This window comes from Acartia tonsa, chromosome 13 (genome assembly GCF_053477335.1).
Source record: "Acartia tonsa isolate MP-2025a chromosome 13, ASM5347733v1, whole genome shotgun sequence".
NCBI classification, from domain to species: domain Eukaryota; kingdom Metazoa; phylum Arthropoda; class Copepoda; order Calanoida; family Acartiidae; genus Acartia; species Acartia tonsa.
Window position 1 is genome coordinate 34,668,762 of NC_137272.1, and position 288,358 is coordinate 34,957,119.

Sequence of the window (288,358 nt, forward strand, 5' to 3'; positions counted from 1 at the left end):
TACACCGTAGCATATTGTGTTATTTTTCCGTCAGAAAATCTCTCACCGCGCTATAGAAACTTTACCCAGAGCATTTCATTTCTCCGTTCCCACATTTTATACTCTGAATTTGCGTAAACATTTTTTTATTAATTTTTTTCTTTCAATTAAAGAAATGTATGATATTTTTCTTTAATTTTTGAAGATGATTGTTAGGTCTTTTTCTACATTTCTTACACATCATTAAGATAGCTTAAGAATAGCTTAAATTTTGACGGATAATCATGTTTTAAACCCAGGTTTTATCCCTACGCAAATTTTGCCTTCTCTCTCTCTCTCTCTCTCTCTCTCTCTCTCTCTCTCTCTCTCTCTCTCTCTCTCTCTCTCTCTCTCTCTCTCTCTCTCTCTCTCTCTCTCCACACTCTCTTTTCAAATTTTTCTCTTCGTTACCATATTTCTTCCCATCATTAAAAGCAATTTTATGTTTACACGTAAGAAAGTGATTAACCATTAGTATGTAAATATTAAATGCTTTATTACTACAGGAAAATTATGAAAACCATGGGTTAGGTTAAAGAATTATGTTAAATGCAAGAAAAAATACTAGTTTTTATTAAAACTTAAACCATATGAAGAAGAATTATTTTTATAATCGTATTACAGACAGCTTTCCGTGGATAGTAAAACAAATAGTTTTAATTTTTATTAGCCCTGATAGGTGAGGGTGGCTGTCGACCAACCTGTCATTTTCAATTTTAGTTTTAATTTTTTCTGGGTGCATTTTTTCTTAGGAGGATGTTGGTACGCTCCCCAAAAATAGCTATAAACCTTCCCAAGACCTTTGAGAATCTACATTAGAAAGCCATATAGGTCCAGCGAGAAGCGATAACCTTCGGTACAGACAGACACACACAAACACACATCCTATTACTTTTATATAAGAATGTATATGGATACCTACCTTCCGTAGCCAATATCGGCAGGTTCTATTTGACATTTCTTCAGATTCATCTTGCGATTTTATTTCTTCTGCCTAAATATTTATAATAATTGAAAAATATTTCAAAGTAGCAAAAATATAATTTATAGCGTAGCAACTCTATAATGAGGGTCTGCATGGTAAAGCAAAATAATTACATTATTAGGACACCTAGGGGGGTGTATCCACCCCCCGTAACACTAAAAATACACACTCCTAAATCTCACAACTCCCTAGATGTAATTATAGTAAGGTGTTTGACTGTCTAAAGTTTTATGGGGTTTGAGTCGGAAAGTGTTGCATTAAGCTACTTATTTATATGAGGGTGGTGTCAACGCCCCCTTACAGTCTTCTCCTAAACGCTATTTATAAAGTATACTTTATCCATTGCAAAAAAAAATCATTAATTGCTCGTTATAATGAATTGAAGAAAAAGCAATGACATGCAATAGAACTTTAAAAAAACAATACTTTCAGTTCACTGCAGTTTTACCAACAAGGGAGTGGATAATGGCAGATAATTATAACCAACCTGGGACGTACAAGCTTTTGATTTTTAGGGGGGTAAAATGAGAGGTTTTAAAGGTTTGAGGGGGGGGGGGGGGGTAATCTAATGTTGTTTTTTTTAATTTTGAGGCATTAAACAACTCTTTACCCCGACCCATGGACACCTATGTCACCTAACCCTGTTTATTACACAATTCAATTTTACAGCAAATGATCTCACACAAAATATAAAAAAATACTCAAATTACATTATCCCTCTCGTCCCTGCCTCCCAATGTTATAGAATAACAAAAAGAGTACATCCAAAATACGATTGCATATTAGGGTTGTTTCTAGGGTTGGGCCGGATACTTTTTTGGCCTGATACCGGATATCCGGCTGATTTCAAATGCCGGATATCCGGTAACCGGCCGGATATCCGGCCAACTCCGGATATCCGGTTATCCGGCCAAATAACCGGATATCCGGCCGGATAACCGGCCAAATTACCAGATATTAAAATAGTAAAAAAAAATTTCTTCAGAAATCTTATATAAATTTACATAAAGTTAAACTTATTCAGAAAAAGTGTTCTTCTAGCTTCAATAATAAGAAAATTAGAGCCATTTAAGATTTTAAAAAGCAGAGATTTTTGGTGTAAAGTATAAAAAATTATAGAGCCGGATATCCGGCCGGATAGTTTCAATATCCGGTAACCGGCCGGATATCCGGCCACACCGGTTATCCGACCCAACCCTAGTTGTTTCAAAATATAAAAAATGTATTTTGATGAAACCATATTAAGGAAAAATATTTTTTTCTATAAGACCAACAAATATGCTTTTTATAAATATGGTCTGTCCATCTTGTTGTCTGTACGTCCGTTATGGTTATCTCTTTTTGTTAATTTATGCATGTTAGAATTGTAGAATTATAAAAATGTATTTTGATGAAACCATATTGAGTAAAAATATTTTTTCTATAAGACCAACAAATATGCTTTTTATAAATATGGTCTGTCCATCTTGTTTTCTGTACGTCCATTAGGGTTATCTCTTTTTGTTAATTTAAGCATGTTAGAATTGTTCTATCAATTTTAAACTTTGGGTGATGATTACTGTAATTGGTAAGTATGTACTGAAAAACAAAGAATTTCTTTAATAGTTACCAGGCAGTCCAAACATCCATAAATAACATCCAAATTTGTAAGTATTTGGACAATATTTTTTAAATGATAGAATTATCATATTCATCTGATTTTGTAACAATAATGACTACAACAACCAGGTACAATAGTTAATCAATATTTATCAAAAATTAGAAATATTACATGAGGATCAAAAAATCCATAATGTTTTAATATATTCGTAATTTCTTGTATTTCTTTAAAGAAATATAAAATTATACAATTTATTTCAATAACCTAAGCAGTTAACCAATACTAATATACAAATAGAAATTAATTGCAATATGAAGAATTAATTTAAAAATTAAAATGATAATATAGTGTGAAGAGTCTTGTACATATTTAATTGCATTGTCTAAAATACACCTCAAAATTTAAACTTTTAGGCATTGAAAGATACATGATACATTTTGTATAATCAAAAGATCAAACTAGTATAAAAACTATTAATAGATATCTTTAAAAGAAAGTTTTATTGTTTATTGTATAATGTTTGTCTTAAAATTGTAATAACACATGATAATTAGATAACATTTCTTGCTCTTGCTATGAACAAAACATACAAAGTATAACAAATTCTTCTTCAATTTTAACACAATAATAGTTTCTTTATTTTTTTAATTTGTAGAGTAACCTTTTAAACACCTTCAACACCTCAAACAATTGAGTCCAAATTAATTGTGTATTTGCTTGCTCTGTGTTCTCACAATTGTGTTGACAGATATGTGTGCAAAGTGCATCTAATTTCAAAACTTGGTTGCCATATTTTAAATCTGATTATTGGCAAATTTAAACACAGGTCAGTGAGTAGAATTATGTAACCTAATAGGTATGAGAAAAACATTTATTATTTAATACCTGTAATATCATTATATAGGCTTATTTTTACATTAAATGATTAAATTTTGTGGATGTAATAAAAACAATGAAATGGCATATAAATTACCTTTTAGTGCTAAAGATCAATAAACATGGAATTTAAACTTTTCTCAAGAAACAAATATTACATTAAATACCAGTGAAGCCATTCTAAAACTTTCTTTGTCCTTCTATTTTGTTTTCAGCACAACAAAAGAGTGTGTTAGTACAACAATATTTTCCTTTTTTTCTTGGTAATCTTAAAATTAAAAAATTTGTTAAACTTTAAATTTTAAAAGATTGATAATATGAAGATAAATAAGACCATCAGAAATGAAATATTTATTGATTTATTCATAATGTCTGTCAAAATCAAAATTATTCAATATCTTCAAAATTAAATGGCTAAATGACAAACTAAATTACTAATCTAACCTGTGACCTTGGCTTAATACATAGCAGTCGACTTCAGGTGGTGATATGTTTAAATATCAAAAGTGTTATTTTTTTATTATCAAAATTAAAAAGTTTTTAGCCCAGTATTGTATAAAGCATATTGCTTGAAGTTGAAAATCTGATTTACTCCTGTGTAATGATAATATTATTTTCCAAAGTTTTAATCTTTTATAAAGTTTTTCAAAGTTTTTCTACCATAGGGAACATCATCAAGTTTTTGCACTGATAACAGAAATCAGTGGGAAAATGTATGTTTATATATGTTGTATATATTTATACCTTTGATTTGATTTTTGCATGGAATTATTGATGCCTTTAGGGAGGTTTAGCACAGCTGATTATTGCACCAGTGGGCAATACTTCAAGTGTATGTTTTGTTAAATTTTCTTTGAGAAGAATTGTAAAATGAACTAACCGTATAATAAAAAAATTATTCTGATTTTAAGTTTTATAAAGTTAAAAGTTGTAAAACTATCCTCTACTTAAAAAAATACTTAAAGAAAGCTGCAATTTAATAGCAGGGGAATGCATAGGTACCTAACAATATTTTAAGTTCATAAAATTCTATTATGAAATATGTTATAGGTATTTGTTTAGCAATAATCCATACCTTTTCTCAATTGTGATCTTTAGATTATTAAGGATATGTATCATGCTTCATAGTTGAAGAATGCAGGTTGTGTTCTAATGGTTGCAAGTTGTTCTGCCAAAAAGTTTTGGTTTAGGCAAAGGAGGATAAACATAAGAACAATTTCCTTACAGGCATAACATCTTTAATCAAGATATTTTTTGTAAACCAAAAAAAATGTTAAGGTCTATCAATTTATACATTGTTTATAAAATGGGAAAAAAATTAAATTTGTAAAAAATAATATTATATTTTGGATCTCTAAATGCAATAAAGAGAAAGGCTGTTCTTTTAGCATATTTATTTCATCATAAAAAGAATGAAAACATAATATTAAATAATATGCTGCATTGACCTTTCAAGGATAGAAAGTAATATTCTTGACAAAAACTAAATTCATCTGTAGCTTCTAGTCAGCCATTGGCTGAGAGATAACTAATTCCTTTTTAAAATTTGATAAGCTGTGACCTTTCAAATACTTTAAATTTCAATCGCAAAGCCAATTTAATTAACAAACTACTGAGATATTTGGTTTTAACACTTTTTCATGAATTTCTATATTTCTATCTATAATTCTTGTCATATCTTCTTTCATCTTGGAAAATTATTCTTTTATTAAATACCCATCTCTATTGTATCCAATATATTGTAATATAATACCCTTAAATATTCATTACATGTATGTATAGAGAACATAATACCTTCACCTCTCACTTCCTCCTTCTCTGGGAATGCATTAGATAGATCAAATTCCAAGTAATTGCACAGGAATAGGATTACTCTATGGTTAGTATGGTTACAATAAACTAAGATTGTAAGGGATATTTGTTTGTTTCAACAAAATTAATACTAAGAGTAGTATATACATACTTATTGTCAAATGTGCCAGAAATCTATTGAAGGCAAAACCTACTTTATTATTATAGAAACGTAATCAAATATTACTTTTTTTACCTCTTAACTTTGTAAAAAATCTCTAAAGTGTTCATATTTTCTCCCTTATATGGTTTTAGTCTGGCTGGTAGGAGTAACAAAATATCACATCTAAAATCGGGATTTAACTAAGTTCTTTACATAGCGTGCTACTTTTTTATCTCTCCCCATAAAAAATAGAATAAGTTTAATAAGTTTAATATACTAGCATGTAGTTTATTTAGCCTTAAAAGGCAACCTTGATCCTGTAACAAGTATTTTGAATTCTCTAATTAGAGTTATTTTAATGCAACTTGATGCCTCTAATGTTTATTTAAAATGTTTCATCATTGTAGAACATTACAACAATTCTTTTAAAAAGAAAATAAATCAAGTGTACATTATGTTTGGAAATGGGAGAAAATTGGTTGACATACTTTAAATAATTTATATTTATATTTTTTCTCAATATCTTAGGCATAGACCATAGACGTCCAAGGGGGGGGGGGTAATGGGGCAATTACCCCCCCCCCCCATTTAAAATTTACCCCTACCCTGGGGGTGCTGTAGGCACCCCTAACCATTTAGGAGGGGGGTATTTACCCCCCCCAAACAATTTTGGGGGGTAAATACCCCCCAAAAATAAAAAATCTCAATTAAAATAAATTTATGCGCACTTTGCGCGCATTTTTGATACTAAATATTTAATAAAATTTAAATTACCCCCCCCCCAAATATTTTACCCCGGGGGTAAATTTTGGGGGGGGTAAACTAAATTTACCCCTGCCAACAGATTTCAGGGGGGGTAATTACCTCCCCCCCCCTCCAAGCAAATTTTACCCCCGGGGTCAAAATTTTGGGGGGGGGTAAAAAATATTTGCGGCACACTTCGCGAGCCATTATACCCCCTGTAAAAAAATTTTAGCTCCCCCTCCAAAAAAAGCTTGGACGTATAGACCCTAGAGATAACTGATAAAAAAAAAATATCCAATAGTGGCACAACTTTCAAGAACCTTCAAGAAAACTAATCATTGTTTATATAATTAAACAATTTTCAATTTCTTTAAATAACTTCTTTGGATAAAAAAATTGGGGAGTTTTTGTATTTATCATAACTTCTATTTTTGTGGATACTTAAATATGGTATAATTATTGGCACAACCCTAGTTTGTGCTTGGTTAATCCTATTACATGTGGCGAATTTGCCAATTCCTGGGGGTTATTAGTTTGTATTATAATTAACCCTCACTTTGTCATATGTGTATTTCATTATATGCTATTTACTTTATATTAATCAGTAATTTTAATTCTTGATAAAGCATTTATTATTATTCTCTCTAATTTTGAATTAAACTGTTTTTACTTTGTCAATTTATATGAATTTCTTTCTCAGGAATCTCTAAAAAAAAATTATTTTAAAATTGAAATTGACTTTTTTTCTATCTTGGATATGCTCAATATTTGTGTTGAGGGGGGGGGGGGGGTATGTTTGTTGTTGATCTTATGTTTGTTGTTGATCTTATTAGCAAAAATTCCTATGCATCTTGAAATACAGTAGCTTTCTATACAATTAACATGGTTTCTTATGAGTGTTTCTTATATTTGTGGGAAAGTGTGAAGCAAAATATTTTTTCTCTAGTGCCATATCTCTGTCCCTCGTGTTATGTATGTATGTGATAAATAAATTACCTTTATCCTTTAACTTTATTCATTTTCTAGAATATTTTCTAAACAGTGTTTCTCCCATGTTTCAAAATAGTATCAAAGTAATAATAATTCTAGTGAATTATAGGTGTTATAGATAAAAAACAAAATGTCAAAAACAGTAAGTAAGTATAAAATGTTGAACATCTTGGGACTTTGAGTTAGAATATGGGAGTAATGTCAGAGATTAAGCTTAAAACTATCCTTAGGCTTTAACTTAAAAATTGAATAGCCTAAACTAACATATTTAAACCTAACTTTAAATGAATCAATCTGTTCAGTGTCTAGCGACATCTTTATAAAACACATAACACAAGGATAAAAACAAGGATGACAACGACCATAAAAGTGAAGCTCTGAAACGGTAGGACAAACAGACAATATCACTTGTATAGTGTCAAAACTGAATATAAATGTATTAGAGTCAAAGCAAAATTGAAAGTAAATTTGTTGAAAAACAGCTTGATACAGGAAAATGTTTATGGACTTGGACAATGGACATACTTACATTTTTAGGACTTGATTATAGAGTTGCTTCGCTTTTAATATTCCAGTTGTTGTCCCAGGAATCAGTATACAAAAAATAAGATAAATCGGATAATTAGATCACATAAAAATTTGTTGAAAAAAATTCAAAATGTGTAAATTGGACGTACGGACATTCTGGTAATGATTATAGAGTTGCTACGCTTTCTAAATTGTACCTAACTACTACAGGAATCACCATACAAAGTTTGAAATCAATTAGACAATTCTAACATGCCTAAATTAACGAAAAAAGCTATCCGTTACGGACGTACGGGCGGACCTACCCTAAATATAGAAAAGCTTCGACTACTATATATAATTGGATATATCATGGACGGAGTAAACACGACGCATAAGGGTTACATTTAAGAGGCAAAAAGCTTTAAAATCCTCTGTATGTGCATAATCTAACTTTATTTTTTGTTATTGGCTTTGTGAAAACGTTTTTCTGTGCTACATTGTAATCTAATTTTGTGACTAATGGTAGGGAAAATAGCTACATGTGATAAACACAATATTTATGGATAAAGCCTTTTATAGAAAACGTATGTGGCCCCTAATAAAAAAAAGGATGACAACATCCATAAAAGCGAAGCTCTGAAACGATATGACAGACGAACATTAACTTTTGTTGAGTGTCAGAACTGAATATACAAAACTTCTTAAATACAGAATTCTATTTAAGGACATACTGACATTTTTAATACTTGATTATAGAGATGCTTCGCTCATAATATTGTACCTAATTGTAATAGGAATCAGTAATAAAAAAATCAGATCAAACGGATGATTTTATCACATAAAAAATTGTTATTAAAAAAGTAAAAAAAATCAACATGTTTAAAATGGACGTACGGACATTCTGGTAACGATTATAGAGTTGCTACGCTTTCTAAACCGTACCTAACTACTACAAGAATCACCATGCTAAGTTTGAAATCGATAGGACAATTCTAACATGCCTAAATTAACGAATAAAAGCTAACTCTCTTGGACGGACGTACGGACGGACGGACCGACCCTAATTATAGAAAAGCTTCGCTTAAAAAAAAATATTTTATTTACAAATTATTACTTAAATTCAAATAATTTATGTTTTAAGATTTCTTAATCCAGGAAAGTTAAAGTCGTTGAACAGACATTTCCTATCTATAGAATAGAAAAACTACATAATTTCTGATTTTTTTTATTGTCCATTTTAAAATAATCCATTGCCTTAGTTACATGGCACTGCATGATAGACTCGAAATAAAGTATTACCAAACTTTACCAATAAACTGTAAAGAGATATGATAAATATACAACCAAAATAACAAGTTAATGTTGAAATTCAAATCCTTCTCGTTCCTTCTTGAATATAAAATGAATTTGAAAATTTTGAAGATATATTTTAATTTCCTTATCAGGATGATGTTTTTATATGTCGTCTTTATGACAGGTTATTATATTATGAATATATTTCTTAAATTATGTATATAAAAAAATATTGTACGATAATATCAAATTAAATTAAAAATAATTTATTTTTTATGTTTTTTTTTGTTCCAAAATCATCCCTGCATTAAAGAAAGAAAAATTTGTGTTTTGTTTTACAAAGCAGACTAAAAATATTATGATAATATACAACGTCTCTTTGTGAGTTCATATTTATAATATTGATTTTTATAAATGAATTAATGAAAAAATATTTGTTTGAAATTTGACTAAATATCATATCGTATAATTTACTTAACCCTTTTATTTAACAACCTTTGTTTTTAGGTCCTTTTTATTTAAATATTTCAAACAGCTGCCTTTTTTTTATCTTTAAAGTTAGAAAAACATTTTTTTCAGAAGATGTTTATCTTTATTATTATTTTATATTAGAAATCTCCAAATTTATTAGCGGAACCAAAGTATTTTGAATTTGGGCTGTGGTAAAAAATCTTGATAGTGGACATAAAAATGCACATTAAGCTCTCTAAATTTTTTTTAGGATTATTTTTTTGATGGGGATATTCACCCCCCAATTAAAAAAACTGTTTGGGGGGGTAAATTTTATATGGGGGGGGGGGAATAATCACCCCTTTACCCCCTCCCCTTGGACGTCCTTGTAGTTGTTACAAAATGGGTGAAATTGCACTACAGTTCTGATCCCACAATGTAAAAATTTCAAGTTAGTTTGAAACAGCATTTTGACACTCCGAGTATCATTTTACCCACAAACCTGTCGCATAACTCTTTTTTTTTAATTTGAATCCCGAAATAAAGCTTGAACGTCTTTGATTTTTTTATCCTTATATAAAAGTATCATGATAACTATTTATCTATTTGTCTCAAAGAATCTTGCTAACTGCTAGACAGATATGGTTTTTCTTAACATTAAAGCTTTTTATATGTCCTGGCAATGTTTATAACTATTTTGGGAAGGTTGCCTCCACCATATAAAAATTGCTCCTGAACAAAAAATAACCCTCTAAAAATTTTGAAAAACAATCATCTTAAGTATAGTTAGGACTCTCCACCCCCCCCCCCTCCCCTCCTTATCCCCAAGTGCCCCTAGAGACTTTAAGGGTACGTAGCCGATAGTCCTTATATGGAAATAATGAGATGTATGTATATCTGTCTGTAACAAAGGAACTCGCTATCCACTGAACAGATATAGTCCTTGGGTTTTTTTTTGTAAAACTTAAATTTAAAAATGGAGGGGATCAAATTCTAGTGCCCCTAATGAGCGCTGGGGGCGTAGCTGCTTGTTTTAAGTATGTCAAGCATCATTTTAAAATTAAAAAGAAAATAAATGTTTCAGATAATAACAACCCAACAAATTATGTCTATAGCAATTTGATCAGCTGATTGGTTTGAATACTAGATGTTTTTTTAAGTAGCGCAGCTACTCTAAATCTAGGGGATAAATCTAATTTTGCTTAGAATTTACTTTCAGGTGTTTTAAACGTTGTAAATTGAAGATTTTATTTTGATAATTAATATTTTACAACAATATCTGCTATAAACTGTGAGTAAGTTTGATAAAATTACGTTTTTTTTGCAAGCTTTTTGGAAAATACTTCATTATTTTTATAATTCTGACAAAATAGAATTTCTGTTTAAGAAAATAACATAGCCACAAAAAGGTTTAAGTGGTTATTGAAATATTTTATTACCATTCTTGATAATTAAATAGTCGTTAACTATGTTTAATTTGCATTTTTTAAAAAGACAAGTAAAATAACCTACTTTAATGCTACTTTTATGAAGTTATCTTAAACCTTTTCCAAAAGTTTATTTTATAAAACTATTTTATTTTTAATTGATTTTATTGATTATATAGGTTCAAAATATTAAAAGTATTTTTTAAAGGCTATAGATTGATTTTGATTAATTCCGATTTTTAATTTTTTTAATTTTTTTCAAATCTGAAAGAATATGCATGTCTTTTCAAAGAATAGATTAAATAAAAAACGAAATTAAACATATTCAGGCTATCAAAAAGCAAAAAATATTCTTTTTTACCATTAAATCGCAAATATTTAAAATCATTAGATTTTAAGCTTATTTTGCATGGAAACACATTTTTTCAGTTATTTCTTCTCAACAATGGATCTTAAATGATTATTACTGAAAACTTTTATGAAAATGTTATTAACAAAAACTTCAAATAAAGGAAATAATTGCCGTTTGCGAAAATGTGTGCAAAAAGTTGCCAATATCTCGTTAGAAGGGACTTAATAGATTTTAATTCTTACTGCTTACGACTCAGTGGACTATAAACTATTAGAAAAGTATCACTTTAAGGTGAAATTTTGAGGGTCAACTTTTTTTCTTTTAAAATTCGCAGTGATGGTATGTATGTATGTATATGTTATGCACTGACAAATTAAATTTTTTTTACATACTTTAGATAAATTCCTAGTATAAAAAATTCTTAAAGATGGTTTAGGTTTTAAAAAGAAAATTTTTAGTGCATTTACTTTTTTAAATATATTTCAATCTAAAAGATATTGTATGCGATATTTCCTTGCCTTCTCCTGCGAGTAATAAATCATCAATGTTTGGTCATGATAAGTAACAACATATGTATATTATGATTATTTTATGAATAACGCAATAATGATAACATTCTTGACTTCTTAAATTAAAAATTCTACCAAAAAAAATATAACAAAAGTTATCCAGCAAGACAATCAAAAACGCAGGAAAAACTAGAACAAAGTTATGCAAAACTTCTTGTCTGTCATAATATTTAATAAAATCAAATCTTATTTAATATTACATAATATATAAGGAAAAGGGAGGGGACAATATGACACTTTGTACTTGGAGGATTTATACAAATTAACTAAATTTAATATCTTTAATGCGAAATCTATAGTAGCTGATATATTTTGGAAGGGTTTAAAGTTGAATCCAGCTTAAACAACGCCATAAGGTAAATCTTAAACAACGTATCTATAAGTCATGTTCAAACGTTATATTTAGCGTTACAGATTTCAATCTACAATTGACATTTTTGTGTTAGTTTTTACTGTTTATATATTGTCCATTATTTAGCAGTTTTATGAGAACACATAAACAAAATCGGTATATAAGGATAGGTTAATTTGCTTTAAAAGTCAGAATTTTTAAAAATTTATTTGTAAACCATTCAAAAATACAAAAGGAATCGTTTCTTGAAAGACAGCTTACAGCCAAATAATGAAAGTACTCACATCCTTAATCTGAACAAATCTAAGATTCAATAGCTAACCATAAATTTCTTGAGAGTCCTTAAATGTTTTCTAAAATGATGTTTTTTCAAAAGCAGCCAAAAAATACCTTCCTCAGTTTTCATATATTACATATACCTTTTTCTCTGAGTAATATGTAGCACCTGCAAATATTAGCTTGCAACTAAATCTAACACTGCAGCAATGCTGAATAAAGAGAACAATAATATATAAGTCAAATAATCTGAAAATAATTGAGAATAATCTGAAATGAATATTCTCATCTTGATCTTTCACCTATTGTTACAAAGATCTCTCCGAATTCCTGTAAATTCAATTGTGATACTATTAACATAAGAGCAAAACACTAAAGGGAGATTAAGGGTTAAGATTGTATTTCCCTGTCCCAATGACCTTGTGCCGACTCTCAATTTTGTCTTTGATAATCAAACAATTTTGTCGAGAATATCAACACAGCCATGTAGATGAAAACAATTTGCTAGCAGGTGAAAGAGGCCATTAGAGGTAGTTATCTGTATATGATTATACATCTATCTATACTATAGATCTGTTTTATTAATTAAGTTGCCCTTCTATTTCTATGTCTTCTAATTATAATACTTTTTCTCGTATTCATTCGAATCCGGTGGATAGGAACCGGTTCTCATCCATACGAAAAAACTATGTCTAGCATCGTATTTTATCCAGCTTTCTACGAATATAGAAATGTACAATCATAAGATTAAAACCAGTTTTTTTAGCCGGCGCCTTCGGCACCTCGGGGCTAAAAAAACTAGTTTTAATCTCATAATTGTACTTTCTATATCCGCGGAAAGCCGTTTATAATACGATGCGAGAAATAACTATTATTCCCTTGACACAACTCTCAACATGGAAGATCAAATAGCCCATCGTGCGGCCCCCCCACAACGAAATTAATTCGGGGGAAAATCACGAAACCTATACGTGATTTTCAGCCTTCGTTGGGGGGCAACTTATCAAACGACCTTTTTATCAGCCCCTCAAATATTATTTTAGATTTATTTTGCTTGTTGGCTATACCTTATTCCTGAGGTTCACCATTCAAAATTTTTAAGTTTTAAACTGATCACAAAAAGTTTAATTTCAATTTCCTCTTGGAAAATTAGTTTCAAATGATTTAAGTCTACATCTTACAGTGAAAGGATATGGCAATCAAAGAAAACTTACTTTGACAAATATTTTTCGTGTATTTTTAAAATCAAAAATCATATTGCATTAATAGTACAACTAGCGGCTAAACAAACTAATTTTTCGTGTTTTAGATTTTAAAGAAAATTATATTTTTTTAGGGGGGGGTATTTTTCATTTTTTGGGTGGGTTAGGGGTGTCCCACACCCCCCAAAAAAATAGTTATAAACCTTTCCGGGACCTATGAGAAGCTACTCTGTAAAGGAGAACCCGATCATTTCAGCGGTTAGCGAGATCCTTCGCTACAAACAAACAGACAGACAAACAAACATCGTTCTACTTTGTATTATAGATAATTATGGATGAAATAGGCTTTACCAGATTTCCGTCTTTGGTAGCTGGTAAATACAGCAGGGTGGAAGGGGACCAAATTTTATGAAAACGTTCTCATTCGTTAGCTGAGATCCATTAAATATTGGGGGAAAGGTTTTAGATTAGAGAAAGAACTCAAATATTAATTCTATGTCTAACCAATTTATATATTTATGCTTTTTTGTGAAATATTTAGTTAATAGGAGGTTTGGTGATTTTATTAAGAGAAAGAACAATCGACGATAAGTTTATGTAATTTATAATTACCAAAAGCAAAATTACACTTTACCCTTTCTGTATATCCTATTATATAAAGTAGCATGGTTTTTTTGTTTGTTTATAGCTTAAGACCTCGCTAAACACTGAAGCGATTGAGTTCTCCACTTTATGCAAGCTTCAAATAGGTTCTAAAAAAGTTTTAAGCTATTTCATTTTTAGATTCAAGTCTTAGTAGGGTTTTAGGCTATTTTTCTGCCAATCCATTCCCTTTCAAATACAGAGCCCTAATATGCTAGGGCCGCAACCAATAGTTGAAATTAAAGTGTTTAGGAAACTGAATATTAAATAAAGGTTCACAAAGTTTTCAAACCTACCATATGATAAATCGTGCTCGTAAAACTTATTAAAAGGTTTGTTTTACAGTCATTTGTTCTTTCCCTCCCAATGTTTTAAAATATTATATCAGAGCAAAAGCTTAACAAGGATGACAACATCCATAAAAGCGAAACACTGAAACGGTAGGACAAACGGACATTAACACTTGTAAAGTGTCAGAAATGGACATACTTACATTTTTAGGTCTTGATTATAGAGTTGCTTCGCTTATTACATTATACTTTGTTGTTCCATGAATCAATATACCAAAAATCAGATCAATCAGATGATTAGTTCACATAAAAATTTGTTGCTAGAAAAAGAAAAAAAACAACATGTTTAAAATGGACGTATCACCATGCAAAATTTGAAATCGATAGGACAATTCTAACATGCCTAGTTTAATTTTAAAAAAGCTATCCGTTACGAACGGACGTACCTACCCTAATTATAGAAAAGCTTCGCTCAGAGGCGTCCAAGCTTTTTATTTTGGGGGGGGTAAAATTTTTTTAAGGGGGGGGTAATTTGGTTTTGGGGGGGGTAAAATGGCGCGCGAAGCGCGCCGCAAATTTTTTTTCCCCCCCCAAAATTTTTACCCCGGGGGTAAAATTTACTTGGGGGGGGTAATTACCCCCCCTGAAATCTGTTGGCAGGGGTAAAATTTGTTTACCCCCCCCAAAATTTTTTTTGTTAGAGATTTTCTATTTTTAGGGGGGGTATTTACCCCCCAAAAATTGTTTGGGGGGGGTAAATACCCCCTCCTAAAGGGTAGGGGTAATTTTTAAATGGGGGGGGTAAAATGAAAAAATTTTTGGGGGTGCCTACGGCACCCCCAAATTCGTTTGGGGGGGGTAATCGCCCCATTACCCCCCCCCCCTTGGACGCCTATGGCTTCGCTTTTAATAACAAATAATACATATAATAATTTGTATTGTTTATACATAATACAGCGTTTTTAAACCATAGCAAAGTTACATTTCGGTTATAAAACTGTTTTTTTACATAAAGAATATTTTTGGCGCTAGATTTATTAGTAGACAGTTTCGACCCCTTAATTTAGCTGAAAATTTCCCTGTCAACATAATATACTAAAGTAACAGAATGGTTGTCTGTGTATTCATGTCTCTTAAGATCAAGTAAACGGCCGGCCTGATAGTTTCACAATTTTCAGGGAAGTTTTATATTGGTACAGGCAAGATTTTAATCCTTTGGGAGAGAATGTTACATACACCTTAACGAGTCAAAACAAAAATAAATATTACTGGGGGGGGGGGGGGGGGGGTAAACACCTTAGATTATCTTTGGGATTCGCCCCTACAGTAAGGCGAAGTCTTGCCTCAAAATGTAGACGGGGGGGGGGGGGGGGGCGGGGGAGGGTTTACAAACACACATTAAAATTTTTCAATAAGGAACAAATAATCTTTTTTTATGCTTTTAAAGGTTAGGTTAAGTAAAGAAAGAGAGGGTATATGACCCTCCGCAGGGTTTAGAATTGATTTGTTTTATGTAATTTAGATTTAGGAAAGGTACTCAAGAAATACGTTTGAATGAAAGCACCAAAAATAAGTCAAATCTGAAATTGCTTTCATGGTTACATAGACAAATGAACACAAGTTGTTGATCATTCTATTCAAAAATAGAAATTATTCATGAGTTACTTCATTTGCGTCAAAAATGTAATTTTCTAATGGAACATCTTTTGTTCTGGTTTTGAAATATGTGCACATTGCCTGCTAAAAAATACAATGCTTGTGTACTATCACCTCCACACAAATTGGATTTAAAATTTAGAATAGCATTATGTTAATATGTCAAAACCATTCAGTTAGAAATCCTTTTCGCCATAATTTAACGAGAAAAAGTCTACTTTATCATTGTGAACTATATTTCAAGTAAAACAAACTCATTCTCAATCACATCTGAAAAAAAAATGTCAAAAATAAGGGCTTCCCTCAAATAGGTTATATTGGACACTAGTTAGTCCCGCAGGGTTAGGACACTGGAGATTAAGGCGCCGAACGGGTAAAAAAAAACTACCTCCACTCCCTTATTTAAATTTATTTTAAAATTAAGGGAGGAGGTTTTTTGTGCTTATCAGTCACTTAATTCGAAAGCCCAAGACAAGTAAGAAGCACCTATATGGGATCTCGTATATTTTGAAATTAATTTGCAATGGTAATACGTTTGTTCAAGCGATGTCACACCAAAATATAAAATGCCCATGTCAAGATTGCAAGAAGGGTTGATACTGCACATTTCAAAGTCGGGTGGCACAATCTCTGATACAAAGTAGAAAAAAATAAATCATGGAAAGAAAACGAAATCGTGGGTTTCGTCGTATTTTCACAATAGCTCTAAATTGGTTATTTTAGGTTAGGTAAATGCTAATGATTGCCTTGCATTATTGGGAAATTGTCCCCACAGGGTTAAAGCCCCCCGCAGGAGCTAGAAATGGGAGAAAAACTACTGTGAAAATACGACGAAACCCATTACTTCGTTTTTTTTCCATGATCCTAAGATATTTGTGTTTAGCTAAACTTGTGATTATACCAATCCGTCCGACGCAGGGGCGTCCAAGCTTTTTCATTGGGGGGGGGGGGGGTAATCACCCCATTACCCCCCCCCCCCCCCGCGCCCCTTGGACGTCTATGGTCTGACGGTAGCGTTTTGGTTACAATTTCCTTTACCAATGAAAGTTAAACTCCAGAATGCAGCTCATTTGATCGGTCAGTCGGAGGGTAATGCTAATGACGGAAACTTGATTTCCTCGGCTATGTTTCAGTTATCTTAGTTGTTTTTTGGGTGAATTGCACAATTTTTTTCACGGGTTTTCATATAACAATAAATGAGTGAATAGCTTACTTTTGTCTACATCTTAGAGCCATATAAATAAAGAAAATTCTAATATACTTTTATTTTATATAAATAACAAAATGCAAAAAACTATATTCCTTTTTTTGTTTTTAATTATCCCTACTACTGTTTTCAATTCTATAACTCTGTAGGATTACATAATATAACAAGGATGACAACATCCATAAGTAGCGAAGCACAAAAATTATAGATGGATATCCGGCGAAAATAAAATATGTTGCAGTTTCATAAAAAACATTAAACTAAAAAATCACAAAACCTAGTATTTACATCTTGAAAATCATAGGAGTTGAGAAAATCATGAAAACTTAAAAATGTAGGATTCGATCTAGCACCTCAACCAATTGAGGAATCTTAATGAAACTTGGTGAAAATATGAAGAATAGTAACAAATTTAATCCCTGAAAATTCCAGCTCTCTATCTTTTATAGTAGCCGAGAAAATCACGTTTCCCCCTTTCTGTCTCAGACGGACGGACAGACGGACGGACGGACGGACGGACATTCGAACTATAGAGTAGCTTCGCTACTAATAATACAAAATTATAATAGAATAGCTACTATACAAATTTAAATGTTGGTCTATCTGGTTGTATTGCTACTTTCATATAAAACAAATTTTGCTTTGGCAAATTGGTATTAGCCTTACATAAAAGTAAAAGGATGTCTTTGACTCTGTCTGTCTGTGTGTACAAAAAGATCTTGCCTGACCGATACGGTTAGAATTTTAAGATTTTTGATTTTTGAATAAGCTTTACAGCAGGGGCGTGGACAGGGTTTAGATATGGGGGTGTAAGAATTTGAAATTCATTGTACGGTTTTGAGAGGATTATGTGAGGCAAATAAACGGTAGCTAAAACTTAACAAGGAGCCTTTAATAATTAAAACAAGGACAATGATTTCCAGCAGTAACTAAACTATTTGAAATAACTAAACATTGAGGGAAAGTTACTAACTAGCGTTTGTCACATTATATTATCTTAGGCAGAGTGCAGGTTTTTTATTATCTTTGTGTGTGTGTGTTGGTGTGGGTGTGAGTGTGTGTGTGTGTGTGAGTGTTTGTGTATGTATAAAAATGCATAAAGTAAGTTTGACTTATGTGTACAACAGTACAAATGTAAAACTTTTATAAAATTGAGCATTTGATGTTTTGACAAAAAAGTAAATGAAAAATTGTTCCTAATAGGTAGCAAGCTTGCCTAAATACCAGAGGCTTTGCCCCTAGTATTTAGGGGCTCTCTAATCAAAGAGGCTGAGTGGGGATGGAAAAATAGCATAAAACTTTCCCAGAACTTTATACTGATATAAAAATAGTCTAAAACCATCACAGGACTTATCGAGCTTACCTTAAACAGAGAACCCAATCGATTTAGTAGTTATTGAGATCTTGAGCTTCAGACAAACAACTCTTACTTCTTTATATATTAGGATTAACTTTCTAAGTTGAATCTTTTTTATTTGATGTCATATACAAATTCTTAAACAACCATCTTTAATGGTTCTCAGATTTGAAATATTGTCAAAATTTGACTCGTGTCTCAAATATTCAACTTTTTTTTAATATCCGTAAAATAAAATTTCGGTACTACGTCAAACACTAGATACGTCAAACAGTAGATGCCACAAACGCTAGACAGACAAACAGTAGATGCGTCAAACGCTAGACAGACAAACAATAGATGCGTCAAACACTAGACTACGACAAACAGTAGAATTTTCCATTTCGCGACAAACAGTAGAATTTTTAAAGTGCGACAAACACTAGAAGCGACATACGCTAGAATTTAAAGTTAAAAAAATATTCAAAGAATTTTTCGTTCATAAATACTAAATTTATATTACTATCAATGCAGGGATCTAAAGGAATAAGATAATGACCGAAAAATCTATGTACATACCCTATAGTGTAAAATTAGTGGTTGAAACGTTTAAACACTCAACTTATTAAACCAACCAATCAAAATTCATTAAAGTACCAAAAGTTGCTTATCCAGCGAATAAGAAAACTTTCTTATAAAACTTTTGACCCATTTCCCTTCCCCTCCCCACCCAATTTTTTAATTTAATAGGTATTTTATAAAATTTTATTTTTTTTGGGGGGGGTGGGGATTTTTTTCTAGCGACGAAATATCTTGGGAGGGCGGTGGTACCCTCCCCAAAACTAGTTATAGACCTTCCCGGGACCTATGAGAAGCTACCTTGTTAAGGAGAACCCGATCGGTTCAGCGGTTAGAAAGATCCTTCGGTACAGACAAACAAACATCCTTTTACTCTATTATAAGGATTTTTTCTAGCGTTTGTCGTATCTATTGTTTGTCGCCTTTAGAAAAAAACTAGCGTTTGTCATATTCTAGTGTTTGTCGTATTCTAGCGTTTGTCGTATCTAGCGTATATCGTGTCTAGGGTTTGTATGTCTACTGTTTGTCTGTCTAGCGTTTGTCGCATCTACTGTTTGAGGTATCTAGGGTTTGACGTGGTACCAAAATTTCAGGATGTTTATTGTTTATCTGTCTGTATGTAAGTCTTCTTGTTTGCTTGTAACAACGGATATCACTAATCGCTGAACCTTTATAGATCTCCTTTACAGGGTAACTTCTCATAGGTTCTGTGAAGGTTTATAACTATTTTGGGTGAGGGTACACAATCCTCCCAAGAGAAATCGCCCCTAGAAAAAGTTCCCCCCCCCCACCAAAAAAAAAATATTTCTATTTTTAAAAAACTAATATTAAAAATGAGGGGGGATATACAATAACATACTCGATTTTCAACAGTTTTGACACAATACCTTAAAATGTTAGCTTTAAGCTTAGTTAAGCCCAAGTTTTCTCCATATGTGAATAGAAAACTTTACACTTTGCATATAATCATTGCAATATACCTACAGGGTTTTTCATTTAGCATATTATTGAAAATATTATAGAATTATAAGTTTCTTTGGATCTAGTGCAGTTCATGGTAAATTGTTCCTGGTAACGATTATGACAAAGCCTAAATTGTGTCAAAAATCATCTATGTGACGTCATAAAAATGAGGGATTATCCATCTCTTTTTTAGGGGTTTTCTTTACCACTTCTCCTCTCATCTCCCTCATTTTTACGACGTCACATGGATAATTTTTGAGATAATTTTGACACAATTTCGGCTTTGTCAACGATTTTCTCAAAAATCTATGAATTTTAAAGGCTGCTTGCTGCCAATCATCTGAATGTACATAGCATGCCTGTACACCATTTTAAGCGATATAAGAAGGCCTACAAATAATCTGGAATTACCAAGATCCAATGATGCGCAGGGAATGCTTAAATGAAGATGTGATTTTGCGCATTATTGATTAATGACTATTCCATATTATTGAAACTCTTCTTTCAGTTTCTTATAAATTTAGAGGAAAAAATTAAACTTACATACATAAACATGTTTATGAAATTTATTTAAACATCTAGAATATTGTAAATGAATTAGCTAATGCTTACCTCAGACATTTTCAAAGGATGAGTTCTAAACAATTGTTTACATTTTATTTATCTGATTTCCAAAGTTTGTGTAAATCTATTAAAGGTAAAAGATAAACTAAACCAAACAATTTTTTTTTCATTGTTCCGTCAAGTGTTGTTTTAAACTAAAAGAAATTTAGAATATTCAAAAGTTGAAGAAAAAATAATGAGGAGAATATACAACAAAACTAAGTATCGTATTTTATTAATATTGCTTATACAAGGAAAGTTTATTTAAAATTATCTTAATTATTTAGAATATCCTTTACAGCATTCATCAATATTACGAAAATACAATAAATAACTATCAACAATCTATTAAAACTTACCTCAGACATTTTAAAAGGTTTAAAAGGTAGTTGGGTTCTAAACAATTGTTTATATTTTATTTATCTGATTTTGTGTAAATCTATAGCAGGTGAAAGATAAACTAAACCAAACTATTTTTTTTTTTTCATTGTTCTTTCAAGTGTTATTGCAACCATGTAAAATATATAACCTACTGATTTAAGTAAATTTTTTTTTGGGGGGGGGTTATAATTTTACACCCTCATCCCCCCCCCCCCATTCCGAAAATGAAAAGAACAATTTCTTTTGGGAATTACCTTGCCCCCTGGAATCAGCGTATATTGTCCCATAAAGAATGATGTCATACAATACAAATGACCAATGATAGGCCAGTATACATTGTAATTGACCAATGGTAAATTGTATACTGGCCTATCATTGGTCCGTTATTGTATGACGTAATTTCTTATTGGACACTTTGCGCTGTTTTTACCCCTGTCCTAAAAAACTATATGGTGAGATGAAAGGGAGGTAACATATAATAACACATTTTTTAGGCCACCCTTCATCTCTTTCTTTTCAAAATCGTTGTAAATTATGTACAAACGCCTGTTCTAGAAATTGTAGACCAGACAGACAAACATCCAAATACTTTTATTATCGTAATATTTGTTGTTTTGTGGAAGCACCTTGATGTTACTGCATGGTGTAAAGGTGCCACATATTAAATATTTAGATAACAAGGATCAACAAAAACTTCCAAAAAATAACTATTATATGTGTGGTATTCGGCAACCGCGAGCCATGTTCTATGGCAACCCTGACCTTGGTTCGGAGAAGGGCAAAGGGCCCTCCCCCGAGTACTGGGGAAGGGGTCAGCCTGACCCCTCCCTATGCTTTAAAATTAATGATAGATTTTGACAGCCTTATTATGGTTAAGCTGTATTGTTTGGTTCCCCCACCCTTTCCAGGGATGGGGGATCATTATTGCCCAATCTGATTATTGTATATGTATTTTATATTGATTCTGCTTTAGGATTATTTATCCCAATCTGTGTATTTATTATTTGTTGTATATAACTTTAGTAAAACCTTAGACCCTGAATAAAGTAACATCTGAATAGACTCTGTTTATTATTTAGTGATTGCTAGAGAAGCGTAGCTTCTCTATAATATATGTGTCCACGTCTGTTCGCACTGCCGTAATCATTTGAACTCGGGTGTCTGCCATTTAACCGAGGCGGATACCACAAATTGGTGACAGCTGTGTGAGATTACGGCAAACCACAAGTGTAGAGCAGACGCGCAGCTGAGGCTAAGGTACTCCCAGCAGTGAAACTGGCAAAACTGACACAAGCAACCTGAATTACCCACCCTGGATAGCAAGGTCTAACTCTGTATCCGGCAGTTGTGGAAGCGAAACCTAGCAAAAGACCACGGAGAGTGGTGGAACCAGAGCTGCGGAGAGCAGCGAAATCGGACGAGAGACTGCGGAGAGCGGCGAAACTTGACGGAGAACCGCGAAGAGCGCCGAAATCTAACGGAGGATTGAGCGCTCAAAGGCTGAAACAGGCCTGCGGACGGGCTGAAACAGGCCAAATAATTGCAAACGGCTGAAAACAGGCCACCATTTACTGCAAAAGATAGCAGGATTCGGACCCACGGCGTTGCAGGACGGGACATTCCCTTTTGTTCGACGGACAAAGGAGATAAAGCAGACCAATGAGAGAGCAGATTGAGGGATAGATGCGCGTTTTACCTGTGTGCGCACTCTGACGGCGCGTAGGCGCGTTGCAAGAAAAGGGGATTTCACGCACACACACACACACAGGAGAGGAGCTACTCTATAGCATACAACAGAGATATTTTTAGAAAAAAAGACTTGCAAGCTCCTCCCTCCTATCTACAGTGTGATAAGGAAAACCAAATCAGTTCCTGACAGCAGTTCAGACCCTCAACAACTCTCTACACCTACCAGCCTACCTTAAAGCTTAGAAGCTAGTGACAAGTACCCTAGTGTACACCTATTTTAGATCTTTGTAGTTTAAACTATAAACGGTATTGGCTGCTAGGATAGTAACCATAAGTGTAAACCGCCTATAGTATTGACTTAAGACTTAGTGTCCTGTCGCTGAACCTTTGACCCGATGGAGCAGCAACAAGCGCAAGGAGGCGACCAGCTCCAAGGATGGCTCCAGGACGATCCCCAGCCGGCTCCAGCCGAGTACCGCAAGCTGATGTTGAGTAACCTGCCGGAGTACCAAGGACCGCCCAAGCAGTCCTGGAACTCCCACATCCGGAGGCTGGAAATGTCATGGGCGGCTTACCGCGTACCCCCCCATGACACACTGAACCGCCGCAATGCCCTTTTACTATCCCTGGCGGGGCAAGCGGCGGAGATGGCCTCTCACCTGTTTGGAGAGGCAGGCCAAGCCTTGACCTACGAACAAGTCAAGGCCGAGTGTGAAATGTTATTTCGTCCAGCCTATGAGTCCCAGACCCTGAAGCAAGCCTTCAGGGACTACAGGCAACACTCGACGGAGCCCATACAAGCCTACATATCCACCAAGTGTGCGCTGTACCGGGAGGCCTACAGCCACGAAGACCTGGAGTTAACCGCGGCATCCGCAATGCCAATGTGAAACGCGAGATGATGGGACATGAGATCGCCTCGGTACCTGAGTACACGAGGCGAGCCATGTTCACCGTGACCATGATCACCAAGCAGCTGAAGGAGGGTGTGTGCCTAGTGGACGCCACCGACGGGCTCACGGGATCGGCCAGCGTCCAGTTTCCCCAGTACGATGATTCGGAGCCAATGGAGATTGGCGCCTTGGCTCCGGGTCTCCACCAGATGGGGAAGGTTGCACCAGACGACGCCTCCAAGATTCCAGGCCGCTGCTACCGCTGCCATGGGAAGGGCCACTGAGTCAGAGATTGTCCTACGCCTATGGAGGTCAGCCTAGAAGAGCGACGCACCCAGCCACGCCGTGACCGTTCTGCCAGATGTGAATGTTGCCATTACTCAGGCCATACGGCAGCCGAGTGCAAGGCTGACTGGGACCAGGTAGCCGGCAGGAGACGTGTAGCCGGCAAGGGCGCTCACTCAGGGAAGCCCAGCCAGGTAGCCAACATGGAAGGGAGCGCGCCCCCAGCAACACTCCAGCAAGCAGCCGCCCCCAGCGCTCTGGGCCACTCAGAAGGAATGCCGCAGTTTGGGACTATCCCAGCCAGGATCAATGTGCTGGGAGGAGCGGCTGAACCCAACCAGGTTGGCCTGGGCTTCAGCCTCAACCACATGGGACCGGAGTTCATGCAGCCAACCAACATTGCGGAGCCAGAAGTCCTGCTGCCTCTACCATTCAGCCTCAACATGATGGTGCCTGCCAGACCGAGTCCCCCGAAGGAGGAGGTAACCTCTGTCACCCCCAGCAAGAGCAGAGGGGCGCTACCCAGCGCCACCGAGACGGTGTACGGGGAGGCCCTGGCGGCCGCCGAGCGGGAGAGGCAAGAGGCGCTAGCCAGCGAGTCTGAGTCGATGTATGGGGCGCCATCCGGCGTCGCCACCTGGGAAGGGCGAGAGGTGCGATCCCGCACCCCCAAGCTGATGTCTGGGGCGGCAACCGCCGCCGCCACCTGTGAAGACTGGGGGGTGCTATCCAGCGCCCCCACACTGGTGCCTAGCGACAACCGTCGCCGCCACCGAGAGACCTGGACCCCGGAACGAGCCTGCAGCCCCAGAGGGAGGGGTGACATCAGTCACCCCCAGTCAGCCAGCGCCCCCAGCCAGCAGGGAGAGTCCAGCTATCCATCATCCAGAGCCCCCAGCCAGCAGGGAGAGTCCAGCTGTCCCTCATCTAGAGCCCCCAGCCAGCAGAGAGAGTCCAGCTGTCTACCACCCTCAACTGAGCCAGGATAAGTTAAAATTGACAAATGCATTGTACCCAAAATATTGTAACCCTCCAGCCTTGCCTGTGCCTCCCACACCAGAGGCTTGGGAGATTGAGATTTGGGGTTATCAGGACTTGCCTGTGCCACAGGGCAGGGGAGGGGAGGGATGTAATACAGGGCGAGCCTGTGCCACACGCACTACAGCCCCATGCCACTGGGCATGCCATGGACAAGGGAAGGGCCACCTTGAGGCTAGGGGAGCCAACGCCCAGACAGGCGCCAGTCGCCTGTCAGTCCGTCATTGGGGAGGGTATCGGGACGCCCCGGGCGTCTAAAGATAACACTCAATGGAAATTTATATCTAGCCAGGAGCAGTCCAGCAGTATCCAGCCCCAGGAAGCAGTTGTGGCCAGAGCCGAGAATCCCCAGATGCGCGCGCGAGGACGGTGGCTGTCTGGCAGATTCTCCCATTGGTGGATGGTTCTGTGGGGCCTATTGCTAGCAGCTGTGTGGCCTACAACTAGCTATGTCTTAGTAGGGTGGGACTGTGCCAACCCCACCCATGTCACCGCCTTCAACAAAGAGCAGATGTGTAGCAAGGAGCCGCTACACCAGGAGGTGCCTTTGGGCCATGAGGTACATATCCTGCAGCAAGTTAAGGTTCGGGAGACCACGGGATATAGCTGTCAACTCTCAGTGTCCCAGTGGACATTTAGGTGTGGAGTCTGGGGCCACCTGAAGGTGACCTCGGTCCCCACCCTCATGCGGCCAACCAAGATTGACCCAGAAACGTGCCGGGACCTGGCCCGGAGCCGAGTCTACACCCTGCCAGGCAAGACCAAGCCATTGACGTTCCAGCTGAACCACCCCCTGTTCTTTACCCTTGATATGGTAGGCGCACTGGGTGTGGGTTGTGAAGGGGAGGACGTCCATTTTGAAGGCCAGCTGTACCGAAATGAGTTAGTGCTCCAGGAGCGATGGCTGCTGGTCAAGGAAGAGACCTACGTAGTTGAGAACGGACGGGTGGAGTCCCAGTCCGACCACCTGACCCTAGAGTGTCCCCAGTCCGAGCTGTCCTGTGACACTGGAGAGGCCACATATGTGTGGGACCACCTGAAGAGATATTGCCCCTTGAGGCTGATCCGCAGCCTCCAGCCCAGCCTGGTGATGGATGCGTTCCTGGTTGACCATCAGGCACAATTCTTTATCAACATGACTAACCCCACCTCGATAGTGAACTGCGACTTTGAGGCCCATGCCACCAACCACCCAGCATTGTTCGTGGCAGCCGACCCGGCCGCGGCAGCGTTGCCCAGAGTATCCCCCTCCAGGCCCAGATACACGCGGGTTACATCGGATTTACCCTGGAAACTCGAATGAGAAGGGCAGCAGCAGAAGAAGTAGCGGCCAATTGCTGGAAGCTCCAGCAGCTAGACCCGGCCCATCCGGTGCGTGTCCAGGGGAGCACGTTCTCTATTTTGAGGGGAGATGTATTGCTCCAGCTTACCTGCCAACGTAATAAGTACGTGGTAAGGGAGAGCAATGAAGGTTGGGACAAGGTGCCGGTGGAGCCCACAGGATTTGTAGATGCCGTGACAAAGGTGTATAGCGGCCACGCCACCAAGATTCCCTGCTCCTCCACCTACCCTCTAACTGTACACGCCGAGGAAGGGTGGATAGAGCTAACTCCCGCACCTAAGAAGAGGCCGCCCCCGCTGGATACACCCAAGCAGCTGCTGACCGAGCCCTTGGATGACTTTAGCTCGGGAGGATTGTATTCCCAGGCCGAGCTGAATGACTGGCAGCAGCTACTAGCGTTCCCAGCGTATAAGGCCGCCATGCTGACCGGCCTGTCGTATGGCTCATGTGTCCAGCAAGGCAGCTGTTCAGCCACTGGAGACCATGGGATCGTGTCCTACAACATTGACCGACTGGCGGAGGAAGGGGAGGAAACCCTGGATGTCTGGGCTGGGTTCAGACAGGCTATTCACGAGTGGGGAGATGGCGCAGCCATACTGTGTCTGTTGCTGTTGATCCTCAAGCTGCTGGGAGACTTAACCATCATCTCCCTGGCAGCTGCACAAGGAGGTGTACGGGCCGCCCTGAACGCGATGTCACAAGTATTTCTGTATCACCCAACCTTGTATCGTAAGGCCTTGGCCAGGGCCAGGATCACCCATGCCAAGTCCCGGGATTTTTCAATGGACTGGGATGCCATTCCTATTGGCCGGGAAGCAGCCGAGGAAATGGTGTCCATGAAATCATCCGATAGTGGGAATGACCGCTTAGGCAAGCCTGGGCCGCACTCTGGAAAGCCCCGCGGCCCCTCGGGAGGCCAGGCTGTCGCCCAGACAGTCAACCTGGTAGCCAGTGCTCCAGCCGCTGCCAACGCCAACCAGAATGCCCCGTTGCTGACCGGTCCAGCAGCGGCTGCGCCCCATGCCAACCTGACACCCGCTGGCGCCGAGCTACGTGCTCAACAAAAGCCAGCCTCTACCTTCTACCCCACGTTGGGGGCCCATCAGCTCTGAAAATCACCACTAGGATTCCATTGAATCGTTACCTCTTGTACATAATGGCCCCTAATGAGCGGGCCGAAGGCCTCAACCACTGTCGGAAGTCTGGCAGGGAAACCCCCTCCCAGCCTTCCGAGGGGAGAGTTGTGGTATTCGGCAACCGCGAGCCATGTTCTATGGCAACCCTGACCTTGGTTCGGAGAAGGGCCGAGGGCCCTCCCCCGAGTACTGGGGAAGGGGTCAGCCTGACCCCTCCCTATGCATTAAAATTAATGATAGATTTTGACAGCCTTATTATGGTTAAGCTGTATTGTTTGGTTCCCCCACCCTTTCCAGGGATGGGGGATCATTATTGCCCAATCTGATTATTGTATATGTATTTTATATTGATTCTGCTTTAGGATTATTTATCCCAATCTGTGTATTTATTATTTGTTGTATATAACTTTAGTAAAACCTTAGACCCTGAATAAAGTAACATCTGAATAGACTCTGTTTATTATTTAGTGATTGCTAGAGAAGCGTAGCTTCTCTATAATATATGTGTCCACGTCTGTTCGCACTGCCGTAATCATTTGAACTCGGGTGTCTGCCATTTAACCGAGGCGGATACCACATATGCACTATTCTCTATTTGCCCCCCCCCCCCCCTCCCATTTGCAATTTTAGATTTAAAGAGAATAGATAAAAATGGAGTGGAGAAATTGCTTTTCTGTTGGCAGTTTCTCTTGGGAGGGTGGCGGTAACCTCCTCCAAAATAAAACCTATAAGAGGCTACATTGTAAAGGAGAACGATATCGGTTCAGTGACTAGCGAGGACCATCAGTACAGACAGACAAACATACAGAAACACTGTCACCTGTTACTTTTATGTAAGGATAGTAACAAAATGTCTGTCTGTCTGTCTTTATATTTGTAACTCTGCTAAATATTTGCTTTTAAACCAACATTGTGGGTAATCGTCTGATATTCTAAAAACCAAGTGAATTGGATAATTATATCCAACAAATTATTTTACAAATAAGCAAATGAACCATCCTTTTAAAAGTCACATGAACTTTCTGGTAAAGATTTAACATAGAGTTCCCACTCTTTTTAGATTGAATTTAATGTTACAGAAAGTTTTGAATCGTTAGTTCAGTTCTAACATGCCTAAATTAACGATTGTCAATCCGTTAATGCCGAACGTATTGACTGACATACCTAAATGTAAAAAAGCTTCACATTTAAAAAATACTATAATACTATACTTATGAAGACAGAAGGGTTAGCTCTCAAGAGACTTGGATGTAATACTACACAAGTAGACCATTGTCTGGAAAACTAATTGCTTCGCCCCTAAACTACACATGGGGTTTGAAAAAAATATCCTCCACTATCCCTATTTTAAAGGGAGGAAATTCATTGCTCGATGGGCACTTTACGGGAAAACACCAGCGAGCATTACTTGGTTAGGCTCACTTCACTTCCTCATAGGAAGTGAGCCTTGGCGGGTAAGGCTCACTGTCTTTTTTTTTGTGTGTCAGTGAGCTTTACCTGGTTTGGCTCACTGCATTTTTCCTAGAAAATGAAAAATCTTTCCACTAACATTCTGTTTATCTGTTGAAAATAATAAACAAAAACAAAAATTTGATAGAGGCGTTATAGCTCGAAGTGTGTAGAGAACAAATAATAACCCCATCATTATTTTTAAAAATAAAATTTCAAATAATTCGGGGTAGGGTAGTTTTTCGTTTGCTAGTTTCTAAATTTATGTCAGGTTATATTAGGTACTTGGTAGTCCCGTAGGGTTAGGCATAAAAAAGAAGTATATCACCAATTTTTTAAAGGTAAGCTTTTCTTTAATTATGGTAGGTCCGTCCGTCCGTAACAGTTTTTCAACAAAAGTTTGTTTCGACTTCCATACATTTAAATTCTGATTATTCAGTTCTGACACTCTACAAGTGTTAATGTCTGTTTGTCCTTCGCTTTATGGATGTAGTCATCCTTGTTTCATATATATATATATATTCATACCACGACTAAATATATTGCGGTAGAAGAATGTAAAGTATTCAGACTTTTTATCTGAAAGCAATTTTAATATATTCACAAAACTTTGAAATATGCTTCTTTACCAATATTTCTTATATAATACAAGGATGACAACATACATAAAAGCGAAGTACTGAAACGGTAGGACAAACGGACACTAACATTTGTATAGTGTCAGAACTGAAAAATCAGAATATAATGTATAAATGTCGAAGCAAAATTGTAAGTAAAATTTTTGAAAAACTGCTTGATACAGAATAATGTTTATGGACATACTTACATTTTTAAGACTTGATTATAGAGTTGCTTCGCTTATAATATTGACTTTGTTGTCCCAGGAATCAGTATACCAAAAATCAGATCAATCGGATTATTAGATCACATAAAATTTGTTGTTAAAAAAGTAAAAAAATCAACATGTTTAAAATGAACGTACGGACATTTTGGTAATGATTATAGAGTTGCTACGCTATCTAAACCGTACCTAACTACTACAGGAATCACCATGCAAAGTTTGAAATCAATAGGACAATTCTAACATGCCTAAATTAGCGAAAAAGCTATCCGTTACGGACGGACGGACGGACGGACGGACGGACGGACGGACCGACCCTAATTATAGAAAAGCTTCGCTTTTAAAAAACAGGGATAATTGTGCAGCTTTAAAGTTTTTGATACAACAACTTTATTTAAATAAGGCATTTTTAAAACTGAATTATGATAACTATATGAAATAGTAAGGTTTTTTTTGCCTGAAGATTGATATCTTAACAACTAATGACCCGATTTAGATCTCTATTTTAGGTAAGCTTCACATGGGTCCTGTGATGATTTTAGGTTATTCTAAAGATTTTAGAATTAGGTCTTAGATTTTTATAGCCGAAAGATGAAAGGGGCGCAGCAGCTAGTGACAACTATATAAAGAAAGGTCCTTGTTTAATTTTTGATATTATCATTTTATAACATGAAGTATGTAGTTATTTAGGTTTTGTTAGCTATATTCGACTTATAGTTAAATAAGGCGACTATAAATCAAGTTACAGTTAGCAAACCTTTGATTGTTCCACTTTTGTCTAATATCTTAAAATAACAAGGACGACAACATCCACTAAACAAAGCTGAACAAATCAGATGTAAAAACATTGCGTGACTGCAATTATTCTAGTTTTGTTTTTCATAATTTCATTTCTTCAAATATGCAATGTTCTATCAAAGGCTTGTTTTAAGTCAAAGTACATAAAAACAATATATTTAATGAGATGCAAGTAAAAAAATTGCCTACAGTTGTGTTCTAATAGTATAAATTATATAATGCAAAACCAAAGGCGAACAAATTTACAGCTTCATTCGGAAGATTTTTGAAAAAATTGACAATGTTTTTCAACATTTTAATTTCTCATAAGAATGATTTTTCCAGTATCGATTCGAAAAAATTATTATCCGGTTGATTAGAACCGGGTTTCAGCCATACTGAAAAATAATGTAGAGTATCGTATTGTATTCAGTTTTCTATGAATATAAAAATGTACCATCAGTAGATTAAAAGTATTATTTGGGATAAAAAAAATTACCTATAAATGACGACATTAAAACTCTTAGCCTTGCTTATTTAAGTGATTTTTTCAAGGAAGAAGTAATGTAATTTAATAAGAATTGAAGCCATAAGGGATTGCTCCCATTTACTCAAATGTACCTAAGCAGGTAGTCCCTGTAGAATGACTATATCTTGTTTGGTTGCCGTACTATTGCGTCGAGCTATCTAATTATATAAATTATTTTGAACCTTATTACACAACTTTACCCCCAACTGAAATTAGTTAATTGTCTTAAGAAAGAAAGGTTTCTACTTTGAATGATGATTCTTGTAAAGTTAAGGTACAATTTAGAAAGCGTAGCAAGTTTTTATTCATAACCAGAAAGTTAAAACATGTTGATATTTTTACTGTTTGTCAATTTTAGATTAAATTTTCTTAATCATCTGATTTTTAAAATAATTACTCTTTAGGACGATTTGGCGTGCTTTGTTATTGACATCTTTAAGTTCAAATTTTAAAGTATGTCTGTATTGGGCATTCAGTATTAATTTGGGATAGATTTACACAGATTTTCCTTTAGACTTCTGAATATTTTGAAATTGATTATGTTTGTCAATGTTCGATTGTCTGCTTTATTTGATGAGCTTCGCTTTTATAGATCTGATCATCCTTGTTTTTGTAATGTCACAAATATTATTGCTGGTATACTTATCAACATAATTATCTTTGTCTTTTAACACCAGTAATCCTTATACTAAAGTAACAGGATATCTGTCTGTTTGTTTGTACCGAAGAATCTCGCTAACCGCTGAACCGATCGGGTTCTCCTTAACAGGGTAGCTTTTCATAGGTCCCGGGAAGGTTTATAACTATTTTGGGGAGAGTACCACCACCTTCTTAAGAAAAATCGCCCCTAGAAAAAAAATCTCCCCCATTTTTTTTATTTTCTTAACTAAAATTAAAAATGGGGGGGCAATCCCCCCACAAAAAAAAATTCCCTAGAGGCCTCTAGGGGCGTAGTCGCTAGTCACAAGTATAGAAATTCGTATTTTGGATTATGTTATCCTTGCTAAAAATTGAAAAACAACAGTATTTTTAAAACTTTTATTACAAAACAAAAGGTTTTTATTTTGAAGGTACAATGAGGTTTATTTTTTTAGATTTTTCAATTTTATTAACAAAATCCAAAGTTTTATTTTTTCCATGATTTTATAATTAAATGCTTTTTACATAATCTAACATTTAATTAAAATGAAATTTGATTTTTAGCCAATTATGAAAGTTGGAAAATTTTATTTATTTTTAAGGATAAGAGAAACGAATATGTCATTACATAATAAACCATTTATAACATAGCGTATAGAGTCCATAGGTAGCGCAACAATAACAGTTCTTTGGAAAAAAAAGAACAATAAATTGATATTCAAGTTTGGAGTAATTTTAACATAGGGTATATTTTCGTTAAATAGCTTGTTAGATTTAGGTTACCAAAGAAATTAAAATCCCAGTAGGACTAACAAACTTTACAAAAATAGAGTAGCTGTACTTTTAAAATATCTATATGTAGGTGCTAATTTAAAATGTGATAAAATACAATTTCTAAAATTAACAAATTTAAGAAATCTTTATACATTTTAGAGAAAAATTTGAAGTCTAATTTTTAAATTTTTTTTCAATCCAATGCCAAAACTTACTTTTTGGAATGCCAAGAGTAATTTTTGTGTTAAATAAAAAGATAAAACGTCCATTTGTCCAACCATTCTCTCAATTGAGTTTAAGCAGCCGGGTGTTTAAACAGATTTACAGGAGTAGAATTTAAAACAGCGAATGTCCTTAAAATTTATGTTGCCAAAAAACCTTAAGCTTTTTAAAAATTACAAAAACTTGATATTACTGTTTTCCGATTTTTAAACACCCAAAAATATTTTAAATAACAAAAAGACATACATTCCATATATCATATATGACAAATAAATTTATTTGTGTGGTTACAATATAATATACAATACATTTATTTTTATAAGGTTGTTTTTACATTTCATATTTAATTTTATAGTTTGAAGTGTGCCAATTTGAGAAAAGTTAATGCACGTTACTGGCTTTGGACAACAATAGAAAAATTTTGAAGATTTTTTTCCTTTTTAGTCATGATTTATCAAAAATAAAAAATAACACCGGTATCAAGAATTGACAAAAATAAAAATTATTTTTCTGTGAATATATATACATCTAAATAAAATAAATAATAGTTTAAAAGCTGAAGATAAAATGTCAGTTTTTTTTATGTCTCTTCAGTCGACAAAAAAATAAAGATATTAGTCAACATAATTCTTCCAATTTAACAGGGTTTACTAAAATCTACATTGCTTTAAAAAATAATTTTTTATTTAGATGTATAATACTTTAGTTATAACCCCTATTAATTTTAACAAGAAACATGCATCTGTGTTTTAGCAAGGACGTCAAATTTGGAGTGGGGGGGGGGGTTAAAGTGGTGTTTCCCCGCCCAAAAATAAGTCTTGGAAATGTGAGTGGGGAAGGGTCTTGAATCCGTGATGGTTCATTTTAATTCATTTACATCATCTGTTCAAACTTGGCAAGTTTCATCTTTAGTATATCCCTCTCCGTGGCAAGCTTAGTGTTCTCAAATTTTACATCATCCAGTTCCTAAACAAATATAAAGTTACTTGGATTTTTTTATAATTATTTATGGCATCGTATTATAGATATATAAAAATATATATTAAAATTAAACATTAACACCAAGTTTGTTAGACCCGAAGAGCTTAAACCCCGAACTAGCAAAACTGGTATTTACTTTAAGATCTTTATTTCAATGTTTGTGGAAAATTGTCTGTAATACGATGCTACACATGTTATATTAGTAAGGCTTGGAAACATTTCTAATTCAGCGGATATTAATCGGTTCGAAGCCATACTGGAAATAGACGTTAAAAAAATAAGATACAATCACACTATATTATAAATCAGTGCATTTTTTTCTTCATTTAATCTATCTAATCTAAGTAAACAATAAGTATTTCATTTCTTAGGATAAAGCTTTGCTTTGGGAAATTTCAATGTCTTAAAATTTCTTCGCTCGTATTATGGGGTTTGCTAAAAACAACCTCTTAATTTAATTTTCCTCTAATAGGCCAAATTACATCTAAATGAAGGTCACTTAATATTACCTAACCCTAATAGTAAGTATTGCAGGCTTCTAACCTTCATAATAAATTGAATCTTACAGTAGTAACTATAATAAAGGGTATGCTCAGGGATCTTAAGGGATAAGACAATGGATGATAAATTGTCGTACTCCCTAAGTTCTGATAAACAAAATTAAGCCAAGTAAGTTTTTAAGCCAATGAATGAAAGAAAGTGTTTTAAGACCCTTGAAAGTTGAATGATTTACAGTCCACTGACCTCACCCTCCCTTAGGTGAACCTTAATTGCATAGTCATACCTGCTTAAGTACTCTGTTTTCCTTCTCGAGGTAAGCTGCTCGCAATGCGATTTGATTCTCCTTCAGTCTTCTTGCTTCGCGTGATCTAAATGTATCCATTTATTTATATATGGTTATTTAAGATTAGTTTATGGCTTTTGGATTTATTAAGATTTATATTAACTTGATGGTTTGAAGAAACTACCTAATTATCTCGCAATAGTTGAACAGATAAGGTTCTGCTTTTCAGGAAATGTACAGCATTGGGGCTAAATTCTATTATCTCAGACTGGCCTAGAAGACACTGTTTCCCAAGTCTAATTTATTCCTCTATTCAGGTAAGGCTAGAAAATCCTAACTCCAAGGTTAACCTAGGAAATTTTATAGAATTTCACGTATAGTCCTAAGCACTTTAATAATGTTTTAAAGTTGCTGAGACAAAAAATATAATATTTGTATTACCTTCTAGCAGCAACATTGTTCTTTATCCTGCTGTTCCAATACTTTTCATCCTATAATGTAATAATTATCAGGTAATATGTATTTATTTTCATATTTTGAATGAGCTTTCAGGATGAGGGATTAGACGCCTTCATGTTACCAACTCTTAAAAAGGATTACACCTTGCCCCTTCACCCCAAAGATCAATCACTAAGTTGATCAATCGTTTTCTTATTTTTAATCCTAAGTATAAGGCAAATAAACTTATTTCAATCTTAATTCTAGAATCTTTCTACTTTTCTATCGAACTTTATATCCATTCACCCTGGCTTTGGGCTGGCTAAGCATTTATCTATCTATCTAGCCACTAATAGAATGGATGATACTCTACCTAACTATAAATGTCCATCCTAATATCTATCTAACCATCTATCTATCTATCTATAGTTACCTTAGCGTCATCAGGAACATAGATCCTCTTTCTCTTCCTAATGATAGGCTGGGGGCGAAGCTCCTCCACGTCAAATGTTCTCGTCTGAAAAGAAATATTCATTTAAAAATCTTTATGTCTGTCTGTCTGTCTGAGTGTGAATGTGAATGTCTGTGTGTGTGTGTGTGTGTGCGTGTGCGTGTGTCAGTCTGTCTATGAAAAATATACTTACACTAGGATCAAACTGAGCTCCAGGAACAGTGGCCAGGGCCAGATCTTCAGGTGCGAACTCTAGCTCCAGCTCAAACTTACGCTTCTTTTCAGCCTGAAATATATTATTTCAAATTATTTTCTTATAATTTTTAAATTAATACTTCTATAATACATTCATTCTATCACGTTAGACTTTGACATGAATATGAGAAATTTAATGGCGGTTTCCCTCTTAGTATCAAGTCGAGCACAGATGCCCCCACCCCCCCCCCTTATAATTTTAGTTTAAAATTAATTGAAAAAAGGGGGGAGTGCAAAATTTCGTGTGTTTGTGTTTTTTTATGGGTCAAGTTAAATTAGGTTATATTGGGTTCATGTTTTACTTTTAGTGACATTCAATTGCTTTTATCTACATTTTCAGACTAGATTTTTCTAAAAATTCCTACCTTTTCTCTTTCAAGCCTGGCCCGCTTGGACTCGGCGTAGAGGAATTCATTGCTTGGCTTCTTGTTGGGGACAGGATCATCAATTTCCCCGTCACAATCATCCTCAGTGTCATCAAGAACAGCTGAGATTGGACGCTTAGGAGCAGCTGCCACTTGTCTTTCAACTAGATAAATTGATAAATAAAATGTATATAGTTATATATCAAGATAGATACCTAGTTAGTTAAAACATAGCTAGATGGCTAAAACAAAAATAGAAATTATTGTATAATGTAGCGCCAGAAAATGGGATAGGACACCTTAAGAAAATTATTTTACTTTAACTTTTATACCTATTGATGTGAAATTATGTGATTGCAGTTTAAAATAATAAATATTTACCTTTTGGAACGTTCATAATAACATTGGGCCTGGTAATAGCTGGCTTTACATCCCTAAATTATTAAATTCATTATTAGATTTTCATTTAACATATCATGTTAAAACTTGGATAGAACCATAGATACAGATGGCCTAGACAACATTCATAAGATTTTAAAATTGGTATAATTTACCATGTAGAGGGCCTGAAATATCTTCTAAAACTATGAGGGAGGATTAGATGCCCATAATAATACCAAAGGCACTTGGCACAAATATTTTTACTTTAATATTTCAACAACAAAACAACTCTATAACTATCTCTGTGCGCCATTGCGACAATCCGTCATGTACCTGTTTTCAAGGGTCTTGTTGATATTGGTATGTCCCTGGGGAGATGTTTCATAATCAAGCACGCTGGGACCAGAACAAACCTTAACATAAATTTATATGATTATTAAATCGTTTCATAGTGGTTTGGCTACAGCAAGGCTATTCAAATGTAAATAAAATTAGCTTAGAAAAAGAAGATTTAAGTGTGTGGTCTTAATTTTCTACGCAATTCGAATAATATAGAAATAGTAATCTAGAAGATTACCTCTTATAGGCATGTGGAGTATATCAATGGCCCATTTCTCATAAACTATTGTAAGCGGATTATATCTTATATTGAAAATAGTTTTTTTGTCCCTAGCCTCAGGGAAAGGGTGGTAATAATCATACTTATTTCATGTTTTGTATCACTGAGAAGAAAAACATAGGTTAAGAGGTGGAGGTTCTTGAAATCATTTTTCTTAATCTCCCTGTAAATAGCCGTAAACCGTAGACCAATAGTTTACAGTCATTTACGAAATCTTACTGGATACACATACAAATATTGTTATAAAGAAATGCCATGATTTTACCTCATTAATAGGTAGAGAGTCTCCAATGTCCAAGCTAAGTCCATTTTCAGCCAAAAATTCCTAAAAACAAAGTAATTTTGTTAAAATTAATCTTTTACAAGCCAAGCTACTTGATAATTCTTAATGGGCCAATTATACTATACGTATGTATGATTAGTCTTTGGTGACATGTTATTTGTGAGCTGGCTATTTAAAAAAAAAGATTTTCTGTATAAATGAGAACTAGTCTAAAGGAAGACTTTGATTTATAGAAGAAATATTATTTACTTTGTTGTTTTTTTCTCTGATCGATGGGTATCTGCTTTTTAATTCACTTTGACCGTTTGTCTGTCTGTCCATAACATAAATCTTACCTCCATATTCATAACCTGCAGATCGGAGCTGGTTGATCTTGCTCTTTCTTTTGGAGATCCCTAAAAAATAAATAGTTACATACTCGTTTTATAGTAATTAAAAAAATCCGTGATCATTATATAAAGCCTTTTAGGCTAGTGAATAAAAAAAAATCAATTTTAACAGGGATCTGAAGGTATAAGAAATGTACGATAAATTAATGTTTCACCCAATTATTATCAACAAAATTATCTTTTCTGTGTATAATGTACAACATTAAAATTATTGGTGGAAAATATTGGACACTGTTGGTTTGTACTATCTAGAATTGGTACAAATCACAGGTAGGGGGGGGGGGCATTTATTTGACTGTAAATTATACAGGTACACAAACTTTTCAACCAATAATTTTTAAAAATATACAAATATATTATTAAAGTATGTACCTGGATGTTGATGCCTGCAAAGCCAGGACTCATTCCCGACGACACTCCATATCCAGACGCGTCGCCGCTGTTTCTTTCGCCACTGCCGCTCGGACCCGCCGCTCCCTCGTCCGCGCTGCTGTCGAGATCGAGCCCCAGATCGAGGGAGATTTGTTTGTCCCATAGCTTGGGGCCCAGGTAGGCAGAGCTGGGGTCGTTCACTTTGATGATGGTCTTGCCATCTGTATCCTTGGACAGGTGCTGCTTCTCTGTACCCTAAATATATAAAAACTGTTTAAAGAGGATTCTTGTTACAATAAGGAATGATCTTCAAAGCGTAAAAACTCTATTATCAATATCAGAAAGTTCATACATACGTCCATCCTATTAAATAAATGAACATTACCAATGATAGGCAATATACATTTAAATTGACCAATTTTTAAGACCGTATGACGTCATTTTTTGGGCACGATCATGAAATTCCATGAAGGGCATCCGTTATTTTTAAATAAGTTGTTTGATTTGCTTTTTTAAATGATAAAACTCTCCAATAAATTTTATCGTTTGCTTTATCATTCAGCTTTGCTTTTATAGATGATGTCATCCTTGTTTTCCATGATTTAGTTTACCTTTTGGTTGGAGTTAAGAACGCTGACATTGAAGAGGTCAACCTTCTCCAAGATATCTCTGTACACATTAAAGTTATCATCTTTTGTATCACGAAGTTTTACTAAGAACGCCCATCACCGAGTCAGGAAAAAAAATCAATATCGCGACTATTTTACTATTTTATACTTATTAGATTTATATTATGAAAATTAATCTAATACATCCTATTATATAAGGTAGTAAGCTTTTTTGCCTGTAGCGAAGGATCTCGCTGAACGCTGAACCGATATATTTAGGTCCAGGAAAGGCATATAACTATTTTGGGTAATGGTAATTCCACTACCTGTTTTTCTTCTTCTTAAAACTAAAATTGAAAATGAAGGCTCGACTTCCTAAAATGTCCCCAGGTGCCTCTAGGAGCACAGCACTAAGTATATTATGTAATAAAGAATATTAGTAAAATCATTAGGTAGTATGAAATGAAATTAATTTAAAACAGATAATCAGATTTTGTTTATTTAGGTAATTATTGGCAAAAAAATTTTCTTTAGAACAAAAATATTATGTTTTACGTAATTAATATAACAATAACAATTGTTCAAAATCCAATTTTAAAATTTTCCAGTAAAAAATAATCAATTTGATAATATAGAACAAAAATAAGAAGTTTTATAATATTTCTCTTTCTTTGTAAATAATACAAAGTTGATTATGATATAAAGAAGAATAAGAAATATATAATTTTAAAAGCTTTCATATAAAAATTCTATTTTAGACTTTTTTTGTGTTACATTTTACAATACAGTATCTTGAAAGCCAGGGATCTAAAGGGATAAGACAATAGCCGATAATTTTATGTGTATCTCCAAAGCACAAAATTACCCCTTCTGTAGATTACAATAGGTAGTTGAAATGTTTCGACACTTAACTAAATGAACCAACCAATCAAATTTCTATATAAGCCCCCAAAGTTGTTAAGCCAACGAAAAGGAAAAAATATTTGCTTTCAAACCCTTTGAATTCACGACCTTTTGTTTGGAAGTCCTATCTGTAAATGACAATGGGTTTAGCCTTATAACGGGCCAAGGCATTATGTCACGTGTTAGATATAGCACGAACCCTACCGTCGTTGGTATGGCGCGATGAGGTCCAGACTCGAACCCGAAACCTCCCAGACAGTAATTACGCTATTGTCACGAGTGGTCGATGAAATTTTTTTTTAATTGAATATGTCATATAAAAGTTAAAAATAGAGTAGCTGCAATTAAATACAGAAATTTCCAACTTTTTTTATTAATAAATGATGTAAGGTTTAATTCGAAATAAAGATGAAAAAATGTGTCTCATTAAAAAGGAGGCCCACATAAGGGACAACAAAATAACACTAGAATGTCAAACTAGAAAAAAAAATGTTTAAAATGTCAAAGTCAAAGACATAAGGATAACCTTTCCCGAAAAGTTACATCAATAACCATTTTAAAAACTTTACTGTACATAATACTGTAAACTCCAAAGGACTATTTTAGGTTCCAGGACAAACGCAGGAGTCCCAAACGTTGGAGTGGACAAACGCAGGAGTGTTGAAATATTAATTTTATTAAGTATTTCTATACAGATTAGGTTAGGTTAAGATATGAATGAACAAAAAAGCTCCCCGCAGGGGTTAGGCATTTAAAAAACCTACAAGATGGTCTAAAAATGGTTAGGTTAGGTTAAGTGTCCACTCCGACGTTTGGGACTTCTGTGTTTGTCGTAGGACAATATTTTATTTTTAAAGTCCTTAAATTAACTATTATAAAGACTGGCCCAAAATAAAGGATAGGTTTTGCTTAATATACATCAGTAAAATATAGAGGTTTTTATTCCGTCTAATTATCTCTACTTTTTTCTACCATAATCTGAGATAATTGAATATTATAAAACCATCGTTTTTACAAAACAATTTCTGTAAGAGTTATCTTTTAATTCAAATTTTCAAATATCGCAGCGTAATTGGAAGCTAGAGGTAGATGGTTCGAATCTTAGCATAAATTAGCTACGTCAGATTCGAGATAGTAATGGGGAAATCCTTATCCTATGATAAGGTCAAAATTGTTTTCAAATTAAGATGTTAGAGTCATGTACAGCTAGCCTATCATAGGTTTATATAAAAATTACATTTTTAGTTATTTATTTTTTTGTAGTAATATTGTCGCACTTAGCCTCTCTTTAGTACAAATATATCCGCATTTCTTAACAGCAAATACACCACTATTTGCTCTGAGCATATATTTTTTTAAATAGTGGCGCTTTGTTGCATCCCATCTAAAAATATTATTTTGTAAAATTGGTTTAGGTTAGGTTAGTTTAAGTAAGACTTAAAAATAGCATACTTTGGCTATTACTTAAAGCATAGGTATATTATTTTGTTTTGTTTAAAAGATAAAAGCTAAGTGTTTTGTTGTTTTTATGTAAGAAAAACGTTTGTATTTCTAAGTATTAAATACTGTACATAATTCTACAATCCTAACAGAGAAATAGTATTAGGTAAAATGCTTCAAGAGTTTTATTTGTATCGTATTATAGACAGCTTTCCAGGGCCCTTCAGAGCAAAAATTATAGGCTTGATTTTTGCTATATATGATTTTTCAGTATGGCTCACGACCGATTATAATCAAGCGGATATTTATCAAAGCTTTACTGAAAATCTATTATGTTTTTTTTTTTAACTTTATAAATCTTTATATAAAAGGTCAGATAGATATTATTTAAACACTAGATATTTCTCCACTAAGAAAATACCTCCTTTATCCCTGAAAAGTTTAGCTTAAAGGCATGTTTCAGGGTTAAATGGATAATATAAGTTTTTAATAATTTACAACTCCCCCCCCCCCAAAAAAAAATATCTTTCACCAAAATATTCATGCATAGACATTGTATGTGTGGGAATTAATTTTCCATTCAATGGCCCTTCCCTTAATCCCTGACAGAGAATATATGTATAATAGTGTAGACTGTAGTAGATAAAGTCTCCGCCTCACGTTTCCAAATGGCACGTGAATCTCTAGGCATGTTACGTCAATGTACAGTATTAAATAAATTGTACAAGAAACAAGGATGATAACATCTATAAAAGCGAAGCACGGAAACAAAGGAAACTTGTATAGTATCAGAATTTTAAAAAATCAGAATATAAAAGTAAAAGAGTAGAAGAAAATTTGTAATTAAATTTGTTGAAAATCTGCTTGATACAGGATAATGTTTATGGACATACTTACATTTTTAGTACTTGATTATAGAGTTGCTTCGCTTATCATATTTTACTTTGTTTTCCCAGGAATCTATATACCAAAAATCAGATCAAACGGATAATTAGATCACATAAAATTTTTTTGTTGAAAAAGTAGAAAAATCAACATGTTTAAAATGGACGTACGGACATTCTGGTAATGATTATAGAGTTGATACGCTTTCTAAATCGTACCAAACTACTACAGGAATGACCATGCAAAGTTTGGAATCGATAGGACAATTCTAACATGCCTAAATTAACGAAAAAAAGCTATCTATCTCGGACGGACGGACGGACGTACGGACCGACCCTAATTATAGAAAAGCTTCGCTTTTAAAAAGCAAATTCACTATTGTTTTATATTTGTAACAGCGCTACTCTATAGCGCTTGGGTATGGCCGTACGTACGCCTGTCTCATCCTAAGGGATAAGAAGTTTGACGATGAATTGATATACATTATACTTCCCGATGATCATAAACAAAATTACTCTTAGGTATATTATCAATTAATTGGTTGAAAAGTTTGAACATAAATGGTTTAGAACCAACCAACGAATACTTAATAAAAAAAACACCCAAAATTCGAGGCAACGAATAGGAAAAAGTCGTTATAAAACTTTGGGTACCAGTGTAATTTACAGTCCAATGTCCCCTCAATCCCTATTTTTATTCTACTACAAGTAATTTTGACCTTGGCCTCTAGAGGCTACTCCCCTAGAGGTGAGGAGGGGATTCCCAATTGTCTTATATTTTGTTTGATAAAGTGAAGATAATTTTACCCATTACTACCTACATTTTAAATGTGAAGCTACTTTAAAATCTTTTGGTATATCTTTGACTTATTTAGTCTGTAATTTACACAATACCATTTTTCTAGACATCTAGTAATACTTTCATTAGGTTTTAATTTCTATCATTGTTACTAGCAGCTACGCCCCTAGAGGTCTCTAAGGACACTGGGAAAAGAAGGGGAAAATCGACCCTCCACATGATTTTTTTATATATGGGGGAGGGTGGGGATGTACTTTGGGGCGATTGATCTTAGAAGGGTGGTGGAAACCAGGGGTTAGCGATATCCTTCACTAAATACACACAGGCAGAATTAGTACTTTCTGTACTTAAAAACGTACATGAAAATCATATCAAATACAATATTCCACTCAGGTTAGTGAAGGACATAAAAGTGGCGTCCACAGGATTTTATCAACGGGTAGGTACACGAAGCACACCCGTAAATTTTTACACCCTCCTTCCATCCAAATCAAGTGGGGTGTAAGGAAGTGTGTACGAACCTAGTAATAGTGTCTAACTTTTTATCTTTGTGACGTAACAAAAATCAAAGGATGAGAGGGGAGGTGGGAAAGGAAACCCCTAAAAAAGATATGGATTTTTGTTACGTCACAAAGATAAAAAGTTAGACACTATAACTAGGTTCGTCAAAAGTAATAAAAAGCATAATTTCATTGGTAAATAAACGCGCAAATTTACATTACGCTAATTAAAATTTCACATAACAACCCCCCAAGAAAAGAACTGAACCCTCATCAAGCATTTAATTACTATTACTTTATTCACAAGTTTTTTAGTGGTAGTAGTAAAATCCTTTGCACGCACCTACCTACTGTAGTAGCTATATAATTTTATTTATTTCAAATTTATCTTTCTAACAAATATATTTCTATCTTTAATTTTATGGGTCATTGATTTATATTAAGTGAGGTTAGATTTAGCACTTGATTAGCGTATTGGGCTAATAATTTTAAGGATAATCATAATATATAAAATAAACAATAACTAATCCGGTTAATAAATAGATGATAACTTTCCTAATAGTCATGCCTTGGGTATGGCCGTTCCAAACCGCCTCTGCCATTCTACCTTTATGATTTGTTAAACCTTTGTCTTTATGTAACTTGTGAAAAATTCACAATTTTTTTGTATTGATAACTTATTTATTTATAAATGTAATATAACTGTTTATAAATATCTAACAGAGACAAATTCTCTAGATTTTTCTCTTTCTCTCTCTTTCACGAACCTGAATAAACTAAGCGCTTAAATAACACACAACATGGGGGTGTCAAAATTCCTAGTACTAATCCGTAAATAAGTTTACCAGTTACGGATTAAAAATATGTTTAAACACTTCAAGAAGTTGATATATTTGGATTTTTGGATGCTGTTAACACCGTCTACATTAAAAAAGGTAGTAATTATATCCTTGCAAGGACTGAATACCAGGGACGAACAAGCTTTTTATTTTGAATTAGGTAAAATGTGGGGTTTCAAAGATTTGAGAGGGGTAATGTTATGTATTGTTAAAAAATGTGGGGGGGTATATGATGGTTTTTAAAGTTTGAGGGGGATAAACACATCTTTATTCTCACCCTTGGATGTCTATGATCAATACCCCTCCCCCTTTTAATATTCTCTGGGTATTATGCATTTTTACCTACACCATTTTAGTTTGTTTTACTTTTACCTCCCTTTAAATATTTGTTTTATATGAATTTGAATATTACTCAAACCTTTTACCATAGACGTCCAAGGGGGGGGGGGGGTAATGGGCACCCCCAAACATTTAGGAGGGGGTTTTTACCCCTCCAAACAATTTTGGGGGGGTAAAATTTAAATTACCCCCCCCAAAAAAAATTTTACCCGGGGGTAAATTTTGGGGGGGGTAAACAAAATTTACCCCTGCCAACAGATTACCCCCCCCCCCAAGCAAATTTTATCCCCAGGGTAAAAATTTTGAGGGGGGTAAAAAAAATTTGCTGCGCGCTTCGCATGCCATTTTATCCCCCCAAAACCAAATTACCCCCCCCTAAAAAAATGTTTACCCCCCCAAAATAAAAAGCTTGGACGTCTATGCCTTTTACAGCTTAAATTTTTAATGTATTTTACATTTTTGCATTTTCATGAAGTGTACCTGTACACTAAATCTTCGTTTTTCAAAAGACTTAGATTTTTTTATTTTGGATGCAATTTTTAAATTTTTTAATGACTAAGCTGTTTTAAAATGCAATTATTTTTCTTCTCTTTAGTATTATATAAATGAAATTATTTTTTAAATTTTTTAAATATATTAAAATCACATTTTTTGATAAAATAAAGCATATGTCTAAAAAATATCTTTTTTTTTAAATTTGTTCTGTAATCAAAATATAATTATTCATTTTTAAAATATGATTAACTAAAAAAGATTTGTGAGTGTTCGAGTGATTTTCTTTCTTCTGTAAAACCACAATATAAGTAAAATATTAGTAGCTCTGACACCCGTATTGACATAACACACACACATAGAACGCACTTTCCGTCAGTGCTGTAACACACAAACTTTTGTAATTTTGATGCTTACGCAACTTGTATCTAGTAAGACGACATTATTATATCACAATCAGCTGTTTTAATATTTACAAAATTAAATTATACAAGTTCAAAACAAACATTTCTAATTTGTTGTGGTTTGTTCAATTTAATTGTGTCATTTCAAGAGGCAAGTGTGTTTGATTCTGTTTAATGAAAAAAACTTATAACAAATAATAATACATTTGCTTGAATCTAAATTTACAACTTATTTATATTCTAACCTATCTAATTCACAATAATATATATATATATGTTTTTATACATTTATTTGGATTTAACCAGTTATATTTATTGCATTTTGTTGACCTGTTTTAAATCATATGATTTCCAATTGTCTTTAGATTTTTTTCTCAAATTATTAATTTAATTTATAATTGTTATTTTCTATACTTTAATAATCTCATTGTCTATTTGTTTTAGAGGAATAAAGCTGACATTTTAGAGTTTCAGAAGTCGAAGGAAAAGATGGTTATTGAGAATAATATAAGTGGTACAGAGAGGGCAACCTTTGGTATGTCCTGATTCTGGTTTCCAGAGGTAATTTTATCTCATTCTCCCCCCCCCCCCAAAAAAAAAAAAGAAAAGTAATGTTAGGGGTATCGCTCTTTTTCATTAAACTTAAAAATGTATATTTCTTTTTAAAATAGGAAAGAATTTGCCTAAGACTATTGTTTTCACTATATGATCTATCAGACAGACATGCATCATATAACTTTTTGCTTGGATTATCCTTACATCATATATACCTATGTATTTAATCATCCTTGTTTTAGGCCCAATTTGGATGTGTGAGGGGTGTTCTTCGCACTAAAGTTGGGTTCTCTGGAGGTTCTACTCCTAGTCCTACATATAGAACTATAGGTATGTACACATAGAATAATATACAGAGGTATAGATAGGTACTGTACACTAGAGTTAGGTTCTCTGGAGGTTCTATTATAGGTAGGTACACATAGAATAATATATAGAGTCGTAGTTAGGTACTGTACATTAGAGTTAGGTTCTCTGGAGGTTCCACTCCTAGTCCTACTTATAGAACTATAGGTAGGTATACACAGAATAATATATAGAGGTGTAGTTAGGTACTGTACATAAGACTTATGTTCTCTGGAGGTTCTACTCCTAGTCCTACTTATAGAACTATAGGTAGGTATACACAGAATAATATATAGAGGTGTAGTTAGGTACTGTACATAAGACTTATGTTCTCTGGAGGTTCAACCCCTAGTCCTACTTATAGAACTATAGGTAGGTACACATAGAATAATATTTAGAGGCGTAGTTAGGTTCTGTACACTAGAATTATGTTCTCTGGAGGTTCTACTCCTAGTCCTACTTATAGAACTATAGGTAGGTATACACAGAATAATATATAGAAGTGTAGTTAGGTACTGTACATAAGACTTATGTTCTCTGGAGGTTCTACTCCTAGTCCTACTTATAGAACTATAGGTAGGTATACACAGAATAATATATAGAGGTGTAGTTAGGTACTGTACATAAGACTTATGTTCTCTGGAGGTTCAACCCCTAGTCCTACTTATAGAACTATAGGTAGGTACACATAGAATAATATATAGAGGCGTAGTTAGGTACTGTACATTAGAGTTAGGTTCTCTGGAGGTTCTACTCCTAGTCCTACTTATAGAACTATAGGTAGGTACACATAGAATAATATATAGAGGCGTAGTTAGGTACTGTACATTAGAGTTAGGTTCTCTGGAGGTTCTACTCCTAGTCCTACTTAAAGACTATAGGTAGGTATACACAGAATAATATATAGAGGTGTAGTTAGGTACTGTACATAAGACTTATGTTCTCTGGAGGTTCTACTCCTAGTCCTACTTATAGAACTATAGGTAGGTATACACAGAATAATATATAGAGGTGTAGTTAGGTACTGTACATAAGACTTATGTTCTCTGGAGGTTCTACTTCTAGTCCTACTTATAGAACTATACTTAGGTACACAAAGAATAATATATAGAGGTATAATTAGGTACTGTACACTAGAACTATGTTCTCTGAAGGTTTTACTCCTAGTCCTACATATAGAACTATAGGTAGGTACACATAGAATAATATATAGAGGCGTAGTTAGGTACTGTACATTAGAGTTAGGTTCTCTGGAGGTTCTACTCCTAGTCCTACTTATAGAACTATAGGTAGGTACACATAGAATAATATATAGAGGCGTAGTTAGGTACTGTACACTAGAATTATGTTCTCTGAAGGTTTTACTCCTAGTCCTACATATAGAACTATAGGTAGGTACACATAGAATAATATTTAGAGGTATATTTAGGTACTGTACACTAGAGTTATTTTCTTTGAATGTTCTACTCCTAGTACTACATATAGAACTATAGGTAGGTACACATAGAATAATATTTAGAGGTATATTTAGGTACTGTACACTAGAGTTATTTTCTTTGAATGTTCTACTCCTAGTCCTACATATAGAACTATAGGTAGGTACACATAGTGATAGAACAATTCATAGTGGTGCAGAATGTATATAGGTTAGAACTGCAAACTCTTATTCCTGTAGCAATTCTCAGCAACTCTATAATCGTTACCTGAAAGTCCAGAATGTCCATTATGAACGGTCCTACAAACGCAAGAGTCCCAAACGCAAGAGTCCCAAACGTCAGAGTGGACAAACGTCAGAGTGGGACAAACGTCGGAGTGGACAAACGTCAGAGTGGACATTGCTTAAGTAAAACATCAGAGTCTATGCTATTTTAATTATATGACAAAACTATGACTCTGGCTGCAGCACCCTAGCCTGCCTAGCCGCAGCGCTCGGCCCCCTAGCCTGCCTAGCCGCGGGCGCTCGGCCCCCTAGCCTATAACCTAACCTAACCTAATCATAAAGAAAATGACTCTGGCTGCAGCACTCAGCACCCTGGCCTACCTAGCCGCAGCGCTCGGCCCCCTAGCTTGCCTAGCCGCGGGCGCTCGGCCCCCTAGCCTATAACCTAACCTAACCTAATCATAAAGAAAATGACTCTGGCTGCAGCACTCAGCACCCTGGCCTACCTAGCCGCAGCGCTCGGCCCCCTAGCCTGCCTAGCCGCGGGCGCTCGGCCCCCTAGCCTATAACCTAACCTAACCTAATCATAAAGAAAATGACTCTGGCTGCAGCACTCAGCACCCTGATTATAATGATTATAAAATCGAGACTCATACGTTTTACTTATAAAATGTCCACCCTGACGTTTGTCACAAAAATCCTGCGTTTGTCCACTCTGACGTTTGTCCCACTCTGACGTTTGGGACTCTTGCGTTTGTCCACTCTGATGTTTTTCCACTCTGACGTTTGGGACTCTTACGTTTGTCGTGGAACCTTATGAACTTTAATTCAATTGTTATCTGTTTTATACCAAATTTAAATATGTATTATTTGTCTTATTAATGTTAAATATTCCCCTATGAATATCTCTTTATGTTCGTTTGTCAATCTTGCTTTTAGGAATGTTGTCATCCTTGTTTTAATAACTGGTATCACTATCTATCTTTACAGGAGATCATACCGAGACAGTGGATATAGAGTTTGACCCCAAAATTGTGAGCTACGCAGAACTTTTGAAAATGTTTTGGGAAAATCATGATCCTTCATCCAGGTAGACCTGTTTATGTTAACAGTACCTAATATATAACTTAACAACCTAACCTAAAGTACTAAACTAAATTTATGTTTTCCCTGATTTTATGTTTTTCTCTGCTTATTGATCCTATCAATCTTAATATACAGCTGTTCCCGTCAGTATATGTCAGCAATCTTCTATCATGGAGAGGAACAGAAAAAGTTGGCAGAACTAACTTTTAAACAGGTATAAGTTAATTATAGAGTTGCAATGCTCAATTTAACCTTCGTTTTGACTTATATAACTAGGCAGGTAGGGGACAGTGGAAAGTAAAAACGGCTAAAAGGCTGCTTAAAAGCAGTCTGACCGCTTTGGATCTTTTATACTCAAATATGCTCCATATTGATGGAAATGTTTTCAAAAGTTTCGGCCTTATATCTTTTATAGGAGCCGAGAGAATCAGTTGTGAAAAACAAAAGCTGCTTAAAAGCAGTCTGATCGCTATGGATGATTAAGCTCAACGATGGGAATGTTGAAAAAAATGTTGTATCTTGAATAGGAGCTAAGAAACCTCACTTCGTGACTGAGGGACAAACGGCCGTACGTACGGACATTTTGAATTATAGGGTAGCTTCGCTACTAATAAAGGATTTACTTTTTCTAGGAGTCAGAGAAAAGGAAAGTAAGCACAGTAGTTGAACCTGCAAAAGAATTCTATAATGCGGAGGAGTAAGTTTACTTTATTTTAAATAAGCTTTTCTTTTTTTTGAAATAAATATGAAAAAATTAGTAACTTTTGTAATTTCCCTTTACTTTACCTAGCTTTTATGTCATTTCAACACCCCTTTGATAACTATTCAAATTTTTTAGTTATCATCAGAAGTACATGCTTCAAAAACACCCAGAACTAATGGAATTTTTAGAGTTAAAAAGGTAAGGTATTATTTTTAAAAGCAAAGCTTTTCTGTAATTAGGTTCGGTCCGTCCGTCCGTCCGTAACGGATAGCTTTTTTCGTTAATTGAGGCATGTTAGAATTGTCTTATCGACTTCAAAATTTGCATTATGATTCCTGTAGTAGTTAGGTACGATTTAGAAAGCGTAGCAACTCTATAATCGTTAACATAATGTCCGTACTTTCATTTTAAACATGTTGATTTTTTAATTTTATTAACATTTTTTACGGGATATAATCATCCGATTGATCTGATTTTTGGAGAACTGATTCCTATTACAATAAGGTACAATATTATAAGCGAAGCAGCTCTATATTCAAGTCTTAAAAATGTCAGTATGTCCTTAAACAGAATTCGGTTTTTAAGAATTTTCGCAACTTCACATATAATTTTGTCAAAACATATGTATTTAAATTTTATATATTCAGTTCTGACACTTCACAAGAGTTAATGTTCGTCTATCATACCGTTTCAGAACTTCGCCTTTATGGTTGTTGTCTTTCTTGTTAGAAACTGTATTTTCTTTTAATTGCCAGTAGCTATTGAAACTACCTCCGTTCCTTGTAATTTTTTTATAGCTTTGGTTACCTAGTTCGTTTTTTTATTCTAGTGAAGTAGTGGGTGGTTATTTCAGTTTTATTTTTGCAGTATGGCTACTCTATAATTATATTGGTATGTAATTCTTCCTGTCTCTCAAAAAATACTATTTTATCCATGATAAAAAAGAGAGTATAAAAAAAATTTTAAAAAAGGCTTCTGTTTTTCAAATGTATAATGTTTTATTGCTATATGACTTGATAAATGTTATTATTTAGGGGCCCAGAATTGGTTGATAACTATGTTGCTACAAGACTGAATGGATATATCGCCGGATATGGTACTAAGGTAAAGAATATTTATATTGCACGGGCATGTAACACTTTGTCCCCTATTTGCGGCTTCGCCCCTAGCCTCTAGGGGCTTTTTCTCCAAGAGGTTTGATCTATAGATAGCGGCTACGCCCCAAACGATATTACCTATACATGTTAACAGATTTTGTCAGATTCTTTCTATGTTGCGTTGAAGTCTCTAAGAATATAATAAAAATAGATTATTTTGTGATTTCACATGAGAGGGTGGTGGTACCCTCCCCCAAAATAGTTATAAACCTTCCTGGGACCTATGAGAAGCTACCCTGTTAAGAAGAACGGTATCGGTTCAGCGATTAGCAAGATCCTACGGTATAAACAAACAGACAGACAGACATCGTTATACTTTGTATTATAGATTATTATATTAATGAGATTTGCCCTTAAAAGAATTGCAGTAAAAAGTTTAATCCAAAGGAAAAATTTCTCATCAATATGGTTCCAAATTTGAGTACTTCATCTTGTCAATTATGAAATAGATTTTTATTCTCACAAAAAAGTAACAAGATGGCTGCCTGTCAGTCAGTGTTTCTGTCTGTGTGTCCAAAGGAACTGATATGTTTCTCCTTTACAGTGTAGCATTTCATAGGTTCTGGAGTGTATCACCACCCTTCTAAGATAAATCACCCTTATATCACGACATCCCCACTCCTCCCACCTCAAGTCCCCCTAGAGGCCTCTAGGGGCGTAGAGAAGATTAAAGCAATGCAATAGATTGGTTCAAATTACCCCATTTCTCCTAAAGAAATCTATGTAATGCTCTAAGATCATGACTAACTAACCATTGAGCCAACCAAGTTATGGATACTTATTGCTTCAGGGAATCTTCACATAAAAATAATTTATCCGTCTTCTATCTTTTATAATTGCTTAGTAAATTAGTCAATCTTATTTACCAATAGTGTTACTGACGAAAGCAAGATTCGCTGCTTAAAATCTTTAAAATTTTCATATTAATTTTAATTATAGGAGGATTTTGAGACAGAAAAGAACACACTCAATCTTTCAGAAGACGCGGAACAATATATTCTAGACAATTTTAAATATACGCTAAAACAATATTAATAAAAGAAACGGAAAAAAATCTATTAATTTTTTAAATTTTCTAAAATAACACGACAATAAGCATTTCTATCATTAAATGAAATAATATAAATTTATATACAAAATTAAAGTTTATTTATTTTTATAAGCAAAACCATATTTCTGGTTAAAAGTTCTAATGATAAGATTTGGCATAAGCAATTATTGAAGCCAAATTTTTGATGATTTTATGTTCAATTAATCAGAAATTTATTTTTGTAAAAACATGAAATATAAATTTTAATTATCTAATTTCATTTTTATTTTTGACAAGCGTAGCTGCTCTATAATAACATTATATATTTGTCCACGGCATCACTAAAACGCGGTATTAAAAGATTTGGCTATTTCCCTTAAAATACTTTTCAAGCACTGGACACCCCCTTCCCCTTATTTTTAAAATAAATTAGTAAAAAGTAAGGTTGGATGGTTTTCCTTTGTTTATAACTTTAGGTATTGTTAGGTTATATTGAGAACTTGGAAGCTCCACTGACTTAGGGCACCACAGATAGGCCCCCAAGGGGTTTTGTACAGGAAAAAATTTCCCCCTCTTTTTATTTATCCTTAAATAAAGTAACAGGATCGCATTGTGGCAGTCTGTATATGTCCGTCTAAGAGTATCAAGGAAGCTCGCTAACCGCTAAACTAATATGGTTCTCCTTCACAGTGAAGTTTCTTATAGGTCCTGGGAAGGTCCACCCTCCCAAGAGAATTTAAGTTCATTATTTGAACTTAAAGTGAAGTCTAGTTTTTTAAAAAGGGACAAACCTGTCATAGTCATGAAAGCTTTCGTTGGTAGTTTACCTTATATTGCATCTGGACAATAAACAAACTTTTTAGGGAAGGTTAAGTTAGGTAAAGTCAAGATTTCTAGAACCTTACAGGAAAGGGCCTCGCAGGATTATTATAAATTATCTGTTTTATAAAGTTGAAAATGTTGATGATGCCTATATAGTCCCTTTTGGGACCTAACCCAGCTTATGGTCTAAACTCTAGGTATCTTATACAACCTTAACCCGCGACCGTGACTCAACATGTAGCGCATCCGCTCGTCGTCGGGAAGGTGATAGGTTCGAATCTCGGTCCGACACCGCGCCATAACTAAAGACGTTGAAAATGGTTCCCACTGCTACTATGTCAGACGCGCGACGTAAATAGTTAGAGTGGGGGGAATGCCTTGGCCCAAATCAGGCGCAACTCGTTACCATGCACAGTTGGGACTTCTCAGACAAAGGTCGTGCATCTCGGAGAGTTGGTTGTCTGATGGGCGATTGGACGCTTTACACCGCATTCATAAGCGGAGTATGTTTCAAGGTGCGTGGAGAGAGGTCTAGTTACCTAGTACCCGAAGCGACACCAAGCCCCCTAGAGTCTTTAACATCTTATATAACCTTACTTAAAGGTAAACACTAAAATATGAAGAACTACCCCTGTCTTATTTTAAAAATAAGGATTAGGTTGAATCAGTGCTCGACTAGGTACTTTAAGGGAAACCGCAGAGTGAGAAGAGATTGACAGACCAATCATCCGAATCTTCCCACTAATGTTTACAAACAAAAAATTTTCTTTTTTGAATTGCCCTTTAATTAATACTGTTTTTATATACATTTTGATCAATATAAATTGGGTTTGGTTTGTCTTCAGTTCTTACAAGCTTCCCTTCTGAGTAGAATCCTATCACACTCTCTCCACCTTGATTATGGTTATGTATTTGGGTATCTATTATATGATTTGGTAGTGTAAAATTGTGAATACAATTTTTGAGATATTTACTTTTGTTTGGGAATAATGGGATGAGGCAATAAACGAAAAATATTTCTTTTACCTGATAAACAAAACTTTTTATAATTTTAACCTGCCAAAGTCAAAAAAGTCTTATATTTTAACAGTATGTGTATATCGAAGAATCTTATTGACCGAATTGAGCAATAAAGTAATCCTTTACAGAAAAGCTTCTCTTATGTCCAATGATGGTTTTAAAACCATTTTGGGGAACGGTACCTCCACCCTACCAAGAGAAATTTATTCCTTTTTATTTTTAAAGCTAAAATGTAAAGAGAAGGTTCTACACCTCCGTTCTCTCGTGCCTCTAGGAGCGTATTAATTATATAAAACATAAACCAAACCTGGATATATAAAAACTCCTGCTCCATCTTTTTGTCCCTAAATATAAAATGATTTTGTTAAAGATGCCATAATCAGGTGAAGGCTAGTTTAAAACTATTAAGCTCTGTTTTGAAACGATTATTTAAGTTTAGGGAAAGTTTATAAATATTTCAGTGTATGGTAAATCCACCCTACCAAGAGAAATCTCCTATGAAAAATAATTAACCCTCCTAAGAAAAAAATGTTTACCTTAGACCATCCTCCGAGGTAAATTGTCCTGAATTTCTTGGAGTAGGAAACAGATATTCCAGAGCCATCAAGCTTTCCATCTTATCATAAACACTCTTATTTTTCAGATCCTTAAAGAATTTCTACATTTGGGGTCAGTTCGTCCATTGCTAATGGATAGATCTATTCGTCAATTGGACATGAAAGGTCCTTTTTATTTTAAACTTTCCCTGGTTATTCCTCCTAAAGTAAGGAACTAAGGGGGGGGGGGGAGGGAGTTCTGACACATTTGCGTAAACCTGGTATATAGGCTTTATCTTTGGACTGAAAGGATAGGTTATATGATGAATTTTTCCAAGTTTTAAGATTTTTTAGATAGGCATCCAGGTTCCGGAGCTCCAGGCCTCTCTAGGTGGTCTCTAAACAGGTAAATAATGAAGAAAATTTTTTTTCTCAAGAGTTAGAGGTCAACTTATAAAACAAATATGCATCTTTTTGAATGTTATTCACATATTTGAAGAAAAAACATGCCTATTTTGTTTTGTAAGCTGACCTTTAACTCTTAAAAATATTTTTTTTTCATTTTTACCTGTACAGAGACCACCTGGAGGCCTGGAGCTCCGGAACCAGGAGGCATATCCAAAAAATCTTAAGACTTAGAAAAATTCATCATATAAGAATGATTTTATCTTTAATAAACTATCCTCTCAGTCCAAAGATAAAGCCTATATACCAGGTTTACGCAAATGTGTCAGAACTTCCTCTCCCCCCCCCCCCCTCTTAGATATCATAGCAAACATAACATTATTGTCAGAAAGTGCAAATTTACTTTCTCCAAGTTGCTTCTGGCATATAGAGTGTTCCTTTGAATTGTCCAATAAAAGTATTGTATGCATGCTGTCTCAGATGTCCAAATCCATGCTGCTTGTCATACCTCCATTTACCTGTAACAACCTGGCTTAAATTATCAATGGCAAAGATTTCTTATACCTCAACCTACAGTTTTAGTTATTATCTCTAGCAATACAGCTTTGGTAGCCTGTACTAGTTGTTCTAGAGATATATAGCATACAGACACAGTATTTAGTACCTTATCATTTACCCTGTATGTGTAAGACTGGTGTTCATAACCTGTTGAGGTCAGGTCCATCACCAAGGATAAATCAAGTCTAAATACCAGTGTATTAGGTTAGTAATACCAACCCCTTGATTACACGACCTTTGCCTGAAGTCCTATTGTGCATGGTAATTTATGGGTTAAGACATTCACCTTACGTTTATTATTGATGTCATGCATCTGACATAACATAGGTATTTTTAATGTCTTTACTTTGATGCAGATTGATCTTGAATTAAACTTGATACTTCCAAGAAAGCAAGCTGACATGGCTTTGGGTATGACAGTAGTAAAGTTAATAAAAAGTCATTTTGACCTGAATAGCAAATGCCAGTGATACAATCCTCAGACTCCTTATACTCTCCAAACCCATGTCTCTCCTCCCAACCATCAACAAGCTTCAACTGTCCAAAGTATGTTTCATAATTATCAAATCGTTTTAGTTTCATGTTCTGAGCACATTCTGTAATTTGACTGGTGTCCCAGTTAACACAATCTACCTGTGATTATCCAACTATAGCTTTTTTATTGAGAAATAACTGTTTCTGTTGTGGTTAATTTTAATCATACACTTGCTTGTAGTTGTAACATAATAATTAGTCGTGTCATTGTTATTGCTTTCTATTTAAATAACATTTGCTAAAGTAGGATAATGACCTTGAATTTATCCAGGTAAGTTCTGTATCCAAATCCAGATGGATTAGAGTCAGTAAATGATGAAAAGATTACATCTCCTGACTTTGTAAGCTGTATCCCTTGTACCATTTTCCCACCTTGGAACTTTCCATGTTGATATCCCACATCAGGGATGTAAGTGAGGCCAAAACCATTAAGATCATTGCCCACAAGATCACCGATGACAATAGCATCATCTTGCAGATTTTTAAATCCATAACCATTCAAACATTCAGTTGATATCAAATCCAAATCCCAAAAGCCACTATAATATTGTCATAGATATTCAATACAACTCTTGTTTAACTTAAAAATATTAATTATGTTAACAAAACAAAGGATATAAAAAAAAACTCTTTTAGGGATACATCATTGTTAGATTTTAAAACTAATTTAGTTGAAGTTCTATTTGTAAATAAACCATAATAAAAAAGCACAATATGTTTTAGTCTACTTGTTTGATTGAGCTTAGTATAATTTCACTTATGTCAGCATCTCCCAAGACAAGTGCTATTTGAATTATTTTATTTTAAAGACCTGACAAAGCAAAATACTTCCTAATAAGAAATTTTTAGTGTGAAAATAATTTGCTAACTAACCTTTGTATTGTATGTTGAACTTTATCCCTAGTCTTGAGTCATTGTAATTAACATTTAATTAATTTACTTTTAAGGTATATCAGACAGTCCTGATTGATGTTCCATCTGCATAGGTCATATTGCCACATCCATATCTTTTATTGTGATCCCAGTATCCAATATATCGGCTTCCATTTTCATATCGTAGTTCTCCAAAACCTGTTCTTGTACTGTTCACCCATTCACCAGTGTAAACAGCATTTGCATACACATCTCCTTGACCCAACCCTGTCAATAAGTTTGTGAAATGTGTATAGATAAAGTAAAAAGGCAGAGGACCGTAGTGTGTCAGTAGCCCATTGTGAAGTTATCTTAGCTGCTTTTGCAGAATGCTGACTACTGTCAACTCCATATGTAGCCCCTCAAAATAAGACAGCTGCATTTAAAATAGTTTTTCAGTCTTCAGTTGAACATCTGTGGCTTACTAATGCAATGTGACTGCCTAGCAGTAGTTTAGTTCAGATATTATTTTAATTTTGCAGAATTTATCAAAAAAAGGATGACAACATTTAAAAAACATCTATAAAAACGAACATTTACTCTTGTAGAGTGTCGGAATTGAATATAAAAAATATAAATATACAAGGATGACAACATCCATAAATAGCGAAGCACAAAAAATCGTGGAAGGGAATACGTACAAGCAGATTTAAAGTGTATTTCTTAAAATCAAGAATAGATTTATTGGAGAAAATAAACACGTAACCTTGTTTTATTTTGTATGATGACGACCGTTAAAGTAAATTATATACTAGATGCGCAGAACAATGGGAAAGAATATTTTGATACTGATACAAAAACCTGCTAAAATGCAGTCTGACCGCCATAGTTTCTTTTCTTAAAACGCCAGGAAATTAAACATTATTATTTATAATTTTAATTTCTATAACTCGAAAAATTTTGAAAATCGGATCAAAGATATGGTAAAGAATGTAAAAAATATAAAAATAGCCAAAAACCTGCAAAAAAGGCAGTCTGACCGTCGTTGTTGTTTTCTTCAAACGACAAGAAATTTAATTTTGATATCTATTACAGAAAAAAATTTGAAACTCGGACCATAATCACCAAAGATATGGGGAAAATGTGAAAAATATAAAAATAGCCTAAAACCTGCTAAAAAGCAGTCCGACCGCCATTGATGTTTTTATAGTTAATTGTGCTCCTTAATAATGGGAATGTTGTCAAAAAGTTTCAGCATTCTATCTTTTATAGGAGCTGAGTAGATCCCATTTCTCCCATAGCCTTACGGACGGACGGACAGACAAAGTGAATTATAGAGTAGCTTCGCTACTAATAAATTTTTACAAAATCATACGTAAATTTGTTACAAAACTTTTTAAATACAGAATTCTGTTTAGGGCATACTGACATTTTAGGCCTTGATTATAGACATGCTTGACTTATAATATTGTACCTTATTGTAATAGGAATCAGTACTCCAAAAATCAGATCAATCGGATGATTATATAACATAAACAATTGCGGTTAAAAAAGTTAAAAATCAACATGTTTAAAATGGATGTATGGACATTCTGGTAATGATTATAGAGTTGCTACGCTTTCTAAATCGTACCTAACAACTACAGGATTCATCCAGCAAAGTTTGAAATCAATAGGAAAATTCTAACATGTCTAAATTAACGAAAAAAGCTATCCGTTATGGACGGACAGACCAACCCTAATTATAGAAAAGCTACACTTTTAAAAATAGTATTGAAGACATTTTATCATTTTTATCAATTAACACAACTTTTCCTGGTCCAAACTCATAAGTTCCATTTCCTTCCACAACTCCATTAACAAACTGTCCCACATACCTACTTCCATCAGGCTCCCTAGCTTCACCATGGCCATGGTACATATTGTTGGCAAATTCACCAGTATACACGTGACCATTAGGCTTCTTTAATGTTCCAAATCCATGAAACGCATTATTTTCAAATTGTCCAGTGTATCCATTTCCAGAATTATATACATCTGTGTAGGTACCATTCCCATTCATTTTATCATCTTTCCATTGGCCTTTGTAAGTTGTATAGTCACTAAAGGTAGCCTCACCATATCCATTTCTTTTGCCATTTTCAAAATTCCCAGTATAGTAAAGTCCACCAAAATCCCCGCTTTGTTGAAAGCCAAACCCATGCTTTTCTCCTTCCTTCCATTCACCATAGTAAGCACTTCCGTCTGGGTAAGTGGCATTGCCCTGGCCATGGGGCTCACAGTTCTTTGTATATCCCAGGTACGAGGCGCCACTATTAACATTCTCTAAATAAGTGACCTAAACATCACAAAATTTATTAAATACCAAATATATTTTACCTTTTTATCAAAAATCTAATGTTTTATAAAAATTTAAAGAAAATGGCTTAAAGATTTAAAAACATAGATAAGAAGAGAAGAGAGGGAAATTGAAATAAAACAATGACAGTTAAATTAGTTTCTCTACACCTAAACAGGTTGAATGAAACATATTTATTTTGGTGGAAAGATTGATTTTTGTCCGTCTGATTTTCATGTTTAAAAAACGACATTTTTATACTATTCAAGAATTAAAATTATAGAAAAATATTAGATTATGAACAAAAAAGGTTAACCTGTCTTCTATGTCTGTTCAATAACTTATTTTCTTGTGAATTAGCACTTTTCCAGTTTAATCTTTCATTTGAATGCTTGGTTGATACATGTAAAATGTTTTGAAGCTTCTCAGTGATATCTTTTACATCTGTTGGTAAACTAAACAGTTTGAAATGTTTTAGAAAAAAAGGTAGTAATAAAATGAATTGGATAACAGTAAAACTGAAAAATCCTTTTCTTATCTTGGGAATCCAGTTTATTATATCATTTGTTTCCTATAATTAGTTTTATATCTTTTTAATCTTATGTATACCTTGATATAACTACAAACTGAAAAATAGTTAATGCACACTCTATTTTCCACATATTGTAGAATAATTTTTCATAAGGAAATTTCTTTCAAACAACTCTAACAAGAAAACACTAAAACTAAAATTGAATATTCTGCTGGTTTTCTTTAAATTACGAAGATTCCATGATAGGCATACAAAACGGCTAAATAAAGCATTAGTAAAACTGTTACAATATTACAAGAAATTGCATACTGGAAAGTAGTGTATGACTTTATGAACTGCAATGTATAACTTACCAATCCCAAATCTTATAATTGGCATCAATGGAATCAATAAATAATAATCATATCAATTTGAATCAAAACATAAATTTTTGTTATTTTACATAAACAACTTATAGCAGAAGAAAATATGCAAAGGAGCACAACCAGTTTGACAATAAGTTCCTAACGCCAAACTGCTTATCTATTATTACAGCACAGTCAAAGGCTAATTAAGCTGTGACTTAAGAAAATCACATTAACCTTTGAAACAACTCATTTTCTTCTTGCTTAGATTTTTAAGGGTTGCTCATTCTTTCATCTTTATTTATTGTATTTCGGAAAGTTGTATATAACCACCATGGAAATCGTTGAAAGACCGACCATTTCAGTCGTTTGGAGATTTCTAGTCATTCTTTTAAATATTATGCCCCCTTATAGCACTAAATTAAAATTAGAAACTTGGATTTAAAATCAATTTGGATTGTAAATATGTGTAAACATAGCCATTAGATGGGTTAGGTTTATAAAAGTTGGGTTGGCGTTTGATATACATGATTTAGGTTAGCCTCACTCATTAATCAGGCTCTATAACTCACTTTGTCTGTTAATCCATTAACCATGATTGTCAATTGCTTGGTTATTTATGGAAGAAGTCATCCTTATTTTGTATTTAAGTTCCGGTATCCAATTTTATATGCTTAATTAAAGACACCTATTAGTTATTTAAGAATATTAACTTGTGATAAAAAGATAAATTGTTGTATATGTTGTATAATATTAAATATTTTAATCACATTGCATTCTTTGGTAATAAATAAACTAAATTTGCCCTTCACAATGACCGAAATGGTTCTCCTTTACAACGTAGTTTCTCATAGGTCCTGAGAAGGTTTGTACCAGGGAGTTAGGGAGGGGAATTAATTCAATTTAAGAGTTTTCGCTGAAAAGCAATGAAATCCAGATTTATCAAGAAAATTTGATTAAAATTGAAAAGGGATCATGGTAATATTATTTAGAACAAAATTAGTTCTAAGAAAAAAATCATTTACTTGAAAATTAAATTACCAATACATCACAATGTAGTAAACATTCTGTAATTAGTCACTAGAAAAATCTTGTTTAGAACTTCGTCAACCCTTGTTATATATTTTAAACTGCCATCTAAATTCAAGGGGTTCTTAGATTGTTTAATACAAAAATATCACAGTAGAGTTTCTATACATGAAATGACATTTTCTTGGGAAAAAATATTTGTTAAAAACAGCCATCTAATAACAAATTTTTCTGTCTGTTATATTCAAAACTAACTCAGCTAGTTAGCGGGGCATTGATGCGCTAGTATCCAAAGTCAGTCAGAACCTGCTGAATTTATTTGTACACAAACTACACATTCCCTTTAAGCCAGTACCCAAAGTCTGAGACTCTTAAAAATTGAATATTCGATCCATTGTCCCCTCCCTTACTCCCTGGGTTTGTACCCTCCCAAGAGAAATAGGCCCTAGAAAAAAACCCCATATCGAGCGCAGCTAGATGCCTCTAGTGGCGTAGCCGATACCATTTTTAAAATGTATTTAAAATCGTACTTTAAGTATATATAAAAACATGCGCCTACTACATGATACTTGTTTTCATTTTTTTTTAAATACAGATTTACAATTACATAATTGATTAGAAAATTTAATAGAAAAGGGAACTTAAACTCCCTAGAAGGTCGCAGCCACTAATCTATTAAAATTAAAAACTGCATTTATTATTTTTTTTAAGAAAACTTTATACTTATTCTAGGTATGTCAGAAAATTTAAAGTAAATATTCTAATTTTTGTATGGCAAGCATTCTATGCAATTTAATTCTAATTTCTATCAATTCACACCCGGCCATAAGATTTTCCTGATCTTATTTTTGATAACAAAACTAGAATTTCAATTATCTTTCAATAATGCATTATTCAGACGAAAATGAACTATTTATAAATGATTACGTCCTACGTTAATCTCTTAATTATTCTACAATTAATAAAGTATTGTTATTGCCGCATTTAAGCAATAACTAGGGTATGTCTGTCCCGAGATCTAATTATCCTACCGAAAACAATAACCACCAATAAACATGGTCAAACCTGTGCCGGGCAAACACATTACCTAGATAAATAGAGCAAAACACACAAGAGAGAGAGAGAGAGAGAGAGAGAGAGAGAGAGAGAGAGAGAGAGAGAGAGAGAGAGAGAGAGAGAGAGAGAGAAGAGAGTAAGAGAGAGAGAGTGAGAGAAAGAGAGAGAGAGAGAGAGAGCGAGAGAGAGAGATAGAAAGAGAGAGAGAGAGAGAGAGAGAGAGAGAGAGAGAGAGAGAGAGATAAAGGGAGAATTATATTATTGCTTATTCACTACTAAAATTTTGCCAGACATTAGCTTAATCAAACGGACACTTTTTGTGCATTTTTGCAAATATTTTTGCACTATAAAACTTGCATTTATCAAATTGAATGAAGTTTTGGTGTACTCTGTCTCATTTTAACAATAATCTATAATACAAAGTAGAACGATGTCTGTCTGTCCGTCTGTCTCAAGTTAAGATCTCAGTAACCACTGAACCGATTGGACTCTACTCTTCAGGTAATATACCTACTGGTCCAGTGATGGTTTTAAGTTATTTTCTTGTTGGTGGGACACCCCCCACCCACCCAAAAATAACTAACATAAAAAAAATATGGGTCGACTAACCCCCCACCAAAAAAAAATTCCCCGCCCACCCCCAAATTTTTTTTTACGTTTTATTTAAAATCTAAAACACGAAAAATTAGGTTGATCAAACCTCTTAAGCCTCTTGAGCCCCTAGAGGCTAGGGGCGAATCTGCTAGTTAATATATAAGTACGTCAGAACACAGTAATAGTGTCTGACTGATTATGACGTAACAAAAAAAATTAGCCAATGAGAGGCCGTTATTGACCAATAGTCAAATTTATAGTGGCCTCTCATTGGCTAATTTTTTTTGTTACGTCATAATCAGTCAGACACTATTACTGTGTTCGTACGTCATTATGTCTGTTTGCCCTTCTGTCTGTCAGTAATGCTTCTTTCTTTCCTCCTTAACATTTTATTTTATCCATTTTCTCCTTTTCTTTTATTTTAAAATGCTTCATCCTGTTATACATGTAGAGTAGTAGGCTTTTTTGCCTGTATCTTAAGATCTCAATAACTATTAAATCGGTTGAGTTCTCTATTTTAGGTAAGCTTCACATAGCTCCTGTGCTGGTTATAGGTTATTTTATTTTCATATTTCAGTCTTTGGATTGTTTTAAGCTATTTTTCTAGCCTCTTTGAATATAGAGCCGGTAGATACTAGTGGTGCAGCCACTAGTATCCTATATATTCTTAATAAATGTGCATATGAAGTTAAAATTAATAGAAAATTCACTTATGTTACGCTATGTAAACAGAAAAAAACTTAATTTAAAATCAGCTTAACTTAGAGGATTACTTTCCTTGTTTTAATGTGTTGTTCATGCTACTCTCGTGTGCATAGTATGGGCCAGTGAATTTTTTCCTTCTTGAAAGAATATGAAAGTGGTGCTACAAAAAGGGAAAGAAAAAGCAAAATCTACCCTATAATACATAGTGCATATGTTGGATGAAGAAACATTTTTATAGAGTTTTATCATCTTTATTTTATTTTCAATTAGCGGATGTGCCCCTTTATTTTGAATATATTTTAATCAGTTTCTCTAGTATTGGACGTTATTGTCTTTAATTTCAACATAAAAATAATTTGCAAGAATTGTGTCACTCCCCCAAGATATAATGATAATATGTATATTGAAATCAAACTTGCCTTACAACTAAAATATGGAAGTCAAATCTGCCCCAATAATTAGGATGTCAACAAGAATGACATCAACCAAAAGTAGCGAAGGACGAAAAATCATAGAATGGACAAACAGACAAAGTGAGTTATAGAGTAGAATTTCAGTTAAATTTCAAATAACGTGGACATCTTTTGAAGAAAGACCGACAGACAGACAGACAAAGCAATATATAGATTAGATTCGCAAATGACATAGGAGTAAACATTTCAGCTGTCTATCTCAAATAGAAAATCACATTTCCCCAAAGCGTCACGAACACACAGACGGACGGATAGACAAACAGAATTGTAGAGGAGCCCCAGTACTAAAAAAAAACGTGCTATAATCTATTGGTTGGGCAACGTTGGCAGTTTTAGGTTATGGGAATCATAGTTAATATTATTCCCCATAAAAATAAAACCCCATAACAAAACAATTTCTTCTTGTTGTTCCAAAATAAGCAAAACAAATTTCATGGAAAGCAACATAGAATTTGTGGTGTTTATTTAGCCCATCTAAGTGACGTGCAAAAACTCTGTATTATATAAAGTAGCTAAAGCATTTTGGTGCATTTTCATCCCAATCCTTAAATGCAGTGTAGTAACATGTTAACTTGTTAAGTCTGCAAGCTGTCCAACATTTTCTAAATCTGAGAATTCTTATCTTTTGATAGTATAAATCAATCTTCAGTAGGAAACAGGTCCTTAAAGTGAGCACACATATGTGGATTGTATATTGAGTTGTGTTTCAGTTTTAAAGCCCAGCCCAAGATATTAAATCATTTTAGTTTTAATTATCTTTTCATTTATTGAGTAGATTAAATAAAAGTCTATGTGTGATATTTTTACTGCATATATTTTGAATCAGAGTGCTGTAATAACTGTATATCACCACGGTCCCTAATGTTTAAGTATGTTTGTTTTGATTTAATATACAAGTAGATTTACTGAAGTGGCGTTGATGCTTAAAATCTTTATTAAAAGTACACATTAGGCAAATCTTGTACTTTAAGATCAAAAAAGAGTTTTTAAGGAAAAAATAAACCTCTTATTTGCATGCAATTTTGTAACATGCAATGCAAAAATAATTTATATGATTATGATTTTTAGATTAAAATGGCAAGTTTAAATTTGGATAGAGTTATCAAGATTCAAGATGATTACCAGGGATTAAAGTAAGTTTAACAAACTTAGTGAGTACGCGGCTAGAGAATTTTTGCTTAAAATCAATTTTTTCGCACATTTGTGTTTTGCACTGTAATCTTCTTGGTTATTATTGAGTCTTGCATATTATATAAATATAAATGAAATATATAGATAATATTTGGGTCTAAAAGAATACAATTTTAAATGGGTTTAATTATGTTGATATACTAACCATATTTTCAACAATGATTTAGCTTTAAAAGATATATTATACTCATGCATTATAAGAATTTATAATACAAAACAAAGTCTAAAACCATCTCATGACCTAAGTGAATCTTCGCTGAAAAGAAGAACTCAATCAGTTCAATAGTAATTGAAATCTTTTTTTTATTAACCCATTAGTGCCGAGCGCCACTTTTATGGGCCGATCGAGCTGTAAGTTTTAGGGAAGCTTTATAATGGTCAAAACGGAATTCGTATTTTTTTGTTTTGCTCTAGTGGCGTGCACAGGAAAGTTGCAAAAAAAACCCGGTTCGGCTTGGCCATAAATACCAACCAGGCATTAACACCCGTTTTTGGTGCTTTCCCCCAGTTTTAAAACCCGGTTGACCTGTATAAACCCGGTTATTTTGACCAAAAATCGAAAAATGTAATTTTTGAACGCCAAAAGTGAGATGAACACTTTTTAGAACTTTGATACGATCCGTAATTGAAAACTACACAACCTCATGTAATCTAAAGAGCTACAAGTATAATATGAAGCGATTTATTTCAAATTTCGTGTTTAGCCGGTGATTTTGGGTAAAAAAACCCTGTTTTGTTGTTGTTGTCAAAAAAGATCTATTAGTGAAACCGGGTAATAAAAATTTCAGACTCAAAATGGAAATGCCAAACCGGGCCTATATAGGGCGTAAAAAAACGATAAAAAATCATATAAAAAATAATAATTTAAATAAAACGAATTCACAAATAGATGTACTTGTCAATAAACTTTAGATTTAACGAAAAAAATCAGCGACTTTACTATAAAAACAAAAAAGTTAGATGGGGTATTTTGAATTGTCATGATTTTCAAACTTTGTTGATCTATACCGGCAAACGGAAGTAAGCAAAACTGCCTGCTCCAGGGGGAAATGAAAGCCAGGGTAGTAGAGGGGGGATTCATACTGAGAATGATGCAATTATGAAGCCGGAAACCGTTTTTTTTTACATTTTCTGGCACCGGGTTTTAAAACCCGGTTCGGCACTAATGGGTTAAGCCATAACCTAAGAGAGAGAGAACCGAATATAAAGCAGAATTACAGACAGATGCACAGAATGAAGGACAAACACTTATACAGGGTGCGGCACATAAATCCGGACAAATTCTAATTTTTAAACAAATGAACAGAAAATCGTCAATTTTAAAGATTTTATTGAATTTTAAAAACTGGGAAGCAAATTAGGTATATGACTAGTAGATTATTCAACAAAATCGCCGCCAGCCTCAATCACCGCCTCTACCGGCCTCCTCAACCGCCGGCAGGTCCAGGTCAAAATGTACTTGTCCAAGCTGGCGTAGTTCTCATTGATAGTGGCAATGAGGGAGGTCTTTGTGGTATGGGCACGTCTATTGGTGTATGCTTCAAAGTAGCCCCAGGCCCAAAAGTCCATTGAATTAAGATCAGGCTGCTGGGAGGCCACATTTCCTTAGGAACATGAGTAACCGCCAAATTGACAAAAATCCATGTTTTTGCTCTCATTTGGGCTAGGATTTAGCTACAGTGGACTTTAAGTACTCAAAATGCGTGTCTAAATGAGCTTAAGACACACAAAAAAATTTTGGGTCAAATTTCCAACTCCTTCCCTGTCGGGCCCGACTGTTTGTTATTTCTTAAGGCTCAAAATCATTGAAAAATCGACCTCATTTCGGCTAGTATTGAGCTAAAATGGATTTAAACACGGCAAAATGTGTGTCTCAATGAGCCTAAGACACTCACAAAATTTGGGGTCAAGATTCCAACTCCTTCCCTGTTGGACCCTACGTTTTGTGATTTTGCGCATTAAACCACCGGCGCATTTGGAATCTGCCTTGTTGAACATATGCGCGGCCAGCTTGGTGTACACTAAGAGATATAAGTTTTCCGGAATTTTAATGTAGGGAGTAGATTTGAAATCTGCATCAAATTTTAAGGATTTTTTATAAAATTCGTTTTTTGTATAATTCTTTATCTAAAAGCGGAAATACAAATTAAGTTAATTAATTTTGGCATCTGTGATTGGTGGATTTAAAAAATCTGCGCTCTGATTGGATGTCGTACATCATTCAACCAATTAGAGCGCAGGTAGTTTAAAATCCACCTATCCTATTGGTCAAAATTAATTAACTTAAAATGTATTTTCGCTTTTAGATAAAGAATTTTACAAAAAACGAATTTTATAAAAAATCCTTAAAATTTGATGCAGATTTCAAATCTACTCCCTACATTAAAATTCCGGAAAACTTATATCTCTTAGTGTACACGTCCATCTTCGTCCAAAGATTTTTTTGTGCTAAAAGGTCATTACCTAAGCTTTCTATAGTGGGGTCAAACGTCCTGATTGGAAAGTAGTTTTGACGCTATGGCCGTTTAAAAAATGTCCGGATTTATGTGCCGCACCCTGTATATCATTTATAGTGTAAATTCGTTAGTACCAAAAACAAATTAATTTTTAGGACAGACTTATTTTGTGTTCCCAAGCATTATGAGGACAGCATTGCAAATATTATGATCACCCATGGAACTATTCAAGATAGAATTGAGAAGCTAGCCAGAGACATCTTCTATGATGTTTTCAATGAGGTCAGTAAAAATTTGTTGGTTCTATCCCAGCCTAGAAGTTAGAAGCTATACAAAGTGTCTCAAAATATCAACCGTGTGACGTCAAAAGAATAAGGAGAAGTGTGAAACCCATAAATAAGAGATGGATTTAGACGTATTTCTATGACGTCTGCGGCTGATTTTTTTGATACTTTGTAAAGCTACTAGAAGTTAGGCTTTCCTGAATCCTACTTAAATATTTTAAGTAGCGAAGCTACTCTATAACTTGCAATGTCCGTCTGTCTGTATGTCCGTCTGTCCGTCTGTCTTAGTTTGGGGGAAACGTGATTTTCTCGGCTCCTATAAAAGATAAAAGGCTGAAATTTTCTGACAACATTCCCATTATTAAGGAGCACAATTAACTACAAAACATCAATGGCGGTTGGACCGCTTTTTAGCAGGTTTTAGGCTATTTTTGTATTTTTCACATTTTTGTCCATATCTTTGGTGTTTATGGTCCGATTTCCAAAATTTTTTTCAGTTATAGTATCAAAATTAAATTTTCTGTCGTTTCAAGAAAACAATTATGACGGTCAGACTGCCTTTAAGCAGGTTTTAGGCTATTTTTGTGTTTTTCACATTTTTCTCCATACCTTTGGTGTTTATGGTCCGATTTCCAAAGTTTTTCAGTTATAGATATCAAAATTAAATTTCCTGTCGTTTCAAGAAAACATCAATAGCAGTCAGACTGCCTTTTTGCGGGTTTTTGGCTATTTTTGTATTAAAAACAAAGTTGAAAAGGTTTCGTGATTTTTTCCTAATATATATGTACATGCTTTTGACAACTAATGTCTAAATTCTTATACATATTTTTTATGCTTCGCTACTTATGGATGTTGTCATCCTTGTTTATATTTATATTTATGTAGGGCTAAGGAACCTTCAACTCCTAAGCTAGCCTTATGAAATATTATCTGATAAAGTACGCAAATAAACTCTAAAATGGTAACCATAAATATATTATATGTATCCTGAATTAAATAAATTTTTATGCGTATAGTAAAATAGAAAAAGGACCAATATATGTTTCACAGGCCTGGTAAAGGTCAATAAAACAGAGTAAAACCTTATAACTTTTTAAGTAAGACTCATAACCGGTTTTAATCCAATAGAAATTAATTGGAATCGGAGCTATACCATAAGTTCATTCGATGGAGAATTACTTTTAAAAATTATGAGTTTTAATAGCTATCTTTTTTAAAAATTGCATAGGCATGAGTTTTCATAAAAACTAATCTTGTTTTACTATTCAGGGCAAGGAGCCTCTGCATACCATCTGTGTACTGAAGGGTGGATACAAGTTTTTCTCAGATCTCCTCGACAAGATGAATGGTCTCAACTCTAACCACTCTGATGGTAGCGTTCCGGTAAGAATTTTATTAAAGCTCTTTAGTTTTTTTGTCCATAATATGGACATGTTATAATCGTCCTATCGATTGCAAACCTCGTATTCGAATGAATGTAAATAAATATATCTTGTAATATAAAGAAGTTGTACTATAAATTGGTTGTTCTTTTCAGGGAAACTTTATAAATCTCTTGAGTGGTTTTTGGACTATTTACCAGACATCCCACACACTTCCGGCATAAGATAAGATCTAACATTTACATGAAAAACCAAAATTGAGAGGATGTGACCTTTAAAGTTTTTTTGTGTGTTAGGGGGCTACATACACTCTCAAGGACCGATCTTCTACATAATGAACATTGTCAAAAGTAAAAAAAAAAGTCCTGTCAAGAGGGATGTAAAGGGGTGGACACATTGGTTTGGATTCCACACCTCTTCTGCACGCCTCTGTATGGAACTGAATTTGAAATATTGAAATAAATATTTTGTTGCAGGTGTCCGTAGACTTTATCCGCCTGAAATCCTACGAGAATGATCAATCCTCTGGAGAAATTAAAATTATTGGCCTGGACAACCTAGAAAGTTTGCATGGTAATTAATTAGTTTTTTAGTATGGCTTCGAGAAACTTATTAATATCCGCTGGATTAGAACCGTTTCTCAGTCATAATTAAAATCATGTTTAGCATCGTATTACAGACAATTTTCAAAGAAACTAAAAAATCATAAGATTTAAACAAGTTAAAAAAATGTCAAGTACAGATTACATTATATTTCAGATGGTGTTTTCTTCATAGTGCCTAGTAGAGCACAGCAACCCCCCCCCCCCCAAACTCTACTTATTTAGAAATAGTTTGAAAATAAGGGGTATGGTTAATTTTTTTTCTACTTTTTGTCAGGTTAGGTTAGACTATATTGGCCACTGCACAGTGGGCCAGAATTGGCCAAAACGGTTCAAAATTCAATAACTCGAAAACTATTGGTTTTACAGAAAAAATTGTAAAATATGAAATGTCTATCTATGCAAAAACTAAAAGTTCTCTTATTTGTGTATACTCAGTTTTGGGGGAATTTTCGCGGATTTTTTTTTCAATTACTACTAAACTTCATTTTACAGTTTCAACACCAAAAGAACAATTTCATATTTTTAAATTTTAAGCAACTTTGCTTTTATGTACAATTAACCTCTGACCACTCCTTCATGTGGTTTTGGTGTATTTTTCGCGGATTTTTAAAAAAATTACCACCAAACTTCATTTTACAGTTTTAACACCAAAAGAACAATTTCATGTTTTTAAATTTTAAGCAACTTTGCTTTTATGTACAATTAACCTCTGACCACTCCTTCATGTGGTTTTGGTGTATTTTTCGCGGATTTTTTAAAAAATTACTACCAAACTTCATTTTACAGTTTCAACACCAAAAGAACAATTTCATATTTTTAAATTTTAAGCAACTTTACTATTATGTACAATTCACCTCTAACCACTCCTTCATGTGTTTTTGGTGTATTTTTCGCGGGTTTTTTTAACCTACAGAACTTAATTTCACAATTATTGGTTGAAACGTTTGAACACTCAACTCAATGAAACAACTAATCAAAATTAACTAAAGCCCCCTAAAGTTGAAAAGCCAAGGAATTAGAAAACATTTTTATAAAACTTTGGGGACTTTTGTATTAAACACATTGTCCCCTCTCTCTCTGGAAAAAGCAGTATAGTAGTTTGGGAGGGAGGGGGCATTGGGCTGTTTATTACTGTAGTCCTCAAAGTCTTATAATAACTTTTTCTTATTCATTGACTTGACAACTTTGGGGACTTATTATTAAATTTTGATTGTTTGGTTCTGAAAGTTGAGTGTCCAAACATTTTAACCAATAATTGTAATCTACAGAAGGGGTAATTTTGTGTATCATCATTGGGGAGGTACATCAAATTATTGGCCATTGTCTTATCCCTTTTGACTTCTGAATAGTAGTATAGCAATGCATAAGCAACAATTGTTAAAGGCTAAGCTTTTCTATAATTCCGGTCGTTCTATCCGTTTGTCCGTTCAAAACGTATAGCTCCTTTTAGTAATTGAGACAAGTTATAATTGTCCAATCGATTTCAAACTTTTCATAATAATTCCAACAGTAGGGTACTATCTAAGAATCTTAGTATTCAATGCGTTTTTACTTTATAAAGATGCATGGTTTTCATTCTTGTTCAAGGGCGTGCAAACATTTTTAACTGGGGAGGGGGGAAATACCCAGTTTGAAAAAACTAGACTGAGGAACATTAATAACAAGGATGACAAAATCCATAATAATCAATATAAATATCTCCACAACTTATATTATTAATTTATTTTATCCAGGGATCACAGGGAATAAGACAATGGACGGTATATTGATAATGATAATAAATTAACAAAGTTCGGGGGGAGGGGGAATAGGAATGTTAAATACACAAATACCAAAAGTTTTAAACTTATGCTTATTTATTCGCTGGATTAAAAAATTTGGGTACCTTTATTAAATTTGAGTTCTATAAAAGCTTCTAAATGTTTCAACTAATGGGTAATTTTAATCTACAGAAATGTTAATCTTGTTTGTCTTATCCATTAAGATCCCTGACATATTTAACCAGGTTGAATAACATTATTAATAAGAAATTTGGGACCAAGCAAGTGCAACAAAATTCAATAAATGGTTCTGAGCCAACAAATAATACCACGGAGTTATAAAGCTTTGGGTACCATTATAATTTATGGTTTAATTGTCCCTTCCTCCCTGTGTTTGCTTAAAAAACGTTTAAGTAATGATGCCCAACAAACAGCAACCCCTTCCAACTATACCTAATATGAATGCACTAACTTTGTCTGAAAGTTCCAACTATGCATTGAACTAAGTTGCGCCTATTTATGGGCCAAGGCATTCGCCCTACTCTCACTGTCATGTAGTGTCATGTATCAGACATAGCAGCAGAAGGTAACATTTTAAACGTCATTAGTATAACATGGTGTAACAAGAATCGAACACACAGGTATGCTATCATTTACGCTAATACGACAGGTTTTTAATATAAAGCTTTACAAATGGTAATATTCGTTTGTCCAACCGTTTCAGAGAGCTTCCCTTTATGGATGTTGTCATTCTTGTTAACATAAAATTAGTTATTTTTGCACTATTTCAGGACATAATAAAAGGACGTCAATGCTTTTTTTTTATGGGGAAGGGGGATAAATTAAGGGACTTCATATGTAAGGGTTAGTTTTATGTAGCATCAACACTTATGAATAAACACATACACACACACACACAGAAAGAGAGAATTATAAGAAGAGAGAGAGAGAGAAAAAAAGAGAGAGTGAGAGAGAGAGAGAAAGAGAGAAAGAGAGGGAAAAAGAGAGGGAGAAAGAAAGAGAGATAGAAAGAGAGAGAGAAAGAAAGAGAGAAAGAAAGAGAGAGAGAAAGAGAGAGAGAGAAAGAAAGAGAAAGAAAGAGAGAGAGAGAGAAAGAGCGAGAGAGAGAGAAAGAGAGAGAAAGAGAGAGAATGAGAGAGAGAGTGAGAGAGAGAGAGAGAGAGAGAGAGAGAGAGAGAGAGAGGGAGAGAGAGAGAGAGAGAGGGAGAGAGAGAGAGAGAGGGAGAGAGAAAGAGAGAGAGAGAGAGAGAGAGAGAGAAAATGAGAGTATACAAAATTGTCACATTTACACATATAATATTAGGTTTATTTGAAGAAAAAAATGCGCAACTCAAATTATTAACGTACGTATAAAATTGTAGTTTTCAAAATTCAACCAGCAAATTTTAAAACTTTCTAGAATGCACGGCTGCAAACGGCTGCAGCTAAAATCTTTTCTCCTGGCCTATGAATGAGCTAAATTTTATGAAAGTTAAGATCCTAGACCGGGCAAGTCTGGGCGAAATTTGCTACAAGCTTTGAAAGTTGACCTATGCTTAAAAATAAGCAAAATTGTAGGAATATTTTTTATATAATATTAATTGTTTAAATAACATTTTATTCATTTATTTCTAGTTTTACTTTTATTATCTGATTACAATTGTTGTAACGTTTATCTGAAGCTTGATTTTTCGAAAATCGGCCATCATTAGCCTGAGAAATCTTGAATTGAAGAAGGGTTGGTAGTGGTCAAAAATAACCTTAAAAGAATGCGACCCTACTCTACTTTGTTAGGCACTGGACGCACTCAGAAATACACCTGGACCATGAAAATATCATTTTTAAAAGCCCTAATGTATGTAATTTAGTCATATAAAGAAAAAAATATAAATACTAAGAAAGCAAATACCCCCCCAATTTTTGTATTTTGACACCTGCTGGCCCACTGTGCACTGGGTAGCCACGCAAGGTTGAAGCCATTGGAGACCCACCCCTCTACCATCCTCTAATTTTCACTTCATTTAAAAAATAAGGGAACAGGGTAGTTTGAGGAGTAGTTTATATCTTCTGATCAATGGCATCTATAATCAGTCTTGAAAATCACATTTTTAATTTTAACCAAATTTTAATGAACGGGCGGACAAAGTTAGCTATAGAATAGATGACATTAAAAACTTTGATTTAGGAAAGAATGTGTTGATTGTAGAGGATATTATTGACACTGGCAAAACTATGAAGAAGCTTCTCAACACTCTCAAGTAAATTACTTTCTAAAGTAAATATATTGAACTAGGATGACTATATAAAAAAAAACTAAAATTAACTCCATGTAAATCAACCATAAAATTCCCTAAATTCGGAATTCTTAATTTGACGTACGTTTATCTTAAAACTACGATAGGGTGGAGTATCCGCTAACCTTATTTTTTTCAGGGGGATGGTACACCCCCATCCAACACGCCAATATTTTCAAAAATTCAAATCTTTTCATTTTGTTCTTAAGAAAAAAAGATAATCTTACTTATTATAAAAACTACAAAATTCTGTGCTTACGCTCAGTAGCTTGAAAATATTTTAAAAAAACTTAAGCAATTCTCAAATTATTAAGTTTATAGTTAAGTTATATATGTAAATTCTAAATCCAAAATATTAACAAAATGATTGTATTATTTCAGGAAATACAACCCTAAAAGCGTTAAGGTGAGGTTCTCTTTTTATTAGTAGTGGATCTACTCTATGATTCGCATAGTTCATTTGTCTGTACGAAACGAAATTGGTTTAATGTGATTTTCTCGCCTGCTATTTGATAAAGATTGATTTTTATTTTTATTGTGAAGATTTACTTTTTTTGAAAGAGCATCCAGTATTCAACTCATTTGGTCCGTCGGTTGGTAATTCTTGTTTATTTTTTGTGGATTTTTTTACAGGTTAAAAATTATTGAACATCCCCAACCAAAATTTATATTCACATTCCTCAGTCAAAAGTAAAGAGCGTTCACATGATTTTGGGTTTAAAAGGGGGAGGAAACAATGCCAAGATCCCTTCATTTGAAAATCTTTTAGCCTCTCATGAAAATTTATATAATTTTATCTTAATTTGCCTAGGTTGCTTGTCTGTTGAGAAAGAGAACTCCCCTGAGTGACGGCTATGTACCTGACTACGTGGGTTTCGAGATACCAGATAAATTTGTCATTGGCTACGCTCTTGATTACAATGAATATTTCAGGTATGGGAAATAAGATTACTCGTATTCATTCAAAACCGATTAATATCCGATGGATTAGAACCGGTTCTATTACAAACGAAAAAAAAACTATGTCTAGCATCGTATTATATCCAGTTTTCTCAGATCTAACAAATGGTTTCAGTATTATACTTGCTGAAAGCTGTTTATAACACGATGCGAGAAATAACTTTTTTTTTAAATTGACATTTTGTGTAAGGTTGCGTGATAAAAATCTAAAATATACATATAAAAAATAAATCTTAGGGACGATTTCTCTTGGGAGGGTTGTAGCAAACTGACCCAAAATAGTTAGATAAACCTTTCCAGGACCTAAAAGAAACTACCCTGTTAAGGAGAACCCGATTAAGTTAAGCGGTTAGCGAGATCCTTCTGTACAAACATATAGACAGATAGACATCATGTTACTTTATTATAAGGATAAAATATTGAACCTAAATTGCAATTACGGATATCGAAAGAAAATTACTTATATTTTTTAACATTTACCCAAATACAGACCAAACGTGACTATACTTTCAAAAGTTGAATAGAATTGTGGATTGACCATGTAGCGGGACAAAGTGTCTCAAAAATCAGCCATTCGACGTCATAAAAATGAGTGATTATCCATCTCTTTTATAGGGGTTTTCTTTCATACTTCTCCTTTCAATTCCCTAATTTTTATGACGTCACATGACTATTTTTGTCCCGCTACTTGAGCGTTTACAATACCTTAATGTAATCACTATTATTTCAGAGACTTGTTGCATATCTGTGTCATAGCTCCATCTGGTATAGAAAAATACAAGATGTAATAATTACAGAGAAGCTTCAAAATATTACATTATTTATCACTTTTAACTGTATTATCCCTCAAACTGACAAGTGGACCACAGAAACCCCCACCTTTAAATAGCTTTGTTGAGCTCTTACTCGATGAATATCCACTTATCCTAACCTAACCTAACATAAAAAAAAACGAAAAAGATTAGTGGCCAACTTTCAGTCCGATTAAATTGCAAATTTACTTGTTTATCTTTTATGTTTTTTTCCCGGTATAATTCCCAATCAATATATGGGATCAAAAACAGTTTTGTACCGATAGAAAAAGCGTAAATCGATAAATATTTGTACATGCTATCATTAACCCAAAACCGAAAAAATCATTTTTCATCTTTTAAGTTCAATTATTGTAATTAATGCAATATGTAAAATATTAATGTAATATATTCTAATAAATAACATTTATTATTTTATGGTCAAACGACCTTTTTTAGTAGCGAAGCTGCTCTATGATCTGAAATGTCCGTCTATCCGTCCGTATGTCCGTCTGAAACGTTTTTGGGAAAGGTGATTTTCTCGGCTCCTTTTCAAGATAGATGAAATTTTCAGGCATTAAATAAGTTCCCATTCTTCATATTTTCACCAATTTTCATAAAGATATGTTAATTACTTGGGGTGCTAGATCGATTCTAGATTTTTAAGTTTTTATGATTTTCTAGACGCCTATTCAAGATATACGGCTGAAATAAATTCAGGGATGAAATAAGTTTACATTTTACGTATTTCCACAAAGTTTCATGAAGATTTACATATTCGTTGTGGTGCTAGATAGATTCCTAGATTTTCACATTATAAATGTGAAAGGTTTCGAGACTTTTTTAGTTTAATCTTTTTTTATAACTCTGCTCAATAGTTCGTTTTACCGGAGATGGATCTTTAAATCATTTCAATGGTGCGCTAAATCGGGGTGCGCAGAATTTAAGCCAATCACAGCGGTGCATTTTACGAAATCATTTTACCCGATTTAGCGCACCATTGAAATAATTTAAAGATCCAGCTCGGATGGCTATCTAAAATTTTCTAGCTTCGCTACTTATGGATGTTGTCATCCTTTTTTTCTTATGCCCTGCCACTGCCTGGCGCTAACCCTGCTACTGAGCTACTGGTCTTATTTTTAAAAAATTACCCAATTATGATAATCAGCTTTGTAATCAATAGGAAATTTCAAAATGCCATAATCACATATATGAGTATTCGTTATTAACTGACGGAGCTACGGGCCGACCTTTGAGTATTAAAATGCTTCGCTTTTAAAAATGCACGAATGCTAACGAGGAAAAGAAATACATTGGATGGCAATTAAAGAAACATTTAAATGACAAAAAAATTTCATTAGTGCTGCAGCTTCTCTATAGTTAAAGTCTGTTTGGAATCCCTGTCCCCGGGGCATACAAAACTGTAATTAATCTTATTTTTCATTTTGCTATCCGCGGAAAGATGTCTATGATTCGATAAGATAAATAACCAATCTTTGAAAATACTTAACTTTTTTATCATTTAAACTCATTTTTACTCAATATATCATTAGATTATCTGTAGTATTTCTTAAAAACAGTTTACTGTTCTTTTCAGTTTTCGTCAGAGTATTGTTACTGCGCTACTTAAGAATACAAATGCCCTTGTTTGTGAATGCATAGCATAAAAATTCACATAATGTGGTTTACACTTTTAGAGGAAAAAAAAAAAACTTTGCATTTTGTCACAACAAATGGTATTTTTGCTTTTATTTGGACAATTATTGGTTTCTTCCAGGGAGTAAGGGAGGGGACAATGGATCGAATATTCAATTTTTAGGAGTCTCAGACTTTGGGTACTGGCTTAAAGGGAATGTGCAAGAATTTAGCAGTTTCTGTCTGACTTTGGATACTAGCGCACAGAATGCCGCTAACTCGTTTGTTAGTTTTAAAAATTGCAGACAAGTATCAATAAACTTAATTTGTTATGATGTGGCTGGTTTTAACAATTTTTTTTCTCTCCTGAATATATCATTTCATATAAAAAAAACTTTACTGTGATATTTGTTTTATAAACAATCTAAGAATCCACTTAAATTTTGGGTTATGGGGCTAAGGGTTCCAGGGAGAGTTTTTATAGTTATTAATTACATAATGGTTACGTCAGTCTGATGTGCTGGTAATATAATTTTCAAACGAATGCTTTTTTCATGGAACTTTCTTCTTATTTTATTGTTTTCTGTATTGTATTAACTCTTTCTTTAAAATTTCCTCCATATTATCTGGATTAATCTGGATTTCAAGGTCTTGTAGCAAATACTCTTAAATTGAATTAATTTTCCATTGTCCCCTCCCTGGGTTTCTTCCCTAGTTTCTAGAGACATCCCCCGAAAAGGTCTCAATTTGCCAATGATTTAGAAATTAAAAGAAATAATAATATTTTTGAACGGACCCCCCTTCCTTACCATTATGTTAAACTTTTAAAACACCTTGTTTAGCACCTTTTGTGCCTCCTAACATAAAACCACCAAAAAAAGTTTATTCGTGGTCCACTTTCAGTTTGTGGGAAATTATCAATCTAAGAATATATCGGAAGGTATTTATTACACTAGTCCCCAAAGTTTCATATTCGTTAAATTGACAACTTAGGGGGCTTTCATTGAAATTTTATTGGTTGGTTCATTAAGTTGAGTGTCCAAACGTTTCAACCAAAAATTTATAATCCACAGAATGGGTAATTTTGTTTTTCATCATGGGGGATGTACACCAATTCACCGGCTATTGTCTTATCCCTTTAGATCCCATGAAAATATAGAACATTTTAGGCAAATGATGAGAGTAATTGAATTAAATTTTTGAAATAAATTTCCTTCCCTTTACTCAATTTTACTTAAGTAATTAGACAAAGGTCTTTTCAAACAAAGAAGAAATATTGCATAAATATTAGTAAATCCTAAATTTTGCAATTAATAGATTCTTATATGACTTTTTAATGTACAAATATGAAATATTAAAATCCTTATGTTTATGTGATAAATTCATTGCTTTCCTTAAAGCTGATTATATACAACAGACCTCCCAACCTGTAATTATTGTTGAAATAAATTGAAGATAAGGGGTTGGTGAAGCTTTTTTACTTTATGCTTATTACCTGTTTAAGGGAGCCATAACCCTTCGGGGTAACCATGTATTCAATATAACCTAACTTTACCTAAAATCATACGATAATCTCCCCCCCCCCCCCACTCTCACTGTTTAATTTATTTCAAAAAATGGGTAGGTGGGAGGAGGGTTCTGTGGTTGCTAGAAGAGGGAAGCTGCTCTGCTATTGATATTGTCATCGAGATCATAGCGGACAGACGGACATACAAAGCTCTCTTATATTATGATTGTGGTCCTATTTATGTCCAAAAAGCGTACGAATATAACTTTAACATTTCTGCATAATTTGTCAATTTAGCCACCATATAACAAGGATAATAACTTTAAAAACAAGCGATAATATTTAACCGAAATAGTTGCTAATTATCTTCCTTGTATTGGATATAATGAGATGTATAGATATCCACATATTTTCAATCTTAAAAAGTATTTTTTGCAGACTTTTTCTTGGTGTTGACATTCAAAAAGCTAGCTTAAAACTTGATATAGGCCTATACATTAGATGGTTTTGCTGTATATTGTAATAAGGAGAATGCATATAATAAATGTGACCAATAAGCTTAAAATTAATTTGACAAACTGAATTTCTGGTATGGGTCGGTAGAGTTGCTGCGCTTTCCAAGTTTATCTAACTGTTACAGGAGTTTACATTGTTTGAAATCGATAGGACAAGTCTAGCATGCCTTAATTAACGATAAGAGCTAACCGTTACGGAGAAAGGGACTGACCCTTAAAGTAGAGAGGCTTCGCTTCTAAAAATTATTTTTTAAATGAAAAAATTGTGAAGTAGCTCCGCTTCATACATCATATACGCACTTTTACGCGCACACACACACACACACATATACATATAACATAAAACTATACATACAAACAATTATGAAAATTAATATGTAGGTGTTCATTAAATTCCTCATTTCATTATAACTGCAGAATATTTCAAATTCAAACAACTTAAAATGTTTTTTTTGGGGGGGGGGGGAGTGATTATTTTCTACGGGCTATTTCTTTTGGGAGGGTGGTGGTAACTGGTACCCTCCCTCCAAATAGTTATAAACCTTCCAGGAACCTATTAGAAGCTACCCTGTTAAGGAGAACCCGATCGGTTCAGCGGTTAGCGAGATCCTTTGTTACAAAAAAACAGGCAGACAGACAGACATCGTTCTACTTTGTATTATAGAAGTGGTTCCAAATTTCTAATGATTTTATGATGTGCGGAAATGGATGAACACCATGTATACATGTAAGGATTAAAACATTACATACGCAATAGAATCATATAAAATAGATTGTTCAAATCCAAGTGAAAAGGGACAAAAAATCCACTTTGTAGATATCAACAAACAGGAAGACAACATCCATAAAAGGGACAGGGGTAAACCTGAACATTTCCAAGGAGGGTGGGCGGGGGTTGGGCTCGGGGGGGGGGGGGGGTGTCCGAATACAACCCTGAAAACAAGCCATCGAAAAAGATACTTGGGATCCAGTGTAATTTACAGTCTAAAGTCCTTTCCCTGTGTATTGTGTAAGTATCTTTATTCGCTTTTATTAACCCTGACCCTCCCATCAAAAAAATGCACAAAACCTTGAATAACAACTGATATCATAGGAATGTAGACATGCCATAGATGGGGCTTTTAATCCCTCTATGATTATAATCCAAAACAGATCCACAGACCTACAATTATGTACATACTTCTTTCTAGTATCATAAAGGGATACACTATAAAAAAAAATAATAATTTATTTGTATAAGTAAGTGATGCTGCATTTTATTGCTGGGTGCATTCCCTTAAAATGCCTCAATCAAGCAATGAACGCCCCCCCTCTTCTATTTGGAAAGGTTATAATTGACTTATCAATTCAAATTATAAAGAGTTTAAATTCATGTAATTCATGTAATCTACATATATCTCTGGAATCTGTAAGCAAAAAAAGAAATTAACATAGCATCTATTTGTAGACTAGACTCGGACTTAACATCAAATAATTTTTTTTAGAGTGGATCTATGTATAATTTGAAGCATATGTACCAATAATATTCATTCCTACAATTTTGTCTTAACCAATTTGGTTTCCTTAAATATTCTAATTGTACGCTGTAACGTGCAAGTACATTTTTTATTTCACGGCTCTGAATCCGACGTATTTCCGCTGGTTACAAACCAGTTATGAACTTATTTATATTTTTCTTATAAATATATCCATAATGCCATAATTGCCAATGAGAGTTTTAAAATAATTAAATGGAAATTTTTAAACTTTGCATTTGGCAACAGATCTATAGTATAGATGTATATACAGACTACTACCTCCCTTCACTTTTCAAATACCTCTTTCGTCTGCTTCTAAATAATTTTCTGCTACGTAGCTGTGTTAATATAAGCGATACCATTGGTTGATTTTCAATGACCCAATAGGAAGGTTGCACAAGACGATTGCGATAGGGAGATACAGTTATTTAACCCTATTTCCCTCTAGTGTTTTACTTTAATCATTCGGCAATAAGTTCGTTGAATTAAAAACAAAACAAAAAATGTTAGAAATTATCTGACAGCCCAACTATGTACAATGTAAGTTGCATTTATAGGCATTTTCTGTATGATATGGTTAAGTAACACCCAACAGACAACCAACTCTTTGATTGCACGACCTTTGACTGCAAGACCTAAATGTGCATGGTAGTAAGTTGCGCCTATTTTAGGCCAAGACATTCCCCTACTTTGTGTCTATTAATGTCGCGCATATGACATATGCAGCTGATGGAAACATTTTAAAAATCTTTGTTATGATGCGGAGTTGAGCAGAGGTTCGAACCCGGCTCCTTCCCGACGACGAGCTATGCGCCACGGTCGCGGGTTAATATTCATATTTCTATAACTATGGCGCAAGTAATTGGAATAATTATGGTATTGTTTATTTGCGAATACATGGCCAAGATACTTTAGTATTGAAATTATTCTTGTGCCACAAGCACATGGTTATTACTTACAGGGTGATTCTAACAAAAAACTGTGTTTTAATGTTTTAATTTTTGCTCCAAATTTTCTAGAAAGGAAACAGATTCCATATTAAAATCTATATTTTTTTTAAAATATTTAATTGTATATAAAAAATTAAAGACTAACTTTTGTATCTATTGAAGTTTAAAAGAATGGATTATGGTTCAAAAGTAATTTAAATTGTAAGCCCTCTTATGAGTATTCCTAAGATTCTTTGGCAATATCTGAAAATTTGTATTGTCGCTTCTTCGTATTATAGACAGCTTTCCAATGAAAAAATATTGCACCACAGCCAGTTTTGTTAGACCGAAGGGGCCAAAGGCCCGGGTCTACGTTTTCTGTAAAAAAATTGCCTGCTAATTTACTGTGTAATCAAATAGAATTTTATCGAGTTATGCCCCCCCCCCCCCCCCTTTCCCCTGAAAAAAACACACACAGTTTTTACATCACCCTGTAAACGGTTAGAATTAAAAATGAGGAAAATGTTGTACGGATATTTTTTCTGTCTAATTGGTATCACCTATTCTGCAATAGTGGCTCATGGTAAATTTTATTATTTTTTAATAGCGAAGCTACTGTAAAATTAGGGTCGGTCCGTCGTAACGGTTAGCTCTTTTTGTTAATTTAGAAATGTTAGAATTGTACCATCGATTTCAAACTTTGCATGATGATTCCTATAACAGTTAGGTACGTTATAGAAAGCTTGGCAATTCTCTATAATCGTTAACAGAAAGTCGGTATGTCTATAAAACATGCTGATTTTTAATATTTTGACAACAGTTTTTGAATATGATTATCCTAATAATCCGATTTTTGGAATAATGATTCTTAGGACAACAAGGTACAATATTACAAGCGAGGCATCTCTATGATTAAATCCTAAAATTTAAAGTATATCAATTTGCTGTTTTCTATATTTACGCAAATTCTGACACTGTACAAGAGTTATTGTTCATTTGACATTCTTTCTTATTTTAAAGCTTCGCTTTTAGGGATGTTGTCGTCCTTGTTACGTAAATATTATGACAGGAGGAAAATTGTTGTCAATTTAGGTTGTAATTCCCCTCGCTTTTATTGGTCGGTCTGTTTATCCAGTAGGAGGGGAGGAGATGGGAGATATCCTAACTTTAGCCCGCTTCAGAGTTCACTTTTTTTATAGGACATAAAAATCTGGTATAAGATCCAAATAAAAATTTACCCATATGCATTGTGATGAGCTAATTCTGTGACCTCATATCTGTGTACTGTTTCCTCTTTATCTTGTTGTCTAATATTATATCTTTTTTCTTCTCTTATAGTAGTGAGTATACCTTGTCTTTTTACTTTTTTTAGTCTGTCTTTCAGCATGTAACGCTGTACGGGGAAGAATTGATTTTCTCGGCTGATATTCAAGACAGACTGCCAAACTTTTTTTTTTGAAGATTCTTTATATTATTAAAGTTAAACACTAGAGGGAGAAAGGGTTAAATAACTGTATCTCACCATCGCAACCTCCTTACGCAACCTTTCTATTGGGTCATTGAAAATCAACCAATGGTGTCGCTTAAATTAACACAGCCAAGTAGAAGAAAATAATTTAGAATCAGACAAAAGAGGTCTTTGAAAAATGAAGGGAGGTAGTTGTCTGTACATACATCTATACTATAAATATGTTTTTATACTAAGCCTATTGTATATATAATTTTCTTGATCCGTCAGTGTGTCAGTCACGACTCAAAATGTACTAAAACATATAAAACAAATGTGAAAGGTTTTGTGGTTTTTATATATTTATCCTTGACTTAGGACTAATAAACATATGCTCTTTAAATTTACTTTATTTTTGCTTCGCTACTTTTGAATGTTGTCATCCATGTTCTGCATTAAATTACCATGCCTACGTGAGTATTACCAACAGATTACCGGACCAGGCAAGATATTTACTGAATGGATTCGTAAGAACGATCTTTCTATTAAAATAGACGCATGTCTCAAACTAAAATGGGAGGTCGACCTAACCCCTCCCCCCCCTCCCCGCTAGATGCATTAACCCATTAGTGCCGAACCAGGCATTAAAACCCGGTTCCGAAAACTGGAAAAAAAAACCGGTTTCCGGCTTCATAATTGCATCATTCTCAGTAGGAATCCCCCCTCTACTACCCTGGCTTTCATTTCCCCCTGGAGCAGGCAGTTTAGCTTACTTCCGTTTTCCGGTATAGCTCAACAAAATTTGAAAATCATGAAAATTCAAAATACCCCTTCTAACTTTTTTGTTTTTATAGTAAAGTCGCTGATTTTTTTCGTGAAATCTAATGTTTATTGACAAGTACATCTATTTGTGAATTCGATTTATTCAAATTATTATTTTTTATATGATTTTTTTATCGTTTTTTTACGCCCTATTATGACCCGGTTCGGCTTGGCCATAAATACCCGACAGTTTTAAAACCCGGCTCGGTTTCGGTTTTTATTACCCGGTTTTAACTTTTCAACCAATAAAAATAACAGTTTACGTCATTAGTAAGGGTTTGAGCCACCCTAATAACCCTAGTAATCTCTATAGGTGTCACCCAATAGTTTTATTCTCGTTTTCTGATATGTAACACCCAAATTTTATATGTTCTTTTTTTGTAGTGTGTGTCTTTTAAAACTTCGAGCAACGGGTTTTTTTACCCGAAAACGGCGGCACCTATAGCCGAAACACTAAATTTGAAAAAAATCGCTTCGTATTATACTTGTAGCTCTATAGATTACATGAGGTTGTGTAGTTTTTAATTTTGGATTGTATCAAAGTTCTAAAAAGTGTTCATCTCACTTTTGGCGTTCAAAAATTACATTTTTTGATTTTTGGTCGAAATAACCGGGTTTTTACAGCAAAACCGGGTTTTAACGCCGGCGGAAACCGCCCAAAACGGGTAATAATGCCTGGTTGGTATTTATGGCCGAGCCGAACCGGGTTTTTTTGCAACTTTCCTGTGCACACCACTAGAGCAAAACAAAAAAATACGAATTCCGTTTTGACCATTATAAAGCTTCCCTGAAACTTTCAGCTCGATCGGCCCATAAAAGTGGCGCTCGGCACTAATGGGTTAAGGGGCTAGTTAAAGTAGCTCTGCTTCTTTAAACGATTGAATTACAATTAAATTATGATTAAAACCACAGTCGATTATTTTATTCTTAGTATCGAAGCTACTCTATAATTCACTTTGTATGTCCGTCCGTCCGTCCGTCAGTCAGTCAGCAAGTCCGTACCGCTTGTAAGTGAAGATTCCTATGACATATGCTCATATATTCTATACATTGTTTTTTCCATCTGTCTGTTAATTGGGGTGCTAGATCGATTCCTAGATTTTTATGTTTTTGTAATTTTCTCGACTCCTTTTCAAGACAGAGGACTAAAATTTACAAGGATTATTCTATTTTACATTCTACATATTTTCTCTAAGTTTTATCAAGATTTGTTTATTAATTGGGGTGATAGATCGATTACTAGATTTTTAGGTTTTCATGATTTTCTCTATTCCTATTCAGGATTGACGGCTGAAATTAACAGGGATTGAATATGGTCATATTCTACATATTTCCATCAAGTTTCATTAAAAGTTGTCTATTAATTGCGGTTCTAGATCGATTCCTAGATTTTTAAGTTTTCGTTATTAAAAGGTTGCGTGATTTTAAGGGCTTTGTGATTTCCCTATTTTATCAAGATTAATGATTATTATGATTAATGACAGTGCTCTATAGTATTTTTTTCCCCAAAATTCATTCATAATTTTGAGCTTCCCTACTTATGGATGTTTTCATCCTTGTTAATACACTTTCACTGCATACAATGATTTATGATCGGTAAAGACTTATAATCATACAGTTATGGATATAGAATACTTGGATATATATATTTTGTCAAATTATGTTGCTAATATAGTCCTCAGATATTGTTCAATACGTTCCTTCAGGGTCAGAGAGGGTATGGGGATGAGCCAGCCGGGAGAAACATTTTGTGAGGGTATGCTAGAACTTCTCACAATATCCGTTTCATTCACCAAATTTTGTAATAAACAGCGATTTTCTTTAATTCGGATTGTACAGTGTACATATACATTTCTTGTATTTGTGATCTAACCATGCGGGGCTGCCCAGTACACAATTTAACCTAACTTATTGACTTCTTTTGCAAAATAAAAGGGTAAGTGGGATATCTTTAAAAATTTTGTTAAGTAAGCTGATTATTTTAGCTGCCTATAATCTTTTGTATAATTTTTTTCATAAAGTCTACCTAGAAAAGCAGAGCTTAAACGATAAAGATTATTTGCTATAAACAAAGATACATTGCTTTATGTTAGTATAGTCTTTTGAAAAAGCCTTCTAATTCAAAGTCCTAATTAGCAATATGGCGAAAAAAATGTATTCATAACTGCCTGAAAGTCGAAGTTCTTTCTAAAATTAGTTTAATTGAACCAGGAACTTGTGAAAAAACGATTAGCATAAATTTTTAACCCTTAATGATCGGGCGTTCAGCAAAACCTTAAATGATCTTAAAAGACTTTTATTTGAGCTGAGTCATTTAAAAACAAGGATGACATCATCCATAATAGCGAAGCTTTGAAACGGTAGGACAAAAGGGCATTAAAACTTGTATAGTGTCAGAACTGAATGATCAGAATATAAATGTATAAGAGTCGAAGCAAAATTGTAAGAAAATTTGCTTGATGCAGGATAATGTTTAAGGAAATACTTACATTTTTAGGGCTTAATTATAGAGTTGCTTAGATTATAATATTGTACTTTGTTGTCCCAGGAATCATTATACCGAACATCAGATTAATCGGATAATTAGATCATATAAAATTTGTGCTTAAAAAAAGTGAAAAAAAAACCAACATGTTGAAAATGGACGTCAGACATTCTGGTAACGATTATAGAGTTGCTACGCCTTCTACATTGTACCTAACTACTACAGGGATCACCAAGTAAAATCGATATGACAATTCTAACGTGCCTAAATTAACGAAAAAAAAAAAATTTTATGAGATGTTTATTTAGGGGTAAATTTGAAGCTGTTTATAGTCCCTATAAAAATGACGTCATACAGTGCAAATGACCAATGATATGCCAATACAAAGACTAAATTACCAAAGGCAGGGCAGTAGACATTTTTATTGACCAATGGTAGGCATTTTCATAGGCAACAATTTTTGGCGGATACTTCACAGTATGTGATTCACTGATCATACCCAATGTGTTTCTAATAAAACTATTTTTTACTTTTATGCTGTTGTAAAAATTTGCAGTTCTGATAATTTGATAAATGCGCGGAATGGTATGCACACCAATTGAACTACAATAGTTATAATAAATACATATTTATGAATAATATATAATCGATAAATTATTACTTGGATGTTGCACCAGATTTTCATGTACATTAAAAGTGATACTTGCAACAGGTTAAAATACCGACACCATCTTGTAGTATATGGGTTTAAGGAGAGCTACACTCCAATAAATATATTAGTCAGCATTGATGTTTAGATTGTGGGATGAATTAAAATAAATAGACAGCTAATCAAGGGCAAACACCATAGGGGGAGCTGTCATAAAAGATTGCAAGCTGCTGCTTGCAATATAACTTGCTAAAATACTAAGGGGCTTAAGTTTAGTTTTGGTTTGATCTTGCTACTGGCAAGGTCTCTTTCCTCGGCTTGAACTAAGTGTTCGCTGAGGGGTTTTATTGCTGCTGGCTTGTAGGTAGGTCAGTAGCGTTCGGTTAAGGCTCATTAATCTCATTACTTGGGGTATAGACTATATAGGTTATAGTCTATTAATCTTAGTACTTTGGGGTTTAGATTATATAGGTTATAATCTATAGGCATAACATATAATTATTCATTGCTATCTATTTGATTAAATACATGATAATAACTTGCTTATAAGGAATAAATAAAGTGATTACAGTGAAAGAATTGGTTTGTCTATGGTAAGATCAGCATTTCTACTCTATAATTAAGGAAGATCTGTCCTACGTCTATACTACAATCTCCTTTACCCCATTACCCCCAATCCTACTGGATAAACGAACTGACCAATAAATGAGAACCATATTAGCAACCTAAATTGACGATTATTTTTCCCGTCAATTTATCCACGTACACTATATCTAATCATATTTATGATCTTAATGATTAACCTTACATAATTGTATGTTGCTTATTTTAAGACATATGGCTTTGGCTATTTATATAACCACTCCCCCCCCCCCAAACCCCTACATACTTTTATATTAATGAATATGTAAGCAACAATGCAAGATTTATTCAAAATTTTAAACTAAACAAGGATGACAACATCCATAAAAGCGAAGCTCTGAAACTGAAGGACAAACGAACACTTGTAGAGTGAAAGAACTGAATAAGCAGATAATTAATGCATAAGTATAAACAAAAGTAAAGGGGTAGTTTCACGAAATGCATTTGAACTTAATTTAGTGAACCGCGTATTTTTTCTTAGTTAATGGGGTAAACTACATTCAAATAGCATATATTTGAAATAAATTCAATTTTCTACCACGTAGTTTTTAAAATATCAAGACCTGAAAATTGTCTTTTTGTGATATATGCAATTTAAAAAGACGATTTTCAAGTCTTGATATTTCAAAAAGTATGTGGTAAAAATTGAAATTTTTTCAAATATATGCCATATAAATGTAGTTTAACCATTTAACCAGGATAAAATATGCGGTTCACTAAATTAAGTTCAAATGCATTTCGTGAAACTACCCCTTTGTTGCAAAAATGCTTAAATACATGATACTGTTTAAGAACATACTTACATTTTAAGACTTGATTATAGAGATGTTTCGTTCATAATATTGCACCTTGTTGTAAAAGTAATCAGTACTCCAAAAATCAGATGAATCGGATAATTTCAACATACAAAAAATTGATGTTTGAAATGAACTTTCTGGTAACGGTTATAGAGTTGCTTCGCTCTCTACGTCGTACCTGACTGTTCTAGGAATCATTATGCAAAGTTTGAAATCGATAGAACAATTCTAACATGTTTAAATTAACAAAAAGATCTATCCGTTACGGACTTCCGGACGGACCGACCCTTATTATAGAAAAGCTTCGCTTTAACCGACCCTAATTAGTAATTATAGAAAAGCTTCGCTTTTAAAAATGTGCTCTTAAAGTTTCATGTATATTGTTCTGAGAAATAAGGATGGTAGCATCCATAAAAGTAAAGTTCAATTAATTCGACAGTAGGTAAAACAAAGATAATAGTTATTTCTCGCATCGTATTATAAACGGCTTTCCGCGGATATAGAATGTACAATTATAAGATTAAAACTAGTTTTTTTAGCCACGAGGTGCCGAAGGCACGGGCTAAAAAACTGGTTTTAAACTTAGGATTGTACATTTTTACATTTGTAGAAAGCTGGATATAATACGATGCTAGACATAGTTTTTTTTTGTATGGATGAGAACCGGTTCCTATCCAACGGATTCGAATGAATACGAGAAAAAAAACCAGCACTTGCAGAAACAGAATATATGTCAAAACAAAAATTCAATGAAAATCCGCACAAAACTGATGGAATACAGGATACCATACACCCAAATGCAGAGGCGAATTATACTATCCACACCTCTCCGCAAGAATCCGCAGAGTGTGGCGATAAAATTAAGGCCTATATTTCATGTTTTCATTTACAGTTAAATCCTTCTTTCCCCTTCTTCAGAGATATTTAAGTTTTAAAAAAAAATTAAAATCCTTATCATTAAAATAACAACAACGACTTTTAATTTTCAGGGTTAATATATTGCCTATCAAAAATATTTTATATTGAAATACGATTATTGACAATTAATAAGATGAACTTTTGAAATGAAATAAATTATACACTTATTTTAAATATCCCTGAAAATTTTACCTTACTGAATTTGAAATTTATATCTGTCTGCTAAAATGTCCATAACATTTACATGAATAACTCCCAGTGGTAAAAAAATAATAATATTAATTTGTTGTAATTTATAACAGATTTTTAATGTAATAGCGTACGTATTTGATTTTACACGATATAATCATATGTAAGCATTGGATTTTTTTATTACAGCCATAGCAGCGCCGCATTTTTTTGCGGTAACCAAGACGAAATTTAAATTATCTCCCGCAAACATGTATTCAAATTGCAAATGAAACAAGGATGACAACATCCATAAAAGCGAAGCATTGAAATGGTAGGACAAACGGACATTAACATTTGTATAGTGTCAGAACTAAATGATCAGAATATAAATATAGAAGAGTCAAACCAAAATTGAAAGTAAATTTGTTGAAAAACTGCTAGATACAGGATAATGTTTATGGACATACTTACATTTTTAGGACTTGATTATAGAGTTGCTTCGCTTATAACATTATACTTTGTTGTCCCAGAAATTAATATACCAAAAATCAGATCAATCGGATGATTAAATCACATTAAAATTTGTTGGTAAGAAAGTAAAAAAATCAACATGTTTAAAATGGACGTACGGTCATTCTGGTAATGATTATAGAGTTGCTACGCTTTCTAAATCGTACCTAACTACTAAAGGAATCACCATGCAAAGTTTGAAATCGATAGGACAATTTTAACATGCCTAAATTAACGAAAAAAGCTATCCGTTACGGACGGACGGACCGACCCTAATTATAGAAAAGCTTTGCTTTTAAAAATAGGGCCCAGATGCAGTAGTCAGAAAGGATAGTTTGAATTACCTAGGGTGAATGTTAAAATTTTTATATTTGGGGGGGGGGGGAGATCTAACACTTCTACGTAAATAGTGATTATAGGCTTTGTCTTTAGAGTGAGAGGATAAATTATTTCACAAAAAAAGTTTCCTTTTGGGATGTAGTTTTCCTATTTAAAAAAATTAGGATTTGCCTACAGGTCCAGGTACTGCAGGCCTCCAGGTGAATTCTGGACAGGTAAAAAAATTCAAGCCAGAACAAAACTTATTTAACAAAAGTTGCTACTTTATGGGCAGTATAAACTAATTTGCAGAAAATTTTGAAATCAGGCTCCAGGTTCAGGTACTGCAGGCCTCTAGGTGGATCCTGGACAGGTAAAAACTGAAAATTTTTACTTTTAAAGTCAGAATAAAACTTATTTAACAGAAGTTGCTACTTTATGGGCAGTATGAACTAATTTGAAGAAAATTTTTAAATCAGGCTCCATGTTCAGGTACTGCAGGCCTCTAGGTGGACCCTGGACAGTTACATTCCACTATTTAAGTTAGAAAAATATTTTTTAACAAAAGTTGCTACTTTATGGATGGTATGAACTAACTTGAAGAAAATCTTGAAATCAGGCTCCATGTTCAGTTAATGCAGGCCTCCAGGTGGATCCTGGACAGTAAAAAACTGAAAATTTTTACTATTTTCGTTAGAACAAACCTTATTTTAAAATCTGCTACTTTTTAGCTAGTATTACCTGATAAGCTTAAGATCTATTAGTTATGTTGTGGTTTTAGGCTATTTTCTTGGGGCATGGGACATTTTTTTTTAAATAGGAAAGCTACATCCCAAAAGGAAACTTTTTTGTAAAATAATCTATCCTCTCCCTCTAAAGACAAAGCCTATAATCACTGTTTACGCAAAAGTGTCAGAACTCCCCCCCCCCCTCTTAACACTAATTGAAAGGCCATAATTTATTGAATTAAAATGTGATTATCTTATTATATAAAGTAGTAAGCTTTTTTGTCTGTAGCGAAGAATCTTGCTAATCGCTGCCCCGATATGGTTCTCCTTTACACTGAAGCTTCCGATAGGTCCTGAGGTGGTTTTAGGCTATTATATTTGATAGATAAAGTCTGGGTATGGTGTTAGGCTATTTTTTTGCCTTTATTTATCCTTTAGAATAGAGCCTCTAGATGCTAAGGGCGCAGCTGCTTGTATATATCAAAGAGCGAAGCTTTTTTATCATTATTGAAGCGAGTTTTTCTATAATTAGGGTTGGTCAGTCTGTTCGTCCGGAATGGATAGCTCATTTCGTTAATTATGGCATGTTAGAGTTGTCCTATCAATTTGAAACTTCATATGGTGATTCCTTTCGTAGTAAGGTACAATTTAGAAAGCGTAGCCACACTATATTCAATACCAGAATTTCCGTATGTCCATTTTAAACATGTCGTTTTTTTACTTTTTTAACAACAAATTTGTATGTGATGTTATTATCCGATTTATCTGATTTTTGGAATACTGATTCCTAGGACAACAAAGTACAATTTCATGGATGTTGTAATTCTTGTTTTTTAATGTCCATTTTTGAGGCGTCCAAATAATTACTGTTTGGAGGGAACAGGGGACATAACTCCATCTTTCACACAATTAAAATGAGAGTGCGATCTAAATTTATGATCCTAGTATAGTACTACAATTTTCAAACTTAATATAAATATAGTTTTTAATTGAAATTAAAAGGGTTCAGAAGCTGCGGGTAAGCCTCAGTGAAATCGTCATATTATAACTTTAAAACTAAGCTGGATATCTAAACATGTTTCTTAACAGCCACTCTCCTGGTTAAAATCTTTATTTTGCACACCTGCGGAATTAGAGGTTTGTTTGCGGCTGTCGATCCCTTGAAATTACTATTCTTAGCCCAACATAAGAAAACGATATATTCTATGATAACAGCTGATTAGATAAACAATACTTCCTTTTAATGAAAAAATATGTATTTTTTGCAAAAATCATGTTTTTAAATTTTTAAAAAAGTTATACAGCTTAAAAAATAAAAATAAATAATTTTTATTTTACACCTTTTTTTATTTTGCTGCCTTAATAAGGAAATATTTAATATATTTGAATCGGCTTGATGCAATTTTTTATCTTTTTTTTATGATTATTCAATACATATGAAAAAGTAACATTTAAAAATCTCGCCACAAGAAGATTTAACAAACAAAACATTGATTTTGAGTACGATTTGATTTTTAAGTTTTAGAAAAACTATAGAAATATTCAAAGTTAAGTGTTTGTTTGCATTTTGAAAAATAATTTTGCCCTGTTCTATTTGATTAGAACTTTTTAAACAAACTTCATTTTATAAAAGATTAATATTTTTTAATGTTTTTTAAAACATATTACTTTAGATTGGTTAAAAGTTTATTTTTCTATGTGATTTAGGGGTTGCAATTTTTTTGCAAATTACGTTTTTTGGCTTTTCATTCAAATAAGTTGCACAATTCTGGTTTTTACTGTATAAATTTATTAAATGACTTCAGAAAAACATATTATAATCCTTAGATTTACTTTTTTTTCTAACAATCTGTTTTTTAGGAGACTTTTTATATCGCTGACAAAAATGGCAATATTCTGCAAAAAAATATTTTTTTTGCAAATATAAAGATATGAAAGTATTTAATAAATGGTTAACTTTAATTTTTGTTTTAGCAAAATGCATTACTGTTTCTTATAAGATGAAAATATGGTATCGCGAATATTTCATGCAATTTGAATGCGATTTTATTGCAAAAAGGAGGACATAGGATTTTAGTTTGAACAGATTATGATTCTGGACCCAAAATTATATAGGACTGAAGTTTTACTTTGTTGATTGCTGAAAGTTAAAGTTTCTTGCTCTAGAATTGCTATGTGCATATAGAGATACTTAGCTTATAACACTTTCCTAATCGGCCTATAAATCATCATTCAAAAAAAAATATTCATTGCTTTCTAAATTTTACCTTCTCGTTACAATAAATCATCTTACAAACAGTGGCGTGCGAACCGAAGGGGGCATTTGGGGCAATCGCCCCCCCCCCCCTAGCGACCAAAAGGCCCCCCCCCCCCTGCCCCCCCTAGCCACCGCCCCCCCTGCCCCCCCCTAAATGTTGAAAAATGCCCCATTTTGCCCCCCCCCCCCTGGTCAATAAAAATGCCCCTTTTTGCCCCCTACCCTACAAAAAGCAAAACTATCCCAGTTTCAAAAAAAAAGATCAAGAAATACTCCAAAAAAAATTTTTGGCGCTTCGCGCCAAACAGACAGTTACTATTCATTAAAACTTACAAAATTTTTAAACTAGTGTAGAAATTAGGTTATAATCTTTTTTCACTGAACATAACAAACCAGGTAATAGGAAGTATTTTATTTTGTATAATATAAACTTTTTACCAAAGAAATTTTGTACATCCCAAATGATGATACACAAAATCACAAACCCTTATTTAGATTACAATTAGTGGATGAAATGTATGGAAACTGGACTTAATTAACCAACCAATCAAAATTCCATTAAAGTCCCCAAAGTTGTTGAGCCAACGAATAAGAAAATTTTATATGAAATATTGGGGACTAGTGTAATAAATATCCCAAAAACCCCTCCCTCCCTGCATATTTGAAGAAAAAAATTTGCGCTTCGCGCCCTTCCAAACGGTTTCTGCTTTTTATAACATTGCATTGTATATTGTGTTTTTATTTCTTTAAAAACATGTGTAAAAAACAAATATTTAATCAAAAAGTTATTTTATATAAAAAAGAAACAGCGTTGATATTTATCTAAGCCTTTTTCTCAACACTGTATGTCTGTCTAAATGAATAACTATATATGAAGTCATTTTATTTTCAGGATAAGTTTATCATTTTTTTTGTGTACATACCCTTACAAAAAGACATGTTTTTTTATGGCAATTTTCATTAAAAACCATTAAAACTAACTACACTCTATATTCCTAACCTGATCAAATACACCACTCTTGTTGTCTTTAATTGATTTTAGTTCAAAGGGGGAGTAAATATTTTAGGTGCGCTTCACGCACCGCCCTTATAAATCCTTGGAAACACCACTTAATCAAAAATTAACAGAGTTTTAAAGTGCCATTTAAAGAGGGTAGGATATGTTGATATAACTTTTTAGCTTCTCTATAATTCACTATGGCTGTCAGTACGTAATGCTAAGGGGGAAATGTGATTTTTTCAACTGCAATTAAAGATAGAAGGCTAAAACTTAATGTTAACATTCCCATCATTATGGAGTATAATTAACTATTAAAAATTCATGGAGGTTGGACTGCTTTTCAGGACGTTTTTGGCTATATTTGTATCTTTTAAATTTCAGGTATAGTCCCTTTTGTGACATTGCCTCTTAAGGTGCATTTCGTCGTATTTTCACAGTAGCTTTTCACCTATTTATAGCTCCTGCGGGGCCAATTGCCTAACCCTGCAGGGAAATCACCTGACCTAACTTAACCTAGAATAACCTTTTAAAAGATACTATGAAAATACGACGAAATGCCCCTTTAGAGGCGTTGCCACAAAAGAGACTATACCCTATATTTCTAAGAGATTTTTATATCTGTAGATGAAAGGACAAGTAATTTTTTTGTGGATTATAATATTTTTTAAAAAAAAATTTCTCGCTGATTCGAGCATCCAGTATGTAATTTACTTTGACTGTCATCACACAACATACAGGAAAAAGGATTTGTGACTTTTTCTACCTAAAATATATATTCATTTCAACAGATGCTCTTTAAATTTACTTGTCTGTATTCTTATTCATAATTTTTTTGTGCTTTGCTACTTAAAGATGTTGTCATACAATAAATAAATATTTAAAATCAGTTTTACATATTAGGTTAATTTTTGGTAAATTATTTCCAAAATGAGTGTTTTTATCTCCCCCCCCTCAAAAATTTTTTTAATGAGGTTATTCATCCTTTCTGCTGAGATTTTATAACATCCCCTTCCACCCATAAAAAATGTTGGGTGGTGGGGGGGGGGGGGAGGTTAAATTATCTTCTGTACTTTTTTTTCAAAGATGCTTTCTAGCTCCCTTCCCTTCGGTCATTGCAGGGTGGGGAGAAGGGATGGGGGAGAAGCGATGGGGGAGAAGAGATGGGGGGGGGGGAGATGTAGGATATAAATAGGAAAAAGGGATGGGGGAAGGGATGGGGAAGAAGGGATAAGAACTAGAAGGCCCATAATCAAATAATCCCACCCCTTAAAACGCCCTTATTTAAAATTAGTATATATAATCAAAATGCCCCCCCCCTAAAGCAAAGTGCCCCCCCGGGGCACTTGGATTTAGAGGGGGGCAAAATTTTACAAAATCTTCAAAATGCCCCCCCCTAGACAAAGTGCTTCGCACGCCACTGCTTACAAAGTTAAAAATCGATAGGAACATTCAAACGTGTCTTATAAATTATAAATTCTATGAATATTTAATTTGTTTGTCTTTCTATTTATTTTATTTTAAAAAGGGACCTGAAATATTGTTCATTTTAAAATTGCATTATAAACATATGTATTTACATATTGTGTCCTAATTACACTTTTAAAAAGATGCTCTGGTCTATTTAAAGTTAAAAATTGTGCTAATTTTATATATTTCTAACCACAATTAGTGTCGTTTCCAGCCAAAAGGCATCCGAGTTCATACAAGAGTGTCCGTTCAAAATAAAAATAAAAAAGTTTCAAATGGTGTTTTGTTAATAATGTACATGGACGAAAAAAATTCCTGATGATGAGGGCAGTTTTGCCCTCGAAACGTTGAATAAATTTAAAAGTTTAATGCCTTGAGTTTTTCATTCTGAGGATTTTACATGTTGGGTCCGTACCAATCGTCCTACGTATAAAGCAAGATTGTATTAGTATGCATTCATTTAGGGTTCATTCTAGGGAGTTAAATCCTAATAAAATAGTCTATGTAACATTTTTTGTACAACCCGCTTATTTATTCACTTTAAATAACTATACCATAATAGTTTAGTATTGGTTTAGCTATTTTTTTATTTTGGTCATATTGCAAGAACGACCATAAGCGAAGGTGTTAGGCTAATTAAGAAAACCTCTGTTGCTGTCATAATTCATATTATTCATTGCTAAGCAAGGTCAGAGGTATGTTTCAGGGATCTAAAGTGATAAGACAATGACCTCTACATGGGTGTTCATTGTTCATCCCCAATAATGATAAACAAAATTACATCTTCTGTAGATTACAATTTAAGTTGAAACGTTTGGACACTCAATAATCAAATCAATTATAAAACTTTGGGATCTATATATAACAGTCCAATGTCCCCTCCTTCCCTGGGTTTGTTAACTAATATGTATAGTGTTATATAAAACAAAAATACCTAAATCAATAAATATTCGTGGATAAAAGTAAATGATAACGTACTTGCTGGCTATCAATGAGGTTTCGGATTCAAGTCCGGTTAAGACCGCGCAATGCTAGAGATGTCAAATATTGCATCTTTTGTTGCCTTTTTTAGTGGGGATTTCATTGGCCTATAGCCAGGCGCAATTCATTATCATTTAGTTAGGACATCTAGACAAAAGTCGTGCATTCAAAGAATTTTTTTCTGTAGAAAGAAACAAAATAAATTCTTAACAGGTCCTTAAAAAATAAACTTAAAAATCACCCATAAAATTGATTTGTCTTTATTTGTTAAAACCATAAACATTAAACATCCTTGATCAAAGAAAAGTCCTACTGTATTTCTGGATCAAAATCTTGGCTACATTGTAAAAACTTTTTAAAATCTACCAAAAAAAGTGTATGTGAATAGATAAAAATTAATTACAGCCCGGCCATCTGATGTTTGTTGCTAAAATATTGTATTACCAATTCATATTTACATGCAAAATAACAAGGACATGCAAAAATCTTTGCTGAAACTGCATAAATGCATTTTGGTGCTTTCCCGCCCAGCGTTACTGGACCACAGAGGGTAACTTTTGCTAGAGGTCTATTGTTGCTATTCTTCTTGTGGGGGGGGGGGAGGGTTGAGGCACCCTTTCACAGAATATTAATAAAAGGTAAATTAAAAGATAACTAATTGACTTTTCACACATTAATTAATTTTGTGATTTATATTTTAAGATCAAGCAATGAAAATTAAAGAGCTAATTAGTGGCTTCTAATATTACAATTGGCCTTGATCCGCATTAACAGAGTGTAATTGCAAAACAGTAAATTTTTATTACGATTACTTTGTTTGCAGTGTTATTCAAGGAGGGATGTGACATTGAACCGTAAGTATAGTGGTACACAAAGTTTAGAAACCAATATATCTTATTTGTTTGCACAAAAAAACTTTGGGTAATTTTAATGAACTTTGATTAATTGGGTCAAAACTTTTTGATTAATAATTTCATCTACAGTCATTCATGTTAATTTTGTTTCTCGTTATTTTAGGGATGTGAACTAATTGTCCACTAAGATCCTTTATTACTATTATGACGTACCTTACTTATTAGGTGTATAAAAATTTCAATTACTATTAAACAAGCATGAAACTTTCCATGTAAATGCCACAAGCATTGATTTGTTCTAATTTTAAGTAACTGGACAAAGTGTCTCAAAAATTAGCCATGTGACGTCATAAAAATGAGGAAGATGAGAGGAGAAGTAGAAAACAAAATTCCTAAAAAAGAGATGGATAATTCATCATTTTTATGACGTCACATGGCTGATTTTTGAGACACTTTGTCCAGTTACTAATTTTAATGCTTTTGTTACCCTACTTATGGATTTTCATGTTCTTGAAATTATTTAGAAAAAAATTTAGCTGCCATGTTTGATAACTATTGTTGTAAATATAGCTGTTACTTACACAATAATTATTCAAAACAATTAATAAGACAAAACAATACAATTATAATAACATTATAAACAATTTGTTGTCTGGTTTTCATATTAATTAATTTAGTTAATAAATATTACAATATTTATCCTAATAATAAAGTAACAGGATGTCTGTTTGTCTGTGTGTTTGTACCGAAGGATCTTGCTAACCGCTGAACCGATTGGGTTCTCCTTAACAAGGTAGCTTCTCATAGGTCCCGGGAGGATTAAAAATATTTTGGGGGAGGGTACCACCACCCTCCCAAGGGAAATCGACAAAGAAGGTGTCTTAACTTTTATTTTTATAGCTAGCCGGTGCTTTTAGTAAGTAGTATATGTAAAATTTTCCAGAGAATTCAGATATGCAATCGTTTTTTTTGTAGACCTCTTATTTTTGAAGTAATTTAAGTTTTTTTTAAAAATAATTAAGTCGGTTTTAAGGTACTAAAACGCAACAAAATAAAAGAAAAAAAATACCAGTATGAACAAAAGTAGTAAGATCTTTAATTTGACACCTTACTTTTTAAATTCTGTTAAGTAATTTTTTTTAAAAAATCGATTTTTTAAATCTCAGTTTAATCAAAACTTTAAACATAAATATATTCTACCACAGGCATAAAAATATGGGATCATATATACTTTTAGAATCAGAAAAATATTACAAATAGATTCTAAGCAAAATTGAAATTAAAAGTTTACAAAATAGTAAATAAACTACAATAAAAGAAATTATATGAAACTATTATATTATATTATACAGGCAACCATCTTAAACCTTGTTTTGGGGGTAAAAATGGGAAGGGGGTAAAGAGCGGGTAAAAATAGTGTTGCCTGTACAAAATAAAATGCTAGGCCATTTTTATTTTTTATTTTTTTTTACTTTTTTTCATTTTTGCTTACAATGGATTTTTAATATTTTTCTGATTCTAAAAGTATACACGAACCCATATTTTTTATGCCTGTGGTAGAGTATTTTTTTGTTTAAAGTTTTGATTAAACCAAGATTTAAAAAATCTATTTTTTTCAATAATTTCTCAACAGAATTTAAAAAGTAAGGTGTCAAATTAAAGATCTTACTATTTTTGTTCATACTGGCATTTTTATTTTTATTTTGGTGCGTTTTAGGGGTAAACATTCAAATGCCCCGCCTCAAAAAGCCAGTAATAGAATTTAAAGTTAATATTTTGGACTTCCCATCAAATTCAAGGTAAATTATTCAGGTTTAAACTTAAACCAGGGGTATATATTCTGCATGGTTGACCCTGCTGAAGTGGGGGGAAGAATTATAAATATAAAGTTGGGGGAAAAATGTAAAAAAATTAAGAGAAATGAAAACATTTTTTTCCATTTTTCTCTTCCTTGTTGAAAAAAAATCTAAAAGAATATGTGGGATAATATAATAATATGAATAAAATTAAGAATTCTGAATGTTTTTTTCTATTTTTTCACCTTTCTTGATGTAAAAAACTAGTAGGGGGAAGAAAAAAAACATTTTGCAGCAGTGGTAAAAAAAATTATTCTTGTGCAGAATATACAACCCTGACTTAAGTGTTAAGTGGAGGGGGTTGAGTTTCTATAGAACAAAACAATGAGTGCAGGGGTTGTTAGTTTGTTAGTTATATATATGCCATGAGAGGGGGGGGGGGTAGAGGAAAGAGGTAAAAGGCTATATAATGCAGGGAGAGGATGGGTTGATCTGTTTATTACACTAGTTAAGTTGAGTGTTCATACATTTCATCCACTAATTGTAATCTACAGAAGGGTAATTTGTAATTCAAAGAAAATTATGGAGTAGCCCCTCTCTTTACTTGGAATTGTAAAACTTTTAAAAATCTTGTACATGTTTATGTTTTATATGTTATGTATTATTTATATGTTTTAATTGAAGAATAAGAATTAATTTAATTACTTTAAATTAATTTAGTTTCATGATTATGTTTAACAATGGTAGATGAATTTTTGCTAGCATTTTAATTTGCTGACCTGTATGCAATCCTAATCATACTACTAATGCTTGATAATTAGTGTCAATTCATTTCAGCAAAGATAAGTTTTTAAATTACATTGGGGACCCTACAATATTGTTAAATCAAATATTAGAAGAATAACAGTATTATTGAATATTTTAAGATAGTTAAGGCTCTTTTTCACATAACTCTATCTATGATCATTTCCTATTTTATTTAATAGTAATGTATGAACACCATGCATGATGTATTTATTGCCATGAAGGGGGGGGGGGCGAAGAAGAAGTGACACATTTGGAATTTTGGGGAGAGGGGAGGGGATACATTAGGAAAGGGAATTATATGGCATGTATAATAAATTCTCTTAATGAGGGTGGGTAAATATCATTATCACTTATGCTTCAGTAATACCTACAATAATAAAATGTCTATTTTAGTAATTTTTTTTATAAATTACCATTTTTGAGCATTTCAATCAGTTTTTTTTTAAAAACTCAACATATTTTTTTCAAAATTATTTGAATATTTTGGCACAAAATAACAAAGCAGTTTAAAAATTCTATCTATAATGCTTATTAGCGCTGTTCAGGGTGTTCAACCCCAATAATTAACATTGAGACCTATAAAATTAGGCGGGAAATTAAAATACCCTATTGCTGGGTTTCTCAGGCCCGGGCTATGTGATACTTGTCCCGTTTTAGTACCTTAACAACGACTTAATTTTGTTTTTAAAAAAACTTAAATTACTTAAAAAATAAGAGGTCTACAAAAAAACCGATTGCATATCTGAATTCTATGGAAATTTTTACATCTACTACTTACTAAAAGCACCAGCTAGCTATAAAAATAAAAGTTAATACACCTTCTTTTTAAAAAAAGCCGCCCTACGGACATTTTTGCAATTAGTTAAAAACATTACTAACAACATCTGTCGGCGAAAATAATATTTTTGGTAAATAGCGGATTTTAAAATAGATTGAAAAGAAACAATTTTACGTGTTCGTAGAGGCCTCTAGGGGCGTAGCCGCTAGTACTGTTTAAAGAGCTTCAGGCATCGCCTCTAGCCTTTGAAGGCTGCGCTACAATGGATGGACATTACCCTTAACAAACTAAATATTTCAGTGTTTATGAAGAACATAACGATAATCAGAAAAATAAATCCCTCAAATGAAGAACATTATCACAAAATTTTGTATTAGCTTATGAAATTTTCTGAGAATAAAGTCAAAATCTAAAATTCTAGTAGTAGATTGCCTAATGTAACATCAGTTCTTTTTACAGTGACACCTTTTAAATCCCATCTTTATGGAGTCCATAAAAATGTCAAGGACACTGAGTGCTGAAAATCCAAGCCATAGTCCCAAGGCACTCCCTTAATAAAAACATTATATAGTCATACATTTTATTAATAAATAAAAGAGCTAGGAAGTCCATCTGTTTGTACCAAATCATCTCACTAGCAATTGAATCATTATGATTATCTTTAAAAGAAGCATATTCAATCTTTAAAAGTTTTTTTTTTAAATGCCACAAGACTTCTTTAATTAAAGAAATTTTTAACATTTATTTACAGCAGAAGTTCTCATATAATGCTGCAATGGCACTAAAAAAATTTGTACTTTTCAATAAGATATTATGATGAAACATGTAAAGTGTGATTAGGAACAAAGGATAACAAAGCAATAAATCTTTAACACTTTTTACTTTCAGGAAATATTATGCAAGAGAATAAATGTCTGCTTGTTTTTTATTATTTGAATGATATTCCAAATACTTGCCAAGTTCAACTATCAGGCAGAAAACATTACAGGCATATTCTTCAGTAATCACCTTCACAGGATCAACAAATTTGAGATGCAGACTGGCTTTGTCATATCTAGTGTCTGAATAGTAAACCTTGTTCACATTTACTTCTAGCCTTTCAAACGGTTGCATACAAGCTGTTCTTGTTATCTTCTGATTTGTTATCATCAGCCACAATTCATCTTCTACGCTATTAGATACATTTGCCCTAGAGTTTTCACATACATTTGAAATCTAAAAGAAAATTTGTTGAAAATTATTAGCAATAGTATTTTAATTAAATACCTATATGATTTGTATTTCTTAATTTATTGATGTTTTAACATTTTTATCAGATATTAGATTGTACTAGATTTATAACCTGAGCAGTTTTAAACCATGGAGGTAGACAACCCAGCTCCTCTTTGAGTAGCTCCTCTAATTTTAAAGCTTCACATTCCTCATATGTCAACTTTAGGCTGTTGTAATCTGTGCAACTTTTGTCTTTTTGGATTAGATTATTGTGCCAAATGAGGTCAATTTCTGTGTAAATTGTCTCAAACTTGTTTGTTCCAACAACTGGTCCAATTCTAAGTCTGGCATCTTTGTCATATAAAATCCTAAATAGTTTGTTTAAGTTTTGTTTAATTTTTTTGTTGTTGCATACTTTGAGGTATTTTTAGTGTTAAAGAAGGATTTGCTAAGCATTTACAAACCTCTTAATCTTTATTACCTGAGATAATTGCTAAATTTGGGACTGACAATCATTACATCTAAAGACTTGTTAGAGTAAATCACCAACTTTTTTGTTACATCATGTTCCCTTACAACTTTGCATGTTCCAGAGGCCAGGGTAAACACAGTATCCATGTAAGGTGTTGATTTAGAACCCTAAACAAATCCAGAAATACTAGCTAAGTAAAAAATTTCCAGTATGGCTTTAAAACTATCTGTTGGATTAGTACTGGTTCTGAGTCATAATACTATGCGATACTATAATACATTGCGAATATTCATGATCAGGTATTATTTTACCTTATTAGCAACTATAACAGCATTTAAAGTGTCATACATATTGTTTTCTACACCATATAAATAATTCTTGAGGATTGAAAAGTTAGATTTTCCCTTGGTTCCAGTCCAGGTTGCCTTTTCAAGTTTAGTTTCAACTCCTGCAATTCCTGCAAGGAATAGACTCTGATGAGTATATCCATACTCTCTTGACTTGTTCAGATTGAATTGATCTCTGTTACATATGTAGATATCAGGAACTTCAACTTAAGTTAGACTCATTGTTGATTGCTGCTCAACAATTGAATATTTTGTAAACTTGATGAGTGACTCATACATCTAATAAAGGAACTTTAAGATTAAATATATGTTTTGCTTTTTAAAGTTCTGCTTATACATTACATCTAAAATATGTATTTCTTTTTAAAATAGATATTTAAATCAGGTGCAGTTCATAGTAATATGTTCCTGGTTTCGATACCTTCAAAACTCTATGAAGTTTAAATTATTTCTAAAAGAACAATTTTAACATCCAAAAAAGGGCCTTCAAATAATTAAGAATAGCCATTACTTAATAATAGTAGTTATCTCATAGTGCACAAAAAAGTGCGAAAAAAACTTATTTAACTTATGTTACCTAGTTAAGATTACTTTTTGTCTGATGGAATCTGGTGTTCCAGATTATTTATAGGGGTTCTTATACGGCATATTACAAAGTGCATGTATAAATTCAACTAGCAGCCTTTAAAGATCATAGACTTTTAAGATAATCTAACCCAGGTACATTTTACCAAATACTGCACAAGTTCCAAATACTTCTTTTCATCCTTAAAATTTCCTGAAATACAAAAATTCCAAGACATCCAAGTTGAAATACTAATCTCATCCAATTCATTACTGAAAAGAAGTAACAATTTTATTTAATTTACTTTTATTAATTCTCAACCTTCAGCATTTGCATAGATGATGGTATGCCTGTTTGCTGTCTGGGTGGAGTTACATTTTTTGGTGTAAATTATTAAACTGTATCACCACTTAAGACTTACCTGATTGGTGGTAGATTCTAGGAGGGAATAACAAAGAAGAATATTTGGTATTATCCTCCTGGCCTATCTAGCCGCAGCGCTCGGCCCTCTTGCCTATAACCTAACCTAATCATTCTCGGTCAGAGTCTTAGTTAAGTCTGGTGGTGGAGGGGGGGGGGAGGGGGTAGTACAAAAAATTTCAAAATTCAAAAGAAGGAAACCCAAATTCAATTTTGTTTGTTAAATTGACAGACAATTGTATGAATTATATAGTTAGATTTATTGAAAATTTAACCAAGGTTATTTTAACGTAAATAAAGCTTTTGCTTATAAATAAAGGAAGTTACACCTCCTAAAATGTCCTCCAACCTGGCCCCCCCCCTAATTTTGTAAATCTCTTATTTTAACGATTTAAAAAAAAATAATTTTATTGCCATTTAAATAAAATCTATTTAAAACTTCACAATTTTGATTTTTAAACTATTCTGAAACACAATGTGGTGTCGGGTACGAGTTTAGACCACACCACGTCATACTAGAGACGTTTTAACAGTACCTAGTTCTGATATGACTAACATGCAACCATAATTGTAATATGCCATTTTTCATAAACAGGCCACGGTTGGACCCTCAGATGTCAAAACTTTATTTTAGTGTTTGGCCAAAATGACTTAGCAATTGTATCTGTAAGTACGTCTAATAACACCCTTTGCTATTTCTAAAATCCTAGAAAAATTTTTTTGCAAGAAAATTGCATAAATTCGCAACCTTTTTTAGAGCCACTACATAACTCGAGTTTTAAAACTTTTTATATAAAATCCTTTTTACAAAAAATATCAATAATTACTTAAAATTAAACCTGAAAGAAAAAAAATCTCATTACACGTGTTAATTTGCATGTTTTAGGTCTTTTTTTGAGGAAAGTATAACTTCCACATTTTTGACAATAATATATTTTTTTAACATTTCAAAGTAAAATATAATAAAACTTAAACGATTTTTCTTAAATTATCAGTTGAAAATTTCATCAAACATGCAATTTAAATGATGAAAATTTAATAAAATCATTTTTTGAATGTTTAGAATTACCAATTTTCTACATTTAAAACAAAATGTTAACAAAATTTAAAAACATTCTAATATATAACTTTAAAAATCAATAACATTTTATAAAATGATGTTTTAAAAAATAAATCATTAAAAGGTATTAAAATGCATTTTAAGTTGCTTAAAATTAAAACGAGAATATCTTTTTACACTTTATTCTTTGTTATAGAGATTAATCGTCATTTGCTGAAAATGAAACATTTAATAAACTAATTGAATCTTTTTGTGACCATGTTTAAACTTTTTAATTTTTACACTAAGGTGTTTTTTAATGAAAATCTTTGTTGAATTATCTTTTGCGACAAAAAAAGAAAGGGATTTTTTTACTATTTCTAGGTTATCTTATGTAATTTAAACTATATAATATGAAATAATTTTTAATTGTCTTTCTTTTGAGCAACAAAACACTGTAAAATGTAACATATATGCAAAAATAACAATTTTTTAATGAATATTATAATATCCTTATATGACATTGCGTCAGAGCTTATTCTTTAGATCATATGTTCATGAAAAGTAGTCATAAACTTGGAGGGTTGCGCTATTTATTAGAATATTAAATAAACTTGAATGGTAAAAATATTAGCATAGCCTTTGTCAATTCAAATGCTTTAGGTATATTATTCGGAAAGTTAGTTAAAAAAGAGAGAATTTGCTGTGTATACTGTTGAAAGACTTTCAAAAATGTAAATTACAAAGCAATCCTAAAAGATCGGGTCGTAGGCGAGTCTTAGTCGGGCGTTTTCTGATAGCAAATATTGCGTTATTGGTATACAATGTAAAAAAAAAACATTTTAAAGAAATTCTTTAAATAAAACCCAACGTGTATTGACAGTACAAACATCTTAATGCTAGCAGACATATGTTTATCAACATTTGCAGAAAACTATTTCCACAAGAAAAATTATTCAGGTTTCTACTTCACAATTTTAAATATTTCTTTCTGATAAAATGTTTGACATATATCGTATAATCATTTACCAAAAAAAATATTTTGATAATTTAGATTTCAGAGAAGATTAATCCTTTCAAAAAACTAAGACGACATTTTGCATCTTCTGTCATGACATTTTAGAAAAAATATAAAAAACCAAAATTTAGTAAGAAAACTATTTTCATCGATTTTTCTGAAGGTATTATCGTATTCTGTGGCTTTGTTATTATCATTTACTTATATCGAAAGTGCCAAACATTGTACCCTAACTTATTCATTTAATAAAAAACCAAGCGTGAGGCGCAGCTCATTACCATGCATACAAGACTTCCAGAAAAAAGTCGTGCAATCAAACGGTTGGTTGTCTGTTGTACATATGTTTTTAACCTAAGTAATTTATAGATTTGATAGATGGACAAAAACATTTCTTTTGTTCAAGGTTTATAGTGTACTCAACAAGCTTGAAATAACTAACACAAAACTTTCATGAATAGGTTTATACAAAATTTTTTTATTGAACATTACGACTATACCAGCTTAATTGAACAAATAAACTAAATGGTGCTTTCCCTCGTATTAAATTTCGACCACATAAACTCACCCCCTTTATTATTTTAATTCATTGAAAATAAAAAGGGGAGGTAGGGGCAGTATTTTTGTAAGCTACCTTAACCTAAATAAATTTTTAGCTATAGTAAGAGGGCGAGGGATCTAAGGGTTTATGTGGTACTGGTCGCAATGCATTGTAGGGAAAATGTCAACTAAACATTTCATAACAAGGATAACAACAAATTATGTATATCAAAGCAAAGCTTTAAATTAAAGACTAACGCATATTAAACCTATTCTTTAAAGGAAAAACTAAAATATACTCTAACACCTCTAACAAAATGTTATTAAACAAACAGCTCTTTGATTTTATTAAAAAAAACTAATTAAAAATGTACGATGAATGAATTAGACGTGATACTCAAAATACAAATTTTCTTATTTCATTCTACTGACCTAAAAAGTTACTTTTGGGGCCTAGAAATACATGTACAAAATTTTATCTCTCTAACTCTAGAGGCTAACTAGCGCCAGGCCTCTACAAATTCAACAGATAACGGTAGCACGGCAGTTTTAACAGCAATGTGCAGGTTTTTAGCTCTTCTGCATATTTCAACTTCGAAGTGTGAAATTCTAACATGCATAAATTAACGATAAGAGTTATCGGTTGAAACAGACCATAAATATAGATAAACCTTGCTTTTGAAAATAATAAATAGAATTATAGAGTTTTTTTTGTCGCCAATTTAGAAAATTATGAACAAATACAATAATATTTTAATCAACTTTTTCAAGGTTACTCATCAAAATTATTTTTGTCATTGAAAGAAAAGAACAAACATTATAAACCACATTAAATGTAAAGTAATTTTCGTGTTTGTGGATATCCAGTAAGATCTCGTAAATGGGGCAAAATAATCCTTTCTCAGTTTTTAACAAAAAGCTTGCCTAACATACTAAGATATGGCCTCTAGGAAAAGTACCTACTCTAATTTTTTAAAGTAATAATGTAGCATATTTTACTCTGGAGTCATATAACTGCTGGAAACTAGCCTTGCAGGCCCTCTTAACCTTTTTGTATACCCTGTTATGGTGGTAACAGAAAAAAGTACTATTGTTGTACTAAACATGTACAATTCATGTTTTACAGATACCTTTACCTATAGTGACCCTAAATCTACCTAATTATGTACTATTCAGGTACACCAGATGGGGGTACAGAAATACAGATACCAGTACCTATAGTCACCCTAGATCTACCCATACCTAACTTCAGATCTGTGGCTAATGCTGCTACTAAAGTATCTTCAGGTAATCCTTATATAGAATTAACAAGATGTCTGTCTGTCTCTTACATTAAGGATTTCTCTAACCGCTGAACTGATTTGGTTCTTCTTTACAATAAAGCTTATCAGTGGTCCTGGGAATGTTTATACTTATTGTGGGGCGGGTATCACCATCCTATTAATAGAAATCTCCCACTTTTAACCCCCAATTTTTTTACTTTTTCTTTCTAAAACTGAAATTGAAAGTGAGGTTGGGTTGGGTCTACTAACTTCCTTTTCCCTCCCTTCAAGTGCTCCTAGAGTCATATAGTGGTGGCCAGTAGATATTATAAAAGCAAATCTTGTAATCACATTTACAAACATGTTATACTTTGGAGATGAAACCCTGCAGTTTAATGGGTCAACCGGCCCTCCCCTCTCTTATTTAATTTTTCATTGCCCAATTTTTATATTCCCTTGAATATATCTATTTTCCCATGAGGGAGAAGACACTCAAAATTAAATTATAAATCATCCTTTTCTCCCTATACATAAATATACAGTTTTATTTCTTGTTAAAATTGCATCTTATTTGAATTCATTATTTACATATTTATTTTTATCGTTTTTCAGTAACAGCAGGCAAAGTTGTAGATTTATTATGTGGATGTGGGTGCAGAAATTATCAGGTAAACTTTTGTTGCAAAGAAATTTTTATTATTTTTACTCGGAGTAACTTTTCTTTGAAGTATCATTAAGAACAACCAATGAACATGTTTAGATGTCTGGTTTTTCTTTTGTTTATGATGCCTCCAGATGATTACATTACAAGGCACTAAGACTGAAGACAACTTGACTGCATTTTAATTGCTTAAATTAAAAGCTAGGGTTATTTTTAAGTAACCTACTGTTAATCAGCCTAAAATTTTACCATCTCTTATTTATCTCTTTTCTATTAATACCAAAAATAATTGTTATTATGACCTCCAAACTCTCTGTTGGAGAAAAACTCCAATTATACTATACATGGTCAATTTTAGAAAAATAATCAATGTAAAAATTTTAAGGTAAAACAATGTATACCAGCATATAAGGAAGTGTGTGAAGTCAAGACAAGAACTTTGTGTAAAACTTCAAATGTTAAGAAGTGCAGGTATCCAGTTTTAGACTATTTTGTTATGAATTAATTATTAATATCATATGAGTGTTAACAATAATAATCGAACCTTATAGAATATGTATTAACAGAAACAAAATTTATCTACAATTAGTTATTGCTATTTCTTTTTTTCAGGGATGAGAAAGTAGAGAAATGTTATGATTTCCCAAGGTAATCCATATTACATTAAGTTATTGAGTAAAAATACTTTTTTATGTCTATTCTATTGTCACTTAAAACACCCATGTTAAGCACCAAAACCTCCCTCCCTTATTTTGATACAAAATAAAAATATGGAGGAAAGGTATATTTTTTATATAAATATAGGATATTTTAGGGTAGGTCACATTAGATGCTGGGTAGCCCTGTACGGTTAGGACATCGCAGGTACAGGCCAAGCAAAAAAACTACCCTCTCCTACTTTTATTTTGAATGCAAAAAAATAGGAAAATTGCAATTGTACATGTATTCAAACGTGTATGTGCTTACGTTTATGTACTTCAGATGCCTAGCTTTCGCCTTAAAGTTGTTTTGATATCCAGCATCTTTGTGTGTTTTGACCATACACGTCCTTGTATTTTGTGATATTTCAGGAAAGAATGTAAAGATTTCCCAGTAAAGAAATGTATCACAAGATTTGTAGAGAAATGCAGACCATCCTACAGGGTAAGTTATAGAGATGCTTAGGACATTTTGATAGGAATCTATTTATACTTATATAAAAGTAACAGGAGTCTGTGAGCTTGTCTGTGTGTTTGTACCAACAGATATCACTAACCACGAAACCGATATGTTTCTTCTTCACAATGTTCATAGATTCTCAGGAGATCATAGATGGGGTTATAATTATTTTGGGGAGAAAAAATGACCTTTGCAGCTTCACCCTCCCAACAAAGTTGTTGCTCTCCCTCAAAGTGCCTAGCGATAAGAAAAATCCTCCATCCTCGTTCAATTAAAAAGTTTCTTGAAGCTTACTACTGCAGGGCCAAAAAAACCTGCAGTGTCCTATCCAAGACTGGACCCATTATTGCTAAAAGAAGCATAACTTAAAAACTTGATTTACAGCCTTATTCAATCATCTAAATTGTTCATACTTTTATTGTTAGGTTAATAAAAGTGTAAAAACTAAACCATACATGACTTTTATAATTTTAGCTTTTGTCTAATAATCGTCTAATTCCAAAAGGTCTAATTATTTTCAACTGTTGTTGTAGTTTTTTTTAATATCCAAAGATTCTTATTACTCATAAGAATCGTCAAAAAAAGTTGCTAAGCAGTTTACTTTACTGTTAGTTTGCGGATAGATGGTCGGACAGACAAATAGATGGATAGACGTAAATTGTACAGTAAATTGTAAAGAACAATATTTTATGATGTATAGTATGAGAAAAAACTGTTTAGCTTTAATTATCTTAATACTAATCAATACATCCTTGTTTTGAAGAATTTGAATTCATGAATTGAATTGACGGCTGTAGATATTAATATGTGCGGTTTTAAAGATATCTATCAAAATAAAAGAAAAGAGACATTTATACAAAAAAAATTATTACAAAAAAAAACAAAGAAAATCATTTTGTTTGTTTAACTATTTTATTATGGTTGTAACGTAGTGTCATTGACCTTGATTGTATTGCTTTTCTATGAAAGTCCTGACACATTCTACTATATCTTTCAACCATTAGATATAACACATTTTTAAGCCAGGATTTGAACAATCACCTCTAGGACAAGAAGCTGTTTACACTGAAGTCTAATATATGTGTTGATATTACAACCAACTAACTTTACTCCCAGAGAAACTTTTTTGTAAAACTTATCTCTGTGAGTCTGATATCCTGTTAATGTGGTTTAAAAACAATTTTGTGGTTACATCTTCTTCAAATATTCAAAATTCTAAGTGTTATAGAAACTCTATAAGCTGACTTGTCCCTTATTCGTGACTAGCGGCTTCACATCTAGAAGCATCTAGAGCCACTTCTGGATAAAGGGGAGGGCGGATACCCCCTCCCCCTTCATATTCAATGTTTATTTTAAAAAGAAAAGAATTAAGGTTGGTTATTTTTCTAGGGGTGATTCCTTTTTGTAGGTCAATGGTTCCCTCCCCTAAAATAAAAATTCCCAGGACCTATGAGAAGCTACAATTATATAGGGAAACTTTATCGATTCAGATATTTGCAAGATACTTTGGTGCAGACAGACAGAACTACAAACATACTGTTACTTTTATACAGGGATTGATTTTCTTAAACTTTTTTCACACTCTCTCTCTCTTTCTTTACTTGTTTGTACTTTCTTACATTTATATTGTAGATTTGTAATAATCTATTAATGTAATTGTTATTGATCTTAATGGCTTCCTGATTGCCAATTGGTTAATTAATTCAATGAAATATTAACATAGGTCGTTTACAATGTGTGATTTTCCTTTTTAATGACATTTGTCTCTTCATATTATTTTCTATCATTTTACTGTTTAATCATCTGTCTTTTATGTCTGGTTATCTCGTTGTATGTTTGTTTATATATCTATCTATCTATCAATCTATCTACATATTTATCCATCTATCAAAATGTCTATCTATTTTATGTCTACTTATATAGGTACCTATATTGGTGCTGATTAATAAAAAAATAACAATGGAATTTTGTAACCAAAGGAGGCATCTACATTTCATATTTATTGTAAAATCATCCTAAATGAATAATAAAGCTGCTATTTTGAAAATTCAGATTTGCCTAGTATGTTTGTTCGGGGTTTACAAATGATGATTGTGAGAGTGTACCAGAAGAGAACTGTACCCACTCTACAGAGACCCAATATCTATCTATCTAGGGACATACAAATGATGATTGTGAGAGTATACCAGAAGAGAACTGTACCCACTCTACAGAGACCCAATATCTATCTATCTAGGGACATACAAATGATGATTGTGAGAGTGTACCAGAAGAGAACTGTAACCACTCTACAGAAACCCAATATCTATCTATCTAGGGACATACAAATGATGATTGTGAGAGTGTACCAGAAGAGAACTGTACCCACTCTACAGAGACCCAATATCTATCTATCTAGGGACATACAAATGATGATTGTGAGAGTGTACCAGAAGAGAACTGTAACCACTCTACAGAAACCCAATATCTATCTATCTAGGGACATACAAATGATGATTGTGAGAGTGTACCAGAAGAGAACTGTACCCACTCTACAGAGACCCAATATCTATCTATCTAGGGACATACAAATGATGATTGTGAGAGTGTACCAGAAGAGAACTGTAACCACTCTACAGAGACCCAATATCTATCTATCTATCTATCTAGGGACATACAAATGATGATTGTGAGAGTATACCAGAAGAAAACTGTACCCACTCTACAGAGACCCAATATCTATCTATCTATCTAGGGACATACAAATGATGATTGTGAGAGTGTACCAGAGGAGAACTGTTCCCACTCTACAGAAACCCAATGTAAAGTTGTTACAGAAACCAAATGTGAAGAACAAACTGTGGAAAAGGTTTGTACTCTGAAATCTTAAGAGATAAGACAATCAATGGGCAAAAAGTTTATGGACATACCCAATAATAATAGAAAAAAACTTTATCCGATTGTAGATTTTAGTCATTTGTTGAAAAGTTTAGACACTGCTTTTATAATAGTACCCAAAGTGTCAAGCAAGCAAACAGAATGAGGTTGATGATACTAAAGTATTTGGAGTAGATCTACCCTACTAGTTACCCCTGTCAGTTTGTCTGTCTTTTTGTTTCTAACAAGCTTTATAGAGACTGACACCGTGAAGAGGAAGATAGAGCACAGTGGATACAAGTTTGGGTTGTACAAAGTAACAGTGTCCAAACTTATTTACCAATAATTTGAATTTATATAAGTGTTGATTTTGTTAACTATAATTGTGGGGGATGGTTAAATCAAATTATCATCACTTCGTCTTATTCTTGTCTCCCTTAAATTTTACATCCTACTTTTTAGAACAAAAAAAGTATTTTTTTCACCATAATTGTGAGGAGGAAAGGGTAAAGATCTTTAGCGTCAAGTATCTTACTCCTTTACCCCAGAAAAGAAATACATGTATACAGGGGCGTCCAAGCTTTTTATTTTGGGGGGGGTAAAAATTTTTTAAGGGGGGGGTAATTTGGTTTTGGGGGGGGTAAAATGGCGCGCGAAGCGCGCCGCAAATTTTTTTTACCCCCCCCAAAATTTTTACCCCGGGGGTAAAATTTGCTTGGGGGGGGGTAATTACCCCCCCTGAAATCTGTTGGCAGGGGTAAAATTTGTTTACCCCCCCCAAAATTTACCCCCGGGGTAAAATTTTTGGGGGGGGTAATTTAAAATTTATAAAAAATTTAGTATTAAAAATGCGCGCGAAGCGCGCAAAAATTTTTTTTGTTAAAGATTTTCTATTTTGGGGGGAGTATTTACCCCCCCAAAATGGTTTGGGGGGGGTAAATACCCCCCCCAAAATCGTTGGGGGTGCCTACGGCACCCCCAAGGTAGGGGTAATTTTTTTTGGGGGGGGGTATTGTTCACAAAATTTTGGGGGTGCCTACGGCACCCCCAAAATCGTTTGGGGGTGCCAAATGGCCCATTACCCCCCCCCTTGGACGCCTATGCATGTATATGTAGATTTTACTTACATAAAAAAAATAAAGGGTTATTTTGCCATAACAGTGCAGTGGAGGGGAATTGAATAGATTTTCAGTCCAATATTATATTATATTGCTATACCCCTGAACTGAAATTATGTACTAAAACTTTATTTTAAAGCTGAAAAAAAGCTTTTGCTTTAGTGTGAGGTAGTGCCAGAAAAGAAATGCTCAGATCTACCGAAGAAAATTTGTAACAATGTTCATATACTTAAACCTAAAAGGTAAATCACTTAATTTATTAAATGAAATGAATCAATAATCAACCCTCCACTTTACACTTTTATAGTAAAAAGAAAAGTTTTTTTTAGGGGGGGGGGGTGATCTTTTCTAAGGTTGATTTCTCTTGGGAGGGTAGTGATACCCACTCCCAAAATAGTTATAAAACTACCCTGGACCTATGAGAAGGTTCACTTTAAAAGAGAACCATATAGATTCAGTGGTTAGCTAAATCCTTCAGTACAAACACATAAATAGACACTTTGTTACCAATATTTGATAAATGTATATAGAATCTATATAACTAAGGTTAAAGTACCTGAATAGCCATTTTATATCTATTGTAACTTATCTATCTAGGGTTGAACTAATGGTATCATTGTACAACTGTAGAGGTTACAGTACATATCTGTCCGTCTGTTACCTATCTCTAGGCTTCGTGTTAATCTATTTGACCCTATTTATATCCCTTGAATCTATCTATCCAGGGTTGAAGTACGTGAATGTTCTCAATGTACAACTATAGAAGATATAGTGCATGATATTGAGTATAAGAAGTCCTGCGACAAAGTTAAGGTTCCTAAATGCTATCCTAAGCCACAAGAGGTAAGTTACAAATTTTCAATGGTTTTACAATAATTACAATAATATGTACTAGACCTATATTGTTTTAAATAGCCATAAAGTTTTAAAAAGTAATCAGCATTTGCAGACATGATTTTTGTAGCAAAAGGTCTTATTTCAAATTATATTAAATATTATTGTATTTTATCTTTAAAAAGAATTAAATTGAAATAAAAATAATCTTTATCAATCAATCAAAATTTTTGTCACCTACTGCAAAACAATAGGTTTATTACCCTAGATTGTCAGCCAGACACAGTGATCAGAATAAAAATACAAATATGTCTATCTATCTATTAAGATGTGCACAGACGCCCAAAGAGAAGTATGTAAGACAGAGTATAAACCAAACTGTATAGAAAATGATTATGGGAAGCAGTGTAGGATGGAACCTGATACTTCTTGCCAAATTCTTCTGGTAGGGTTACTTTTGACACAAAGAGACTAAATAGTTTTTTTGTGAATAAAAAACCTATTTGTCACAAATGGAAACTACCTCCAACTACCCCTGCCTTTAAAATATCACAATACATGTATTATACATGAATTTCCAAAAGTCATCTCCGATATATTTTGCTTACAAACATTAGTAATATAATGACAATATTTTTTCTTCTTTTTAAAATGAAATATATCATATTGTCTTTTGCATTAATTTTTACAATGTAATATTTAGGTGCCTAAATGTGAGAAGAAACTGATGAAGCATTGTGAAGAAGGAAAGTCTATCACAATTTTAATATTTGATTTTTTTATTTTTACCGAGGACGATAATGTTCAAAACTATAAAAGGTATCTAAACATTTAATTTTGAAAGCTTATTTAAGAACCTTGGATTAATACTAAGCAGTTTGAATGATAAAATTATTTTAACTATCACATTATTTCTAGACTTGACATTTTCAATCCATCTTTTTATTATGGCCTGAGCACCTGCCTAGGACCAAAAAAAATCTGTTATCCCTGCTGTTCTAAAGGTATTAAGAAAAAGGACAAAATTGTGATTAATTGATTTCTAGTGTATGAGGAGAAATGCGAAATAAAGCCTGTTAAAGTTGGAGACAAGGTATTTTTTCTAAGATTGAATAAACTACTACCTATCCCTACCAAAATATAGCCTGAAACCCGCTTTAATTTATACCAATCAAGTAAAACATATAATTTTAGTCAAATGTTTACACATAATTTGAACAAAAATTCTATTATTATTCAATAATTAGTCATGAAATGCATCTTGTCTACCATTTTCAATGAAGCAGAGAAGATATTCATTAAAATGACACATTATTGCACATTTAGAGGTTAAGAAACAGTTTACCAGATGCAAATTGTCATGTGTTAAAACAATTTATTATCGTATAAAATATTGCAAAGAGACATTTATCTTCCTATTAAATAATGAGAATAAAAAAGGACTTTGTTTCAATTTAAAAATTAGCAAATTAATTAAAAATTAAATAATTTAGCAGTATATATGAAATCCCAATGCAAATAAATTCTATAATCAAAAATTTTATATTTTTAACGGATTTCTACTAATTGCTGTATTTTCAGATTCAAAGACACCGGTGTGTTTGGCCAGAAAGAGACCTCAAGGATGATAATAGATGTTAAAACATTGTTAATTTAGGTTTTAATTAAAATTAAAATATGTATTATACTTTAGAATCAACTGCAATTAAACTTTTTCAAATTATTCATAAGAAATTGTGTTTTTCTGTATTTATTAAAAATAGTTTTGCTTACTGTCTCTATAGTTTTTATTGTTAATTTGTTTGTTAATCATTTTAATGTTAATGTATATGACTGTTAAAAATAAAGTAATAAAAGTATATTTAGAAATAAAAAAATAGAAATTTGCCATTAAGTTAGATCCTGACAATATTATAGGGATGGAGTATATCATTTTAACCTTACTTCTATGGTTTATGATATAGTGCAATTATGAAAATATCTTATATAAAGTTAAGGATATGATAAAAGGGAAAGATGTAGGGATGAAATTTCTAAGATTATCTTTTATTCCTACTATCAAGGAATGGAAAATATTTTGAGGGGAATTGAATATTGTTGAAAGAAAGAAAAACATCACATCTGCTTTCCTAAACAAAACTTATTTTTATATCAAATTTAAAATTAACTTTCACTATTTTGGCTTGTTGCTAATTTAATACCTAATTAATGGTAAAAATGATTTTTAAGAATTCAAAACTAAAAGAATTCATTATTTAATCACGAAAATTTTTTCCTGCTGGGTAGGTGCGAAAATTTACGATCCGTTCTGCTGGGTAAGTAATAGAAGATGTAATTATACCTCTTGTGGCAAAGCCCCTAGAGGCTAGGGGCGAAGCCGCTAGTAAAATATAATCCTTATACTAAAGTAACAGGATGTTTGTCTGTTTGTTTGTACCGAAGGATCTCGCAAACCGCTGAACCGATTGGGTTCTCCTTAACAGGGTAGCTTCTCATAGGTCCCGGGAAAATTTATAACTATTTTCTTGTGGGATGGGACACCCCCAACCCCCCCAAAAATGAAAAATACCCCCTTCCCCAATAATTTTTAAAATTTTTTTTAACTAAAATTAAAAATTATGGAGGGGGGGGGGGCACAACCCCCCCCCCCCCCAAAAAAAAAAAAAAAAAAAAAAAAATTTCCACCCCCAAAAATATTTCTTTTGTTTTTTCTCTTAAAATCTAAAATACGAAATTGTGTAATCAAATTCGACTCCCCCCTCCTCAAGTGCCCCCAAGAGGCCGTTAGGGGCCTAGCCGCTAGTTATATTCTGGTAAGCCGAGCGTACTCGGCCCACAGGGTAACGAGTTCGGATTCAACGGGCCCTAGCCTTTAAGTATTCTACCAAACAAACAAGCAGGATTCAATCATACAGAATTATATATCTAAACTGAATAATATTTACAAGTTATGTTTACTATATATATACAACAAAAATATGACAATAGTTAGGTTTGAAGGGGGTGTGGGGCGCTAGGGCTTAGCGCCCGACGGTAGACAGGCTGTGGGGGCAGCGGTGGTAAAAGGGGAGGCAGTGCCTCCCGATTATATAAGTGCATGATGGACTCGTGATAATTGCATGTTCAAGTCCCCTCCCCACATTTAGGCAGGCTTAGTTTGACCGCCGGGTGCGGGGTTAACAGCGGTCATGAGATGGATAGTGATATAATAGGATTAGTGCGGTGGGTTTGTTATCATAAGTCACAGCGAAGCAACTCTGTATTGGGCCTGTCCGTATGGGTGTCGTATTACCACAACCTCCCCTTCAAGGGTTGCGTGGCTCTTGAGACACCAGGCCTTGAACCTGGGGATACGACAGCCGGCTCATGCGTCGGACAGGCAGTTCCTGGGGCACAGCTCGATGGAGGACAGCTCGGGCTACACAGGCTCCTCGGGACACTCGTTGCTCGGTCTGACTGTGGTTGGTGATCAGCATTGTCAGCTCCTGGTTGGCTTCTAGGCGTGGGTTGGCCACGGCCAGGCCTCGCCGCTGGAAATTTTGCCTCGTCTGCAGGATCAGTTCTGTCTCGGCTGGTAACTGGACACGGAGGCCTAGGCAGATTCTGGTGGTTCCTAAGGGTGGAATGGTGATGGCAACGGGCGCATAGAACTCCATGGGGGCGCCTGCTTGATTCAGGTTGCTTGGCCTCCTAGCTCCTACCCGGATGGGGATGGCTGTCATCAGCAGGGGGCACATGGCTTCTTCTTCTTCTTCTGGGGCGGCTTCTTCCATCGCAGTGGCTGGCTCTTCTCCTACAGGTCCGCTGCTGGCTGGCAGGTTCTCCATGTCTGCGTCAGGGTTCCAGATGGCATCTCTGAGTGGCTCTGGAGCAGGCGGCGGCGGCGGTGGTTCGTTGGGTTGCTCCTGCAGGTTTTCCTCCACTGGGTCACGATCTTGGCCGCTAGGCTGTGGGGCGGCTGCGGCTGGCTGGTGCACTGGGAACTCTCCTGGGTTGCTAGCTGCGGGCGCCGCCGCTCCAACTGGCAGCTCGGTGGCATCCTCGTCGCCGTCCACGTCAACTTGGATGTCCTCTGGGATCTGGTGGGCAGTCACATCTCCAGTGTATTTGCGCAGTCGGCCTACATGCGCGGTAACTTCTGAAATCCTGGCTACTGGAGAGGCAGGTTTGATGACATAATGGACTTCTGTAGCTTTCCTCACTACTTTCCAGGGGCCAGTCCATCTCTTGGTAATCTTGGCTGCCTTTCCTGGCACCAGGCGAGGGGCCAGGTACCAGACCAAGTCTCCAACCTCATACTTGGCCGTGCCTTCGTAAGCTGCCGCGCTCCTCCTGATGGCTCCCTCCTCCTTCTGCTGGATGGCATCATAAACTGCATAGTAGCGCTGCAACAGAGCTTGGACGTTGGCTGGAACTGAAGCATATTCGGTCTCTGGCAGCCGTAGCACCATGTCCACCGGAAGTTTGGCCTCTCTCCCAAAGAAGGCCAGGAACGGGGTCACACCAGTGGACCTACAGGCCTTGGTGTTGTAGGCAAAGGCGATGGCAGGCAGGTGGGGCTCCCAGTTGTTATCGTCTCTGTCTAGGAACAGGCGCATGCCTGTGTTGAGCGTCCTATGAAACCTCTCCACTCGGTTGGACTGCGGATTGTAGGGTGGTGGATGTGTCAGGCCAATCTCAAGCCGGGAGGCCAGTTCCTGGAATACCTGGCCGGTAAATTCCATTCCATTGTCGGAATGGATCTTCAGGGGGCATCCGAACGTGGCCAGGTGGCGGTGCAACAGGGCTTCAGCCACCGTGAGGGTGCGCTTGTTGGGGATGGCGTAGAGGCTGACAAACCGGCTAAATCCATCTTGGCAGGTGAGGATGTAGCGGTTCCCAGCTGGAGTCTCTGGCAGTGGCCCCACCAGGTCGATGAATAGGACTTGCTGTGGATACCCCTGGCGGGAGGGCACGTGGATCCCCTGCTTCAGCCTCTCCTTGGTAACTTTCTGGACACACTCAGGGCAGGTTTGTACCATCAGGCGGACGTCACGGGCTAGGTTGGGCCACCAGAAGTGCATGGCAACGCGGGCGATAGTTGCGTCCATCCCAAAGTGCCCAGCCATGGGGGTCCCATGGGCTAGAAAGAACGCATCCTGCTGGAGGGCCGAAGGCAGCAGGTATCTTGTCCTCTCTCCCGTCAGAGTCTGGTCAGTGGTGGTGAGGCAGCCATGTTCGTCAAGGCCCAGGGCTGAGAAGCGGCTGGCGTACTGCTGCTCGTCTCGTTCCTTGCCACGCAGCTCAGCCTTGGTTGGGGCCTTGCCATCAGCCACCCATTGGCGGACACGGAGCAGGAGGGGGTCCTGTGTCTGGGCTTCCAATACTCTAGCTGAGTCCAGTCGGGCGGCGGGAGGCCGGCTAGCTGCGGGCTCCCCTAGCTGGGCCAGGTTGTGGATATACTCAGCCTGCTCTGCTAATTCTTCGGCGCTAGCCGTTGGCATGTTGGCATCTTCCCGGCGGCTGAGGGCGTCGGCGTTGGTATTCTGGGTGCCAGGCCTGTGGCAGACGGTAAAGTCTAAGGCCGCTAGCTCCTCCTGCCAGCGGGCCACCATCCCTGTGGATGTGTTCAGTGATTTCATCTGTAGCAGGGCAGAGGAATCAGTGTTGATCTGGAAGCTGCGGTAGGACAAGATGCCGTGGAATTTTCGGATCCCATAGATAATGGCGGCCATCTCTCCCTTCCAGGACGGGTAGCGCGTCTCAGGGTCGGTTGTCTTGCGCCCCACGGCGGCAATCAGCCTCTCCTTGCCCTCCTGGCATTGACTCAGTATGGCAGAGATGGCGCGGCTGCTGAAATCTGTGGTGAGCTGGAACACTGCTGGTAAATCAAACCTGGGCGGCGCTCGGATGGGGGCCTGTCGGAACTTGTCCTTGAGTTGCAGCAGCTGGGCTTCCATCTCAGGCGTCCAGGTTAGGGCCTTGGCCGTCTTCTGCCGATTCATCTCGTATGTGAGGTCTGCATACTCTGGGATGAACAGGCGGTAGTATCCAAAGAAGCCCAGCAACGCCAGCAAATCCTTGGGGGTGCTAGGGGCTGGCCAGTCCAAGATGCGGTCAATATAGTCCTCTTGCATGGCTATCCCCTCTCGGCTGAGGGTGTGACCCAGATAATCCACCTTGGACCGGAACAACTTGGTCTTGGCTGGCTTGAGGCGGATCCCTCCCCTGCGGTGGGCTTCCAAGACCTCTCGGAGCCTGGCCAGGTGGGCCCAGGTATCCTGGTGGAAGGTCAGGACGTCGTCAAGGTATGACTGGAGGTTGGCTGTGCCTAGTGGGTTTAGGACCCCTGCAATAAACCTGGAATAGACAGACGGTGCCGTAGCCAGGCCAAAGGGCATCCTTTTCCATTGATACAAGCCCCTGGGGGTGGTGAAGGCGGTGCAGGGCCGGCTATCCTCAGACACACGGATGGTGTAGTATGCGGCCACCGCGTCTAGAGCACTGTAGACACGGTGCCCGCCAGCTCGTTCCACCAATTGCTGGATCCTAGGCAGGGGGTAGCTGTCCAGCTCCAGACACTTGTTGAGGGCCCTGTAGTCGACGGCCCAGCGGGTGCTCCCGTCCTTCTTCTTGATGGGTACCAGGGGGCTGCTCCAGGCGGAGTCCGACGGCTCTATGACTCCTTCCTGCAGCCAAGTGTCCAGTTGTTTCTCCAGTTCAGCCTCTTGCCGCGGGTTCAGATCCCTAAATCTCTGGCGGATCGGCTGGGTCCCTGGCTTGAGGCGCAGCTGCAATTCAACCACATCTGTGCAGCCGGGGGTAGAATTGGAGAAGACGTCCCTGTACTCTGACAACGTAGTCCAGACCTCCTTCTTGAGCAAGGGGTCCTTGCGTAGGAACTCATTGTCTTCCATCTCCAAGGCCTCCCACAACTCTTGCATGTCTATAGGCTCAGCAGGTTCTTGGACCGAGTGGAGACGCGGGGGAGGCGTATCAGAGACTTCCAGAATGTCAGGTTTGACCAGCTCCCCTGCCACTGGGAGGCCAGCATCCAGCAAGAGGGGCACCTCCCCCTCATTGACCACCAGTACTCTAAACACAGTGGCAGAGCCAGGCCTGTGGGCATACAGGCCCTCTGGAATAACAAGGTCCTCCCCAAACCTCTGTTCTGGGGCAGCTAGTTGAATGGCATCCTTGGTGCGATGGCCTACTAGCTCAACAGGGACTGCCATAACCCCGCGGCCAGGCAGGACCACCCGCTTGGCTGTGCGGAGCTGGGGTGGTTGACCGTCAGTTGGAGTGACAGCGCTCAGCCTATACGTGGCTGGTGAGGGGTCAGCCTTGGCTCCGGGACCCACCGGCCGCGACTTGACGGGCTCGGCTTCTGGAGAGGCTGACGTGTCGGAGCCAGGCTTGGCTCCGGGGGCGTCTGGCCACGATTTGACGGGCTCGGTGCTGGGAGAGGCCAAAATGCTGGGTCCAGCTTTGGCTCCGTGGGCGTCCGGCCGCGACTTGACGGGCACGGCGCCGGGAGAGGCTGGGGCCTGAGAGTTGAGTGTGGCTCCGGGTACATCAGACCGCGACTTGACGGGTCTGGACTCGGGCTTGGCTGGTGGACTGGCTGGAGGTCCCAGGTAGAGGGGGCCAGGTGGACACGGCTGGCCGTTGATAAAGATGTCGGAGGAGAAGATTGGTTCTGGAGGGCTGGCAATCTCAGGAAACGTTGTTGGCAGGCTCTCCCTTGGCACCTTGGGCACTGGGGGCAACCCCATGGCTAGCAGGTTAGCGCCCTTGTGTGCGTTGAGCTCAGCGTCCACCCAGTGTGTGCCTTTCTCAACCACACGCGGCTGCTCAGGCAGGGGGCCTGGCAGAGGCCCCTCATAGCTTAGCTCTCTCTCGGCTGTCTCCCGGTCAATGGGGACGCCACGGAGTGGGATAAACTCCCCACGCGCCCACAAGCAAGGTGGTTGCATGTCGAAACAGAGCCTAGTTCCGAACTCCTTGAGAAAATACCCACCCAAGTTAAGAGGGTGGGAGAGGTTTCGGACCACAGTCACGTGGTATAGATGGAGTATAAGAGTGTGTGAAACTGCCATATATAACTCTTTTAATTTTCCAATTACCTGGAGGGGCTGGCCTTCCTCATTAGCAGTCAGGATCTGGGTGTTGTCCGGAATCAACATGCGTTGCACGCCCATTGCGTGCATGAGGTGCTCAGAAATTACAGCAGACCCTGGTACACGGTTGCCAGAATCAACCATGGCATCAACCTGTACATGCTGGGCAGGGTCAGGAGTAGGAAACCTCACCCTGATATGGCAGGGGAAGTGGAGGTCCTGCCCTTGAGACAAGGGGGCCTCTCGTTCGGCTGGGGTTGGCAGAAACTTTGGTGGTGGCCGCACCGCAGCTATGGTGGTATCGCTTACCATGGTGGCTTAGACTGTAGCTTTGAATCACTAGAGCTTATTAATTATCACTTGGTCAACAATTTTATATTTATTTTTATCACTTGGTTGACTTTTTATACACAATGATGTGTTGTTATCACTAGGAGCTCTAGGTGTGATTCTGGAAGCACTGGCAGCAGGGAATGTCCGTCCTGCAAGGTTCAGAGGGGTGACGGCGGTAGGGAATGACCCGTCCTACAGCGCCGCTGGTTCGAATCCCGACAAATGGCGGCAGGGAATGGCCCGTCCTACAGCGCCTCGGGTTCGAATCCTGGGAGACAGCGGCAGGGAATGTCCCGTCCTGCCGTGCCTGTGGCTCAAAATCTGCTATCCGTCGCAGTGGTAGGGCTTACTTGTGTGCTGAAGCTTCGCAGCCACACATTGCCTTCTTAGGGAGACCAGCACACAGCTGTCTGTCTCGTAGGTTTGGCCTGGGTGTCCTGGGGCTTGTCCCAGCTACACTTGCCAATTTAGACTCAGTTTTGTAGCCGTCTGAGCTAAATTATCCGGTTGCCGTGGCTGCGCACCTAGCGCTACTCCTACACGACACGGACAAAGCGTCTTAACTGGCGCTTTTAGCAGGCTAAATCTGCTTGCCGTAGGCCAGAGGCCCACATATTGCGTTCAAAATGATGGAAATTCGACCTAAAAAGGCCGTCTCACGGGTCAGTTGGCTTCTCAGTTGGCGGCTGATTGTCCCCTTACTTGCCAAAGGGTCTAATCAGAGGTAGAATAGGCTAGTTCTGTAAGGCTCAATTGAAACACGCTGACACCAAGTTCTGGTAAGCCGAGCGTACTCGGCCCACAGGGTAACGAGTTCGGATTCAACGGGCCCTAGCCTTTAAGTATTCTACCAAACAAACAAGCAGGATTCAATCATACAGAATTATATATTTAAACTGAATAATATTTACAAGTTATGTTTACTATATATATACAACAAAAATATGACAATAGTTAGGTTTGAAGGGGGTGTGGGGCGCTAGGGCTTAGCGCCCGACGGTAGACAGGCTGTGGGGGCAGCGGTGGTAAAAGGGGAGGCAGTGCCTCCCGATTATATAAGTGCATGATGGACTCGTGATAATTGCATGTTCAAGTCCCCTCCCCACATTTAGGCAGGCTTAGTTTGACCGCCGGGTGCGGGGTTAACAGCGGTCATGAGATGGATAGTGATATAATAGGATTAGTGCGGTGGGTTTGTTATCATAAGTCACAGCGAAGCAACTCTGTATTGGGCCTGTCCGTATGGGTGTCGTATTACCACAATATATATAGCATGTAAAAGAACAAATACATGCACCCAATACATTTAAATTTAAACATATTAAGTGCAAAAGTAAACATACAATAAATACAATACATTGTAAATTAATTTTATGAAACGCCTCTGTACTACTTGATAATATAATTAATAAAGATTATATCAGAATTACCTTTATTATGAGGCCATGAAGATATTCATTTCAACAACCTAATTTTACTTTAAAATCTATGAAGATTTTTTTAAAAAAATTAAAAAGGGGGGAGGTGGAAGTGACACTTTTTAAGAGGTACGATGTGGAACTTTGAAGAAACGACGTCGGAACCGCCGCTCCCGCCGAAAACCACCGTTTCCCGCCGAATGAATTTGGGAAAGTGGATGGTTGCTAATGCAGGAAAAGAGAAGAGTGGTTTTACTAGAAGTATGATGCGTTAAATATATAGGCACTTGACACTTGTGATTTTTTTAATATTGACATATTTGAAATCTTACTTGAAAAGTGTCAAGTGAAAATATAAGGGAAATATTTATGAAAAAATAACGTTTTTCTTGGATGATTGAAAATTGTCTAATTTGGCGAGAAAAGGCAAAGAAAATTCGAAAAAGTGTCACTTCCACCCCCCCCCCCCCCCCTCTTTATGCATTAAAACTAAATGATAACGGAAATGTTTTTCGGCAGTTTTCTAATAACCTTGTCGAGCACAAAAAAGCTGTCCCTTCTATTATTTTGAAACATATTGGAATTAAGAGGTGGGTAGTTTTTAAAGTGTTTGTGTTTCACTTTAGAACAAGTTAGGTTAGGTCAAAATGGGTAAAGTGTAGACCCGCAGAATGAGTGTATTGCACAGTTATAAGCAACATAAGGTTAGTTTCATTGCAGGGGTTCGTATTATAGAGAAAAAGAAAACTCTATCCCCCCCCCCCCTCTTTATTTTCAATTTATTTTTAAAAAGGGATTGGGGAGGTTGTGCTCACTTGAAACTTTGAGGGAAAGCCCCTTTTTACTTAACTTTAATATATTTTTAACATAAGAGATTGTCATCAATTAAATATTAAATATTTAGAGTAAAAATTAAGTCCATCTTTAAAGAGAATAAGAGTATGACCAACAAATATTTAAATAAAATTTTCTGAATATGTTGGAGAGTACCTGTACAGTCCATGATGTTAGCTGGCTGCCACACCATCGTATCATTCCAGCCATTGGAAGGATCATGTTTCCATTCACAAGTAACTATCTGGTCTATAAACAAGGATTATTCAATGTAATGGTTAGACAGGAACATCAAAAAAGTAGCAAAGAAAAAGATATTTATGGACGGACAAGGTGATTCAAAACATATCTTACGTATTTTTAAAAGGGAAGACGAATAGCTTTTTTCGTTAATTTAGGCATATTAGAATTGTCCTTTCGATTTCAAACTCTGCCTGGTGTTTCCTGTAGTAGTTAGGTACGATTTCGAAAATGTAGCAACTCTATAATCATTACCAGAATGTCCGTACGTCTATTTTAAGCAAGTTAATATTTCTATTTTTTTTAACAACAAATTTTTATGTGATCTAATCATCTGATTGATCTGATGTTTGGTATATTGATTTCTGAGACAACAAAGTACAATATTAAAAGCAAAGTAACTCTATAATCAAGTCCTAAAAATGTAAGTATGTCCATAAACATTATCCTGTATCAAGCAGTTTTTCAACAAATTTACTCACAATTTTGCTTCAACTCTTAGGTATACATAAATATATTCTGATTATTCAGTTCTGACATCATACAATTGTTAGTATTTTAAATAATCATTTTGTAGCATGACTGACAGATCGGTGTAACAAGTAAATCACAAACTTAATGCCCATCGTTATAGAGAATCTTCACAAAAAAAATATTCAGCCGTGTATCTTGAATAACAGCCGAGATTGACATTTTATACATAATATTTGGACAGTGGGAATTACTAAAAATGACAGAGAAGATAAAGTCTTTAAAATAAGCTTAAAATTTATTTTTTGAAATGGGTTAATAAACTTATGTTTTTACATAATCTATAATACAAAGTACCTTGATGTCTGTCCGTCCCTTAAGATCTCGGTAACCACTGAACCGATCGAATTCTACTCTTCAGGGTATATAACTATTTGTTCTGTTGTGGTTTTAAGCTATTTTTGCGGGAGTGGGACACCCCCCCCCCATTTTTTTGGTAGTTAGTTCACATAAAACTACTAGCCGCACCAGTAGTACTATTTTTTTTTTAAATAAATTTTTATTTTTTTATATTTTTTCTAATTACCTCTTGGGGCACCCTAGAGGCTAGGGGCGAAGCCACTAGTCTAATTATATAGTAGATGTGCAAATAAAAGCTATTTACCTCTTTGTGGATGCTCTTCAGTACCATACTCACTCCAAGATTTGCCATCTAAAGGTTCCCAACCCCTTAAATGTAATTTATTAATATTTAAGAAAGAGTTTTTGATAAAAAGAAATTTTTGATAAAATATGCATTATGACATACATTATAATTTTTACCAGGGATCTTAAGAGATAAGACAATAGACCATAAATTATTTACATTTTAAATCATGATAAAAAAATTATAATCGATGGTTGAAAAGTTTGAACACTACAAGTTTGACACCAACCAATCACAACTCAATAAAAGAACCCAAAAGTCTTAGGCAAACCAGCTACTAAAGGTATTCATAAAATTTTGGGTTCCAGAAAATTTTACAAACCAGTTTGTCCCTTAACTTGTTACTCACCAGGGCAAGGATATATTCAACATTTTTCCAGCGGGACATCTATAAATGATGGTATCTCCTAACTCATTGGCCCTAAATTTCAGGTTGTTACTTTATTTTAAACTTTTGTTACAATCATCATATTTTTTGTTAAATTTATCATAAATATTCCAAAGGTTCTGTCAAAAATTGTTTATTATTCTTAATTTAACCAAATAATGTTTTTAAAACACATAAGATTACCCAACTAAAACCTTTGAAACCTCTAAAAATAAAAAGCTTAGACGTCCATGTATGAACAATAACATACGATAAATAAGTTTAGCATAGCAGCTTGTTGTTTATCTTATTACTTGTATTTCCAGATAACTTCCATAGTTGGGGAAGCAGACGGTCTGGGATCTGTACATCTTCTCTCTAAATAGAATATTTTCAAACTTATATTCATAATGGATTTAAAAATGCTCAGTTTTTGGCACTTTCTATCCATCTTTGTTGTACATGTATAGTTTACAAAACCTTACAATTCAACTTACTCATGCAAGGCACTATAGTTTCAGGATTTGACCATTCTCTGTTAGGCCTACATTCATTATACCAATAGGGAAAATCTCCATTCTCGAACATGTATCCATTTTGACATCTATACCTAGAATTTTATGAATCTGATATATTTTGCTCAGATGTTCTGTTGAGTTGAGTCAAACATATTTCTTGGCCACCGAAACCCACCCTCCCCATATTTGAATTGTTAGGAAAAAAATCAGTTTTAGCCCAATTCTTAAAAAATTAATTGTGTTAGAGATGCAATATGATGTAAACCGCCGATCTTCTTAATTTCTAAACTGTTCAGAAAAATAAACTAAATGAAAGGGAAGTAACTTACTTGGTTGCAAGAAGGCCATAGACCCTCATAGCTCCATGACCTTCAGGGGCTGGTGGTGGCTGGGACGGACAATCCAATTCTAAATACAAAGATTTGTATAACAAATTGCAAGTATTTGAAATATTTGACAGTAGTTTCAGTCATTTATTTCTATCTATTGATAAAACTATGACAATTTTAGAGAGAAATCATAGCTTCAGACAATTAGTTTTATATATTGATGATAATTAAGGCACTTGTAGATCGAATTATATACTTTGCCAATAGCCTTAACATATCCCAAGAATAAAATATGAATTCAACACAAAGCAAAATCAATATAATCAATAATAGAGTAATTTTTAGATAAATAAATTTGATGTATGTGCATGTACTTACTGACACAAGGTTCCATATGTGTTGTACTCCAGGTTCCATCACTCTACAGTTCAATTATTTAAACATTTTATATGGAAAGCATATTTCAGTATGGCTTCAAAACCGAATTATATCCGCTGGATTAGAATCGGGTCTCTCCCATACTGAGAAATCATGTAAAGCATCATATTACAGACAATTTTCTACAAATATAAAATAAAATTCATAAACTTGATACTTTTGTTCCTTCTCTGGGGCAACAAATTTTTATTTTAATATCTGCGGAAAGCTGTCTGTATTAAGATGCGATAATAGTTATTTCTCGCATCGTATTATTAACAGCTTTTCGCGAATACAATATGTACAATTACAGTATTTTCATGGCCTTAGATGCCGAAGGTAAGGGCTAATAAGATAATGCCCAAAAAGACCAACTACTTTAAATGTCTTTTTATCAAAATTTATGATTTAATAATTCATTCCTGGCATCTATTTAGAGTTGTGTTTAAACCACTGGATGGGTATCCCCAGCCCTCTCTTGCACAGGTATACTACAACAATCAACAAATTATTAGAAATTAATAAAAAGGGGCTGCTATTCAGCCAATTAATTCCGTTTGAAATTGCCGAAAATTAAATATTTTGTTGGAGTAAAACTTGTTTTTTTAGTGTAACTGAAAGGGAAGTGGGTAAGAAGGGGGTTGATTTTTCCCTGGCTTATAATAAACTTTTCTTAAATCAAAAATATACCTGAATTAGGGTGTCATAGGGTCTTGGGTTTCCAACTTCTTCAGTCCAATTCATAAGAGTTAGTCCAGTAGCATCAACTGCTACTGGCGGATCAGTACAATTGATTGCTGCAATTAAATAATAAAGAAGTTGTGATAGTTTCTTTATAGCAGTCAATTTATTTTGGACAGGTTAAGGTTTAAAAATACTCTTATTTTGTTAAACCCTTACTGAAGAAATGATTTGTTTGTTATTATGATTTTTTTTGTTAACCAGCGACTGCGCCCCTAGCATCAGGAGCTCTGTATGAAAGGTGGAAATGAAGTAACGTAAATTAACCGATATCGATTCTTCAGTGTAGCTTCTTATTAGTCCTGGTATAATTATTTTGGGGTACAATACCACGATCGCCTTTAGATAAAAATTGCCTTCCCAAAAATTCTTTTTTTTATTTTCTTCTGAAGAACAAAATTTGGAGGAAGGGGGCTTCGGTTGGGGGTGTTGACTATATGTAAAAAGATAATGATAACTGTTTTACAGCTTTCCAGAATTTTCTATGACAAGGTTTCAAATACCTATGCAATGAGGCATGACAGGTGGATCTGGATAGGGACTGGAATCTAGAACAGGGCGCCATTGTGCATCAGCATCACATCTCACATCAAAGCTTACAACATTCACAACTTGTTCATCAGTCTAAAAAAAATAAAAACATCTGAAATGTATCTTTAGCCAGAATGAGACAGTAGATATTAAATTGATGTATGTAGTATGTACCCAATTAAGATAGACAAAATTATCCCTTCATATTGATAAAAATTATTAGGTTTTGACACTGGAAGCTTAAACTGACCCATGATTTAATAAAAGCAAACAAAGCCAACAAATAAAAGAACCTTTCCCTCCCTGATATCTAGTAACTTACTTGGTTAGGATATTGTAGGACAGATCCTTCTGGACATGTGTAGGTCACATTTCTTGTGTAACTATTCCAGTCTGAGTCATTGGCAGCTAACACCTCAGCATTGTGCAAAGCAATAACATACTCTTCTGATGTCTCAGGCACAGTGCGGTTACAATACACAGCTAAAAAATTAAAAGTAGTAATTTGTATAAAAGGCCAAAATAAAAATACTATATGATTAAAAGTAAAGAAATTAGAACTTACGAATACACTGAAGTGCTGTGTCAAAGTCTTGAACCCAGGTTTTGTTGACACAAGAAGCTGTGAAAGTAATATCATTTGTATTGTTGAATATATACCCAATAGGACAGGTATAGGTCACATTGTCTCCCTCAAACATTGTAGAATACAATTCTGTGAGGTCTTCATAATTGTCCTAAAAATATTTTCATAAATATGAAACATGATAATAAAAGTTTATACCAAAGATCTTAAAAAAACTGATTTAAAATAATTTAATTAATTTTCTCGTATTCATTCGAATCCGGTGGATAGGAACCGGTTCTCATCCATACGAAAAAACTATGTCTAGCATCGTATTATATCCAGTTTTCTACGAATATAGCAATGTACAATCATAAGATTAAAACCAGTTTTTTTAGCCGGTGCCTTCGGCACCACGGGGCTAAAAAAACTAGTTTTAATATTATAATTGTACATTCTATATCCGCGGAAAGCCGTTTCTAATACAATGCGAGAAATAACTATTCTTTTATTCAATCAAAACCGATTAATATTCGGTGGATTACAACCGGTTCTCATCATAGGAAAAAATTATGTCTAGCATAGTATTATATCCAGTTTTCTACAAATATAAAAATGTACAATCATAAGATTAAAACCAGTTTTTTGTCCATGCCTTAGTGGCTAAATAAACTGGTTTTAATCTTATAGTTTTACATTTTATATCCACAGAAAGCTGTTTATAATGCAATGTGAGAAAAAAACTATTAAAACCATGATCATTGATAGTTAAAAATTTTACCTATGTAAGAAGCTATAATTTACCTTAATTAGAATCTCAATGTCATCAGTGATGTTGGATGAGTCATATGTCCAAGTTGGATAATGAAGTCTTTCTCTTGTGGCTGAAAGCTTGTAATGTGGTTTAGAGCTTTCAATAGCAAACCAACTTGACTCAAAATGAGTTTGAACACTGAAAATGGCGTAAAAATGTTTTAATTTTACATTTATCTTTTATATATTTTATTCACATATAAATAGAGACAAATTTGGTTATTTTTCATTTTTATCCCAGAGCATAGGTTTATACAAAATCAAAATTAATGCCTATTTTTCAGGAAGAAATTAAATTAAAAAGGTGGTCAGAATTACCATATTTTTACCTGTCAAATAATGGAAAAGTTGGCACAGGAGGAGGTTTTTCACATGCTAGTGTAAAGTTTTCAACAGGACAACCCGGAAGACATGATCCCCAGGCAACTATTTCGTCATTATTTGCACCTCCAAGCTCTGAAAAGTAGAATATTATTAGTAACTATCATCTTAGCTAATCCAATTTAGTTGTAGTTGAATTTGATTAGCAATTATGTATCAGTCATATTAGATATACAAAAGGAAGTGTGATTGTTTAAGGATATTACTATGTTCTAATATTTACCTGTAGGGCACCAGGGATGAAAAATATCATCAACTATACATCTTGTGTACTCAACATCCTTAGTGAAATTGGCAATGTAATCAAATAATAAAGATTTTCAAACTTTAAATTACTTGCACCAAACAGTTTTGGGTTGTGTTGAATTTAAGTAGGAGTGGTTTTAGAAATATGAACTAACTTTCTTGTGAAATATTACCTTGTATTTAAAAGGAAACTTGCAAAATTGTCCCTCAATTGTATAGCAAGATTCATATTCACAAAGAGTATGCTCCATCTGTGTATCACAACTGCTACCATACACAGGAACTACTCTACCATTAGAGCCAAGTTTTAGACAGCTCTAAAATAAAATTGTTTTTTGGTATATTTACCTTTATTGCAAAATATTATAAAGAAATAAAAAAAGAAAAAATTGTGTGAGAAGTTTTTTTTTGGGACAGAACAATAGAAAAGTTTTTACCTAAACATGTTTTTGATGATAAGAAAATTAGATATCAAAACTGTGAAATTATCAGGATATTATTGTACATAAATCGAAATGGTAAAAGAAACACTGTAAAATATTAACAGCAGATAAATTTTCAATATTTAAATCTTACACTCCCATAAGAAACTCAATTTTATTTTAAGATGCAAAGTCAAGATATGCTACCTGGGTTCCTGTGTACCCAGCAGCAACAACTTCAAAGCTTCCAACCATGTAAATACTCTCAACATTTTCCACAAGTGTTGCGTCATAGCTTATTTTTCCTTCAACATCATCATTCATCAAAACTTTCAGATGGTTGTTGGAACATGTCATTTTCACATTGAATGGAAGAGATAGATCAGTCAGGTCAGGAAGTAAATATTCTGTTTCATCAAGTATTTCTCCATCAACAATTCTAAAAATAAATTATTAGTTGCTAATGTAAACCTCAATACTTAATAATAAATCATTGAAAATTTGCCAAACCTTGCTAAGGTAAAGCTATGAGGATCTTCTTTTTCTCCAGACAGTCCATTCATGTAGAATGTCCATTTCAAAATAGAATTTGTCTTGTCAATCATCCACTAAGAAAAATATTAGTTTTATAGTACTTGCAATTTCTCATATTTGATATATTAATCTAAATACCTTAATTACTGGCTTTTTAGATGATAGTCTTCTAGTACCAAAAAATGCTTGCAAGGCGAATACATTTGATTCATCATCACACAAGCTTGATAGGAAACTAATCTTTAGGGGTGGCTTCATATTCTCAAACAATAGACCTAAATTATACATAAATCAAGTTAACAATAATTATCCTAAAAATAATTTTCATTACTTTATATTGGCATGCCATGTACCTGTCTTTTTTAGACTTTCAGTCCATGATCTTTCTTTAGAGGTATCAATTATTGCATTTGGATCATTAAATTGATACTGACGTTCAATCTGTGTAAAATAATAAGAATAACATAAATTATTTGATTTTGAACTGACATTTTTTTAACTGAAAATAAATCTATTCAATATACAGTTGTATAAAAATTGTCATACCAAGGGTTGAAATTGAAAAGAACCCTCAGAAAAGGCATCAATCCAGATACTCCTAGATTCAAATTAAATAGTTAAACCATTCTAATAGAAATCTTTTAAAATTGTTCTACGTACTTGTCTTTCTGAAGCATACTGAGTACATCTTGCAAACTGCCAGGTAAAGCAGGTCTAATTAGATCATGGTCTGTTCCCTTGCACTCAGTTTTTATGTCTTTGAACTTTAGGTTATCTATAAAAAGTAAATTTTATATTAAACAACACATGTTATTCCCCCTATATTTAAAACCATGAATGACAACATCAATAAAAGCAAAGCTCATAATTGACTGAACTTTCAATATTAAACAAGCAGAATATTATTTCTTAAAAATTTGATGTAAATAAGTTGCTAAATATCTTGAATACAGGCATATTAACGTTTTTGGCTTGATTATAAAGATGCTGCTTTTATTAAAAGGTGCTTGTTCATCCTAGAATTCAACATTTTAAAAGTCTAGTTAATAATATCTAAAAAAATCTGATAGATGATTAGAGCTATCAGCTACCGAGAGACCATTTATAATTGAAGAAAATCTTAAACTTAAACATACAGAATAACTAAACTGAAGGAACAATTCGTAAAAAAAATTGCAATACAAATATTATTGTCAAATTTACTTTGTGATAGTCCATAACATGTTCTTCCATCTTTTTCATGCTTGGCCAGGACATAGTCAGCAGGACATTCTGGTGCTAAATACAATATGTTATTATTTTTTATTCTAATTTCTAAAGGGTTGGTAAATAACATTAGTTAAGAGCTTTCTGCGGATAACAAATGTACAATTATAAGATTAAAACCAGTTTTTTTAGGCCCAAGATGCGAACTGATTTTAATCTTATGATTGTAGATTTTTGTATTTGTAGAAATACTGGATATTATACAATGCTAGATATATTTTTTTACGTATTGAGAGAACTGGTTCTAATCCATTGGATATTAATCGGTTTTGAATGAATATGAGAAATATACTTACGATTCCATTGGCAGTAATAATTCATCGGCTCTGAGCACTCAGTTCCTCTTGTTTTAAAACCAATGCCTTTCTTAGCATAGACACACTCTTTCCCAATAAACTTTATCTTTTCACCATCAAAATCAAAGCTATCATCAGTAAATGCTGTATTATCAGAATACTTCATGGTAGTCATGTTAATACCTGAAAAAAATTACTTTTAATTTATATTAACAAGGAATACTCTTCCTATAAATACCTAACAAAATAACATTATTAGATTGAAAATTTTTTACAATACAAACAAGCAGATGGTTATACATATATAAATATTATACGTTGCTAAATTGAATATAGTAAAATTTACCTATATGAAAGTTTCCCATAATATTATTCTTTGCATGGATTTTTAAAAACTCATAAGTTCCTGAAGATTTAATGGGAACAATAAATCCTCCTCTTAAAGCACAATTAATTTTTGCTTCAACAACTGTGATTTCTTCCTTGCCAGCAAAGTAACAATTTCCTTGGAAAAAATAGTTATAGCATTGTGAATACATGAAATTTACATTTGTATTAATTCTATGAATCTTAAATTAAGTATGAATACCTTTATAATAGAAATGATCAGCTGGGCATCTAGGTTTGTAAAATACAGGAGTGCTACAAAAGTAATGAAACTTCTCTGTACATTCAACACTTCTCAATCTACTGCAATATTTTATTAAAATCATAAAAGAAAAATATATGTTAATAAAAATAATTTGAAATCTTGTAGGTATATATTTCAAATTTAATTTTGTTGTAAAACCAACCTGTCCAAAGTATAATCATGAACAGCACAGTTTCCCTGTGCAGTTTCATTTTGTGCCCAAGCTATCTTTTCAATAATATTTCCTTCATTATCACTCCAACTTGTACCCGGTGGATGTTCTAAATTTGAATACATAAATATTTAGTTTTGAATAAATACAAATTAATAGTCAATTTAAATATCTAAATCTACCTGTCATTGAATCAATCCCCATGTATATTGATTCTACTCCATATTTTTGTTTGGCCCATGCAAGAAGTTCTTGTTGTGTTTGAAATCTAGAAGGAAATGCTAACACAGATATTTTATTAACATTTGCTGGTGAAGTACATGCATATTGAGCTTCCATATATGTCATTGGCTTTGATGATAATTCAAAGCACATATTTTCTATCATGTATGAATCTTCTGAACACACTTTGGTTCTAATAAATGTAGGGGGTAAATGACAAATTTTAGACATTTGATATACTTGTGAAAGTGACAAGGCTTTGGTGAAAATCTGTAGACAAGACAACTTTGCAATTAAAGGATTTGGATCAGTTTCACTAAAATGTCTTCCAAGAGTAATTACTTGAGTATCATTAAACTCCATCAATTGAACCACTGTGCTTGAGCTCTCACCTAGAGAGTCTATTCCATAAGTTTCATTAATAAAGATATTGACTTCTCCTGTTTGAGAATTAAAAGTAACTGATAGGTATTGCCATTCATTTTCCTTTAAATTACCATATCCCTTAATTTCCTCACAAATTTGAACTGTCATATCACATATGTTAACAACAGGTATGCCATCTAGCAAACAAATTGAAAATTGTTTTTCCAGGGTCATAATACATTGACTTGTGGGTGTAACTTTCTTTGGATAAATCCAAACACCAATGCTTAGGCCATCATTCATATTGAACCCTAAAGGTAGAATTTGATCTGTAAGATAGGAAAATTCTTCTCCCATGAAATCCGCTGAGGATCCAAGTTCAGTCTCCTTTACAATTTCACCTGGAAATCCAACAAAGGACTCCTGAGTTGTTCCAGTTACATTGTCTAGAGGATGCACATAATAAGGCCACTGCATTGACTCTATCTTATCTGATAATGGTTTTTGTTCTTGTTGACATATAAAGCCAAACTCTGTTTCGCATGAAGTAAGTTGAAAATCACCTGTTGTAGGATCTAATACAACACATTCTCCATCACCATTTATTCCTGCATGAACAAATTCATGAAAAAAGTGTGAGTGATACATACTATTTGGATCATCTGCTATACTTGCTGGATTCTTTCTATATCCTGTCCACATTGCTTCTGTAATTGATTCATGCTTAAATATCTCCAGCATGAAAAGTTTTTGAAATTCTGTTGTTATTTCAGCCAAAAGACTGTTTTCTTTCTTGCACTCTATAAATGCATCTGAAAATCTTTGTTTGTTAGCGATAACCTTATAGCAATTTTCATGAAAAAGATAAAAACCTTCAGGACATGTCCATTCATTTTCTTGTTCACAAATAAACCCATTTGTATCAACAGAATCTATAGCGATGTATTCCAAAGCAGAATCAGGATATGAATATTCAAGTAGGCCAATTTCTGCATCATTGCCACTTGAGTCTGGTAATGCACTGCAACCTTCTACAGATGCATATCCATCTGAGCGTAATACTGGTCTTACTAACAAAGATTCAGTTGAGATTCTCCTGGATATTAGGTTATCCATTCCTTTGGAGTGTATCCCAATCCAAAACTTCTCAGGACTTTCACCAATAATCTTTTTAAAATCACCAGGTAAATTTTCAATCTGGTCACAAGATGAAAAACTTAAAAGTTTATTTTTTTCTTTTGAACATTGTAACAATGATTGTCCTATGTTTGTATGTTTATTTACAATTTTTAAGCACTTCTTAATTTCTTTAAACCAAAGGTAGCCTGCTTTACAAAATGATTCACAAATATAAGGTTTTTCTTGACTTCCATCAACTGCTTTCCATTGAAAATTCTTTTGAGCTTGAATGGTGAGTTTGTAATTGCTTGTACAAATATTTTGCACACATCCTTCATTTTCTTTACCATCTAGCCAGTATGAGTATTGTGAAAAGTTTTTACCACTTGCCTCCCAAGTCCATAGTGAATTCTGGACCTGTCCTCCCACCCAATATGCAGATATATCAGGCGAGAAGATTGGTAAATACTGAACTTTGGTTTTTGACAGAACTTCAATGTGAGATTTCAATTTAGGTGTTATTGTAGAATCAAGAATTGATAACAAATATGAACCTTCTGATCTACATTTAGCTGAGGCTGCGTCATAAGTTTCAGGAAATGGTGATACTCTTATACATTTACCATCAACAACATCATAATTTGTATTACAGCTAGATCCAGCTGAACCAAGATATCCTGTACAATATCCATACTCATCTGTTTCTTCATTAAATAATCTTAGTGAACTATTCATATATGTTGGACACCATATTTCGTCTCTTGGTTCTAAAGCACACATATCAAACCAAACCCTATCCGACAAAAAAGGCAAATTACATTGTTTCCCAGCTCCAGGTCCATCATATGTAATTTCTCTTTCATCAGGGCAGATCCCAGTTTTATCTGGTTTACCTATTCCATTTTCATCTAACTCAGTGAAACACCATGAATATCTGGCTGTGTCATTGTATATGCAAGAGTGATAAATGGTTTCATCATTTGCATTGAGGAGAAATGGAAAATGACATTGTTTTCCTTTGACTTCACCTGCCATAGTCACAAGTGGTTTTGCTTCACAGATATATCCAAGTGGAGTGGAAAAATTTCCACATTCTTCAACATAAAAAGCACCATCTGCTCCCATCAATATACAAACATAATGTTCAAGTAGAGATTGATCAGAGATTGTAGTAGAATCCAAAGCACCCTGAGCAGCAACTACAGATTCAAGAAAATATGCTCTGGTTTCATCATTGTAATGAATTTCTCCTGTCTCAGGAAATTTTTTTGTTACAGCTCCTACTGCTAAATACTGTGGTTGTGTAGTAATAGAATGAAATAAATGCTTAAAAACCTCCTTGTAAACTGTCAAGAGATCTGTATTAAGTTTGTAATCTCGTGGTTGATACAATCTTGATCCTAGTCTATGACAATTTTCTTCTGCCTTCTGTACATTAATTACCAAATCATTAGATGTCATTGCAGAAATATGATAGCAGTTATCATGTTGCTGAAAGAAACCCAAAGGACAATTCTGAACTAAACAACTTTCCTGACATTGGCCACGGTTTCCAACATCATCTACATGATTGGAATTTCCATCCGTTTTGAGGCTGCACCAAGCATGAGGAGAATCAATTATGATACATGTTGAATATAATCTTCCTTTGTATCTGAAAGGCAGAATACAGGTCTTGTTTTCAACTGAACGACACTCAGTATGATGACATGCAACACCAGCATAATTTGTTGAATATTTATAGAAAAAACCTTTTGAAATTGTTTCAATTGTATCTGTGTATGAACCAAGACTTGCTTGCAAAACATTTTGAGTAGACGTATAAATTAACATGTCTGTATTGGGTTTAAACTTTGCATCTATTTCTTGTTGAGACCATGTTTTTTGTGTACTACTAGAACCATAGTAAGTTGTCCCATCTTCAAGTGTGGTCTTTCTCCACCCTTAAACAGAGACATTTGGTTTTTATTTACATTTTATTAAACAAGGTTAGTTTTAATGAAAGTAATGTCTTTTTAAAATGAAAAAAATATTACTGTCCTTTCTTTAAAGATATAAAAACCTCAAACGCCTGGAACTTATATTCAGAAACCTTTAAGCCAAACAAGTTTGATTACAATTTATAGCACCCATGCCCTCTAAAATAACTTAAAATAAATAAAAACTAACCCAAAATCCTTATTGATTATTTTTGACAGACGTTCATTGTGTCATAGTTTAGTTATGCTTCTAGCTCTACTTTATCAAAGTAAGAGTAGTTTAAGAATATCTTTTTCGAATGGACGAAATGGCCGAAAACAACTTTAAAATTACAAAAAAATAAGTAAATAACATTCTTAACTTTATCTGAAATATGACAAAAATCAAAAAGCAAAACTTCAAAATTAGACTGTAGAACAAACGAATATCAACACTTGAGTGGCAGAACTTAATAAGCAGATATAAATTATAAGTCTAATTATGATTCTAAAATTGTAAGAAACAACTTTAAAGCTCTTCTATGGCCAAAATTATTTTTAAAAGCGAAGCTTTTCTATAACTAGGGTCGGTCCGTCCGTACGTCCGTCCGTAACGGATAGCTTTTTTTCGTTAATTTAGGCATGTTAAAATTGTCCTATCGATTTCAAATTTAGCATGGTGATTCCTGTAGTAGTTAGGTACGATTTAGAAAGCGTAGCAACTATATATTCATTACCAAAATGTCCGTACGTCCATTTTAAACATGTTTTTTTTTACTTTTTTAACAAAAAAATTTTATGTGATCTAATCATCCGATTGATCTGATTTTTGGTATATTGATTCCTAGGACAACAAAGTATAATGTTATAAGCGAAGCAACTCTATAATCAAGTCCTAAATATGTTAGTATGTCCATAAACATTATCGTGTATAAAGCAGTTTTCAACAAATTTACTTACAATTTTGCTTCGACTCTTATACATTTATAATTTGATTATTCAGTTCTGACACTATATAAGTGTTCATGTCCGTTTGTCCTACCGTTTCAGTGCTTCGCTTTTATGGATGTTGTCATCCTTGTTTTTGTACACTTACTTCGTTAGATATGTATATAAAAAACGGTAAAAACCATTTTTCTAGCCAAAGTTAGTTTTTTATAACTTTCTTGGGGTGGGGACAATTACAAACTGACGGACACACAATTGGACAAGCATAGTGTACTTGATTAATTGGCATCAGTTAGACAATTAGACCCATTCTTATATTTGTACTATAGCCAAAGTTAGAGTTAGCATATAACACAAACCAATGCTACACTAACAAAAATCATTTGACGGACAGATAAACTTTTAAAAACTTCTATTTTGTTGCAAGGGGTATTAAATGACGAGAAAGCACTAAAAAAATTATGAATTGGTGAAAGAAGTGAAAATTACATGTCATTTTTTCAAAAAGGTATAAAGATATGATTTTTTTAAATTAATGTAAAATTAATTAATAAATGTTGTAGTTTTTCCAAAAAATCACAGAATGGACATTTGCATACTTAACTAATCCTAACATAACTTAGCCTAACCTACTTATACAATAAATTGTACTTTGATTTATCTAAGTCTTATTCATAAGATGAAACGGTTATTGATTCCAGCTTGATACCAACAATGAAATTAATTCGGAAAAAAATGTTTTTCAGCTGTCGTTGGGGGTTAACACATCGTAGAATTGACGACCTCTTCATTTGCCCCCCAAATATTATTTAGGAATTTTTTCGCTTGCTGGTTATACCTATTCCTGTATTGATTCACTTGGTGTTTGGAGGCAAATTCCCAAAAAATGTTATACCTGATGTGTAGTAATATTTAACTTTAGGATGATATCTTCTATAGAAAGTTAGAAAATCAGCCCAAGCTGATAATGATTCTAGATCAGGATTTATGTGAAGAGGCCGTGTTTTATCTCTGTGACATGTTTGCTCATCTATAAAGTAATGACAATTTTATTATTAGTTAAAGTCATAAAGGTTTAAATATAATTTTTTATGCCTACCAGAAAATACATCACTCTGCTTAACATCATATTCAAATAGTTTGACACATGATCTAGTTGGAGGCATCCATATATAATTCTCAGGGCACAATGGCCCTAACTTGCAATATGCCTAGGAAATTAAATATTTTTATAATTATCTTGGTATTTAAACCAACACAGTAGAATTTTTACATAGATTGAAATACCTATATCTAAAAGGATAGTTGCATGAAGTGCATTTAAAAAGTTTGATTGCACGCCAGAATACCATCTAACATATATAATTTTGTATTGTAATAACTAGCAATCAATTAGGCACAAACAAAATTGTCATCATGCTGTTTTTGTGGAAACAGGACACCCATATAAGTTGCAAATATCCCCAAAAACATGATTTTCAAGTCTTGTTATTTTAAAAACTAACTGGTAGAAAATTGAAATTCTTTTAAATTTATGTCCTATAGATGTAGTTTAAACTATTGAACAGAAAAAAATATGCAGTTCACTAAATTCAAGTTTAAATGCACTTTGTGCAACTACTCCTTTTGTATATTTTGAGCTTTAACAAGCCATTACCTTACCTTATATTTGGAGTCACATTCAACAATTTTTCCTTTGAAGTTGTTTTCTTCATCAGCTATCATGCAATTGCCTTGAAAAGTATAAAAATATAATATTTTTTGGGGGGTTGTACTTTTTAGGAAAGCTTTTGGTTTTCAAATATCTTCCTGACCTCCTCTATCATCCCCTAAAGACTTGTGGCTAATCAACTAGTATTAATTAGTATTTTTTTAATAGTAAAATTGTAGCATTTAATAATTTTTATATGAATTAAAACATATGAAGAAAAAAAAACACATTTTAATATAGAAATTTCAATGAAAGGCATAAAAGAAAAAAAGGTTAATTGTAGGCACTGCTTCTAATTATCGGTAAATGCTCAATACTAATATTTGTTGTTGTTTTCACAGAAGACAAAATATTTTTAAACAACATATGCTTTTTCAACAATTAAAGATAGAATAAAACTTAGCTTTAAACTAATTTTCAAAAAGTTTTGTTTACCTGAATCGTCTGGATTGATAATCTCAACATCGACCTCATGTAATGTATTTCTAATTGTGAATTATCTTTCAAATATTTCATAGATTTACAAATGAAATAGTAATGTTATAAACTAAAGTCAGTTATGAAATGTCCCTATGTACATGTTACGTATGTCTGCCAAGATCTTACATACAACAGGACAAACCGCCCTACAATTTAAAGAGCTATTTTAAATCGGTCTAAACAAAGACTATTGGACAGGTTGTTACAAACTTCTCCACCTCCCCCCCCCCCCCCAACAAAAGAAATGTCCCCCCACATAAATTTTTTTTAAAATGTTGGTTTGCCTCCATCTCCCTTTAAAGACATAGAATAGATGGGTGAGGGGGTACCAACGATAAGGAATTGAGGGAATAACGGGAAGAAATAAAGAAATATTTGAGATAGATGTGTATAATCAGTTCCTTGTCACTGGACCTAATCCTATTCTACTTGAAACATTCACATTTACATTCAAAATAAGTCTTAAAATCCATCCTAAACTGAAATTTACAAACAAATTTTGTGGAAATAAAGATATTATTCCTGTATAGGTCTTGTTTAGTCCATGTTCCATTAATTTTCTTGACTCCAAGCCAAAAGGATCCAAAAGACACGTGTATTGAATAAGATCTAAAATGTAATATTGATGCTTTAAACTTTTTTCTCCTTTAGCCTAATTATTGCAATCCTTTAAAAGTAACAGGATGTCTAGGTGTGTGTGTGAGTCTGTCTGTACCAAATGAGCTCGCGTACTGCTGGACCGAAATGGTTCACCATTACAGTGAGGGTTTACATAGGACCTAAGAATTTTATAATTTTAAATATGAAAGAAAAATCGCCTTGAAAAATACCCCCTCCAAAAAAAGTTTTTTTTGCTTTTTATTTTTTAGCTAAAATTGATAGGAGGTTGTTGGTACCCCTCCCCCTTCTTAGTGGATCTAGAGGCTTCTTGGGGCATAGCCGCTAGTATTGATAAGTATCTAAATTCAAAAGTAATTAAACTTACCCTAACATTGCAAGCATATAATCTCCTTCAGGGCTGGGAATGTTGGCCCACATGCTATCACATTCAATCTGTGCATCCTAAAGAAGATAAAAGATTTTAACAATTTTACTTTTTTAAAAATTATTCCTATCTTTTACCTCAAAAGATTTCTGTGTGTTAATTAATTTCAAACAATGTTGTTCTATTCCTATAACATCTGGCTCAGTGGGGCAAATTGTTATTGGTTCAGGTAATCTGGGTTGGTTGCCAGGGTGAAATCTCCAAAACATCCTGAATAGCAATAAAAATGTTATTGCTTTCATTCTTTTTAAGTAACTAGCGGTTTTGCTCCTAGAGACATCTAGGGGCACCTGAGGAGGGGGGAGTAAAATATCAAAACCCATATTTTTAAATTTAGATTTAAAAAAAAGGCAGGGGGGAGAGGAGTGGGTCGCCCCGCCCCCCCCCCCCCACTTAACCCGATTATTTATTTTAGTTTTTAAAAAAATTTGTGGGGGGTAATTATTTTCTAGGGGCGATTTCTCTTGGGAGGGTAGTGGTACCCTCCGGCAAAATAGTTATAAACATTCTCGGGACCTATGAGCAGCTATGTTAAGGAGAACCCGATCGGTTCAGCAGTTAGCGAAATCCTTTGGTACTAACAAACAGACAGACATCGTTCTACTTTGTATTATAGATAAATTCTGTATTTTAACTTACCAATAGATAGTATTAGAAGCTTGATTACACTTTAAATTATTTGTCCCTGTTGTGTGACAAGTTATTGGTGGATAGCCATAACCAACTCTAAACTGAAAAGTGAAAGATTAAAAGAAAATTATCAATAATCATTGTTTTTCATGATGATTCATTTTCAAGCTCAGAGATGGGTTCTTAAAAAAGAATGCTGCGTATTTTTGACATTTTTTAGACATTGATTGATTGAACGAAGACGATATCGTTATACAGAGTATACAACTTAAGAATTCAAAATTTTAAAATTATTATTTTAGCTATTTGTATAATTCGCTTTTGTTGGTAAGGCCTTCATAGAAGAAAAATGAATTATCTTCAATCCATTTTTGCATATTAATTAATGCATCTTTTTAGAGCTGTATTAGACGTTATAAAACTCAAAATTTTAAAATTATAATTTTAGCCATTTTTATAACGTCTAATACAGCTCTAAAAAGATGCATTAATTAATATGCAGCAAAAATGGATTGAAGATAATTTATTTTTCTTCTATGAAGGCCTTACCAACAAAAGCGAATTATACAAATAGCTAAAATAATAATTTTAAAATTTTGAATTCTTAAGTTGTATACTCTGTATAACGATATCGTCTTCGTTCAATCAATCAATGTCGAAAAAATGTCGAAAAAACGTGGCATTCTTTTTTAAGAACCCATCTCTGCTTAGCATTCATTGGACATGTGACTTTATAATCAGAGAATATTTAGGATAAGTTTTGACCTAACTCTTGTACTGTAAATGTACATTACTTTTTTTTTAACAGACGAAATTTTTTCCTCCTGGCACATGACCAAAGTTCTGTTTTTTCTAATCAATTGACAAGTTTTTTAAATATTTTATTTTGGATTAGTCTTGACTTAAAAACACTTGCAATTTACATTATTATGCTTTTATCCTCATGGAACATATTTACCTACTGTTCATCCATTTAACATATTTTAATTGGATATAACTTCATATTATTGTCAAAAAAGAAAAAAGAAAAATATATTTAAAGGTTTGTATATGCTTACCCTTGTTGGAGTTATTTCAAATAGCTGCATTAGTTTGTATGGTCTTTCCAGACCAAAAACACATTTGCCATCTAAAAAAAAAGTTTACTGATTTGGATTTTTTAAAGTTTTTAATAGATTACAATATTATTGATAGAATCACCTTTGCATCCTGCCCATTGTGTTTCAAATCTTTGGTTATATTTCAAACTTTCAGAACTTCTACCAACTGTGTCAAATACCCAACGGTTATTCTAAAATTAAATTCTCATTTTCACACAATAACTTGAGTGTCGAAATTAGGAGACCTCAAAATGACTAAAGAAGAAAATATACCTATTAAAATAAAAATCATGTAAAAAAAAATTTACTTATACTAATTAATAAAACATTTAGTAAAATTGAAATAGTTGTGAAACTTACATATATTACTGTTGTATCATATTTTGTGTTTACTGAATTAGCTACAACATTTCCAGAATGCCCAATAGATCCTACCAACTTATTTTCAAAGTAGACCTAAATAATCATTTAGTCAATGTTTTTTTCTCTATCTTAAAATATGATATAAATTTGAAAATCTTACCTTGAATTCCTGTTCAGTGCAAGCAACATGCAAGTGAACTATCCTAGCCTTTGTATCCTGTATAGCATCAGGAATCTGTGTATTTGTGCCTGCTATTTCAATTTCCAGAGCTGTTCCAGAACCACTATATTTCAGGATGACCTTGTGATAAAATAAACCATTATATAATAAAAAAAAACATTTATTTGTTTGATTAAATTTAGTTAAAAAGATTTTACCTTCATCAGATTGGACCCATCATTACCCATAATTGTTAGATCCAATGCTAAAAAAATTATATGATTTTACATAACTAGGTAAAAACTTTTCAAAAAATAATTCATCAAAAAAAATTACCAATGGCTTCTGTTGTAGGCAGTTCTTGATTTATATTTCCTACAAATTAAAATATAATTAATTTGTATAAATAATTTTGATTCAAAATTCAAAGAAAATATTTTACCAGATAAGTGAATTCCTCCATCTGGACATATATTATTAATGTTTAGAGTTTGATCAGGTGTATTTAATTCTAATCCTAAAAAAGGACAAATTAACAATTTCACTCTATTACTTAAATCATATATACATAGAAGCAATATAAAATAAGAATCATACTCTGATTTTGAGGCAATGCATGGATGTCTTTTGGATCAATCAGTTGACTTAAAACTTCTCCAAAAACCTCCAACCTCATCTCCACCTCAGACCCAGGTGATTCAAGAGTCAAAATTATTCTAAAGAATTATTCATTTTAAATTTTTCTACAAACATTTAATAACCTTATTTTTAACATGCAGTGTGTGATTTATAAAGCTTATCCTTCCACATTATGTCTGTAACTATGCAACTAGCTAATGTATGTTTAATTTCTAATTATCTCAACTTTTTATAAACAGAACATTAACACAATTTTAGTCTTGTTGTGATAAAAAATAAAAACTTACTTGTCAGTAATATATGTTGTACCCTTGTTAACTGTATGAAGAAACTTTACTCTGTCTGTGGTAGAATCTCCGTCATCCATATTCATATCAATGCCACCATAATAATGGTGCATGTCATACTCATATGTTCCATCAATGTTTAAAAGAGTTGCGCCATTCCATTTATTAGGAATATGGTAGGTAACTTTTGTCAACCCTTTGGCCTAACAAATAAATAAGTTCTTTATGTGTGCTTGTTTAAACAATATGTACTAGGTAAATATTCAAATTAATAGTCATGGTCTAATATTCATTCCAGACATTTAATTACAGTATCAGACTACCAATCAAAAAGTAATTATAATAAAATTGTTAATTTATTTCTAATTACAAAATAAACACACATTACTTTATGAATACCAATCAAGTTGAGGTTTAATCAATTTAGATGCGGGGGGCCATTTGTAAACTTTCATGAATGAAATAGCTTTTTTTTATTTCATTCAAAAATATCCCTCAAATAGGTATGTCTTTATATTTTATGGTTTTTGTTGTTTCAATTTTATATATGAAGAATAAGATATCACCTACCTTGCTCACTATAAATTGAAACTTTTCTATAACAATTGCACGGTCTAGTCTCAAATGTAGTTCTTTCACTCTATTAGCCCCCCTAAATGGATAACATTGTATTTTCAATAAAAAAGAAAATAATATGTAACTTCTTCATCATAATTTCAAAATGGCACGAACCTTACTCCTCTGATTCTCATAGGTACCCCTGGAGAACCTAAAATTGTAAATAATATCTATGATTATGAATCTTTACAATGAAAATCTTTATGAGGATATGAGTTGCCAAGTTCAGTAACAATTGTTAAAACGCCCAAATATTTTACCTGATAGGATGGCATCATCTATAATCATGTCTTCAACAACTGATTTTCTATCAAATTTAAATTTAACAACATTTGTTGAAAGTAGAGGCTTATTTACACCCTGACCTTCGACTGAAAAAAGAATCTTTTATTAGTTATTATAATCTAAAGATTTAAAAAGCAAGAAATCTAGACATATGGCAATGAATTAAAGAAAAAAAATAGTTTTATAATAAAATATCATAACTTATTTTAGGTATTCGTTTTTTTTTTTTCAAACAGTCCAAACGTAAAAAATGATTATAATCTACCTATTGGCTTTTGACAAATAACCTTAGCTTGACCAGGATCATTTTCAAATGTTACTGCATTATTCTCCAATGAATAACCTTTTGTCTATAATAATTGCAAATTTAGTATTTTTATGGGCTAAGATTTATAAAAGAAAAAAAATAATAATCTTATGCAAGGTTGTAAGAGAAATATAATTCTATCTTTTTCACTTACTCAATGTAATAGTTGTAAGGCTATGAATGATAGCTAACTTTTTCTTGGTGATATATAGGTTACTCTGAGTGGACTACCAAACAGATTTATTATAGCATTGCTACTAATAATGAAAAATACTTACACCATCAGATACATCAGTCCACGTCAATGAATGAGCTCTTTTTCCTTCCTCCCACAATGCAGGACTTGAATCTACAAAAAGTGATATACAATTTCTAAGTAAATTTGTATAGCACTTCAATGTTAAAAAGTTTTTAGAAAGAGCTCTTCCCCAAACTGGTCAAGCTGTTTTATATATATATAAATGGAAAAAAAATACTTTCAATTAACTCTTACTAAATCAACTTACAGTATAAATAGGAAAATCCAGGAACGCTTGGTTCGTTGAAAAAGTGTACCCCATCTTTATTGATTGTATGAATTCCAAGAAGATATTTGTTTGATGTCCTAAATAAAAATGTTATATTTCAATTGTTCCTATTTAAAAATTAATAGGTATATTAGATAGAAATTGTTCAAAATTATTTCCTTTCGTAAAATTAATGCTTACCCAAATATACCAGGAATGGCAATTTCTTCGCCTTGCTGCCTTGGTGCCCACAATGAGCTATTCTGTAACTGGCATGTGTGTATTGCACTCCCCAAATTCATGTCATTGTCCTCCATCTTATAACAATTGCCCCCAAATCTTGTGTAACCATTTTCACATTCTATGTAGATAAGATAAGAATCAAATCAATGTTGACCTGTATCAGACCAGAGGGAGGGGGAGGGGGGGGGGGCGGTAAAGGCTTTTACCGCCCTCAGACTTTGAATCCTTATATTTTTCCTACTTTAAAATGTATTAAATTTACCACCTAAAACCTTATAATCCATCATTTGACATACTGAAAAAAGCTTGGATATCCTTGATCAAATCCCTATAAAATTATTTTCAAACTAGCTAATATTAAAACTTCACGTTAAACTAAATATTCATAAAAATCTACCTTTCCTCCACCCCCCCCCCCCCTTCATAACCAAAAGTGTTATGTACTCACTACAATGTTAGATTAAGATTTTTGCTTTACCTGCAACATAAGCAGAATAGGTCTTTTCTCCTCCACAGTTTCCATTTTCAGCACATTTTAGATTACATTCAGCTAAAAACAAGTGCATGTATTTATTTGATAAAGGAATTCAGGAAATTCCTGACTTACAAATAATTTTATTTCGTTATGAATAAAAAATAATTTGAAAAAATATCCTTTTCATCATTATAATTATTTTTATTAGGTTTTACATTATTCAACTTTATTTTCATTGTGTTTAAAACATACACCATTAAACTAACAATTATTTCTAATAATATTTTGATTTTAATAAAGAAAGTTTGATATTATGTCTGATACTTACCATTAACTACATTTTTCAGTTTTAGAGGTTCGAAACTTTGTCGACAGGAGCACAGTTTTCCTTGAGTTAATAGTGCTAACCGCTCACCATTCTCCTATGTAAATACTTGTTTTAGTCACAAGGACAAACAAAAATATTTTTTCATTAAATAAATGAATTTCATTACCTTGCAATGAATGAGACATTCTACATGAGATGTTACTTCTTTTTCATTATTTCCAGCTATAGTTTCATAACAACCAAGATGGTAAGGCATATCTTTAAAAGAAATATTTTTATACATATCAATTATGCTTTACACCAAATTGGTAAAGATTTCACTGAGTATTACATCAAATTATTTCTCTATCCATAACAATTTTTTCAATTATTTGAATTACCTATATTAATCTCAATGGGTGAAACCATCAAATGGCCACTATCATCAGAACTGAGTTCAACACTAACTGTCAGAGGAAATTGAATATTTTCCACCAGTCCCATCATTGGGTCATCCAAATCCAAATATCTTCTTACCACCTCTCCTTCTACTTTTAGATTGGTATTTACAAACATTTTAGCTTTTCCTGTTTGACCTGCTGCTGCCATGTATCTTTAAGAGAAATATTTTTGTCATATTCTGTAAAAGAAGATACCAGTAATTTCTTATTTTAACAAACTTTCCTATTAAGCAGTTGTAAAAATGAATACCTAAACCAAAATTTGGCCAAACCCTTGGGTTGGAATAGATCAAGATATGTCTGAGTTAGACCAATATCTTCTGGTGAAGCCACTGAAGTCCCTAACTCAAATGTGTGTGCCCCATCACAAGAACCTTAAAATGTGAAAAAAGAGTAAATATTAATTTGATATTTTTATTGAAATTGTGATTGAATTATGTGTCCAAAAAAATGGCATAATGTGTCCAAAAGAAAGTTAAATGAAAACATAACCAAGATAAGTTTTGCTGTTAATGCAAATTATTTTAGCCTATTCAAGGATAGATATAAGGGTGTCCAAACTTGTGGAAAATGGATAAACTTTTAGACACTCTTTTATATAAAGAAAACTTTACTTGTTTGTTCCAAAAAGTAGCCATCAGCAACACTGCCAATACCAACATTATCTAAACAATTTGTATATTAGATTACAACAATAAAAAAAAATAATACAGAAATGTCTAGGTGTTATACTTCACCTTTTTTCTGTTGACACAAGAAATGTCTTCCATGCCAGCACCAAAAATCATTCAGTTGGTCTTAAAAAAATCCATATAAAAAACATTTCAACATTCAGAACTGAACATATTTCTTAAATTCTCAACTTAAAGGAACCCTGCAAGAAATATACCGCTTTAACTACTAAAAACTGCCACGAGTAGACCCAATACCCAAAATTTGAATCCTCCAGCTTAAATAACAAAAAAGTTATAGACATTTCAAAATGATATTTTTAGTACAATGAAAATTTTGAAAGTTTTTCTTTGCTAATAATTGAATTTTCATCATTAAAATACGTCAACTAGAAAGAAAATTATAAGCTTTTTTTGGCAGAAACTTAGGAAGCCAGTAACAGGAAAAATTTACAATAAAAACACCCTTCTTTATAGTCCAAAGAATTCAAAAAAAAATTCAGTAAAATTTGCGTTGAACTTAGAGTACTGTAGTGTGAGAATGCCAGCCTTTAGGATTTTCAGCCAATCAGAAGTCTGAGTCCGCGCTAAGTCCACTGAACAACCAATCACAACTGAGTTTTTGTATTACTTACATTAGTTTTATTTTTTTCACACTATGATTTTATGCTTACAAAGCAATTTAAACCAAATTTTGTAGAGATTTTGACTATGAAAAGGGTTTTTTATTGTAAAAATGCTATCAGTTACTGACAGTCTAAGTTTCTGACAAAAATGATTTTGCTTCCAGATAACGCAATTTAATATTGAAATTTCCATCATGAACTATGAAAATCTATCAAAATTTTGATGTACTAAAAAAATCATTTGAAATGTCTGTAACTTTTTTGCTATTGAAGTTGGAGGCTTCAAATTTTGGGTATTATTGGGTCTACTCGTGGCAGTCTTTCAGTAGTTAAAGCGGTATATTTCTTTAAGGGTTCCTTTAACCTAAATATTACCTCAGGTAAAATTTCTATATGTAATTGCGACACCATAAAGTATATGTAGATGCTATACTAGAATAGAGCATCTTACCAATTTAATTGAATTTTTTATTTGAAAACAGAAATTTTTGTTTTCATTCAGAATTCCAACCATTTATGCATTGTTTTACAGGAAATAAATCAAAACAAGAGGTATTTTACATAAATCAAAATATGTGCACTTCCCATGCAATATACGATAATGTGGCTTGATTGTTTCTAAGTTGTATAACTGTTGGTGAAATCCTTTTGACATCCTAGCGTTACAGTTATATTAAAATCTATCATAAACTTACTGTTGTATAACATAACACAATCTTGGTCCCTATTTTTCTGCTTTTCCTGATTATTGCCATAATTTCTTTTATCTGCATTTCCATCTGGTCCACCATTAAGCCAAAAACTGATATAAAAAGAGAATAGCAAAATAACAAAGATCTCATACATTAAAATAAGATTACAATGTAAAATTTCAAATGGGTCGACTGCTGACCCTTGTGTTATCACACAAATTTTTAATATGGAAGGATACTTCAAGTATGGGGTAGAAGGGTAAACTTTTTAAACCCAAGTCTCTAACTTTTTCTTTTTTTATGGGGGGGGGGGAAGGGCGGGGTTGGATAAAAAGTCACAACTAAGTCTATGAAATGTCACCTGATTTATAAAATCTAAGGTCATTGAACATGAAGAATACCGCAAAGAACCAGAAAACAAAGTTATATTTCATAGTATTTTTGGTATGTAGCTTAGTTACTATTAGATGTAATCGTCCCTGATTTATTAAATAATGTAATATTATTTTATTGAGAAAAATACCCATGTTTAGCATTATCAAATGTTGGGGTCCTTATCCAATTATATCCAAACCATCTGAAGCGACCCTCATCTAAAATATATTTTTTATAGGGTTGGGCCGGATATCTGGTTTGGCCGGTTATCCGGCCGGATACCGGATATTAAAACTATCCGGTTACATGATATCCGGCTGCTTTTTTAAGCCGGATATTTGGTTATCCGGCCGGATATCCGGTAAATTGCCGGATATCGAACGTTGGTCAGATATCCGGCCCAACCCTAATTTTTTCAAACACAGATTAAATAGATTAAGCCAATTTGAAAATAAAGTATATTATGAAGTAACTTACCTCCATTATCTCCGTCATATAAATCAGTCCATACTTCCTGTAAAAATTACAGTTGAATACCAAAATAAAAATCTTTTAGTGATTGATTTTAAAAATAAATGAACCCTATTTGGTAAAATGATGGATAATACTTTTATTTGTTGACTAGGTATGAGAGGACAATTTTAAATATTGTATATATTGCTACATGTGGGGAAATGTATGCAAAAAAGTTTTAATGTCTTTTTAAAATCCAAAAATAATTACTCTGTCAACAGACATACAGAACAGACCCAATATAACGCCTAGACATCATTTTTGTGCTTTCAGCAAAAAATGTAAATTTAATGAAATGCCAAGATTTAAAATTTTCATATAGTTAGATAAACATGCATCCTACTACTAACCAGATAAATATGGAATAACTGCACATAACACTGGAAATTATTTTCAATTCTTTTTTGAGACCAATGTTTTAGAGGTCATTTGGGCCATACAAGTGGTGATAAAACATTAAAAATAATGAATTGGTGGTAAAGGTAAATACTTTAGGCCTTTTCTCAAAAAGGTACAATAAAAAATAATACATACCCCAGTTCCCATTCCTGCTATAAAATCCAGCTTAGCCTTGGAGTCAATCACAACTCCACGTGCTTTAAATCTATATAACATATTGTTTACAACGGCCATTAAACCTTAATTGTCAAATTTAGAAGTTTGATTATCTATTTTAAGTTAAATTTACAAACTGAAGTAAAAGTATAGTAAACAAGACAACATCCATAAAAGCGAAGCACTGAAACGGTAGGACAAACGGACATTAATACTTATATATTGTCAGAACTGAATAATCAGAATATAAATGTATAAGAGTCGAAGCAAAATTGTAAGTAAATTTGTTAAAAAACTGCTTGATACAGGATAATGTGTATGGACATATTTACATTTTTAGGACTTGATTATAGAGAAGCTTCGCTTATAACATTGTACTATGTTGTCCCAGGAATCATTATACCAAAAATCAGATCAATCGGATGATTAGATCACATAAAAATTTGTTGTTAAAAAAGTAAAAAAATCAACATGTTTAAAATGGACATACGGACATTCTTGTAATGATTATAGAGTTGCTACGCTTTCTAAATCGTACCTAACTACTAAAGGAATCACCATGCAAAGTTTGAAATCAATAGGACAATTCTAACATGCCTAAATTAACGAAAAAAGCTATCCGTTTGTAACGAACGGACGGACAGACCGACCCTAATTATAGAAAAGCTTCGCTTTTAAAAATATCAACTCACGCTAAACAAGGATGATTGTGAGAATTGAAATTTGGTGCTGCATGGTGCCTGAAAATTATTTCAACTAATATTAATTTAAGATGTAAAAACAAATAAAAATGTAAAAATTATTTTTCATCTCATGATAAAATGTAAGGAAGTATAAAGATATATTATAATTAGTTGTTACCCATGTGTTGTTTTTCTGAGACATTCTTTGCCATCAAAATCTTCCCATCCTTTGGGACAGGCTAAAACAAATCAAATATTTGTTAAATACATTATGATAATATATTAATTAGTAAATGCTCCTAAACTACAAACAGAACAAAAATGGTTGTTATATTTCCAAATATTAGATTTTATGATGATTATAACGGTATGCATAACATTTTTCTACTAACAATAATTTTTCCTACTGCTAAAAGATAAGAATTTGAAGCTAAGATAATATTTAGCATTAAACCTAGTTGTACCTGGAAGCCAATTTTTGAAATGTGACTGGTGCTTTGTCATTCCATATGTTTCTGTACTTCCAGTGCCGCCACTGAAAAGTTCAAAATAATAAAACTGCATTTGTCTTAAAAATAAGAAAATATTTGTTCTTTACCATTGATGATTAACAGTCCATGATGAAGGAGGTGTATTATTCTCCCAAACATTATCCTAAAAAATTTACATACACAGGAAATAGTAGCTTTAGAAAAATGCCATAAAGGTGTGAGTTTTGAGACTTTAAAACAGGAGTATACAGCTTATATGTACTTTATAGCTTTATTTCTTTTTGAATAGAACTATAGACAAGAATATAACGATATCTGGAAATTGTTAAAAATTCGCCAAATGCTTTGTTTTTGTCAAACTGATAATAAAGTCTTAAAACTCACAACTATAAGGAATTTCCTTTCCCTTTCTTTTAATATATGTTCGGGTATAGTCCCTTTTGTGGCAAACCCTCTTAAGGGGCGTTTCGTCTTATTTTCACAGTATCTTTTGATAGGTTATTTTAGGTTAGGTAATTGCCCTGCAGGGTTAGAGCCCCCCGCAGGGAGTAGAAATACGAGAAAATCTGCTGTGAAAATCTGAACTCCTGAATATAACATTCCTTATCTTGTGAATCTTACAAATGTATAATAATGTTGAACTTTGTTAACCTTAAGGATATTTTCCTGACTTTCATCACATTCTAATACATATGTATTTTCATGGTCTTTCAAAACCTGAAGAATATAATTTATATTATTATTTATTATACCTTTATATATTATCTCCATTCTAGATTTTGCTTTAGATTAGAACAAAACAGTTCTTTATCCTCTAATTCAAAAAGAGTCAATAACCTTTCTTCTAAGTTATAGCAATATTTTTTTTTCTAACTCAAACGCAAAGGGTGAAATTCTTTGCTATACGATTACTTTTAAAAAAAAATCAAACACCCCTTCTTACAACCAAAAACAAAGTTTCACTGTAAAGGAGTGCCATTTTTGTTAAACATTAGGAAGATTTTTTAGTATAGCCAAACAAAACATCCTGACTTTTTTATATGAGAATGAACATTTGAACATGCTTAACCTGATTCATTAGCTTCCCCTTCATAGACACATAAGGAAAAAAGAAACAATAAGGTTTATAACCATTGTGGAGCATGAATATGTCACAAGCAGGGCTCATTAGACATCTCCTGTCATAAAAAAGGATTTTTTCCATTTAGAGGAATTAGAGTTTCAGTTTCAACATGCTAATAAACCAAGCATTCACTTATATAATTATAATAGTTCGAATAGCATAAACTAAAGTATGTTTAATTGTTTTTATACTCTTTGGAACTAGAATTTTCATATAAAATTAAAACCAAAAAGAGTATGTATATTGAAGACTATATAGTATACTAGCGGTTTCGCCCCTAGCCTCTAGGGGCTTTGCCCCAAGAGATGGTAAAAAAAGTGTAAGGTGAAATTTGTAAAAAAAAATATTCCACAAAGGAAATCTTCCACAAAGGAATCTTCTACAAAGGACCAAGGATATTTCTTACAAAAAAAAAAAAAAAAAAAAAAAATTGGGGGAATTTTTTTTGTTTTTGGGGGGGTTGGGGGTGTCCCACTCCCAAGAAAATAGCTTAAAACCACCACAGGACCAATAGGTATATACCCTGAAGAGTAGAATCCAATCAGTTCAGTGGTTACCGGGATCTTTAGGGACGGACGGACAGACAGACGGACATCGTTCTACTTTGTATTATAGATATCCTAATTTCCAAATATATTTTTTTATCCAATTGCACTAAGAAATTTTACCTTGCACAATCAGATGTATCAGTAACTGAATAATAATATGCCACTGCTGTTATATCGTCATATACTAAAAGTTTAGATATTATAAATTATTATATATTATATATTAATATTTAAATATTTTGATTACAATTAAATTTTATTAATGCATGGTTTTCAAGGACGTCCAAGGGGGGGGGGGGGTAAAGGGGTGATTATTCCCCCCCAAAAAAATTTTGGCGCGCATTTTACTCCTAAATATTTAATAGTATTTCATTATTAGGTAGGTACCTTTTTACATTATTAAATTACCCCCCCAAAAAAAAAAAAATTCACCCTAGAGGTAAATTTTTTTTGTTGATGGGGGGGGGAGGGGGAATTTACCCCTGCCAACAAAATTCAGGGGGGTTAATTACCCCCACAAGCAAATTTTACCCCCGGGGTAAAAGTTTTTTTTTTTTTTTTTTTTTTTTGGGGGGGGGGTAAAATAAATTTGTGGAGCGCTTCGCGCGCCATTTTGCCGCCCCTGCTGGTTTTATTGATAATCATTTAATAAAAATCTGTAGAAATGATTTTTAGAAATAAATTCTTACCTTGACTGTAACGGATAGAATCAGGCATGTTACAATCAGCAACACATTCAATTGAGTCACTACAGCATTGGCTATTGTCACAAACTGCTGGTATGGTTGTTCCTAAAATCATATCATTAGTTTTCAGGATTTAGAGAATGCCAAATAAATTTATAGTTATTTCTTGCATCCTATTATAAACAGCTTTCCATGGTGCTAAAATGTACAATTATAAGTATTTTTTGCCTTGAGATACCGAAGGCAACTTTTTTTTGTATGGATGAGAACAGGTTCTAATCCACTGGATATTAATCGGTTTTGAATGAATAAGAGAAATAATTTTATATCACTTCACTCATATTTTTTTCCATTATTTGTCATTACCACATCCCTCCCCCCACTTTCCCAAGCTATCTCGTCTTCTTTTTGATAAAGAAATTCCTAAAACACAAAATCATATTTTGCTATGTTCACCCCTATACTCTGGCAACTTTGGTTTAATGTATATGTAATTATAATTTCTATTAGGCATTATTTTAAAATTGATAAAATTTTACCATCAATAACAAAAACACCACCACATTTTCCATCTGACCGAACTAGTCCTAAAATAAATCAATTCTACAAAACCCCATTAATAAATAGTTGTAAAATGAACAAATTTACTAAAGTTTAGAAAATGTTAAATATTTTTTCTGTATTTTGGCATAACTTCCAATAGCATCAATATGATAATTTACCATTTAATAATACTATGACTTACTCTGATTTGCTTGCAAATTCAAAATTTTGTTAAAAGCCCAATTTAGACCAAATCCAGGCATTCTAGAAAAGATAATAAATTATTAAGTAAAACAATGCAAATTTAATTGGAAGTTGAATTACAGCTTTACAAATAATAGATCTTAAAGGGTGTGCAAATAAAATGTGGACCTTTCTAAAAATAAAATTTCCCGGCTTTTATGTGTTAAAGTTAAAGTGTTACGCATACCGTTAAAACTGCTATTTTTTGGAAATATAAAAACGATTCCTGTGCTACGCATAGTTAGGGAGCTACGTGGTAAATTGTCCCAACTGACTTAAAACTTAACTTGCAAAGTAAAGTTTGGGACATTTTACCACCTACCTTCTAGATTATTTGTAGCGCAGGAACTGTTCTTATATTTCAAAAATTAAGAGTTCATAGCGGTTCCAACGGTATGCGTAACATTTTTCTACTTTTAATACAAGCCACGCAATTTGAAATTTAAAAATGTATGCAGTTCTTTTTGCACACCCTTTCTCTAATATTTAGTAATATGCTCACAAGTCAAGTTTTACGTCAGTTGGGACATTTTACCACGTAGTTCCCTAACTATGCGTAGCACAGGAATCGTTTTTATATTTCCAAAAAATAGCAGTTTTAACGGTATGCGTAACACTTTACTATTAACACAAGCCGCGCATTTAGATTTTTAAAAAGGTCCGCATTTTTTCGACACACTCTTCATATAAGCATTAAAAAGACAGAAAAGTTACAGATTAATTGCAAGTCAAAGTTACAAACAAAAAATTTTAGACGATAAAAAGATAATTTATGTTTTTCCAAAAAAAAACATTTTATTTTTGCTTACTTTCTCCACTTTGGTATACATCTCTGCTTTGTCTCAGGGTAACCTATACTTCCTGTAAAAGATTTTATAGCTTATGCAAAAAAAATTACAGGCTAACTAGAGCTTTGATATTTTCTTTAGCTTATTGACTAACAATGCAGGTGAGGTAAAGCATTAACACTTGAAGAATTGAAAATCTGTTAAAGAGTAAGAAATAATGTAAATTACATTTATTATTTAAATACTTTTGTCTTACTACAATAGCTTTGCAAAGATTTAAATGTACATTCTTTTATATAAAATTTAATTTTAAGTTTACCTGACCCAAGCAACTTTTCCTAAAAAATATTTATTTTAAAAAAGTTTAAAATTAGAATTCTTTAACTACATACGTTTGCTTTACAAAATAAGACTAAACTTAGATTTTGACTATTTTGAAAGGGATAGTTCCATGAAATACATTTAGAGAGTTTAAAAATACTGTTATGATCCTTTTTTTTGTCAAATACAATATATATAACAAGTTATCATTAAAGATACTCAAGCCTAACAGTACTACTGGAAGATGCTTAAAATGACTAGCTATCTTTTGTGCATAGTCCCCTTTAAGTTAAATTGTTAAAGTTAAATTTCGTGGAACAATCCCCTGAAAACATTAAAGACTGGTTTTAAAACTTTTTTCTGAGTGCCATACTAAGATTGGTTCATGGAAAAAGTTTTAACTATTTAACATAGTAAAATGTAAATTAAACTTTTATTTTTTTTCTACTTGTATTCTTTGCAATGAAATTTAAAAAAACAGCATTATGCCCGTTATTTATGAATAATCTCCTCCTTACCTGTAATAAATATTCCATGCTAGCAGCACTTTGATTTACCATTAGGCGTGTTGAATGTATTGATTCAAATTCAAAGTTGTCGTCTAATAATCTTTAATAACAAAATTTCTTTAAGTAATAATTTCTGTCTATATAGTATCAAGTGTTTTGTTGAGTTCAATGTGTATTAAAAAGATTATGACAAAAATAATGACTGCTATAAAAGGCAAAAGTACATTTATTACACTATTTAATAATTACAAATTTTCATCCCTTTGCTAAATATATGGCATATTCTATAAAAGTTTGTGCTAAAGAATATTATGATTTTTAAAAATTATGATGCTTTATAAAAATCCTTTTTTATTTTCAAATAATTTATATCTTTGCACTTGTTCGTACAAAGTACCCACACCCCTTTTAGGAGCTGGACCAATTTGTTTTAAAATTCTTTAAATTTTTTATCTAATTTGGCAAGAAAAAACGAATTAAAGAGGATTAAATTAATCAAGGATTTATTTCTTTTTCTAATTGTAATTCAATCTCAATACTCCTATAAGATAAGGTAGTAAGATCTCTTTTGGATTAAGTCAAATATCCCGAAAATGCTGGTTCAAACAGGTTGTCCTTTTTAAGAGAATAAATGACTTTGGTTGGTTTTAGCCTACTTACCTGACCTGCTCCCCGCCCTAGAGGTTAGGGCGAAGCCGCTATTGTTTCAATAAAGGATTAATATACTTACCCATCTTTTCTGGATCCCTGCTCTAGATGTGAGAAATGAAAGTTTCCCGTCCAAATTTGTCCAATGTGAACAATTGTTAATATCTGACCTGTTTACATCACATATTTAATAAGGTTAATTTTAAAGAGTTTCATAGAATTTTTACAACACAATGAAAAATGAAAATGCGACCGTGACTCAACACGTAGCGCATCCGATCTTCGTCGGGAAGGAGAAAGGTGCGAATCTCGCTCCAACACCGTGTCATAACTAAAAACGTTAAAATGGTTCCTACTGCTGCTATGCCAGATGCGTGACATAAATAGTTTGAGTTGGGGGAATGCTTTGGCCCAAAACAGGCGCAACCCATTACCATGCTTAGTTAGGACTTCTCAGGCAAAGGTCATGCAATCAAATGGTTGGTTATCTGATGGGTGTTGGTTACACTGTGCGATCGAGCGCGTTACACTGAAATTTCAAAATGCAGAGTATGTTCAAAGTTGACGTGGGGTGGACTAAGCATCGCCACGACCCCTGTCATCAACACAATGAACTTTTTTTCAATAAATATCTATATATTTATGGAAAATTTTCAATATCTAAATCCTTATCCAGTTAAAATTTACAAACCAATGTATTTTACTTTACTTTAGTAACCAAAATTGTTTGATAATGATATATTTAACAAACTTTGGATAGAGTCCCTTTCGTGGCGTTTCGTCGTATTATCACAATGGCTTTGGCGTTGCCACAAAAGAGACTTTACTCCAAACTTTTATTTCTGTAATGAAATAAATTTTTTACAAATCTAACATATGTCCTTATTATTCATGTGCTGTGCCTAATAAGATCTTTGTTATTGTCACTGAGCTCCCCTTCATTGTGATAAAATTTTACCACTTGTCCACCTGATTTTTTACTCATTTAATTTTTCTGCAAAGATATTAAAAATGATTTTATCTTGATATAAAAACTCTTAAAGGATAAATGTACCTAGATATTTATATGGTTAGGTGAGGTTTGATTAAAGATTTAAAAGTAAGTTTTAACCACACACATAAGGTATGGTTCTCCTTTACAATTTAGCTTTTTATAGGTATTAGGAAGTTTATATTATGGGGAAGGTTCCACCACTCTCCCTAAAGAAAACGCCCATAGAAAAAATGTCCCGAACAAAAATATAAAAGAAATGTGATTTATAAAATTAAAATCAGAAGTGAGGGGACTATCAACTAACATCCCACTCACCCTCAAGCGCCCCTAGAGGCCTCAATGGGCGCAGCAGCTAGTGACAAGCATTGCATCAACAGATAAAAAAGTAGTTTCATCATGGTAATAGTAAATTAGTCATCGTTTGTTAAAATCATTTCTAATAGAATATATTAGGGTTGGCAATCCGTCCAATCTTTGCCTTTAAAGAGGGGGGGGGGGGTTGAAAGAGAAAACTCAAGACGCTAATTTTAGCCTAACAATTAAGAATCCGAATCCGGTATAAAAGAAACGGATTTCGGATTCAGATTGCCAACCCTAGAATATATATATTTGCAAAGGTTTATCATATAAAAAAAAATCTTCATACTTTTTTAAAGAAAACAAATTGTTGATGGTCATTTTTTCTTTTCAAGGCCATATATATTACATGTTCTTAGCGGACAAAGAGACATCCTGTTACTTTAGTATACAGGATGAAATAATTGCTCAAGTCAAAAGGGGTAGGCGGATGTGCCACCTTTTGAAACCAAAAGTAAAACGTGCATGATCTCAGCCCATAAAAGAGTTATAGCTTTAAAATTCTACACAGCAGTTGCTTTTGTGGTGAACAATATGGAACTGTGAAGAAACGGCGGCGGAACCGCCGCTCCCGCCGAATTTTTTTTCTCGCCATAATAGACAATTTTCAATCATCTGAGATAAACTTTTTTTTCTCATAAAAATTTCGCTTATATTTTCACTTGACACTTTTAAGATTTTACACTTGCAATTTTTTTTAATATTGACATGTTTGAAAGTGTCACGTGAAAATATAAGGGAAATTTTTATGAGAAAAATGATGGAGAACTGTCTAAAAATCGGCGGGAGCGACGGTTCCGCCGCCGTTTCTTCACAGTTCCATATTGTTCTCCACAAAAGCAACTGCTGTGCCGCATTTTAGAGTTATAACTCTTTTATGGGCTGAGATCATGCACGTTTTACTTTTGGTTTCAAAAAGCGGCACATCCGCCTCACCCCTTTATATTCTTTTTGATTGTATTAGTTTGAATGTTTTCATTCAACTGGCAATCTATAAATAAATGTTTATTGTCTAACTAGACATTTAATTGATGATGTACATACATATCAATTTTAGTTCATTTAATATTGAATATGTATTAGGGTTGGTAATCCGCCAAATTTTTGGGTCGGATTTGGATTCTTACAAAAATCCGCGGATTAAACCGTGGATTGCAAATTCTTGTTTTTTTGAGGATTTTCGGATTGTGGATTGCGGATTCTAGCAATATTTTTAAAGGTCTTTTTGTAAATAAAAAAATTCTAGCCACTACAGCAGCCATTTTCTAGCCCTTACTTAACCTAACCTAGCCTAAAATAACCATTAAAAACTAAAGTATACGATAAAATACTTTTTTTTCTATCACATTTCAAATGAAATTTTTTTAGTGCCATTAAAGTCATAAAAATTAACAATCCGAATCAGAAATTTCCAATCCAAAATGGTTCTAAAAATAGGCGGATTACGGATTGACAACCCTAATATCAATGTACATAAAAATCCAGCTCAGGATAAATAATAGAAAAAAATATACATCATCAAAATTGACCTAAAATGTACAGTCTTATTTTAATTAGATTATTCTTTAGTTAATAATTATAATTTTTAAAAATGTTATTAATGAAAAATACAATGTAAATATTAGATTTAAACAGAGTTATCATTATATGACAATGACAATAATAATGACTCTAATAAATACTGCAGTAAAAAAGTACAAATATTTCCTCAAGGCTTTCAACAACCAAAAAACCATTCATTTAATTGACCAATTAAAGTATAAATAAATATAATTGACTTTCTATCACCAAACACACGATTGTCTTAAATTGATTCAAGACAAATGGGAAGTTACACAAAATGTATTAATGAACTTAAATTAGTTAACCCAGTATTTTTTTCCTTTTCTATGACTTTATATGCATTTTAAAAGCATATAAACAAAGAATTAAGATATTTTAACATGTACTTTTAAGAATATTTATACTTGAAGATTATACACCCCAACCAATATGCAAATTGCAATAAAACTTAATATTCAATTCCTGAAAATTTCAGCCGTCTATCTTAAATAGGAGTCGAGAAAATCATGAAATCATAAAAATCTAGGAATCGATCTGGCACCCCAAGTAATTTACAAATCTTAATGAAACTTAGTGAACATATGAGGAATGTAAACTTATTTAATCCCTGAAAGTTTGAGTCGTCTATCTTGAATAGGACCCAAGAAAATCACGTTTCCCCCAAAACGTTTCAAACAGACGGACGGACAGACATTTCAAATTATAGAGTGGCTTCGCTACTAAAAATGTCTAATTAAAGTTAATTTTTCTTTATCGCTTTACTTTTTTTTATCATATTCCATGTACCTCGCGCTTATTAAATCAACTCCTATCACTATCACTTTCAAAAATACTAATTGGGGCTAAAACAGCAAAATTTTTATTAAAGGTATCTCTATCCCTACTAAGAGTTTACGCCAAAAACAAAAAAATGTTTCAAAAAGTTTGCTTTATGAAAAATGTTCTTGTCACATGGAATTCCACAAACACCACTTTTACAATATAATATTTCCTTCAAAACAAAATTGGATTTTTGCCATGCAAATACAGGTGGTATCCTAATAAAAAAATTTGAAGAGATCTCTTCCAAATCCAAATAGTACCTTTTACCAGCTGTGTTTATTCTGATTGTCTTAATGAATTCAAGAGAGATGTGCACACTCTTCACATTGGTTAACTGTAGAGTTTAAATATAAAAAAAATAATAGCCTGTGGTCAATCTATCAACTTTTGTCAAATAAAGAATATTCATATTGGTAATTATACTTAATAAATCTGTACATTTGTTCAAAATAAATAATTGCTTTTTTATAATAAATTAATAAAAATTCGACTTTAATAAAGCAATTAATGTCAATGCATAAAGTAAACTTAATTTTTTTTAAAGGCATATGCTTTTATAAAAAGAAAGTGAATGTATCAAAACAGATTTGGACTGCAGATGAATCAGAGTCTAAAAATATATTTTAAACAGATTTTGGATATTCTATAATTAATAAAAATTCGACTTTAATTAGGCAATTAATGTCAATGCATAAAGTAAACTTAAATTTTTTAAAGGCATATGCTTTTATAAAAAAAGTGAATGTATCAAAACAGTTTTGGACTGCAGATGAATCAGTCTAAAAATATATTTTAAACATATTTTGGATATTAGGTAAAATATCTAGAGAAACTTTCGTATAGCCAAAAGGGCCAGCTCAAGCTTAACAACAGTCAAGCACATTATGACTTGACCCGCTTTTTCATTAGACCTAGGGAGAGAGGGGATATTGAATTGTTTATTACACTACTACCTAAAGTTTTATAGCAGCGTTTTCTTATTCGTTGACAACTATGAGTACTTTTATTGAATTTATTGGTTCATTAAGACGAGTGTCCTAACGGCTCAACCACTAACTGTAATCTACATAAGGGGTAATTTTGTATGTAATATTTGGGTATGTACATCAATTAAGGGGGGGGGGGAGTTCTGACACATTTGCGTAAACCTGGTGTATAGGCTTTATCTTTGGACTGAGAGGATAGGATATTAGGGATAAAATCATTCTTATATGATGAATTTCCCCCAGATTTAAGATTTTTTGGATAGGCCTCCAGGTTCCGGAGCTCCAGGCCTCCAGGTGGTCTCTGTACAGGTAAAAATGAATTTTTTTTTTTTTTTTAAGAGTTAGATGTCAGCTTATGAGACAAAATATGTATGTTTTTTCTTCAAATATGTGAATAACAATCAAAAAGAAGCATATTTTGTTTTTTGAGTTAAACTCGAACTCTTAAAAAAAAAATCTTATTTTTTAATTTTTACCTGTACATAGACCACCTGGAGGCCTGGAGCTCCGGAACCTGGAGGCCTATCCAAAAAATCTTAAATCTGGGGGAAATTCATCATATAAGAATGATTTTATCCCTAATAACCTATCCTCTCAGTCCAAAGATAAAGCCTATACACCAGGTTTACGCAAATGTGTGAGAACTTCCCCCCCCCCCTTGGCCTTTGTATTATTTCTTCGCGAAATATGGCATGTGTCCCAAATTAAGTAATGGATGACACTCTCTGCAGAGGGGCTTGGGATAATTAACTATTTGGTATCCAAACTACTTAATGATCTTACAAAGCCCAGGAGAAGTTTCATGACTGTATTTCGACTGAGAAATTCGACACAACATATGGAGACTTCAACTCGAACTCTCACCACCGAATTTAAGCCATGACGCCCGCGACTATAGGTGGATTGATTAAAATGTAGTTGAATTGGTACATTCCTGATAATTTTATTAATATAACTTAATATTTTTGTCATGGGTAAATCTGTACACTTGTAAGCAATTAGCATATAAAGATTATGCGCCTAAACTTTAACTTTATTTTAAGAATAATTAAATACAAATGCATGAGAAGTCTATACATTTTTTTGTCAATTTGAAGAGGAAAAATCATTTTTCATTTGTCCTTGGGCTAAAAATATTTTAAATCAATCATACACTAGAAAAAAAACAATTTATACATGGACTTATTAAACAAGAACGTTCATATTTACTTCCAGAAAATCATTATGAAAAATTAAAAAGGAAAATAAAAGAAAATGCAGGGATATATTAATGGTAGAAAAATCAAGTTTCAAATTTAGAAAAAAGGAAAATTTATGAGAACCTTTTTTTGCAAGCCAACGTTCATGGCTTAACCTGTAGCACATCCGCTCTTCGTCTGGGAGTTTATCTCGGCTCAACACTGCGTAACAACCAATTAAGTTAGAATTAAATTGTTCCTACTGCTGTTATGTTAGATGCACTGATCTAATAGACAGATTAGGGGAATAACAAAGCCCAAAACAGGTGCAACTCGTTGCTAAGCACAATTAGGACTTTCAGACAAGGATCATGCAATCAAAAAGTCAATTTTGTGTTACTTTACCGAAAATCCCATGGGTTTGAATGGAAAGATATTCTTAGTTGTTGAACCTGACGTTAAAGTGTCATGGCAGCCTTGTCCTTTGTTGGTCACGTCTCCGTCGTGTATCCACCTCCATCGGCAGCAGCAGCAGCAACAACATCAGCAGCATGTGGAGCCAATAACCAACACATCAAATCTCCCACTCTACCTTACCTACGTCTTCATCAACGTATGCTCCAAGGTTTTTCAGTAACGCAGCCTTGTCCTGATTTTTCCCCTCATATTTTTGCAATTATACACTATGTATTCAAATTTTTGATATCTTGAATTATTAAACAGGATAATTGCAAAATATAATTTTGCAAACTTTAAATCCAAAGGGAATGCATTTTGCCAGAGGTGGGTTCTTAAAAAATAGAATCGGAGAATCGTCAAAAGGATCACCAATATTATGTTTTTTACAATTACGTCTTTACATTTTAACAATTATAGAAAGAATATTAACAAATATTTGATTTTAAAAGATTATTTACAACAATAGTTATAGTGTTGCTGTTACCCTATATAAAGGGTGTGCAAAAAAAAATGCGGACTTTTTAAAATTAAAATTGCTCGGCTTGTGTTAATAGTAGAAAAATGTTATGTATATCGTTAGAACCGCTATCAACTCTATTTTTTGGAAATATAATAACGGATCCTGTGCTACGTATAGTTAGGGAGCTACGTGGTGAAATGTCTCAACTGATGTAAAACTTGACTTGCGAGTAAATTTTAAAATATAACTAAAAATTAGAGAAGATATTTTGCAACATAGAGAAAAAAATAAAAGAGAGGAATCGAAGCAACTAGAAGACGAAAATAGGCAGTGGGCCTAGAGGCCTACTCAGCGCTGTTGCCGCGCTAAAATTTATTACTATTCCACTACTTTTCAAATAGGAGGATTTTAAATTATTTAAAAAAATATTTTTTTACTTTTTACTATATCCATATTTAGGGCAAGAATATTAGATTAGATATTTTTGTTTTAATGTTTTAATTAAAAATTACATAGAATTTTATTTTTATTTAAAAAAATTTTTTCATGAAAGATGAATCCTTCTATTTCTAAAAAGGGGGAAATTTTTTTCATAATGAGCATTCAGCTGATTCTGACTGCCCACGGCTGTTTGCTAAATATTGCTTTTCTTTTTATTCACATTATTATTTATGATTGACTTACAAAAAGCACTGGGCGGCTTTTGATTTTCGTCTGCTTCTAAATTTAGGGATGGGGAAGTAGTATTTTACCATGAAAAGGGGGTGAGTATTCATCCTCTTATCCTTTTTCCTTATGTTTTGCAAAAAGAGATGCCTACATTTTTAAATTTCAAATTGCTCGGCTTGTGTTAATAGTAGAAAAATGTTACGCATACCGTATAAGAACGGTTCCTGTGCTACAAATAATCTGGGAGTCAGATGGTAAAATGTCCCAAAATTTACTCGCGAGTCAAGTTTTAAGTCAGTTGGGACATTTTAACACGTAGCTCCTAAACTATGCGTAGCACAGGAATCGTTTTTATATTTCCTAAAAAAAGACTTCTTAGCGGCTCTAACGATATGCATAACATTTTTCTACTATTAACACAAGTCGCGCAATTTTAATTTCAAAAAAGTCCGCATTTTTTTTGCACACCCTTTATGTATTCTTTAAAGAGCCAACTCAAATTTAAAAATTTTATATTTACTGTTGTTTTTTTTCCCAGAAAGTCGTCTGAATCTAAAAATCGGCGGCATTTGAGTCGTAAAAAATTACCTAGCAATTATTACGGTTGTAGGAAACTTAAAGATTTCCAATATCCCCCCTTCCCTCCAAATCAAATCCATTATATTTTCTTAGATGAACATAGAAACACAACTTTTATTTATCTGATTTTATTTATGGAATACAATTGTCTATAAATTAAATAAATCATCAGCTCTAGTTAAGATGCTAAAATTGAAAATTAAAAAATATAGGTATGTCTTGGCATTTTGAATCTTTTAGTGGACTTAAGTAGAAAATGTGGTAAAATTGATAAATCCAGCATGGATTTATAATAAAGTATTAATTAAAGTATTATAATAACGTTTTCTTATTTGTTGGCTTAATAACTTTGGGAATTTCTAATGATTTTGATTGGTTGCTTTATTAAATTGAGTGTCCATAAGTTTAGACCACTACAACAGGGGTAATTTTGTGTGTTAACATTGGGGATGTACATCAATTAGTCGGCCATTATCTCAACCCTTTAGATCCCTTATTATTATTTGATACTTTGAGACGACTGTTAATAGAGTGTATGTTTAGGTTAGTGTACAGTTTTCTATTTTTATACATTTAACATAAATTTAATTGTAATGGATCATGATGGAAAATCATGATTGTAGGCAGAAAAAGGTATTAGGCATCGAAATTTTTTTTTGTCAAAATATATTAGTTTACAAAATGTAAAAGGAATATCAAAGGTAGATGAAAATTTTTAAAAAGTAATATATGTAGTTAATGGTTTCTTTGGGAACAATTATCATCCAAAATATATATTATAAAACATTTGTATACCCCATGTTATAAATTTGGAAAGAAAACTTTGCAACATTTCAATTAATCTATTATTTGTTTTCATGACAATTTAAGTTTGAAGTTGAAGGAAATATTTTTTTCTTCGGGAATCATATCCCTTTCACCTGAGCGGAGGCCACTTCTGTAAATAAATTTAAAACTCATTATTTTCCTCGAAATTGGAAAGGTCCAAAAATCCAGGACATGCATATGGTAACTATAAACAAAAATGTACACCTGAACCTTTCAATAAATTCCTTTGAAATTTTGTAATATTATGTTTACTTCTTCATAATAAAAAACATTATTACTTATATAAAGGATGTTTGTCTGTGTGTGCGTCTTTCCCTAAGATCTCGTTAACCGTCGTTGGACCGACACGGGTCTCCTTTACAGTAAAGCTTCTTACAGGTTCATGTAAGGTTTATAAGTGTTTTGAGGGGGATTGCCTCCACTCTCACAAGACAAATTGCCCCTGAAAAAATACCCCTTTCAAGTGCCTCTAGGAGAATTGTCGCTAGACATTACATAATTTGATTACTTTTAGCCAGGGAAAAGAGAATGTGTTTCTGACAAACAATTCTAATTGAAAATTTACCCTCAACCCCCCTCCCTTTCAGTTACACCAAAAAAAACAAGTTTTATCCAACTTTACTCCAACAAATATTTAATTTTCGGCAATTTCAAATGGAATTAATTGGCTGAATAGCAGCAACAGACTTTAAGCAAGCTAAGGGTTTTGATAGTTAGGTACGCGACATTTTGTGTTTAATATGTTGTACAGTGTTTCCCTGGGGGACAGAAAAAAACACAGAACTTTAACTATTCATTAAATGCAGGGATGGCAATCCGAGGTACAAAAACGTTTTCAGAATATGATCATGTTGTAATAAAATTAGCAGATTTTTCCAAAACGGATTGATCCAAGCTAATTATTAAATTTTTTTAGATTTTAAATTTTGAATTTTAGTCCAAAAATTAGCGAATTAATCAGAAACGGATTGCCATCCCCGATAAAATGTTTCTGTATAGAAAATTAAAATGTACTATACATATACGGTTGTTTGACATTTTGTTTGTCACGCCATAAAAAAAACTTTTTTTAAGACAGAAATATTACAAAAATTACAGGAATAACATGTTCATAAATACAGCAATCATAGAATTCTTAGAAGAAAAATTAATATATCCTACTTTTTACAATAAGTAGTAAGGTTTTTGTCTAAAGCTTAAGATCTCAATCACTACTGAATCAGATTTAGTTTTCTTTTTAAGATAAGCTTCACATAGATCCTGTTATGGTGTTACGACCATTACATTTTTAGAATATGATCTTTGGGTGGTTTTAAGCTATTTTTCCTGTCTCCTCCCTGCCTCTTCGAATGCAAAACCGCTAAATATTATGGGTGTAGCCACTATTTAATTTTAAAGAGTAGCTAGCTGCATTCTGAAAAAAATTGTGGTCAATCCATCAAATAAAGTCTAAATAAAGAATATTAATTTCATATTTGTGAGTAGATAATTATACTTACAATCAGAATGGAAATAAATTGGTTAAATTACCCTGCTTACATTTACAATCTGAAACACAAAGTAGGACAATGTTTGTCTGTCTGTTTGTTTGTACCGAAATATCTCGCTAACCGCTGAACCGATCGGGTTCTCCTTAACAGGGTAGCTTCTCATAGATCCCGGGAAGGTTTATAAATTTGGGGGAGGGTACCACCAACATACCCAGAGAAATCGACAAAACAAAAAAACGCCGCCCTGTGGACATTTTTTGCAATTAGCTAAAATCATAACTAGCACCATCTATCGTCGAAAATTTTTTTTTTTGGTAAATAGCTGATTTTAAAATAGATTGAAAAGAAACAATTTTACGTGTCCCTTGAGGCCTCTAGGGACGTAGCCGCTAGTCTATGGCACAGAGTAGGACAATGTATATCTGTCCTTCCAGAGGTAGAAGGATATAAAAAACTGAAATAAAACTGATTATCAATAATACAAATGCTAACAGGGAAAATCAAAAAGTGTACAGTGGAAAATTTATGAATAAATAAAATATTATTTTTTTGGAAAAACCTTGTATTTTATACCTATTGTTCTATATGAAGAATTTGTCCATTTTCATTAAAAAAATTTATTTAATTGACTAAAATTTAATTAAAGTTAGGACAAAAAAAACAGCGCAAACTACAGTACTTCCACGAAAAGGTAGTGCAATCAAAGTGTTGATTGTATGTTGCTTTACAAGGGTGTTTTGACAGAACAGGAAAATTGGTTTTTCTTAGTTAATCTCTGCTTATGTACCCGAAGTTACATAGTCTTAACAACCTCTCAACTTCCCCCTCTGGTTGTGTAAGAATGGAGATTATCGATACTTAATAGTCACGTACATAATATCTTTAAAACCATTATCTCATCTGCGGAGAGCATCATTCATTAGTGTTACTTAATTTGGGACACCTGTCATATTAGGCAAGGGTGAGGTAATAAAGAGTAGCTTCCATGAGACAATGGATCAAGTCATAATGTAATTGAACGTGGAGCTTGATAGACTTAGTGGCTATAAAGACTTCTTTGGTCTAAACACTAAGAAACACTGGCTACACACACACACACACACACGCACTCACAATCACACACACTCACATTCATTCACACACACTCACACAACCACGCCGTTAATTAAAAACAAATCTGACTTACCCAAAGCTATGTTTTTAGAATGTTATCTGAAAATCAAAGAGGACAATAAAATGCAGTTTAAATTAATAACGTTAATATTTAGATATATTTCATATTTTTGTTATAGTGATATACAAATAAATAAAGTTTAAGTAAATTATCACAGATAAAGTGTAGTAGAATCAAATGCATGAATATATAAGAGTATCAGGATTTCTGTCTGTCTGGTACCAAGGGATCTTGCTCAGCATGCACCGAACCGATATGGTTCTCCTTACTTTACAATCTAGCTTCTCATAGGTTCTTGGAAAGTTTATACATAACTATTTTTGGGGAGGGTATAATCACCCCCCAGAGAAATGTTCTCGAAAATATATTTTTACTTTTTCTTTTTCAAAACTAAAATTGAAAGTGGGGAGGGTCAACATCGACTGTGACCCCCCCCCCCCGTTCCCCAAGAGGTTTAGGGGCGAAGCTACCAGTATATTACCTATACTGTATGACTAAATAATAAGTACTTTTTTTTTACAAAAAAAATAATGTTTAATATTAAAACTAACAGAAAAAAAAAGTAAACAATATAAATTGAATTAAATCACTTAATGGTCACAGTTTGATAATATGGATACTTCAGTCACTTGATCTATTTTGATTTATCGTGAGTTCGTTCGTGTTTTCTAAAGCTGCTGAGATCCGCCATTTGTTTCCCGCACACATCACAAGAATATAACTTTTCACTTGTATGAGTCCGCATGTGCGTTGTTAGATCATCTAAAATAAAAAAAAGTTTACACATAATCCGTATATAAAAGTTGTAGGCTGTTTGAAGTTTTGTCTGTCTATAGTTACGGGGAGGGAGAGGACATTGAATTGTAAAATAAACAAATTCTATTATTCGTTGGCTAAAAAACTTACGGTGATTTAGTTTCAATTGTGATTGTTCTATACAATGCAATAATTTGTGCAAAAATACTTTGACGAGATTACCAGCGTTAGGATGCAATTGTCCTATATTTAAGAAAATACTTACACGAGTGTTTGAATTGTTTATCACAAGTTTGACATTGGAATGGCGTTAATGATCCGTTATGTTGACTAATATGATGGTTTAAGCTTGTCTGGGACGTAAAGGATTCTCTAAAATAAAACAAGGATAGTTTTCATCAAAACTGATGCCTTTTTGAAATGAAATAAATAGATAAGTGTCCTTTCATGTAAAGGCATGTGTGTGTTTGTAGCCATTGTTTCTTAGTGTTTTTCAAAAAGGCATAATAAATAAGACTAAAACGTGAGTCTTTAGAAGTTTGATTAAAAATATCACCATTTAGAAGATAAATGAATAGGTAGCTTATTTTAAACACAAGTTAGAATGGTAATAACTAATTATATTTTTGATAAACTTTTTTTGCTATTGAAACTGGAGGCTTCATATTTGGGGTATACAAGAGAATACAAAAAAAGCTAAAGTATCCTTATACTATTATACTTATAAGATGGCTTTAAATGCCCTTTTCATTACAAAATAGTATTATTTTAAACAAGATGGCATACTTAACTTACCCACAAAAGTTGCAACCAAAAGAGGAGTCGCCATGTTTTTCTTTGTGTTTGTGTAGGTTGTGAGGAACTTTGAAAGATTTGTTGCACTGATTACATGGATATAAAACAAATGGTTTGTGCTTTCCTTCGTGTCTTCGCAGTGACGACAGATCATTAAATCTAGAAGGTGACATGTATTAGTTTTCCAGTAGGGCTTCGAAACCGAGTACTATCCGCTGGATTAGAACAAGTTTTCAGCCATACTGAAAAATCATGTATTGCATCTTATTACAATTTTCCATTAATAGTAAAATAAAACTCATAAAATCTACAAACAAAAAAAAACAATTCTTTTGATATGAATGGTAACAATTACAAATGAATTTACACAACGAGGTTCTTGATAAACAATACCTACAGATTTTTTCGCTATTAAAAAAATATTAAAGGAAAGCTTTTCAAGAGCAAAATGCTCCGTCATTAACCATTTCCAAAAGTGTTAAAAGAAATTGAAGATTCAACCTTTGGTTGCACTCTTTACATTCATGTGGCTTCTCTCCAGTATGAATTCTTAACATAAAAATATGGATTAACACTAAGCCCATAAATTAAATATGCTACAATTTAAACAAGGATGACAACATCTATAAACAGCAAAGTACAAAAAATTAATTGGCAAACGGAAAAAGTAAATCAAGCAAATGCTCTGTGGGTCATAAAAAAAGACCACATGACCCATAGACTGACAGACAAAGTAAGTTGCATACTAGAGGCCCTTTCAAAAAAAATACCATATCAAATAAAAATAGTAATCTATCTTAAATAGCAGCAGAGAAATATATCAAATTGAAAACTAAAGCCTCTTGTCCTTTAATCTATGAACACAAAAATCCTTGGTAGGTAAGGTTAAGTAATGCTCATCGGATATTTTATCGTAAATTTCAGGTAGTGAATTTTTTTTTGAAAGTATAATGGACAGGACACACATGTGGACAAAATTAATTTTATAAAAGATACGACTTTTTCCAAGAATCTTCACGAAAAAAATCCTTATTTATCACTAAGCGCAGATAAACAGATCAATGGATTTATTATTAATTGGATGTTACAACATATTTTCATGTTCTCTAGTAAAGTGAAACTCGTAGCTGGTTAAATTAACTCCCTTTACCCCATCCCCTCCATTACTACTAGATAAACGAACTGACCCATAAAAGGTGTCCATGTGAGCAAACTAAATTGACGACAATTTTTTCCCTGTCATAATATCTAATAACAGATCTTATTTTACTCAATCAACTAACAACTGATAGTCAAATGAGTTGTAGATATGAATCGATAGTAGGGTTGGCAATCCGGATCCGGAATCCGCTTTTTAATAGCGGATTTCGGATTCTTAATTGGTAGGCTAAAATTAGCGTCTTGAGTTTTTTCTTTTAACTGCCTCTTTTTGAAGGCAAAGATTATCATCATTACATATAAATTAAATCTTTTAAAATCTGGTTTGATTATCGAAAGTGAACTATAGAGAACACCAAGAACATTAAGTTTTAGGACATAAGTAGCACTTAATTTAAAAAAAAATCCTTTTAAAATACTGCTAGAATCCGGAATCCGAATCCGCCAAAAAAAAGAATCCGGAATCCGCCATCTTTTTGACGGATTCTTTTAAGAATCCGGAATCCGCATCCGGCCCAAAAATTTGATGGATTGCCATCACTAATAGATAGTTGTAGATATTCATTAGTAGTGAGAGTTTCATTCTGCCCCCCCCCCCCCATCCCACCCCTCCTTGTACCTGATGTGTTTAGCAAGATCTGAAGCTCTCTCCCATGACTTGGAACAATATCCACAGGTATGCTTTCTTCTTCGGTCTGTGTGCTCCTACAAACAATTGTGTATCAAGGTATTTCTTCACAAAAAGGGTTATTTTTTAGTTTAATTCCGTTTGTAGCATTGTAGTCAAATGCTCTTATTAAGTCTAACTGTTCTTAATTTTTGACCATTTCATTTTGACTTAATAAGAGAATTTGTCTACAACAAAACACCAAACTTTAAGAAATTACCCTCTTTTGACAACTTTTCAGCTGCTTAAAAACGGCATATTCTAGGATTAGAATTGGCACAAAAATTCCAACAACAACCTGGAATGAAAAACAGGGTGCAATAAAAACGCGCTTAAGCAAAGTGTTTTTTTTTTGCGCTTACATTAAATTCTTATCAATATAATTTGAGTTGCAGGCCTCGCTAGTCTGGTTTTCTGGCCTAGAAAAACTTAGGTTAATACACAGCCAGCAGTTTAGCCATTAATAGTCTTTCAATAGGCACTTATTTTTAATACCATCCACATCAATCACTTTGTAATATTCAATTTTCTAAATGCTATCTAGATAACATTACTATAAATAAGTCTTGTTTTGGCCATATTGAATTTTAAATATTGAATAGTACAACTCATTTTATTACTTAAATATTCTAATTAAAATCTCACCAACATATGTTTCCACAGAGCTTCATTTGTTTTAAATCTTTGATTGCAGAAGTTACATTTGTATGGTCCCACTCCAGTGTGGTGTAATTTTTGGTGTCTTCTGAATATTTATTGCATCGTTTAATAGACAGCTTTCTGTAGATATTAAAATGAATAATTATAAGATTTACACCAGTTTTGTTATTCCCGAGGGGCCTGCTAACGAACTGGTATAAATTTTTAATTCTCATTTTATTATTCGTGGGTAGTTAAAGTTAAAGTTAAAAATATTTGAAAATCTGATGAAAATAGGTTAGGTAAGATGCAATAAAAAAAAACACAAAAACATATAGGTACCTACAGTACACAATGACATCCTTATGACTTTTAAAAGCATTATTTTTAAATGTTTACCTAAGAGTTCTAAGGTTTGCAAAAGTTATACCACAATTACAAATCATTTGATTACTTGTTCCTCCAACTGAAAATTATAAAAAATGAGTCGGGGGGAGGCCAGGGGTTACTTTCTATTCCAAAAATTACTAGCTGCAAAAAGCAGAACTTAAAGTATGAGTAAAGTTCTGATTTTCAATAATATAATTGATGTAATAAACCTGATGTTAACTTATTTAAAAATGTTAACCTGTTTCTGTCTGTCCATTTGGAGGTTGAACGTTGGCAAGATTATTTTGGTGCACCATTTGTCTATGGTTAGTTAGTGTCTCTTCTGAAGGGAATACCTTATCACACTCTCCACATCTGTAATACACAATATTATATTTGTCTATGGTTAGTTAGTGTCTCTTCTGAGGGGAATACCTTATCACACTCTCCACATCTGTAATACACAATATTATATTTGTCTATGGTTAGTTAGTGTCTCTTCTGAAGGGAATACCTTATCACACTCTCCACATCTGTAATACACAATATTATATTTGTCTATGGTTAGTTAGTGTCTCTTCTGAGGGGAATACCTTATCACACTCTCCACATCTGTAATACACAATATTATATTTGTCTATGGTTAGTTAGTGTCTCTTCTGAGGGGAATACCTTATCACACTCTCCACATCTGTAATACACAATATTATATTTGTCTATGGTTAGTTAGTGTCTCTTCTGAAGGGAATACCTTATCACACTCTCCACATCTGTAATAAACAATATTATATTTGTCTATGGTTAGTTAGTGTCTCTTCTGAGGGGAATACCTTATCACACTCTCCACATCTGTAATACAAAATATTATATTTGTCTATAGTTAGTTAGTGTCTCTTCTGAGGGGAATACCTTATCACACTCTCCACATCTGTAATACACAATATTATATTTGTCTATGGTTAGTTAGTGTCTCTTCTGAGGGGAATACCTTATCACACTCTCCACATCTGTAATACACAATATTATATTTGTCTATGGTTAGTTAGTGTCTCTTCTGAGGGGAATACCTTATCACACTCTCCACATCTGTAATACACAATATTATATTTGTCTATAGTTAGTTAGTGTCTCTTCTGAGGGGAATACCTTATCACACTCTCCACATCTGTAATACACAATATTATATTTGTCTATAGTTAGTTAGTGTCTCTTCTGAGGGGAATACCTTATCACACTCTCCACATCTGTAATACACAATATTATATTTGTCTATAGTTAGTTAGTGTCTCTTCTGAGGGGAATACCTTATCACACTCTCCACATCTGTAATACAAAATATTATATTTGTCTATAGTTAGTTAGTGTCTCTTCTGAGGGGAATACCTTATCACACTCTCCACATCTGTAATACACAATATTATATTTGTCTATAGTTAGTTAGTGTCTCTTCTGAGGGGAATACCTTATCACACTCTCCACATCTGTAATACACAATATTATATTTGTCTATAGTTAGTTAGTGTCTCTTCTGAGGGGAATACCTTATCACACTCCCCACATCTGTAATACACAATATTATATTTGTCTATAGTTAGTTAGTGTCTCTTCTGAGGGGAATACCTTATCACACTCTCCACATCTGTAATACACAATATTATATTTGTCTATGGTTAGTTAGTGTCTCTTCTGAGGGGAATACCTTATCACACTCTCCACATCTGTAATACACAATATTATATTTGTCTATGGTTAGTTAGTGTCTCTTCTGAGGGGAATACCTTATCACACTCTCCACATCTGTAATACACAATATTATATTTGTCTATAGTTAGTTAGTGTCTCTTCTGAGGGGAATACCTTATCACACTCCCCACATCTGTAATACACAATATTATATTTGTCTATAGTTAGTTAGTGTCTCTTCTGAGGGGAATACCTTATCACACTCTCCACATCTGTAATACACAATATTATATTTGTCTATGGTTAGTTAGTGTCTCTTCTGACTGAGGGGAATACCTTATCACACTCTCCACATCTGTAATACACAATATTATATTTGTCTATGGTTAGTTAGTGTCTCTTCTGACTGAGGGGAATACCTTATCACACTCTCCACATCTGTAATACACAATATTAATATACGAATATTAGCCTAATAGTAAGAACATTTTTTAAATCGAAGCTTCTATAATTAGAGTCGGTCCATCCGTCCAGCCGTACGTCACGAACAGTTAAAATTATCCGATTGATCTGATTTTTGGAATACTGATTCCTAGGACAACAATCAAGCCTTAAAAATGTAAGTATGTCCTCAAACAATATTCTGTAAGCAATATTTCAACACAATTTGTTACGATTTTTATATATTTATATTCTGATTATTCAGTTATGACACTCTACAAGTCTTCATGTTTGTTTGTCCTAAAGTTTCAGAGCTTTGCTTTTATGGATGTTGTCATCCTTTTTACCTAACGTTTATTCACCTAAACATTTGCATTTTTTTTACCTCAATTTATATATATATTTTAAAGTTTCCATTGGCGCCATCTCTGGGTGAGCTTTCTTTAGGTGTTCAGATAATTCTTCCTAAATTGTACATTTTTCTTAGAAAAATTTGACTTAGAGAATTTTTATTCTATGTAGTATCACAGCAACCCTAAGCTTAACTAAAGAGGACTATCAACGAACAAGAGCAAGTGATTCTAAGCATCTTCCAGCATAGACCTATAGTATTTTTTTAGTAAATATACTAGGTTTATGTTTAATATTTGCTTTATCGACTAAAAAGTTAGGTTTCACCATGGTTTTATATGAAAAAAAAACTTTGAAATGTTAAGCATTGTTTTGTGCAATATCATCGAATGTTTTGATGAGTTCAAACTGTTGTTTAAAAGCTTTGACACTAAAGTATATTATTGTGATTAAAAATGTATATTTAGAAACAGATTGGTAACGTTATACAGTAGAAATGACTCACCTAAGTGAGCTTGTAAGATTTCCTATGTATAAGTAGGCTAAGAGTTATCAGTTCTTGATTTCTAATAGTCAGATCTCGTAAGATCTCTACTATTATGATCAAGACAGATGTTCTTAGCATATGTCAGTCAGATCTTGTGAGATCTCTACTGAACATAATTATTTAACTTTTCAATGTAACCAAGCTGATCCAGGATAGTAATAAGCAGATGAAGAATGTAGTATGAGGAGGACATTTAACCCGCTTATAGCATGCTTATCTGAAAGCAGTATTCATCTTCTATACATTGTCTTCCGGGAGTTCGTAATCAATATGATCATGAGAGATTCAGAATAGTTTATTTAGTTAACATTATGCAAGTAATTGGAATCAATCATGAGATATAATTAGGACACCCCGGGGACATTCACAAGAAGAACACTACAATCAGATCCAGGTAGAGATAATGGAATCTGGGTAGAAGCATCAGTTGTCTGATTCAGATTCCTGAAATGAAATATCATTTAAGGAAGTTGTAATCTAACGTACCCCTTTTTTTTTTATTGAGCCCCTTCTTGATGGGAGTGTCCTACATTATTTTTTATTGTTTTTATGATTGTGCATATTCCTAGTGTTTAAAGAGCCTTTTTCTAAGTCTTGTTAGCTTAGATCTCTTTTCTGCTTTGATATATTTTCTAGGAGTAGAATGTCTATTCATCTCTAGACTTGGTGGTGAGGGTAGGAGTGATAAATCATATACTCTGCCATCCTGAAGTTTTTGAGTGTATGATGTCAAAGCTAGTGGTTCAGTATTAATCAATGGTTGAGGAAGTGGAAGATTTATCAAATCATATACTCTTCCTGGATTGATCTGGGTTGGAATTTCAGTGGGTGCAAGTTCAAGAAAATTGAATTCTGACTCACAATATGCATTATTGAAATAAGAGGGTGTTCCAGACAGATCATTTTTGTCCCAATCACTACTTTCAATAGGTTCTTCTATTTCAGTATCAGTTGTATCTGATATTTCACGTGTGTGGTCAATAGCAGCAGAAAGCAAAACCACTTTGGAATGTTGAGAGTATTCATTTCTGAGAGTTTCTATAGAATTATTCTTATTATAAAGTTTCTTTAGGCATTCAGTTCTAGCTTTTCTTGGGGGTCTATGATTAGGGGGTTTTTCTAGACTCCATGCTTCTTTGATCTTCTTTCTGACAATTTTTCTTTTGGGTATAGCTCCAGTTTGAGTGTCTGTATCTTCATCAGCTTCAATATTTCCATCATTGGAAATTGTATCATCATGATCTGTTATTTGTTCTGTCTGTGATTCAGTATCTTGTTCGGATATTGAATTTCCTAGTTCATCATTTAACAGAGAATTATTATACTCATCAGTTCCGGTAATAAATTCATCATCTGAGGAACTTTCTGCACTATGTTCTTCTTCAACATCTTGAGATTCATTTTCTGATATATCAGAAGTATCAGAGGTAATCTTCCTAAAAGGTGACCAAGTAGAAGTATTGAAGTTTCTAGTTTTCATATTTTCTTTAAAAACATCATCCTTTAGTATTGATTTTTGTTTATGATTCATAACTTTAAAGATGCTGTTGGGTTTGAAGACATATTCTTTGGCTCTTAATTGTGATTTTTTATTTTCAAAAAGATTTGTCAATTTTTGAGCTTTTAGGTCATTTCCAACAGTATTTGTGACAAGGAAAGTTTCTCGGACAGTGTGTTTTGATGGATTAGTTTTCAATTGAACAAGATCTCCTTTAACAAACTTAGCAGATGAGGATGTTGCATTATTGTTGTGTTTCATATTTGCTTCATTTCTAGTTGATGCTTGGTTTACTGATAATCTTTTGTCATCTATGTTTAGGTTATCATTGTTCACTTGATCTCGACAAAAAAGTATTTCACTTGCAGATAGATTGCCATTTCTTCTCATTCTGCTATTAAGGTTCATGACTGCTTTGGCTAAGATGTTGAAATCAATAGGCTCCTCTGAAGGTTGTAGCTTGGTAATTTCAGTTATCAACTCAGATATTGCTTTATCAACACAGCTATTACCATTCTTGTTGTGAGGATCAGAAAGTTCTATACTGATTTTTAAGTCTGTGAGCTTTACATCTTTGGATGCTAGGGATTGAAAGCCTGATGCATTGTCAGTTCTTACAATGACTTGTTCAGTATTTCTTATGGGCTGAATAATGTTGATAATGGCATTTCTTAGTGTTTCCTTGTCTTCTTTGTCAATGAATGTAGCAGTAACAAATGACGAGAACATATCTCTAGCAACAATAATTTTCTGCTTGGCCCTTCTCATTATATCAACACCAAAATGTGTGCCTGGATGTTCTGCTGTAGTAGTGTTAGTATGAATTTGAAATGATTTGGGTATCTTCATAGCAGCTTGACAAAGTTGACAGTTTAAGTATATGTTGTCAATGGCAGAGATCATTCCTGTAGCAAAAAAATATCTATTGATAATATTAATCAACTGTGCTTTGGCAGGATGGTGAAATTTTTGATGTACCTGTGTAACAATGGTTTCAACAAATTCAGAGGGTATAACAATTCTTTCAGTCTTATTTGTAGTCAGAGGTATGTTGCCATTTACTATGAGTAATCCATCTTTGGCAATAGATGCTTTTGATACATATTTTCTGACATTGTTAAACATTTTACCTGGTTTTTTGGAAGGATTTTGACCAGTTTGTAAACATTTGATTGCCTGTTTACATGCTGGGTCTTTCTCTTGGATGTTTATCCATGCATTTCTATTGAGAAAAGACATCATCGATTTGTCATTACCAGTGGTGGGGAGAGCATTCAATTTAACATCAATAATAGTTTCAGCTGTATATTGAATGAATGTACATATTTGGCAATGTTCTGTATTGCATGCAGTAGCAGTTCTTGATTGAAAATCTCCAGCAGCATTGTGACCTGATTTACCTGAGATGTGTTGGATTTCATAATTAATTTTGCTCAGGCCATTTAGGAAGGTTTGAATTCTAGGTGACAAGCTAAAGTTTCCTTTCTCAATTTTCTTTGCTGCATCTACAACTGGTTTACTATCAGGACAGATAATGACAGGTTTATCTGATTGCTTTATAAACTCATAAAATGCTTCAATTGATGTGCCAAGAGCAACTGCTTCTAATTCACATGGATACCATTTTACCATGTGAGGCTTTAACTTTACAGAGTAGTATTTAACAACCTTTATTTCTCCTTTGGGAGTTCTAGCCTGTAGGACCATTCCTACAGCTGGTGGTGTTCTGGCACCATCACACATGATAATTAGCTGGTCATGTCTGTTTGGCAAGTATAAGTCTTTCATATGACTGATTTGATCCTGTGCATGTTTAAATGCTTTGATATAATCTTCTGTCCACTTAATTTCATCTTTGCTGTCTCTGGATCCAACAAATTGATCAAATTTGTCTAGATGAATTGTCAGGTTTGGCGTGCAATCAATGAAAGTTTTATACAGTCCAATCCAAGATCTTATGTCTTTAACAGATTTCAGATCTTCATACTTTATATTTTCCAAAGCAAGTTTTCTATGGGGAGATGGAGACAAATACCCACCTTCTTTCCATTGCCAGGAAAGAATATCTACTTTGCTAGGAAAGATAATTGTTTTCTCAGGAGAAATCTTCATATTGTTCTTCTGAAGTGTCTGCATAATGAGACTCCAATTATCAATAGCTTCATCTATGTCATTTCCACCTGCAAATATATCATCTGCAATTTTAACACATCTACCATTCTTTAGGTGATCATGTAGAATTTTGGCAAGTAACTCATCTTGCTCTTCTGTTTGTCCAACAAGTCCTTGAATAGATCGTTTGAAATAACGAATGCCTCCATAAGGAGTTTGAATTGCACACCAAGGATAGGCAGAAGAATGAAGTTTGTTTTGAAAAAATCCTTGGAAGAGATCAGATTTGATAATGTACTTCCATTTTGATAATGCTGCATAAACTTCATTAGGTTTGGTAACTTTAGTAGGTATATTTTTCAAATATTTACTAAGTTCAGTTGTGTTTACAACAAGGCGGACATCTGATGGTGTTAACTGATTAGGTGACTTGTCTTTGGCTTTTTGTTTCTTACGCAGAAAGCAAGGGCTTACATGTTGAATGACAACATCATCTTCCTGAGGAATTCCTAATACACCATCATTGGTAAGCTTATCACACACTTCTTGGAGAAGGTAGTTGAGATTGGAGTTGTAATTTGGACAAATTACTTTCTTTGAGATAGGTTTCTCCTGATTAGCCCAATTCAGGTTGCAGTAATGTTTTCCTGATGCCTGATTGTATCCGCCAGAGAGATCTTTGTTAAAGATTTCTTTGTATTTGTCTATATTGTACAAAAGTTTAGACTTTTGTACATTGTTTAGGAGTTTGTAGTTGATATCAAGATCTTCAACTTTGAAATTTGGTGATTTACCAGTGTCATAAGACCTTTCATATTCTTGAGATGGTTTTACTGTTGTACATTGTTCTGTTGTAGATACAATTTGAAGTTGATGTTGTTTACCTTTCAGGTGAACAGGCTTGCTTGATTCATTGTTAATTTCAACTTTACCATTTTTAACAATGCAAAGTTGTGGAGTAGGCCAATGTTTTAAAGAATTTTCAAGTCTTGGTTCAACTATGATTTGCTTTCCATCTTCAAGGGGAACATTAACAGAAACAGATTGATTCTGTAGCAAAACTTGTGGCATAACAGCTGATACTTGTATGTTGTTGATTTGTGTTGGTAACCTTACATTTCTGTTGGTTTCTGGTACAATATATTTATTATGAACAGTGATAGTTTTGTTTACTATGCTTTGTTCAATATTGTTATCTTTGAAAAAATTATTACCACCAATTGCATCTGTATGTAATTCAGTAATAACTAGAGCTCTATAATTCACTCTCCAGTTGTTTCTAGAAAATGTTTCATTAACTTCTCCTACAGACTTGAGGATAGTTTTATCATCAGCCAACTTAGCAAGTTGTGAGTTTGGAAGAATTTTCCACTTCATTTTTTTTCACAAAATCTAATTTAGCACATGATACCCAGCAACCTGAGTCTAGATCAATATGCACAATTTTATTTTCCTGAAAAAGAGTTAATATTTGTGATGGTACAGGGTTGATGTAAGAGATTTTAAAATCAAAAATGATATTTTCCTGATTTTGTTGGTATTCATCAGCTTCAGCTGTATCATTACCATATCCATGAAGCATGGCTAGGTCATCAAGATCATCTTGTTGTGTTATGACAGGAGCTATTCTGCCAATTTTCTGCTCAAGAGCAGATTTGTCTTTAGCTGAGAGTGAAGGACAATCAAGATCACCAATTTCATGACTGGTTACTTGATCTCTTGACTTGCGGGTTAAATGACAAAGTCTGCAAAACTTGCTACCTAATTGTCTAGGTTGTCCATAGTTTTGCTTTGGTTTTCCAAACTTGGAATGTGAAGCTTTGGATTTGTTGAATGACATCCAGTTGAGTTAAGTTTCAACTGATTCTAAGTCTTCAAGCATTTTAGAGACGTTGGTAAGAATATCTTGCTTAAAATCCATTAGAAACTTGTTTTCTTCCATTCTAGGGCCATAAACTTCTCTAACTTTGAGTGGAAGTCTACAGTCAATCAATTGCAAAACAGAGAGTAAGATATGGTCTTCAAATGTTGGTGTTAGTGCTTCAGGGGACCGCAACAACAAGTTATTTTTCCACTTGACTGTAGTTCCCTTTGGTTTAAGATTTTCCATAATCTTAGACCTATAGGCATTGTAGACTGATGTTGCACTCATGGTAGTTGCATCAAATTTAATGTCAACAATGTTCAGAAAATCTTTTCCTACATGAACTATCTGATAGATATTTTTCAGTTCAGTCCAAATCCATTCAAAGCTAGTGGATTGTTCTATGACTGTCATGTAGTGATCTTTATAACAGCATCCAGCAGTAATAGTGATGAAGTTGTTCAGCTGTTTTCTTCGTTTTGGTAGATCAAGATCTGTGTCCGGAAGAACAGCAACTAAAATTATTTGTTTATTAGTTTCAGAAGCTTCCCAGGTTGAATAAGGGCCATCATCACAGAACTTCTCAAAATTATCATCTTGAGAAAGATAATTTAGGATTTCATTTTTCCAGGTGTTGAGATCTATATCAGTGATCCCTTCTCTGGGGAGTCTCTCTGGCTTGCTAATTTTTATTTTACTCATTTTCACTTGAAAGAGGTTGCGTATATATCTTTTCTATTTCTTCGTTGAAGGATAGATGGGGGCTGGTTCAGAGTTTAGTTCGCTGCCACCACGTTATACAGTAGAAATGACTCACCTAAGTGAGCTTGTAAGATTTCCTATGTATAAGTAGGCTAAGAGTTATCAGTTCTTGATTTCTAATAGTCAGATCTCGTAAGATCTCTACTATTATGATCAAGACAGATGTTCTTAGCATATGTCAGTCAGATCTCGTGAGATCTCTACTGAACATAATTATTTAACTTTTCAATGTAACCAAGCTGATCCAGGATAGTAATAAGCAGATGAAGAATGTAGTATGAGGAGGACATTTAACCCGCTTATAGCATGCTTATCTGAAAGCAGTATTCATCTTCTATACATTGTCTTCCGGGAGTTCGTAATCAATATGATCATGAGAGATTCAGAATAGTTTATTTAGTTAACATTATGCAAGTAATTGGAATCAATCATGAGATATAATTAGGACACCCCGGGGACATTCACAAGAAGAACACTACAATCAGATCCAGGTAGAGATAATGGAATCTGGGTAGAAGCATCAGTTGTCTGATTCAGATTCCTGAAATGAAATATCATTTAAGGAAGTTGTAATCTAACGTAACTTATAAACAGTTTAATTAATGTACTTTTGCAATTTACAACATTTGATGCTTTTTTGCAGTGTTATTTTATTTTGTCCTTTGAACTCAACAAAGCATTTGATGATATTGTTTTAAAAAAAGCTTTACATTTCTATGTTTTTTTCATATAAAACCATTGTGAAACCTAACTAAAGCAGGAAGAAAATTTAAGAATATTTGGTAAATATAATATTTAGGTAAGTGTTACTTAAGTTTTAAACATTCTATATGTTAAATACTTTAAACTGAAGTCTGCTGCTAGTGAGTATGTTAACTGTAACTAACTAAAGATAGAACTCGAAAAGATGGACTTTAGTCATTGAATAGTTGTAATTTCAGCATTTCAATATATTTTTCAAAATTTGTATTACTTACTGGTGTATTGAAAGGTTCATTACAAAGAAAACAGAGACTCCATTTATCTTTTTTTGATGGTGATGATTTCTAGAAAAGAAAAAATATATTTAATTGGAGTAAATAAACAGCAATTTATTATATAAAACTAATAATATGCATAATTGAAGATGAAAAAAGGTTAAATCACAAAAACTTGTTAAAAAACTAAAAAAAATAAAGGTTCTCATTTTAAATTAATAAAAATGAAAAAAGTTGCTTTAAAAAAGTTTTCTTTTAGACGCTCTGTGTGTTGAAATCTAAGAAGAAATGTTTCAATTATCAAATAATAAAGGATTTAAATTAAAAAATAATGTACCTAAAGTTTTTTTTGATCCAACAATACCTGTTCATGAATTTCCATATGTCTTTTCAGATTTCTCTTGAAAGTAAAGCCCTTGCTGCATATATTACATTTATTTTCTTTAGGATTTGTATGTGTCAACATGTGGTGGCGCAGGTTGTTGGGTAGCTTGAACTTTTTACTGCAGGTTAAGCATTTGAAACCGTATTCATCTATGATAAAAAAAAAACGTGACAATGACCAAAAATGAAAAAAGTGTAAGGAAACTATGCAACGACGAGTGCAAGTGATTTTATCAAGGATCTAAAGGGATAAGACAATGGTCAATAAATGATGTACATCCCCAATAATGATGATGCACAAAATTACCCTTCTGAGGCGTAAAATTAGTGGCCGAAACATTAGAACACTCAACTTACTTAATAAGAAATGTTATTATAAAACTTTGAGTACTAGTGTAATAAAAAGCCCAATGTCTCCACTTTCTCTCTTGATTTTAAGCACCTTCTTCCATCAGTGATATAAAGGTTTTTTGTTTGTTACATTTTAGATTTTGTTAATAAGTATAGTTAAACTAATTTCTTATTTTAGATTTTTTAAAAAACTAGGTATAAAAAAAATTTTCAGGGGGCTGGAATTTTTTTTTTTTTTGGGGGGGGGAGGGGTGCCCACCCCCCTCATTTTTGATTTTAGTTAAAAAAATGTAAAATTTTTTTTTTTTTGGGGGGTGGGGGATATTTTACATTTTTGGGGGGGTTGGGGGTGTCCCTCCCCCCAAGAAAATAGTTATAAACCTTCCCGGGAACTATGATAAGCTATCCTGTTAAGGAGAACCCGATCGGTTCAGCGGTAAGCAAGGTTCTTCGGTACAAACAAACACACAAACATCCTGTTACTTTAGTATAAGGATAGTATTCTATAATTTTTGTCGTGATTTTTTTTCACGTTTAGTCATTTTGAATTGAACATACCATTTAGTAATAATGGGCGTCTGGGATTTCTAACGAGCTATTTAGTTAGGTATTACATTTAAATTTCAACTATAAAAGCTCAGATGTTACCTTGATGAATTTTTAAGTGTTTGCTCAGAGCAGAATTATCCGTGAATTTCTTATCACAAGTTGTACATGGGTAGGGCCGTTCTCCTGAAACATTATGATAATGTATTACCTTTAAAACAGTTTTAAAGACGGTTTGTAGCAGTTGCAAAATTAAAATAATGTATTTCGCAACTCATTTTTATTTACGTTTCTCTTATATTCGGTATGTAAAACAAAAAGTTTACTTATTTCACTAAAACTTATATCAATTTTTAAAAATAATTGGGTAGCTTTTCTCCTATTGCCTTATTGCCTAACCCTGCGGGGCAATCACCTAATTTAACTTAACCTAACCTAAAATAATCTTTCAAAAGCTAGTGTGAAAATACGACGAATACCGCAACTTTGTTTCCTTCACATGACCCAAATAATTAAACCTGTATGAATTCTTTTATGTATTTTGAGTTGATTTGCTCTTGTAAATGTCTTCATGCATATATCACATTTATTTGTAGAAGTATTTACAGCTTCGGCCTAAAAAATAAAAATATTTAGTTTATGCAAAAAGATGTTATCAAACACTTTAGTTACGTCTAAGGTACACAAATAAAACATTCTTAAATACAATATTAATTATCAAAAAAGGCAGGTTATAAAGGCAACAATCAGATTTATACTTAATGTTGAATTAATTTTTGTTAAATATGATAAAATTTGGTACCCAGTCGAGCACTCATAAGCCCCCCCCCCCCCTCTTATTTTTGAAATATGTTGAAAGAAAGGGGGACTATTTTTTTGTTATTTTGTTTTTGACTTTAGGTCAGATTAGGTTAGGTAATATTGGGAACTCTACTGGGTAGCCCCGTATGGGTTAGGCCACCGCAGTAGTTAGGCATTGGAAAACAACTTCCCCATTTTCTCAACAGGAACTTTGTAAGAAAAGTTAATTGACCTATGATTTTTAAATAAAATTATTCATTGACAAATGTAATTCATTAGGCAGAAGATTTTTAATTTTCTAGGGATTTAAAATTCAATGATTTAGAAATTTCACTTACTTGGATTTCTTTAGCTGTTGGGGATCCTTCATTTTGATTATCTGCCTCTGTGGTTGTAGCTGTAGCTGTTGTAAAAATATTTTCAGTTGTCTCTGAGCTAGTTGTCTGTTGGGTGGTTGGGAATACATTTTGTGATGCATCCACATTTATGGGTGACGAAAAAAACATGCTTTTAGAAGTGCTAAAATTTGTTGGTTCTGCGGGGGTTATGTCTTCTTGGTTCAATGTTTTTAACTCCTGAAATAGTTTTTTTTACCATTCTTAAGTGTCTAATTGAGAAAGAAATGCACAAAAATCCAAAAAACTACAGAGAATCAATGAGTAAAGCTAAATTGTTTAAGAAAAATAGCCTCTATGAGTCAATATTCTACATTAAATATGAATGGCATTCTTTTACAAAAAATCAAAAAAATTTATGAAGAATTTTTTTTTCGACTGACATATTTTATCAAAAATCAGAACCTATCAGGTCTACTTAGATTTTTAGCTTCTTAAAAGACAAAGCTTCCCTTAAAAACTAAAATAAAACTACCACAGTTGCAATTTACCTATTGCTAAACAAACATCTTTTTTTTGCAAAATGGTCAAAAAGTAATAAAATGGAAATTTTTAACCTTCGTATTAAAAAGTTCAGATATGCTGATGTCTTGTTCTGGTTGTGGCTTGTCCTTGTTACTGATTCCTGGAGCTGTATTATCCAGCGGGTCATCTCTTGGGTCTGGGGACTGGATTGGAGTCTCTAGGTCACCAGCTTCCACTTCAATCTATACAAAAGCAAGAATAAATATCCTACTATTTAAAGTAGAATGTTTTTTCTGTGTAGTTTAAGATTCTAAAAACTTCTAAACCGTTTAAAAGTTTATACCTAGTCTCCCAAACCATTTTGAAAAATCTCTATGGAGAACATTTACGAGGTAATTCTATGACCAATATTGCTGGTAACTATTCCGCTTAATTTATTTTAAACGTACCTCATGGAAGCCATCAATGATGATTCTAGTTTGTGTATCATCAAAAGTGTCATCAAAAACAGTCCGGAACAATGAGATGTTTTCATGGGGTATGTCACTGAACATAAATTTTTTTAATAGAGAGAGGTGGTTATGATTTTCTTTAAAATCAATTCAGAGGAACGTTAGCTTTGCTGCCACTTAAAAGTAGTTCAATGCAAAAACTTAAGATTCGGATGAAAAGACTTCATTTCTCACTGTTAAATATCAAAGAACACTCATGCATGTAAAGTCATTTTTGCTGAATTCCTTTGTGATGTATTTAAAAATGTTGGACATCTTTATTATTTATGCATAGAAAATGATTTAGAACCTTTAACTATTGGAAGGTGCATAGTCCCATCTGTTTTAGAAACTAAAGGGTGATCTTGCCTTGTAGGGCAAAAACTACAATATCTTTTAAGAAAACAATTACATTTTTTAAAGGAGAAAAACTACATGCAATAAACAAAGGATTTTTAAAATGTACTTAAATAATATTTTTTTATATCAATAATAAATGTACCTTTGGTCATTATGTGAAAGCACGGATGCAGATCTAATAATTCTTGATGACTGTTAAAAAACACATTACTATTTGACGCCCTAACATTTAAAAATCAATTATAAAAACATGATTAAATTACTTTTAGAAATTTTAAAATCTCTAAGAATACAGATATAAAATATTTAAATTGTAAGAATGTGCAAAGACTTTCAAGGAGGGGGGTTAAAGTGGGGATTACCCCCCCAAAATTTTTTACCCCGGGGGTAAATTTTAGGGGGGGTAAACAAAATTTACCCCTGCCAACAGATGTCAGAGGGGGTAATTACCCCCCCCCAAAGCAAATTTTAAAAAAAATTACCCTTCCCCCCCCCCCAAAAAAAAAAAAAGCTTGGACGCCCCTGGGTATGTGTTATTTCCTGTAAATGTAAATCTGAGTCATTTGCTTTATCTCCACAGTTTGATGTATCCTTTAAAGACCTTAAAACAAAGAAATTATTTAAAAGAGTATTAGAGAAAATATAAAAATTCATATTTTTTTTGTTATTTCACCTGTTAGAGTTGTTTGCAGCTACTTCTTTTGCAGTTCCTGGTAAAATCCTGTTTCCAATAGATTCTCCGCCGGGTAAATTTGATCTTTCCAGAAGGTCCAACTAGAATTTAATGGATTGTTTTAAAGTATGATTAAAAGAAACCATATCCTCTTAATTAAAACTTATTAAGATATGGTAAACTAGATGCTAGTTAGAAAATAGCCTAAAACCAACCACAGATATTTATAATTCTTCTTTGAATAGTGCAATTCATTTGAAGCAGCAATTTCCAAGATGATAAGCTTTAGACAAAAAAAATCACTACTTTGTATTATAGTAAAATGAAATACCTAAAGTATTTAGACTAGTAGACTAGACATCCTGTTTACAAAAAAAAATACAACTGGCACTTAATACAAAAAAAACCTTAAAATATGAATCTACAACTATTACCTGATATTGTAAATAACCTAATTGAAGATTATCTGCAATTCTTCTTAGTTCTAAAAATATAAACATTTTCTATGGCATATTATATACAAAAAAGGCTGATCATGATTTTAGTATCTTACTAAAACCATACATTATAAGTGCTAATATGCAATACATCAAAGCGATTGCGTCCGGTAGAAGCAAAGATTTTTTAAATCTACTGCAGTTCACGGTAAGATATTGCTGGTAAGCAATATTTCCAAAAATCCATGAATTTTAAAGGCTGCTAGCACATCATGCCCGCACACTGTTTTAAGCGGCATAAGAAGGCCTACAAATAATCTGGAATAGCCATAAATCAATATTGCATAATTATCTCGCAGTGCAGAGAAATGCGCAAAAAAGACCTATTTTACGCGTTTTTTCTTCAGTAAAGCTTTCCCTGTGCATAATTGGATCTTGGCTATTTCAGATTATTTGTAGGCCTTCTTATGCCGCTTAAAATGGTGTGCGGGCATGAGCTGTACGTTCAGCCGTTTGGCAGTTAGCAGCCTTTAAAATTCATAGATTTTTGAAAATATTGCTTACCAGCAATATTTTACCGTCAACTGCAGTAGATCCGATTTTTTAAACAATAAGTTAAAATAACAGAAGTATAATATGAGAGAGAGAGAGGGAGATTCATACTAGAGGAGAGGGAGAGAGAGAAATCGGAAAAGGAGGAGAGAGATCAAAGAACAGGGAAAAAAGCGCTAGAAAATTACAAAAACACATTATAAGACACTTTGAGTAGCTTTGTTTTGAAAAATATGGAAAAATTTGAAACTAAAATGTTGTCACCTGGTAAATCTGACTCTGTATAAACAAGGTCTCCAGTATATAGGAAATGTATGGCACGACTAACAATCTAAATAATTGGCATTGTTTAAAGAGATGCTCATATAAATTTTTTAAAAAATTAAGAGCAGAAAAAATAAACTTTTAAACATTTTCAGTTCAAGTATAAGAGAATATTCCAACGAAGCCGAGTAAAGTAATAGTCAGTAAATCACGGAAGCACATGTAATATGAGTAAATTGTAGAGCAGTAGCTTTTATAATTTCATCCATACATCAACAATGTTAGTTATCAAAGTCTGTTAAATGCTTTCTTTTAGTCAAACAAACACTAATAGACTACTTTCTGGAAGGAAGATTCCTTGAGTTGTGTGTCTTAAGGTTTTAGCAAATAGTTTTAATCTACAGAAGATTTTGTACATCATTGTGGATGTACATCAATTCTTTGTTCATTGTCTTATCCCTTAAGATCTCCGACTATTTTGATTCTAATTTTTGGGCAAGTCAAAACTGATTAATATTATTCTGAGACATTGAATAACTTAAATTTTTTGTTGTTGTTTTGACTTCTTGAATCATTAAAGGTAAAATGTTTTTTTGTACATACCTGGGGTGAAAATTCTAGAAGATACAGCCTTATCCTTTCTCTGCTTGTGTCCATATTTATCTAAAAATTAAATCTTAAAAAATAACTTAAAATGTTATGGAATGACAAGGGTTTAACTCTAGTGATAATTAATATTAGTTATAAGTTAAAAACAGTTATAAGGATATTCTGCAAGATAGAATTGTATCCCAATAAATTTTGTAAAGTATACTATCTTATTTATAAAAAGTAGTTGGTTACTGTTTCTTTGAGTAGGTAAAGTCCACAATTTTATTTTAGTTCCAAGTCAGTTTTTAGGCTATTTGATTGGGAAAGGAAGTAAGTCAACTTTAGAGTTGTAGATCCAGGGATATCAATTTATGTAGCTTAAAGAATTTACTTAATTTGTTGTAACATATTTTAAAAATGATTAACCTGAGCTTGAGCAATCATATGGCTGCAGAGTTTAGAATGTACTGCCAGTACAATGGAGTGCAGAGGAATTGTCATCCTATTTCATTCATTGATATTTTATTTCAATTGCCATATCAAATAATAAATATTATCCAACATTTCTAGGATTTTATTAAAGCATGTTTCCAAGAAACTAAATTTTTAAGTCAGAAAAGAAGGATTAGTTATAGTATTTTCTTCACTTTTAAAATTTTTTTTTTAAAATGATAGCTGTCCCTGGCTTGGAACCCCATGGCAAAGTAAGATTATGAAGGCTGACATAGGAGGTTTTAGAATTTGTAATGGGGTAATTCTTGTTGTTGGGGATATAATGGGTTCGAATCTTGGTCTAAATCGCGTCATAACTAAAGACGTTAGTTGTACCTACCGCTACTATTTCAGAAGCGCGAAATTAATAGTAAGAAGAGGGGGAATGCCTTGGCCCAGAAAAGAAACAACTCATTACCAAGCACAATTAAAAGGTCATACAATGAAAAACTAATTTTTCTGCAATAGAATTGATATTAGTGGCATTATCGACCTAACTAATAATATTAAATTGAAAATATAGAAATTAATTCCTGTCAAGAATAATTTCTAAATCAATCTGTACACCAAGCCTCCACATTTCTTGGATATTTAGGCGGGCATTGGATTTTAACCATACTCGTTCACTTGTTACTTCCTAAAGTAAATAAATATTAGAATGTATTTAGACTTAAAAAAAAAAATATTAAATACAGAAAAACTTATTTTAGGAAACTTAATGTTAACATCCTTACCGCAATCGCATGAAAAGTGCCAGTATGAAGTAAGGAGATAAAAATAGCTTCTGCATGGTTCATAGGGTCTTCATTGTGAGGCATCTCTGTGGATATTGGCTTAGCTGGTCCAATAGCATCATTCAGAGTCTGTGATTGGTCCATGTTTACATTCGGAGATTTTTGTTGGTCCAATTTAGAACTCCGTAGATTTTATAAATTATAATCTATTGAGCAGCTGAGAAGTTCAAATTCAGCAACTTTATTGGTTGTTCTTATATTCATTTTATTTCTGTAACAAATATTTTAACAAAAATAGCAGGTATTTTAAATAGCATACCTAGAGAAACATAATTTGTATCATATATTATTTACTTGTCTTATATTAATATTAATTCTGTGAGTTTTAATATAATCCATTATAAAATTATTATTATCTTTTCTATTATCACAATATAAACTTGTATCGTCAATTTTGGCTTTCTTTGTTTGTTTTGATGTATCTATTATTATATCACTTTCTTTAGTTTCGTTTTCAATATTTTCACTAGAGTTATCTTGAATAGCATTTATGATTGGTTCAACTGACTCGGATTGAATCATAATTCTAAATTAGATTTTGACATTTTAATTGTCTGTAAAAATTTTAGGTAATGGAAGTTCTACTTACATGATGTATTTATTGATAAACAACGCATAGTATGGCATACTGCATAACTAAAATACTTTTACTGAATGCTGTTTGGGCATATCCAAAATATTAAAGTAAAACAATACCTAGAGGGGTATGGAGTTAAATAACTCACTGTATGTCCGTAGATTATATGCTGACTATCAATTGGGTCTTTGAGTATCAGTCAAAAGCATCAGAAATATTAATACAGCCAAGTTGCTACAAAAGGGCAGAAAGAAATTTGCTAGCAGACTAAAAAGGTCCCCAACACTGGAGCTAGTTAATTGTCTAGGTTATACAATATACATACATCTACCTATACTTACATTTATTTACTAAATAATAAAATTGGCTAAGTTGATAATAATCAAAAATATATTTTTTTAATGTAAAAATGTCAAATTTCCTAGGAACAGCATGATAGCACAACCTTGCCTCTTCAGTCATGACTGCTACATAGCCACTTTTCAGCATATAAGCAACTGGTTTTTTGCAGGGATAGGTAGAAATAATATTTTAAAACTGGCTATTTTCGTCCACAAAGGGGAATAGAACAGGGACAAACAAAAATATTTTTTCGACGGCTCAAGAATTGAGAAGAGAGTTCGAAGAGAGCTGGGACAATTGGCTGTTTATTACACTAGTCCCTATAGTTTTATAATAAAGTTTTATTCTAAGTTTGCTTAACAACTTTGGGTACTTCAGTGAATTTTGATTGGTTGATTTAATTAGTTGAGTGTACAAACGTTTTAACCACTAATTTTAATCTAAAGAAGGTGTAATTTAGTGTATCATAATTGGGGATGTAAATCTAGTTATCGGCCATTGTCTTATCCCTTTAGATCTCTGGGGGCACTGCCAAATTCCAATTGAACAGACAAATTCTTAAATGTGAAATTTTAATGAATCTTTATCCCTTGATGGTGTTATAAAGAAAGAATAAAGTTACAGTGAGCTTAGTTAAAAATTTTAGTCCTAAAGTTGTCTTTTTTTCTATTCCTCCTTTACAAGAAGCCATAACTAAATATTCAGGGGTGTATATTCTGCACAAGATTTATTTTTTTCCCCTGCTACAAATTTTTTATTTTTTCCCCCCCTTAGTTTTTTCTCACCAAGTAGGGGGGAAAATGGAAAAATATTTAAAGAACTCTATATGTTGTTTATTTTATCCCTCCTACCACATTTTTTTTATAGTTTTTTTCACCAAGGAGGGGGGGGGGGGGGGGGATGGAAAAAATGTTTTCAGTTTTCTTAATTTTTACATCTTTTCCCCTCCAACCACTTATTTTTTATTTCCCCCCACCCCCCTCCTGAGCAGGGGATCCCATGTAGAATATACACCCCTGTAAATATTTTTTAAAAATTTGAAATCCCTGTGCTACCTGGTTTAACATCCACTGTTTTTCCACCGAGCAAAAATATTGCACTCTGTCCAAGACTAATAGAAATTAGAGGGGCAGAAAGGTTATACTCCGAGTGGTCTGTATGTCCAGATAATGTTGTGTTAGGAGGGTAGTAGTTTACTATGGCCGCTTCTGCTCTATATCTAAAATTTTTAAAATATTCATTTGTCTTTAAAACATTAAGCTTCAGTCTAAGAAAGTGTTTTTCTTCAATAGTAATGAATTATAGACATCAAGATGCTGAAAAGCTTGTCAAATTAATATTAACTAGGCAAATAAACGAAGGACATTTTCTTACAAAAAAAAAGATATTTTCTATTCATTCACCATTACTGCAAGGGCGGGATTCTCCTTCGATTTTAAATTATCATCTAGAGAATCCAGAGCATCATCCACGTGTAATGGGATGCGATACTCAAACAGTACATTCAAGGATATTAGGTTAAGTAACATCCATGGACCATTATACAACCAACCCTTTGATTGCATGACCTTTGTCTGAGAAGTCCTAACTGTGCATGGTAGTGAGTTGCGCCTGTTTATGGGCCAAGGCATTCCCACTATTCTTACTATTTATGTCGTGCACCAGACATAGAAGCAGTAAGATCCATTTTTAACGTCTTTAGTTATGACGCCGTGTCGGCCAGAGATTCGAACCTATCACCTCCCCGGCAACGAGCCAGGATCGCGGGTTTTTAAAGATATATTCATAATGCCCGAAGATTATAATTTATGACTGATTTATCAAGGTGATTTTCTCTGCTGCTGTCTAAGATAAAATGCTGTTTTTTTTTTAAGTAGATACTCCTTACCAAAGAGCATTCAGCATACAACTTGTAATTCTCTATTTCTGAATTTTCTTTTTTTTTGACCTCTGAACATCTGCTCTATAACTTACTTTGTCCGTTAGTCCAACTATATTTTTATTTGCTTCGCTACTTATGGATGTTTTCATTATTATTGTTAAAAAGTACCTATGATGGCCTAGCGCCAGGGCTATATAACTAGATAAATGTGCAAGGTCGCGGGGAAATTCTCCTTTGTTTGTCTCATCATATTCCTACAAAAAAAGAATATACTTAACTTTTAAAAAAGAATCAAAAAGAAAGATAAAGATTTTAAAAAGTAAACGTTCATAGGAATCCTCCGCCACCAACTTTTCATTTGTAAATAATAAAATGACTAGGTAATGGTATCATAACAATATTACTGACAGGCGGACAAAACAATACAAATCAATAGAAGCCTTGAATATCACATTTTCACTTAGCCTTACAGACAGAATTACGGACAGACGGACAAAGTAAGTTAAAGAAAAGCTTATCTACAAAATAAACACCTTCGTGTCCCAGTTATGATGATATCCAAGGGTAGACCATCTTAATTTGTCGATTATTTGTTTATTCTTCCCGGCTTCGGAAAACCAATCCGTTATTTGACAATGAGCATCTATGATTAGTAGTTATTATTAGACTTGTAAAAAAGGCAAGGCAAGGCTGCTTCAATGACACACTTTAAAATGTCTTAACTTCAAAGACGAGTTAAATAGTAAGATACTGTATAAATCAGTGTCCAAAAAATCAGTGTATTATGTAAAGTAACATCCAACAGATAACCAAACCATTTTGGAAGACAAAACTGTCCTTGGAAACAAATTCTACACCTTTTGTTGGACCAATGCATTTCCCCCTGCCCTTGACGTCACCATTCTGACAATGTGAAAGCAGCACTAGAAACTATTTTTACGTTACTAGTTAATATTTAAGGTCTAAATAATAATAACTGCGATGCCTATATTTCTTTTATAATTACTGCAGCTATAATTTTGCAAGCATTCCCTGCTCCAATAATATTGATGCTCTGCACTAAACACATGTTGTGCTATCACTTTCGTAAATTGTATCAATAACAAATCATGAGAATCACAAAATATTACTACAGCACATACTGTGGCTTTCCTATCCATTTGTTTTACCATTAACATCATATTTTGCTTTGTCTTTAAAATTGGATATTATATAGAATACTTGGATATTGTGAGAGATTCTAGGATAATCTGATAAAATCAGCGTTGTGGATGGAGCCAAAGCCGCCATATTTAGCTGGAGCCGTTATTTTCGTTAAAAAACGGCTCCGGCTTCAGGTTAGCTAAAATAAGAAATTTTTTAAAATTATAATTAAGTTTTTAAGTTCAAGATTTTCAAGTCCATTTTTATCAAAAATTGAACTTTTTAAAACCTTTAAAAGTCAAAAATAGACATGGCAAAAAAATATGAGTTTTTCTTGATTTTAGGTCGGAGCATGAGCCTAATCCGGAGCCTCACCAAAATCAAACAGCTCCGCAACGCTGTATAAAAAGTTTCTCCAGAAATGCTAATCTAACGTTATCCCAATCTATCTCCTCTTCATGACTTTACCTCATCCCGGGATTTCTGAGGTCTTTATTAACAACCTAAATTGACGGGAAAAAATCCCGTCACAATATCCATGTTTTTAGAATACCAAAAAACACAATTTTCATGAATAACATTGTTAGGGAGTGATAGCACACCTAAAAACATTTACTATAAGTATGAAACCAGCATTTTGACGGGATTCCAACACTTTCCACTTTGCACATGGATTACATTGATTTGACAGAAAAAGTTCTGAAAAGGGAATTAACCATGAATATTATCAATACAAAAATAGCAATTTGACACCCAATGGGGGGGAGAAATTTCAGTAAGCGCTCACAAAATTTTGTAAATATACACTATTAAATCAACCCACCCAACCCCCCTCTCTCTCATAACACTGCCGTCCCATACCTCACCCAAAAAACAAAATAATAAAAAAATAAATAAATTGTTGCAACTACCGTTCAGCCATTTACAATGAATGTTAAACTGGACATACAAAGCTACTATTTACCTATTAAAATACGTAAGTAACAAACTTGAAAACCCAAATATAAGTTTAAAATTTGTCTTTGTTATAGCAATGCAAGTTACTTCTTAGAAACTACCATTTGCCTTAATAACTTATCTGACACTTTTCATGGAAAGTTTCCTTTGGGTTCTTTGATTTGAATTTCTTTAAAATACTCCTGGAACCTTCCATCCGCAGGATCTAAAACCTCATCAAAACTTGGCGGGGGTTCTTTTTGTTTGTAATACTTGAACATCTTCTTGAATTCATTATCTGTCATTTTCAACTGAAACAAATGTTTTCTAAACAAGGATGATAAAATCTAGAAGTAGCTGAGCTCTTTAAATTCTTATTTGTAGTGTAAATTTTAAATTCCTAAAAACCAATAAAAGGGGAGGGGCGAAAGTGACACTTTTTGAAACCAAAACTAAAAGTCAACTAAGGAACTCAACTAAAAAAAACTAAAAACGCCGTTTCTTCACAGTTCCATATTGTAACCCTATAAAGCAACTGCCATGCAAAATGTCAGACCTGTAACTCTTTTTTTAGTTGAGTTCCTTTGACTTTTAGTTTTGGTTTCAAAAAGTGTCACTTTCGCCCCCCCCCCCCCTTTATTACTATTACTTTTGTATGTCATTAAAGTGAAAGCGCAATTATTTTTCTCCGTTTTAGTGCAAATTATTTTTGTATTTGACAGATTTTTTTGAACTTCATTCGAACATTTTTTTTGTATATCTGAAATTTATACACATATATTCATAATATTAAAGTCAATAGAATTAATTTGTTACATATTTATTACTTTATAATAATAACATTTTATTTATAAATAATTTAACACATCAATGAACTGTGTTGGTAATTTTATAATCAATTTATGTACAACAATTATATTTTTTACAATATTTTTTAATGAGAGGGAGGGAGGTTTTTCTCAAATTAATTGTAAAGTTTATAAATGTAATGAAATGATTAAATATTTAAATTTGTTCGCATAATTTGACTTATTTTTAAATTTAAATGCAAAGTTTTAAGCTAACTAAAAAAAAATGTATAATTTATTGTCTAATGTCCCCTCCCTCCCTGTTTTAAACTTCTTTTAATGACACGTGTAATAAGGACAAAATAATTTGAAAAGCCTCCCTCCACCTCTTATCTGTAACTAAGTAATTTATATCAGCACCATTTAAGAAATAAGGGCAAGGGTAATAAAAACAATATTTTACATAATAACTTGGATAAAATAAAAATTAATTTTGCCACTCAATGGTTTTAATCCAGAAATTTTAAAAATCTTGTACGGATTTGATGAAGGTTAAAATATCTTTTTTCCATTTTCAAGCAAATTTTTTATTGAAAATTTTTAAAAAAATTAAACTATTTGCATACTTAATAATTTCTTAAATATTTTACTGAATTATTTAGAAAAATTCTATAAAACCAATAAAAACTTAATAAAATATGATTTACAATGAATATTAACCAATAAAAAGTAACAATTATTACAATTTAAAGCTACAATGAACTGTAAATTTTTAACTTGGTATAAAAATACTTTTCTTTAATTTATGAACTACAATCTTAAGTTTAATTTAAAATGTTACAGAATCAACTTTAATTCTAATTGGAACACTAATTATATGTTTTCTTTTATGTAATTTGATTTTGTGTACACTTCATATTTATTGTTAACAAACGTTTAGAAAGAGGAATAAAGGCATATTCTTGGATAATTCTTTGACTATTTCATCAGCAATGTTTTTGATTTTCGCTATAACAAGGGAAGTCTAACCCCCCCCCCCCTTCCCCACATAAAAATTAACAAGATGTTGCATCTGATGAAAAAAAAACATAATGCCTCCAACATTTAAACCAGTAGAAAAATAAAATATTTTTTGTATTTATTCGAAACCAATTAATATCCGGTGGATTAGAACCGGTTCTTATCCTTACAAAAAAAATGTCTAGCATCGCATTATATCCAGTTTTCTACGAATATAAAAATGCTCAATCATAAAATTAAAACCAGTTCTTTTAATCTTTGACTATTACATCAGCAATGTTTTTAATATTCGCTAAAACAAGGGGAATCTTACCCACACCCCCCCCCCCTTCCCAAAATAAAAATTAACAAAATGTTGCATCTGATGAAAAAAACATATTGCCTCCAACTTTTAAACCAATCAAAAAGTAAAATAATAATAAATTATTATGCCTGAACGAAATTTTACTGTTACTTTCACTGCACACAACTAGACAATCATCTCCTTTTCTTTGTCTTTCTTCCCTTTGGATTTATAATAATTACCCATGGCAGAGTAACATTGCTTGATGGCTTCCTGAAATTAAATCAATATCAGCTAGGATGACAACATACATATATAAAAGCAAAGCTAAATAAATTAGCTCGTCATACAAACGAACATTGTCAAATATAGAGTATTTAATTTTCAACATTATTTAGAAGTCTAACTAAAATTCCAGATGTAATACTATGTTTAATTTTTCTAGGAATCACAATTCTAAGGGTAAATGAATAGAAATTATATCAAATAAGGAGTCAGATAAGACACTTTTTGAAACCAAACCTAAGACTAGAATAACTCTACAAAAAAAAGTTACAGCACTTAAATTTGGCATGGCAGTTGGTACAATGTGAAATTTTAATATTTTTTATACACCTTAGTCTTCTTGAGACGTGTAATATAAGTTTTAACTAAAAGCTGAAAAAAGCACATAAAAAATTAATTTAAAAATATGTTTTTAAAAATCTTCGAAAATATTTGAAAAAAATCTTCCGAGTTATTTATTTTTAAACTTAACAATCAGTAAAGTTGTATCATTTGTGACCAACATGTCAACGTGCATTAATCAAAAGCTCGCCTATCACGACGATGCGATCATCCATCCACAGATGGACTTCCCGTTCGAGGCCAGGCCGGTCATGCTGGGCCTAGATGCTGACGGTGAAACTATCAGAAACTTTCGTCTGGCTGAAGAAGTTAAAGATTGGTACGTTGTTCTTTGCTTTTTCACGATGGATTTTAAAGCTGATAATTCTGAAATTTTAAAGCTCAATGCTCTAATTCCTGAATTTACGGAAAACAACACAAAAGTTTTTGGTGTAACCCAAGACAGCCCCTATGTGACAAGACACTGGACAAGAAAACCGTTGGCTCGCGGCGGATTCGGCTCAACTCTAGGCTTCCCCATGCTGACAGACAAGGATCTCTACCTGTCCAACCTGATGGGCGTGTCAAGGCCGTCCGGTTTGCCATGCAGGTCAACTTTCATTATTGACTGGCAGGGTCGTGTCCGCTACATGATGTGCCACAAGTCTGAGATGGGCAGGTCTGTCAATGATATCCTGAGGATTGCCCGGGCCTTCAGGCATTCTGATCTGACCGGCCAGATCACCCCAGCTGGATGGCAGCCGGGTGATGAGGTCATTCCAACCGACTATTCTGCCAAATCAAGATATTATCAGAAAACCTACAAGGATTGGAGTGCTGATGTTAGCAAAGCTTCAAGCAAGAAAGGTTCAACCAAAGAAAGTGATGTTATAAGAGAAGCAGTGGATGAGATCGAATCAAAGATGTCTAAAGCAAGTACAAGTTAAATTCTTTATGTCTAAAAATATAAAATTGTTTAGGTATCAAATTTAAATAAAAATTGTAAAATTGTATAACATGTTATTTACATACTTAGTAGGTGATATTTCTATAATTAAGTTACATTTCTGTGTATCTTTCTGTTCTATTTTTTGGCGAGTACGGCGGTTCCGACGCCGTTTCTTCACTGCTCCCCATTAATGCAACTGCCATGCCAAATTCTAATGTTGTAGCTCTTTTTTTGGTTGAGTTCCTGTGTGTGTTAGGTTACGGTATGGTTACAACAAGTTACATCATGTTAAATCATTTGCGTCTAAATTACTAAAGCCTAACGGATTTTACTGTTTACTTATTACACGGCTACAAACCGGTTTAAAATAATTTACCTGACAATCATTGTATTCCTTGAAAGGCCTGGTAATATTCAGATCTAAGAACTCAAGATGTTCTAATAATTGCGGCAGGGTCTCACTGAAAACAATGTATTCTTTATATTAATTACTACGGTTTTTTGTCTGAAATTTAAGATTCCAATAACTACTAAACTGATTGAGTTCTCCTTTATAGTGAAGCTTCATATAGGTCACGGGATTGTTTTAGGCTTTAATCTTTGGGATGGTTTTAGGCCATTTTTATGACAATAAATTAAGAGTTATCTGTAACGGATAGACGGACCTATCCTAATTATAGTAAAGCTTCAAAGGGGAGGGGGGGCGAAAGTGACACTTTTTGAAATCAAACCTAAAAGTCAAAGGAACTCAACTAAAAAAAGAGTTACAGGTCTGACATTTTGTATGGCAGTTGTTATAGGGGTACTGTGAAGAAACGGCGTCGCTACCGCCGAAAACCGCCGAGAAAAGGAAAAAGAAATTCGGCGGGAAACGGCGGTTGCGCCGCCGTTTCTTCACAGTTCCAGATTGCACCCCTATAAAGCAACTGCCATGCAAAATCTTAGACCTATAACTCTTTTTTTTAGTTGAGTTCCTTTGTTGACTTTAAGTTTTGGTTTCAAAAAGTGTCACTTTCGCCCCCCCCCCCCCTTTAAAAATCATTTAACTAAGACAACCGTGCATAAATCTAAAATTCCCTACCTAAATTTTCCTTGGAGAACCGCCTCAAAAGATCTCTTGTATTGTTTAGAATACTTCTGGTATGAAGATAAGATCTGTTTGGCCTAAACACAAATAAAATGTTTTCCGTCCTTAAAGGGTTAACTTTGAAATAAAAACCTAAAAGTCTAGAGATTGCATAAAATATTAGAAATGAATACTGCAGTTATGAAAAAAACGTAATAATTTCATTTATTTTTACCATTGAGTTACTAAAATTTGATTTACTTAATAGATAGGAGAATTGAATAGATAATTTTTTGTATGAGTGCTTAATTTTAATAGTAGTTAGTGGAAGAAAAAAGGATATTTCATAGAGGGAGAAAAAGTTAAGGGTAAAGAAAGTTAAATTAGGGATGATTTGAAAATAGGGTAAGACCGACTAAGACACTTCAATGAATAGATTTGCTAACAAAATAGTTTATACCTGATCAGGGGGTGTTTCTGGGAGAGGGAGGGCAGATACAGATAATCCAGAATACAGGGCCCAGTTAGATGTACAAGCAGTACACTCACAAGTAAAGTAATATCTGAATAATAATATAATATTTAGAATACAGGGCCTAGATAGATATACAAGAAGTACACTCACAAGTAAAGTAATATCTGAATAATAATATAATATTTAGAATACAGGGCCCAGTTAGATGTACAAGCAGTACACTAACAAGTAAAGTAATATCTGAATAACAATAATATATTTAGAATACAGAGCCCAGTTAAATATACAAGCGGTACACTAACAAGTAAAGTAATATCTGAATAATAATATAATATTTAGAATACAGAGCCCAGTTAGATGCACAAGTAGTACACTCACAAGTTAAATAATATCTGAATAATAATATAATATTTAGAAGACAGGTCCCAGTTAGATGTACAAGTAGTACATTTACAAGTAAAGTAATATCTGATTAATAATATAATATTTAGAATACAGGGCCTAGATAGATATACAAGAAGTACACTCACAAGTAAAGTAATATCTGAATAATAATATAATATTTAGAATACAGGGCCTAGATAGATATTTATACAAGAAGTACACTCACAAGTAAAGTAATATCTGAATAATAATATAATATTTAGAATACAGGGCCCAGTTAGATGTACAAGTAGTACACTCACAAGTAAAGTAATATCTGAATAATAATATATTATTTAGAATACAGAGCCCAGTTAGATATACAAGCAGTACATTCACAAGTAAAGTAATATCTAAATAATAATATAATATTAAGAATACAGGTCTTCATTAGATGTACAAGCAGTACACTCATAAGTAAAGTATTGTCTGAAATAATAAAATAATTTTAAGTATACAAGCCCCAGATAATGTACAAGCAGTACACTTACAAGAAAATAATAGAATTTTAAAAATAGTTGTATAAAAACTTTTTAATGAGATATGTAGTGATAAAATATTTGGTCTTGTTATTGATATGGATAAATTTTTGTTGTTAAATAATTATGATAAAGGTGTCTACTTACTGATTATAAAGCTTTCTTTGTCTTTCTTCTTTTGGCATGACAGCATAGTGGTAACCATAATTATCAAGAATTTCTTCACCAGCTTTCATATATCTAAAGTTATAGACTTGTTTTACACATCCTATAGATTTCAAACATTAAATCAGGACTTGTGTAACAATGAGGTATTATCATAGAGAAGCATTTTATCATAATCATTGCAAAAAGACGGTACTTGAATTTTAAACACCTAGATTTTGACAAAGAAAATTTTTTTTTAACTTAAGGGGGGGGGGGGGTTTAATGCAACCATCTCGTAATCAATGTATAAATGGCACTTAGAATTCGAATTTCGATATAAAATTTTGCATGAGTAATCCTTGGTAGGTCTATTTTCCCTAAATCGAACAAAAAGTTGGAAAAGTAACGGCTAACGGCTGGCAGCTCAGCCGCTTAGTAATTTTTTTGCTTTTTTCTATGGAAATAAATCACGAAACCTCTCTCCACATAATGCTCTTTTCCGATCCAAAAAGTTTTTAAACGATTCTAGCCGGTAGTTGCTGGTACTAGAATTCTATAAAAATATTTTTTGTATCATTTCACATGATTTAAAGCAAAAATATGTTTTAAAATGTTGATTTCTACGTAATTTTTGACAGATTTGCCCTAAAAATAGCCAAAAAACGGCTAAACAGCTGAGCCGTTAGCTGTTACTTTTTCAACTTTTTGTTCGATTTAGGGAAAATAGACCTACTAAGGATTACTCATGCAAAATTTCAGATCGAAATTCGAATTCTAAGTGCCATTTATACATTGATTACGAGATGGTTGCTTTAAACCCCCCCCCCCCCCCCCCTTTTATATAGGTGGGATTTCTTTAACAATTTGGCACTATGTTAGATAATCAGTAATTCTAAGATCAAGATGTGAAATGTTTAAATTAAAACATCTTAAAGCAATTTTTTACATTAACATATAATATACCTACCTAGCATAGGCATGTTTTATGTAAAGAGAAGGGTAACACATTAAAAGGTCATATCTTATAGAAAGAGTTTCTTTGCCATTATAATATTTACAAATGGGCAAAAATCTGGCACTTTTTTTCGTTAACAATAATATTATGAAAATAATTTACCTGATACTTCTGACAACAGCATGGGCACTATAATAATTCCTAACAACATTAGGATCACAAGAATGGTTAAGCAAAGAGAGAGTTCCAAAAGCAGCTGCACCTAGATAAAGAAAATTTTTGGGGCTGCTAAACATGTAATAATATAAACCTAATTATATACTTCACTTATACCATCCTGGGACCTATGAAGCTTCCCGTATCAGAGAATTTAATGGGTTAAGATATTAGCGAGAATATAGCGAAAACCATGACCAGGTGGTAAATTCTTGACAATAGAACCAGAAAAATATTATATGATTAGTGATATCTTTTGGAACAAACAGACACAAAAACATCCTATCTCTGACATATCTACAATATTATTAGTGGATTTCAAATTGAATTGAGAGTCGGCACAAGGTCATTGAAATAAGGAAAATGAAATACAGTTATTTAATCCTTTCTCCCTCTAGTGTTTTACTCTAATCTATCTCTTTCACATTAGAGTATCCTACAGGGGTGTATATTCTGCACAAGATTATTTTTTTCCTTGGCTGTAATTTTTTTTCTCACCTCCTAGTTTTTTCCAGCAAGGAAGGGGTAAAATGGAAAAATACTTTCAGAACTCTTTATTTTATTTATATTATCTTCCCTCCCACACATTCTTTTAGTTTTTTTTTTCAGCAGGGTCAACCATGCAGAATACACAGTCCTAATATCCTATAATATGAAACCCACTTACCAATTTCAGATTGAACAGTTTCCTTAACACTGCCTCCAGGAATATCAATTTCAGATATCTCGTGGGCGTTGCATGGTAAATTCTGCAGGTGGGTCAGCAGGATTCCACCAACCAACACTTTGTCCTAACATAGAGATAAAATTAGATTAGATTTATTATTCTGGGATTAAATCAATAAAATTAATATTATATAAATAAATTAATATATATATAGAATCAAATTTTATTGGTATGGTTATTTTATATGAAATTTTTCTTCCCAAATGGCAGTCTCCTAAAAGGTAGGAAGTATGCAGTGATGTGTATTCACACATTGTTTTCATACAGGCCATAAAAATTATTTGATGGTAAGAATATATCTTAATTGCAGCATTAATCCAAAAGGGGGGTATACAAATTTAGGTTTTTGAATTCATATCGCCGCACCGAATAAAAGAAGAGTATTTTTTAAAAAATATTTAACAGATTTCTTTTAATATCTCAGAAAACAATATTTCAATAATAATTTTAGAACAAAAACTATGTACATAGTATGAAATTTCCATAATATAATAAAATTAATTTTGAATAGGTAGGTAACTACTACTTTGATTTGATTTCTTTGTAAATGAGAAATATGTTAAAGTAAAACAATACACAAAGTCTAAAATCAGTTGAACAATGCCTAAACAAACTGGGATCATTTATGTAAGTTCTAGTTAATTTTTGTAAAACTTCCTTTAGGAAAAAGAAAACATATGACCTGGAGCTGAACATTTCTAGGGTCTGCACCTCCATTGAAGAAGAATGGAGTAAGTTCCAACATCTTGAGCATGAAAGCTGCCATAAGACCTCGCTTGAAAAGATCCCCTACGCCGCGCTGCTTCGTATTTCCAACCAGGGTGTAGATAGTTCTGTAAAGTATTAGATAGCATATTAAGAAACACCTTATACGAACAACAAAATTAATTCGGAAAAAATCACGAAACATAAAAGTGATTTTCAGATGTCGTTGGGGGGCAACACTTGGTAGAATTTACGACCTTTTTATCTGTCCCCCAAAAATTATTTTAGATTTATTTCGCTTGTTAGCTGTTTTTAACCAACATATAGCTAATTCATAACATTTCTTTCTTCCAAATAGATCTTAAGGGATGACAATGGACGATAAACTGATACACAAACAGCCCTGATAAACAAAAATAAAATTATTGTCTGAAATGTTTGGACACTAGGTACTAGTTTTTTACTAATCAATCATGCAAATTGAATAAAAGTAGCCAAAGTTTTTGACCCAACGATTAAGATTACATGGTTATAAAACTGTATTTTCCAGTCCAATGCCCCCTTCCTGTCTGGTAAGATTAGAAAGTATACAATGCCCCCTTCCTGTCTGGTAAGATTAGAAAGTATACAATGCCCCCTTCCTGTCTGGTAATATTAGAAAGTATACAATGCCCCCTTCCTGTCTGGTAAGATTAGAAAGTATACAATGCCCCCTTCTTGTCTGGTAAAATTAGAAAGTATACAATGTCCCCTTCCTGTCTGGTAATATTAGAAAGTATACAATGCCCCCTTTCTGTCTGGTAAGATTAGAAAGTATACAATGCCCCCTTCCTGTCTGGTAATATTAGAAAGTATACAATGCCCATTCCCTGTCTGGTAAGATAAGAAATTATACAATGCCCCCTTCTTGTCTGGTAAAATTAGAAAGTATACAATGTCCCCTTCCTGTCTGGTAAGATTAGAAAGTATACAATGCCCCCTTCCTGTCTGGTAAGATTAGAAAGTATACAATGCCCCCTTCCTGTCTGGTAAGATTAGAAAGTATACAATGCCCCCTTCCTGTCTGGTAAGATTAGAAAGTATACCTATAATCAGCTGCATCGTAAACTCCTTCTTCGTTGAATCCAATCTTCTCTTGTCTAGTTCCTGTCGTATCCATCTTCATCATTTCTTCTTTCACCTACAAAATACCAGCGTTACAAACTTACAGAAATACAGAGCAAGAGAAGCGAAGTTTTATATATCAGGCATGCCATTTAATTAAGTAGATCCCTATTACATCTTTGGATAAAAATTAAAAAAATTGCATAACACCAAAAAGACTACCAACTCTTTCATTCAACGACCTTTGTATGGAAGTCCTTAGAAATAATTTGTGTATTTAAATTGAAGGTATTCCACCTCTGCTCTTACTTAAGATATGAAAGCAGCATAAAGTACAGCGTCTGTTTAATGACGCGGTGTGTGTTCCAAACAATGAAAGTTTACCTTCTTAACAACATATTCCAGATAAATCTTTCCAGATGATGTCAAAATCCTAAATAAAATTGGATAATATTTAGAAATCAGATGAAAGATGGCTAAGATAAGCCTAGTTTATGGATATATATTATTACTTTGATCTTAAACCAGATTTACATGTTTTTTTTTAATAAAGTGAAACACGCAATGGTCCAAAATAACGAATCCCCCCTTCCAACACCTTAAACCATCCTCTCCTACATCTTAGCAAACTAAATTGACGACAACGCAGGGGTGTATATTCTGCAGAAGATTTTTTCACCTGATACAAACTTTTTTATTCCCCCCCCCCCCCCCTAGTTTTTTTCCACGAGGTAGAGGGGACAAATATTTAAAGAACTCTAAAGTTTTATTCACTTTATCCCCCCTCCCACATATTATTTTAGATTTTTTCACCAATGAGGTGGGGGGGGGGGGGAGGGGGGAATGAAAAAAATGTTTTCAGTTCTCTAAATTTTTACACCCCCCCCCCCCTTTTGCAGATATACTACTAATGATATTTTTGCTCTTTACCTGGATGACCCTGCCAGGTTTGCTGGCATCCTGTGCCCGCCAGTATGTAGATATTAAAAATTCCAACTCTCATGTATGTGTCATACCCATACTTAAAAAGTCACGCAGTTTGGGCTCTTTATCTTTCACACACAGAAAATGAGATGAAAAAAAAACATTAAGGGTTAAATACTGTAAGCTTTTTGTAGCCATAAGAATGTGTAAAATGCAGACCTGAAGGCAAGCATAGCATTTTTGCCTAGATTAGCTCCCAGAATAAGGTCGAGCTGCTGACACTCGATCTTGTGGAAAGATTCCCAAGCTTCTACGCGGCATTCCTCGCTACAGAATCTCACCTAGGAAAATGATACATGCATTAGTTGGGGTTTCGCAACCCAAGTGAAACCCAACTTCTGTCCTCTTTACGAATTCGAATCCGGAATCCGTCAATTTTTGGTACCATTTTAGAATCCAGAATCCGAATCCGCAATCCGTTATTTTCATAGCGGATTCAGATTTTTAATTGTTAGGCTAAAGTTTTGGTCCAAATCAAATATATATATTTTAATTTTAACAAAGTTAGGTTAGGTTGAGTAAAGGTTAGAAAATGGCAGCTGAAGGGTTTAAAAATAGGAGAAAAGCTACTGTGAAAATATGAAGAAAAAAACGCAGCTTTAGATTCATCCCATTACCCGATAAAATTAAATCCCTTAATTTTTTTAAAAATGGCCTAAAATATTGCTAGAATCCGCATCCGGAATCCGTCAAAAGAATAAGAATCCAAAGTACAAGGATTAATCCGTTTAATTTTTGTAATAATCCGAATCACGTCCAAAAATTGGACGGATTGCCAACCGTAAAAAGTATAAAATAATTACCTTAGAGCAACAACAACAAGGCATAGGTGCCAGAACTCTTTGGCAACAAGTTTGGCAATGAGTATTGTAATATTCTGGTAGAATTATGCTGGAATATGGCTTCTCAACTAACAGTATTTCTCCTGAAAAAAAAATATAAAAGATTAGCTTTCTAAAGGATGGAATTGTTGATATTTACTTTACATGGAATTACATATCCTCCTAAAATCCCCCAAACCCCTCTCCCTACTTAAATTGTTTGACACCTTTACATAAAAAAAACTAAATGGAGAAATTAAACTTATGTCCATGGGTGTTATATATACTTGAACAAGATTCTTTTCCCTGGCTGCAAAAGGAGGTGTAAAAATTGGAAAAACGTTCTTAGTACTCTTTATTTTATTTACTATTGTTACCCCTCCCACATATTTTTCTGCATTTTCCCCAAGGAGGGGAAAAAAATGTTTTCAGTACTCTTTATTTTTCCCCAAAATACACAAACCTACTCATGCATTACCTAGACATTTATCCTGCCAAAACCCAGTTATTAACTATTTCCTTTTCATGACCAGAAACCGGTTTAAAAAATATGAGCTACTAACCTGGTTTCACATCATTCTCTACGACAAGATATCTTCCTTTGTCAGGGTGGTATTTCAGTTTTACATCTAAAACAATTAGGCTGATATTATTCGGTATAAACTAATGCAAGGAGGGAAGGGGACAATGGGCTGTTTATTACACAAGTCCCCAAAGTTTTACAATAACATTTTATTATTTGCTAGCATTACAACTTTAAGGACTTAAACTGAATTTTGATTGGATCGTTTATCAAGGTAAGTGTCCAAACGTTTTATTAACCACTAATTTTAAAATACAGAAGAAGTAATTTTGTGAGTCATCATTGTGGATGTATATGATTTATCGGCCATTGACTTATCCCTTTAGATCCCTGAGAAATCCCACCCTCTGTTAACAATATTTATAATTTGAAACTTGTTTATCACCATGCTTGGCTCTCAAAGCACCTATTTAATCTAACCTAAACTAATCAGGAAAGACACCTTTTCTATCTAAAAAGTTTGGATCATGGAAAGAAAACGAAGTACCGGGTTTCGTCGTATTTTAACAGTAGCTTTTGATAGGTTATTTTAGGTTAGGTACCTAAATGTTAATGATTGCCCGCAGGGTTAGACCTTCCGCAGGGGCTAGAAATAGGAGAAAAGCTACTGTGAATTATACAACGAAACCAGCTATTTCGTTTTCTTTCCATGATTAAAAAGTTTTTAGTCAATTTCTTTTCACTAACAAACACACCACCCCAAATTACCTTCTCTAGCAACAGGTATTTCCTGGCTCTTGTTGTCAAGATCTGGAGGGGTTTTTGCCAGACAACCAGAGGCCTGCGGTCCTAGGTTGGCAGTATTCTTCACATCTTCTACTGTCATCTGATTTACCTACAAAAAAAATTACTATGAATTTTTAAAGACGATTAGGACACCACTGGGGTATAGTCCCTTTCGTGACAACGCATCTTAAGGGGCGTTTCTTTCTTCGTATTATCATATTAGTTTTTATAGGTAATTTTAGGTTAGGTTAAGTTGGGTTATGTGATTGTCCCGCAGTGTTCGGTAATTGTCCCCGCAGGATTAGAGCCCCCCGCAGGGGCTGGAAATAGGAAAAAATCTACTGTGAAAATACAACGAAACGCCCATTAAGATGAGTTGTCACGAAAGGGACTATACCCAAAATTTCAAATGAAGAAAATGACCTTAGTGGCATCTTCAAAGTTTTCCTATTTCATTAAGGGGGGGGGGGGCACATCTGACACTTTTGCGTAAACAGGGATTATAGGCTTTGTCTTAGGAGTTATAGGATAGGTTATTTGGGGAAAAAGTTTAATTTTTGGGTGTATTTTCCTTATATTTAAAAAAAATTTTGATAGGTCTCCAGGTTCAGGTGCTGCAGGCTGGAAGGTCACTTCTGGACAGGTATAAATGAAAAAAAAAATTTGTTTGAAGAGTTAGAGATCAACTTATTAAACCAAATATGCATCTTTTGGGATGTTATTAGCATATATGAAGAAAAAATAAAAATCAGCCTCCAGGTTCAGGTCCTGCAGGCCTCCAGGTGAATTCTGGACAGGTAAAAACTTAAAATTTTAAATTTTATAGTTAGAACAAAACTTATTTTACAAAAGTTGCTACTTTATGGATGGTATGAACTAATTTGAAGAAAAATTTGAAATCGGGCTCCAGGTAAAGGTACTGCAGGCCTCCAGGTGGATCCTGGACAGGTAAAAACTAAGAATTTTCACTTTAAAGTTAGAGCATAACTTATTTAACAAAAGTTGCTACTTTTTGGATAGTATTAACCAATTTGAAGAAAAATTTGAAATCGGGCTCCAGGTACAGGTACTGCAGGCCTCCAGGTAAATTCTGGACAGGTAAAAATTGAAAAATTTTAATTTTATAGTTAGAACAAAACTTATTTTACAAAAGTTGCTACTTTATGTATGGTATGAACTAATTTGAAGAAAAATTTGAAATCGGGCTTCATGATCAGGTACTGCAGGCCTCCAGGTGGATCCTGGACAGGTAAAAACTAAAAATTTTTACTTGGATAGTATTAACCAATTTGAAGAAAAATTTGAAATCGGGCTCCAGGTACAGGTACTGCAGGCCTCCAGGTAAATTCTGGACAGGTAAAAACTGAAATTTTTTACTTTTGAAGTTAGAACAAAACTTATTTAACAAAAGTTGCTACTTTATGGATGGTTTTAACATATTTGAAGAAAAATTTGAAATCGGGCTCCAGGATCAGGTACTGCAGGCCTCCAGGTGAATCCTGGACAGGTAAAAACTAAAAATTTTTACTTTTATAGTTGGAACAAAACTTATTTTGCAAAAGTTGCTACTTTATGGATAGTATTAACTCATTTGAAGATAAATTTGAAATCGGGCTCCAGGTTCAGGTACTGCATGCCTCCAGGTGGATCCTGGACAGGTAAAAACTAAAAAATTTCACTTTTAAAGTTAGATCATAACTTATTTAACAAAGTTGCTACTTTTTGGATAGTATTGACCAATTTGAAGATAAATTTGAAATTGGGCTCCAGGATCAGGTACTGCAGGTCTCCAGGGGAATTCTGGACATGTAAAAATTAAAATATTTAACTAAAGAGTTAGAACTATATCTATTTAACTAATACAAAGAAAAATTTGAAATCGGGCTCAAGGTTCAAGTTAAATCCAACCATTTTGTTACATTTTGAATTATATCTGCAAAAAAAAATATTAAGCATTGACTAGAATATATATAAAAAAATGTACTGTCAACCAGGTTTGTCGAATTGGGCACTTTTTTTGATATTGGGCGGCCCAATTGCCCAAAAGGGTTTTAGGCGGGTTTTGGGCGCCCAAAAGTGGTTTTGGGCACCCTTTTTGGGCAAATGTCATAAAAAGCATATAAAAAGGATATAAAATAGCCTAAAACCATACCTAGACTTATTATTATAAATAAACTAGCCTAAAACCATCTCAGGACCTATAAAGGCTCCACTGGAAAGGAGAACCATATCGGTTCAGCAGTTAGCGAAATCCTTCTCTAGATACAAAAAAGCATACTAATTTATATAGTTAACTAGCGGCTACGGCCCTAGAGGCCTCTAGGGGCACTTGAGGAGGGGAGAGTCAAATTTTATAATCCAATTATTATGTTAGATTTAAAAAGAAAAAGTAAAAAAAATTTGGGGGGGGGGGTGAGAATAATTTTTTTTTGGGGGGGGTCAGTGGGTTTCCTCCCCCCGATTTTATTTTTAGTTTAAAAAAATTTTAAAAAAAGTTTTTGGGGGAGTGTAATTTTTTCTAGGGGCGATTTCTCTTAGGAGGGTGGTGGTACCCTCCCCCAAAATAGTTATAAACCTTCCCAGAACCTATGAGAAGCTACCCTGTTAAGGAGAACCCGATCGGTTCAACGGTTAGCGAGATCCTTCGGTACAAACACACAGACACACATCCTGTTACTTTAGTATAAGGATATCACCCAAAAAATAGGCCCGCCCCCCCTCTTTTTAACCCCCTTCCCTTTTTCTCTCCCCCTAAAGGGGGGGGTGCCCAAAACTGCCCAAAAGGACCTTATATTGGGCGGCCCAAAACCGCCCGCCCAAAACTGCCCGCCCAAAAGCGCCCGCCCAAAATGACAACCCTGCTGTCAACAGGTCAGTCACTAAAGGAAGCCTGCAGGAAATACACTGCTCTAACTGCGGTAAAAATCCAACCAAAATCCAACACAATACCCTCAATTTGATACAAAAAAGTTATTGAAGCTGCAGGCTTCAAATTTGGGGTATTAAGCCTTATTGTGGCGGTCTTTCAGCAATTAGAGCGGCATATTTCCTGCAGGCTTTCTTCAACTATCAAGTATAAAAAAAGGGATATGAAAACTTTCTGACAAAATTAACTTAAAAGTAACAAACAAACCAAACAAATTTTGTTAAAATAGACAATTAGAACTAAGATACAAGTTAGACATCATCTATTCATTGTCAGATTGAATTGCCAATAAAACCACATGTTTCTGCACAAACTTCTAATCAATCTCATGAGGAGCATGAGCATCGTCGTTGAGAAAAAATCTGTCGCCAATCTTTTGCACACAAACATTGTGCCCAAGATTATTTGAATGAAGACTAGAAAAATCTTTTTTTTTACATTCAATTCAAGTTAAATATGACAAATATTCTAATATTTACTTACCAATGAAAGACAGACTTTACAACCATTATATAAAAAAAATAGATTTAATGTTTTCCTAAACCATATGAAATTGTTGTACTGTTAGGTTTTTGTTTCATTTTATTATGAGAAAGAAAATGATATTGCAAATAGCTAGATTAAATTTAAATTGATTTAGACTTTTAAAAATAATGATTTTTCCTTAAGTTTGAAATATGCAATATAGTTGATATTACATTACATCCGCTAAAATCTAATTGCTGAAAGACAGCCACAATAAGGCTTAATACCCCAAATTTGAAGCCTGCAGCTTCAATAACTTTTTTGTATCAAATTGAGTGTATTGTGTTGGATTTTGGTTTGATTTTTACCGCAGTTAGAGCAGTGTATTTCCTGCAGGCTTCCTTTAGTGACTGACCTGTTGACAGTACGTTTTTTTTATGTATATTCTAGTCAATGCTTAATATTTTTTTTTGCAGATATAATTCAAAATCAGATCCACCTGGAGGCCTGCAGTACCTGAAGCTGGAGCCCGATTTCAGATTTTTCTTTAAATGAGTTAATACTATCCATAAGTAGCAACTTTTGCTAAAGAAGTTATGCTCTAACTTAAAAAGTAAAAATTTTTAGTTTTTACCTGTCCAGGATCCACCTGGAGGCCTGCAGTACCTGAACCTGGAGCCCGATTTCAAATTTATCTTCAAATGAGTTAATACTATCCATAAAGTAGCAACTTTTGCTAAATAAGTTTTGTTCCAACTATAAAAGTAAAAATTTTTTGTTTTTACCTGTCCAGGATCCACCTGGAGGCCTGCAGTACCTGATCCTGGAGCCCGATTTCAAATTTTTCTTCAAATATGTTAATACCATCCATAAAGTAGCAACTTTTGTAAAATAAGTTTTGTTCTAACTTCAAAAGTAAAAAATATCAGTTTTTACCTGTCCAGAATTTACCTGGAGGCCTGCAGTACCTGAACCTGGAGCACGATTTCAAATTTTTCTTCAAATTAGTTCATACCATACATAAGGTAGCAACTTTTGAAAATTTGAGTTTTGTTCTAACTATAAAATTAAAATTTTTCAATTTTTACCTGTCCAGAATATACCTGGAGGCCTGCAGTACCTGTACCTGGAGCCCGATTTTAATTTTTTCTTCAAATTGGTTAATACTATCTAAAAAGTAGCAACTTTTGTTAAATAAGTTATGCTTTAACTTTAAAAGTGAAAATTCTTAGTTTTTACCTGTCCAGGATCCACCTGGAGGCCTGCAGTACCTGTACCTGGAGCCCGATTTCAAATTTTTCTTCAAATTAGTTCATACCATCCATAAAGTAGCAACTTTTGTCATATTTGGTTTAATAAGTTGATCTCTAACTCTTCAAACAAATTTTTTTTTTCATTTATACCTGTCCAGAAGTGACCTTCCAGCCTGCAGCACCTGAACCTGGAGACCTATCAAATTTTTTTTTAAATATAAGGAAAATACACCCAAAAACTAAACTTTTTCCCCAAATAACCTATCCTCTCACTCCTAAGACAAAGCCTATAATCCCTGTTTACGCAAAAGTGTCAGATGTGCCCCCCCCCTTGCTACCTAGCAAATTAAAGCTATTAAACTAATGTAGTTTAAACTTTATAAAGCATTTGATATAATACAAACTCAAAAGCATTGTTATAAAACAAAAGTTACTTTTACTTTGTTGAACAGTGTTCCACAATCTTTAGACAATGATATCTACAAAGATTTTCATAATTTTTTTACGATAGGTAGGTACCAAACCCAATGAACTGAAATTTTTAAATAAACTCTAATTTCAACGAGATCGCGTAAAATTATAAAATAATACAGCATGACCCTCAAAAAAGTATTTTTAAGCATCTGCAGCCCTTATTTCTCAATGAATTATAAGAAAATGCATATGTCCTTGTTTTCCATAGTATTCCACATAAGTAGATATAAAAATATTTTTTTTACCTCCATTAACACCGGAGATTTTTAGAGCTAAAGTTTTGAAAAAGTGACTGAGAAAAAGAATTTTTTTTTGTTTCTCTTATTTTTTGGATGGTTATATTATGTTTTTCTTGCAACTGAATAATGAGACACAAAGAAAAACAAGTTAACTAATTAGGTATTTCTTTTTTATTCCACCAAAAAATATCAATTTTTAATGGCAAAAAATACTACTGAATGAATTGATTATTTGCAAATTTTAGGTTATTTATTAACCCTTATTTGAGAAAAGGATTAATTATGACAGTTGCTCCGCCTACTTTTCTGACATCTCAATAATTTAACAGGGGGTTAATTAAGCTTTTTAGACAAAAAAATCATAATGTTTTAATTTTATTTTCTTCATAACATTTTTGTTATTAAAGTTAGAATTGTGAAACAAAATCAATTTTCCTGCTATATTCATAAAGATTTATTTGGTTTTTTAATCTTAAACAATTTTGCCTAATAAGTAAGTTTTTCAAAATATCATTAAACTAAAAAGACTCAAAAAATATGTGAAAAAAATGCTTTTTACTCAAAAACTAAATTTTTTATTTCATTTTTGTATAAAGTTTCTGCTAGTAACAAAAATAAAAGGATTTCTACCTTAATTTTGCTAAAAAAGTCGTTTCATGTTAAAAGTTACTTTTTCCTCAGTCACTTTTTCAAAACTTTAGCTCTAAAAATCTCCGGTGTTAATGGAGGTAAAAAAAATATTTTTATATCTACTTATGTGGAATACAATGGAGAACAAGGACATATGCATTTTTTTATAATTCATTGAGAAATAAGGGCTGCAGATGCTTAAAAATACTTTTTTGAGGGTCATGCTGTATTATATTATCTGAAAATCACGTATCGTATTGCAATATAGTCAAGTTTCTACGAATAATAAAGTAAAATAAATAATAAAATTAATACCTACCTACCAGTTTTATAATTTTTATTTTACTCTCCGCGGAAATGCGTATATGTAATAGTACAGTGCGATAAATAGGTACCTAACAATTTTACCTTTTCAGTGAGAAACTCAATGTTCTTGGCAATTTCCTTCTTGAAGCTGACCGACTTTGTCTCGCTGAGGGTTGAATATTTCATCCACATTTCTGCCTCCTTCATAGATTCTAATCCCCTGGCATAGTCCTATAAATATTAATAATAAAATATATTATATATAGGTAGGACGAGTCGTACCTCAGTGATAAATCATAGAGTTACGGTGGTGGGAATGCTACTCAAAAGAACCATGTACATTGGTAACTCTGATGTCTCAGCCGCAATAATTTCAGGCAACTTCCCATTGGTTGTGTAATTAATAAGGCAGATGATTGAGTAGTTAGGTACCTAATAGTCACGTACATAACATCTGAGCTGGATCTTTAAATCATTTAAGTGGTGAGCCAACTTTCCACCAATGAGAGCACAGCATTTTATGAAATGTCGCGCTGTGATTGGCTGAAATTCAGCTCACCCCGATCTGGCTCATCACTAAAATGATTAAAAGATCCAGCTCAGTATAACATTAATCTCTAGTTCCTCTGAAGAATCCGTAATTCATTATGGTGACTTTATTGGGGACACCCGCCATACGGTGAGGGTAGGTTAATAAAAACAGATAAAGGTCATGCTATGTAAGAGTTGCCTGTAATAATACAATAGTCAATGGATTAATCCTCAAAAAATGTTCACCTTAATTGCCCTTTGACAACGTGCTTTTCTTTCAAATAGTTTGTACATCAGATTATTTGGATAACTGTAATTGAAGGCCCTGAAATAATAATCAAATTCATAAACTAAATAAATTTTTATACTTAAAACTAAGGAAAAAATATATTTTTTATATGGAAACTTTTAAAAATGATTTTTTATATACATACCTCTTTTCATATTTATACCTTTGATTATCATAGCAATACATAAGAACATTTTATTCAATACAAGAACAATAACGTACCTAGTAATATCTTTGATACAAAGATCATATTCTTTCATCTGAAAGAGGACGGCTGATCTGTTAGCATACCCCAGGGCCAGCTCTTCATAGGAAAAGTTATCATCCAGGTCCTGAATAACAGCAAAGTTGTTTTGATACAATACAAAATTGAGGTTGAAATAAATTTTTTTTTTAATAAAGAAAAAAAGATGACAGCATGTTTAAAGAACAAAGGACATTTTATTACAATAACTAGTTTTTGTAGGTACCTAACAAATGTGTATTAATCTCAAAGAAAGAGTTTTTGCTTTTTTTTATTCTGTTCCAAATTTTTAAAATCAATTTTTATGTCTAACTCTACAGATACAAGATATTTTTAGTTTTAAACGACTTTTTCAAGGTTTCTGGGAGTATGTAACATTAAAAAAAGTTTACCTGTGCATGGCTAATGTATGTGTTTGGGGGCAATGGATGAGGGGCGAGGCAGATGGACTGACTGTAATACTCTAACGCCTCCGTCAATTTATTTTTCTGGTAAACCTAAAACATTAAAGTAGTAAGAAACAACCATTCGATTACTGGAACTGAGAGGCCATCATTAAAGTAAAATAATAGAGGGAGAAAGGGTTAAATAACTGTATTTCCCAATCGCAATGACCTGATGCCGACCCTCAATTGGGTCAAAACCAACCAATGTGAAGGAAATATTATCACAGCCAAGTAGCAGAAAACAATTTGCTGGCAGACAAAAAAGGTCATTGAAAATTTGAGATAGGTTGTTATCTATACATCTATACTACAGCATGACCCTCAAAAAAGTATTTTTAAACATCTGCAGCCCTTATTTCTCAATGAATTATAAAAAAATGCATATGTCCTTGTTCTCCATAGTATTCCACATAAGTAGATATAAAATTATTTTTTTTACCTCCATTAACACCGGAGATTTTTAGAGCTAAAGTTTTGAAAAAGTGACTGAGAAAAAGAATTTTTTTTTGTTTCTCTTATTTTTTGGATGGTTATATTATGTTTTTCTGGCAACTGAATAATGAGACACAAAGAAAAACAAGTTAACTAATTATTTCTTTTTTATTCCACCAAAAAATATCAATTTTTAATGGCAAAAAATACTACTGAATGAATTGATTATTTGCAAATTTTAGGTTATTTATTAACCCTTATTTGAGAAAAGGATTAATTATGACAGTTGCTCCGCCTACTTTTCTGACATCTCAATAATTTAATAGGGGCTTAATTAAGCTTTTTAGACAAAAAAATCATTATGTTTTAATTTTATTTTCTTCATAACTTTTTTGTTATTAAAGTTAGGATTGTGAAACAAAAACAATTTTCCTGCTATATTCATAAAGATTTATTTGGTTTTTTAATCTTAAAAAATTTTGCCTAATAAGTAAGTTTTTCAAAATATCATTAAACTAAAAAGACTCAAAAAATAAGTGTAAAAAAATGCTTTTTACTCAAAAACTAAATTTTTTATTTCATTTTTGTATAAAGTTTCTTCTAGTAACAAAAATAAAAGGATTTCTACCTTAATTTTGCTAAAAAAGTCGTTTCATGTTAAAAGTTACTTTTTCCTCAGTCACTTTTTCAAAACTTTAGCTCTAAAAATCTCCGGTGTTAATGGAGGTAAAAAAAATATTTTTATATCTGCTTATGTGGAATACTATGGAGAACAAGGACATATGCATTTTTTTATAATTCATTGAGAAATAAGGGCTGCAGATGCTTAAAAATACTTTTTTGAGGGTCATGCTGTATAAGTCTGGTGGGCCACCCATAAGCAAATGAAAGGCTACCGCTCTTAACAAACAAATAAAAAATGCCAATTTTATATAATGGCCATTGTAAGGGAATTGTGTAAAGACTAAAAAAGTAAATCTATTCTAAATTCTTGGAACTAATTGAACTTAAATTAGAAAATCATCCATTTGATTTTATTAGGTCCTGTCAATATCAGAACCTAGAATTAGAAAATCATTCATTAGATTTTATTAGGTCCTTGTCAATATCATAGTCTACTATTTAGTCACCTTAAACATCCAGCTAAATATAAAAACTTTATTTTCAAACTTTTTTTAATGAAAGGCTCTACCTGGTTTCCAAGGTTTCTAAGTCGTTGAGATTCTGCCCTGTCTTTAGAGGAATAGTTGAGGTCTTTCCAATGGAGTCCTGTCACCAAGTTCTTCTCCAGTACAAACTTTATTCTAAATAATATTAGTTTTCAAGAAAACGATTTTTGATTAATTTCTAAAAAGCTAACTCCAAGGTCACTTGATGGAGGGGTGGAGGAGATTTTTTTATTATCGATTTTTTATTGGAGTTTAGTTACAAACCTTACCTGGACATATAAGAAGTTTCACTGCAAAGAAAAGTGAAGTAAATATTTACCTAACCTTTATTTTATAAAATAAATTACCAGTTTATGGATAAAACTTTTTTTTGATACTTTAATATCCGGGTATCCAGTAAATCGCCGGATATCCGGAATTTTAAATCATTCAGATATCCGGCCAAAAAAGTATCAAGACCAACCCTAAAAAATAGATTACCTTTCATTGTCGTCCGCTAATTGTGAGAACTGTTTTGACAGATTGTGAACCTCGCCTCGGGACTGAAGCTCACTACAGTTATCATAGAAGTGTATCATGAATTTAATCAAGGGCGAGTGTATACGTGGCTCTTTTGGCTTACATGTAATTGCTTTAATATTGTACAATGTAGAACTGTGAAAAATTAACGGCGTAACAGTTGCTAAAGCAAAAAGTGCCATCTTAAAAACTTCTCTTAGAACTGAACAACATTGGAGATAAAAATGATAAATTACATGTTTTTAATATTAAAATTTTCAGTTCAATCAGTATATTCAAGTAAGAGGATGTCTCTTTTTGTGTCTTGTTGCGCATAATCTCGCTAACCACTAAAGCTTTATAGTGCTTCTTATAGGTCATGGGAAGGTTTATAACTATTGCGGGGGTTGGATACCTCGATTCTTCAAGAGAAATTACCCCCTTCCACAAACAAAATATTGTTTTTATTTTTCTGTTTAAAATAAAACTGTAATTAAGTGGAGGTAAACTCTCTCTAAACTCCTAGAGGCATCTAAAATAATATTAATGTAAATCACGGATACAGTTCTATGCCTGCAAATGTTATGGTAAAAAGTTTCAAAATCATAGGAACTAGGACTCGACATTTTAGACATTCTGCCTCACACCACTAAGGGGAGGCAAACCTGAAAAATAAACACTTTTTTAATTGTCCTTTTTTCTTAATATATAATACAAAAATACAAAGTTAGCAAGAAGGTACTTTTTCATAATTAATTTTCATAACTTTTACCAAGTAAAAAAGAAAAATTTGAGAAAAACAAATTGATTGGTATATCATCCAAAACATATTATTGAACTGTCTACTTTGAAGCTAGTCTAATATAGTCATTTCTTTGCTATATTTCTTTTTTCAAATATCAGACTAAAAAAGACAAGAAAATAATATATTTTTCTTCAATTAAAACTTGGCAAAAGCTAACTATACTCTTACAAGAATGGATATTACACCTTAAGAAAACCTCTAAAAATCTTTAAATAAGTTAAACTTCAGATTAAATATCCCTTCCTAATACTTTTAATATTTACAAACTGAATGAATATTAATTTTCAAGATTTAAACGTTTTGTCTAAAAGAGAGTGGGGGGGGGGGGGGTTGGATAATGATTGCAAAATCTCGTAAAGTAAGGTATGAAGGGCAATTAAAGGATAAATAATCATAACAAAATGGTAGCAATTAACTTTTTACGGTATAGAATTAGGTCTTGTACTTCCGCTACCTAGGAAGCGATGTGTAATAAAAGGGGGGGGGGGGGGGGGCGAAAGTAACACTTTTTGAAACCAAAACTAAAAGTCAAAGGAACTCAACTAAAAAAAGAGTTACAGGTCTGACATTTTGCATGGCAGTTGCTTTATAGGGGTACAATATGGAACTGTGAAGAAACGGCGTCGCAACCGCCGAAAACCGCCGAGAAAAGGCAAAAAAAAATTCGGCGGGAAACGGCGGTTTTCGGCGGTTGCGCCGCCGTTTCTTCACAGTTCCATATTGTACCCCTATAAAGCAACTGCCATGCAAAATCTCAGACCTGTAACTCTTTTTTTAGTTGAGTTCCTTTGTTGACTTTTATTTTTGGTTTCAAAAAGTGTCACTTTCGCCCCCCCCCCCCTTTTTAAGTCTATTAAGATGATTTTTAATAGTCCTTCTACCTTGACTATGTATGTATGCACTTATCACCCCCACCTTTACAAGAATGAAATAATAGGTTATATTAAATTAAATATTTGTAGTAAAAATAAACCATTTGATGGAACAAAAAATTATCGCAGTTTTCACATATTATAAAAATATTTTTACTTTCTTTTACTAGAAAATGCACAAGGAGAATTTTCTTTATCACAAGAATTTCCAACAAAAATCCACCAAAATGTTTTAGATTCATTTGGGGTATTTTTTTATATCTTTATTTGGATATTTTTTGTTTACTTTGGGGGTTCAGTAAGCGCAAGCCTCTCTTTCTCGTCCATTCCCTTTGTTTTCTCCTTCAATAGCTCAGCTTCTTTCAAAAGGAACTTATAGAAACTCAATTCAGCGGTCTCCTACAAAATTAAATACAGTAAAATTAAGTCATCTAATCGATATGATTCTCCTTAAAAGTAAAGCTTCTCATAGGTCCAAGGGAAAAAAACTATTTTAGGGTAGGGTAACACCAGCCTCCCAAGAAAAATCTCATATACAACCCCAATCCTATCATTTTACTTTTTCTTTCTTTCTTAAATTAAATTTTCCTTTAAGTGACACTTGATGTGAATGACATTGGACAGTGACACCTACCTTGAAATGGAAAAGAGCTTGTAGTTTCTTATGCAGAGTTGCAGCCATGGTCTGAATTGATGTTATGTTTCTCTGAATTCTCTCCCACTCTTTGTTATCTATGTTCTCCTCCTTTACCTACATAACAAAGAAGTTATATTCAATCTAAAGATAAAATTGTTTTTTTTTCTTCTGTCAAAACTTAAATTTTAGGAATCTTCAGGCGTAAGAAACTAGAATAATTCCCCTACCCTGCCTTTTGTGATAAACAAAATTAACCCTAATATAGATTAACATCATTAATGGAAAAGTTTGAATATTGTTAATTTTTACATCCCATTTAAAAGATGATTTTGAATTTACATATAAGCATTTTTACCAATATAAAAATAATTTTTTTTCTTCTTATACATACCTAGGTAAGTATTTAAATTAAATTAGTAGGTAGGCATTGATATATAGAAGTTACAAGGTCAAACTAAACAGTCAAGAGAAAAATTAAGTACCTCACCTAAACATTAAACATACAATATATGTTATAATATAAGATCCTACCTGTGGTCCTTTGTAGTTTTTCAATTTATCGACAGTATCTTTACATTCATTTTTATTATTCTTTTAACTAGGTATGAGCCGGATATCTGACCATTTTCAATATCGTGTCGGATACCAGTTATTGAAACTATCAGGATACCGGATATTGAAACTAACCGGATACCGGGTATTGAAACTACCCGGATACTGGCTGTTGATCTAATGTCAGGTTATCCTGCGTTGGCCAGATATCCGGCCAAACCCTATTTTTATTGAAACAAAGCATATTTTCAATGAAACAATTTAACTTTTTACTTTATATTTACTGTAGTAAATAAATACTAAACATAATAAATTTTTATTGCTTTAAACACGATGATAACAATTACATGTATAATCAATTGTAGAGCGCTCATATTGAGAGTAAAAATATCAATACAGACAGAGAAAGGATAATGGCAGTAACATTAATCTACAATCCTTCCTTCAACCTAATCAGAAGCAGCCTGAGTGCCCATGGAAAGCTTAAACATGCCCTATTGTGTGAGGAATCTACAAAATATTTAAGAATTCCTTTTCGATCTTTTGGTATTTATCAACATGGTCAGACGGACAGACAATGTTGCGCTAAAAAAGAATCTAACATAAGTAAAAGACAAAGTGTTAAAATTCTTTGAATGAATAATAATAAACATTCCTGCCAATGTTGGTTGTTTGACGAGCATAAATTGTTCTATATCCATGAACAACAACTTCTGTAGTAATCTCACACATTCATCTGTATCGGGGTCCTAAATTACAAATTTTACTTCAATTGTAAAATCTATGTCTACAGGTCGTTAGAGGTTAGTGTATCAATAAGTGACCAAATTCATGTTAATTCATGTAAAAAATCATTAAAGAAAAGTAACAGGATGTATGTCTCCCTGTGTGAACCGAAGGATCTTGCCAACAGCTAAACCGATTTGGTCTGTACAATGTAGATTTTCATATGAATTACGAAGGTTTATAATTGATATGGGGGAGGATACCATCATTCTTCCCAGAGAAATTACCATGGGAAAAAAATGGAATGCAACCTGCCTCAAAAAAATTTCACTTCTTTTTAAAACTAAAATTGAATACACAAGTTCCCTAGAATTCTCTGGGGGCGTGTCCGTAAGTAGACAATAAAGAAGTTCCTCCGCATGGAAAAAAGACCTTGCGTTGTAATAAATATTATTGTTTCTGTTAAGGTTATATGTACTGCAGTCACGCCCGTTACGTCTAAGCTAATCTAAAGATTACCTTTGTAGGTAAAGCTTTTCTTATGAGACACTCTGTATCAACCATCTTATGCTCTCGCATTAACCATTCCATCTTTTCTCTAATAAATCATTTGCAATTAGGTTAAAAAGATTTATAAAACAAATAAAGTAAACAAGAAGACAAACAAAGTTTTAAAAATTTAGTAAAATTAAGATGAAAAGTCTAATCAATATTAATAAAATTACATACTTGATAGCAAGAACGTACATAGCCTATATAACAAGTAGCTAAGTAAAGATAGTACTTTAACTCAGAACTTTTCAGCGAGTCAAGAATAATAATTTATATAAATAGGAAATGTTTAGCAATTTCACCTGCGAATAGACTGCTCTGCTACTTTTCTTAAATCTTCTTTCTCTTCGTCTGTTAGTGCCGCCTTTTCCTGTAGATAATAATATTATTTTCACAATTATCTTTCATATTCTACTAACATGCCAAGCTGAAACTATAAAATAATTGGTTGAGATTGCGCCTACTTTTCTTTTTAAATTAAATTCAATTGTCTGTACACCAAGAAACTAAAGTAATAATTCTAAATAACAATTAAATTTCAATAAGAAAATGAATACCTACGAATTTAAGAAATAAATTACAAAATGCAAATTATACATTACACAGGTACAGGGTGCGCCACATAAATCCGGACCTTTTCTTATTTTTAAAAAAATGAACATAAAATCGTCAATTTCAAAGATTTTATTGAATTTTAAAAACTGGGAAGCAAACTAGCTATATGACTATTAGATTATTCAATAAAATCGCCGCCAGCCTCAATCACCGCCTCTACCCGCCCCCTGAACCGTCCCCAGGCCCTGGTCACCATGTCCCTGTCCAAGCTGGCGAAGTTCTCCTTCATAGTGGCAATGAGGGAGGTCTTTGTGGTATGGGCGCGTCTATTGGTTCATGCTTTAATGGCGCTCCAGGCCTAAAAGTCAATTGGATGAAGATCGGGGCTGCTGGGAGGCCATATCTCCTTAGGGACGTGAGTAACTGCAGGATCCAAATTCACCCATCTTTCAAGCTACCCTTCGACACGGCGGCTCTCATTTGGGCCACAATTAAGCTAGAACAACGTGCAATACCTTTTTGGAAATGGCATGAAGATTAAGCTAGGGTTATCATCGCAACACATAGTCTAAAACGAGTTTTAAGGTTACAAATGGGCCCAAGAAGTCGAGAACCGAGAAATTTTCACGAATTTTCACGGTTTTTGACGTTTTTGACCTCTCAAAATCTGCCACGTTTCACTTTGATGGAGTACTACGACCAAGCCATTTCAGATAGAGCTCTAGTCTTTTTTAGTGTCTTACTTATGTATCTAACAGTATCCCCAGCAAGTTGTATAACTCTACCTCACCTACAGATGGGCTGAGGTCAGATTTAGTGGGCCCTAGTCAAGAATCCAGGGTAAACTATCAGCGCGTTTCGATTCTGCCATGTTGAACATAAGCGCTGCCAGCTTGGAGAACACGTCCTCCATCGTCTAAAAATTTTATGGGCAAAAAGATAACTACCCAAGCTTTTTATAGTGTGGTCAAACGTCATGATTGGTCAAATAGTTTTGGTGCTATGGCCGTTTGAAAAAAGTCCGGATTTATGTGGCGCACCCTGTATATCATATGACAGACTCGCATATAGAAATCATTTGATTAAGAGTATCTAATGTTAATGTACAAACCTGCAACTCTTGTATAAGTTCTTTTGGTATGAATTGCCCGAGTTCAACAAGCTCCTATAAAACAAACAAAATATTCAAATGTTTTATTTCTAAAATATCTAGGTACCTAGGTAGTGATTTTTACCATTGTTTAATTGTAAACAAAAAGGGATAGTTCTACGAAGTGTATTTAAAGAGTTAAGGTACTTAGGGTAGTGAACTTTTATATGTCTTAGTAGAATATATTAGGCATTGGATAGATATGATTATATGTTAAAGAATTTTTAACATTGACCAGACCAAACTTTTTTTATTTAACAATATCTAAAAAAGTTAAAGTGATTTGCCACATAAATTACATGAGAATGGTCTATTTTTTTCCAAATATGTATAGCCAAAACACCAATATGAGAGAATCTTTTTCAGCGTATTTCACAAGAGTTATAAAAAAATTGAACAGGGGTTCCCCTTGGGACAAGTTACTTAAAAAACATAAAAAATAACGTCCGGTTCATTATAGGACAGGTTTTCTATAGATTCTTTTTAAAAAAATAAAGAAAACCGTCCGGTTTACTAACAATATACACATTATCTCACCAACTAACCATACTACATATAATATATATATATAAAGACCATTCTCATGTAATTTATGTTGCAAATCACTAACTTTTTTAGATATTGTCAAATAAAAAAAGTTCGGTCAGGTCAATATTAAAATTCTTTATCACAATCATATCTATCCAATGCCTAATATATTCTACTAAGACATATAAAAAGATCACTACTCTAAGTACTATACTAAATATTTTATTGGTCATTCTTTGTTGTTATGTATATTTTGTTGTATAAAAAGTTTGAAGTTCTATTAACTAGTAAATGCTATCTAAAGTTGTATTTATGACAATAAAGTTTTTGCCATATATAACATGTAACGAAGTTGAAAATAAAAATGAAAAACTCATTTTTTAAGGAAAATCCCTGGTCAAATCTTTTAATTTTAATCAATAACTTTATATTATGCACTAATACGTTATTTAAAATAGAAAAAACTTACAGTTCACTATTTTTTTTTAAATTCACTTCGTGAAACTATCCCTTTAGGCTTAATTAAGGCCATTGCTCATCAAATATCTGGGGAAAAAGGCTTAAAAGTGAAACATTTCAATTCTATAGGAGAATAAACTATCTTCTATTTATCTTCCCTGAACCCCTAACAATTACAATAACAATATTAATATTTTGATATGATGTTTGTTTCCTTAAGTTTACAAGCATTTCTGGCAGTCGCCAGGTTCCACACTAATTTCTGCTTCTCACTTTGCCATTCTGTAAAAAATAAAAAGTAGGTAACTAAATAAATCTAATCTTAATAGAAGTTTTATAATTTCAATTTACCCTGAAATGGATGGAAAGGAATATAAAGAATAACAATGCACGTAATGTATATCAAATATCAAATTTTATTTGATCATTGTCTTGAGAAAGAAAGGGAGGTTTTGTATTAAAACACCACGGGAAAATCATTTTCTCATTAAGGTGTAATTCAAGTGTCATATCTTACATTATTGATGTAAATATCCTAATACAAATATTATATACCTGTCGGCCGGTCCATTGTAAGTCTTATCTCAATCAGGTCCCCAGTAGATCTTCGTTTAACCCAAATCTTTCTCGGATCATCAATTTGTGTATCAGCCCGGGCAGTTGACTGTTGGTCTGTCGAGCTGATTGTCGAATTTTCGTCGTCAAATCTTTTGGACTGTTTGATTACGCGACCACTTCGACTTGAAGTCTAAATCGACAAAAATGTGATCACTCTGATCTTCAACTTATAGATGATTTATCTATAATAGTTAATTTCGTAACAATATATCTTTCAAATAATTCCTTAAGCAGAAAGGTACAATTCGAAAGCGTAGCAGCTCTATGAAAATTACAAAAAAGTCGGTGAGTCCATTATAATATGACTTTTATTACCTACATTTTTGGAATATGGATTAAAACATGTTACCTGCGGAGTGCTGAACACAGGAGGCGAGGCAATCTCATCTAATGATCCTTTACTTGCACGTCGAGTGCGGTTCACAGGAAGCGTCGCAGGCGTTTTAGAAGGTTCAGACTTTATTTTACTGAGAGGCGTGGCAAAAGCTAAATTGTCTGTGCTGATAGCTCTTTTAACAGGTGTGCCACTGCTCAATTTGAATGGTTTGCGCACCGTTGGCGGGGACGTGATCCCCGATGGTGTGGCAGGTTTAGAGGAAATAGCGGGACTTTTTGCGGATTTTATGCTGTTAATGTCTGGCGGATCTGAAAGTGGATTGGCCTTAGGGCCGGGTGCTATGTCAGGCGTGTTTATTAACTCAATAATGCCTTTCATGTAGAATTTTCTCTTTGCATTTTTGTCAATAAATTTTGCCTGGTTGTCCTTAGACATCAGAAAAAGATCATTGTGCTTTAAAATGGCAGTTTCATAGGTCCCATAAAAGTACACATGATATTTGTCTTTGGCGGGGACTTCAGTGATTTTGGCCGGCCATGCTGGGTATCCTTTAACCCTGGCAAAGACCAAGTCTCCGGCATTAAAAACTGGTTTCACCATTATGCTATAATTCTGAAATATATATCCTTTCTTAAGTTTAATTTATTTTTCCTAGAATTACTTTAATTATAATAAAAAGTGTTGGGTTTCTAACCACACATTTCAATTGATAAAGGGGGGGGGGGTGCGTAATGACATAAGCTCTTAAACCGTGAGCAAAATGGTCTAAATATTGAGCTAGACCCTTCAAACTTGGTATATAAGCCTAGTCCTATAGGTATTACATCTAAATGGCAAAAAAATCCAAAAAATTTTATTTTTAGGTTAGGTTAGGTAAGAAAAACCCTGCGGAAATGGGGTTTTTAGGCTTTTTTTGGTCTATTTTGATGTGGAAACTTGCCTTAAATTGGTTTTCTTAGGGTTTTAACTTAAATACACTGTATCTATTCACATGGACATTATTTAAGATGATTCAGCAAGTCGGGGACCGACCCCAGGGGGCTAGGTGGGTGGCCCGCAGGGGTTAAGTTCATTTTTCCCAATATATTTGTTGTGATACATCAAATTATAGGTTTTTTAGGTCAAGGAACTCAAATTCAGAGCTAAAATAAGCATTAGACTAATCTGAAGCTAGCCCCAGCGGGCTAGGTTGGTGGCCCGCAGGGGTTAAGTGCATTTTTTCTAATATATATCTTGTTATATATCAAACTATAGGTTTTTTAGGTCAAGAAACTCAAATTCTGAGCGAAAATTAGCATTAGACTGACCTGAAGCTAACCCCCCCGGGCTAGGTTGGTTTTCTGCAGGGCTTAAGAGCATTTACCTAACCTAACCTAGAAACTTACTTATATTTTTACAGGTTTTTTTCTTGAATAAACTGTGTCTATTAATGAGGACTTTATTTAAGATGATCCAGCAAGTCGGGGACCGACCCCAGCGGGCTAGGTGGGTGTCCCGCAGGGGTTAAGTGCATTTTTCCAATATATATGATGTGATACATCAAACGATATGTTTTTTAGGTCAAAGAACTCAAATTCAGAGCTAAAATAAGCATTAGAATAATCTGAAGCTAACCCCAGCGGGCTAGCCGGGTTGCCCACAGGGCTTAAGTGCATTTTACCTAAGCTAACCTAGAAACTTACATTTATTATTTTTTTTTAGGTTTTTTTTCTAGAATAAACTGTTCATTCATGAGGACTTTATTTAAGATGATCCAGCAAGTCGGGGACCGACCCCAGCGGGCTAGGTGGGTGGCCCGCAGGGGTTAAGTGCATTATTTCCAATATAGATCTTGTTATATATCAAAATAAAGGTTTTTTAGGTCAGTTAACTGAATTCAGATCTAGAATGAGCATAAGACTAATCTGAAACTAGCCCCAGCGGGCTAGGTTGGTGGCCCGCAGGGGTTAAATGCATTATTTCCAATATAGATCTTGTTATATATCAAAATAAAGGTTTTTAAGGTCAAGAAACTCAAATTCAGAGCTAAAATTGGCATAAGACTTACCTGAAGCTAACCCCTGCGGGCTAGGTAGATTTTCCACAGGGCTTATGTGCATTTTACCTAACCTAACCTAGAAACTTACTTATTCTTTTTGGTTTTTTCCTTGAATAAACTGTGTCTATTAATGAGGACATTATTTTAGATAATCCAGCAAGTTGGGGACCGACCCCAGCGGGCTAGGTGGGTGGCCCACAGGGGTGTAGTGCATTTTACTAATGTATGTGTTGTCATACATCAAATTATAGGTTTTTTATGTCAAGAAACTCAAATTCAGAGCTATTTTAAGCATTAGAATGACCTAAGGCTAACCCCCCCGGATTAGGTGGGTGGCCTGCAGGGGTAAATTTTCCAAATCATGTGTTGTTATACATCTAACTATATGTTTTTTAAGTCAATTTGGAGCTAAAAAAAACACAATAGCAACCTGATGCTAGTTTTTTCGTGGTATGTGGTATACATTAAATTAAAAAATTGTATCCTATTAGCATATTAAATTCTTCCACCGCTAACATTGTACTATCAAAATTGAAATTCTTTCAAATATATGCCATATAAATGTAGTTTAACCAATTAACCAGGAAAAAATATGAAGTTCACTAAATTAAGTTCAAGTGCATTTCGTGAAACTACCCCTTTGAATTTCTGGACCTAAAAAACCTATAATTTTATGTATGACAACTAAAAATGCACTTAACCCCTGCGGGCCACGCACCTAGCCTATTGGGGTCTTAAATCTTAAATAATGTTCTAATAAATAGACACAGTTTATTCCAGAAAAAAACCATAAAATAACAAGTAAGGTTCTAGGTTAGGTTATGTAAAAACTTGCAGGCAACCCACCTAGCCCGCTGTGGCTAGCTTCAGATTAGTCTGATGCTTTTATTAGCTGTAAATTTGAGTTTCTTGACCTTAAAAACCTATACTTGGATGTATGACAACACATACTTTTAAAAAAAAATGCATTTAACCCCGTAGGGACACCCACATAGCCCGCTGGGGTCGGTCTTCGACTTGCTGGATCATCTGAAATAAGGTCCTCATGAATGGACAGTTTATTTGAAAAAAAACCTAAAAAAAAAATATTAAATGTAAGTTTCTAGGTTAGGTTAGATAAAATGCACTTAAGCCCTGTGGGCTATCTATCTGGCCCGCTGGGGTTAGCTTCAGATTAGTCTAATGCTTATTTCAGCTCTGAATTTGAGTTCTTTGACCTAAAAAACATATAATTGGATTTATCACAACATATATATTGGGGAAAATGCACTTAACCCCTGCAGGCCACCCACCTAGCCCGCTGGGGTCGGTCTTCGACTTGCTGAATCATCTAAAAGAAGGTCCTCATGAATGGACAGTTTATTCTAGAAAAAAAACCTAAAAAAAATAATAAATGTAAGTTTCTAGGTTAGCTTAGGTAAAATGCACTTAAGCCCTGTGGGCAACCCAGCTAGCCCGCTGGGGTTAGCTTCAGATTATTCTAATGCTTATTTTAACTCTGAATTTGAGTTCTTTGACCTAAAAAACATATCATTTGATGTATCACATCATATATATTGGAAAAATGCACTTAACCCCTGCGGGCCACCCACCTAGCCCCCTGGGGTCGGTCCCCGACTTGCTGAATCATCTTAAATAATGCCCATGTGAATAGATACAGTGTATTTAAGTTAAAACCCTAAGAAAAAACAATTTAAGGCAAGTTTCCACATCAAAATAGACCAAAAAAAGCCTAAAAACCCCATTTCCGCAGGGTTTTTCTTACCTAACCTAACCTAAAAATAAAAATTTTGGATTTTTTTGCCATTTAGATGTAATACCTATAGGACTAGGCTTATATACCAAATTTGAAAGGTCTAGCTCAATATTTAGACCATTTTGCTCACGGTTTAAGAGCTTATGTCATTACGCACCCCCCCCCCCCCCTTATTGAATCAAATTCGAAACTTCCTAGAAACCTACCTAGCTCTACATTTGTTTTGTGTATGCAGATGTTAATTAAGTGTAAACTTAGGAAAGAGTAAGAAACAATAAAATATGTATGTGTATAACTTTATTACTTTGTCAATTACTTTTAAAGAAACTTTTAAGCAATTCATTTATGAAAACTATGAAAACTTGCGCGCTTACGTAATTAACATGTAATCCATAGAGAAAAAATATTATGATCCTTAATCCTTATGATCTAATCCCATTTCAAAAGGTAAAAATTTTGGCTGCTATAATATCATGTGCGCGACATAAATAGTTAGAGTAGGGGGATTGCCATTGCCCCAAAACAGACGGAAATCACTACCATTCACAGTTAGGACATCTCAGACAAAGGCCGTGCAATCAAAGGGTTGGTTTTCTGGTGAGCAAATGGTGCAATCTTAGGGCTGTGGTGCTAGTGAAAACGGCTTGCTACTGTCATATAATATATATATATATATATATCAGATACATATGCGTTGCTACATCAATTTAAGCAAATATATAGATATCTAATGAATTAACAATAATCAAGATATCGCTCTCGACCAAATATATAAATAAATAAACGTGTTGATATTTTCATTCCTACAGAATATAAAAATGTTACTGACTTTATATATCACATAAATAGTTTTTATCAGATATAATCTTCTTAGCTTAAATCATAAAAAAGCAAACATCCAACTATTTCACATTTTAAAAAGACTGTTTTATTATTGGGGGCTTCAATTTCCATATGATGAACGCAACAAGTATTTCATTACAAATTTTATGCATTAAACAAACAATTTATCACAAAATAATCAAATCTAAAAATTAACATACTACTTCACGAAATCTCATTTGGTCAAAATATAAAAATAAATTAGGATAACAAGGGACAAAACTTATTAAGACAAAATGTCGACAAAAAAAATTTATCTTCATGGCACAAATCTTTTGAAATTTTCTTAACAAATGATCTTACTGGCCATATTTTATGAAAATGCATAGAAAAGATTTTAAAAAGAATAATTGGAATTTATGGGAAAATATGTATAAAGAATTAAATGTAAATAAAGAAAATATATAAAGAGAAATATTAGTATAAATACATAAATAGCCCCTTCTAATTTTTAGATTGCGGCATGCTTGCGCGCAAAAGAAACGACGACATTTTTAAAATTACAAAATTTATTTTTGGACTAAATATTTGTAACAAAAATTTTCTAGCAAAATGTACCTAATATGGTAATTTAAATAAAATTTGTTCTTAATATAATGTAGTCAGGTGCTTTATCGTCCCAAGTTAAAGATCTCGAAAATTTCTAATACAAATTATTTTAACTTTTCAGATAAGCTTTATAGATATTTTAAGGATGGTTTTAAGCTGTTTTCCTAGCCTCTCCAGTTTTAAATAGTAAAAATGACTATTTCTATCCACTTTTTTGACATTATTTTTTCATTTCTACATATTTTTTACAAATCAAAATCTCTAAACTGATGAAATATTTAATTTTATGATAAAAAAAATTACTAAATTATAGGGAAAAAGTTACAGAGAAGAATTGTCTTTCTACTTTTGTTTATTTAACTTCGTAATACAAATCTGTCTGCTAGTAATAAGAGAAGAGTTACATTGAAACAATTCATATGACTTGAAAACGCCCTATTTAACGTATAAATATACTAGTTTTATCTCAATTCTTATCTATTTTGTTAATATTTGTTTGTTTAATTAGTCTTATTTATCAATTTTAACATTTATTTAGGAAAATTTCTACCTATGTTGTATTATGTTTAGACTTATAAATATATACTTAAAGATATATATATAAATCTTGAGATAATTTTTATTGATTTTCTTAATCTTATATTCCCCTTCTATTATAATTGATTCTGGAAATAGCCCTGGGAGGCCACTTGTTGATCTTACTTTATCAGGGATACAGGTATAGGGCAATGCACGTTGAAATAAAATAATATCTCTAATTTTTATGTGTGATTAAAATTAGACTTAGATTTTCCTGGTTGTTTAATTTGGGTGAAAGAAGGGCTGTAGATTTAATTAATCATTATTGTTCCTCTCCACCCTGTGTGTTATCGATTGATTGGTTTATGTACTTGTTGCTGTCATTCCTATAGAAGATAATTTTATTTGGTATTGTAAGTTCTCAGCTTTAATATATATTACCAATATCTAATTTAAATCTATCTTTTGAAATAGAAGTGTTATATCTTTAAATGTTCTTCAGTTCGTTTTTTAAAGATATTTTACTTGATTTTAAATTTAAATTTTTAAAGCTAGATTAAACAACCTAAATTAAACAAATGATTGACAATATTAAATGTTTTTATGCTATCAACATATTTTCTTGGTTTTATTTTCTGATCATATTTGTTATGCCTTTACTCCATATATGCTGATCAAACATTAAGTTTCTTAATTTTAAATGTTTCTTTTTCAGAATCACATAGCATCTACTCTTCTTTAATCATCGCTTATCTATTAAGTCGTATCTAATTGATTTTAAATTTGCATCAAGATGACCAGCAGCGATGAATTTAGAGAGTTTGGTAAGGCCATGATTGACTACGTTGCCGACTATTTGGACAATATTAGAGACCGTAGAGTTGTTCCTGATGTCAAGCCTGGATATATTAGGCACGCTATTTCATGTAATAAGATTATTCTTAGAAAGTAAGTTTTCTTTAAAATGATGATAAAATAACCTGTTTTTGTTTAATTAGCGATAAGAATTCAGGTTTCACATTAGATGTCATTTTTATATATGATCAAAAACAATATCTTTGTTTTTTTTTGTTAATTTTAATATGTTCCTATTTTCTACCTTCTAAATAAGAATAGATAATGTTGTGAATTTGGCTTTCCCTGTTTTCTCTACATTTACAGCTATTGTAGGTGAAATGAAGCACTTTTTCGACTAGACTAGATGACACTTGTTTAAATTACATGAAATTACGTGTCACAGGGACGTTGTTCCAGAGAGAGCCCCTGAACAGGGCGAATCTTGGCAAGCGGTCATGGCCGATTTAGACAAAGTGGTGATGTCAGGTGTTACACACTGGCATCATCCACAGTTCCACGCCTATTTCCCAACTGCCAATAGCTATCCCGCCATTGTTGCTGATATTTTATCAGGTATATAATCATTATTTTTGGCTATTTTAGTTAGAAATGCAAGTATATACCTACTTATGATAAGTCACATACAAAAAAAGTATTTACATTCTAAACCTTGTTTTAAAAAAATGCGTTCTGTTACAAGATGTTATTGGTACACTATGATAGATAGGATTGTTGCCTGGTTATATCCAAATTTTACTTCCATCATTATCAAAATATTTTTAGTCTGGTTTTTAGTGCTTATTTTTAAAAATGCCTCTTCAGACCGTTTTGAATTTTAGATTAAATCAATTCATATTATTTGGTAATAAGTATATCTATCTATATATATTTTTTTTTTTAATTACATTTGCATTTGTAGAAACGAAATTTTTATTAGATCCGATAGAGTTTTTAAAAATCCAATCCCACATTTTCAGGTGCAATTGCTTGCATTGGTTTCTCCTGGATCGCTTCTCCGGCCTGTACAGAACTAGAAATGGTGACCATGGACTGGTTGGCTGAGGCTCTTAACTTGCCAGAGGTTTTCATGTTTAAATCTGGTGGTCTTGGAGGTGGTGTCATCCAGGTACATTTTTGTAATAAATTTGTTGCTTTTATAAAAGACAGATATTGGAACAGTTACATAGAAATTAATTTTTTATGAATAAAGAAACATATTAATATTATGGTAGTGAAAGGTAGTGTTTTGAGAATAATGTAAATGCAAAATGTATTCCAAGTCACGAGTCATATTCCTGTATTATTACAAATTTTCCATTAACATCTATTTAGGGCACTGCCAGCGAAGCTACTCTTGTCGCAATACTATCCGCCCGTGCTGACAAGAGCAAGGAATTGCCAGAAGTTGGGCTGGAGAAAATGGTGGCCTATTGCTCAGCCCAGGCCCACTCAAGCGTTGAGCGAGCAGGCATGCTGGCTGGGGTTAGAATGAGATTGCTACAACCGGATGAAAATTTTAGCCTTAGAGGAGAAACTCTGAAAGCAGCTATTGAGGAAGATAAAGCTAAAGGTTTCATTCCCATTTGTTGTGTTGGAACTTTGGGTACCACCAACTCCTGCAGCTTTGATAATATCCTAGAGCTGGGGCCTATCTGCAACCAGGAAGGACTGTGGTTTCATATTGATGCTGCCTACAGCGGCAGCGCCTTTATCTGCCCCGAGTTCAGGCCAATGTTGGATGGGGTTGAAAATGCGGATTCCTTCAATTTTAACCCACATAAATGGATGCTGGTCAACTTTGATTGTTCAACAATGTGGGTTAAGGATTCAAGAAAGATTGTGGATGCTTTCAATGTTGATCCTTTGTATTTAAAGCATCACTACCAAGGGCAGATTCCTGACTACAGACACTGGCACATTCCCTTGGGACGTAGGTTTAGATCTCTGAAACTGTGGTTTGTCATGCGCATCTACGGCCTGGAAGGGTTGAGAAAACATATCAGGGAACAGGTTGAGTTGGCCAAACAATTTGGCGAGTTTGTCAGAAAGGATGACAAATTTGAGCTGGCCCTAGAGCCAAGCCTTGGATTAGTTTGCTTCCGCGCCAAGGGATCCAATGAACTGAATGAGAAATTGAACAAGTCTGTTAACGAGGAAGGAAAGATTCACATCACCCCGGCCAAGATTAGGGACTCCTATATTCTGAGGTTTGCTGTCTGTTCTCGTTTCACTGTGGCCTCCGATATTGACTTTGCTTGGAAGGAGATAAATAGGAATCTTGAACTTATCAATGCCACCGATTAATTTACACAGAAACTTAAATATCTTTAAACATGGATAAATTATATAGCAAGATGAAAAACTAATTTTGTCTCTAACTTTTCCACCAGTGAATATAATCATTGTTTATACAAATAGTGGTTTGTAACTTCATGTTACACTATTAATAAATAAATTAATTTTGAATGTTTTTCTTCAGATGCTATAGCCCTGTTTATAATAAGATAAAATATAATTTACAATTGCATTTACTTAGTCTTATTGTACCTAAACTATACTTTACTGTAATATTTTGTTAATACTAAGTCATTTTTTCCGGTTTATGACTGCCAAAAAAGGAAGCGGGGTTTATTTGACCAATCTTGCCAAAATGACATGAACGTAATGTTGGCACTATGAGTTATAAAATGGCCTCTCCCTCTTTATTACTGAAATTAGTGTAATATTTGAAACTATAGTTCCTGACTTTATCTAAACAAATGACTGATTTGAAAACATGTGGGCATTTATACATAAACAATACATGTCAAATCTTTTTTATACTCTTCCAAATATTTTATGCTTTCAATATTTTAGCTTTCAAAAAGTACATATCAAGTAATACTCATTTGGTAATGTTTATTATCTATATATATTTGTTTATGTTTAATGTAATACTGTATGTTATAAAGAAGACTTATATAATATATTATTGGATTCTAGCTTGCTGAAATAGGTAGTTCCATGAAAAGCATTTTGTCTTACCATCGAGAATACTTAGTCAAAAACAAAGAAGTTTTTTTTATTTCCTTTAAATATCATCATATAAAAAAGGTTAAATTATGTACTTTTTTTGGATAAGTATTTGTGCTAATTAGCTAAATTTGTTAGATGAAATTCATGGAATTACCCCTTTTATATATATGTGATAGAAAACCTAATGGATTGAAACTTGTTATTACTAAATGTTATGTAACTTGATGTTGTGAATTGTTATTGCTGTGCTACTACTTTATGTAATTTTAAACATATCATACATTTATCAACTAGTGGATTCAGACTTTTTACTTTTATATAAAAATACACATAAAAATTCAGAAATTGCAATGACAGAAACATGATGAAATACGCGGCAATTGTTTTTATTTTTGGCTCATTGATGCCTTATAGCGAGGCCAACTTAAGGGCAGGTAAAATATTTATATATATCCTTTAATAAAAAAGGTAAGGTTTTCTGCTTGTACTTAAAGATCTTACTATTGTTTAGCTTATTGTAGGTTCGGGAGGTTTTAGTTTATTTGTAGATGGATTGCTAAATCCACCCATTGAAGTCGACTTATAAAAATCAAACCACCTGTTCCTAATTTTTTTTTCTCCAAATTATCTGTCATATTCCTACAAATGTTAGAAATTGTAATTAAACTTTTAGATTTAATAAGTAGGTATAAAAGTTGACTTTTATTTACAACCAATTTTCTAGCACTTAATTTTTCATTTTTTTTTTAAAGCCTTTTAAATATTGCTAGAATCCGGAATTCGAATCCGGAATCCGCCAAAAATAAGAATCCGCCATTTTTTTGGACGGATTCTTGTAAGAATTCGAATCCGGTCCAAAAATTTGACGGATTGCCATCCATACTCATAAGAACGATTTTATCTTTAATAACCTATTCTCTCAGTCCAAAGATAAATCCTATACACCAGGTTTACGCAAATGTGTCAAAAGTTCCCCCCACCCCCTTATTTATAATTCTTTTATTCTTTAGTTGATATTGAGCGAAATCTGTTTCAATTGGAAACACTTTTATTTAAGGTAATACTTTTGGTTTTCCAATCAAAGAATGATTATTTTGTCCTTTTATTATAAATGTTATAACATAAAAGCAAGCTATGACATTTTAATAAAATATGAGAATTACAAAAGATGGACAGTTACTGTTAGACTAGGTGATATATAGATTGGTTATTACAGAACGGACGGACTGACAATTAGAGTTGTAGAGTAGATTGGGAATCTTCTCAAATATCAGTGAATCACATTTCTCCTAAAGCGATATATAGGTGGAATTATATACAGTCAACTATTATAATTTATAAGTCATAGAGTAGAATTTCTATTTGTTTGGAAAATTCAAAGTCTATCACATAAATAGCAGCCTAATAACATCGCCGTATTGTCATATTTAAAGAGATAGTTGCATGAAGTGCATTTTAGAAATAAAATATTTCAAAAAAAGTTGTAAGTATCTTACCATCAATCTTATATAATTTTGTATACAATAAGTAAAAATCAATTAGACATCACTAAATTAGTTGCCATGTTGTTTTTATGAAAATAAGCCAGCTATATAAATGGCATATATCACACAAAAAAATCACGATTTTCAGGTCCTGATATTTTTAAAACTACAATGTAGAAAATTGAAATTTTTTAAAAATATATGTTCTATAAATGTAGGTAGTTTAAACCATTGGACAGGAAAATTTATGCAGTTCACTAAATTCAAGTTTAAATGCATTTCGTGCAACTACTCCTTTTAGTTAGAAAAAAGAGCTTCGTTACTATAAATAAAACTCAATTTTACATGTAACAGGAATGGGCATATGACGTGAATGAGACGGGTCCTTGTCATGAGATCTTGAATACATTCAGCGTCGCTGCTTCTCAATTCATCCTGTGCGCCAATGCACACGCCAAGGTAATTTCAGATCTGTCCGTCAATATCAATAGGCTGTCATCATTTTTAAAAAGAATAGTAAACTATATATGATGGGCAATATCAAAAAATCATTAAAGAGAGGACATTTTCGTTAACTTTTGCTTGATTTTAAAATATATCACCTAACAGGACATTTTTGTATTATTATTAAGATATGTTAATGCCATAACTGTATTTGGTACAGTAGTCCTGCAAGCTGCCGTGCAAAAACATTAAGCATAATATTACATTACAGCAATTAAGTATTGCACTTTCAGAATATTTTTTAACTTATTAAAAAATTCTCATTAGGAATAGAATTTATTTTTTCTTGTTTATAATTTTATTTGTTTAGTCTAAATAGTTTCATATTCAAATATTTGATTTTAAGAGATAACACATTCACATCAATTTAATCATACATTATTATCAGCGAAGCTACTCCTTAAATCATCAGCCCGGTCGGAATGTAATGGTTTTGCCCTTTTTTCACTCCTTTTTTTACTTTTTTGCTCATTTGTTTCATTTTTCCTACATCCTTTTATCAGTTTCTGATTTATTAAGGCTATCACCCCAATTTACTCTTGTTCTTTTTTAAAATCTGATTTACCAATACCCAGGGATCTAAAGGGATAAGACAATGACCGTTAAATTAATGTTTATCCAGAATGATGATACACAAAATTATTCCTCTGTAGATTACAATCAGTGCAGTGATTGAACCATTTGGACACTCAACTTAAAAACCAACCCATCAAAATTCAGTCAAAGTCCCCAAAGTTTTTAAACCAACGAATAAGAAACATTATTATCGAACTTTGGGAACTACTTATATGCATAATTTTCTTTTATTTCAGCCTATTTCTATGTGCCGAGAGTGTTTTCCATTCTATATCAATGTTACTCAAAGTTATGAGGTAAGATTTTTTTTAAAATAAGCCATGAACAAAGTTTGTATTTTTTCAGTTTTAGTTTTTTCATAAATTGCATTTTTCATTTCAAATTGCATAAGTTTTCATTATAATAAGATTTTGAATGGTGATCATATTTCTTTTAATAGCATTTTATTTATAGATGTGTTTCTTTGTTTTATTGAGCGGTTTTCGATAATATTTCCGTGAGATTTCACGGACTTTTAAAACTAATTTTGAAAGATTTTTATTTTTATTTTAGGACCTAAATGACCATTCTGAGAGTGGAATGTCTTGTATTCAGATATTTACTAGTCAAGATAGAATGGAAATCATAGAGGTAAGTAATTTGCGAAGAAAAAAAGCTTTTCTGTATAGTGAGATGTCGTTCTTCTGTTTGATCCTTAAATATTATAGATAGCTTTAAATATATTAAAATAAGCAAATGTTAAAGGCTAAGATTTTCTATATTAAAAGTGTTTCCGTTATGCATAGTTCTATTCGTGATTTTTAAATGTTAGGATCGTCCTGGCTTCAGGCTTCTGAATTACTGTAATAAGGGGGGGGGGGGGGGGAAGTTTTGACACATTTGCGTAAACCTGGCACCTAGGCTTTATCTTTGGACTGAGAGGATAGGTTATTAGTGATTAAATCATTCTAATATGATGAATTTCACCAAGTTTTAAGATTTTTTGGATAGGCCTCCAGGTTCTGGAGCTCCAGGCCTCCAGGTGGTCTCTGTATAGGTAAAAATGAAATTTTTTTTTTAAAGTTACAGGTCAACTTATAAAACAAAATTTGCATCTTTTTTAATATTATTCACATATTTGAAGAAAAAAGATGCATATTTTGTTTTATAAGTTGATTTGTAACTTTTAAAAAAATTTCTTTTTTTCATTTTTACCTGTACATAGACCACCTGGAGCTCCGAAACCTGGAGGCCTATCCAAAAAATCTTAAAACTTCGTGAAATTCATCATATAAGAATGATTTTATCATTAATAACCTATCTTCTCAGTCCAAAGATAAAGCCTAGGTGCCAGGTTTACGCAAATGTGTCAAAACTTCCCCCCCCTTTCTGTTTTTATCGATGTTAAGTAAATTAAATTCAATCATATATAATATTTCAAAAAATGTGTGTTTTATTTAAGGAAACTTACCATTACATAGCTGGCAAGAAATTGGAGAAAGGAATGGTTAGCAGCCAACAACAGGTAATTGCATTTCTTATACTAAAGTAACAAGATGTTTGTGTGTCTCTGTGTTTGTTTGTACCGAAGGATCTCGCTAACCGCTGAACCAATCGGGTTCTCCTTAACAGGGTAGCTTCTCATAGGTCTCGGGAAGGTTTATAACTTTTGGGGGGAGGGTACCAAAACCCTCCAAAGAGAAATAATAATAAATCGAAATTTTTATTTTAAGTATAGAGACTCCTACGTAACATTGCGAGGTATCGTAAAAATAGACTCTTACGCAACATATCGTAGAAACTTGAACGCATTAAAAAAAAACATTTAAATTGCCACTAGAGGCTTCTAGGGGCGTAGCAGCTAGTAAAATATAAAGACAGACAGACAAAGTGACTTATACAAAACTGACGATCAAAGAAAACTTTAAAATAAATTGCAGAAATCTAAATTATTTATTAGAGGAGCAAATAATTTTTACTCTATACTTTATTGACATTTACCTAAACAACATGAGTCATAGAATACAGCTGATTTAATAAAACCATGTGATTTGGGTTGTTATTTTGTTATTTTCTGCAGGGCTTATGGCACAAGGGAAACTGTGAATCCTGCTACTCTACTCCATTTGATAAGCACAGTGTTCTTTCAGCGGTAAGATATTTCTTTCTCTGTAAATTCGAAGATTTTCTATTTTGGGGTGTTTCCGTATGACAGTAACGGATCATTTTACATGTTACAATTATACTTTATTTGGACTGTACATGATTTTCAAATATGTTGATTTTCTTAGCTATCATAAAGAATAATTTAAAGTTAGATAGCATTATTCTTAATATTTAAATTTGGAAATGGTGCTTCTTAGTATGATTAGGCATAATGCATCAAGCATATCCATGATTATGTAAATACTTTCAATTTATGATCTACATACCTAGTAGTATTTTTATTCAATGCAAAAAATATTTTTCCTTCAATATAAAACTTTCAACTCAAACTTTTCATCACAAAAACCTCATTATCTTTGTTTGATTATAGACAACTGTTGATTTCTTTGCAAGACATGCGATTGTCAATAACTGCTTCAAGAAATTTCCATACAGGGTAAGCTTACTTCAGTCTTGCGCTTTTTTTTGTTAATGATTTCCCTTAAAATGTAAGTCAGTCATATTAAAAAACTTGTGAAAGAGATATGTTTTAGGTTGGGTACTCTTAAGTTTTTTAATTGTCTTAATAGCCGTGTTTGGACCTAAGACTCCTGAAATAAACAAAATTATCCTTTCTTTCGATTTGAATTATTGGTTAAAGAGTTTAGAGACTTTTATTTTGAACCAATGAATCAAGATAGAATAAAAGAACCCAAAGTTTCAAGCCAGCAAATGATATGTGGGTTTCATTATGAAATAGTCAAATATCTCCCCTCCCCTTGTTGAACCATTTCTAATTTATTTAGGAGAATATCCCAAGAAATTCCAGCAAAGCTTGTGAAGTTTGTCTGCCCTATTATCAGGTAGCAAACCACAAAATATCATAAGTGGACAAACAGACAAAGTGAGTTATAAAGCAGATGTTAAGTGGTAACAAAAAAGAGGGGAGGAATAGAATAAAAGAGGGAGATGAATTAGAAAATAGAAAAACACGAAACCTTTTCATATCAACATATAAAATGCTTTCGTAGGCTACAGCATGACCGATTACTGACGGACCAAGCAAGTTGTATTCTGGATTCTCTTTGAAAAGGTGTATCTTAACAACAAAAAAGCAGCAGTCTATCCTAAAGAGCAGGCTAGAAAATCACATTCCCCCCCTGTGCTATCGACTAATGGACGTACAATTAAAGTGTAATAAATATGAGAAGAACACCGTAAGTTTCTTGACATGAAAATAAAAAAACAACTGAGGATACTATATTACAACTTTGAAATTACTCGAAAAAAATGTAATTTCGAGCTCCCATGAAGCAGTTGAAATCTGAAAGACTACTAGTACTGAGAACATATTTCTAAATATCCTATATCTTTATAGAATCTGTCTGAGTTCTATGAAGAATATATCATGGAAAAAGAAGCTCCTTTCATTTGCGACGCTTGTATCGATATAGTAGGTAAACATTTTTATCCTTATGTAAAAGTAACATGATGTTTAACATGAGAAATTGCAAGTCTTTGAGTGGTTTCAGGCTATTTTTCTACCCCATTCCACCATACTATACAACACACTAGCGACTAATCCCCCCTAGAAGCCTCTAGAAGCAATTACTGTGAGAGATACCCTTAACCAAAAAAATTAAAAACCTTCCTTGGAACTATAAGAAGCTACATTTTAAATTAGAACCATATCGGTTTAGCGGTTATCGAGATCCTTCGTTACAGACAAAAGAATCTTACTACTTTATATAATAGGATATGATTATGGTTACATGAGTCTTATATAAGAACTAGCGGCTACGCCCCTAGAGGCCTCTAGGGGCATTTGAGGAGGAGAGAGTCGAATTTAATAATTAAATTTCTTATTTTAGATTTTAAAAGAAAAAAGAAAAAAAAATTTACGTTTGATGTTTGTTTTTCGTTGAACTCTCTTTCTAAAATTGAGAAATTTAAAAAAAATTTAATTTCTCTAGGGAGGGTGGTGGTACCCTCCCCCAAAATAGTTATAAACCTTCCCGGGACATATGAGAATCTACCCTGTTAAGGAGAACCCGATCGGTTCAGCGATTAGCGAGATCCTTCGGTACAGACAGACACACAGACAGACAAACATCCTGTTACTTTAGTATAAGGATAATAATAGCGTTGTTTATTAAATTGTTTATATATTTTAATGAACACTTGTTATATTTTAAGATGCTATGAACATGACACAGCGACAGTGGGGTGAAAAATACAACTGCGGACGCAAGGTGGAACACCACGTGCCGCTGCTAGTCATGGTCTCAATCGTTCTTTGTATACCAATTGTCTTCTATACCCTTGTCAGATTAGCCGGTAAGATTTTTATTGTTATATGTTTATATGTGTTACAATTTTATCCTAAAAATCTTCCAATTGAAATACCTATAAAAAATATTTGAAACTTTTTGACTAAAAACTAATTTCATATGTTTTCTAGAAACATCTGCAGAAGAGAGGGTTATTAGCCAGAGAAATATTACCAACTTTCTGGGTAATAATATCAGAAGACTTAGCTTTAACAGGTAATTTTATAATTACACAAGGATGATAACTCCAATAGCAGCTTTAGATTTTGACCATTTTTCTTCAATGATTTGTTAAGTTATTGTGTATATAAACATATCTTATACTTTTTTTTGTAAAAGATTTGATAACTTTTTAGACCCTTATGAAGTTTATGCTAATAAACGAAAATATTTGGTGCCTCATGTGTTGATTTTTGGTCCTTGTTGGGGAACGGGATAGTTGGTGCGAGTCCTTTTTATGAATATACCCCAAATATTAATTAGTATGATTACTGAAAGGTTTTTATTTACAGGAGAAGCCGGGTCTCTAGATCCTCTCGACATGTTTCAAGAGAACAATTCATACAAGGTAGGTATTTTTGTTTGTTTAGATATGATTATTTAAAGTTTGTTTATTTATACTTCTGCAAAGGTTAAGAACTATAAGGCCAAAAAATTCTCAAATGTTCAGCTCTACATTGTACATCTTGTAGGCTTGTATAGTTGGGGAAGGAAAGTCACAATCACGTTTCTCTGTAAAGCTAATTAGGTTTAATTTTATCATTTTTTAAAATGACAGATAGACATCCAACTATTTTTTTAACTTCAGGTGGTGGAGGTATAGACAATCCTATTCAGACTCTAGCAGTTCCAAATTCAGAAGATCAAAATTAATTCCATATGTAACACCAACAACTTTGCTTTCTGTTTTCTAATTGAGAAAATTATGTAGGAGCATGGATATGGCATCTTAAGACAAACTTTTAAAGCAAATGCAAAGCGAATTTGAACCTGTTATGAGCTTTTAATAAATGCAAAACAAAAACGAGAATATTATTTTGCACATTTAAATATATTTTTTTTTTATATGTAACAGGGTAAATTACATCTTTTTAGTTTCTGTAAAATTTTAGCTTTTTCTGTCATACAGAAATTAGATTATTTAAAAGCATTGCTAAATAAATCAATGACGCGATATTTCATCTAAAGCAAAATCTATTTTCTCTAGAATTTGATCATTTTTTTTTCTTTAGTTGAAATAATCCTTACCAAACAACTTTGTATGTAATTAAAATTTTAATTTGAAATGATCTTATCTTGATTTGTAGTGAGTAGATAGTAAATACTAGGTATGCCTATCATATTAATGTAGATAGTAGATATACCTATAATTAATGGCTGTGTGTAATCTCAAATATGGAGTAATATCAATAACATAATTTGGTTATAGTCCTTTTCGTGGCAACGCCTATTAAGGGGCGTTTTGTCACAGTAGTATTTTCCCTATTTCTAGTTCCTGCAAGGGGGGGGGGAGCTCTAACCCTGCGGGGCAATCACCTAACCTAACCTAAATTAACATATCAAAAGCTACTGTGAAAATACTATAAAAAGCTTCTTCAGATGCGTTGCCACAAAAGGGGCCACAATTTCTCTTGTAGTTTGTAATTTTTAAATAATCATTTCAAGTCGAAGTTTTTTTTTAAACTGGGTTCTTAGAATCTCTTTAAAATATTATATTAAACAAAAGAAAGCTCTTTTTCTTAGAGATAAGATAAAAGGAGTTCCTTCTCTTAAACAGATAATAGATATTTATCGCATCGTATTAAAACAGCTTTCCGCGGACAGTAAATAAAAGTTAATAGGATTATTTCCTGTTTAGTTGGCCCTGAGGGGACGAAAGCCAGGGCCAAATAAACTAATAATGGTTTTATGATGTTTATTTTATTTTTTGTGGAAAATTGTCTACAATTCGTTACAAAACATGATTTTTCAGTATGACTCAGAACCGGTTTTAATCCAGTGGATATTAACTGGTTTCGAAGCTAAACTTGAAATTCAATTGAAAATTAAAATATTGTTGCTTAATCAACAAAATATTTGCTGATTTAGTTATTGCAGTTTTCATTGATTACTACAGTATAAAACATGTATGATTAAGTATAGTAGTTTGTTTGATTGATTGATTGATTGATTGATTGATTGATTGATAGATATTGTGATTTTAATAGCTTTAGATTACGAATTTTTTTATTTTAAAATCCGTAGATTGTTTTTTAATGGTGCTAATAGTTGACTTTTAAAATTTAGTATTTTAATTTAATCAAATTAACGAAGTCAAACAAAAAGTTGATACGTTCAAAGTTAATTTATTATTAGTTTTATGATGAATGAATAATAAAACATAAAAATTATTACTTCAGAGTTAAAAGATTACCATTTAATGTTTTTTTATCACCATTCTTACCATTAAAAATTTGATTGTCAGTCATATTAAACTGAGAATTGGACAAAAAATATGATAATCTATAAATAAGTTTTAAATATACATTTTAATTGTGCTTCGTAATACCAGTTTAAAATATTCTAACCCTCGGTTACATTTTTTAAAATAATGACATTTAAAGGGATTTTGAATCAAAACCTAATTACCTACCTAGATTTTTTATGTTTTTGAATGGCAAACTTTTTTGTACTTTTGTGTGTAAGACTAAGGGGGTGGTAGGTTGTGCTAAAATTCCATAAAGGTGTGAGTTTTAAGGCTTTAAAACAGTAGTAGAACGATAATATTCATTAAATATGTGTATTCCTTATTGAATAGAACCATAGACAACAAATATTATATATTTATATTTAGTGAATTTTATCATTCTACTACCTACGGTTTTTAAGCCTTAAAACTCACACCTTTACTGAACTTTATCACAACCTAGGTAGTTACCTCCCCCTTTATAAACTTCCGATATTTATAAAAATCTTGATTCAACAATCCTTTATAAAATAAACTATTTTTATATTATATATGAAAATTATTATAAATGATATACTTTGTACATTATAAACTGATAAAAATATAATTATTTTGTTACAGGATATGGAGACAAAAATTAGTGAATGTTAGAATTAGACATATTTTAATTTTTAATACAAAATGGCAAAATCCGAAGTAGAAAAATTGTCACAACATCTGGCTTTACTCAGGTTAAAGTTTTTTTCTTAGCAATGCTACTCTATAATTCTCAGGAATCTTACTGGATAAGATGAAATATAAAGCCTAATGACCCCTCCTTCCAAGGTAATTCAAAAACTTCTGCTAAAACATATAAAGGAAAACTTAAATTTTTCGGCTTTTATTGAAGTTAGATATTCGATTCATTTGATCATTTAGCAGATATTCTCTAATTACAAAGAAAGGGGTAGGTTTCTGGTAGAATCGGTAAAGATGTGTGTTTTAAGGCTTAAAAATAGTAGTAGAACGATAATATTCACTAAATATGTGCATTTCTTATTGAAAAGAACTATAAACAAAAAAATTTTTAAAGTTAACATACCTAAATTTTTATCGTTCTACTACTGTTTTTTACTTATAACACATAACCTTTACGGATTTTACCAGAGCCTACCCCTCTCTTTGAAAGAAAATATTAGAATTTTCAAGAAAAAAAATCGTCTGATTATTTAGGTCTGAGTATGTGAAAGTGCAACAGAAATGTTCCCAACTAGAAAAAGAAAATGCTCTGTTGGCGGCACAAACTGGACAACAGGGAAAAGATTCTTTTGTGTGTCGCCTCCTTGCAACTGTTTCATCCTTGTATAACCAGGTAGGTACTTGTTTGTTTGTAACTGCACGACATTTATGCACATTAATGCACACGACAATGAATAAGAGTTTGATTATGGAACAAAGCATTCCCTCTTCTTATGAAACATGTAATGGTTTATTAGGAATGTTTTATAAACTGATAAATCAAGTATTATTATTTTTATGGGTAGCGCAGCAATAGAATGCTTTAAACTGCATATCTGATATAGTTTTATACAAATTAAAACACCCATTAACAAAAATAGGATTCAGTTAATCTACGTAACAAAGGCAAATGACCAGAAGAAAGGTCAGTCTTACAGACGGACGGATGGATACACGGACATACATTAGTAAGTTATGAAGAAGCCTCGCAATTATGATGAAAATACAGCAATTATTTTTTTCAGGCTCTATACAGTGATTTAACAATAAATTCAGAATCCTCCAAACTTTTTGCACACAAGTTCATACTCAGGTAATGGTATTTTTCTTCTTTACAATTCTTATGACGATAGTCGATATGGCATGTCTTCCATGAATCTTTTATATTAAGTACTTGTTAACATTTAAACAGCATTTCTAAATATTTTTAACTTAAATATTCTATCTAAAGATTAAATATTTGTTAGTTTGAATTTAACAAAGTATGTAACGACAATTGCATCTTGTTATTTACACCTTTATTACAAAGCAGAACAATGTCTGAAAGATCTGGATGTTTGTGTCCAAGCCACAGAAATTATTTAACTAATGTTTTGTGAGAAGTCAAACATCACTCACCCACCCCGCTAAGGAATTTTAAAGGTTGAATTTTTGTTTTTACAATGGTCCCTGTAGGATAGATAAAAAATTAAAACATTGTAGAAATAATAAATATTCTAATTTTCAGCTGTCGAAGCGAATCATGGGGCGTGGACAGTTTATCACAGGTTAGTTATCTTATATTAAAATTAATAATTAACTTTTTGATTGCAAATGATGTTGTCATCCTTGTTTATTTACTGCTGAAGTAGATTACAATCCATGGATAATGATATATAATTTAAATTGAAATTAACAGAAAGGTTGTAAGTTAAGAAAAAGAATACCAGATAACTGATCGTTACTGATTTGGGTAGATTTTTTTATAGAGTAGATTCGCTATTGATTGATTTTCCATAAAATGACTAAAAATAATATAGATCTAAATCTGTCTAAACAATCCATACAATTGACAAATTTGTACTATTAAATAGGTACATTATTTATTTAAATAGCATAATTTTAGTGATTTTTAGAGCTGTATTAAGGAGTATTTACGAAACAACTAATACGTTTTTAAATCAGGTGGAGAGTTTAGACTGGCGCCATCTTGGGGAGAAAATAAGTCTAGCACTCCTCAGTTGGGTTTACACAGATCAAATTGTTTTCAGGAAATCAAACATTACATAATATGCAGAGATAGAAGAGACAATGGGCTTTTTTTCGCTAGTCCTCAAAGTTTTATAATGTTTTCTTATTCGTTGCTTTAACAACTTTTGGGACTTTAGTGAATTTGGTTGATTTAATAGTTGAGTGTTCATCAAACGTTTCAACAACTAATCTTGCACTACAGAAGGGGTAATTTTGTGTAACAGCAATGGGGATGTACATTAGTTTGTCGGCCATTGTCTTATCCCTTTAGATCCCTGCATAATATTTGTACTTAAGGGATAGTTTTATAAAGTATATTTACCCTTAATAGGTACCTCAGAGTAGTGTACGTTTCTGTAAAGTATAATTGTTATTGGTTGGTTGTTAAGATATTCAAAAGAAATTAACTTTAACCACGTGGTATTTGAGAAACACAAAATTACCTAGTGAATTGAAAATTCTAAATTGAATGTAAAAGTGGCTATTTCAGAAAAAGGAAAAGGGGAAGTTGCATGAAATTCGTTTAAACTTGAATTTAGTGAAACGCTTATTTTTTCCTGTTCAGTGGTTCAAACTACATTTATAGGGCATATTTTTTAAAGAATTTAAATTTTTACCACGTAGTTTTTAAAATATCAAGACTTTTAGGATTTAATACTGCAAGTACACAAACTTGTTAAATGCACTTCATGCAACTATCCCTTTAGTGGTAGATATTCAATATTGAAACAACAACAAAAAACATGTTTATTTTACAATAATGTTTGATATGCTGTAGTGAGGGGGATAAGTTTACACTAGAGTTGATGGATGCTGCCAGCCAGTTCAAATTAACTCAACTTATGGAACTCTGTGAACAAAACCTTGTCTCTTCAGGTAAAGTCATATTTCATGATTTTTTTTGACAAAACAATGTCAGAAAGATCAACAGTCATATTGCCAACTTCAATAAGCCAGACGGATACACTACCGAACATCAACAAATGTATGTAACAGCACTTAAAATAATGAAGAACATTTCCTATTATTTGACACAGTATACTTAACATGGACCTGCTTTATAGAGGCGGACCAAAATATTAATAAGCTATACAATATTATTATATTATGTTATCATTCTTATTGTTATTATTATTTTAGTTAGTGTATCCAATTGTATCACTTTCTTTGCTACTGCCGACAAGATCAACGCTGAAAAACTAAAAGATCACTGTTCACAGCTTATTTATGCCAACTGGGATAAATTTTCATTTGAGGTTAGTAGGATTTAAACTTTTCACAATGATAAATAACAAGGAACCTTGTAATTAAAGAGCAAACAGCTTCCATGAGAATTGTGGGTCAGCGTAATAACATAGAATACACTAAGCTGTACACGAATCTTACCAATTTAAGACTGACCAAAGAATTCTCGCATCATATCTCCGTGTGCATATGAATCCTTACTTCAGAGAATCAGGATTTTGTTATTTGTGTCTGGTTTGGGAAGGGAATAGGGTTTTAATTAATTTAATCACAATGGAAGAGAGTGGATGATCCTACGGATTCTCTCCGCGATTTTTTTTCTCCGGAATGAAATTGAAATTAGTTGATGATATACATCAATTTTACCTACAATACATTGGTTCTTATAATACTTTGCTCAGGATTTTGTGGATCTTTCTGCAGAACTAGTTTATGGAATGTTGTTAAAACAAGCTGCTTACCCTCTGCACGCTGCCATTGAACTGAAGAGAGAGGATGTCGTCTTTCTGTACCTTATAGAATTCAATTCACAGCTAGGAATAAAGTAAGTTAGAATTTTAAAAATTATCAATTCTTCAGAAAGGAAGGGAGGTTTTTTATATTATCCTAAGATCAAGAAATGAAAAATTAAAGCAATTTTTGAATTAAGCGGAAAACCTGAATATTAAAATTTTAAGTATAAATCTTTTAAAGAGTAGATTTTCATTCCCCAGATTTGTATAAACTAGACTTTAAATGATAACAAATATAGGTCAAACGCTTGTAGGAACTTTTCCTAATTTATTTCAAAGTCTATACAATCTTTCCTTTGTTATGAGATATAAATATTCATGTAATTTATTAAAATCCTAATAGGCTGCTTTTTAATTATTTGGTGCAATATTCCTTTTTTGTAAATGGCTATGTAAATAATGTTGTCTAGAATGAACGAATTAAATGAGAATGGAAGACTACCTCTCGACCTGGCTTTATCAACAGAACAAATGAGTATTGCCGCCAGTTTGGTTGATCACAAGGTAAACTTGAATCAGCTGGACAAAAATGGACGGTCATCCCTGCATCTGGCAATCCTGCGGGCTGATCCACAGGCCTGCCATTTCCTTCTCGAACACGGAGCACAGGTTAATCTACCAGAAACTGACAGTCTCAACACTCCCCTCCACTTGATTGCGCAAGCCAACAACATCAATCTTACGGATGTTGCATCAGCTGTTTTGAAGCGCAATGGTGACCTCAATTGTCAAAACCGGTTTGGAGAAACACCTCTGCATGTTTGCATCAAGTGTAACAACAGAGAGGTGTTTGATTTACTGCTGGAGGCTAAATGTAACCTGGAATTATTCAATATGGATGGTAAACCAGCTCTGTGGTATGCTTTGCTTGGAGAAGATGTAAATTCTGGTGATGATAGCCTTGCTTTCAAATTAGTTCAAGCCGGAGCTGATGTTAACAGTCATTGTAACTCTTTAGGTGAGATTGCCTTCCTAATTTTCAATGGCTAGTGTGGATAGGGAAGGGTTTAGTTATTGATTTTTATTTTAAAAAGACTCTCTTTTAGGTGATTCTTGATATAATCGATTTTTAGGAGATACCCTGTTACATGGTATGGCCAGTGGAGGGAGGGAAGAGGCCTGCTTGTTTTTACTTTCATCTGGAGCTAATGTAAATAAGGTAAACTTCTTTAAATACCACTAGCGGCTACGCCCCTAGAAGCCTCTAGGGGCACTGGTAGGAGGGTGAAAAGTCGACCTCATCCCATTTTAAATTTGAGTTTCAAAAGAGTTAAAAATATTTTTTGGGGGGAAGGGGGGTGAAGAAACCCTCTTCAAAAATAGTTTAAAACCTTCCCAGGACCTATAAGAAGCTTCACTGTAAAGGAAAAACAATTTCGGTTCAGCAGTTTGCGAGATCCTTCGGGACAGACAAAAAACGCTTACTACTTTATATAATAGGATTATTATCTTTGCTGATGTATGAACTTGGCTTCTTATTTTCTTCAAGAGTATTTAGGATCTACTCCTTATCGTTTCTTTGTATTTAAAAAAAAAATTGTATATGTTTCTAGCTGCTCATGAATGTTGTTTAAAGATGACTAAGCATTGAAGCAGTATGATAATATTTCCCGTATCTCTTCGAAATTGATTAATATCCAGTGGATTAGAACTGCTTCTCATCCATACGAAAAAAATATGTCTAGCATCGTATTATATCCAGCTTTCTACGAATATAAAAATGTACAATCATAAGATTAAAACCAGTTTTTTTAGCCGGTGCCTTCGGCTCCTCGGGGCTAAAAATACTAGTTTTAATTTCATAATTGTACATTCTATATCAGCGGAAAGCCGTTTATAATACGATGCGAGAAATAACTATTCCTTTGCATAGGTGAACAGAAAAGGAGAAAGTGTATTACACGGGGCCGCTGTCTCCGGGTTGGCTACGTTAACCACCGCTCTTTTGGTGGCTGGTGCCGACTCTAACATACAAACAGCTCCATTAGAAAATGGAGTCTGGAGACAAACACCCCTCCATTTGGCTCTGGTTAATAAACAGGACGCAGTGGTGGGCTGTCTGTTGGAATTTAGCCAGCCGTCAGAAGGACTTTCCACGGTTATTTTGGATCTTAACCTAAAAAATTCTGAAGATGAAACTGCTCTGGCTGTTGCTTTACACACAGGTTGTAGACCTATTTATTCATTCCATTTACTAAAGTTATATCTAAACGTTTATTGATTTTTTGTAATCCATGAGACTAGGAAGTGTTTAGTTATTTGGCATAAAGTGTTAACCTCTCAATGAATTATTGAAAAATCATTAAAGGGAGGGGGCGGTAGTGACACTTTTTGAAACCAAAACTAAAAGTCAGAGGAACTCAATTAAGTGAGGAGTTACAGATCTGAGATTTGGCATGACAGTTGCTTTAAAGAGGTACAATATGGAACTGTTAAGAAACGGCGGCGGAACCGCCACTCCAGTTGAATTTTTTTTCCTTTTTTCGCTAAATTAGACTATTTTTAATCATCTGAAATAAACTTTTTTTTATAGTAGGTATATTTTTATTGAAAAAAAAAGTTTACCTCAGATGATTGGCGAGAAACGTAAAAAACAATTTCGGCGGGAGCTGCGGTTCCGTTGCTGTTTCTTCACAGTTTCATATTGTACCTCTTTAGAGCAACTGGTATGCCAAATATCAGAGCTGTATCTCTTTATTTAGTTGAGTTCCTCTGACTTTTAGTTTTAGTTTCAAAAAGTGTCACTTCCGCCCCTCCCTTAATAACCCCTTAAAGAAAAAAATGTTAAAATATAATCTTAAATTATTCTATTGAATTCTTGATATAACAAGGCTTTATTTTTAAAAATGTATTATGAATTTTATGAGAAAGATGTTTTTTTATGCAAAAGGCGTTGAGATGACCCAAAAAAAATATTTGTTTTCAATACTAAAAAAACATTTGAATAGGTATTTATCAAAAATTTAATATTTTTTGCTGTTAATGTTCATGACCTGACCATCAATTTTCAAATTTTAAAAACACTTTCAGGTTATGGGCACCTAGCAGATCAGATGATAGAATCAGGAGCTGATGTTAATATTACAGATGCTGGGGGCTATACTCTGCTTCATAAAGCTATCAACAAGGTAGATATATACTAGGATATATAAGTTGGAAGGAATTTTAATGTTAGAGGGAGATTTGAAATCTGCATCAAATTTTAAGGATTTTTTTTTATAAAATTCGTTTTTTGTATAAATATTTATCTAAAAGCGGAAATACAATTTAAGTTCATAAATTTTGACCAATAGGATAGATGGATTAGAAACTACCTGCGCTCTAATTGGTTGAAAGATGTGCGACACTTAAGCTTCTCCTATCAGAGCGGAGATAATTCTCAATCCACCAATCACAGATGTCAAAATTAATTAACTTAAATTGTATTATACAAAAAACGAATTTAATAAAAAAAATCCTTAAAATTTGATGCAGATTTCAAATCTCCATCTAACATTAAAATTCTTTCCAGCTTATATATCTTAATATATACATAGACGTTGAATTTATTTCAACAATATATGTTGGTTTTCATCTTGATTTTAAACGGATTTATTACAACTTATTTTTGATAAAACTTTAAATAACAGTGGGGTGTTTTTTCCTATGCTATACCCCTCTGTGGGTTAGCCTAATCCTGCCGGACTTATGCTTGCAGGAGTACCCAACCTAGTACCCAATAAAATCTAACCCGACCTAAAAGTAATAAATAAACAAACGAAAAATTGAACCACCTATCCTTTAATTTCAATTTACTTAAAAAATAAGATAGTTGGTTTTAAGTACTGAATTGGGTAGTAGAGAAATTCATCGCAAAAATTAAACCGATTCGAATGCCAAGCTGAAAGACATGAAAATTAAAATAGATTCATATTTTCAACCTAAATATGCAAAATTTATGATAATAAATATTAATAGTGTCCTTATCTTCAGGGAAACATAAATGGAGCAGTATTTTTATTACAACACGGAGCTGATATTAATATAAGATCACCTGAAGGTAGAACACCGTTGGAGATGGCTATCAGAGAGGTAATTGCAAATTGTTTTGGTTATTTTCCAACAAATTCTTGCTAAAAAAACAACAACCTATAAATCAATTTCTAAAGTGTAATATTAATAAAAAAGTAAAGAGAAAATTTTTTAAAAAGGCACTTGCCTTTTGTCTTATTTAGAATTTTTTACATGTTATTCTAAATTTTTTTCTAATTTTTTTGTTTGTTTTTGCCCCTTTTCCATAATCCTCCCCCCCCCCCCCCCCCCATTTTAGATTTTGATTTGTGTTTATTATGATTCTATTTAGTTTCTAAAGTAGTTATTTTATATTACTGAATATAATAATGATCATTTTTTAATTAGGAAACATAATCCTTTTTTATCATCTCGGCGTGATATGACCGTTTTTGGTCTTATTTAGTTTTCAAAAATCTTTATATATCAGGGCCTTGATGGTGTGGTAGAGAAATTATGCTTGGCTGGTGCAGATACATTGGCGTCTAGCACTGGAGAACCTCCTCTGTGGATTGCTTTAAATCTAGGAAATTAAATTTACATATTTCTCATTACTCTCAAACAAATACAAATAATGGATAACGAATAGTTGGTTGTTGCGAGAGATTTTCGCATGCCCTAATATAATAATTTCTCCTAGTTGGCTATTACTACAAAACCCCTTAGTATATTTTTTCTCAGAATATTTATTTGCCATTTAATTATGAGCTGTGACAATGAATGAACTTACAAGATAAATTTGGTATAGTCCCTTTCGTGACAATGCCTCTTAAGGGCGTTTCATTGTATTTTCACAGTAGCTTTTCTCCTATTTCTAGCCACTGCTGTGGGCTATAACCCTGCCGGGCCAATTGCCTAACCCTGCGGACGGACAATCACCTAACCTAAAATAACCTTTCAAAGGCGACTGTGAAAATACGACAATACGCCCCTTAAGAGGTGTTGTCACGAAAGATACAACAACCGATATTCTTAGGAATAAAATAATAAATTGAAAATGTGAATATAATTTGAGCAGAGTTTGGAGGACTTGATACAGCCAGCATCCTGGTGAGACATGGGGTTGATACTGACACCTGGTCCACAGGTCCGGATGATTGTCAACAAACATTATTACACAGGTAGATATTAGGGTTGGGCCGGATATCCGGTGTTGGATTGATATCCGACGGGATATCTGGCATTTGAAATCAGCCTGACATTCAGTAGCGGATATCCGACAAAAAAAAGTATCTGGCCCAATACTATCTAGTAAATATATATAAACCAGCTTATTTGTCTAAAGCTTTGCTAGATTTTTGAGGGGTGGAAAATAAGGTTGAATTTAATGATGTTTGAAACTGTTTTATAATTAGTTTGTTAAAACAAAGTTATTATAAAAAACACAATAAATATATACAGGGTGACCACTGTGTACTATATGTACTTTATGTACTATATAGTCAAAATTTTGTACTATATGGTACTATATGACAAACTAGGTACTATATGTACTATATGAGTTAAAATTTTGGTACTATATGAAATTTTTTTAATATTATTTTAAAACTTATTACCAACCAAAGTATTATAATGTTGTTTGTAATATTACAATGTACTTTCAGCTCTAATACATTCTAATATTGAGAGTAGTGATTTGGGTATGTAAAGTAAAATTATAAGCTTTGAAATATGCAATAACTCTTAAAATCACCTTGATCATATATTTTTTTGCTTCAATCATTTTTATTATGTCTTATAAGATATAAAACTCTTTTTGTTCTTCATATTTTTATGATTGCTGAAGCGGCTAAATACATAGGCTAAAATTTTAATTAGTGCTTTTCCTATATATTGCTAGATGACCAAGTTAGGTTAAGTAAAGAATGCCCTGCTGGGTTAGGGTAGGACCTTGGAGGTGTATGTATAGTAGACCTACTCAAAATCCAAAAAAAATTGGCGCACTATTTTAACCCATTTCTTTTATGATATAATGACAATTGACACCAAAACAAGTGTTCTGGTAGCTTTTTTCATCAATATGTCAATTTGATTTTCATAAAAAAAGAATTTTTGTTATGGCATTATACACCTTCCTGAGTTTGCTTTGAGGAGTAGGATCTACTGCAGTTCACGGTAAAATATTGCTGGTAAGCAATATTTCCAAAAATCTATGAATTTTAAAAGCTGCTAGCTGCCAAACGGCTAAATGTTCAGATCATATCCGCACACCATTTTAAGCGGCCTACGAAGGCCTACAATTAATCTGGAATAGCCAAGATCCAATAATGCACAGGGAAAGCTTCACTGAAGAAAAAACGCGTAAAATAGGTCTTTTTCGCGCATTTCTCAGCACTGCGAGATAATTATGCATTATTGATTTATGGCTAATTCCAGAATATTTGTAGGCCTTCTTATGCCGCTTAAAACAGTGTGCGGACATGATCTGTACGTTTATCCGTTTGGCAGCTAGCTATTTATAGATTTTTGGAAATATTGCTTTCCAGCAATATTTTACCATGAACTGCGGTAGATCCGAAGAGTATATTAAAAAATTTAAAAAAAACGATTTTTAAAGATTTGATCATAGAAAGGGCTATCCTCAAAAGACTGACAATTTTGGATTTTGAGTTATTTAAGGATAACTTTTCAAGGGTCAATATTTTTATAAACCATTTTTTGATTCTTAATCTATTCTTCAGGAAGGTAAATAAAGCCATACTTTGAAAGAAGAAAAAATTTTCTCCTCCAGAGGGAACCCTTCCTTTTTTTTATGAAAATCAAAACTGACATATTGCTAAACAAAAGCAACCAGAACACTTTTTTGAGTATCAATAGTCATTATATCATGAAAGGAACTGGTTGGAACAGCACGCCCATTTAATTATAAAAAAAATTGGTAATTCTGAGTCGGTAAAATGTCTAGGTTTAGATCCTCACTGTAAATTTTAATTAATACCTTTATGTGCGACATCTTTAAAGGGAGTGTGGACATAAAAATTTCTCATCTGATTATCAAATCTTAACATTTTCTAAGCACATTTCACTACACTGATCAACCAAAAACGTCCTATTAACACCCACTGTCTACAAAGGGTTGAATCTCAGAGGTTATTTAAAATAATAATATCCTTTTTTATTGTGTTGGACAATAAATAACCCACTTTGGAGAATTAGTTTACACTTTTATCAGACTGTTTATAATTAAATATTGCACCTTTATTATTTACAAATTTTTAATTAAAGGTGGGCCATCTAAAGTTACTTTGATACTAATAAAAAAACCTGTTTCTTGCTTTGTTATTTTATTTGGTATTCAATAAAAGATATTGCTTATTTTATCAATTTCTAAGTAACTATACATTGGTTTAAAGCAAGGATTGTGTTAAAAGTCAGCTTAACTGTTGTGAAAAATAGGGAACTATGTCAAAATTAGTGTTAGCTATAGAAGGAAAAAAAGACAAGTAACCGCACATTTATATAGTCCGGAAATTTTTCCCCAATCTTGGACATAATTTGATAATCTGATGAGAAATTTTCTCGTTCACAGTCCCTTTAATTACGCAATAAATGTCTATTTTTAGGACTTATTTGAAAAAAGTCTTCTAGTGTTCGGTTCTTCCACCAATTAAAAAAATTGTTTAATGCTCCCTCATCATTTCACAAAAACCTTATTATTTCATTTAAAAAAGTCCTCAGTTTTAAGAAAAACTATTTTTGTTTAAAATTACTAGGAATATCCCATTTTTTGGGTGAAATTTCTTTTTTTTTTGGGGGGGGGGGATTGTTAAGGGGGATTTCCTATCCCTTTTATTTGTTTTTTTTCTCTGCGGCTTCGCCCCACACTGTGCTTAAAGCCACCACATGAACAGTACAAATATTCTCTGAAGAGTAGAGCCCAATTGGTTCAGCAATTACTTTTTACTTACAAGAAAAAATTTAGTGGGGGATATCATTTTCTTTTTTTTTGTTGAGGTGGTTAGGATTTACCAACCCCACAAAAATTGCTTAAAACCACTATATGACCAGTATGTATATTCCCTGGTGAGTAGTGCCCATTCAGTTCAGCAGTTACCAAATTCTTAATCTTCAGACGGACAGACATCAAGCTTCTTTGTATTATAGACTAGCAGCTAAGTACCTAGATTCTAGGACATCCCAGGACATAATTCTGAAAATTAAATAGCCCAAAACCTACATACGACCTCAGTGAAGCTTACCTAAAATTGCTAACCCAATTGTTCAGTAGTTAATGAGATCTTAAGCTTCAGACAAAAAACCCTTACTACTTTATTTAATAAGATATATAGGTACTATTTTTTAATATTTGGTACTATATGGTATTACTACATAATTAGTTAAAATTTTGGTACTATATGGTACTATATTAGTTTAAATTTTGTGTACTATATGGTACTATATGAAAATTTTTATGTACTATATATTTGTAAATTTTGAGTGGTCACTCTGTATATACATATATAATACTAGAGCCGAACTTATAGATTATAGAACTTATAGATTAAAGATTAAATTTTCTTTGATTAAAGGCCACTTCTGAACTTAATGACAGACGACTATAGTCAAGTTAGGCAAAAGTTTATTCTGTATGCCCACATTTAGTAGAAATAATAAAATTTAATTTTAGAGCCATTGATGAGAACTTGGAAGAAGTAGCCTGCTTCTTGATAAGATCCGGGTGTGACCTGAACGCCTGCAGACGTCCCGGCCTCAATGGTGAGGGTGGGGAGGAGGCGTATGATGGCCTTGGACCCCTGCATCTAGCTGCTCAGTGGGGACAAGAGAATGTTGTCACATGTCTGATTGAGCACAATGCTGATATAAACAGGTATGAATTGTTAAATTCATACTGGTTAGAACAGTTTACTTTAACTAAGGGGGGGGGGGGGCGAAAGTGACACTTTTTGAAACCAAAACTAAAAGTCAAAGGAACTCAACTAAAAAAAGAGTTACAGGTCTGACATTTTGCATGGCAGTTGCTTTATAGGGGTACAATATGGAACTGTGAAAAAACGGCGGCGCAACCGCCGAAAACCGCATAGAAAAGGCAATAAAAATTTCGGTGGGAAACGGCGGTTTCGGCGGTTGCGCCGCCGTGTTTTCACAGTTCCATATTGTACCCCTATAAAGCAACTGCCATGCAAAATCTCAGACCTGTAACTCTTTTTTTAGTTGAGTTCCTTTGTTGACTTTTAGTTTTGGTTACCAAGAGTGTCACTTTCGCCCCCCGCCCCCCCCTTTGTTTTATAGCAAAGCTACTCTATAATTAACTTTTTTATGTCTCTCCGTAACGATATTGGGCAATTGTGATTTTCTCGGATGTTCTTAAAAACATAAGATACTCTTTACCAAAGAATCTACTTTAGAAAGGTTATAATATTTGATAATGTTTAAAATTTGCATGTTTTTTCTTTCTTTGAATTTTTTATGACCACTGAGCATCAGCTATATATCAATTTATCCGTTTGTCCATTAACTACTTATTGATGATGTCCTTGTTTATGACGATAGCTGTCCATGTTATTGGCCCTTTAAATTTATTTGTTTCATATTTAACTATAATTCATCTAGAATAATTTTACCATTTAGACAAGACTCTGAGAAGAAAACAGTGCTTCACCATGCTATTGAGAATGGACATAATGGAATTATCAACATGCTTCTTGGTTGTCCAGGTAAAATAGATAGATAGTAGGATAGATATCTAGATAGATAGTATTATCATAGTTTGATAGCTTCAATATGCGTTAGAGATTAATGGAAAGTAAACAATTTGTCTCAAAAGTAATTATTTCTGTCAAACGGAAAAGTTGCTTGTGAAAGAGTTTCATTCAAATAATAGATTACCCCTTTTTCCTTGTTTTATATCGTATATCCACTTAAATCACAGGTATAAACCTTGGGCTGCGAGACAAAGCTGGACTGAGTCCGTTTGCATGTGCAATGACCTTCAAGAACAACACAGCCGCCAGAGTCATCCTGGAGCTGGAACCTGGAGCTGCTGAACAGCCCGATGCCAGGTATAAATTATTTCAATAATTGCAGCTGCTATTTTATAAGGATCTGTCCTTTTTTATGTTACATGTATTTACATGATAATAGTTGCTAGACCCTTAGAAGCCTCAAGATGCACTACAGGTTTTTTTTGGTGGGGGAATGGGGTTAAAGTCCATCCACCCTCCCATTTTATTTATATTTTTAAAGAAAAATAATTTTTTTTGGGGGGGAGGGCTTTTTTTAAGGTCGACTTCTCTTAGTAGGTTGGTGGTACTCATCCCCAAATTGTTATAAACCTTCCAATCATCTGTGAAAAGTTAAAATATAAAGAAGAACCTTATCGGTTCAGCGGTTTGCGAGATCCTTCGGTACTTACAGACAATTATTTTGTTACTTTCATATTAGGATATACATAGGTTTTCATCACAATCCAGAACTGGTTTGCATTTTGCTGCATTTTATCTGATAGAACTATAAAATAGAAATCATTGTATTTTGCAGGGGCAAGAATTTCCTGCACACAGCTATACTGAAGGGAGACCTAGAATCCTTACTTTTTCTAATCTCCATCAATGTTAATGTACATTCCAAAACTACAGACGCCAACAAACTTGCTCCGGTGCTGTTAGCAATTCAGGTTAGGGGATATTACCTAATTTTAATAAGATATAAATTATTAACACCTTTAGTATGACGCATTGTTTAGTATGACAACAAAATGAATAGGTATAGTATGCTCTGGTCGAAAATAATATGATTTTCAAGTATTGATTATTAAAAACGAAACAAGAAAATTTTTTTGAAATCATTAATATTTAAATTAAATACCCCACGTGGAACTATCCCTTCAACTTTATATTTTTTCAGGGTGGAAATGAGATGATTGTCCGGAACCTTTTGCTGGCAGGAGCCAGCCTCCAGGAAAGAACCTTGTCAGGTAATGATTCCACTTAAATCAATCTCAAATCTTATCGTAAAAAATATTAAGCATTTTATGTCTAATAAGGATCCAACCTCTGAACCAATTTGGTTCTCTTCTACAGTAAAGCTTCTTATATTTATGTCTAGAGAAACTTTATAAATATTCTGGGAGAGAGTAGCTCTATTTTCTACCCTCTAAAGAGAAATCGCCCCTGGAAAAAAATCCACCCATCTATAAAAAAAATTCTTTTTGAAAAATCCCATCTTCTCCAAGTGCCCTTAGAGTCCCTTGGGTGGAGAGGCCGCTAGTATTAGAAATATTAGTATATCAGGCTTTATACTGACTAGTCTGATTATACTAGTAAACGTGCATCTTTCTATAGCTCCAAGTCAGTTTCGTAAATACTTGGATTTTTTCTGCTATTTTTCTATGAATATTTGTCAGGTCAAACTGGTCTCCATTTGGCGGCTGAACGAGACTTCCCTGAGATAGCCAGTGTTCTAATAAACAATGGAATTGATTTTACCGCAGGTGATAATAGTTTTATCATGGCTCTAAATTCGACTAATTTCCACTAAATACTACCTGGTTCCTTTCCTACCTAAATATGTTCTCATGATTACTAGACAATATGGCACGAATAGAAGAAAATTGTTCTATCAGAACAGAAAAAAATAAAAAGTAGAAATATTTAAGGTCTACTGACAGATAGGCTTACAGATGTACAGATTTACTGAAATTTAAAAAGATTAAAAATAAGATGTGAAATTAGAAATGGAAATTTGATTGCAATTTAATTTTGCATTATAGATCCATAGACAGAAAGATGAATTCATTATATTTAAGTTGATGAGGATGGTAACAATGCCCTTCATGTAGCAGTTAGAAATGGTAATATCAACACAATAAGAGTTCTTCTCTCAGGTCTAATATACAAATCCAGTGAATTATTTAGGTAAATCCTTTCAAATTCAACATTACAATTTTTTGTGTATTTACATATGCACATTTAACATATCAACTATGCGTCTTTTTTTGACGATTTTGGAACACTTTGCTGATGTGGTAACCTAAATTGGTAATGTTCATTGTTTACTAATGTATGTAATCAAACTAATTCATCGAAGCAAAGAAAAAATATCTTCAAAAACTGAAACTTTTTGACTTAAAATAATATGTGTTTAATTATTGTAAATATCGTGGGATTTGTATTCCATAAATCCACCAATCAGAATCAAGAATCGACGCAGAGGCAGCCAATGGCAAGGGCCGCTCACCATTCCACGTGTTGGCCAAATTTACGGACACAAACACGCGGGAAATATTCTCAACTTTCCTGGAGTTTATGCCGGAATACCCACTGGATAAACCGGATACCGAAGGAATAATTAAAATCTTGTCATAATTAAACCTCAAGATTAATTTAATTTGTTTTCTTTTTTAAGTGTGCTTATTTCTTTTATATGTAAGTACATGTCCTGCATTACAATGCTGACTGATCAACGGTCCATAACAGTTATGGAGTAGATGCTTCTTAGTCCTTTAGTAATTTTATCGACAAATACCAGTAAGGTAACGCACTTTTTTTATGATAATAATAAAGACTTACAGACATTATTAGCAGATGCAAAATTATTACACACTAATTGTTATTTATATGTTATAGCAGAGTAAACCAAATTTCTCCCACAGGACAGACGGACAGGTGGAGGCATAGAGTAGCTTCTTTAAAAATGACAAGATTTTGGTTGTAAAGGAAACACTCCACTGCTGTTAGCCTATATCAAGGGAAATGTCGAGCTGTGCGAAGCGCTCGTAAACAATGGAGCTATACTAGGGATGTTCAAACAATTTTATTATTAGAATGTAAATTAAAATTGAGGGGTAATTATTGAAGAGAAATCAAGGTATAAAGTATACTTAAAAACATTCCAGAAAGCCTAAATGGCATATAAATGTTCCTACAAACAGAAAATCACAAAAACAATAATTCATAAATTTAGTTAGTTATATAATCATCTTTAAAATTCTTTCTTTAAATCTGTATATTTGAGGATTTTTAAGTTTCTTTTAGAGAACTTATGAAATGAATTGAACATGATGTTAGGCACTATGAATAAGAATATGGTTAATATCTTTAATCATCCAGTTGCTACAAGACAGCTGCTGTTCAAGTAAGTTTTAAGAAATTTGCTTGATTTTGTCACAATCTAAAATATCACATTAAAATCTTTTACAATTGTATTTGGTAGCGCAGCTATTCTTTAAATGCTCATGTCATATATTGAGCTAAGTGCAATTTCTTTCGCAAAAAAATAGAAAATTATCTTAGCTCAAACTTTTTTGCCAGTTAAAAGATTGTGGAAAGTTTTTTCTATTCTAACACATTAGGCTACTAGTCAATAATGATAAGTTAAGTTTGAAATAATAGGACGATTCTTTCTCTACATTACATGTTTAGGTTACTTGACATGTTATCATCGGAGCCCCGGTGGGGTGAGGGTGATTTCTGTGAAGAATGTCAGGCTAAATTTGGACTCACCACAAGGCAAGGATAATGCGATAAGCAAAAAGGCCAACTGCGGGGATACTCAGTTCAGAATATAACATAACCTTAAAAAAACTACCAACAAGCCAATACTTTAGATTTCTCTCTGGGGTTCTGTGCTCAACTAGACACTTTGAGGGAAACCGCCGTAATAACAAATAATAAAATGTCAAAGGGGTTAAGCAAAAAAGTAGAATTGCAACTGAGTAACAACTTCCTTATATATGTTTCTTATTTTCCTTGTTTTAGGACATAGTCATTTCCTAAAGTTTCATTACATTTAATCGGGGTCTAAATGAATTATGCAGCCTTCCATAGGTAATTTTCTGAGAGATCTTGAGGGATAAGTCAAAGTACGTATTGATTTACAATAGATGATTAACAAAATTACCCCTTCTTTAGATTAAATTTATTTATTAAAAAGCTGGCCACTTCTACTTTGTACCTACCAATCAACCAAGATTTGATTCAGGACCTTAAAGTTTTTTGATCCAGTGAGTTTAATAGCGTGTGCAGTGCACCTGTGTAATTTACAGTTCAATGTTCCCTCTCTTCCTGAATATCTACATCTTTAGTTCATCTATGGATAATTCGCGCAAAAGCTAAACCTAAGTTATAGATTTGAGTATTAAGTTTCTCAATTTACTTATCCATTTATCCCTGTCACTAGAAAACACCATTGTCGGCACTGTGGCCGTCTCTTGTGCGGAAAGTGTAGCGCCAAAGAGATGCCCATTATCAAATATAACCTCAACAAGCAAGTCCGCGTGTGTGAAGCTTGCGCTGATCTCCTCACTCTTGGAGTTGCGGCGGGAATTTAGTTAATTTTTGCGCGGCATTTTAGGCATTTTGCGCATTTCATATTATTTTTTACTTTTTATTTATTCAAGCCAAATGACTGTTTTTTGTACCTTTAATTAAATAACAAATATGTATTAAAATTTTATTCCAAATATTTTTTGATCTGATTTCAAAAGAAAAAATCATGAATCATTTTAATTAGAATATTCTATTCATGTTCATTTATCTTCTCGTATTCATTTGAATCCGGTGGATAGGAACCGGTTCTCATGAATACGAAAAAACTATGTCTAGCATCGTATTATATCCAGTTTTCTACAAATATAGAAATGTACAATCATAAGATTAAAACTAGTTTTTTTAGCCGGCACCACGGGGCTAAAAAAACTAAAAAAATCTTATAATTGTACATTCTATATCCGCGGAAAGCCGTTTATAATACGATACGAGAAATAACTATTATAAAACCAGTGATTTATACAGAAAGTTATGTGATTTTTACACAATACATAAGAACTTTTTATTTATTGAATAGTTAATATTCAAATGAATAGCTATTATAGTAGGCAATCCGTCCCTAGGATAAAAACATTACGGTATAGTCCCTTTCGTGACAACGCCTCTTATGGGGAGTTTCGTCGTATATTAACTATGGTTTTTGATAGTTTATCTTAGGTTAGGTGATTGTCCCGCAGGGTTATGCAATTGTCCTCGCAAGGTTAGAGCCCCCGCAGAAAAGCTACTGTGAAAGTACGAAGAAACTACCATTAAGACGCGTTGTGACGAAAGAGACTATTTCCAAACATATAAATGAAACGTTGAACGTCTTTTCTAGATAGCATGGTACTCTATTGTCTACTCTACTAATTAAATAGGTACTGTTTTTAAATAATAAACAAGCTAGAAAAATTATTATTGTATTAAAGAATCTAAAAATGTATTTATATTGACCAATTGTGATTGAAATTATAATTATGTATTATTTTTATATTTATTAATAGATGAAATTGTGATTTTAGAAAAAAAGAAGATAGGTATATTAAATAAAAGTATGAATATGATATATATTTGAATCTTAGTGTATAAAAATCCAAACTTTTATCTGTTATTTTTCAAATTGTTTTCCCCTGATTATCTTCTAAACATACTCATTATTCATCCTCTTACTGTTGTGTTTGTATTTACATTTTGTGGTGTGCACACATTTCCGTGGTTGATAGTGTTCCAAAAATAATGGTATACGGGTTACAACCACCTAGATGGCCACCCCCTAAAGCATCAAATATATGTGTTAAAAGTAAAAAAAGTGATACACCAATTAGATTTAAGAGGCAGTTTAAAAAATGGCGCGCTTTGGGCGTAAACCTAATGATTCAGGGACTCCGGACACAAAAAATACACCCCCCGATTTGGATTTAACGGGGGGGGGGGGGTGTTAAAACATTGTGGCTGCCACTGTCCAAATCTGCCAATAAAAAATACACAGCAAAATTGGAAGACAAGAGGTCTACTATGGCAAGAATGAAAATTTTGCTAAAACATTCATTCGCAATGCTGATTGCCATTGCTGATGTGAAATATTTTGTTGCGGAGATGAAACACCCCATTTTTGGTAGCTCTGTATTATAATGACTTTGATGACAATACAGTTTCCGCAACTCAAACGCTAACAAATCGCCATGGGTTGTTATTCAATACAGCAAAAATATAAACGTAGCAGGGTTATTTTGACGTCCCATATATGATATTTCAACATAAAAAAAAATTTTAAATTTCTCCTTATTATCATCAAATCTTAACATTTATACCTAATTGAAATTGTGTAAAATTGTCTATTTACTAAGTATAAAAGATATTATTTACTTGTTACTGTACTACATTTGTACAAAATTATTTTAATGGGTATATGTTGAAAGAAAGTAATAAAAATTAATTTATTATTCATTTTTTCGTTGTTGAGTATGAGATATCTTAAAGAGTAGCAAATCACTTCTGAATTTTGCCCATTTAAAAATAGAGGGGGGGAGGGGAGGTTCTCTAAAGAGCTGCTGTAATAAGCGTGCAGAGGGGTGACACAAATATTTATAAGGGGTGACCAAAGGACGAAACATGGGGGGGGGGGGGGGAGGGAGCTTATTCATTGTTAAAAATGAGGATGGGGGAAAAGGGTAATGGTGGAGAAATAATTTGGTTTTGTGTACGCTTCAAGGGGGAATTATTAAGTTGATGCTAAAGTTTCTCCCACCCACAAAAATGTTAGGTAATTCATAATTTTTTTAGGTTGATCTTTTTATGGAGAAAAATTGCAATGAGTTTTTGCTTAAAAAAATAATTTTTTTTTAAAGTTAGGGATCTGCTACCGCATATCTTATTGTTGACAAATCGCATCTCAACCATCCTATTTTTAACAGTCCGCGGTCTATATTGGTAAGTAAGTCATTTCTTAGTAGCACAGAACTTGAATTTTAGCAACATACTAATGCAAAAAATTGATACTCTAATGTTGCAAAAATTATGTTTAAAATTCATTTGTCTAATAGTTGAAGTGGTTATGGGGGGAGAATGGGTGACACATTAAAGTGACTTCTACTCACGAATAAAGGGACAGGGGTATGCAAGATTTATAATCTTCCCTTCAATTTAAACCTAAAAAAAAATTAATAATAACCTTAAAACCTAAAAAAAAACATTTATAAAGCTTCCCTGTAAAGTACAATCTATTCGGACCAGCATTTTCACATATGATCAGCTTCCAACAAAAAAAAGCTTAATGTTTTACATTATAGAATATGTGACAGTTTTACCTATCTCTTTCTTCCTGTGTCAAGGGGAACAAAACCAAAAAAATGGGGGGGGGGGGTTGAAAAGGCAGCGGTTAGGTTGCACAAAGGACACCTGCGGGGATATTTACACTTGAATAAACTATTATGTGGATATATTACCAGGAGCGCAGCTACTCTCCATTTATCATCGAATTTCTCACGAATATTATAATAAAATTAATAAAATCTTATAATTTTTCATTTTTATATTTGTGGAAAGTAGTCTATAATACGATGCGATAAATAACTATTATAAACATAGGATTTATATAAATGAGAAAACGACGTATCAAACATATATCAGCCATGCCATATAGACGACATTAACTTTTAAAATTACATATTGACAAAATGCTACTAGTTTCGATAGGGACTAATTGTATTAAAACAGTGAGCTTGCTAAGATATGCTGCCCTGCTAATCAACATATTTGTTCTAGTTTTTTTGTTGAAAATATTAAAATAACTTTTGTAATCCTAATATTACATTCCTTCAATTAGGGATAGACATAGGACGATAAAAATATCTCCTTATTTATTCATATACTAGCGGCTTCTCCCCTAGCCTCTAGGGGCTTTGCCCCAAGAGGTTTGATCAAACCAATTATTCGTATTTTAGATTTATAAGAAAAAAATTTAGAAAATTTTCTTTCGGGGGGGGGGGGTAGTCGACCCCACAATTTTAGTTTTAAAAAAAATTGGGGTGGGGGAAGGGGATTTTTCATTTTTTTTTTTTTGGGGGGGGGGGTTTGGGGTGTCCCACCGCTTAAGAAAATAGTTATGAACCTTCCCGTGACCTATGAGAAGCTACCCTGTAAAGGAGAACCCGATCGGTTCAGCCGTTAGCGAGATCCTTCGCTACAAACAAACAGACAGACAAACAAACATCGTTCTACTTTGTATTATAGATGTGTAACATGGATGACACAAATGTTTTAAATGAATGTACGGACTGTCTGGTAACGATTTTAGAGTTGCTACGCTTCCTAAATCGCACCTAACTGTTAAAGGAATAGTCTTGTAAAGTTTGATTTTTAAAGGACAATTCTAACATGCCTAACTAAACGAAAAGAGATAATCGTTACGGACGGTTGGACCGACCCTAATTATAGAAAAGCTTCGTTTAAAAGTAAAGCTGCTCTGCAAATCAGTCAGAAAAAGAACATTGCTAAAAATATTGTGACAATGCATTTGATATTCAACTATATCTTTAGGTAAAAGAATAGTTGGGGCATGAGCAGGGCGGGGACTCGATTTTGTATTGGGTCTTTGAAATCAGCTAAAAGCGTCGGAATTATAAACACAGCCGAGTCACTTTAAGAGAACAGAAAGCAATATGGTAGCAAACCACTTGGACCAGGTGGTTGTCTAAATTATTCATCTATATTCATTTCTAGAAGTCTAAAACGGACGGACCAATCATATTTATAGAAAAGCTTTTTTCAAAACTTTGGCTAGTATAATCCCTATATAAAAGTAACAGGATGTCTATGTGTCTTTCTGTGTGTGTGTAGCACAGGATCTTGCTAACCGCTGGACTGATAAATTGATTCTCCTTTACAGAAAAGGTTTATAACTTAAGATAAAAGTGGCCATTGCTAACATAATATTGAAAAAAATTGAATTTTAAAGGACAGCCTTATCTTATTTTGTCCTTTTATGAGCAAACCTTCCTCTCAAAGATAATATTAATATTGATGATCTAATAAAAAGACTGTCCACTTAATTTTTTAAAGCAAACTTTCAACATTTTTCAATTTAATGAAAATACATCTAAAAATGAAGTTAAATTCAATTTTGAAAGGACTACAAAACAAAGGACATAGAAAACTTTATAAACGAATTGTTTTTGGTACTTAGCTAACAAAACTGCCATTAATATTATTTATCTTTACTGAAGATTGTGTATAACACGGTACGATACATAATTTTTCAAAATTGCTTAGAATATAGAACCGATTATAATCCAACGAATATTAATTGGGTTTGAAACCAAAATGGTAAAACTTATATATTACACCATAGCTTTTACGGTATATTGTATTTGATTGAGTAATAAAAAAAAGTCATCTGACATTAAAATGTTTAAAACTACAGCCCTTTCATAAATGACGACGGGATATTTGTTAAGAATAAATTTCAAGTGCTAGATGGGGGGGGGGGGGGGCAGCTCTTTGGGTTTGTGGGGAAATAGCATCAATCATCACAAGAAAAAAAAGATGAGGGGAGGGAATAATAGAGAAAGGGGGGTGTTGAAGAATAATATGGTTTGCTACTCAGGAAGGAAGGAGACATTAGTCTGCATTTTATACTGGTATCCGAAGTTTCATAATTTACGTTTTTTTATACGCTATTTTTTTTATAAAATTTTTATTTATTGGGCTAAACTAACAGTATCTAAACTTTTCAACAAATAATTGAAATGAACTGTTTATCATCATTGGGGATGTACATAAAATTATTGTCCATTGTCTTATTCTTATCCCTTAATATCCCTGATTGGGGCTGCTACTGGAATATAATACATTTTAAGGGATAAATTACTAAACGCCATTAAATTATAAATCGCGACATAAATGATTCATTGTGTATGTAACTAAAGCAAATACCGATATACAAACAATCAATTCTTTTTTTATTTAATTGCAGTAATGTATTTTGGGATGAGGATATTTTTTCTTAATCTTTTGATGGGATGTACCTGACATAGCAGCAGAAGGAACTATTTTTAACTTGGAAAATAGATAAAAATTTATAAGGTGTTCATTCATTTCCACATTCTAAGAAATCCACATACTGAATTGGATTCTTAAAAAAATTAGGGTCACTTAGTGAGGCAAAATTATTTTTGTGAAAAATCCTCCAAAATTGCATAAAAAATCTTCGAAATTTAAATAAAATCATAAAAGGGTTATTAACATAAGATTTTATTTAATTTTTGTAGATTTTTATGTGATTTTAGAGGATTTTTCACAAAAAAAAATAATTTTGACTCACTAAGTGACCCTAATGTTTTTTAAAGAATCCACCTCTGTTTCGCAAATAAATATGCATTGCATACCTTGCCAAATACCACGCACGGACAAGGATGCTGTTCATGAAACTTTAACTGTAGCAAACAAAGATAACTGAAAGAAGCCAATCTCTCCTTTTCTGGAGTATCAGGATAAGTAACAGACAACCAACTCTTAGATTGCACCACCCGAGTCTGGAAACTCCTTACTGTTCATGATGTTGAGTTGCACCTGTTTTATCTCAAGGCATCCCCCCTACTATAACTATTAATGTCGCGCATCGAACATAGCAGAAGTACGAACAATTATTAACGTCCCTTTTTATGACGTGTTATTGAGCCGATTAGTGTGTAAGTTGGGGTGTTGGATGAGAAATGAAGCGGAAGTACAGTTTGTGCTGTTGTAATAATATGCTAAAAAAAGAAAGTTGATTTTGTAGCCCAAACTATTTCTATCATAACCCTCTGAAAGTCACTTGAAAAGAAAAATTGGTATGTTGTTTGCCATACAATGTAGGGAAAAGATGTATACATATAATTTTAGCAATTGATTTATAAAAAAAATTTAAGGGGGGGGCATTTTTTCTACGGGCGATTTCTTCTGGGAAGGTGGTGATAACCTCCCTCAAAAATGTTAAAAATCTTCCCAGGTCCTATGAGAAGCTACCCTGTCAAGGAGAACCCGATCGGTGGTTAGCGAGATCCTTTGGTACAGACAGACAAACACGCAGACATAGTCCCTTTTCCTTTATTATTATAAGGATGACTAAATGCAGTTTCAAAAAAACACCTTTTGTGTTGGTTTATATTCATTGTTACCATTATTATTTGTATGACCCTGTAATCAATTCAGATCATTGCTACGCGGTTTTGAGTCCCTGCATTGAGTAATAACAAGAATGATGATGTCCACAAGAGCTGCACCCAATCATCCAGGGGCTCTATATTCAAAAGAGTAAGAACGAGCAGAAAATATCTTAAAACCAATCCAAGGGTCAAATATAAAAATGAAACGGCCTAAAATCATTATGCGAAGTTTCCCTGAAAAGAAGAACCTACTCAGTTCAATAGTTATTGAAATCTTAATCTACAGACAAAAAAATAATACTTTATATAATAGGATAGCTAAGTGAAATTTTACATAGAAAATAAAAAGGGGGTTTAAAGAACAAACGAGATTTTATTTAAATATGACCTGCGCTTTACGGATACAGATGAATTATAGAGTAGGCATGTTACTAATAATTCCACAGGGATAACAACAATGACAAAAGTAGATAATGGATTATGTAACAATAGGGAGAGAAAGTATTATTGGTAAGATTTATGAAGAAGGTATGATTCCATTATATTCATTTTCTATTATAATCGTAGTAGGATAACCTTTTCTATTTTAAAGGTTTGGTTAAGTTTTTTTTTTTATACGGAAGCCAATATATTACTATCTAACTAACACAATTTTTGATTGATTAAATGAATAGCGATAGAACAATCAGAATTGCTTATATTTGAAACACGGACAGACAGATTGAGTTATAGAGTAGATATTTATTAATCAGGCGAATCTTTAGGAAGTCTTCCAGGCATTTTAGTGGCTTCGCCCGAAGATGGACCATTCGTCTTTAAAGTTTGACTATAGTACTTTTAAAATAGATAAAATCCTGCTGGGCCTACATTGAGATTCTCCGCATAGGAAACCAAATATAACCGATATTTTAGGTAAAAATAGACATACAGACATTCTAACTCTTTTTCATATAAAAACTAGCGACTGCATCTAGAGGAGAGAGGGCAGTAAACTAGTTTAAAAGTCCTTCCAAATTTTTAGATTTAGATATAAATTGGCCTAAAACCATCTTGAATATCCCTAAAATATAAAACTAAAACGGTTTAGTGGTTAGCGATATCTGAACGAACAAACGATTAAAACTACTTTATATAACCGGATAATAACAAACTTGACTATTATCTATTTGTTTATAAACATCAATAGTTGAATAACATTATTCCTTCCTATTTCCCCTACCCCTTTTAACAACACCCCCCCCCCCTCCCCTCCAAAACTACAATAGGCAACAGTAGCCATAAAGTAGCGGAACTAATAACAAAGTAAAACAAATTTCAGACAAGGACAACACATAACTCAAAGTCGGCAAGGCTCAAAACGCTTCCTCACAACAAAATGGTGTTTCTACAAGTATACAAATTTTACGCGGATCCAGATAAATACCTGGATTCAATGTTGGGGACCTTTTTCGTAGGAAATTGCTTTCTACTTTTTTGTAGCGACTTGGCTGTGTTAATAATTCTGACACTATTGGCTGATATTTAAATATCCAACTGAAAGTCGGCACAAGGGTCCATGGTTATTTAAACCCTTTACTTTTCCTGTTTTACTTTATTGATCAGTCACATCAAATGAAACATGTAAGCAATGTAAACTTTTATTCTTGCATTATAACAACAGTCAACACGAGATTAGAGTAATGAAATGTTGATGATATGTCAGTGATGAACACTTTTATACAATAGAATATAGTCATAATAATGTTATTTACACAATTTTTAATGATCTAGAGTCGACAAGTTAAATTGAAACAAGGAGATAGATTTTTTGCTGTTTTAAAGGAACCTCTTCAAAAAGGGGTTGGAAATAAAATATAAGGCCTTTGTATGGTTTTACCTTTATGTGCAAGTTTAATTTTGCCTTTGTACTGTTTGTTTAATATTCATAGCGAAGCTACTTTAAAAGTGTTTATGAGTTGCAGCGAAGCTACTTTAATTTTCCATCTGCCTGTCTGTCCTTGGACGACCCCAAAAGCAAGCAATTTCGTCCTTTCCTCCATCTCATTCTCTTATACTTCTTTTTTTTCTTTTGCTTTCTCCTTATCTGTTCAATCTTCATGTAGGCCTTCATCAAACAGCTTTGCTACTATTAGACGTGATCGTTCTTAATAAGAACATTCGGATCTACTGCAGTTCACGGTAAAATATTGCTGGGAACGAATATTACCAAAAATCTGTGAATTTTAAAGGCTGCTAGCTGCCAAACGGCTGAACGTACAGATCATACCCACACCATTTTAAGCGGTATAATAAGGCCTATAAATAATCTGGAATAGCTAAGATCCAATGATCCACAGGGAAAGCTTCACTGAAGAAAAACGCGTAAAATAGGCCCTTTTCGCGCATTTCTCTGCACTGCGAGATAATTATGCATTATTGATTTATTGCTATTCCAGATTATTTGTAGGCCTTTATATGCCGCTTAAAACAGTGTGCGGGCATGATCTGTACGTTCAGCCGTTTGGCAGCTAGCAGCCTTTAAAATTCATATATTTTTGGCAATATTCGTTACCAGCAATATTTTACCGTAAACTGCAGTAGATCCGAACATTTTATAATTTGTAGCTAAATACTTTATACGATTGAAGTCAAGGAGTTGTGTGAATAAACTTTAATTGCAAATGCCGATCTGTCTCTCGTTGTCTTGGATTTTGGCGAAGCATTATTTTCTCGACTGATATTTAACATATTTATCTTTAATGTTTGCTCTGATATAAATGTCCATTGATCATCTAGATTTTTGTCTGTCTGTATAATTATATGTCAATTTTGCGTTGCTAGAGCGAGAAATTCCAGGAAATAAAGTGATTTTCTCGGATGCTATTGCAGATAAAATGTGAAAGGTCCATAAATATTTTATTGACCAGTATCTTTAACTCACTTGTCCGTCCAAGTGCTTTATAATAATTTAAAAAATTATATTCATGAGCTTCACTACTTATGTATGTGGTCATCCTTGTTTACATTTATTATCCCATTGATGTAAGTAACTGTAAACAGGGAAATAAAAAAGAATGAGATTATTTTACTGACTCCCAGACACTTGGAAAACTTTTGAACAGGATGCTCTGATTGTTTAGTCCTTTATTCAATAATCCTTTGATGTTTCCTTGAGAGCAAAACTTCTCAAAATTCGAGTAATATCCGCTCTCCTGCCTAGTTTGAAATTATCCTTTCAGTAAGCCTTTGAACGCGATTAATATCCGTTGGAATTATAACCGGTTCCGAGACATAATGAAAAGTCATGTATCTTATCTTATAATAGACAATTTTCTACAAATAATAAAATGAATATGATTATATTATTACAAGTAAAATTATTTTCATATTTAATTTTTTTGTCCGCGGAAAGGTGAAAATAATACGCTACGATAAATAAATAATCTAGGATTATTATACGTCTTTTGAAATCAAAGGTTTTCTATATTTTCGTTACGTGCATAAAAATGTAGTTTCAGGTATGAAAAAACTGTCGGGTCTCAATATATAAAAGTTATGCCGTTTTTGAAGTTATCATTCTTGTATAAAAGCAAAATGGCTATTCTCTTATTTGATTTTTAGCAGATTTTTTCTTTGTCCAATAAATTAACAATGAAAACACCTGTTGATTGAAATTTATATAACAGATAATCTGAAGGAAATTATTGGTTCTTTTATGAAATATTTTTAATTCTGTTTAGGTACTTAATATTATTTCATATCACCCCATAAATAGCTTAAAACCAGGCTAGGGTTATTAGCTATATCTTATAAAATAAAATAGTTAAGTTTTATTTAAGCTAATGATCTCGAAAAATGCTGGTCCAACTTTGTTGTTCTTTCCAGGGAATACTTTTATATGCCTTTGGGTGGTTTCAGGCTATGTTTCTTATCCTTCCTCCGACCTTTCCTTGTGGCGTTGTTCAGCTTTGAACAGACGGAGGAACGTACATTGTTCTACTTTATAAAATACGAGATTAAAACATTTTTGGGACCAGAAGGCATATTCTTTAAAAAGCATTATCCAGCGATTATCGAAACAAAACAGACATTACTTCTCCATGTGTTTTTAAAAGCAAAGCTTTTCTATAATTAGGGTCGGTCCGTACGTCCGTCCGTCCGTCACAAACGGATAGCTTTTTTAGTTGATTTAGGCATGTTAGAATTGTCCTATCGATTTCAAACTTTGCATGGTCATTCCTTTAGTAGTTAGGTACGATTGAGAAATCGTAGCAACTCTATAATCATTACAAGAATTTCCGTATGTCCATTTTAAACATGTTGATTTTTTTACTTGTTTAACAAAAATTTTTTTTGTGATCTAATCATCCGATTGATCTGATTTGTGGTATGTTTATTCCTGGGACAACAAAGTATAATGTTTCAAGCAAAGCAACTCTATAATCAAGTTCTAAAAATGTAAGTATGTCCATAAACATTATCCTGTATCAAGCAGTTTTTCAACAAATTTACACTTACAATTTTGCTTCAACTCTTATACATTTATATTCTGATTATTCAGTTCTGACACTATATAAGTGTTAATGTCCGTTTGTCCTACAGTTTCAGTGCTTTGCTTTTATGGATGTTATCATCCTTGTTATATAATATGTTATAGATAAGAATTAAAATTTATAACATACTGTTTAAATCCATCAAGTAACATAAATAAGGAAAATATAAGAAAAATAAAGCAAGAATAATTTTATGTAAAAATAAGGTAAAAGTTTGAAGAAAAATATAAAACGAAAAGAAGTTGGGTGTTTGTGTGGATGTCTGTATTTTTACCTTACCGAAGACTTTTATGAAATTACCGGACAGTTTCAAGATTATTCCTGATTTTTGGAATATTAAATCTTAGGCAACTATAGGTGAAGTATTATAAGCGAGGCAACACTATAATTAAATCCTAAAATTGAAAGTATGTCCTTTTACTGTATCCCATATTTGCGATTTGTGATTTGTGTACATTCTTGAGCTACTGGATCACCGAAAGTAATTGTACATATTTAAAAACACATTTTATAACAGACAGACATAAATGATTACTTGTAGAGAAGTTTTGCGGCACTACAAAAAATTAAGGATTTTCTACATATAACTATAAGATTAAATTTCAAGTTTGATAGAGCATTGCTTCTCAACAATTTATTTTGTGTATTTGTCATATTGGGAATTAGAAGAACACAGTAAAAGTGTCTGAGTGATTATGACGTAACAAAAAAAATTAGCCAATGAGAGGCCACTATAAATTTTACCATTGGTCAATAATGGCCTCTCATTGGCTAATCTTTTTTGTTACGTCATAATCATTCAGACACTTTTACTGTGTTCGAATTATAAAAATAGCCTAAATCCCAAACTATTGACTGTTTTTGAGAACTATATTACTATCTACTTTACTTTGTATGGATGCTTATTCCTTCTTTTGATTTATTTAATCAAGATTTAGACAAAAAAATTGACAATATTTTTGTGGTCTTATGACCTTACACAAAAAATTGGAGTATGTGTGTTTGTATGTGTGAGCCAAAGGATCTCGCTAACTGCTAGTCCATTATGATTTAATTAACATTACTGTAAACATGAAGCTTAATACAGTTACCAAAAAAAAAATCATTGGAAAAATATAATCATCCCTCCTCTGTCCATCTAAGTCCATCTATAATGCTAGTTATTACGCTTCACTTATTTTAGATGTTATCTTTCTTGTCAATTTCTTGTTTGATTTCTTAAAGGGAAAATTGATGTTTTATTTGTATGTAATAAGAAATTAGGATATATAAAATAAAGATTATAATAAACGTTTTTCTTTAAGAGCCTAGTCGATCACCACCCCCCATAAATAGAAAGGTTAGGTACAGTGTATCCTGGCAAGGTTATTGCCAGCCGTAGATGTTTTTGCGTCAGCCCCCTTCCCCCTTATTTTCATTGCTAGAGAAAGTTAGAGTCTGAGCTCGAAAGACACTTTGAGGTAAGGCACAAGTTAATTATAAGATAAGATTTCTTTAGTAAATTGTATTGCAAAATCCTTATCATATAAAAAAAAACGTTGTTGTCTGGCAACGAGTCACGTTGCTGGTTGCATGCAGACAAAAGTTTTTAAAAAATATATTTATGCAAATATGTAAGTAGCCTTGGGTTGAGATTTAAAATAGCTTTAAAACTTGATATACTTACACATATATCAATAGATACATGCAATATATATAAACACACGATGAAATATATTCGCATATATTGTCTAACAATTTGTTATTCAAACATGTCATTTTTATTTTGACTGTTTTACAGTCAATTACCTAAATTATATTCACTTGCAGCTGTGCTATTTTTTTGCTTTTGCTGCTTAGTTGCAAATCAAAATTTTTTACAATCAGACATAACATTTTGTTGTTGTTGAAAGAACGGTGGCTCCTCCAATATAAGCCAGTAATATGTAGATTAGAAAATTGGTATTATTAGTTGACAAGATTTTCATTTTACTTGGTAAGCCATACAAAGTTTAAAATCGATTTGACGGTTCTATCTTACCTAATAGAAGGATAGGAACTAACTATCCATTACAGATTGACGGATAACCCTAAAGATTGAAAAGCTTCGCTTTGTAAACATGACATCTTTTCTAAAGGGGGGAAGGGGGATTGAGCTAGCAATAGCTATAACAATTTGCATTGCCTTATGAATATGATGGGGCCCAACCCAATTTAAGTGAAGCTATGTTGTCTAAATTTTAAAGACAAATGGATATGTAAAGTGATATATAAATCTATTATAACGGATTTTTATTTTAGTGAATGATTGCTGTGTAGAAAAGAAATGTCTTAGACCAAGGATTTTAATCTTTAACTCTTTTCCTCTAACATTTGATATTATTCACTAGCTTTTACACTTTTGTGGATAATTTTGAATCATAATTGGTTTGTTCAAATCAACAGTGTCAAAATTTTACTCTTCTTGAATTGATAATTTTGTCATAACAATGTTCAAATTAATTTATAGTCCATTGCTCTATCCCTTTATCTATGCTAACCCCATAAAAAAGTGGTGATTTACAGATGAATGAACTTTACCTGGTGTGCTATCATAGACGTCCAAGGGGGGGGGGTAATGGGGCGATTACCCCTCCATTTAAAATTTACTCCTACCCTGGGGATGCCGTAGGCACCCTCAACCATTTAGGAGGGGGTATTTACCCTCCCCAAACAATTTTGGGGGGGTAAATACCCCCCTTAAAATAAAAATCTCTAATAAAAAAAATTGTGCGCGCTTCGCGCGCATTTTTAATACAATATATTTAATAAAATTTAAATTACCCCCCCCAAAAAATTTTACCTTCAGGGTAAATTTAGGGGGGGGTAAACTAAATTTACCCCTGCCAACAGATTTCAGAGGGGGTAATTACCCCCCCCCCCCAAGCAAATTTTACCCCCGGGGTAAAAATTTTGGGGGGGTAAAAAAATTTGCGGCGAGCTTCGCGCGCCATTTTACCCCCCCAAAAAACGAATTACCCCCCCCTTCAAAAATTTTTACCCCCCCCCAAAAATAAAAAGCTTGGACGCCCCTGTGTGCTATAGTTTCCTCCATGGTGTATAGTAATTGCAATTCTCATATCATAACCAAAAAATTAAATAAAAGCATCACAATACAAAGGATTAAAGGGGAAGTTTTTGCTTTGATAATAATTTCGGAACATATAATAATAATTGTATAAATAATAACAGGATGTCTATCTATCCGTGTGTGTAAAGTCAATGATCTAGCTATCCAAATGTTTGGGTATATTCCCTTTTGTAACATCGCACCTTATGGAGCGATTCTTCGTATTTTTCACAGTAGCTTTTCTCCTATTTCTAGCCCCTGCGGGGGGCTCTAACCCTGCCTAACCAATTACCTAGCCCTGTGGGGCAATCACCTAACCCAATATAAAAAAAACCTAACCTAAAATAACCTATACAAAGCCATTTTAAAAATACGACAAATCGCCCCTTACAGTAAATTTTTTTACTAGTTTAGGGGAGAATAAATCCTCCCAATTATCACCACTATAAAAATTAACAGCCTCCTCCCCCCCCCACAAAAAAAAATTATTTTACATTTTCTTTTAAAAGAAAATTGAAGTAGGGTATCGACTTCTCCCTTATCCCCCAAAGATCACTTACAGGGTTTTAGGTGCGTAGTCGAAAGTACAAAAATGCAAAATGCAAAAACATATGCGGAAATAATAGTAGATACTTAGTTAAAATATGTAAAACTTGTTAAGATAGTACCCTGCTGTTTTTCAGGCATTTAAGTATTTGTAAAAAAATAATTTAAAAAAAGGTATGGCTAAGAGTATTGAAAAGAAAACAAAAATAATCCTTATACCCTTTATTAAAGAGAATATTGTCAGCCCAAGGGCATTTTTTAGAAATGGCACTATAAAGCTTTTTAAATATTGCATCACAAATTTTTTTTTCAAAAATCCAAACCAACTTTTCGATTAGATTTTAATCTTTTTTGAAAAAATAGCGCCTTTTTGTTAGTATTTAAACAGGGCACAAAAATAGCCTAAAACCATCCCAACGCTTAAATCTAAAAATAAGAATGCGGCCTAAAACTATCCAAGAACCTAACTAAGAACTCTATGAGATCTTAAGCTTCAGGCATAAAAAATTACTTATTTCTAGAATAGGATAATCCTTATTATAAAGTAACAGGATGTCTATCTGTTTGTGTATATGTTTGTACCGAAGGATCTCGCTAACCGCTGAACCGATATGATCCTCCTTTACAGGGTAGCTTCTCATATATCCAAAGAAGGATTATAACTATTTTAGGGGAGGGTACCATAACCCTCCCAAGAGAAATCGCCTGAAGAAAAAAAATCAACCCCCTCAAAATCTTTTTTTTTTAATTTTTCTTTTCAAAACTAAAATTAAAAATGGATAGTCGAAACCCCGTTCCCCTCATGTGCCCCTAGAGGCCTCTAGGGGGCATAGCCACTAGTTATAATATAACTTAACTTATGATTTAAAGGGACTTTGAACCTTGAAAGATGATCTTAAAGGGTTAGAAAATACAAGTAATATATATACTGTTTCTTTATCTATTGCGTTGTTTCTGGCGGTAAAAATGCAAAATTAGAAAGCGCATAGATGAACATAGACCCTGGTACAGGTACTTTCATATGCACTGGGTAGTCAAGCCATACTCCATTTCTTTTTAATTTGACTGCTAATCTAAAAAATATATATCAAATATAATTTTCTAAATGATTTATTTGGAAAAAGTTATGGGAGGGAGGGGGGGGGGGAGGGGTAAATGGTAAAGAGGAAAATATCCTAAATATTTCCTTTATTTTAAGAAAAAACAAGGATGACAACATCCATAAAAGCGAAGCTCTGAAACGATATGACAGACGAACATTAACTTTTGTTGAGTGTCAGAACTGAATATACAAAATATGAAAATATAAGGTTTGATCGACAAAATTATACGTAAATTTGTTGCAAAACTTCTTAAATACATAATTCTGTTTAAGGACATACTGACATTTTAATACTTGATTATAGAGATGCTTTCCTCATAATATTGTATCTTATTGTAATAAGAATCAGTAATAAAAAAATCAGACCAATCGGATGATTTTATCACATAAAAAATTGTTATTAAAAAAGTAAAAAAATCAACATGTTTAAAATGGACGTACGGACATTCTGGTAACGATTATAGAGTTGCTACGCTTTCTAAATCGTACCTTACTACTACAGGAATCATCATGCAAAGTTTGATATCGATAGGACAATTCTAACATGACTAAATTAACGAATAAAAGCTAACTATCTCAGACGGACGGACGGACGGACGGACCGACCCTAATTATAGAAAAGCTTCGCTTTTAAAAATGCTTTAAAGTTTACTATTATTTGCGACCTATTGATATTAAATTTTTGCTTTAGAAGAGCCAGGGGAATGTAAAAGAAAAGGCAATTTTGGATACTTTTTTATTACACCCCCCTACCCCTCCTACACACCAATGCTTTGTGGGGTTAGTAATCTAATATTTAAAAAAAGATTAAATTAGTTTTATCAGCCCTCTAAGGGAAGCTGTCTATAATAAGATGCGATGAATAACTATTCTAGTGTTTCATAATTTTCTATGGAAAATTACTTGGAATGAGTGAGCTCATGTAGAAGTTTTAGGCAACAGTTTTCTTCAAATTTACATTGTGTTAACATTTCAAAATTTTAGCCATGCTCAAGGAAAACTCTAAAATAATAATAGATTGTGAGTAGTAACTCTATAACTGTCTTCATCCCTCACTTACTGATTTTTTTTTAGATTTTCTATTTTGATTTACAAATAAATTGAGCGAATCAAGAGTGACAATCATTAAATTAAAGTAACAGGATGTTTGTGTGTCTGTGTGTTTGTTTGTACCGAAGGATCTCGCAAACCGCTGAACCGATCCGGTTCTCCTTAACGGGGTAGCTTCTCATAGGTTAAGGGAAGGTTTATAACTATTTTCTTGAGGGATGGGACAGCCCCAACCCCCCCCCAAAAAAAAAAATGAAAAATCCCCTCCCAGATAAAATAAATTTAAATTTTTAAAACTAAAATTAAAAATGAGGGGGGCACTTTTTTAAAATCTAAAATAAGAAATTGGGTTATCAAATTTGACTCCCCCCTCCTCAAGTACCCCTAGAGTCCTCTAGGGTCGTAGCCGCTAGTCATTGAAATAAAGTAACAGGATGTTTGATTGTCTGTCTGTCTGTTTGTACCGTAGGATCTCTGTCACCGCTGAACCAATCGGGTTCTCCTTTACGGGGTAAATTCTCCTGGATCCCGAGAAAGTTTATAACTATTTTGGGGGAGGGTACAATCACCCTCCCAAGAGAAATCGCCCATAGAAAAAAAACTCCAACCCCCCCCTCCAAAAAAAAATTAAGATTTTTTAAAACTAAAATTAAAGATGCTTTGTGGGGAGGATAGTCGAACCACTCCCCCCCCCCCCAAAAAAAAATAATACTAAAATATGAAATAAAAAAATTGGATCATGGAATTCAAGTCCCCCCTCCTAAAGGCCTCTAGGGGCGTAGCAGCCAGTGATAATATAAAGCATAGAAAATAAAATATTATTTCCATCTTTTCACAGAAAATTTCCCCCCCCCCAAAAAAAAAATCCTATCTTGATGGTAATATTTAAAATGTCTATTAGCGAAGCTACTTTATAATTTACTTTGCCTGTCCGTCCGTCAATCAGTCAGTACGTAACGCTATAGGGCAAATGTGATTTCTCACTTGCTATTCATGTAGACGGCTGATTTTTTTTTGCGAAGATTCCGAATACCCAAGAGCATCCTCTATGTACTTTACTTTGTCCGTTGGTCTCACAGTCATGCGACAAAATTTAGAAATTAAAAAGATGTGAGAAAGTTTTTGTGATTTTACCCTTAATAATTTTTTTTACAAATGCTCTTTAAATCTTCTTGTACATATTTCCATCAATGATTTTTTTGTGCTTCGGTAATTACTTATGGATGTTGTCATTCGTTGTAATAAAATTTAGCAAAATAAGTATGATTGTCCACAAAAATGTCTTTCTTTTTAGGAATATATATTCTCAGGGAGTAAGGGAGGGGACAATGGATCGAATATTCAATCTTTAGGAGTCTCAGACTTTGGGGACTGGCTTAAAGGGAATGTGCAAGAATTTAGCAGTTTCTGACTGAGTTTGGGGACTTGCGCAAGAAATGCCGTTACTCGCTATGTTAGTTTTGAATATATATAGTTTTGCAGACAGAGAGTAGTTCAAATATAAATACACGGCCCCCCTCCCATACTATATTTCACTCCCTTCATCCCCACCTCCTTTTTAAAAGTAGACAAGAAAGGGAAATGGAGAAGGGAGGTGGGGGAAATAAACAGGATAAAAAGGGGCAGGAAGGCGTGCGGGTCATATACTTGCCCATCCAGCTACACGCCTGCCTGCCCCTTTTTTCCATGTTCACATCACTTGCCCCAAAATCTCTTTTCTCTTTCCCTGTCATTTGGAGAGTTCCAGGGAGATATTTCTAGTAATTAATTACAGAATGGTTATGTCAGTCTGTAATACTGGTAATCTTATTTTCAAATGATTGCTTTTTTTCTTGGAACTTTTTTCTTAGTTTATGGTTTTCTAGATTTAATCAACAATCACTTTACAATTTCCACCATATTTTCGGGATTATTCTGGTTTTCATGGCCTTTCTTCAAAAACTCTTAAAATCAATTAATTGCCCATTGTCCCCTTCCTTTACTCCCTGGTGTTTCTTCAGATTTGGTACCATTATTACAATTTATTGAAAGTTTGTTAAAGATAGAATCTAAAAAAATCAATTAGAGTTTATGTTACAGAAAGTGACAAAAAACTATGGAAAACAAATTTGCAGAAGTTTGCATGCAATTTCTAGCACTCAACAGGAATGAAATATAGTTTTACATGTAATTTGTAAATATGATCAATTGTTAATTTTAAAAAGTATGTATAGTTTTACCAAATGCATTTTATTGGTTAGGGTGGGAAAAATATAGGTTACTTATAAATATATTCCAAAGAGAAATTTTAATTTTGAAAATATAATGATGAAAATAGTAAAATTACTTTTTAATAGAAGTGATGTTATCAACATAAATTCGAAATACCATATAACATTTATCTTTATAGTAACAATAAACCAGCAATAATTATCACATGGTAAAAATAAGATACATTAAAATGTCAACCAATCAAAAAAGTATGATTTCAAGTTGTTTTATTTTGAAACCAGGCAAAAAAACCCTTTAAAATATAAGTCATGTATGTTTTTTTGTTGTTGTTAAAAAACACAAATAATAATTCAAATGCTTATTGTAGAACTACCTATCTCTTTAAGTAGTGAAATATAAAGATGCTACTATTAATAAATAGTTATACTATATAATTTTTGATTAAACAGACAACCAGTCTACCACCCAGCAGTTGCCCATGGTCCAATGCAAAGCCCTATGAACAGATACCCAACTACTCATTCTGGGAGTGGTCAAAGAAAGTTGGAGAGGGCAGAAAAGCTCAGGATTTAAGATTACAGGATATTCTGCAAGATGCCTTTGATAAAACAAACTCTGAAATTATAAAGGTTAGTAAAATTGTTTCGCTCTGATTAGAATCAGGATCCCTTTATGAAAAAAAAACAAGTTCTGATCTATTTAAATCAATTGGTTTATTGAAATTGAAAAATAATTCTGTATTACTGAAATCTTTTTAAAAACTGTAGTTTTTATTAGATCAAAATACCATTTCTTGGAGATCAGTTGTTTGTGAACAATCCAGATGATGTACAAACATTGCTGCAGAATGATGGAAAGTATCCAGATGAGCCAGTCTTTGAATTTTTTGAGTATTACAGGTAACTGGTGCATGAATACTTAATTTTGAGTTTCTTATGATACATCAAAAATAAAATTGTGACTAAATTTTAATAAATATGATATGTTTATTTTAGGACAAAGAAAAGACCAGACATGTTTGGAAAGTGTCCAGGTCTTCTGGGAACCAAAGGAAAAGAATGGGGTGACATCAGAACAGCTGTGAATCAGGACCTCATGCGTCCAGCATCCGCATCCTACTACCTGGATGACATCATTAATATAACTGAAGATTTGCAAAAGCTGGTTGAGGCAAACATGGATGGAGAAAAAGTTGTTCATGATTTAACTCCCTTCCTGTTTAGATATGCTATGGAAGCAGTCACTGCTGTCTTTCTTGATACAAGGTAAATATAAATGTTTCCAAGTTTTGAGTCATAACTTATAGCAATTTCCTTTCTCAATTAGTAACATTTGATTTGATAAAACATTTAATTTACATCCCTATTATAAAAAAAACATTCTTTCTGTAGTTTTGACTTTGTAATTTATTAAGCCAACAAATGGAAGAACTTGTTGATTAATTCAGGGATCAATGTAATTTACAGTCCGGTGTCCTTACTCTCCCTTACTTGTTTTGTATTGTAGAATTGTGACAGATATTGCCAAACCTATAAACTATTACCCATAATGATCAATGACACCTTGAAATTGTTTAGGCTTGGATGTTTACAAGAACCTCAACCAGAACAGGCAAAGGAACTTATTAAGAATGTAAACCTTTTAGTTGGGGAACCTCTTGCTGAATTAGTCTTTGGACTACCAATCTGGAAACTAATCAACACCAAGCCATATAAGATTTACAATGATGCTTCAGAAGTAGTTCACAAACTCAGTTCAGATTTGGTGGATCAAGGAAAGCAAAAGTATCTGGACTCCAAAAAGTCACAGAAGGTAATTGTAATATTTCATGTTTAGAAATAAAAAAAATTAACATGAATTACTTTTTAGGGGCAAATTAAAATGCTGGGTAAACTGATCGAACGCTGTGGACTAGAATCCCCAATCCCACATGCTATGGCCATGGATGCCATATTTGCTGGAATGGATACAACTGGAAACACCTCTTCATTCCTCTTCTACCAGTTGGCAGTTAATCCTGAGGAGCAGGAGAAGGTCTACCAAAATATTATGGAGAAAGTACCCGCAGGTGTTGGAATAGTTGTTTCTTGCATAGTATTATAAACAGCTTTCCGGGGCTAAACAAAATTGGTTTTAATCTAATAATTGTACTTTTTTTTATATATTTGTAGAAATCTGGATATAATACGATGCTAGACATATTTATTTTGTATGGATTATAACAGGTTCTAATCCACTGGATATAAAACAGTTTCAAATGAATACAAGAAATGTAATTCTGTTACGTCAGCTTGTATAGTTCATGCATCTGAGCTTTAAATAATGTATTAGCCAATAGAAATTCAACCCTATGAATGCTCAACCTTTGTCCTAACTGTGCATTGTTTATTGTAGAGCCCTTGTCTAAAGAATAATTAGGAAACATTAGAATAACATCAGTTTTGAAACAGAAAAGGAAATGGGATTCTAAAAGTAAACTTTTACTTAATCTCGAGGCTAACTTTTTGACAGTCATTGTGTTTTGTACAATTATGAAAAATTTTATCAGCATTTTAATAAGCAATACTTTGTAATCAATTTCAAACTTAGTAAATAATACAAAATTTATATGAAATTATTAAATGGTAAAAAGGTGACCATAAAATTGGGGTAAAATAGTTTTCCTCCAGAAGAACCATCACTTGACCCTGGATAATACTTTTAAATTTAATAAAAGCATTTTTTACTTTTCCATCCTATTATATAAAGTAGTAATGCCCCGTTCACAAATAACTTTTAGAGCTCAACCTATTTTTCTGTAGGTCAATCTTTACAAGTACAACCAACAAATACCTTTATGAAGTAGGTCAACCTAAAGCTTCCATAG

General features: G+C 33.3%; 14 protein-coding genes and 1 long non-coding RNA gene across 18 annotated transcripts in view; 7 read left to right on the top strand and 8 right to left on the bottom strand.

The window, feature by feature from the left end:
- Nucleotides 1-33,654: 33,654 nt before the first annotated feature.
- Nucleotides 33,655-44,063, bottom strand: LOC145334885 (uncharacterized). The gene is made up of 13 exons (XM_080180499.1): nt 43,877-44,063; nt 38,799-38,856; nt 38,188-38,442; nt 37,762-37,821; nt 37,409-37,468; nt 36,858-36,937; nt 36,525-36,577; nt 36,144-36,307; nt 35,717-35,809; nt 35,506-35,589; nt 35,076-35,125; nt 34,635-34,719; nt 33,655-33,835 (listed from the first exon to the last, which is right to left on the bottom strand). Exons 1-13 carry the CDS (start codon nt 43,921-43,923, stop codon nt 33,743-33,745), a joined length of 1,182 nt encoding a protein of 393 aa, XP_080036625.1. The 5' UTR covers nt 43,924-44,063; the 3' UTR covers nt 33,655-33,742.
- Nucleotides 44,064-47,853: 3,790 nt separating this feature from the next.
- On the top strand, nt 47,854-52,206 carry LOC145304263 (peptide methionine sulfoxide reductase-like). The gene is made up of 7 exons (XM_080146112.1): nt 47,854-47,890; nt 48,946-49,045; nt 49,177-49,255; nt 49,674-49,738; nt 49,880-49,942; nt 50,779-50,848; nt 51,841-52,206. The coding sequence occupies exons 2-7, from the start codon at nt 49,014-49,016 to the stop codon at nt 51,934-51,936; spliced, it is 405 nt and encodes a 134-aa protein (XP_080002238.1). The 5' UTR covers nt 47,854-47,890; nt 48,946-49,013; the 3' UTR covers nt 51,937-52,206.
- A 530-nt stretch (nt 52,207-52,736) lies between these two features.
- On the bottom strand, nt 52,737-54,392 carry LOC145304486 (uncharacterized). Its single transcript, XR_013874092.1, has 3 exons — nt 54,310-54,392; nt 54,081-54,117; nt 52,737-53,646 (listed from the first exon to the last, which is right to left on the bottom strand). It is a non-coding gene; the product is annotated as an uncharacterized LOC145304486 (long non-coding RNA).
- A 721-nt stretch (nt 54,393-55,113) lies between these two features.
- Nucleotides 55,114-59,723, bottom strand: LOC145335267 (uncharacterized). The gene is made up of 6 exons (XM_080181006.1): nt 59,606-59,723; nt 59,313-59,451; nt 58,464-58,996; nt 56,063-56,345; nt 55,722-55,905; nt 55,114-55,232 (listed from the first exon to the last, which is right to left on the bottom strand). Exons 1-6 carry the CDS (start codon nt 59,656-59,658, stop codon nt 55,114-55,116), a joined length of 1,311 nt encoding a protein of 436 aa, XP_080037132.1. The 5' UTR covers nt 59,659-59,723.
- A 5,047-nt stretch (nt 59,724-64,770) lies between these two features.
- LOC145304265 (hypoxanthine-guanine phosphoribosyltransferase-like) lies at nt 64,771-75,887 on the top strand. The gene is made up of 8 exons (XM_080146113.1): nt 64,771-64,862; nt 67,532-67,658; nt 68,930-69,043; nt 69,519-69,615; nt 73,593-73,665; nt 74,083-74,107; nt 74,513-74,634; nt 75,392-75,887. The coding sequence occupies exons 1-8, from the start codon at nt 64,804-64,806 to the stop codon at nt 75,447-75,449; spliced, it is 675 nt and encodes a 224-aa protein (XP_080002239.1). The 5' UTR covers nt 64,771-64,803; the 3' UTR covers nt 75,450-75,887.
- Nucleotides 75,888-82,031: 6,144 nt separating this feature from the next.
- On the top strand, nt 82,032-116,358 carry LOC145335055 (uncharacterized). The gene is made up of 13 exons (XM_080180748.1): nt 82,032-82,138; nt 107,769-107,879; nt 108,467-108,522; nt 108,901-108,986; nt 109,128-109,163; nt 109,586-109,658; nt 112,408-112,521; nt 113,810-113,889; nt 114,373-114,490; nt 114,810-114,926; nt 115,185-115,225; nt 115,526-115,574; nt 116,063-116,358. The coding sequence occupies exons 1-13, from the start codon at nt 82,069-82,071 to the stop codon at nt 116,120-116,122; spliced, it is 1,011 nt and encodes a 336-aa protein (XP_080036874.1). The 5' UTR covers nt 82,032-82,068; the 3' UTR covers nt 116,123-116,358.
- Nucleotides 101,726-102,818, bottom strand: LOC145334936 (uncharacterized). Its single transcript, XM_080180574.1, has 3 exons — nt 102,676-102,818; nt 102,325-102,562; nt 101,726-102,197 (listed from the first exon to the last, which is right to left on the bottom strand). Exons 1-3 carry the CDS (start codon nt 102,810-102,812, stop codon nt 101,877-101,879), a joined length of 696 nt encoding a protein of 231 aa, XP_080036700.1. The 5' UTR covers nt 102,813-102,818; the 3' UTR covers nt 101,726-101,876.
- Nucleotides 116,359-124,181: 7,823 nt separating the features above from the next.
- LOC145335268 (uncharacterized) lies at nt 124,182-159,222 on the bottom strand. Its single transcript, XM_080181007.1, has 77 exons — nt 159,139-159,222; nt 158,418-158,508; nt 157,898-157,916; nt 157,600-157,651; nt 156,750-156,811; nt 156,544-156,591; nt 156,008-156,109; nt 155,439-155,502; nt 154,717-154,825; nt 154,299-154,364; nt 153,755-153,810; nt 153,621-153,691; nt 153,335-153,395; nt 153,166-153,213; nt 152,453-152,522; nt 151,883-151,919; nt 151,554-151,623; nt 151,034-151,140; nt 149,779-149,838; nt 149,656-149,706; nt 149,292-149,415; nt 148,982-149,193; nt 148,768-148,859; nt 148,602-148,695; nt 148,277-148,348; nt 147,757-147,916; nt 147,556-147,653; nt 147,328-147,398; nt 147,008-147,092; nt 146,718-146,828; nt 146,572-146,608; nt 146,410-146,491; nt 145,840-146,042; nt 145,511-145,629; nt 145,356-145,430; nt 145,250-145,288; nt 145,132-145,178; nt 144,914-145,054; nt 144,751-144,846; nt 144,491-144,581; nt 144,349-144,419; nt 143,300-143,391; nt 142,738-142,870; nt 142,601-142,677; nt 142,045-142,224; nt 141,571-141,620; nt 141,087-141,157; nt 140,524-140,635; nt 140,320-140,454; nt 134,994-138,461; nt 134,803-134,920; nt 134,598-134,695; nt 134,355-134,513; nt 134,009-134,191; nt 133,650-133,724; nt 133,107-133,221; nt 132,993-133,044; nt 132,800-132,887; nt 132,585-132,721; nt 132,423-132,520; nt 132,120-132,351; nt 131,664-131,807; nt 131,468-131,525; nt 131,193-131,319; nt 130,855-131,002; nt 130,051-130,222; nt 129,808-129,968; nt 129,458-129,578; nt 128,904-129,010; nt 128,636-128,704; nt 128,175-128,217; nt 127,797-127,875; nt 127,447-127,559; nt 127,264-127,327; nt 126,932-127,003; nt 126,541-126,605; nt 124,182-125,414 (listed from the first exon to the last, which is right to left on the bottom strand). Exons 2-77 carry the CDS (start codon nt 158,457-158,459, stop codon nt 125,224-125,226), a joined length of 10,722 nt encoding a protein of 3,573 aa, XP_080037133.1. The 5' UTR covers nt 158,460-158,508; nt 159,139-159,222; the 3' UTR covers nt 124,182-125,223.
- Nucleotides 159,223-170,652: 11,430 nt separating this feature from the next.
- On the bottom strand, nt 170,653-192,917 carry LOC145304259 (uncharacterized). 3 transcript variants are annotated; one of them, XR_013874043.1, is made up of 26 exons: nt 192,771-192,917; nt 192,568-192,673; nt 191,971-192,044; nt 191,557-191,616; nt 190,954-191,020; nt 190,135-190,184; nt 189,701-189,801; nt 189,568-189,628; nt 189,170-189,219; nt 188,626-188,722; nt 188,269-188,418; nt 187,655-187,891; nt 187,034-187,130; nt 186,618-186,701; nt 185,599-185,768; nt 185,235-185,303; nt 177,509-177,588; nt 175,259-175,374; nt 175,030-175,096; nt 174,637-174,736; nt 173,944-174,029; nt 172,668-172,715; nt 172,167-172,325; nt 171,637-171,743; nt 171,097-171,377; nt 170,687-170,830 (listed from the first exon to the last, which is right to left on the bottom strand). XR_013874043.1 is itself a non-coding variant. In XM_080146108.1 (25 exons), exons 1-25 carry the CDS (start codon nt 192,912-192,914, stop codon nt 171,250-171,252), a joined length of 2,505 nt encoding a protein of 834 aa, XP_080002234.1. In that variant the 5' UTR covers nt 192,915-192,917; the 3' UTR covers nt 170,653-171,249. The 3 variants fall into 3 exon arrangements, 2 of the variants coding, with proteins under 2 accessions (XP_080002234.1, XP_080002233.1); XM_080146108.1 differs by having other exon boundaries at nt 170,653-171,377; nt 189,170-189,216; XM_080146107.1 differs by having other exon boundaries at nt 170,653-171,377.
- Nucleotides 192,918-198,514: 5,597 nt separating this feature from the next.
- LOC145303771 (protein-lysine N-methyltransferase SMYD4-like) overlaps nt 198,515-288,358 on the bottom strand; it is a 112,361-nt gene continuing 22,517 nt past the window's right edge. Inside the window, exons 2-22 of the mRNA XM_080145378.1 lie at nt 221,243-221,334; nt 220,652-220,723; nt 220,195-220,306; nt 218,517-218,621; nt 218,103-218,212; nt 217,838-217,916; nt 217,163-217,291; nt 210,750-210,876; nt 210,022-210,087; nt 209,441-209,562; nt 208,797-208,918; nt 208,038-208,086; nt 207,635-207,729; nt 206,527-206,677; nt 205,785-205,908; nt 205,064-205,163; nt 203,947-204,039; nt 202,883-202,985; nt 202,438-202,520; nt 201,733-201,817; nt 198,515-200,074 (exon numbers count right to left, since the gene is read on the bottom strand). Of these exons, the coding sequence (XP_080001504.1) occupies nt 199,988-200,074; nt 201,733-201,817; nt 202,438-202,520; nt 202,883-202,985; nt 203,947-204,039; nt 205,064-205,163; nt 205,785-205,908; nt 206,527-206,677; nt 207,635-207,729; nt 208,038-208,086; nt 208,797-208,918; nt 209,441-209,562; nt 210,022-210,087; nt 210,750-210,876; nt 217,163-217,291; nt 217,838-217,916; nt 218,103-218,212; nt 218,517-218,621; nt 220,195-220,306; nt 220,652-220,723; nt 221,243-221,304 (2,076 nt within the window). The 5' untranslated portion in view covers nt 221,305-221,334 and the 3' untranslated portion in view covers nt 198,515-199,987. The remainder of the gene's footprint in view (nt 200,075-201,732; nt 201,818-202,437; nt 202,521-202,882; nt 202,986-203,946; nt 204,040-205,063; nt 205,164-205,784; nt 205,909-206,526; nt 206,678-207,634; nt 207,730-208,037; nt 208,087-208,796; nt 208,919-209,440; nt 209,563-210,021; nt 210,088-210,749; nt 210,877-217,162; nt 217,292-217,837; nt 217,917-218,102; nt 218,213-218,516; nt 218,622-220,194; nt 220,307-220,651; nt 220,724-221,242; nt 221,335-288,358) is intronic.
- On the bottom strand, nt 221,335-229,094 carry LOC145303773 (uncharacterized). 2 transcript variants are annotated; one of them, XM_080145380.1, is made up of 12 exons: nt 228,473-229,094; nt 228,061-228,253; nt 227,718-227,787; nt 226,480-226,531; nt 225,116-225,183; nt 224,781-224,859; nt 224,191-224,284; nt 223,515-223,552; nt 222,981-223,097; nt 222,390-222,745; nt 221,617-221,778; nt 221,335-221,434 (listed from the first exon to the last, which is right to left on the bottom strand). In XM_080145380.1, the coding sequence occupies exons 1-10, from the start codon at nt 229,058-229,060 to the stop codon at nt 222,629-222,631; spliced, it is 1,416 nt and encodes a 471-aa protein (XP_080001506.1). In that variant the 5' UTR covers nt 229,061-229,094; the 3' UTR covers nt 221,335-221,434; nt 221,617-221,778; nt 222,390-222,628. The 2 variants fall into 2 exon arrangements, with proteins under 2 accessions (XP_080001506.1, XP_080001505.1); XM_080145379.1 differs by having other exon boundaries at nt 221,335-221,778.
- Nucleotides 234,915-238,401, top strand: Ddc (aromatic-L-amino-acid decarboxylase). Its single transcript, XM_080145381.1, has 4 exons — nt 234,915-235,116; nt 235,445-235,614; nt 236,019-236,167; nt 236,374-238,401. The coding sequence occupies exons 1-4, from the start codon at nt 234,998-235,000 to the stop codon at nt 237,343-237,345; spliced, it is 1,410 nt and encodes a 469-aa protein (XP_080001507.1). The 5' UTR covers nt 234,915-234,997; the 3' UTR covers nt 237,346-238,401.
- On the top strand, nt 238,401-248,141 carry LOC145303775 (osteopetrosis-associated transmembrane protein 1). Its single transcript, XM_080145382.1, has 14 exons — nt 238,401-238,490; nt 239,067-239,113; nt 239,895-239,999; nt 240,857-240,916; nt 241,173-241,250; nt 242,062-242,124; nt 242,680-242,751; nt 243,136-243,201; nt 243,551-243,607; nt 244,123-244,201; nt 244,941-245,081; nt 245,206-245,290; nt 245,587-245,642; nt 245,883-248,141. Exons 1-14 carry the CDS (start codon nt 238,418-238,420, stop codon nt 245,945-245,947), a joined length of 1,047 nt encoding a protein of 348 aa, XP_080001508.1. The 5' UTR covers nt 238,401-238,417; the 3' UTR covers nt 245,948-248,141.
- LOC145303770 (ankyrin repeat and FYVE domain-containing protein 1) lies at nt 248,125-268,264 on the top strand. The gene is made up of 27 exons (XM_080145377.1): nt 248,125-248,251; nt 248,733-248,871; nt 249,263-249,330; nt 249,745-249,784; nt 250,182-250,265; nt 251,024-251,123; nt 251,388-251,503; nt 251,894-252,036; nt 252,415-252,962; nt 253,078-253,163; nt 253,878-254,169; nt 255,035-255,132; nt 255,977-256,075; nt 256,485-256,579; nt 257,071-257,175; nt 260,682-260,882; nt 261,644-261,729; nt 261,945-262,074; nt 262,553-262,688; nt 262,919-262,988; nt 263,418-263,504; nt 263,820-263,897; nt 264,206-264,352; nt 264,727-264,807; nt 265,078-265,147; nt 265,435-265,521; nt 266,192-268,264. The coding sequence occupies exons 1-27, from the start codon at nt 248,202-248,204 to the stop codon at nt 266,340-266,342; spliced, it is 3,387 nt and encodes a 1,128-aa protein (XP_080001503.1). The 5' UTR covers nt 248,125-248,201; the 3' UTR covers nt 266,343-268,264.
- LOC145335432 (cytochrome P450 CYP12A2-like) overlaps nt 283,200-288,358 on the top strand; it is an 8,158-nt gene continuing 2,999 nt past the window's right edge. Inside the window, exons 1-7 of the mRNA XM_080181177.1 lie at nt 283,200-283,224; nt 285,359-285,421; nt 285,937-286,121; nt 286,270-286,391; nt 286,488-286,757; nt 287,070-287,304; nt 287,362-287,560. Of these exons, the coding sequence (XP_080037303.1) occupies nt 283,218-283,224; nt 285,359-285,421; nt 285,937-286,121; nt 286,270-286,391; nt 286,488-286,757; nt 287,070-287,304; nt 287,362-287,560 (1,081 nt within the window). The 5' untranslated portion in view covers nt 283,200-283,217. The remainder of the gene's footprint in view (nt 283,225-285,358; nt 285,422-285,936; nt 286,122-286,269; nt 286,392-286,487; nt 286,758-287,069; nt 287,305-287,361; nt 287,561-288,358) is intronic.

What these genes read in the sequence shown, in the direction of transcription:
- LOC145303773 (XM_080145380.1), bottom strand. Translation starts at nt 229,060, where the DNA reads ATGGTGAAACCAGTTTTTAATGCCGGAGACTTGGTCTTTGCCAGGGTT. An exon ending in AATGCTTGTAAACTTAAGGA is followed by an intron (nt 226,532 to 227,717) that starts AACAAACATCAT and finishes TGTTTTATAGGA; the next exon opens with GCTTGTTGAACTCGGGCAAT. An exon ending in AAAACTACAAAGGACCACAG is followed by an intron (nt 223,098 to 223,514) that starts GTAGGATCTTAT and finishes TTTGTTATGTAG; the next exon opens with GTAAAGGAGGAGAACATAGA.
- LOC145335055 (XM_080180748.1), top strand. Translation starts at nt 82,069, where the DNA reads ATGAGGAAAATGTTGTACGGATATTTTTTCTGTCTAATTGGTATCACC. An exon ending in TTCTGCAATAGTGGCTCATG is followed by an intron (nt 82,139 to 107,768) that starts GTAAATTTTATT and finishes TGTACTATTCAG; the next exon opens with GTACACCAGATGGGGGTACA. An exon ending in AAATGTTATGATTTCCCAAG is followed by an intron (nt 109,164 to 109,585) that starts GTAATCCATATT and finishes GTGATATTTCAG; the next exon opens with GAAAGAATGTAAAGATTTCC.
- LOC145303775 (XM_080145382.1), top strand. Translation starts at nt 238,418, where the DNA reads ATGATGAAATACGCGGCAATTGTTTTTATTTTTGGCTCATTGATGCCT. An exon ending in GCGCCAATGCACACGCCAAG is followed by an intron (nt 240,000 to 240,856) that starts GTAATTTCAGAT and finishes CTTTTATTTCAG; the next exon opens with CCTATTTCTATGTGCCGAGA. An exon ending in AGAAGACTTAGCTTTAACAG is followed by an intron (nt 245,291 to 245,586) that starts GTAATTTTATAA and finishes TTTTATTTACAG; the next exon opens with GAGAAGCCGGGTCTCTAGAT.
- LOC145303770 (XM_080145377.1), top strand. Translation starts at nt 248,202, where the DNA reads ATGGCAAAATCCGAAGTAGAAAAATTGTCACAACATCTGGCTTTACTC. An exon ending in ACTGGATAAACCGGATACCG is followed by an intron (nt 264,353 to 264,726) that starts AAGGAATAATTA and finishes ATTTTGGTTGTA; the next exon opens with AAGGAAACACTCCACTGCTG. An exon ending in CGTAAACAATGGAGCTATAC is followed by an intron (nt 264,808 to 265,077) that starts TAGGGATGTTCA and finishes TGAACATGATGT; the next exon opens with TAGGCACTATGAATAAGAAT.
- Ddc (XM_080145381.1), top strand. Translation starts at nt 234,998, where the DNA reads ATGACCAGCAGCGATGAATTTAGAGAGTTTGGTAAGGCCATGATTGAC. An exon ending in GTCAAGCCTGGATATATTAG is followed by an intron (nt 235,117 to 235,444) that starts GCACGCTATTTC and finishes TACGTGTCACAG; the next exon opens with GGACGTTGTTCCAGAGAGAG. An exon ending in TTGGAGGTGGTGTCATCCAG is followed by an intron (nt 236,168 to 236,373) that starts GTACATTTTTGT and finishes ACATCTATTTAG; the next exon opens with GGCACTGCCAGCGAAGCTAC.
- LOC145334885 (XM_080180499.1), bottom strand. Translation starts at nt 43,923, where the DNA reads ATGGCAGAGGCGGTTTGGAACGGCCATACCCAAGGCATGACTATTAG. An exon ending in TTGCAGGCATCAACATCCAG is followed by an intron (nt 37,822 to 38,187) that starts GTACATACTTTA and finishes TTTATTTTTTAG; the next exon opens with GGATCTCCAAAAGAAAGAGC. An exon ending in ATGTTCCTGATGACGCTAAG is followed by an intron (nt 35,126 to 35,505) that starts GTAACTATAGAT and finishes ATTACATTATAG; the next exon opens with GATGAAAAGTATTGGAACAG.
- LOC145335267 (XM_080181006.1), bottom strand. Translation starts at nt 59,658, where the DNA reads ATGTGGAAAATAGAGTGTGCATTAACTATTTTTCAGTTTGTAGTTATA. An exon ending in CAGTTTGTAGTTATATCAAG is followed by an intron (nt 59,452 to 59,605) that starts GTATACATAAGA and finishes CAAACTGTTTAG; the next exon opens with TTTACCAACAGATGTAAAAG. An exon ending in CACTGGCATTTGCTATTCAG is followed by an intron (nt 55,233 to 55,721) that starts GTCAAAATGACT and finishes AGGTTGTTACAG; the next exon opens with GTAAATGGAGGTATGACAAG.
- LOC145334936 (XM_080180574.1), bottom strand. Translation starts at nt 102,812, where the DNA reads ATGGATACTGTGTTTACCCTGGCCTCTGGAACATGCAAAGTTGTAAGG. An exon ending in AAATTTAGCAATTATCTCAG is followed by an intron (nt 102,563 to 102,675) that starts GTAATAAAGATT and finishes CAAACTATTTAG; the next exon opens with GATTTTATATGACAAAGATG. An exon ending in CATGGTTTAAAACTGCTCAG is followed by an intron (nt 102,198 to 102,324) that starts GTTATAAATCTA and finishes ATTTTCTTTTAG; the next exon opens with ATTTCAAATGTATGTGAAAA.
- LOC145335268 (XM_080181007.1), bottom strand. Translation starts at nt 158,459, where the DNA reads ATGGTAAATCAAAGTGCTGCTAGCATGGAATATTTATTACAG. An exon ending in TTCTATCCGTTACAGTCAAG is followed by an intron (nt 155,503 to 156,007) that starts GTAAGAATTTAT and finishes CTAAACTTTTAG; the next exon opens with TATATGACGATATAACAGCA. An exon ending in TAGCAGGAATGGGAACTGGG is followed by an intron (nt 151,920 to 152,452) that starts GTATGTATTATT and finishes TAATTTTTACAG; the next exon opens with GAAGTATGGACTGATTTATA.
- LOC145304263 (XM_080146112.1), top strand. Translation starts at nt 49,014, where the DNA reads ATGTTTTGGGAAAATCATGATCCTTCATCCAG. An exon ending in AATCATGATCCTTCATCCAG is followed by an intron (nt 49,046 to 49,176) that starts GTAGACCTGTTT and finishes CTTAATATACAG; the next exon opens with CTGTTCCCGTCAGTATATGT. An exon ending in GAATTTTTAGAGTTAAAAAG is followed by an intron (nt 49,943 to 50,778) that starts GTAAGGTATTAT and finishes GTTATTATTTAG; the next exon opens with GGGCCCAGAATTGGTTGATA.
- LOC145304259 (XM_080146107.1), bottom strand. Translation starts at nt 192,914, where the DNA reads ATGGACCAATCACAGACTCTGAATGATGCTATTGGACCAGCTAAGCCA. An exon ending in CAACAGCTAAAGAAATCCAA is followed by an intron (nt 187,131 to 187,654) that starts GTAAGTGAAATT and finishes TTTATTTTTTAG; the next exon opens with GCCGAAGCTGTAAATACTTC. An exon ending in ATATGGAAATTCATGAACAG is followed by an intron (nt 185,304 to 185,598) that starts GTATTGTTGGAT and finishes TTTCTTTTCTAG; the next exon opens with AAATCATCACCATCAAAAAA.
- LOC145304265 (XM_080146113.1), top strand. Translation starts at nt 64,804, where the DNA reads ATGGCAAGTTTAAATTTGGATAGAGTTATCAAGATTCAAGATGATTAC. An exon ending in ACTCTGATGGTAGCGTTCCG is followed by an intron (nt 69,044 to 69,518) that starts GTAAGAATTTTA and finishes ATTTTGTTGCAG; the next exon opens with GTGTCCGTAGACTTTATCCG. An exon ending in ACAACCCTAAAAGCGTTAAG is followed by an intron (nt 74,108 to 74,512) that starts GTGAGGTTCTCT and finishes TAATTTGCCTAG; the next exon opens with GTTGCTTGTCTGTTGAGAAA.